The 243,793-nt window shown below is 51.1% G+C and overlaps 1 protein-coding gene across 22 annotated transcripts; it reads left to right on the top strand.

Annotated features, from left to right (window-relative positions):
* Window positions 1-46,247: 46,247 nt before the first annotated feature.
* Window positions 46,248-226,638, top strand: Lingo1 (leucine rich repeat and Ig domain containing 1). Of its 22 annotated transcripts, none has more exons than XR_013107641.1 (9): window positions 46,248-46,387; window positions 66,595-66,758; window positions 66,942-67,051; window positions 119,731-119,772; window positions 120,448-120,532; window positions 159,280-159,442; window positions 163,622-163,975; window positions 165,100-165,212; window positions 191,684-191,696. XR_013107641.1 is itself a non-coding variant. In XM_076925679.1 (9 exons), exon 9 carries the CDS (start codon window positions 223,758-223,760, stop codon window positions 225,600-225,602), a length of 1,845 nt encoding a protein of 614 aa, XP_076781794.1. In that variant the 5' UTR covers window positions 46,248-46,387; window positions 66,595-66,758; window positions 66,942-67,051; window positions 119,731-119,772; window positions 120,448-120,532; window positions 159,280-159,442; window positions 165,100-165,212; window positions 191,598-191,830; window positions 223,746-223,757; the 3' UTR covers window positions 225,603-226,638. The 22 variants fall into 22 exon arrangements, 15 of the variants coding, with proteins under 15 accessions (XP_076781794.1, XP_076781791.1, XP_076781799.1 ...); XM_076925679.1 differs by lacking the exon at window positions 163,622-163,975 and adding an exon at window positions 223,746-226,638 and having other exon boundaries at window positions 191,598-191,830; XR_013107640.1 differs by lacking the exon at window positions 163,622-163,975 and having other exon boundaries at window positions 191,684-191,704.
* Window positions 226,639-243,793: the final 17,155 nt, after the last annotated feature.

Genomic DNA, 243,793 nt, shown 5'->3' on the forward strand with positions numbered 1-243,793 from the left:
TTTGTATATGGAACCCATGTGTAGGAGTGGGATATCACCCATGGTCCCAGTGTCCTTTGTGTCCTTTCTGTCTAGAGCCTTCATTTCTTCCTGGGAGATTGGAAGCACGTTTCCCTTCAGGGGAGGATGGGAGACAAAAGAGAGAAATAAAAAACTGTCATTGCTGTCTTGTAAACACAGTTGCAGTGCACAGTAAGCAGAGACTCAGCAGGAGAAGGGGACAAGGGAGAGAGGCAGGACTGAGGAGAGGGGGCTGGGAGTGGGGGTGGGCGCTGGAGAGAGAGCAGTGGGATGCTGAGGAGAAGGGTCCCTTAGTTCTTCCTCAAAGCTTGGGTGTGTGGGTGTGGGCAGAGGGAGGCTGCCGGAGAGGAGAGAGATAAAAGGGTAGATCCAGGATTGTGGAGGGGATTCAAGCAGGAAGACCCTGGTGGCAGGTGCCAGGTGAGTAAGATAGACATGCTTTTCTGGACCGTGACATCTACCAGAAGCAAAGCAGGAGCCTCATGCACAGTCCTTGCTATATGCCAGGCACTGACATAAGCAAAGGATCCGTAGCTGAGCGGACCAGCAGCACAGCTGGAGGAGAGAAGGGTGCATCTAGCTGTGGTCAGCCTGGCTGCAGCAGCTCTCCTTTCACATGGCCTGTCCCAGGGGGTGGCAGCTGAGAAACAGGGTAGAGGAGTTGGCTCCAGCACAGTTGCTTGTGGGACTTTGCACAAATCCTCCCTTCTCTGGCTCATCAGTTTTCCCATCTGAAAAGAGAGAACGCTGGCTGCTCCTCAGGGTTGTGGGGAGCGTCAAACATCTGGATGAGATGGTCTCCCAGCTCTGGTTCTCTGAAAAGCTGGCTGGAGGTGGAAAGGAACGACACCCATCAAGCACTGGGAGAGGGACTGGCCAGCAGCCAGACTGCAACCTCCGCAGCTGAAAGGACCTGAGCTCCAGGTCCACTCCCTGCTGCCTCCAAGTGGTAAGAATTGGGTACTGCAGAAGGTGGGTCTCACTGTTTCCCAAAAAAACCGGTCCTCTCTGGCTTTGTCTTGATAGTCCGAAACGGGAAGGGACTTGCTGTAAGGTTGTCCACAGCAGAAACTTAACAGTGGCAAGGTGCAAGGTGATAACCTTTATGGAAAGCTCTGGATCTTCCAGGGAGCTCCCTTACTCTTCCCCAGCAAGGAGCCATCTCATTCCCTGAGCTCCACCTGCAAGCCGGGTGGTGGATCCCTTGAGACCTCAGGCGCTCTGTCCTGGGGTTTGGTTTGTAGCATCTACTGGAATCTCACAGTGGTTGATCTTATTTTGATCTCCATTTTCTTGGTAAGGAAGCAGGTATAAAGAGGTTGTGACTGTTTAAACGCACACTGATGGAGCAGAGATTCAAACCCCAGCCAGTCCATCCTCTGGGGAGAAGCCCTCATTTGGGCTCTCGGCTCAGGGCCAGTCTTACCACTGTACTGATGTGTGAATGGGTAAGGTCCATTCCTTTGTTCATGTGTGTGTGTGCATGTCTGTGTATGTATATGTGTGTCTATGTGTGTGCATATATATATATGTATGTGTCTGTGCATGTGTGTGCACATGTATGTATATGTATATATGTGTATGTGCACACATGTGTGCATGTGCGTGCATGTGTAGGTATGTGTGTGTATGTGTGCATGTGTCTGTGTGTGTCTATACATGTTCTGGACTTCTCAGAGGTTTTTTCTGGCTCTGGACTCAACAGGTTCAGTTGAACAGCTTCCAAGGCTTGGGTCCGAGGGTGAGAAAGAGGAAGATCTGGCTTGCATCACGCTAGTCCTGTCTGCTTTGCACAGCAGTGTGTGAGAGTTGGGGTGAGTGAGGAAAGCTGGTCTGAGTGTGGGCACATTCAAGCCTGGAGCAGGTGCAAGGTGAGAAGCCACCCCTTGTTCCTGGGAGTCTTTCCCTCACTGCCAACCTCAGAGGGGAGTTTTTCTTGGCAGGAAACAGCCTCATCAATCAGTGGCAATGGGGGGCTGACAGGCAGCCCCTCCTCAGGCCGGGGCTTCAGGCAGACTCATAAATCCCACTCTAGGCTGGCTGTAAATTCCTGTGATTCACACCAGCCTCTTGGAGGACAGAGGCATTTGGGGCTGTGAGGAGAGGGTTTTCTCTCCTGGGCAGAATAGGTGAGCATGTGGAGAAGCCTAGGTTACGACAGGGTCAGGACAGGGGTCTGAGATAGCCTCCCAGGAGTGCAGAGTTTCCTCCCTCAGAGAAGACTTAGGTCATTCTGAGCCACCTCTGTCCAGACAAAGGCTTCAGCTGGGTCCCTCAGTGTTATGACCTGAACCAAACTGAGGCCATACGTGTGCACTTTGGGACCACAAGTGTGCAGTATCTGAGATTCTGTGGGACTTGTGGCCAGAGTGTATGTCTGTCCTATGTACCCCTCAGCAAATAGCTCTGACTTTTCACACAGTATTCTGTCCTGGTGACCACAAGGGCAAAGGGGCACAGGACCTTGTTTGCACAATGTGAATTCCAGGAGTCAAAACTCCAACACTCCTCAGGCAGTGGCAACGATTTGTTAACATCTTTCCAATCAGGACTCATGTAACACTCACACACCCTCAGACCCCTTGTTTGCTTGTATTTTTCTTTAAGCTGGCTTACAAATTTCAAACATGTGAGTTTGCCTTGTCTTCAACAAGATTTGTGAAACCAGGATGTAATGCCCTAGTTAATACACGCAAATATGTATGCGCACACATGTGTAACTCTGTTCCATACATACAAGTCTGTACAGTCATCACTCTTTTGTCCTTATTTCATACACACACAGATACACACACACACACACAGGAGGGTGTACTACACACACACACACACAGAGGAGGAGGGTATACTCAGGTTACAGAAAATGCAAAATATTTTTGCACAAGGCATACTTTCTAAATGGTTAGGCGTCATCGTGGGTCACACACCACTTCGTGGATATTGATTTCTAGTTTTCCCTCATTTTACAGACAAAGAAACCAAAGCCCAGAAATGTAGGGACCTGCTCAAGTCACACAGCTGCAGGGTTAGCAGCCCGGCCCACCGACCCCTAGTCTGGTGTTCGTTACTCAGGATTATGTTCCTTGTCTGTGAAGGAACTGCACTGGGTGTGCAGGTCTTCCTTCCTGATGGAGCACACTGGAATTTCTGGAGGCTTCTTGGAGACTGTGCCCAGACATGGAGGATCACACGGGAAGTGGTTTCTGGAAGCAGGCTAATGGGACGGCATACAAGCATCTTGGGTCTCTTGGTGGGACCAAGTACTGACCTCTGATTAGGCCTCTGTTCTTCCCCCCACCTTTGTGACGTCTGTGGATTTGGTCGTGCAAATCCAGGGTTAGCAGCGAGTAGAGAAAGAGGACTCAGGGGAGGGAGAGAGCAGGGCCCTTCAGCAGCCCTTCTCCAGGGAGCTGCTCACTGAGCAATAATTAGCAGTACCTGCTCCCAGGCTGGCAAGGAAGGTGGCCTCATTAGTGAGCCTTCTGCTACATTGCATAATCCTTACCTACAGGCCTAGCTTCCTGCTGCCCCTGCCACTACCACCACCCAGAGACGTGGCACAGTGCTTCTCTGGTAGGAGATGGGTGTCAGCTCCAGGGAGCCAGGATGCCAATATATGCAGACAGCAAGAACGTGTGGACACAGCATAAAACACACAGACCTGTCCATGCATGTGGACACATGGCACACATGAGCAGTGTACAGTGACATATGTATTCCCCAGCCTTGCCACACAGGCATGTGTCTAACATATAGACACTGCACACAGATGATTTGCTATGCATGCATTGAGATCTGCAAGGATTGTAAAAAATCTCATGCCAGCAGTGGCATGTGCATTTACACAAATACCCAGAATCCTTATCGCTCGGGCACCCATGGGCTATTTAGAGATGCATACAGATCAGACTTGTGGGTTTGTGCAGAAGCCCAGGGTATGGGTGACACTTGTGTGTGTGTGTGTGTGTGTGTGTGTGTGTGTGCAAGGACACCTATACATACACATATTTTCACAAAGAGCACAGACATGCATTTTTTCTTGGACTCTTACAGGGCTCAACATTCTGGGATTTAATTCCCTGGGGGAAGTGCAGAGACAGACACTGAGGACGCCATTAATTCTTACTGTTCTGTCAGAGAGGAGAGGAAAAGCAGGAGAAAGTGGGCAGAGCAGAGAGGACACAGGCAGGAGCAGCTGGAGGATGACCTAAGGGACCCGAATCAGTGGGGACGGAGAAGGTTGAGGGACCTCCAGGGCTTCAGAATGCTGATGCTTCTACTCTGAGCAGGCCCAAGGGCCGTCCCTTTACCCTTCTCCTAAAACCATTGAGTTGTCAAGGTCAAGTGGCTGGACTGGGGCAGAAGCTTCTTTCCAGTGCTCTTGGCACACGCAGGGGATGGAGACCCCCATGGAGCTCGCTGCTTTCACCCAGATGGAATCCTTCCTGGAACCTCCAACCCCAGCCCCACTTCTCCAGAGGAGTCACAGGGCAGAGCACTATCTCACAGGAGACAACCGCTGTGAGATTCCTCCCAGATACCAAGATAGTTCTCTGCACCCCTGCTTGACAGTGCTTTGCACCTCAGCCTGAAGATAGAGTCGGGGAGACAGAGGCATGGACTCTGAGGGACAGAAGGGATGAGAGCCAGAAGCAGGGAAGTGGGGTTGGATGAGAGGGGGATGCCAGAGACAGACAGACGGAGAGAGCTATCCAGAAGCTTCCAGAGACAGAGAGATAGAGCAGAGCAGATAAATGAGTTATAAAGACCAGGAGATGGGACAGTTAACCAGTTTCAGACACTTATTCTGTTCGTGCAGGAGCTGGGTCTCAGCTTCTGCCAGTGTGGAAAGAACTCTGACCTTGAGAGATGCAGCATGACCTAGGTCAGACCACCTAACATCTGAGCTCTGGTTGTTGGTCTGTATAGTGAGGAACCACCGCTGGCCCTGGCTGGGCTCTGAGGCTCCGTACAGGAGGCCAGCCGACCTTTCTTTCTCATACCCTCCTCTGAGTTCCATGAGGCTGAAGGTTTGGCGAAGGCTGGGAGGCGAGGCCACCTTTGAAAAGTCCCCAAGAGAGTAAAACGTGTGGAAGAGGGATGTCCCTGTGGGGCTAAGATATTGTGCTGGAGCCACGCATCACTGAGTGATGGAGCATTTGCCCTGAATATTGAAAATGCATAAACATCCATTTTCAGCCATCGAGGCAGATATATAAATATGAGTGGGGGCGTGCAGCCCTCAGCTCTAATTTACTGGCCATGCTCCCGGTGGCATGGGGAGTTACACTTGGTTGTCAGGAGCCTTTTCAGGATGGCTTTATGACTGCTGGATGTTACCTAAGACCTTTCTCCTGGAGAGGTGGTACCCTAGAGATTGCTGTAAGGCAAAGGGTGGCTATTCCCAGGCCTGCCCTGCGCCGCCAATCCCGCCAGTGGGAGCTTCCAGTTTGGGAAAGAGATACTACCCCAGGTCTTACTTTGATAACTGAAGGGAAACAGGTTCAGGGAGAATCAAATGCCAATGGTGTCCTGTAAGTATCCTGCCTTGCGAAGAATATTTCCAGACCCAGCTTGGGCGTGCAAACAGACTGAGGAGGAAGGCACAACCTGCTGAAAAAACATCAGACACGCCCTTTTCTCAGTATCCAGACTCTTCCTTAGCCTGAGGAATTATTCACTATGGTGGGGGACTCCCATCTCCCCACAAGTGGGGCACCCTGATTTCCACCAGCTGCATTCTCTGAGGTGGCTTGGGTTGAGCCATGGGTGGGGCCAGAACTTGCTTGGCACAAAGCTCTGAGAGGAGGTAGAGCATTTTTCATCCTTTGGTCCTTCTAGGCCTCTTGTCCCAGGGACCCTAGATGGTTGAGTAGGGCTCTCCTACCCTGAGTGTGAGCCTGCCACAGGAGAAGGGAACATGACAGGTACCTGCTGCCCGGGCTGTGGGGATAAACCTGCTAACAGGGAGACATTGAGTCAAAAATGTCCCAGGCAGAGTAGCACAGAGCCCAGGCACAGGACAGAGCTGAGGCTGAGCCTGTACAGTAAAGCCATTCCTTCTGTTCTTTGTTTATTCTTCCTTTTATTTATTTTTAATTTTTCTGCCAGTCCCAGTGAGGACGTGCTCCCAGGGACCCAGGCCCATGTCCTCTGCATCTATCCTGCCTGAAACAAGGGCTCAGGACAGAGCAGCCTGATTAATGGGGACTTTGGAAGGCTACTTTGATTGGTGCAGAAGTGAGATATCCACAAAGACCAGCCTCTGCCGTGATCACGTTGGGCTGCGCACATCCTTACATTGAACAGGGGGTGGAGGGTGGGGCTGGGGAGGTGGAGCATCTGCCAGAGTAGGTGCTGCGGGGTTCTTCTGGGGATTTTTTGGTTGGCTTGAAGTCCCAGACTTGCCCTTTTTAATGCTGTTCTGTGCAACCAGGGTAGAGTTCTCAGGATGCTGTTCTCGATGTTCAGGCTGGCTGGCTCTGGGTACGGACATCTCAGTAGGAAGCCCTCACTGGCCAGTCTCACATCTATGGGGCAGGCACCTCTTCTGGATTGTTCCAGTCTCTGCTACTGCAGTGTGGCACCTCTAGGGCATACACCAGAGTAAAGAACTTCAAAGCCTCCATCCCTCACTTCATCCCAGAGGAGAATCTTGTCTTGCCTAAGGATGACAGGACAAGGGTTTGCTCCTTGCTGGGAGGCAGGTCTATTGGTTGTTGTTATCATTATTATTATTCATTTATTTATTTTTACTGTCAATGTGATATAAGCTAGCATCACTCGGGACCCTCAATTGAGGAATTACATGGACCACACTGCCTTGTGGAAATGTCTGTGCGGCTTTGTCTTAATTGCTGGCAGATGTGGGAGGGCCCAGGCCCCTGTGAGTGGTACCGTCCCTAGGTGGGTGGACGATATATAACAGCTAGTAGCGCTTGAACCAAGGAGCAAGCAAGAGAGGAAGCCACTAAGCAGCACTTCTCCATGGCTCTTGTCTCTCTACCTGCTTGAGTTTCCGCTCTCGTTTATCCTGTGATGAACTGCTGTTACCTGTAAGTGTGAGGTGAAATAAACTCTTCTCCTCGGGTTGCTTTGGTCTTTGTGTTTTAACATAGCTACAGAGATACTGGGACTGCCAGTCTAGTCTTTCCTGTTCCACGGGCTGGTTTCCTGAATGGGGTCTTTCTGGGCAATGTGGAGACAGCCGGCCCTCCAGGCCCAGGTACACCAGGAAGCTCTGCGGCTGGTCTTCAGTGTCTCCTCTCTTCTCTCCTCTCTCGGAGGGCTTTCCTGGAGCAGTGAGCCCACTCTGTCACCTATTCTGTGTGCTGACTGAACTAAAGGTGTGCTCTTGACTTCTGCATCTGGGGAACCGAGTCTGTTACAGTCTGGCTTCGTGTCTGTGGGAGCTTGGTGTAGATTACTAGTAAGGTGGTCTGGCTTAAGTCATTTTCTACTTGGCCAGAAGTGAGGGGTTGGGGGAGGTTGGGTTGGTTTCCCTGACCAGCTCACTAAGTGAGCTCACTCTAGTGAACAATCTTTCTTAGAAAAAGGAGGGAGGGGCCCCTAGTGGCTTAGCTGGGAACTACAGCCATAACTCCCTGTTCCCTAACCTTCCTAGACTCCAGCAATCGCCACTCTATGACAATCCTTATGGGAAAACACGCGGACAAGCAAGACAAAGACTCCTCTACCCTTAAGCCCGGTGGTGTGGGCCTACAATCCCAGCATGTGGGGAGGCTGAGGCAACAGGATCACAAAGACAAGGCCTGACTGAGCAAATTAGCTAGACCCTGTCACAGAATAAAATGTTTAAAAGAGTTGTTCAGTAAGATGGCTCAGGGGGTGAAGGTATTTCTCATCAAGAGAAGATCTGAGTCAGATCCCTGGGTCCACTGTGGAAGGAAAGAACTGACTGCTGAAAGTTGTCCTCTGATTCCATGCATAGGCAGACAGGCAGACAGACAGACAGACAGACAGTCAGACAGACAGACAGACAGACAGACGAGTGGGGGGTTGTAGAAGGAGTCAGAGGGAGAGAGAACAGGTAAATGTAACAAAAATTTCCTAAACAAAAACAGAGCAGAGAATGGTGGTGTACCTCTTTGATTCCAGCACCTGGGGGCAGAGGTAGGCAGATCTCTGTGTTCAAGATCTGCCAGAACTACATAAAGAGATAGACAGACAGACAGACAGACAGACAAGGCTGGATGTATAGTATAGCTCAGGGTAGGGTGTTTTCCTAGCGTGTTTGAGGCTGTTTGGTCCCCGATCCTAGCTGATGAGAAGCTTGGCGTTCTCGTGGAACAGGGCAAATACACAAAGGATGGATGTAAGGAAGGCATTCAGAGCTCTGGTGCACACAGAAGGGAGAACTGAGGTGGTGTGGGAAGGAGCTGGCTTGCTCCCTGGCCTGTCTGGGTTTGTGAGGGAGTCCAGAGTGGTTGGATTTAACTCTAACTAAAAGGGATGAGTAGAGTCTGGGGTTAGGAGCCATTTGTTGTTCTTGCGGAGGACTTGGGTTCAGTTCCCAGCAACCACATGATGGCTCACAGTGGATTTATAACTCTCCTTCCATGGGATCCCCACGCTCTCCTCTGACCTCCGTGGGCCCTGGGCATACACGTGGTTCACACATATGCAGACGCATTCATATTCATAAAATCAAGCTAACCTTTTTTTTTTTTTTTTTTTTAAAGTTGTGATAGGGCCAGCTCTCAGGAGGAAGGGTGGGGCTATGTTTGGCCAGTGGTGGGATCGAGGCAGGGAGGAGGGGCCCAAATGAAGCTTTCAGGGATACATCAGGAGGGTCTACTGGCTGAGCTGCTTTGCTTGTCTCCTGTAGGAAGAACCAGCTATCTGGGCCTCCCACTGAGCTCCCAGGGTTAGCATTTAGCACTGGGCGGACACATAGCTTTCTCTAATCTAACACCCTTGCCCCAGCCTGATACTAGGAGCTAAACTTAGCCTCCTGGCTTGGGGGGCTGGGGGAGAGGGGGAGGCAGCAGGAGATAGTTTGGTTCCTCACCCACTCCTGTGACACACCCTTCCTCTTAGAAGTAGAGACAAAGGTTGCTGAATGCCAAAGGGACACAGACCTGGAACTAAAGCAGGGACCAGAATTCACTACAGCAGAATCTGACCACCGTCCCGAGTCTAGTTCTCTCTGGCAACCCTTTGAGTCCTGCCAGATTCCCATGGGAAGAGGCAGCCAGATGTGGTCGGGCCATGAAAGGCCCCTCCTCTGACCCATTTTATTTCTCTGTGTCCTGCTTGCCCAGGTGCTTGGCTGCTTCTCTTTACTGTTGCCATGGGAACCCCAGGTGTCTGAAGTGTGTGCAAGCTGGACTCCCTGAGGAGTTGGTTGATGTGAGGGTCAGGGGCTATCAGTGGGAGTGATCTCCTCGGCCTGGGCTATGAACTCTTCTGCCTCATCTGGGCCCAGAGTCTCCAAGTGGCCCTTCTTGTGTACCCCACACAGGTTTTGGTCTTACCAATTTCCCCATTCTAGTCCCTGCATCCCATTAGTCACCACATCCTGACTGCCTGTCCCCATCTCTCAGACGTCCCTGGGACCCATCTATTCCACACCAACTTCCCTGGGGCTTGATGACAGCAGGCCTTCCTCCTTGTCTGCTTTCCTCAAGGTTATCTCTCAACCTTTGATCCACTTTTGTCCCTCTTGGCTTAAGAGATATTAATGGCTCCTGCTGGCCTTTGGTCAAAGCCCTGCTCCTGACATTGAGGCCCCTTACCTCCCCCTTTGTCCCTCCTCAGGTGTTTCCCACTCTGGGTGGCCAGATCTGTGCAATGAGTAGGTCAGCATACACCCCAGCTAAGTTCTACAGCATCTTCGAGATGTTAGCAGGTACTCCTTGAAAGAGTGTTCCCTATTTTGAGAAGAACAACCTGTCTCCCTCTGCTGGGGCTTTGCTTAGTACCCCATTATCTTAATCAAGGGCTGGAGTCAATGGCTTTGATTTGTTTTGACCACAGATAAGGAAGGTGTACAAACAGCCCTAGGAATGTGCTCCCTCCGGCTCTTCATCCTGAGCCTGCATGCTACCAGGACCCAAAGTATGGTACCCTACCCTTTGGGATGCAGCATTCTTGACCTGCTCCTCTCCTCTGTTTGGGGTCTCCATGGGATACTTGTCAGCCTGGAGCACAGAAGAGGCAATGAAAACCAGGCTCTCTGCCGACAGACACTGTTAACACTGCTTGTCTCTGTCTCCTGTGCTTCTAGGATGTGTTTTGTCTAAACCTCAGAGCGTTCTTTTCAAACTTGACCTGGTTGCCAACACTTAAAACCTGGGAGATTCCACAACAAATTCTGAATTCTAAACTTCTCCTAAGCATGAGAAGACCTATCAACACAGTACTGAATGTCCCTCTGTGGAATTGAAGACTGGCACAAACTGTTTACATGCAAAGCACCAAACCTGCAAGCAAGTAGGTGGCTCAGGGCACCCGCTGAGCCTCCTGCAAATACTGAGGTTCTGATCCCTATGAACGGGGGGGGGGGGGGGGGGCTCTTCTTAGTGAGCTCCTCTTTATGGGGGTGACTTGGTGACTTGGTGACTTGGACCTAGCCCATCCCTTTCCAGGGAACCCTTCTGCCAAGACCTGTGGCAGTTGTGAGGAGGGATCTTGCTGGCTCTGGAGAGTCTGGAGAGTATTCTTATAGTCTATGAAACAGCAGGGATCATATGCAAATCAAGTCGATGAAGCCAACATGTTTGTCTCACCTCTGGTTCTGAGGATCAGTGCCCAAGTGGCTGGAGGTAGCAAGGCTGAGAGAAGACAGGGAGGGCCTGCCTGCAGCTTTTGCAGTCACTGCCTTGGGCTAACAGAGGAGAAAGACTCTCAGCAGCTGCTGGTGTCACCTTGGTAATCGGAGTGGAGCGTACTGGGTGAGAATCATTCCCTGCAAGATCCAAAAGCCAGGAACAGTGTGGGACCAGCCAGGCTGGTACTGCAGAGGTCCCTCTAAAAATAGCAAGCTCGGGGCTGGTGGCTGATGCTCCCTAGAACCCAGAAAAAGCTGGCTCATGAGGGGTGACCTGGCACCTCTTTCTGTGTCCTGCTGCCTACAGGGGCTCGGAGAAAAAACAGGGACTGGTGAGGGTGGTGAGCACCACTACCGTGGTGAGGGGTGTATAGAGTCCTGACTTGAGGACCCCAGTTTGACATGAGGGGACACCCATCCCTGCCTGCTTCCTTGTCAGCATAGCTAAAGAATTGCCTGACAATGAAGCGTGGTGCCCAGATGTGGTTTGCTCTGGATAAGCTAAGGGAGTTCCGGAGTAGACAGACTCAGGCTCTGCTGATCTCTGTCCCTGAATGCCTGTTGAGAGTACGCTTTGGGAGGTGTGACTCCAGCTCCCTCAGGTGCTTTACCCTCCGCCCTGTCTTCTCATCCTATTCAACCCCCCAGGCTTTGAATATCCCTCCTGTGTCTCATGGGCTTGCTCAGGGAGCTCCTCTCCAAGCCATCCAGGGGACTGAGATCAAGAGCAAGCCTGCCTTTTTTTTTTTTTTTTTTTTTTTTTGAGCTCCATGGGATCCAGGCCAACACACCCTGTCGTGATATACTGTAAGTGTTCCTATGTCCCCCATGGATCCCTGGACAGAAGAAGATGAGGTCATAGCTGACTGCTGGTCCAGGCACCTTTCCATAGGTCTTCTGTGTCTTAGCACACTTGTAAAATGAGAATGTGCAGAACCAACCAATCTGCCTCCACCGTAGATTTACAAGCTATCTTCGAGTAAATGCAGACTAGGCTCATTCCTGTTTGTGATTAAACCTGTTTCTCAAGGATTGGGCTATGCCCCACCTGTAACCTTAACTCCAAATTGTTCTGTACATTGCAAGAACGACAATCATCTCTTTGTTTTTAAATGTTGTTTATAACCATCTTGCAACCCTACCTTTGTGTGAAAAGGTTATCTGACCACCTATGACTATCTGTTGTTAGGTACACCTTGCAACCGTGTCTTTGTTTCTGGAGGTCATTAGGCCTAACTTGTTATGCTTATGTTCTGTTCCTGCAACACTGGCTATTTTGTGGGCCAAATCTCCTGTTTGTAAACCTCCTTCCGCTGAGATTTATAAAAACCTTTTCTTCCTCACAACCAATGCTGACCTCTTGAACCTTGCCTTAGGGGAGGCAGCCTGAGGACATGTATCACAAATCTTGCTTTAATTAATTGTTTGCTTTGATTAATTTGGCCAGAGGATTCGGGTTGGTGGCCTTTCTCCTCCCAGCTTTGGGATTGGCGGAGGATGATACTTTCAAGGGAGAAGGATGCTTTCACAGATGGCTGATGATTACGTCAATCTATACATCACACGTGTGCAGTTTATGTGACAGAATATGAAGCACAACATTACATAAATGTTAACTATTATTGTTATTACCAGGTCACAGGTTTATTTATTTTATCTTATTATTTTTATTTGTTTTTTTTTTTTTTTTTTTTTTGAGATAGGTTTTTGCTGTGTAGCTCTGGCTAGCCTGGAATTTGCTCTGTAGATCAGGCCGCGATTGAACTGATCAGAGATCTGTCGATCTATGCCTCCCCAATTCTGGGATTAAAAGCTTGAGTCACAAATACCCAGATTATAGAGCCTTTGAGGTGCCAATAAAATATATTTATCTTTGCTGAGGAAAGGCCTGTACCCACGTGTTGCGGGAAATCTCCAACCCAAATATGACCGGTCAATGAAAACACAACTCAGTAATTATAAATATATTCTGTAAGCCTAGATTGGGCAGATACCCCTACACTACTCTGTTCCCCAGCTATGAGACCCTTATAACTTGAGGATTTACCAGACCCTGCATCTGTCCTTCTCCCTCCTGCTTCCCAGTCGTCCTCTCCTTCTTCTCCCTCCTCCATTGTCTTCCTCCCATCGTCCTCCCCCCTGCTCCCTTCCCACCAACCTTTATATCTCCACCTCCCCTTCCTCTGCCCAATCACTGGCTCCAGCCTTTATTTTACAAATTAAGATGGGCAGAAGGTTCACTAGAATTCACCTGTGTAATGACTCACTCCTCCTCTGCAGCCCTTCACAGGAAAGGGGAATTAGTATCAAAATACGAGGCACAACACCCACGTGCCCACTTCACTGGTGTTTGAAGCGTTATGAACCCTCCTGAAGGTCGCGTGTCATTCTGACTCTGATGTGCTTTTCAAAAGAACGGATCAAATACATGTGAATTGTTTAAAGGCCCAACAATAGATGGCTACTCATCCTGGTTCTCACGCTGATGCCTTCACGGACAGCCCTTCCCTCTGATACGTCTCTTCCTCTCTGTCATTAGACATCACTCTGCAGAGGAGTGCTAAGCTATGGCAGCCAGGGCAGGAACACATCTCTTCCCTCTGGTGACAGTGGGGTAGCTCTGTGTCTAACTCATTTGTCAAGCTCTGAGACTGTACTTTTGGGGCTCTCAGATCAGCCGGTACCTCCATTTCCCCTGCTGCCCCCCTTCAGCCATTCCCAGGACCGTCCGTCCTTGCCTCATCCTATCCCTTGTGCCAACCAGAGTGAACTCTGCCATAACAGCCAGCACTGATGCTCTCTCGTGCCTCAAACTCAATGACTTCCCTGGAGATACAATAATGTCAGAGTTAAGGTAGAGGGAGAAAAACCTTGAGTAAAAGAGAGACAGAGAAAAAAGAAACAGAAACAGACAGAATTCTTTCCAGTAAATAACAACATCATCAAAGGGGACCTGGGATTAGTTCAGGGGCATGTGAGGCCACTGTGCTGGAACTATGCCTGTAAGTGGCCCTGGGGTAGGGGTGGGGAGGAGTAGGCAGCTGAGATGAAACCTTCTTATGCAAATAAATTGAAATGAGGCAGTTTTGACAAGCTGCCAGGAACAAAGGCCCTGTGATCCTCATCTCCCATCTCTCTAAGCAGCTGGCTGGAGTGAGGTGTTCCTTGGGGACCCAGAGGAGGGGCTGAGGGGAACCGAATCACAGACTCTGCACGTTAGGGAATCAGGAGCAAGACCACCTATCTGAGTTCATTCTCAGCCTTCCCTTAGTCCCTTTGATGGGTACCCACCTCTACAAGAAGAGATACAAGCTGGGTCTGCTGACACAGGCTTGTAATCCAGTCTACTCAGAAGGCTGATGGAGGGGGAACATGTGTTCAGAGCTAGCCTTGAGAACTTAATGAGACCCTGACTCAAAGTACCAAGTGAAAGGGGTCTGGGGATGTAGGGTAGTGAGAGATGTTTCGCCCAACGTGTGTGCACTTTATATGCCTCATAAGAACAAAAGCTCTTATCTGGCAGGTTAGTGACGTGACGGTGACGGGCTTGCAGCTGATCGCTTTTTAAAATGTCTTCTTCTTTTTTTTTTCCCCACGAGATGACGCGGGAAACGGGAGAGACAGCGGGACTCGAACCGGCGCACCAAGAGACGGGGCGCCCTCTGCGGGCGGGAGCCTCAAGGGCCGAGCCACCGGCGGTTCGCTTAAAATGTCTTCTTAATTTTAACTTTTTATCTTTTTTTTTTTTTTTAGAAAGTGTCTTTCTGGGTAGCCTTGACTATCCTGGAACTCACTCTGTATACGTTTCATAGCACATGTGTGGAGATCAGAGGACAACCTTTTACCACGTGATCCTGGGGGATTGATTGCATTCAGGGCTCTGGCTTGGTGTAGGTACCTTTATGGCAACCATCTTCCTGGCCCTCCTTTCTCCTCTCTCTCTTTCTTTCTTTCACTGTGTGTGCATACGTGTGTGTGTGTGTGTGTGTGTGTGTGTGTGTGTGTGTGTGTGATTACCACTGTGCCCATGTAGAGGTCAGAACACAAGTTGCAGGAGTCAATTCTCTCTTACCTTGTGGGCCCAAGTCTGGGCAAGTGGCTTTGCCCTCTGAGCCATCTTGCCAGTCTCCCTTCTTTTTAAGTGGATGCAGTGACAGGGGATTGGACTAATAGCATCCTGGTTATGACATATCCTCGTTATTAACCCATGCAGACACACTGTAATTACTTGATTAATCTGCTCACTCATAGTAACAAAACGAACACCTCCGAATCAGGTCTTAACCCCAAATCTAACCTCTTTAAGCTGTTTGTGTCTCTACCTTTGTGTCCCTCCCTCATCATAATCCCAGCCTGCCTATCAGAGGTAACCTGGACACTCAATTTTGTGGCTATTACTTTCTGGCGCTTTAAAACATATTTTTATCACTGTCGAAGTCAGAATAAACGAGGCAGTACATAATAACGAAAACTCTCCAGTCTCAGTGGCTTAACCTTACAAAGATTTATTTCTCTGTTGGGACAGCTTGGCAGAGGACTCTGTCCACCGCAGAGACTCAGGGGCCAAGGCGTGTGGTACAGCATGGCCTTGTGACTGTGTCTGACGAAAGTCCTCTGTTTTGAATTGGGGTTGGGGTTTTGGAGAGAAGGACGCGCTAATCTGAAGCTCTTAGATGTTTCTGCTACAACGTGACTCTGAGTACTTTGACAGACATTTCTTTCTCCAGATCTTCCCAAGGCCACCCCTAGAAGTGTAGTTGAACCAGGAAAACATCTCCCAGCCAATCTTTAGAACGATTGGAGATGTTTTGTAAACTCTGTAAAAAAAAAAAAAAAAAGGTATCATGTGATATGTGGTGATCGGCGTGTTCTGCTTTTCTCTTCCGATGAACATCCATGTTGCTATGGGATATAGCCATGGTTTTAAAGATTTTGTTGAAACACAGAATGGCTCTACCCCACGTCTCCATTTTCTTTTTAAAAGTACATTTGGATTGTTCTGGGTGGTTTTTTTTTTTTTTTTCTTTTCTTTTTTTCCCTTTCCTTTATTCTAAATGGATCTGTCTGTTGTGAATCTCTTTTTTGGGAAACTTTGCTTTGACTTCATCATTCAAACTGTGGGTTTGGAGCTACTCAGAGCTTCCCGAGAGCTTGGCACAGCTACTGCCTCAGGATTCAGGCTGCTTACCCAAGCAGCCGAGCCTGTTAGCAGCAGTGGCCATTACATATCCCCGCTACTGCCCACAGCCAGCAAGCTAAGGAGCAAAGACAGGAGAGCGCTCCTGTGAGCAGCCGCTGCTTCTTGAACCTCTTGTCTTTCAACAGGAGGCAGGGCCATTGTGCCGTCGAGGGCAGCACATCACGCATCCAGCTTTGGCGATGAAACATACATTGTGCTGGGTACTGCAGATAGAAAGAACAATGCATTCATCTGCAGAGCACGCATCCACTTAGTTCCTTTTATGTGCCCAGCTCTGTTAGACCCTGACCACAAAGAGACGTTACCTGCCCTTGAGAAGCTCACAGTCTAGTTAGGGGACACAGCACATTACCAGACATGTCATGATGCTGGCTAACTCTTGAGATGTGTGAATGCGGAAACATCATTGTGATTTTGGAAATACAGATAGCTTTATTTGTAGGGACATCCAGTCCCCCCCCTCTCTTTTTCCTTCCTTCCCCCCATCCTTTCTCTCTCCTGGATGTGATTTTACTTATATGGATTCAACATCCTCTGTACTGGAAAACAACAGAAGTTTAGACCTTGATTGGCGGATTTTCATTTTTACAGCTCATAAAGTTGCTAAGCTAATATCTATGCCTTAACTTCTTCTAGTTGGGTAATTTAAAAAATGTCCTTAGAGAGATGAAGTGGCTACAGCTATCACAATTTCTGTGATTTCTCCCAACTTCTTTTTAAAAAATATTTATTTAATGTATGTGAGTACACTGTAGCTGTCTTCAGAGTACACACCAGAAGAAGGCATCGGATCCCATTACAGATGGTTGTGAGCCACCATGTGGTTGCTGGGAATTGAACTCAGGACCTCTGGAAGAAGAGTCGGTGCTTTTAACTGCTGAGCCATCTCTCCAGCCCTTCTTCCAACTTCTTATCTGCCCCGCCCTTTCTCTCTATGATTGCTCACGGACCAGAATATCACTGTATTCTCTTGGAGGTTAACACTAAGCTTGACCCTAATGTTAGAGCCAGGCCCCTCCTGCTTTGGAGGCTTGGCTTGCCTTCAGATCTAAACTGCAGGGGATATCACCCAATTCTACTTCTGTTCAGCAATGCACTTGTTGCTGCTATTTTAATTAAAAATATAAGTATTCCTGTAGGCCGGGGAAGACTGGAGAACCTTTACTGTGATGACTTAGCCTGCCCTGTCTGGCCCCCCTTCCACAGGCTTATTGTTTGAACCCATACATTGAACAATTTGCTACAGGCAGCCCAGGAGACGGGGATGGTCAGAGGAGGGTGGTTCTAACGCATGTGTTTGAACATGGTTGAGTGGTATCCACAGAGAGAGTAGGGTCTTGGTACAGGTTTACCTCAGCAGAATCTTGAAGAACCAGAGTCATCAGACAGGACATGGTGCTGACAAGTGGCCAGGACAAGGGTCAGTGCAGAAGACAAGATGTGGCTGTGGGGACATTACTCACGTGTCTGTGACTTCTCATATCCTACAGACATAGCTTTGGGTGGCGTGTAACTGGTTTTTTAAAAGAAATTACACAACGCACATATATGCATGTATATTTGATACATATGTATGCATGTATCTGTGTCGAGTGGTTATCCATTTTAAAAGATACAGTCTGTTGTCATTAAGGACATGATGTTACCCTTAAAGACTTACAGTTTAGCTAGGACCCAGCACATTATGAGCTATTTGATGGTATGACCCAACACATAAGCTGTGCAGGTGTCATGCCTCTCCATATCCGAAATGTTCTCATCATTCCGAATGGAAAAGCTGGGTTCACGAAACTGCAAGTTCCCAGCTCCTTCCTCTCGGCCCTGGACCTCTCTTCTGCTTTTTGTGAAATTTTCCATTGCACTGAATATGCAACCTATATTTGTGTGCGTGTCTGATTTATTTCATTTGGTATGATGATTTTGAGTTTCATCTACATTACATGAATCAGAATGTCCTCTCTGTACAGAGATGAATAACGTTATCGATAGAATTTTTACTTTTTTTTCTAGAAGCACTGGGTTGCTGGGCAGAGTTTTCTGTGGAGAGGCTGCGTATAGGATGCCCTCCGTCTCTTCATGGGAGAATGCGGACAAGGTGGATCCCGCAAGAGTTGTGGTAGTGATGTTGTCATACCTGGTGCAGTCTCCCCTCACTCTTTTCCGCTTCCTTCGAAGCCACTAAGGCAATTTCTGTTTTCTGCGTGTCTGCCATTGAACATCAAGTCTGCTGTTTCTTAGGCTTTTGGCTATTATGGGCTGTATGTGAGCCTTCTGGGACTGCTAGGTCTCCTAGCTCTTCTTTTCTTTCCTCTGCTCCACCCCCCTGAGGGATGGTGGCTGAAGCCTCAGCGGATGCAAGGTTCCTCCGGCCTCTGCTGCTGCCTGCCAGGCTGCCTCATCCCTTTGCTTCCCTTCCCCCCCCCCCCCCCCCCCCCCCGGCAAGTTTCATCTGTGAAGCTGGGGTTGAAGGAGACAGAACAAGCCCCAGGGGTGCCAATAACAGGGTTATAATCCAGCGGGATGAGACTGAGCTCTCTGGAGCCTCATAGCGTTTTTCCAGGCCCGGCCACTTTATTACCGTAGTGCTGAGCGATGGGGCTCTGGGGAGCTGTGGCTCCAGAAGCCGCACCCGCCACACTCGCAGCTCCCGATTGATCAAGCTGCAATTGGGCAGAGCGAATTCATGCAGCGCCCTGCCACCCTCTGTTCTGTTCCCTTCCCTTCCCTTCCCTTCCCTTCCCTTCCCTTCCCTTCCCTTCCCTTCCCTTCCCCTCCCCTCCCCTCCCCTCCCCTCCCCTCCCCTCCCCTCCCCTCCCCTCCCCTCCCCTCCCCTCCCCTCCCCTCCCCTCCCCTCCCCTCCCCTCCCCTCCCCTCCTCCTCAGGCTTCCCCTTTGGGCAGCAGGGATTTGGTCTCCCTGACTCTATGGGTCTAGGGTGTGTATGTGTGAGGTGCTGTTACAGCTAACTGCGGGCTGCCCTCTCTCCCGCCCAATACTGGGACCTCAGGCAGCAGACTGGTCCTTTCTGAGTCTCCACGGCCTTTTCAGAGTAGATGGGTGTTGGACCAGTCGTATTCTGTCGCTTTGTCTGCTTTATGGTTTTTTTTTTTGGGGGGGGGGGTGTTAAGATAGGGTTTTACAAATCCAGGATGTCTTTGAACTACTTGTGTAGCCAACGATGACCTTGTGTCATCTCTTGAATATTTACCTCCCCCTACCAAGTCTCTCTCTCTCTCTCTCTCTCTCTCTCTCTCTCTCTCTCTCTCTCTCTCTCACACACACACACACACACACACACACACACACACACGCGCGCGCGCGCGCGCGCGCCCGCGGCTGCTTCAGAGTCAATTGTACTTTGCAGACCTTGGCTAAAGAGAGGCTTGGGTAGCATGCAACTCCTCCCCTCTCCACCAGAGGGAACCCCCCCTTTTTTTTCCTTTCTGGAGAAAGATTTGTCCCGGGGCCAGTGAGTAAGGGACTCACTCATTTGATTCTGGGGGAATCAAATGCCAAAGTGTGTCTCAGTAAAAGAGTGCTGCTCACCCAGTGACAGAGGGGATAGTGCAGGCCTGTAGAGGACCCGGAGCCACCTCTAGCTCTGCTCTTGAGGAGCTCACAGAAAGCTGTCAGGCGCGCCTGTGCTCTGCAAGCTCCCTGGGGAAGGACATTTCACAGATGAGGAAGTTTACCAGGCTGGGGGGTGGGGGGGGGGGGAGGAGTTATAGGCTCAATATTGGTCCAAGTCACTCTCATGAGAAGTTTCAATGATTTATTTTCTTCCCAAAGCAGATGAAAATACTAACTAAAGGCCACAAGGCCTGGCGTTAAGCAGCCACAAAGACAAACGCTTAAAAAGACCCTCCCTCCCCTACCCCACATACCACTTTGAATACTTTTTGTCTGGTCCTATAAGAAAGCCCTCCTCCTGTCTACCTCAGACAGCTGGTACTGACAGGCAGACTCTGGCTATTTCTGCTTCTCCTTCTCCGAGGTAGGTAGGGGCACTGTGAGTTACCATAAGATCGGTCTGTATTGTCTGAGGGAGGATTGTTTTAGCAGTTCTCCTGGGAGAGGTGGGGAGATGTAGGAACCCCTGGAGTGCTGGAACTAAGAGCCTGCACATCGCTGACCCTCAGAGATGGCCCTGTCCTCTTCCCACGGCATTGATGGTTGAGAGGATCACCCTGAGGTAGAAGTCTTAAGTCATTTGACACAGATTGCTTCTCCCATACAGTGTTCAAACATTTATGCCAGGCTGACTAGATGGTCCAGTTGGTAAAGGCAGCAGCCACCAAGCCTGACAGTCTAACGTTGATTCCTGGAATCCACATGGTGGAACGAGAGAACTGCCATGCTTGGGTCGTCTCTGATCTCTACCTGTGCACACAGCACCCACTTCTGCCCTCTTCTTTCCCCCCTCCCTCCCAAATAAGTAAGTACACATAAAAAATATCATGCTTACATTTAAAGTCTATCCCCAAAGTAGGCATAGTAAGTGGTACATCCCAGAACTTGGAAGATAGAGAGAGAGATAGGAGAATCAGTAGCTAAAGGCTAGCCTTGGCTACATAATGAGTTTTAAGGCAACCTGAGCTACATGACACTTTGTCTTAAAAGAATCAACCAGTTAACCCTCAGTTGGAATTTATCACCAGACCTCCCAAGGAAAGATCAGACTGCTCAAACAAATAATAACTTTTCAGATAGACAAGGTCAAAATGAAAAATTTATAGTGTACAAAGAAATATCTTCTGCATGGCTGATGTGAGAAGCGTAATCGGCCAATGTCTGCACCTCCCATGTGTTTCTTGCTTCTTATGAATAACATATTGGGTGTTTTCTTTCTTCTTTGTTACTTGGGCCTGTTACTTTGTTCTTTAATTGTAGTGTGTGTGTGTGTGTGTGTGTGTGTGTGTGTGTGTGTGTGTAGGAGCGGGCCACAGGATTTCTATGGAGGTCAGAGACAGCCTGAGGAGTTAGTTCTTTCCTTTCACTGTGTGTGTCCTGGGAATTGAACTCAGTTTGCCCTTGAACTTAGGGACCTGTCTGCCTCTGCCTCCTGAGTGATGGAATTGAGAGTGCCCCATCATGCCAGTCTGTTTCCTGTCTCTGTAAGAATCTGTATAACAGTCTGCCATGTGACTTCATTGGCTTATTTATTCTGCTCCTGGGCATTTGAGGGGCTCCCTTGTTTTATCTATTTCAGACAGTGTGGATGTGAATAAAGGTGCATAGAAGTCTCTCAGGGCTTTATCTTACATTCTTTTGAGAACCCAGGATTGTTGGATCTCATTGTTACCCGAATTCTAACTTTTCCAGGAATTTCTGCTTACTATGAAAGACCCACTATGACTAGACCACTTCACAGTCTCTTCAGTAGGGGATGGTGTTCAAGGTGTAAAATACAGTCTCAATATAATTAAAAGGGTAGATAGCCCACAGAGTGTGTTCTATGAGCACGACTGCATGAAGTTAGAAGTCAGTCACTAAAGGAAAATGGGAAATTTCACAAATTTGTAGACGTTTAAATTTGTAGATCTGGAGCAACCACTGGATCAAAGAAGAAATCATAGGGGAATTTGGAAAATATCTAGAGATAAATGGAGATGAAAACAGACTTACTAAAGCTTATGGGATATCACAAACGCAATGCTAAGGAGAAATTTACAGGAACAGACACCTACATCCCATCATAAGCTGGAAGGACTGGGGATGAGGCTCAGTCAGTCAATTGTTTGCTGCCATCAAAGAGGTTCCGGGTTCAACCCCAACCTCACATAGATTAGGTATCCTGGGGTATATCTGTAATCCTGGTACTTGAGAAGCAGCGGCAGGAGAATCAGAGGCTAAGGGTCATCCTTGGCTACATAGTGAGTTCAAGGCCAGCCTGGGCTACCTGAGACCCTGTCTTAAGAAAAGAAATAAAGCGAGATCTTAAATCAACAACTTAACTTTCAACTCCGGGAACTAGAAAAGGAACAAGCAAAACCCCAGAGGAACAGAGGAAGGAAATGATGACAGTTAGAGCAGAGAGAAGTCAGAGAGCAGGAAAACACAGAAGAGCACCCCTGAGACCGAAAGCCAGGTCTCGGAAATAAAATACAACCAACAAAACCTCAACTCAGTGGTTCTCAACCCTCCTATGCTGTGGTCCTTTACTACAGCTCCTCATGTTGTGGTGACCCCCAACCACAACATTGTCTTTGTTAATACTTCATAACTGTAATTTTGCTAGTTATAAATCATAATGTAAATCTCTGTGTTTTCTGAAGGTCTTAGGTGACCCCTGTGAAAGGGTTGTTTGACTCCCAAAGTGGTCATGACCCGCAGGTTGATAATTATTGCTTTAACTGGATGAGAGAAAGAGAGACAAATTACTAAACATCAGAAATAGAAGTGGATAGACCAGGCATGGTGGTGCACGCCTTTAATCCCAGCACTTGGGAGGCAGAGGCAGGTAGATCTCTGAGTTCCAGGCCAGCCTGGTCTACACAGTAAGTTTTAGGACAGCCAGGGCGATGTAGAGATCCTGTCACAGAAGAAGACAAAATGAAAGAAAGGAAGGAAGGAAGGAATAAGGAAGGAAGAACGGAAGGAAGGAGACATGAGACACCACCACTAATTTCACAGGGAAGCAGGTAAAAGAATGTTATGAATGGTTGGTGCCAGTGGGTCACACATGTGGTGGACAAATTACTAGAAACTCAAAATCTGCCAGTCATGAAAAATTAGAAAATCAGAGCAAGCTCACGATCAGCAAGGAAACAGGATCTCTGATTAAAAATAAATCTCCTGGCCGGGCGGTGGTGGCACACGCCTTTAATCCCAGCACTTGGGAGGCAGAGGCAGGCAGATTTCTGAGTTCGAGGCCAGCTTGGTCTACAGAGTGAGTCCCAGGACAGCCAGGGCTACATAGAGAAACCCTGTCTAAAACAAAACAAAACAAAACAAAAAATCTCCCAATAAAGAAGAATCCTGAGCCTGATGGTTTATGATCTGCAACATACACCTAGAGAAAACTAACACCAAAGCTTTCTAAAACTTTTTTTTTTTAATTCGAAACTCTTCCTCATTCTATGAAGCCAGCATACCTGCAAGCTAAAGCCTGACAAAACCATAATGGCACCAAGGAGGGATGTCCTTCAGTGGTCAGAGGTCGATTGGCATATGGGAGGTTCTTGGGTCAATTGCCAGTTGTGGAAAACAAAAACCCCTACTATAACCATATGTCAAATTTTTCGTGCTCGCCAATGGAAGCCCGTTATGAGGGCCAGCAAGATGGCTCAGAGGGTAAAGGTGCTTGCTGCCACCTCTCTGCAGGTCTTTAAGCTCCCCCATCCCCCTTGTTTCTTTGAAACAGAGTTTCATGTAACCCAGACTGACCTCAAACTCCCTAGCAGCTGAGGATGACCTTAAACTTCTCATCTTCCTGTCTCTGATTATCAAGTGCTGGGATTATAGATACTCTGTTTATGTGGTGCTGGGGACTGAATCCAGGGTCTTTCATGATAGACAGACAAATACTGAGCAAAAGCATTTGACAAAACAACATCCTTTCAAGATAAAACACTAAAAAAAAATTTAAGAATCAGTGGAAACTACCTCAATGTAATAAAAGCCATGCAAGCAAAACCCGCAGCAAACACTGTACTCATCTGCGGTAGGCTTTCCCACTAAGATCAGGAACACCATGCGAGTGACCAAAGCCTACAAGTTCTATTTCACATAGTGCTTGGGAATTCTAACCAGAGCAATTAAGCGAGAAAAAAAAAAAAATGAAGACGTGCAAACTAGAAAGGAAGAAATAAAAACTGTCTTTATGAACAGATGATATGATCTTAAGTGTAGAAAATCCTCAAGACCGCACACAAAAAGTTGTCGGAATGAATGGATTCAGCAAAAAGCTGCCATCTGGAATGCAGCTGCAACCCCATACATGATGAGGACAAACTGGAAAAGACAACTGCGAAAACAGTGTCAAGCAAACAAAATGAGCCATCTAGTGTCACCGGCCTGCAATACCAACTACTAAAGAGACTGAGGCAGGAGGATCTTTAGTTCAAGGTCCGCCATGTCACAGCGAGTTCAAGGCCAGCCTGGGTAACTTAGATGAAAGGGTAAAAGAGGGCTGAAGATACAGGTCAGTAGTGGTAAGTAGAGCATTTGCTTAACACGTTTGAGGCCCGTGGCTTACTGCATGGTACTGCAGACCCAACCAACCCAAAAATCCTTCAAAATTTACCATAGAGGAGAAAGACATGTGCGATAAGAACCATAAATTTCTTGACCAAAATTAAAGAAGATAAAACACCAACCAAATATGTTTCACACTAATGAACTGAAAGACTTCGTATTGTTTAGATGTCAAAGTTACCAAAAGCGATCTACGAGCTTAAGGCAATCCTTACTCAATAGTAAGTTCTGCAGAAATGAAATAACTGGAAGTTCCCCTGCAGGTTCTCTAGGTGTCTCATCTAACCAAACCAATCTTGAAAAGGAGCAAAACTGAAGGGCTTACGTGTTTTAGCTTCAAAACTTTCTGCAAAGCTACAGTAATCAGACCCATGCGAGACTGGCGTAAAGACAGCTTCCTGGAGTGGGAAGGAGAGCTCGGGTACTGGGTAGAGTGTTCCTTCCGTACGAGTCTGTCAGGTAGAGAGCTGATCTGTGTGGTCAGCTTCTGCTTACTCGTGTCTGCCCAACTTTGCATCTGCTCCTGAAGAGGAGATATTGAAGGTGCTTACACGTTAATGTGCTTGTGGCTCTAGGTTAGTGCTACAGGTTCTTCTAAGTCGAAGAGGTGTTCAAAATTATTTCTACCCTTCTGGAGTTTTTTTTTAATGCCCATAATTTTAGCTAAACCCTTCTTCCAAACACAATTATAGCCATTATCGTCATTGGCATTACCTTATTCTTAATGATTTAATATATAATATATAATATATCATACATCATACAATACATAATACATAACATGATATATAATGTATAATATAAAATACACAATGTACAGTATACAATACATAATATATAACACATTATATATTATATTACATATATAGTATAATATGATATATGAGATATATATATGGTATATGATATATGATATAGATAATATGATAGATAATATATGATATATAATTATACTATGAATTACAGTATATAATTAATAATTAATAATTAATAATATATATACACAATTTTTCATGTTTACTTTTATTCTTTACATCTTTTTCTCCAGCTTCTTTTCTTTTTGTTGAAGTACCTTCTTTATGAAAAAGACCTTATTTCGCATTTAATGTTGAGTGACTATTTGGTAACAAAAGACGTTTACTACCCATTAAAAAACAACAACAACAAAACCAAACTTCACACTTAAAAGGGTTTGTTCCACAGTTTTCTGGCCTTTTTCCTGTTTGTGAGAGGCTGCCTATTCATCTCCACTTCTTGGTAGATAGAAGGTCTATTTCCTTGCTTAGCCGGGAGTTTGTGTCTTCAGTTTGATCTGCAGTTGTGCTGCAGAGACTGTTTGAGCTGTATGTATGAAGCTGGACACGCGTGTTTACTGTACTTTCAGTGTGGAAGCTGACTTATTCCAACTTGAGATACTCAGAAAGAGGGATTCTCCCCTGAAAAGCCACCTCCATCAGTCTGGCCTCTGGGAAGTTTCCTCCATCAGACTGGCCTCTGGGTGTGTCTGGGAAGCATTTTCTAAATTGATACTTGAGGTAGGAGAGCCTAGCCCACTCTGGGTGATGCCATCTCTGGCAGGTGTGTCTAGGCTGGATAAAATGGTCACCTGGGCAAGCCAGAGGAAGCAGGCTTGTAATCAGAACTCCTCTGTGGTTTCTGCTCCAAGGTCCTGCCTTAAGATCTCTCTATGGCTTCCCTGGGTGAGGGATGTAAACTGTCAGATGAAGTAAGTCCTTTTTTCTTTCTTTTTTTTTTTTTTTTTTTTTTTTTTTTTTTTTTTTTTTTTGAGACAGTGTTTCTCTGTGTAGTCCTGGCTGTCCTGGAACTCACTCTGTAGACCAGGCTGGCCTCGAACTCAGAAATCCGCCTGCCTCTGCCTCCCAAGTGCTGGGATTAAAGGCGTGCGCCACCACCGCCCGGCGAAGTAAGTCCTTATTCCCAGAGTTGGTTTTATATTTTATCATTTTTTATATCTATTACTCTATTTTATGTGTATGAACACATGCACATCTGCATGTGTGTGCCTGGGGCTCTCAGAGGCCACAGCTGGACCCCTGGAACTGGAGTAACAGACAGTTGTGAGTCATCGTGTGGGTGCTGAGAACTGAACCCTGATCCTCTGGAAGAGCATCAAGTGCATTTAGTTGCAAACCATCTCTCCAGCCCCAGGAGTTGGTTTTGGCCACAGTGTTTATCTCAGCAAAGGGGAAGCAAACTAGGACTCTGATGCTTATTAATTGTTTCTTCTCTTCAGACATTCTCACTAGGTTCTTGCTGGAACTTCTCAGTTTACTTCTTTTTTTTAAAATGGATTTTTTCAAGTTTTTTTTTTTTTTTTTTCTGTGTGTGTGTGAGTGAGTGTGTGTGTGTGTGTGTGTGTGTGTGTGTGTGTGTGTTCTATGTACATTCCTTAGAACCAAATTGCAAGTTACTGAATTTCTCTTTGGCCCTGTCTAATCTAGAATTTATCCACTTTTTGAGGTCTTTCTGATGCCTCTGTAGTCTCCAGCTCTGGGATTTTCAATTGAGTTTTTTCATATTTATTTATTCTTGTTACATTTCTGATCATTTTTGCTTCGTACTATCTGTTCTTCTCTACAGATGCCATTTTCCTTTGTGTTTTGCAGTTTCCAAACAGGTGTATAATAGGTCTTTTAAGGTCAGTAAATACGTCTTCTAAACCTTTGCTTTGGCATCAACGTTCTTTATGTTAAAACATTGCTATGCTGGTTCATCTTGAGGAGATTTCCTCTCTTCCTGTCCTGTAACTATTGGATGGTTAGCTGCTCCTTCTGCCTCTCTTCATGATCCCAATGCAAAACCAGATCTTAATTTTTTTTTTTATCTAAAATGCTGGGATTTACACTCTTCTTACTATGCTACTGTTTTACTATGGGATCCTATAACAAAATGCCACAGACTGGATGGCTTAAAAAATAGAAAAAAATAACATCAGTTCCTCACGGGTTCTGGAGGCTGATAAGTTTAAGGTTATGGTTCTAGCAGATTCAGTGTCCAAAGAGGACCCATCTCTTGTAACTTTTTTAAAAAAAGAATTATTTATTTATTTTATGTACGTGAGTACACTGTAGCTGTCAGACACACCAGAAGAGGGCATTGGATCCCATTACAGATGGTTGTGAGCCTGGAAATTGAACTCAAGACCTCTGGAAGAATAGTCAGTGCTCTTAATCACTGAGCTATCTCTCCAGCTCCTCATTTAAAAAAAAAATCTTTGCTTTTTTCAGGAATTTCCTGGCTGGATCCAAGATATAAAAGTGCTTCTAAGAGTCTGGTCTCTGACTTACCAGGTTATGGTCCTGAAATGGTGCCTGGCATGAGGTTCACAGCAGAATGGCTCAGGGTAATAATTCGTGAACATTTCTTTGAGTCTCTTGCTTTGTAATTTATCAGGCTGTTTTCAGTATCACAGTCCTTGCAAACTAAGCTGCAAAGTAAATATTGCTATCCCCATTTCACAGAGGACTAGGTTGAGGCTCAGGACTTGGCAGTGGGCAGTGCTTCTTAAAGGGAGAACTGCAAGTGACTTACTAGCAAGCTTGTGGAGGTGCAGACTCTGGGTCTGGTCATGTGCAGTGGGTACAAGAGGACATTTCTAACAGGTCCCAGGTGATGTGGCTGCTGGCTGAGGGGTTAACCTGAGCTAATGGTGCAAGCCTTCACTCAAGTCAAACATCCTGTCTCATTCCAAACCCTGTGCTCCTGCGGGAACCTATTACATGTTATGTTATAGGTGGTGAAGAATTAGCGGAGAGTCCAGGAAGAAGGGGTCTTTTCCAGGGAGGGGTGTTTCCTCAGCCTCACTCCAACCCCTGGTTTGATGAGAAAAAGTTGATAGTGGGCTCATCTCCTGGGTAGGAGGTGCCACAGCAGACAGTGGGTGTGTTAGAAAATTAATTTTTAATTAAACACATCTTTCCCCCTCTTTCTTTAACGTCTCAGTCTGGAGTAACCGTGAGAAGTTCTGGGGAGATTGAACCCTAGAAAGATTGTTGGTGCAGCTGGTGAGGGATTTGTCTGATTAACTTGATTCAGGTGTTGAAACTAGAAAGGGAAGCTTGGGGTTCTGATAGTCTCTGCCCGGCATAGAACTTAGCCACAGGTGCGTCCTGGACCCCAGGCAAGGGAGGTTGGAGAATCCCAGCTCAGCCCCTTGGCCTCCCATCCTTCTCTTAGCCCTGGCCTCTCCAGACTGTCTCCTATCACTGTGATGAAGCCAACAAGGAGAAGGTGTCTTAAGTTGGGCTCCCGAGAAGCAAAGCCTGTAGGGCGGTAGCCAGGAACACCGGCAGCTTACTGGAGCAGGTGGGACAGCGGGAGGGCTAATGTCTGCTCTGTACCCAAATCCTCTGGGGAAGCTCTGCAAGGAGGAGCCCTGCCAACCCCTAGGAAGCTGGGCTTAGCCTCTTCTTAGATCTGTCAGTGAATGGCTGACTGACAGTGGGCTGCTCTGGGAGAAATGGGGTCCTTAGGCATCCCTGCTTGAGGTCTGTCTTTGTAGTTTGAGGCCTAGGTGCTAGCCATTAGCAGCAATGTCCTGGACAATTAGACCCTTGGCCTGGCAAAGGGTTTATGCAGGGTACCACTAGGACCTGACGCAGGTTGAGGGGAGGGTGAGCCTAGTGAGCTGGGGGAAATGGAGAGATAAAGAATAATGTAGAATGAAAACACTCACACACACACACACACTTACACTCACACACTTACACACACACACACTAGTACACACACACTCACACACACTCACACATGCACATATGCACACACACGCACACACACTCATACACTCGCACACACAGACTCACACACAGACTCACACACATGCATACACATGCACACACACACTCACACATGCACCCACACACACTCATGCACCCACACACACACTCACACACAGACACACACACTCACACACATGCACACACACACTCACACACGCATGCACACACACACACTCACACGCACATACTTATACACACACACACTTGTACACATACACACTCACACATGCACATACACACATGCACACACACACATACATATTCATACACTTGCACACACAGACTCACACACAGACTCACACACATGCATACACATGCACACACACACTCACACATGCACTCACACACACACTCATGCACACACACACTTGCATACACAGACACACACTCACACACATGCACTCACACACACATGCACACACACACACATGCACATACTCACACACACAGAGACTCACACACACTCACATGCACACACTCATGCACACACACACTCACACACACAGGTGGGCAGAATTGTGGAGGAAGCAGAGTAAAGAGGGCTTTGTGGGTGGCCAAGTGAGGAGGTGAGACAGGTGACTAGGAGTCGTAGGTTCTAAGATGGACATCCAAAGTAGTATAGCCGTGGGAGGGAGGGGGACCTGACATTTGGATGTGCGCAGTCCTTGGGTGGAGATGCGGAGTAGAAGCTGGGTGTGCTGGGTTGCAGTAGAGGTGTAGATACCATGTGTGTGGAGATGGGAGAGAGTGAGTAGGCTTAGGGGTGAGCAGAAGGGACAGAGGAAACGACCAGGTCCTGGGAGCTCCGTATGATGGGGGCCGTCCGAGGACGGGCAACCAAGGGAAGCTTCAGAAGGGGCAGCACAAAGGCAGGAGGGAACCCACTGAGGGGATTCTGACACCAGCTCCCCTTCTCCATCCTCCCAAGCACACTGTCCTCAGTCAACCCTGTTCTCTGTCAGCGTGCCTTTGTGCATGAAGGATGGAGAGTCTGGAGAGCCTTCATAAATAAGGGATTCCTTGAGAGTGAGAATTGGACCTAACAAGACCAGCATCATGACCCAGCCTCTCTTACGCTCCCGGCACAAAGCAGGCTCTCAGTGAGTCTTTGCTAAAATAGACATTTGCTGACACTCGGCACCTACCAAGCCCTATGTATTAGCTCATTTAACCCTGGGAGGATCCAACACCTCCTATTGCCCAGACCCCAGAAGAGTTTCCACAAATATCTTGACCGTCCCTTAGGTTTTCCCATGAGACCCCAAAGCTGTCGTTGTCCACATGGACAGATGCAGATTGGAGGCACAGACAGATGAAGTTGCTTGTCGAAAGTCAAACAAATAAATGTCAGGGCATGCCCTCAGGCAAGATGACTTCTAGGACCCATGATCTTAGCTCCTGTGTGGTTGAGGGAAACTCACTAGTCAGAACACATGATAGTTTCATGTGGCTCATATGTACATAGCTACATATGTGCACCCCGCAGATAATGGTTCCTGTCCACGGCAGGGAAGGAGGGCCATGGGTTTTACTAGACAGCCTTCTTCTCATACAGGTTGCAGCTTGTTTAGATATGAATTCATGGCTGCCTTCACGCTCTCTGAGGACAGAGCTGTTGTGGGCAGCAGGGGGAAAATGGAAAACTCTGGTGTCGTGTAGGACATCCTCAGTCCTAGCTCTGCAATGACCACATAGGTTGAATACATCCTTGAACCTTTTTTTCTTTGGTTCAAAAATGGGGCTGTTCTTCTTTGCCAGGACTTTTGTGATGATTAGAAGTGACACATGGCATGCAGCACCCTGATGGTGACACACTGTGACAGTGATGCCATTATGATAAGAAGCATCATTTTTGATTCACAGCCATTTTGATACACCTCCTTGCCAGACAGTGGAAATATAGATGCTTCCCCCTAGCAAAGGGCATCCCATGTTAAGCCACTGCCTGGCTGCCGCCTGAGCTCACCCAGTCTGTCTAGCTAGGTAGCCTCTGGCTGTCTCCAGCTTACTATGGGTGATGGCTGAGGGGAAGATAAGGGACAGGGGCCGCAGAAAGAGGTGAAGGGACATTTCTGGAGAGGAATATTTTATCTGGCAGTCTGTAAGCAGCTCCTATCCACGACTATTGACAGCAGAAGTAGGTGAGGTTAGAGGGTTTCTATTTGGCTGCCCTGAGCCCCCAAGAGCTTCTGTATCATCCAGTTATAGGGGGCTCCATTCATGTGGTGGTCTATACGGTAGGGCTCCAGGGAATTGGTCCAGGTACTTAGATGAAGAAACCAATATGACTAATGTTCCTGGAGTTTGTGGCTGAGGCTGAGAGCTCTTGTGGGGCAGCATGCCACAGCTCAAGAGGTTAGGGAGACCTGGAGAAGTGGACAGTCCTCGCCCAGTGACCTGTCTGCTACGTGATCATGAGGCCAGTACATGAGCCCATCCTTGCCTTGATTAGCGTTATGCCATCACACCTGGAGCCCAGAGGAGTAAGCTATAGCTCCAAGCACACTGTGGCCAAACTCCTGCTGAACATACCTCCTGTCTTGCCTCTGCACTGGGAACCAGGCTAGGCTGGGCCACTGTCCTTTCCTGAACCTCCTGGCAAGCATAAGGCTGGGCATACCAATACTGGAGGCAAACTAGATTAATGCGCCAAGCTCTTCCTCTCTCGAAGACACTCTTGGCAACCTTCAGCTGCGCCTTGGGCTCTCCCACATGATGAACAAGTGATGATGGAGAAGAATGCCCCTGTTCCCGAAGGTTAGCAAGTAGACAGTAAGTTTCCAGATGGTGAGCTGCAGCAGAGGGTGTGTAGGGGCTGGGGCAGGGAGCAGAGAGGACCAGGGGCGTCATCAAGAGGGCTGAGTACATGAAGAACTTCCCAAGGAGGAAAGCCTAGAAGAGATAAAGGGAAAGGTGACCTAGGGACATAAAATAAGAATGTGGAGTCACAGAGGAAAGCATGCTGGGTACCCCAGAGGTCACAGACCTGGGCCCCAGCTCTGTGTCGGAATAACTGACTGATTAAAACAGATCGCTGCCTTCTGGGCCTCCGTTTCTTCATTCGTGTAATAGGAACTGAGTGGCCTCCTTCCCCTTATCCTTCTAATGTGGAAGCTTTTGGGTTTTCTCAGATATGTCCAGACATGATATTCTGATCTCTGATGCTCTCCTGGGCATGAGAGTGCTGAGACGCCCTGGACTGCTCCTATGAGTAGTTAATCCCAACGTGGGACGCTGAGTGCCAAAACTGAGAATGTGGGCCTGCCTTCCTGGAAATGCAGCCGGAACTGGGATCTCTTGTGAGAGTACTCTCCTCTGGTTTCCTTTGTCCGAGAGGAGTTTTGAGCTGTGAACTGTCCTCTTTCCAACTTTAGTAGCTCCCGAGGACAGTCAAACCTCAGGATCTCTCTTTGCAGGACTTGCTTCTCTAGTTTATAAGCATGCCAGCCAATCAGCTCATGACCTCACACCTATGAGGCAGAAGTGACCAATCATATTTGGTCTGTATTCTCTGTTGCTAGGTGCTGGAAGCTGCCTCTCCACGGCTGCTTGCCTTACATTTCAAAAGTCCAATCCTGGATCTGGAACTGATCTGGGAGTTGGGGACTTCAGGAAATGATTTTCTGAGTGAGATATGTAGTAGCTTCTGCCAACTGGTGTGTGTGTGTTCGTGTGCGTGCATGTGCATGTGCATGTGCATGTGTTTGTGTTCAGGGAGAAGAGAAAGACAGAAGCCCTCGGAATCCTGGAGGATTTCCAGTAAAGAATATTGGAGAATGGTCTTTGGGTCCTGCCTGGGCTTTATTTCCATCCCCATAGAGACAATTCATTAGACAGCTTCATTGTTCTCATTAGAGAAGCCACTGCATGCCTCCTCATCTCTCTGTCGCCCTGTCTCTGTCATTCCTTTACTTGCTCCTTCTACAAGACTCCTTCCCACACTCACCCAGCACTCACTCGGGGCAGGGTGCTAGATATCTACAGTACCTCTGGGCCTGGGTCCCCCAGATACCTCTCCTCCTCCTCCTCCTCCTCTTCCTCTTCCTCCTCCTCCTCCTCCTTCCTCTTCCTTGCCTTCCCCTTCCCCTTCCTCTTCCCCTTCCCCTCCCCTCCGCTTCCCCTCTCCCTTCCCTTCCCCTCTCCCATCCCCTTTCCCTCCACTCCCCCTCCCCTCCCTCTCCCCTCCTCCTCCTCCTCCTCCTCCTCCTCCCCTTCCCCTTCCCCTCCTCCTCCCCTTCCCCTTCCCCTTCCCCTTCCCCTTCCCCTTCCCCTTCCCCTTCCCCTTCCCCTTCCCCTTCCCCTTCCCCTTCCCCTTCCCCTTCCCCTTCCCCTTCCCCTTCCCCTTCCCCTTCCCCTTCCCCTTCCCCTTCCCCTTCCCCTTCCTCCTCCTCCTCCTCCTCCTCCTCCTCCTCCTCCTCCTCTTCTTCTTCTTCTTCTTCTTCTTCTTCTTCTTCTTCTTCTTCTTCTTCTTCTTCTTCTTCTTCTTCTTCTTGACACATTTTATTTTATAAGTATGCATGAATGTCTACATACAAGTATGTGTACCATGTATTTGAGAGACCAGAAGAAGGCACCAGATGCCCTGAGAGTTACTGGTGGTTGTGAACATCCTAATGCGGGTGCTTAGAGCTGAACCTGGGTCTTCTGCAAGAGCAGTATGTGCTCTTAGCCACTATGCTGTCTTTCTGTCCCTCAACTTTTTTTTTTTGATTGAAAAATTTATTGTATCTATGTATGTTGTGTGGCAGGAGGAGAGGGGTAAGCATGCCACAGTGCGCATGTCGAGGTCAGAGGACAACTTGCTGGAGTCTGTTCTCTCTTACTGTGATGTGGGTCCCAAGGATGAAACTCAGGTTGTCAAGCTTTCTTTACGTGCTGAGCCATCTCTCTGTCTCCCATGTAGCAATGTCATGAGAGGAAATATAAATGACTTTGGCCCATAGATGAGCCACTGCCACCTCCAAATAGAGTAGCCAACCTAGTCCACCACTGGTTTCCAGAACCAAGCCAAGAGAGGTTACCTGCCCACAGGTTTAACATTTTCCAGAGTCTGGGCTCCTTCCAGGTCAAAATGCCAAGTCAAAGACAAAATATCTCTCAGTCCCCAGGGCATCCTGGGGCTTCAGCTGTGTTAGGCTCATTTTATTGGGTGGAGGCTGGGATCACCCTCCCCCACCCCAGGGTCATGATTTTCCTGGCCCACAAGGAGGGGTCAGATCAACGATCTTGGGAAGCTGGAAGAAACCTGGCCTAGGTCAGGACCTAGCTGTAGAGAACCTGCTTCTTCTTGAGCTGCAGTTTCTTCCTCTGTTAAAAGGACCATTACAACCCCACAATGTGGGAGGGAAGAGTGATACAGATTTCCTGGTCTCCTCAGTATACCTAGCCTTTTCAGTGTGCCCCAACTTCAGCTAGCAGCGCTCTGTCTTGGATGTCCTGTTTCCTCTCCAAGAAAATCTAAGGCCTGGACCATTGCCCACATGACATGTTCTTAGAAGGCCCAGGGAGCCAGTTGGGGGCCGGTTTTCCCAGATCAGGTGTAAAAGCTGGACTGGGTATTCCTGTCGCTTGCCCCTCAGGGAGGCTTAGTTTTCCTCAGATGATGGTCTGTGTTGGGCCCTCCTGGCTCTTAGCCCTCAGTGAGGCTCCTCAATTTTTTTTTTTTTTATTCTTTCAGGAAATAGTTTGTGTTCCAGTAAATTCTGTGGAGCAAAGCACTTGGGACAGGGCTGGAAGAACCGCTCTTATCATCCTGTAAAAGAATGGTGTGGTGTCCCAAGTCCTCTCCTCAGCTGGGTTGACATTGGGACAATAACTTCTCTGGGCTCCACTTTCCTCACCAGCAAATGCTCTGTCATTGAGTTGTCATGGAGATAAGTTGGTACTATCAGTAAGAAAAGGCCACAGCACAGGTCAGATACATGATTGGCATGCATGTTTGCTGAAAGGAAGAGGAAAGGACTCCCAGACTCATTGTTGGGGCCAAAAAAAAAATTATTCTGCAATGGAGTCTTAATATCAAGATCTTGCCTCAGCTGGTGGGGTACAGATGTGATGATTTAAAAAGTGTGGGAAGTCTTCTGTGGGCTTTCCCTGATCCAAGCTGGTCTAAGTGGGAGAGCGTGGGATGAGGAAGCAAAGAGAAGTGAAGTCCTTTCTCTGTCCTCACAACCCATTGTAAGAACACAGCTCTTCCTATGAGCTGGGCCGTTTCCTTCACTGAAGAGGAGCCATGCCTTCCTCAATACCTAGGTTTGGGTGACTGCTTTCTCCCTGAGATGAAGAACCTGGGGCTCAGAGAAGAGAGTATAGAAAAAAACTATAGCATTACAAACAGTTTACCCCTGAGTCACCCATAGGACAGCCCCATCAAGTGTTGGTGACAGTCACTGAATCACTGGCATGTGTACTTCTTACTGTATGTACTCCAGTTTGGGAGCTACAGGCAAGCCTATCGCAATGTGGTCCATCCTCCAGAGTCTCTCAAGAGAGAACACAGCCACTTCCAGGCAGGAAGGAAAGATGCATTCACTCATGACTCCTCAAAAGACTTCTATTTATGGGGGAATCTGAGAGCTCGGTGTTCATATGTTAAGGGTAATAGAACATATCCAAAATAGTGATTTTACCTGCTAGGCCTTATAAAATTTTTATTTTATTTTAAATTTATGTTTTTGTGTGTGTGTGTGTGTGTGTGTGTGTGTGTGTGTGTGTGTGCATTTCTCTCTCTGTGTGAGACTGTTTGAGTTCAGGTACTTGCAGAGGCCAGAAGGAGTCAGATCCCCTGGCGCTGAAGTTACAAGTGATTGTGATCTGCCTAACATGGATACTGAGTCCTCTGAAAGAGCAGCAACCACTGTTAATGGCTGGGTCATCTCCATTGCTCCTACATAATTGATTTTTAAAGAGTCCAGTGTACCAGGCCAGCCTTGGGGTCTCTAGAAGTCTTGCCCACGCCGAGAAGTGTTTCAGGACCCTGGAAAGCGCCTCCCTTTTGAGGGTGAGGAGGGATGAAGAGTTCAGCTTTGTAGGATATGGTAGCTCTTGAGAGTATCCCATGAATGGAAGCCAGGGTGGGGTGCCTCGAATAACCAGACTTTCCCACTCATTCTGGGGGGGGGGGTCAGTGATCCGTTTCTGTGTGGGCCAGCTACCTGGTTTGTGTGTTATGGAGCAGGCAAAGTGGTATCACAGCTGGTCTCCGTTGCTGAGTCTGAAAACACATTTCTCCAGAGAAAATAGGAATACAGTCAGCTGCAGCCTGCCCTCACCTCCGTCCCACAAACTCTTGGTGTGTGGTAGTACCTCACCATTTAGATAGGCAAGATGGTGACCATTCTGGCAGTGTCTTCTGCAACCTCACGGCCTGAAACCAAATCTGGGCCCTGTCACTCTCAGGTCATGCAACCTTGAGTGGGTTACTTAACTTCTATGCCTTAATTTTCTCATCTGTGATATGAGGATATAACATATCTTTCATAGATTCTTTCCAGAAGCAAGCATAGTCTATAGGAAGCATTTGAGGCACATAGTGTTATTACTTTGTAATACAACTCTGATGCATGGGAAATTTTTTTCATGGTGCTCCTGATCTAAGGACGGAAGAGGCAGATGTTTCCTGGGCTTGTAAACCACTGGAACATGGGCAAGATTCTTTGCAGGAGTATGGGTTTGCTGGGAGGTGAACTACTCTGGGTCATAGGTCTGAGACACAGAAGGGAAGCTGGATCCTGACCCTAGCTTTCTCCTCTGTGGTTCCAAGTAGTGTTCAGACCAAGAAAGTCCCATACTTGAACCTTGGCCCTGCAGCTTCTAGGCAGTAACTTTAGGCAAGTTTGTCTCTGTTTATTGATACGACAACACCTTTGATCCATCTACTCAGAGATGAAATAAATGCACATGAGGACGATCACATTTGGACCACAAGCAGAGTGATGCTGGTTGTCACAGGGCTGTTTTCCAGATGTTTCTGTCTTACGTGGCAGCTGTAGCACTCTCCTCTGCCTCTGCTGAGTGAAGCTCTTTCTCATTAAATCCAGGCTTGCTTGCATCCTGGAGACATGAGGCTTTTGTAGTTAGCCCATTCATACCTAAACCTCATGGAGAGAGCTTACACCCAGAAGCAGGCCTGGCCTCTGGTGGCCTCTTCCCCCATCCCTGTCTTGTCTTAGCATTAGTGTTTTGAATTTCTAAACAAGTCTTTTGTCCCTAACCCCCACCTCACCCCTCTCCACGCCCACCTCAGCCCAGCAGTAAGAGAGGAAGAGCATTCACCTTATTAACAGCTTGGATTTGACAAGCATAAACTGAGCGGGTTCCAGGCCTTATCACATGAGTTATCTCATCTATAATTAGCATTTGATTAGCGTCTACTTTGTGTCTGCTAATGTAGGAAGCACTTTACACACCTTTTCTCATTTAATTACCCAACAGCCTCTAGAAACGGTTATTATTACTAATTTTATTTTACAGAGGAGGAAACTGAGACCCAGAGGGGTTGATGATACTTGGGACTACTTGGAGGGGGCCCTTGGAGCCTCTGGAGGAAGAACCAGGTTTAGGCCTGTGAAGTTCTTAGCACAGAGCCCGGCATGCAAAGATAAAAAAGGTGCATTGCTCCTGGGAGCCTTGCCCAGATGATTCTTTGTGCCTCTCCCCCAGCCTGGTGCCAGTACTGCCGTGGTCAGAGCATGCATTAAATTGCATCTGATGCATCATCTGTGTCCCAGCCAGGTGCAGTGGTGGACTTTCAGGCACTGTTAGATTTGGGAGATGGTCACAGTCAACAGTCACCCTCTGGTCACGGTTAAGGGTCCTCCTCATTTGCCTCAGGGCATTCTTTCTCTGTCTAGCACAGGGACAGACTGTTTCCAGAGAGCTTGCCCAGTTCTGCAGTCAGTAGAGCATCTGTTTGCAGGCCCCAAAAGAGAGATGCAGCTGAAGGTCCTAAGCCCAGGGCAGAGCAGGATGTGGCAGAGAGGAGTTTTGGTTGCTCTTAGCTCCCTGGTTTGAGCAACTGGGGGACTGGGGAGTTGTTCACTGGTGAGTGCTGCTTTGGATCCATTGGGTTTGAGGTGTCTCAGGAGATGGGCCTACACAGCTAGCATGGAACTGAACCAGGATTTGATCCAGGGATGTGGGCTTTGAAGATGCTCACCCAGGTAGCCTGTGCAGCTTGCTGTAGAACTATTAAGGGTCAAGTGTGTGTGTGTGTTTGAGGATTTGGGTTTGAGGTCACCCAGTAGAAAGGAGAAAAGCTATCATTACGGAGGGCTTCCTGGGGGAGGCCACTCTGTATCCATCCTATAGGTACTGAGAGCTGGGTCCAGAAAGATAGCAGGAAACAACTTAATTGGAACTCTTGAAGGCACTGCTCAACAAGATCATGTGACTTGCCCAGGGCTGCCCAGCTAAGATGTGGCAGAGGCAGGAGCCTCACAAAATCTGTTTTATTTTAGAGCTTCTGTCTCGCGACATTAATTTCAGTGTCTTGCCTGGCGTGGCGGAGAGGATCAGGAACTGCAGAGCGGGAGAGAATTAGCTTTTCTGAGTCCAGGCCAGCTTCTGTGTTAGCCATTCATGGTGGGATCCCAAGTTAAGAAAAGAAAGAAAGAAAGGAACTGATAGAACCCCGAGTCTCAGAGCTACAGGGGTGGTTCCAGTTTTAATGCAGACCTACCTTGGTGTGGGGGTTTTCTTGAATGCAGTAGCACTTGGGAACTGGGGCACATTCTCCCTGTCCCCCAAATTGGTCCATTGCCATCTCTGAGTCCATTGTCACCCGCCAACTTTGGGACAGACGTCATCTGATGTGGCTCCCCCCTCCTCCTTTCCTAGAGGCAGATTACAGACATTTAACCTTAGGCAGACTGGGTAGACCCTGGAGGGGACCCTTTGTGCTGCACAGGCCAATGTGCTGCAGAGAATTGCTTGGCTGACAGAAGGGCAGGGAGCCCTGGGCACACCGGCTGCGGTCGTGGCAGCCATGGTGAATGCCAACAGCTCGCAGTGAGTACCCAGTGTCAAATGGGGTGCGTTACTTTCCGTGCAAATTAAAAATTAAAATTAATCAAACATTCAAATTGATTTTCTTCCCGTCTGTTTGCTCTGCTGTGCCAGTCCGATGAATGTCTGTCCACCGGGCCCACTGCATCCCATCCCCACACCAGTCTGGGCAGCTTGCTTTGCTGAAAGTTCTCTTAGATAGTGTCTTACTCTAGCTTGGGGGGATTGGTGGCAGGTACCTGACCCACAGACCAAGCGTCAGACTCAGAAGAAAGAGGTACTGGGAAAGATTATTAAAGCTAGGAGGTAGACCTAAAAACCCTTCACCCTCTGCCTCAGCCATTGTTAATAGATACTATGAGCCAGGGCAGGCTTACCCTTCTCTGCCCTCAGTTTCTGTGTCTATAGAATGGGGACAGTAGCAGATGCAGGAGGTTACTGCCAGCTCTAGTGCAGGTCTGGGGTTGAGCTGGTGTTCTCAGGGACAACCCTGTCTATGGTCACTGGCAGCCAATAGCCCCAGGCCCAGTCTTCTCTTTGTTTTCCAGGGCACCAGTTAGAAAGTGGGAACAATAAAGGCAGCCAATGGCAGGCAGGCTTCCTGATGCTGGCTCTGGAGAGTGGCACATAGCAGATTTATTGGGACACATGGTAGCGGGAGGGAAACATGGGGCAGAGGGAGAGGTGGGGCTGTGATGTCACCACACAAGTCGTGGGGCCACATCAAAGAACTGTCCTGAGCTGGGCATGAGGTTCAGGCCTCTAGCTGCTGACTGGTCCTCAGCTATAGTTGCCACTGTGGAGGCAAGGCCCTAAGACCAGAGGCTTTCTCTGCCCAGGGGGAGGCACTCATTTGCTGTCTGGCCTCACTGCTCCCAGCAAGGGGGTAAACTCTTTATCTAAGTGACCTTTTGAGCAGGGCCCTGGGTTGTCCCTTGGTGTAAGGGACTCTGGAACAAGGCCGTGAAGCTGAGTGGTGGTCCATTGGCAGTCAACAAAAGCTGCCCTGCTGAAAGGATCTAGGGATTCTCCTCTGGCCCCTCCTGAAGACACTCCTGCTCACTCTGCCTTCACAGATCTCCGTCTTTGATCCCTTGTTTCCTTCTCTCTCACTAGGCCTTCCCAGAAGCCTCTTCTTCAGGCTCTCTATTCATCCCTGCAGGATGCCATAGACAATATACCTCCAGGAGCCATAGACAATACTCACAAATTTGGATCTGGCCACATGCCTCCCATGATTGGAATGTCCCTTCCTAATGACCAGGCCCTGACCCTTGCCCTGATACCCTGACATGCAAAGTAGAGGAACTGTCCCTGGCTAATGACACAGCACTGTGGCTACTTCCCATATTTTTCGTCTCTTTCCCTCAGTTCCTCTCCCCTTCTTTGCTTGTTCTTCCTTCCTTTTCTCCCTCCTTTCTTCTTCTTGTTCTTTCTCTTCTTCCTCCTCGTTTTCCTCTTCCTCCTCTTCCTCTTTCTTTCTTTGCATTCTTGAGTTAAGACAGCTTCCATGTGGTCAGAGCATGGTCTATGAACCCTCGAAGCAGGCCAGGCCTGAGATGGCAGATGCCAAATGTTCAGAGGAGTCCTGGCTGATAGCATTCTTTCTCCCAGGCTATTTCCTATCCCACCAAGAAAAACACTCCTGGTGAACCAGACTCACATTGATCTAGATCTAGAACTAGGGATGACAAGAGAGTGCCAGGTCGTCTTCTCCTTTTTTCTTAGAGACGGGCTCCTCAGGCCTGGGATATGCTACTTCCTGTTCTCCCCACTCTCCTGACATATGACACAATCCAGAACTTGGAACCATAGCCTTCCTCTTTATGGCCATAACTGTCCATGTGTGTCTCTGTCCATGGACCATGAGTCCCTCAAGGACTCATCCTTAGCAAGTAGTGACTGAATGGCAGATTTGTTCCCTGAGCTGTGCCTGCTACAGGCTCCCAAACTCCCCCCTTTCCAGTGACCTGCCAAGTTGCCAATTTCAACTCTTCTGTTCAGTTGTGGACAGGGCTCCTTTTCTGCCTAGCTCCTGACACCCACCACCCTATAGCCCTGCAGCCATGGTACCACACTTTCCTAAGCCCCTGGGTGGGTGTGATTAGCATGAGAGAAACAGGTGTGACAGAGCCCTCCCAGCAAGATGCTCCATGAGCTCAAAGTCACCTGCAGGGCCATCTCTACCTCCTTAGGAAGAGAGATCAGGTTATCCTCTGACCAGGGACTTGCTGTGGCAAGTGAAGGAGCACAGGATAGCACATCCAGGAAACAGCAGACTGCTTTCTGGACCTGCATGGTGGCACTGTGGCAGATTCTCCTTCTGCACTGTTCCCAGGCTGGCCAGCAAGGATTCCCAGGCTGTGAGGTGTTGGTTGTCTCCCAGGCTGGCCAGCAAGGATTCCCAGGCTGTGAGGTGTTGGTTGTCTGACTGGGAAAAACCAGTGAGAGCATAGGAAGATGCCTCTCAGGGAAGAAAATTGGAATGTCCCATCTGGGAAGAGTAGATGGGGTCTGGGGAGCATGAGCCAGTGGCAGGCTTGGGAAGCCCCTGGGACCCTGATGGGAGCATTTTGCTTATATCATTCCCTTTTCCTTCCTGTGGTAGGCTACAGCCCAAGATGGAGCAGACACAAGGCCAGGGAGGGCTGGGTGATACCTAGGTCTACTCAGGAGAAACCAAGCTCTCCTGATCCCTTGAATTGCCAGCTCAGCTGCTAAGCCCAAGTTTTTGAGTATGCCCTGCCTTGTGCCAGGCCCTGTAGCTGGCTGCAGGGTGCTGAGTTGTGGCATAGTAAACAGTTGGAAACTGGGTTCATCATCCCTTGCTTTGAACTTCCAGGGTCGCTCAGAGCCTCAGGGCTGAAAACCCAACTTCCAACACAGCCCACTAGAACCTATTGTCTCGGCCTCACATCACAGGTAGCTCCAATTCCTTTTCCTTGCTGTGCTCTGGTCACATGGCTTCTCTCTTTGTCTTCTTACCACAGGGCCTTTTGCACATGCAATGCTCTCTATGGGATTCACTTCTTCTTCTTCTTCTTCTTCTTCTTCTTCTTCTTCTTCTTCTTCTTCTTCTTCTTCTTTTTTGTTTTTTTTTTCGAGACAGGGTTTTTCTGTATAGCCCTGGCTGTCCTGGAACTCACTCTGTAGACCAGGCTGGCCTCGAACTCAGAAATCCGCCTGCCTCTGCCTCCCAAGTGCTGGGATTAAAGCCGTGCGCCACCACCGCCCGGCGGATTCACAACTTCTATTCTACCCTTTGGTTCTAGGTCAAACACAAGACTAGATGTCTCTCCTGATTCTCCAAACCATACAAACCCCGCACCCCCTGCCCAAGTCATCTTCATAATGTTTGTTTCAGTTCTATTTTTTTTTTCCTGGATGATGGTTTACATCCCTTTCTTTCTACTCTGGGGCTGCTGGATACATCCTCAACACATATTCCCAGAAAGAATGGGAAACACAGGCTCTAAGAGTCTTGGAGGACCATGCTGAACCTTGTTCTTTTCTTCTCTGAAAGGGGAATGCCCTGGGGCTAGAGTGAGGATGTGAAGTGATGGGAGGCTCCCACGGAAGTGACGGAGGATGCTGCCGAGGGACAGGAGGACTTGAAAGGTGGGCATACAGCAGAGAAGTCAAGAGGTGGTGGGGACCGTAAGTGGGTAAAGACTGGGGGGATGGAGAAGTGCCATGCATTTAAAGACACAAGGTAGACAGCCTAGCTTGCTGTGATATTTCTCTGAACCCTCTGAACTTCATTATTTACTTTGACCCAGGAAACCGGGGCTTGTGGAGTGGGTGGGTGTAGAGGGCGGAAGCAGCCCTAAGCAAGCGACGTATTGGGTGACTGAGCATCGTTGACATGGGTTTAGCCAAGTCAAGGACTTTAATGTTTCAGCCTGGTGGGAGTGGCAAAGTCTTCCCTGGGGTGAGGCTCAGAGGGATGGCAAAGCCTTCCTCCTGGTCCAAGTGAGACCAAATGCCCAGTGAATACAAAAGCAGCAACTGTCCTGGATGTTACAGCCCAAGACTGCTCACCTGCAGAGACCTTCTACTGAGACCAGCTAAGACTTGGTTGGCTCTCTGCTGTGTGTAGGGAACACTTCTGCTCGTTGCAGTAATGTGTGTGTCAGAGCACACATACCCCATTTGTCCTTAGCTTTCCTGTGTCCATCTACCTGTGAGTCTGTTCTTTTTTCATCCCCTTGCTGGCTGTAGTCAGGGTTCCGGACCCAATCTTCGTGGGTCGCAACAGGTGGTAAATATCCACTTCTTCCTGGTATTGCCTGCAGGTGTTGCCAGCCCAGGCTGGCCCTTACTTGATGACTGGGTCAGAAACACAGCCACGTAGTCCTTTCCTGGCCTTACTAGGGGTGGGTAGAAGCAGTGATTAAACTTTGGCAAGACACCAGCAGAACTCCTGGAGGGAGGGGTGGGGCTAGCCTTGGCTATACCAAGGAGAACAGAAGAACTAAACTTAGGAGCCTTGTTCCTGATGGTCCCCCTTGTTCCCACCTTTCAGGTGGAGGTGGGAGCTGGAGCTGGTTGTGTTAGCTGTGGGGGTCGCGTTGCAAGGCAGCAAGCACTGATTTCTAAGATTACACATAAACGTTATGTGGCATCCAGGACAGAAGAAAGGATAAGCGGATGGGGACACAAGCTGCTCCACTGTTTGGATTGCAGGGCCCCTGGGAAATGGCTGTTTGTCTCTGTTTGCTTCCCTAAGGCCACCTGGATGCCCTAGGTGACTCTCAGGAGGTGTATGGAGCCAGAGCCAACAGCCATGAGCTCATCTCCCTGGAGGCTCTGGGAAGTCTGATGGGAAGGAAGAGGAAAAGAGGCCAGGGAAGGAGAAAATGGAGGCAGGAAGAGACTTTAGGAGGGGCCACAGACTTAGGGACAGGAAAGGAAAAGAACAGAGGGTAAATGCCACTGCCGTCTGAGTTACTTCTCTGTGTTATTCCCCTTAGGTCCCCACCTCCTCTCTTTGAGACAGGGTTTCTTTGTGTAGCCCTGGCTTTCCCAGAACTAGACCAGGCTAGCCTCAAACTCAAGAGTTCCTGCTGGGATTAAAGGCATGTGCTACTACCGCCTGGGCCACGGGTGGGGACAACTTCTTGATAATGAATTTGAGAGCATCCAGGTGGCATCCTGGAAGAGCCCAGTCTGGGCTTCTCCCACTTCCAGCTCCTGTCAGCAGGGGGAGGCTGTGCTTCATTAGGCTGCAGATACGGGGACTAGAGGTTGGACCGGGCTTAGGCAGGAGCTGGAGAAGACCTCCTGCAAAGACAGTTTAGGGTGGGAGGTGAGAACCAGGCTCCTACCTCGATCTATCAAGTTGTCTTGCTGCTGCCCCAGAATCAAATTGAAACTCAATTCAAAGTTTCTCAAACACACACACCGTTCCTTACTTCCCACTTCCTGGTCTTCGTCTGTGTTTCTTTCTGAACGAGATTTCTATTCCTCCCCTTCCTGCCTGGCCACCTCCAGCTCATGCTCTATTGGATCCACATCACCTCCTCCAGGAAGCCTTCTAGGCTCTCCTGCCCCCATCCCCCACCCCCACCCCCCGACTTCCAACGGCTCTATTATACCACCTGCTTCCTCGGTTTCTGTTGGATAGAAGTGTCTGATACCTCTGCACCTAGCACAAGTTGGGGGCAAAAAAACTAGATGCCTAGTGAATAGCTGGGTGAAGTCAGCGGTGCTCTGCAGGATCGGGCAGCAGGAGCCGAGAACACGAAAGTCCAGGGAGATGCTGTTTTCTACAGTGCTGTAGCTGTATATCCCGTTCTGCTCAATTTAGCCTGCCCCCTCACCCCCCGTTCTTCTGATGAGATGGAATAAGAGTCAGAACAAAAGAGAGGACAACCAGGACCCGAAGAGGCTGGACTGCAGGACCCCGATGTCCTCAGAGCAGCTAACAAATCAGAGCTGGACAGGGCCCTAGAGCGGATGGAAGGCCATGTCTCTCCTAGGTAAACCGAGGCTCAAAGAAGTGTAAGCATCTGCCCAAGGTCACATAGTAAGAGGGAGAGTCCACTTTGGGCCAGGAGCCCTGGCCTTCCTGCTTAGCAGGTGCCTTCATCTGGGGTGGGTTAATGTCCGGACAACTGCCTCCCAAATTCTTCCTCCCAGGGCCCCATAGTCCTGGAAGTCCAGCCAACACTGCCCCCAGATCCCAGTCGGCCCACAGGCTTAGAGCAACAATCGCTGAGCGCCCCCTGGATGGTGTGGTCTGGGCAGCTCTCTATCCTTCTCCTTGACTCACCTCCAGCCCCGGAGGGCTGGACTCAAGCTCGGCGGACACGGCCCCGGCTGCACCGCAGCCCGGGCTTGCTCCTGCTCTGCGAGGCCGCTCTCCTCGGCGCCCCGGGTGGGGCAGGTAGAGCCGTGTGCACTATGCCTTTAAGTCCCGGCGAGATGAGCGCTGTGAGTCGCAGCCGAGGCTAGCGCGGGACGTCGCCATCAGCCCAGCTCAGGCCAAGAGCAGAGGGACAGTGAGGACCCTCGCCGCCCACTGCGCGCCCGTAGCCGGGGCTCAGCGAGCGGCGGGCGGCGCTCGGTGTGATGCGGAAAATGTGAGAGGCAGCGCAGGGCAGTGGGGAGGTGGGCGCGGAAAAGGGCGGCGGCAAGGGAGAAGGAGAGGCAGCGAGAGAGGCCGGGGACTGCTCGGGGACAGGTGGAAGACAAGCGCGGAGACCGAAAGGATTGCGAGCACACGGCTGTGGGCGGGGGTGCGGGGGAAGCCGCAGGAGCCGGGCCGCTGGGCCCCGGGCTGGGGTTGCTAGCGCGGCCACGGCGGGGCAGGGCACAGCGGAGGAGCGGGGACGCCCGCGGGGTGTCCTCTGGGAGTGGCGGGGAATGTGAGGCGCGGTCGGCCCAGGCAGGGTCGCGCGGCGAGGTCGTTGTGGCAGAGGGGGCCCTTGATGAGCTCCCCGGGAGGGCGAGAACCCAAAGTGCAGAGTCGAGTGTGCAGCGGCGGGGGTGTGTGCGCGCCCGGGTGTGCGCGAGTGTGAGCGCTCGGGAGGGTGGGAGCGCGCGTTAGGGATTCTGCTGGCATCGCAGCGTGGAGAGCAGGAAGCAGGAGCCGGGCGAGCAGGGGAGCGCGGGGGCTCTGCCGCGCACACGTCGTGCGCGCTCTCCCGTGCACATACACTCCACACACACACACACACACACACACACACACACACACACACACACACACACACACACACGCCCTTCCTGCTTCGCTGGTTGCCGCTGCCACCATCTCGGAGCTGAGCCCTGTGGAGCGAGAACCCAAGCTGGAGCTGGGATAGGAGGCGAGCCCATCTTGGTGATGCCGGCCCAGAGCGGAGCCCCGCGCGGATGGCGGGCTCTGATGGTGAGTATGGCTGGATATGGATGCTGCGGCTGGGCTGGGGCCGCAGGGGTGCAGGAGGGGAGCTAGGGTGTCAGCCCGCCGGCAGCGCCGCGTGCGCAGCCTCTGATTGGGCTGGAACCTCGGGGGCAGCCGTGGGGGTGGGGTGTCGAGTGCGCGTCCGTGACGGGCGTGCAAGCTCAGCACCCCTCGGCGTGACCGCGCTCCCCTCCTGCTGCGCAGCTCCGCCAAACCCCTCACCTGGCTCAGAAATCACCCAGGCTTGGAGCAACTTTGCGGAGCATTACCGGGCGTGGTGGGCCTGGAGGCGGTGGGGATGGAGGTGCTTTAATGCTACAACTTTGGCTTTTCTTTCGTGAGGAGAAAACAAGAGGGAGAGTGGGGTGGGGGCTCTCTTGTGTCCCTGAAGGGTCGAGGGTTGCCCCTCTGACACCGCATCAGGTCAACCATGGGCTCTATGGGACGCCTATCAAGCCCAGCAGTGCCTCTGGAGTTGTTCCCATACCAGATTCCTGTGACCCTGTCAGGGTCAGGCGGGACCTCTTACTGACAGCTTTACAAGGGCCAGGAGATGTCTTTGCAACTAGCATGAAGGTGCGGGAGTGGGGTGCAGATGTGTGACCGTGGGTGTTTCCCCGGGTGCATCCTGCTGGGTGGACTGGCTGCTGGAAGAAAGGAACTACCTGCCAATGGAAACAATTGTATTTGAGTTGTGCTACTTGGGGAACTAGATACCCAGCTCTCAGGAGGCTGGGGATAGATGGGAGGGGCATAAAACCAGGCCCACTAGCTGGGCATCCCCATCCCTGCTTTTTGGCAATGTATGTCAAACCTGTCTTAGTGTATTCCCTTCCCGGCGAGTCTCTGCTGGTCCTGTACTGGCTGCTTCAGGAAACATTCCAGAGTTTCCCTTGCTAAGTCTGTATCTCCAGCACAGGTTCTTCCTCTTCTAGGAAGCAATTTTTGGCTGCCGATTGATCTTGAATCCTTCCAGTTCTCTTCTGTACAGATGGAGCCCATACACGATTTTCCCTGGCATTCAAAGTACAAGCCTTTGGGCTTTGAAGCCTTGATCTTAGCTTGGATGTTGCTTGGAGGGGCCAGCCAGCATCTAGCTGGATTTCCTAGGAAGGCAACCTCGGCTTGTGACTAGGTTTCAGATGTAGCACTTCCTTCCGTCTCCATCTCCCTGGAGTCTGTCAGCCACCTCAGGAGAAGGCAGGATCCCCAGGGAGGCTTTCTGCCCACAGGAGGGTGCTGAAGCAGAAACTGAGCTAAGAGAACTCTTCTCTCCTGTCCCAGGACAGTCCCTTGCCTCTCTGATGGGATGCTCTGATCCTGGTCCTGAAGAAGCAGGGAGAGACAGACAGGGTAATTGGATTTTGTTCATTGACATGGAACTCTAGAAGAGTCACCCCAGGACAGCTCTCTGCTGTCAGTCACCAACATCTTTCCTGGATGGGACAGCTAGTCAACCTGAAGCTGTTTAGCCAAAGCGCTTTATCTCTCTGACTTGATCTGTGAGACCTGCTCCATTCTGGTTAAGCTTGTGCTGCTTGTTTGTGCTCTGCGATGGTTTGTAGCCTGGTCTGCTTGCTATACTCAGCCCAGCTCTGGCATGCCAGTATTATTTCAGGATCAGAGCTATGGTGAGCCTTGGCACTATCCATCTGTGTGGGCCCCCTGGGCCAAAGAGTTCATCCTTTAGCAAGTAATTTTGCCATTGAGAGCTAAAAGCATCTGTTAAGGGGATGAGAGGGGTATTGATGGCTGCTGGACCAGTTCCTCCCCAAGGGGCCCAACTCAAACATAGGGGGCCAGAGCTGTAAGCCTGCAGGTCTCTTTGACTCCTCAGGTCCAGTCAGGCCTTTGGAAGTACAGTTTGTGGCTCAGGAATGATCGGGCCTCACCTTGGGTGTGGTGGCTGTGCCTGCAGGATGGGTGTTGCACCAGCTCCCTCAGCCTCCGTTGGCTTCCCGTTCCAGGCAGCTTCTCCTGTGCTGGTTCTGGCTGATTCTCCGACTCTTGCCGGCTTGATGTTCTCAGCCAAGACTTTTCTGTTTCCTTTCAGCCATGCTCCCTCTCCCCTCTCATCTCCCTAAGCTGGGCTTCTGGTTTTTTTTTTTTTTTTTTTTTTTGGATCAGGAAATCCCACTGAAGACCTACATGTTAGGCAGGGCTCTATTACAAAGCCCCGGGATTTTGTTTCTTGGGTGTGCATCAATGTTCTAGGTGCCTGGAGAGTGGCCTAATGTCTGGCATGGCCCAACTTTTGTCATCCATCCCTTTTTGAATTCCTGTCGTAGTCTTCTGTTCTAGAGGTGGCTTTGCTTCACGCCTCTAGCTGGTTCTGGTCAGAAGAGTCCTCTGTGTCTTCCTAAGCTGGGGAAAGGGCAGGTTGCCTCCTTGAGCCTTTGTGCTGCTGGGAATCCTCCTGAGTCCCACTGACTTCCCTTTAGGAAGACAGTCACTCCACTCCAACCTCAGGATTGTGGCCCCTGGACTCTCTCCCTAGCTAAGGATTTGACCCATCCCCATTTTGTATGGGGTTTAAATTATTACCTAAGAAAGTTTCTGGGTAGACTGGATCATGGGGTGACTCCATGACAAACATTATCTCTGACCATTTTGGGGTACCTTTAGAGGTAGAGGGTCACCCTGGCCAGCATAATCTTTTTCATGGTTTCCCAGGGCTGAATATCCTCCCACCCCCAACCATATTTTGGACCTCACTCTCTACTGCTTGGAATCCTGGACCTAGGGCTCACTGTATTTCTGGGATGTCTGGTTTGGAACCTGGGTGCTGTCTGTCTAGCTGCTCACATGGGATACTGATGGCAGTGCTAGTCCCCCTTGGACATGCCGTGAAGGGGAGGATGCTTGAACCTACAACCCTGGGTCTGAGCTGAGCAGGATGAGTGAATACACAAGCACAGGTTGGGAGATGTGAGGGGCAGTGCAGAGGTCACTGAGGGCTGGGAGGGATTCCGGACTGCTGACATGTTTCTGGCACGTGGTGGATGCTCAATAAATCTTTGTTGAATCAATGAGTGACTGGAGAATGTGGATGTGGGTGAGGGATTTCCAGGAGATGGCCCAGCAGTAGCAAAGTCAAGGGTGTGGGAAGCACCGGTGTGGGTTGAGTTTGCTGTGGAGTAGCTCACTCGAGAGAATGACAGGCTATAAGCAAGACGACAGACATAAAGAGAGTCTCGGTGTCCGGAGAAGGAGTGTGTGCTGATGCCAGATACAGGCAGGGGTCAGGGATGAAATTCTCAAGGGACAAAATTAGATTTGTGATTTAAACCACGCCTGCTGCTTTGGTCAGAGAGGCAATGAGATGGTCCTAAGGCTGTGGGGGAGTCCAGGCTTATGGCGGAGGCCGCATTAGGGGCAGAAGTCTGGTGTCTCTTCCTGGGAAGGGCAAATGTCAAAGAAAGATTTGTTGGGACAAGGGTGGATCACAAGCCTAGGCTGAGGGCTCAGGCTATCTCCAGTCTCACTTATGAGACATGCAGACATGGCAAGGGCCCTGAGTCACAGATGCCTGTGAGTGAACCACTGAGCCCTTGGGCCTCAGTACTTCTCTATAAAACGGGCAAGACTGTTCCCCTGGATAATTGGATGAGTCTAGGTGATTTATAATCTTAGACGTGGGATGCAAAGGAAAGGGGAGGAGGTCAGCAGATGCAGAGACTGAGCTCCAGAGGGTCTGTGGCTGGTGAAGGGCATAAAGTTGGGGGGTACAGCATTCCAGCCTAGGGTTTCCATGGCTATTTCCAGGGCCTGCTGGACAGAGGTGGGTGGGGTGTAAGGCCTCAGGGGCTCTAAGGAGGCAGTTGCTTCTGCAGTCCAGCTGTCAGGGAGCATATGGGGCCATATGGCCACATCAGGGGAGACACTGGCTGCTGGAAGAGAGATAGCGGCTGTCACCATGGCCTTCTGGGTCTACATGGGCACTTCCAGCCACCAGGGCCGGGGCAGGCAGAGGCCAAAATGGAACCTTGATGTCCAGGTTGGTTTGGACATGGAGGTTGGGTCTTGACAGGTGGCCCACTTGTGGCACCCATCTGTCAGGGCAGCTGGACAGGCAGCTTTGTGTCTGGGACTTATCCAGTTTGCTTGAGGCCACTGGGACAGCCACCTTGCTCTCATATGCCCCACCCAGCTCTGATGACCCTGTGGCCCATGAGCCTTGCGGAGCCAGTCTCAGTCTTCAGGGGAGTCCTTGTGTGTACGTGTATACTCCCTCACACTGAGAAGTGAGTCTGTCTCTGAAAGTTTTGGTGTGGACAGGCTTCTTAAATTAACCAGCTATGAGCAAAATGGCCTGGGGTGTGGATGTCAGATGGAACTGGGTTTTAATTTTTATTCAGCTACTGCCAACCCCGGTGAACTTGGATAAATCACATTTTTTTCCCCCTGAAATTCAGTTTCTTTACTTGTATCATGGAGAGATTGATATTAGCTTAGTAGAAATGTCATCACCACACTTTGAAAACATTCCATTCAGGCAATGATAGCTCATTTCGTGCCTTCTGCAGGGGGGAAGCAGAGGAGGAGCGTTGAGTCCTGTTGGCTTCAATGTCCCGACTGAAGCAAAGAAGAGCCTTGGTATTACCTCCCAGAACACATTTTCTATATGATTTTCATATTTTTATACTTTTGGGAGTGATAATAGGCTCTCCAATGGTTCAGGCTGGCCTTAAACTCACTATCCAGCAGAGGCTGACCTTGAACTCCTGACCCTTCTGCCTCCACCTACAAAGTGCTGCGATCACAAGCATGTGTCATCACATTTGGCTTCATATGTATGTAGATGTATCTATATGCATAGATACATATATTGTATTTATTCATTATTTTAATTTTAGTTGGTTTTGCCTGCATTATTTAAGTGCCCAGATGCATACAGTTCCCAAACAGGTCAGCAGGTCCTGTTGGTCAGGGGATCCTGTTGGATCCTCTGTATCTGGAGTTAGAATGGTTGTGAGCCCCCAAGAGGGAGCTGGGAACTGAACCTGGGTCCTCTGTAACCAGAGCTCTTAACTGCAGAGCCATTTCTCCTGCCCCTTTCCTGCATTTTTCTGCTCATGTTTAACCCCAGTGGCTGTTTTATCCTGTGGGCAGAGCACTGCCTCATCCCACAGACGAGAAAACAGAGGCGTCAGGGAAATGAGAGTTGGGTTGGAACATATCGCTGGTCTCCCAATCCAGTGCTTTTGCTCCAGGATTAGATTCTCCAGGCTTCTGGGGTAGAAACCGAGAGTGACTTTGTCTTCTGTCTGTCTGCTCCAAGCTTGGAGACTCTGGAAATTCCTGAGCAGGGCTGTTTCCATTAAAACAGGAGTAAATGGTGACCAGCCCCAGCTGGTACCCGAGATGTTCAAAACCACTGCCTGTGTCTCTTTATTTTTTCCAAGTGGTCAAGGGGCTAAGTGTGGGTAGCCCCCTGGCACAGCAGGGGAAGAAGCTGAGAGGATCTAAGGGTAACTTCCATTTAGCTCTGGGCTATGCCAAAGTGAGTGGGGTTCAAGCTTTCAGGGGTGGGGCACTGAGTGAAGGTCCTGGACTCTGCCTATGACCTTTGTGTGATCCTAGGGAAGTCACCACTACCCCAAGCTCCGTTTCTTTGTAGATTGAAAATAGTGATCTCTTAGCCTGTGTCCCAAGGCTGTCTTTGAGGCGTGTGTTTATAAATTGGTGGAGCATAAAGACATAATATTCCATGACAGTGAGCCGAGGAGTCCGCCCCCCTACAATTTAATGACCCTGCAAGCATTTGGTGATTCACTTGCTGGGTGCTTCCTTTGAGCCCAGCTGTGGGGACAGAGATGACTAAGACCAACTGCCTGAAGCATGTGGCCCAGAGGTGACTGTGGATAGTCCCTCTCAGCATATGGTAGTAGGGTGCTGTCACTCAGCACCCTACAGGGAGTCCCTGCTCCCTTCGGGCTGGTGTTCCAACTCCCCAGTACTATGTACAGTCTGACTCCACGCTTCTAGCTGTTAGCCTCTCCTTGGTATTTCTCCATCCCTGTGCTGTGGTTTATCTGTCTTGGGTAGCTGGCATGCTTGGGGGACAGATAAACTAATTGAGGCATGTGATTCATCCCTCAGGGCTTCCATGGCCCCTGCCACTTCCTCCGTGGGTGGCCCCAGGGCCCAGGATGTGGGCAGTACCCACTATATTGTTTGGGAAACGTAAAGTTATGGGCAGCTTTCCTGCTGCATTGCTGACCACAGACATAGCCCGCTCTGTCCCGGGAGGCTCCGTCAGACTGGTGCGGGGGCGCCCAATCACTGGCCACACATAACTCTTGCCGATGAATTGCATGGCATTCAGCAATTAGCGATTGATTATTTGGGGTACTGATAACTCTTCATGATCGACCAGTGGGGCAGGCCTGGCCAGCGCTGGTACAGGTCATCTGGGCCAGGCTGGAGGATTTCCATCAAGCTGTTCATCCCTGACCAAGAGGCAGGACAAATAGAAGCTGGAGAACAGAGGTTCAGGACCTTCCTCCAGGAAGGTCTGAGCCAGGGTTGAGATAGGGGAAGAGGATCTTTGGGGCATACAGGGAATTTTTGCTCACTTCTACTTTCCTCTTTCCTATTCTGTTTCCGATCTCTCGGGCTCCTCCTCCCCCCCAGACCCCCCCCCCCGCCATGCCTGTTAAATGGGACGTCAGTCACTCTATGGGGTGGGGCTTTTCCTTTGAATGATGACAGCGTGTCCTCATTTCTACCTAACATGCTTTGAGTAGGAACATCTTAAGGTTCAGAGATGGATGGACCCAGGACTATGGACCACTGCAGTGTGGACAGGAGATTGGAGGGTAGAGCTTCATGGCCACAGACATTAGTTACCTCAACGAAGTGCTGGGTCTGGCTTCTAAACCTGGAGCTGGGCTACAGTGCACTGTGTGAGAAAGCAATTTCTAGGTAACCAGCGTGAGGAGATGGCAGGGGGGATGTTTAACCTACATACGAGACCCAGTTGCCTTTCAGGTATGCCAGGGAGCTCAAGGCATTGTTTGTGGGCCTGGTCATGTGATCAGTGCTTTTTAACTTTCTGTTAAGAACATTTTCAGACAGGCAAAGAGCACAGTGCAGGAAACTCCCAGACACCCTTGACAGGATTTAACAATCTTTTTTCTTTTTTTTTTTTCTAAATTATTTTGAAGTATATCATAGACATCGTGACATTTCGTCCCTAAATAGTTCAACATTCGTCTCTTAAAACAAGAGAAAATGTTTCTGTCTAATCTCAAAGGGTCATGTGTGCTCTCTCTGTTTTTATCCTTGTGGGATGAAGATGTTGACAAGTGAGCAAGCCAAGGCCCCAGAGGTCATCTGTCCCATCCAAGGTCATATAGCAGAGAACAGAAAGGGGACCTAAGGGGGTGGCCCTGGGTGATGGCCAGGCCTGGTACACACAGGAAGAGCAAAGAGGCTGAGGAGCCCTGGGGTCTGGCAGGTGACTGGAACGGACCACCTCTGGGTGGGTCTTTGGGCACAGATTGGAGGTTGGCTCCATGGAGATAGGAAGTGACCTCTTTTAGATTAATTGTCTCCCTTCCCTTTGTTTGCAGTGAGATTAAGAAGGAACTGCAATGTCAGAAATAAAAATCTAAAACAACTTCCTGTTTATTGTTTCATTTAGGAGAATGTTATCAGGTTCTGGCCATGCGGGTTCCAGGGAGCCTCTGTTGGCACCAGAGGCATATCTGTCCACACTAGCTGCCTTGACAGGGTGATGGGGAAGAAGAAAATGGAGGCTGGCCTCACAGAGGGTTTAGAACTCTACTCTGGGCAACTAGGAGTGGGCAGGATGTGTGTGTGTGTGTGTGTGTGTGTGTGTGTGTGTGTGTGTGACAGAGACAGAGAGAGACAGGGAGACAGACAGAGACAGACAAAGATAGACAAAGAGACACATACAGACACATGAGAGAGACACACATACAGATGAGAGAGAGAGAGAGAGAGAGAGAGAGAGAGAGAGAGAGAGAGAGAGAGAGAGAGAGAGAGAGAGAGAGAGAGAGAGAGAATATCTTTCTGGGTATGACAGTGTAGTTCCTTACCAACTGGGGAACTCACATGCAGGTGAAGGAAGAGTCCTCAGTGGGATGTCTTGAGTTTGGAATCATATTTCCTCCCCCTGACCCCATAATAAAGAGAGCTCTGATTGGCATCAGGATTGTCTGGGGGGACATTGTGGTAGGGGTGGGAAAGTCCCTGGGGGAGAGGTGACCAAAGGGAGAGCAAAGGGCAGAGACAGCAAAACAATTTTTTTTTCCATCCCTGGTCTGGGTCCCTGCAGCTGACAGACTCTTCATCAGGCTTGGGTATCCGCTGAAGTCAGGGAAGGAGAGGATGGAACCTGTCCTGGAACAGTGGCCCAGTGAGAGCCGGTGCCCGTCAGCAGTTATACTGGGTGGGGAACTGAGTGGGATGGGTCTCCTCTTCTCTGAGTGATGTGGGAGGGCGAGGCTGTGATTGTCTGCTGACTGGTCCTTTCAGGCCTGTTGAATGAAGTGAGCTGAGAAGAGTTTGAGTCTTTGTCCTCTGCCTCACCAGCCTTTCTTCTGTTGTCCCAGTGTGTAGGGGTTGGCAGAGAGCACCATGCCTGCAGTCCATGTATATCCCTGCACGGCCTACACTCTTTCTGCAGGACCCCAGGTGGCCCCTGAGAGGATCCTGCCCTCTCACACTATAGCACAGAGAGGCCACCTACCTGGTCAGTGTGGAGTGGAGATTTGAGCCTGGAGCTGTCTGTTGGATCATGAGGCCTGGCTTCTGCTCTCTGCTTTATTCTCAATTGCTGCTCTCTTGGTGTTGGTTTCTGACTGGATCCCATGGGCCTCGAGGAGGGGAGGTATTAAGGGTTAAGCTGCAAGCTACACAGATCGTCTCTTTTCTTCCTTTTCCTGTGCTAGAGGCTTCCCAGGGCTCAGAAAGCGGGTTTTTCTTAAGCCATGGTATCACGGGTCCCAAACTCACTCACTAGGTCTCCATGTGCACAAAGCCTTCCACGGCTTTCGACACCCATTGCTAACAGCTGTCACAGGTCTTCCTCACAAGCACTTGTTGGGTGACTCTCCACAGTGGCCTGAGGTCATATAGGTCATCCTAAGGCCTGAAGATTCATGCCTGAGAGTCAAGCATTGGTTGAAAGCAGAATGTTAGTCATAGCGGACACAACTTTGGATTACCTCACTCAATCCTACCAGGCCCACAGGCTGTGTTTTGTCACTCTCCCCATTTAATAGTTGAGGAGAGTTGACTCAGAGAGATGGAGGGCCTTGCAGATGGTACAAGGAGAGCAATGAAGGTGCACTTGTTTCTTTAGGAGGCTGTATCTGTCCTGGGCAGGGGCTCAGTATGGAGCTAGGCAGAGGAAGGTCACAGGCAGAGGCAGCTGCTCTGGGTTTGGAAAGAGAAAATCAATGGTCCTGTGAAGGTTTGGAGTGCAGGAGAGGCAGGGGTGGCCAAATACAGAGGTCCGGGGAGATCTGGACACATATTTAGGCCATTCCAAGGCCTGGAGAGTTATGCACCCAAGAAGGCCAAACAGTGACAGTTGAGCAGCACCTGGAGTTGCTGGTTTTCCTCAGGATTGGAAGGTCTGAGGTTTTCAGAGATGGCGCCTGTGGCCGTGGGCATGGTTGTGAGAAGCGGTTAGGAGCTGGAGTTCTCAGGGTGTCTCTCTCTTGGAAGCAGGCAGAAGGGTGGGTCTTCTCTTCACCACATCAGACCCTTCGCCTCCCTCAATGTAGGGTGTGAGAGGGAAGCAGGGGTCCTTGGCCCCTTCAGGACCTTCCCTCTGAGGCTGTAAATATTTTGTCTTCACCGTCTCTGCTGCTCAAAACTGTTGCCTTTAACACCTCCCCCCACCCCTTACTTGATTTGAAGCAATGCTGGAACTGGCCCGTGCCGGGCGCTCGCTTTGTCGCTTCTGCTCGTGCCCAGAGTCCCCTCCAAAAACTCTAATTGCTTTTAAGCTGTGATAGTTGGCAGAACGAAATTTTCTTTACATTATGGAGAAAGGGTGGGAGAGCCACCATATTTTCTTCTCTTTTTGACTCTAATGTTTCATTTTGAGTTGCCCCCTCGCTGCTGCTAGTCAGAACAGCAGAAAACCGAGCTTGAGGCAGGAGCATCTGCAGGTAAGCATTTTACTTCTCTGGGCCTTAATTTTCCCGTTACAAAGTGGCTGTGTGTCCTTTAGTCTCCAATAGACATTTTCTGAGCATATCCACTGGAGACAACTGGAGGGCAAATATACCTTTTTCGTCAGCTGCTGCTTCCCTGGCGAAATGTGACACATAGTATGTGCTCAATTAAGCCTGATTGCCTGGAAGAATTAAATCTGATTGCCTGGACAAATAGCCCTACTATGAGTCAAGGTACTTTGCCTCCCAATGGGAGTGTACAGGATGAGCTGGACAAAGCTCCCATGCTCAGAGCCCACTAGTTATAGAGGAAGCACCACATTCACATAATTTTTGTGTTACATAAAATTTGAGTTCAGGGCAGGATGTGCCGGGGGGGGGGGCTCAGAGAGAGTTACATAGATGAGAAACACTTGTGTGGCATCATGAAGAGGGTTAGAGGTCTGACAGGTGAGCTAGAGCCAAGGAGGAGGAACTTTTATACCAGAAGCGCCATTGCAAAGGGAAGGGTGACCTCAGAGGATTTCGGTGTGGCTAGACCTGGGTGGGTGTGAGCCTCTGGAGAAGGCTTTGTTGCAGTCCATGGGGAAGTAGAGAGGTATAGAAAGGTTCTGAGAAGGAGGTAAGTTCTGACAGGATCCCTCTGGGCTTGCAGTGGGGCTGGTGGGGTAGGGACATTAGCTGGGGTCTACTGAGGTAAGTCTGGGGGCTAGGTTAGTTGATAGCTACGTGTTTAAGATGGGGGCTCACACCCTACTAATAGCCTACTGTCTATACTGTGGTGAGAGGGGCTTAAGGTTTTACCCTGGACCCTGGCATGGGGTCCCCTAGTTTAGTGGGGCATCTAGGTCATAGTTCGTTTCCTTGTGTTCTTCAAGGCACACCCCTTTACAGTTGTAAAGCCTACTTACCTCAGACTCTAAGCTGTCCTGGACCAATCCCTTGAGATAGCAGAGATAGAAGATCAACGACCAGTGTCCTTGACAGACATAGGCCCCACTAGGCTTCAACTCCAGGCCTCAGGGCTCCCAGCCTATGCCCACACTACCTCTGTTGAGTCTCCCTTCTCCAGTCTCCAGACCTCTCCTCCCTCTCCCCCCTTCTCCAGACAATGTTCCTTCCCTGTTTGCGGAGTATGTGGGGCTTTTCAAAACCATTAATGATAGAGAATAAATTGGAATTGGAGAGGAATCATCGCTGGGCATTCTCGGAGGGCTGCCTCTGCCTTTGCATCTCTCAGCCATATTGAAGCGGGCAGCCAGACCAGAATATGAATGAGTCTGGGGCTCGCATTGGCCTTAATCTGCCAGGGAGTCCTGCCTGGCCAGATGGTACTCACCAGTGGCAAAGTTGTTTGCAGTGAGGCCTACGCAGCCACTGGCCATCACTAGCCAGGACTGGTTTCTAGGCACTGAGTTGTGTATACTTCGTGGTTATAGAGGAGAGGTGACAGGAGCCTGGAGCTCAGCTCTGCCCCCAAATCCTTATGAATGTGTCACAGATCTGCACATAAATGTGCAGGTAGGGTCAGGCATATTTGGAGCCATAGTGGCTCCTAAGGGGCGGGGTCTTCATCTGGTTATTCTGGACCCCCTGTGTGAACTTGCTTATCCCACCGGTCTCCCTGGTCATGGTTTCTTTCTTACTGGGGTTCCCATTTTCAAGCTGTTTGTGGTCTTTGGTGCTTAAAGGGACAAGGTAGGTAATGAGAGGTTTTAGGTGACGTAACAGGGAGTGGTGGGGTCTGTGGTATTATAGAGGCTCAGACATCTTCAGCGTGGAGCCTTGCTCTGGCCCTTCCACATGGCTACCCTGCCTTGGCTGGATGGACTGTGTTCATCTGTCTTCAGAGTTTGGGTTTGAAACCTGGTATGTTCCCTAAAGCATCATTCGACAACCCTTCTGCTTCCATATGGGAAAGGTGAAGACTAAAAATGAAAGACAGAAAGTCCCCTTGCTCTGCTTGAAGCAAACTGTACCGCTAGGCCTTTGTCAATCTCCACATCAGGATGGAGGGGAGTTTTTGTGCCCTAATTTTAGAGGGGAGGAAACCAAGGCCCAGGGTGGCTGGAATGGGGGCTTTTGCACACCTATGTTTGAGTCAGTCTGTTGGAGCCCAGGCCAGTTGCTGCTTCTGGAGGGATCAGAAGGCCCTGGGATCAGAGAGGCACTGAGGAGCAGGGCATATTGTATACTTGGTTCAGAAGTGAACCAGTCAGGGTAGAGGGACCATGGTCCAAATCTGTCACCTGCTCCCAGTGTGACGGAGGCCAAGCTAAGGAAAGCCCCTGGAGGAAGGAGTCAGAGGACACTGAGGAAGGCACAATAAGCCATGTCGCCTTGACATGCTTGCTCAGCATTCCTGCCTGGTCCTCGGCTCCTATTACCTGCCCCCAGTCATATGACATCTCTTATTCCCTTTGTCCTTTTAATATGGGAGGTGGTGGCTGCAGTCTTTAGGAGGGACCTGGGGCTCACCAAGGCCACTTAACACTCTAGAAAAGCCACTTTTAACCCAGTTAGGGCAACAGGAATCTAAGCAATGAGAGATGCAAGCCACTGCTAAGTGGATAGTACGGATTAGGCCTGCAACCTGCTGTGGGGGGAGGAGGACAAACACACACACACACACACACACACACACACAAACACACACACACACTCAGGACTCCCAAGGACCACCATATGTGACCAGGGACTTCAGTGGGAGAAACCAAGGCCCAGAGAATTCAAGTGAGATTTGAGGTTTCCAGTCCCTCCTGACCTCTGCCCCCAAATAGTCGGGGCTGTTTCTTTTCTTGAAGTAAGGCTCACTAAACACCAAAAGGCTCCTCCGTTCTTGGACAGCTCCTTTGCATGTCTGGTGCTGCATGCTCTCTCCACGACTCCCACACCACCTTGTCTGCAACTGGTGTCTGACTTGTAGGGGGACACTGCATGCTTCAGCCTCCTCTATAGTGGGATCAGCCTTACTCAGTTTCTGCCTGGCAGTTCTCAATCACTTGGGGGTATGGACACCTTATATCTGAAGGGTCCTGACATGTGTGTGCAGAAGCCCCCCCATTCCATTGTATATTCATAGCCAGCTCTGTGTTGTTTCCGTGTTCACAGGTTCCTGGGGTCCCTAGTGAGGAACTCATGTTTTCTCAGTGCCCCAGTGCCATGCTTAACGCCTGCTGCCCATTGCACTGAGACAGGACAGGAAAGTGGGCATCTGTGCCCAGGCCATGTCATTTCTGTTCCACTCTGCCACCTTATGAAGGCTCACAGTGTGCCTGGGATAGATAACCCATTAATTTATCCCACAATTGTCTATTCCTGGTGTCTTCTCTGTATCAGGCCTGGGCTGGGCCCTGGGATGCAGAGAACAAGACCCACCCCTCCCTGGGGAAGTCAGAATTGTCATCAGCCACAGCAAGAGGAGTGAGAGAGGGACTTGGCAAAGGCAGGGACCAGGACCTGGCCCCCCTGAGTCCATAGAAGCTTCTTGAAGGGTATTGGGAACTGACCATGGAGGGAGGGTGTTCCTGGCAGACGGCATAGCAGGTACAGGTCTGAGAAGCCTGGGTCTGTGGAGGACAGGACTCCCACACTGAGTGAGGTGGAGCTGGGAGGCACTGGGACCTGACTTGAGGCTGGGGGTCAGCTGGGAATGGGTTCCAAGGGGCCTGATGGGGCCTAATGAGTGAAAGCCATCTTCCCATGTAGAGAGTGTAGAGCAGGCCCTTCAGGTGGTTGGGTCCTTATTGTGGAATGCAGTCCTTGGCCCCTGATGAGATAGAAGACCCTCACAAGGGGCTGGAGAGATGGGTCAGGACTCAGGAGTGCACACTGCTCTTACAGACTATCCTAGTTCAGTTCCCAGCTCCCATGGTGGACAGCTCACAGCCACCTAGAACTCTAGCTCCAGGGGGTCTGATGCCCTCTTATGGTCTCCATTAGTACATGTCTGGTCTCTCATGTGCACACACACACATACACAGACCACACACACACACACACACACACACACACACACACACACATACACAGACAGGGACAGAGAGACAGACAGACACAGGCACACAGACACAGACACACACACAGAGACAGGAACAGAGACAGACAGACAGACATACAGACACACATTCAGACACAGACACACACACACACACACACACACAGAAAGAGAGAGAGAGAGAGAGAGAGAGAGAGAGAGAGAGAGAGAGAGAGAGAGAGAGAGAGAGATAATATTTTTAAAGTCTTTAGAAAAATCCTCTTTAGGTGGGTGGGGTGGACTAAGGTGTCATTCACCCTGAGGACAAATTTGCAGGTCCTTTCTGACCTTGCCTCATATAACTCAACCTGCATCCTTGAGGGTATGTTGGAAGTCTGTGGGATATTAGTTCTGTAAATAAACATTTAAGGGAAAGGAACCTTCTAGAGTTACAGAGACCTTGCTTGGTCTTCAAGGTGGTTTCCTCTGCTTTTGTTGATGGGTTCACAATGAGAGAAGTGTGGGGAGATGTACAGTGTAGCTGTTGGGGTTCACCACCTGCTCCTGGCCTCAGCAGACCTGCTGGTACTCAAACATCCTAACATACGTGTTCTCATACCCTGTGTCCCTGTAGGTAGGAGGAGCCTCGGGATAAGCACACAGGGCCAATGAGGGAAGAAGGCAGGTGCACACAGAGTCTCCTCACTGATGGGAACTCTCCCTCACACACAAGGCCTCCTGGCTTTCTTTCCCTTGAGACACACACACCCTCTTTGCCATCACCCAGGGAGTAGCAGCAGACCCACACTCCCACTGAATACATACAGACAGACATGCTCCTGGGGGTGCACACACCCTCGAGGCTCACCCCACATGTGTGTACACTAGTCTCTGCCCACCCCCACAGCTTTGCAATCTCTTCTGCAGGGTAAAGAAAAACACACCAGTCTCCTCCCAACCCCGGGCTTTCTGCAAAGGGGCCCTCTGTGTTCACCTCCCTCTGAGCCTCAGCCCACAGTTCCCCAGGATAGTGACTTTTCTTTTTCAACCAGAGAATTCCCCTACCCTCTTATCCAGCATGCATAGGCTAGAGTCCTGGGCCTGGGCCCCAGCCAGCCTGTGCACTTGGGGTGACCTTCCGCCCTTGTCATTTTGGCCCTATGTTCTCCAGCCAAGGCCTCAAATAGGTCCCAGAGAGTTCCAGTAGAGGCCTGGGGGTCGGCGCCTGGGGCCCGGTGGGAGCGTGGACTCCTGCCTCTCAGCCGGAGAAGTGCTGCTTAGATCTGCATTTTATATTAGGGTCTGGGCAAGGTTTAAAAAAAAATCCATTAGCTCCCTATTGATTTTGTTTTTCTGATTACAAAAGAAAATCCAACTCTACATTTGTGGAATGCAGAAGCCACAGAAGCCCCCTTGTCCCACCCTGCACCACCCCTCAAAGGTGGTCACCTGGAGGCCTGGCATGTGGTTCTCCAACCACTGGATAGATCGGCTGTTATTTGTAAACACAGTTATTCTGAAGGAGCATCTTGATCCCCCCTGTTGTCACGCAGCTGTGCCTCATGTTGTCAAAAGGCCGCGGGATGTTCCGTACCATGGATGGGCTGTGTTGTATTTGAATATTTCCTTATTGATAAACACTTAGGCCATTTCCAATTTCTTTCCTGCTCTTACTGGCAACGCTGCTATGAGCATCTTTGAGTATTTTTATGTGTATACATGCACTGTGTTTCCCCCACATGCAGACGATAGAAATGGGATTACGAGGTTGTAGGGTGTGTGGGTTTAAAATGTTAATCAATACTGCCAAATTATCCTTGCAGTGGTTGGGCCAACTTCTCTCCCTTCAATGGTCTATGAGTGTTCATTTCCCATCATCCCTGCCAGCATTGCTTGTTATAAATCATTTTAATTTTTCCCAATCTGATGGGCAAAAAATGGTTTCGTGTCGTTTTCATTTGCATTTGCCTGATTGCTAGTGAGACAGAACATCTTTTCATGTGTTTATTGGCCAATTTAGTTCTTCCTCTGTGGATTTCTAACTCACTCCCAATTTTTCTCTTTTGTCTTTTTTCTTATTGATTTGTAGGGGCTCTTTGCATATTAGTGGTATTTTCTCGCAGTGCCTTACTTGCATTTTAACATTGTTTATGGTGTCTTCTGCTGTACAGATGTTTTACATGTTTATGTAGTTGGATTTGTCAAATTTCCACTTTACAGCGTCTGGATTTAATGTTTGCCATAGGAAGGCTCCCCCCACTGCACAAAGTCTCATTTCAAATATGAGTTTTATTGCTGAAAATCTTCTCAAAGCTGTGTTTTCAGGCTCCTTTCCAGCTGTCTGCTCCTCTCAGCAGCTGCAGAACCGTCTCTGGTGGAAGTGGGGTGCAGTGGCCCCATCTGTCCACTCCTCAGCTCTGTTCTTCCCTATGTCCATCTAGGTCTGGGATAACTGCAGCTGTCTTTGCACCTCCATCTCTTGGATGCTCTGCCCCGCCCCTCTTCCGTCTCTCCTGGGATCTGCCCCAGCTATTTTTTCATTAGGCAGCAGTGACTAGGACTGCCTTGGTAGGGTGGGGACAGGGTGGCAGCTGTCAGGGAATGTGCTCTCCTCTCCTTCTGTCTGCCAGTCTAGCTTCAAGTCATGTCGACTGACAAATAGGCTTTGTCCCTGTTTTCTGAAAAAGTGTTCTTCTTTCTGGAGGGCAGGCTCTGAGACAACTCTAGTCCTGCCTCCACCATGAAGCCCTCAGGACCTCTTTCTTCTTTTCCAAAGTCTTGAACCAGGCCCCACCCTTCTCTCCCTGATGGTCTCTCCTGCTCTTGCCATCTGAGTTCAGTGAGGGTTCCTTCTAGACCAGCACAGAGGGTTCCTTCTAGACTTTTCAGGCCTTGCTTTGCACCCGTGTAGCAGAGACCCAGGGAAGCTGTGTTTGCTACTGTTAGACAGAGCCCATGCAGGATACCATGGAGCTGGCAGGTTGGCCAAGCGAGGAATCATGAGGAGAGTACCTTGCTATATACAAGGAGCTCAAAGCATGTCCCTAGCTCCTGTCACCCACCACCAAGATCATGTCCCTACAGGGTCCATTCCATTCCTCACCCACCTGGGTACCTTGAACTTGCCAGGCATTGTATTGGGCCTGGGGTCTGAAGACAGCATCGTCTAACTGGCTATCCACAGACAGAACTCAAGTCCCCACTTCTTTCTTAGCAGTGTGCAGGTTCTCCCCCCCTCCCCCCCAGATAGTTACCGTACTCAGCAAAGCCTAGCTTACTGTGACTATGACAAAATACCCAAAACAACCATCTTATAGAGCAGTGGTTCTCAACCTTCCTAATTCTATGACCCTTTAATACAGTTCCTCACGTTGTGCTGACCCCCAATCATACAATTATTCATGGCTACTTCATAACTGTTATTTTGCTACTGTTAGGAATCATAACATAAATGTCTGATATGCAGGATACCTGATATGCGACCCCTGTGAAAGGGTCCTTTGATCACAAAGGACTCATGACCCACAGGCTTAGTTTAGCTCACAGTTTCGGAGCTCCTGGGTGGGGTCTCAATCTCCAAAGAAAACATGCCTGCATTGGCCCTAGGACCTCCCACTAGGCCCTAGGCTTCCAAAGTTCAGTCTCCTTCTATAGTGCTTCCCTGGGGCATATGCCTTTAATACATGAGCCTGTGGGAGACACACAAGCTCCAAACTGTAGCAAGATGCTGGTGGAAATACTCCCCACAGCCCTCTGGAAATGAGGCCTCGGTGGGTTGTAGAGGACTAAGAGTGAGAGCTTTGGAGGTGAGTCAGGGGAACTGGGAGGTCTCTGAAGCATGGCCCAAGTGCATAATCTAAAACCAAAGGCCACCAACCCTGACTCATGGGTACTGCACTTCTGTCTGGGTGTCTTCCCTCCAATCATAATAGGTCATCTCTGTTCATGTATTATCCTCTCTGCCCTGTGCATCTATCTCAGTTCCCAGGCCCATAGTGGCTTCTTAACAGGAAGTGTGTAATGAGTGGGAGGCTAAGTGAATGGAAGGCCATGTGTTGTTAGAGGGATCAGGTTGGGGGTAAGGAGATGGGGGTTCTGGGTTGGCTGTGGGCTGACTTGCTGGAGGATGTCAGCCCTTGCAGCTCTGTCTCCAGTCTGGATGATGGGCAACCTCTCAGACTCCACTTCTGTGTGGAGGTCTATAACTTCTATGACATGCTGTTTGTCTGTAGTGTTCTCTCCCCCTCCCCAGGCCTGCACCCACTTTGGCAGCATCCTGCAGTTGCTGCTGAATAGGCACTGGATTTTCAGGGCTCTGTATGTTCTGCTGAGGGGCAGGGATCCAGCAGGGCAGGTTGGAAGGAAGCCCTTCCCCTGCTCTGGTCCCTCCGTCCTCCTTAGCTGAGCTCTCGTGTCCTTCCTGGGATTCAGCACATGGGCAAGCCTCGTGTCCAGAGGAGCTCTGGCTCCTCCTGCTGCTCCTCCCGGCCCCAAATCATTGTCATGCTCTGCCTGTGGTCCCATTTCCATAGCAACTTCTTGTGATGCCTCTGAGGAGAGCAGGAGCTTCAAAACGGGTTGGGGGAAGGGAGCTGGAGACCCAGTCACTGTCTGGGAGCATGGGAGTAGGGGCTTGAGAAGCACTCGTGGGGATGGCTTGGCCTGCCAGCTCAGGTAGAGCTGGACTCAGGGCCGTCAGCCAGGTGGTCTGGAGGCCTGCCAGGGACATGGCTGTCCTTGTTGGCCTGGGTCTGGCTGGCTCATGGCAGTCTACTGGGAGCCAGCTTGGATAGGCATTGAGGGCACTCCTGCCTGGCTGGACCTGGCTTGGGAGACCCAGGCCTGATGAATTGTTCAGGCTCTGGCTACTCTCACCTGGGTCTGGCTGGCACCATGGTGTCCTGTCTTGATTTCCAGGATCTTCAGTTATTGAGAGACACCTTTATGGTCATTGAGTCCATCTGAATTGGGGCACAGTTTAAGGCTGGAGGGCTGTGCAGCTAGCGGGTTATTTCTTGTCGGGTCCTTTTGTGATAATCCTGGGATATAGCCAAGGTCCTGCTATATTCTCTTTCTTCTAGGAAGAGGATTTGCAGCCTGGAAGTCAGGAAGAACCCACCTTCTAGACCTCAACCTCTCACTTGTCCTATGGATGAAAGTTGCACTTACTTACATTCTCGGCTTGCTAGAATACAAATTCTGGGAGGGGCTATGAGCCTTTGCCATTTTCTGCCCTCATTACATTCACCGTCTAGGGCCCCAATCCTTCCATCCATCAGACCTTAAAGGTCTCTGAGAGGCTCTGGGGAATCCCACATGGAAACACCAGAGAACTCAGGGGCTGGCCCCTGGGAAACGCAGGTGGGAGGGAGCTGGGTTTTCTAGGTACGTCCCCCCCTGTACTTTCCTCTGTGGTCTTTGCCTTTTGTGGGCTACTACCTGAAGGAGGAGCACCATGGTGCTCCCTGAGTCACACACCTGTGAAATCACACCTGTGACGTGTCTGTCATGTTTTTTTCCTCTAACACACAGAAAAACAAACGCAAACCAATGAGAGTAAAAATGTCTGTGCCCCACTTAAATTCCCTCATGCAACCCAGAAAAGTGTGTCTCCAATCTGAGGAACAAAGACCTGGGAACCCCCTTGGTTAAAAACTAAGAAAGGGATTCAAGACTTTGAGAGAGTAAAGAAACTGAGGTAGAGAAAAAAAAAACTTCGCTCAGGGCCACAGAATCATAAAGCAGAAGAGCTGGGAGTATCTGCCTTGTTTCTGGCCTTCTGGTAGTGTCACGTCAGAGACCCCAGGCTGGGTCTTTCCTGCTCCTGTCTGGGGAACCTTTGGAGGATGTCTGAAGAGGGAGTAAGGCAGGGGAGGGGATGAGTAAGAGCTGCAGGGATCTTTGGGGTTCAGGCCCTGGGAGATGCATCCTAGGCTCTGTCAACAGCATACCTGGGGTTAGCCTGGAATCTGCCTTAGCATCTAGTGGCTGAGGAGGAGGCAAACCGTGGTATCGATGGACACCTACTGTCCTCTCCTATTTTCTTGCTGTCTTGGCAGAAGGAAGAAACCCTTGTTTCATGAATGAGGGAAGTGAGGTTTAGAGAGTTGACTGGTCCAAGATCACAGAGCCACTCGTGAGGCCAGGCAGCCAGACCCAACACCCTGATGCCAGATACCCATGTTCCCAGAGCCTCCCTGGATCCAGCTGATGGTACAAATGTGTAAGTGCACGTGTGCCATTGAGTAGAAAGTGTGTGTGTTTGTGATGTGTGTGTGTGTGTGTGTGTGTGTGTGTGTAGTGTTAATTGTCCATCTGGGTTCCCTCAGGATCATTTTCATGTTTACCCTTCACAGCCTCCTGTTCATCCTTTCTGACAGCCACCTCCTCCCCCTTCTTCCCACAGCATCCTGTATCCACAGGTCCTGAGGTTCTGGTACCTACGAGCAAAAAGGCCAACTGAGCCAGGCTCAGGCTGATCCCAGCCCAGCTGCACCCAACACTACCCAGTCACAGGTAAGAGGCCATTTGTGGGTTAGTGGGGCTTCCAGGGAGGGCTGTCTCAGGGCCCTCTCTCTACACGCTTCCATCTGTCCCTCTCCTCTGCAATCAAACCCCAGTAGCCCTTGCTGTGCCCGGTCCTGGTCCACAGCCAGCTCGGAAGCCCAGGGCACTTGTCTCAGCTACATGGTTTCACAGACAGCTCTGGCTAATAGGTTCCCGTTCGGCATTGGGGGAGGGGTCTCTAAGGGCAAGCTGAACCACTCTGCCCTCAGTCCTGTCACGTTGTTGACCAAATGTGTGCCTGACTCCAGGTCAGGAGGGGGTGGGAGCGTATGGATGGAGATAGCCAACGTCCAAGAAACTGTCAAGAGGCAGCCTTGGCTCTGCTGTGTGGAGTTAATGGGGCTCTGCTGTTGACATTTGGGTCCAGACACCTTCAGGGCAGGACAAGGCTCAGATCCTAGGTGTATGTATTTATGATGGGCTCTGTCGGCGCGGTGACCTTGGCTTTGTGTGAACATAGCAGCTTGTCTCTTGATCTGTACCACAAGGAGTAAGGTAACCACAGTGTGGGAGGGGACAGGCTCTCCCACTCCATGTCCCAAGTGAGGGGATGTGTGCAAGCTATGCTTTAGCAGATGAGATGGGAGGGGAGCAGGCAGGACAGGAAAGGGACCTGGAGTGCTACTTGGTTTGACTGTGGCTTGATTGTGACAGATAAGTCACCTTACTCCCGTGTCTGAGCCAGTGGTAAGGCTACAATGGTGCTTTGTTAAGTAGGAATGGTAGCGCAGGCTAGACCATGCTGTCCTCTGTTCTAGGATCAGTGGGAGTGTAGGCTCAGAAGATCCCTTCCTGAACCCTGGGGACAACTGTGTGGCAAGCAGTACACCCAGTTTTTCTTTTCCTGACAATGGGTGTCACTCTGAAGTCCACTTACCCCACCCAAACAGCCCTGATAATTGGTTGGTCCTGGATGGATTGGTTACCTGTGGTAGTTACCAGGTGTTGGGCAGGAAGCCTGGATGGTGGGGTTCAGTGTGCTGGGTTCTGCCTCACTGATCAGGAGGCTGCTGCAGTTCCGCCTCTGCCCTGCGGGTGGCAGCACTGACAGGTACAAGATGGAATCACTCCAGGAAGTGCAGGGCAGGGGGAGCCTGGCTGAGCTGGGGGCTGGCAAGGCTGGCTGAAGGAGATGACTCCAGGCCAAGGCTGGAAGCCTGTAGGGTCCTTTAAAAAGCCATCTATTTTTTTGGTTATAAAATGTAATGTGTGTTCTCAATAGAAAAATGCAAGTGCTTGGGTGTTTTGCCCGTCAGTCTTTTACAAAATATGTATTTATGACATAATTGGGATCAAGCTGCACTTACTGTTCTCTAACCTGCGTTTTGCACTTAATACTACACCAAGATCATTTTCCCATCATTAAATACTCTTCTATAATGTGATTTTTAATGGCAGCATAATGTTCCAGCCGGTGTTGCCCTGTCCCATTTAACTAGTTCTCTGTTGTGTATTTTGATGGTTTCCAGTGTTTTGTCACTATAATAAAGCCTGGGTGAACAAAGCAGCTCATGGGGAGGGCGATGCTGGCAGGAAAGGGCTGGAGTAGGGAGGGCAGCCTAGGCTGCACTGTGGAGGCTGGGTACTTGAATGGTATTTTGGCTCGGGGAGCTGGGAAAGGGGCTGGTGCTGGCTGTGCTGAGAGGAAGGCACCTGACACAGTGACCCCCTGAAATCCTGAAGAATCCCATGGTTTTTCTTTCTCTCCCCTGCATCCCTGGCTGGTACTTCTTGCAGTGCTCCTGTGTTTGGGAAGGAACAGAGTAGCAGGCTGAGGAAAGTGCAGGCAAGGCTAGGTCCCAGGTGTTACTGCCTTATACCTCTTGGTACAGGGTTGGGTGAGGGTCTGTGGTGTTTCCATGGGGCCCCTATGTAGTTGGGGAGCCCTGTCTAGTTCTCTTCCTTGCACTGTTTCCATGGAGGCTGGGATGGCACATGGGTTAGTGTCTGTGGGGATTCTCGGAGCAGACTGTCTCCTGAGTCACACATTTATCCTTATATGGTGTGTAGCACGTGCTCCGTGCGTGTTCCCTGGTGTCACCATTGGCTCCGTGTGTCTCATTCCTTTCTCATTCTCCTGACTGACTGAATACTAGGTGCGGCTCTTTGTGCCCAGCGTTGTCTGGAGAACCATGTGTCCCTATCAGAGACATGTCAGACAAATCCCTATCCTCGTAGAACTGACCTTCAAACAGGACAGACAGGGACATCCAGAGCAGTTCCGAGATCAGGCCAGGGAGTGATATGTGTTATGGAGACTAGGGAGGCGAGAAAGAGGGATAACACTAGATGGAGGCATCCGATGCTGGATGGCTGGGGCAAGACTCATGGGAGACGCTCCTCTGAGCAAAGACCAGGAGAGAGAGCAGGTCCTGGACAAAGCAGACTCAGAGGTCACCATGGAGGGGACTCAGCTCCCAGGCTCTGGATCCCTGATAGAGACAAGGTGGGTGGGCCAGAGAAGCTGGAAGGCAAGTCTAAAGATCCCAGCCTCATTTTGCACCAGTGATGGCATGGTTAACCTGGGGGTGTGTGGTTTGGAAGAGGCATCTGCAGGATGGTTGTAGGCTAGGGGAGAGCAGACTCTGAGGATGTGTGTGGTGGGTACAGCTTACTCAGGGATTGGGTAGGCTTGGAGGAGAAGATAGAAATAGGAGGTGTTTTAAAGCTGGGGCAGGCAGGGTAGACCTGTGACCTGCAGCTGGAAAGGGCCAAGGATGCAGAAGTAGACACATGGCTATTGTCAAGAGCCAGGTGGCTGGGACACCCTCAGAGCCTAGGGTAGAGCATGTCCAGAGGAATCTGGCCATTCGGATTCCCTAGGGACAGCCTGACCTTTACTGAGGCTCTACAGATGAAGGATTTCAGTCCAGAGAAATTCCTGCTAGTCCACTCTCCCAGCTGTTCTTCTCCAGGACCTAATGCTTGGGACTTTCTATGATATTTGTCAGGGCAGGGAAGTGTGCTGATGGCTGGTGCTAGCTCAATTCTATTACCCCTCGATTCTATTACTTCCCATGAGAGAGAGAGAGAGAGAGAGAGAGAGAGAGAGAGAGAGAGAGAGAGAGAGAGAGCATCTGGAGAGACTGCAGCAACTGAGGTCCCTGGTCCCTCTGAGTTCTACCCTCCCCTTTCTTCAGGTCACCCTTTCTCAGGAACCTGCAGTAATTCTCTGCCTGAGGCTGAAGTCTGAAGTCCCTGTCCCGTTATTTCTGTCAACGATCTGGCTAAACTCCTCTTCTTTGCGATAAATGACTTCCCTCACCTCCTTCTGGAATGATTTTCTCACAACTAGCTCAGTCTCACCTCTCTAAGATGCCTTCTCTGACCCGACTACCTCTTGGCCCCTTTCACTAGCCATTTGGTACTTTCTCCTGGTCCTCTCCAGGCCTGATGGCTTATGATGAGCTGACCTAACCTGTTGTATCCTGTCAGCTCATCAACCTGATTATCTTCAACCTGTTTTCATCTTGCTGTCCTCGTTGTCTTGTCCTCTTGTCTCCTGTCTGTGTGCTGTTTCCACCTCATGTATCATTGTCAAAGCTCTTCCTGAGCCACGGGGCTCTGTGGGCTGGAGCGCCCAAACCGTGCTGGGTGCTAGGACACTGGACGATTCTCTTTCCTATTGCTGTGACAAAACACCATAACCAAGGCAGCTTACAGGAGGAAAGATTTATAGGGCTTACGGTGACAGAGGGAGAGGAGTTTCTAATGGCCAACCAGCATCATCATGGTGCAGGAGCAGGGGCTGAGAGCATAGTTCTGGAACCCTAAGCAGGAAGCAGACAGCTTGAACTCAAAATGACATGAGTCTTTAAACTCTCAAAGTTTGCTTCCAGTGACAGGCTTCTCTCAACAAGGCCACACTTCCTAAGCCTTCCCAAACAGCTCCATCTACTGGGGATCAAACCTTCAAATGCCTAAGATTACGGGGGGGGGGGGGGGGGGGGGGGAGGGGGGGGAGGGGGGGAGGAGGGGAAGAACACTTCATTCAAACCACCACAGTCACCCAGGGGTGTTATCCAGGGGTGTTATTAGAGACAGGAGTCCTCTCTGACCTCCTGATTTGAATTTGCTAGGAAGCTCCAAGAATATAGATGGTGAGGAAGGCCCAGTCACTGTGTGTGTGTGTGTGTGTGTGTGTGTGTGTGAACTGTGTGAACTGTGTGAACTGTGTAAACTGTGGAGGGTGGAGGTCAACTTCTGGGTGGTTTTTTTGTTGTTGTTTTTTTTTTTTTTTTTTTTTTTTTTTTTTTCAAGACAGGGTTTCTCTGTGTAGCCCTGGCTGTCCTGGAACTCACTCTGTAGACCAGGCTGGCCTCGAACTCAGAAATCCACTTGTCTCTGCCTCCCAAGTGCTGGGATTAAAGGCGTGCACCACTGCCCGGCCTACTTCTGGGTGTTATTTAGGCCACCCACCTTGGTTTTTGAGGCAAGTTTCCTTATTATCCTGGAGCTTGCTGAGTAGGCTAGGCAGGTTGGACAGCAAGCCCTGTGGCTGTCTGCCTCCTCAGAGCTTGTGTTACAAAACACATCTCACTACTTTAGTTTTTAATTTAAAACATTTTGGTTCTGAGGTTGAACTCAGGTCTTTATGCTTGAGAAGCAAGTGCTTTGCCCACAGAGCTATCTCCTTAGCCACCCGGTCACCTCCTGATGATTGTTCCCAGGGGACTTCAGGTGTCCATCTGAACTTTACTTACAGCTGCAAGGCTGGTGACGTCACTCTGCTTAGAGCCTGGAACAGCTCTGCTGAGGCTCTTCCCTCCGAGAGCTGACTCTGCCTCCCTGAAGTTGGGTTCAGGCTCTGTGGGACAGAGGATGCACTTGGTACCCTGGGCATCTCTTCTCCATGTCAGAGCCCAGCAGGAGGCCATCCCTGAAGGGTCCTCAGCAGTGTCTTGGGTTTGATGGATATAATACTCCCTCCCTGAACCTCTGCCCACTTAGGGTCAGGGAGTAGCACAGGGTACCTGAGACATGTATCTCTGTGGCTGTTTGTGGATTCAGTGTCACAGCTGGTGTCTCCAGAGCGCAGCCCATCCCCCCACCCCCACCCCAACTCACTACATCTGTGTCACAGGCACAGGGAAGAGGAATGCCACTGGCCCATTCATCCAGGCATCCAACCTTCTGGGTGTGGTGTTCTAGGAATGACAGGGGCAATCTTGGGGTTAGGGAAGGCAGTAACCTGTCAAAGCCAAGCTACCCACGAGGGGTCAAGTCAGCCTCCAAAACCCTAGCGTGAGGACAATTAGTGGGCTGCACAGAAGAGCTCTACACCTTCCTGGCCCATTGTGTAGTAATGTCTCACTCACAGCTCTGGAGGCTGGCGGGCTGTGAGGGAAGGCCTGGCTTCTCCATGTCCATGTCTCTCCCTGGGTGCTATGTTGGCAAATTGTCCTACAAAAATGTTTAGCTGATTTAGACAGGACCTTCATATTTTGCCAAATGTATGTGAATCAACAGTCTTTAAATTAGATTGTATTTATTTACTTTGTGTGCCACAGAACACATGTGGAGGTCAGAGGACAACTTGTTGAAATAGATTCTCTCTTTCTTCTCTCCAGAGAGCAAATGCAATTCATCAGGCTTAGTAGCAGCCATCTTTACCCACTGAGACATCTTACATCTTACTGGTTCATATATACAAAATCATATATATATATACACATATATATATATGTATATATACACATGTGTATATATATACACATGTGTATATATACGTATATACACACATATATACACATACATATATATACATGTATATATACATATATATACATATATACATATATGTATATATGATTTTGTATATATGAGCCATATATATGTATATATACACGTATATATGTATATATATGCATATACATATATATGTATATACATATACATATATATGTATATGCATATATATGTATATGCATATATATATGTGTATATATGTATATATATATATATATATATGATTTTGTCAACCAGCTGTATTGAATTAAGGGCCATCATCCTACTCTTGTGTGACCTCATCCTAATTAACTAATTGCATTACAACATCCCACTTTCCAAATAAGGGCATGGTCACATTTTGGCCTTATTTAGGGGTTGCAATATCAGCACGTATGTGTTTTCATGTTGGGAATAAAAACCAATGCTTTGTGCCCGCTAGCTCGATCAACTACTGCCCTGTATCCCCAGTTCCCATGATATGTAGGGTCTTGATATGTAGCCAAGGCTGCCTCCAAAATCCAGATCTTCCTGCCTATGTCCCTGTGTGTACCACAATGCTTGGCCACCCATAGCAGCAAGGGACTGCCATCCTGACTTACAGAGCAGCGAACAGTCCCAAGATGGAGCAGGCAGCCATGTTGTTTTGTGGTGTGCAAGTGGAGATGACCCCAAGCTACCAGGAAGAGGATGAAATCTTACAGCGGGCGAGATAGCTCAGAGGCCGCTTTCAGCTTGGGAGCGGAACGGTGCTCAGGATTTCTTCCACGTTGTTCCTAGAGCAGCCTTGCTCTCTCAGGGTGAAGGGCAGCTAGGCCCAGCCAGGTACAACTCCTCAGGGCCCTACCCTGAAGCTGGAGGCAGCTGCATTTAACCACTGAGTTCAGTCTATCTGCCTGTGAATTAGTAATCACCTCGCTTGTCTGTTTTCTTAAAAGACTTACTTTTTTTTTTTTTTTTAATGTGTGTGAGCGTTTTGCTTGCATGTATGTAAGTATATCATATATATGCTTGGTGGCTGAGGAAGGCATCAGATCTCCTGGAACTGGAGTTACGAATGCTTGTAAGCTGCCATGTAGGCTCTGGGAACCAATCCCCTGTCCCCTGCAAGAGAACCAAGTGCTCCTAATTGCCGAGCCACTTCTTCAGCCCCAGCCGCCCGCCTGTTTTGGTCACAGGCAAGGTTCAGATCCAGTGAAGGAAGTAAATAACCAAGTGTTTGGTTTTGCTCATCTTTCTATTATTCACTCTGCAAACATTTATGAAACATGACTGTAGCCTAGGATGGGCCATACCTAGGGACACAGGGGTGAAGTGACTACGGTCCCCAAGGGTGAGACTCATAGCCATGGGTGAGGCAGGCAAGTCATAGGTGGCAGTTAAAAGTTGAATCTGCTCTCTCTTCTCAGCTCTGCTCCTCCCAGTGGTGTGAACTGAGGCAATTGACTTTAGCTGGTCGGACCTCAGTCTTTTTTTTACCAGCAAACTGGAACTGAAAATGGAAACTCCCTTGTACAGATGAACCAGTCAGATGCATAGAAAGGGCTGGCATATGGTAAATATCCAGCAAATGCACCTGGAGGGGCTCAGCCCCAGGGGAGTGTGGGAGAGGACATGAAGGGCTGTGGGCTATTCCTGTGAGAGGCCCAGGAGACATGGTGTGTCAAAGAAGGACAGGGCCTAACTGTCTTTGAGGCATGGAACAGGCATGATGCACCAGAAGTGTGGGGGTAGGGTGGGGTGGAGAGAAAGCCTAGGGGTCAATAGGACCTGGCACTGTGCAAGTGGCCTGGGCAGTGGGCCTTAAGCTACCCCAGGCGGAGCAAGGCTTAGGGAGGGTGTGTGTGTGTGTGTGTGTGTGTGTGTGTGTGTTGCTGGTGCTTGGGTTTGGCCAGCCTTCAGCTGAGTTGAATTAAAATTCCTCTTGGAGAAGTTAACAATTTCCCAATTAAGGGACACACAGCGGTGAGGCGCCTCAGAGGCCTTTCAGTCAAGAGGCTCCTCTGTGTGGTGAGAGGCCGCCTGGGCTTGGAGTGCCGCGGAGCTGCTAGGAGGAACGCTGAAGAGGGCACCTTGCCAAGGCCCAGGGCAGACTGTGCGGTGGGCTGGGGGGACCACCTCTGGCTTCAAGCCTCCAGCCCACAGACTTGTGAGCTCTGCTAGGGTCCTGTTCCTCACAGCCAAGCCTAAGCTGGGCCAGCCCAAGGCTCCCCCATGCTGTTCTTTCTTGTCCTTGCTTGTTCAGTTCTGTCCATGAGTCCCTGTGTTCTGACCACCTCCCGAGCCCTGGCTAAGTCTGGAGAAGCCTACAGAGCCTAGAGTCACTCCCGAAAGTCTCCCTTAGGGCATGATAGAGTTAGGAGAAGGCCTGGATCATCTTGGCTTCTAGGGACCCATGGTCCCTGGTACTAAGACACACCTGCTTACCCTAGCTTTCCTGGTGACATGTGTGTGTGGTTTTGCTTGGTGTTACCCAGCTGGCTTTCTGGGAGATTCAAGGATTTATCCAGCTTGAATCTATTTATCGTGTACTCCAGAACAACCTCACGCCTGTTGGGTCCCACTGAGCTCCTTCTGGCTCCCTGATGTCTGGAGAGGGGGTCATGATGAGCACCCCATTCATAGACAAGGAAACAGAAACTCAGAAGATTGAAGTGACTCTCAGCTCAGAGGGGTTCTTGCTAGAAGCGTCCTCTCATTCTGTGTCTCCTGAGGTCCTCCAAGTCCTTAAGCAGTGAGGGGCTGTAGGAAAGATTGGCTATGTTCCGTCCTCTCAGTGGGCAATCTAAGCCTTTACCCCAAATCCAAGGGTGCTGTGCCCAATGGTTGCCAAGGTCATCTGAGGAATCCTGCACCTTGGTGGCTCCTCTGTCCAGGCAATGTGAAAGGAAGGTAGTGGAAGTATTTGCAGCCCGCATTTGCAATGCCTCCCCTCCCCCGTGTGTCCTACTTTCTTGAGCTGTCACAGACAAGCCGACTGTGTAAACACTCAGAACTGTGAAAGCCTGGCCCTCTAAAAGGTCAACCAACCATGAGGTGCTCCTGGGAGTCCTGGGGGAGGGAAGGCCCGGAGCCTCAGGGAAAGCAGGTCCTACAGAACCCCAGCTGGGTTGGGGTGTCCTGGTCAGCTGCTGGAAGCTGAGGGAATTTGCATTTAAATCCCAGCCTGGCCACTTACAGTGTGGCTTTGAGTGAGTGACTCAAGCAGCAGCCTCTGTGGACCTCTGTTCACAGGGTGGACTTCACAGGGCTGGCTGAATACTTGTTTGTAGAACAGAGACACATGGATAACACTCTAAGAGCTCTGATTGATGGAACTGGTTGTATCCCCAGCTCTGTCCCTTGGGCAAGAGATTCAGTGTCCTCAGTTTTCCCATCTGCAGAATAGGCACAATTAACACCTCCTTCAGTGAAGTACTATATTCCCTCAGTGGGGGTCTTTCATACACTCCACTGGATCATTTAATGAACTTTTTCTTGAGCACCCAGTGGGTTTTGCCTGGGCCCAAATACATGGGTGACAGTCTGTGAGGACTAAAGTTGTGTTTTAAGTTTAAATTATTGTGCTTAAGAGATCTATAAAACAACAACAACAACAACAACAAAATGCCTCTAACTGGTAAACCCCACTTGCCCAAGGGTATAACTTCCTGGAATGCTTGGGGGCTGTTCATGATAACAAACCATGTGTTTTCACTTCTGTAAACAAGCTTGGTTGCCCCAACTTAATCAGACATAGACAGGAAGTAGTTAAGGATGTATGCCTGTCCCCATTGGATGAAGGAAGGCAGGAAGTACAAAGCTTTGTGAGTTTTGCCTTTATGAGCACCCGACTAACCTAATTCAGCACCATTCTCCGGGAATCCTGGGTGTGGACCCGGCCAGTGTCTGTCATCCTGGCTGATATTGAATAAGGTTTACTTTAGTTAGACAACCATGGATTTGATCTTTCTCCTCTCAACTTTCAGGTTTAACAAGTCCCCACCTCTGTTAACAACCTAAGGTTCACAGGATCGAGGAGAAATGCTTTGAACCTCAATGAAGAGGAGCAGATAGAGCTTGGGAAGTCAGGGAGCACTCCCTGGTGAAGTCTGATCCCTGGGATTCAAGAGGACTGTGGGAAGCTGGGGAGGAAGAAGGGAATGAGAGAACCTGCCTGGGAGGGAGCAGTGTGAACAAAGATCTGGCTCCATAAAGGAGGACGGGGGTGGGGGTGGGGTGGAGGGTGGGGGATCCAGTCTGTGGGATGGAGACATAAGAATCGGGGATATCTCTTAACATAGAACAGGGAGCAGGCACATAGCCTGGACCCAGCAAGCAGTCAGCCTGAGGGGAGGAGGGTCAAGGGTTCCTGTAGGATCAGTGACTAGCCAGACTTCAAGGCTTCAGGTAAGGGGTAGGAAGGTCTCATGTAAGGGCTGTGAGGAGAGCCATGTTAGCTTTTCAAATTGGCAAGTTGTGCTAGTGGGGTTAGCCCGAGGGGCAGCCATTATCCAGAGCAAAGGAACCCAGGGCTAGGCTATTTGAGGGTTACAGGAGAGTGAGTTGGGGAGAGTCTGTGGTAGGCTAGGGACCCCAGAGTCTCACCTTTCTGAGTACCTCTGCATCACAGCCAGGCCCTGGGCAGACCTCTCCAATTGGCCTGTTGGACTTGCACAGCAGTCTGGACAATGCCAGACTCTCTCAGTGTATTCTAAAGAGTTTGTAACAAGGCTTTGGGTGGTCAGTGCCTGGTTTGCTCTGCATCATGCCTTTCTGTCTGAACTTGAACTATCATTCTTTTACTCTGGTCACTGGCGATGGTGACCCCTATAGACTTCCCTGGACAACCTCAGTACATCAGTACCCCACTAATGCAGTCTTCCTTGGCTTCACCTATCAGAGAAGTTAAAAGTTGACCTGATGTCACACAGCGCGGAAAGCTGAGTTCCTGGTCCCTGGAGGGAGGGGATATGCCATGTAACCTCGTCCCTGAAGTCTAATGGTTCCCTGCCTGGCTTCAGGGACCCAGGAAGTCTTTTTAGGCATAAGCCTACTTGTGCCTCTTCACTGAGGGAGGCTGTAAAATCTCTGCACCAAATTAAAACCTATGAGCTCCTCAAAACAATGAAAAATTTGCCTAATAAAAGAAGAGGCAATACTTAGGCAGGGCCTAAATGAACGGAGTGACTTCCGGGATTAATCCAGGATGTATGGGGAGAGCACCCAGCCAGGAAAGGAGCATGGTGGATATTGTAACAAATCGTTTGCTCCAGAGAGAAATAATTCCTAATGCGTACTGTAAGAGGGGGAGGGCACCTTGGCCCTGGGCAGTACCATCCCTCATCAGCTGGACAGGCAGGGTCTCTGCTCTGGCAGCCTTACCTCCAGGCTGCAGACCTTCAGTGACAGTCTCACCATCCTCCCTTGGGTGAACTGACTCTGAATCTGCCTTATGATGCTGCTGCTGCTGCTGCTGTTGCCGCTGCCTAGGAAGCTTGATTTCTTCTTCATCGGGCCTCCTAAAGTCCAGGCCCATGTATTATTGCAAGGAAGGAACCTCAGAGTCTAGTGGAATCTGTTTGCATTTCAGTGCAGGTGCTCGCTTCAAACCCAGCTCTCCAGCCCGCTGTTCTAGCTCCTCACATGTCTGTGTGCAGACATGAATAGGAAGGAAGATAGCCCAGCTCAGAAGCACGATGAACACAGGGAAGCTCAACTCACGGAGAAAGGTTTTCTGTGTCCTGCTTTCTCCCCAAGCCTTGGAGGCTGTGGTCTGGGGTTTGAATGGCCTGGAGACCATCTTCATGGGCCTCCTTGTTTGGGGCTGACCTGTTCTTCTATTCATTGCTTCACACACTAAATCGACACTGATGTACAAGCTACTCAGTGTGGGTGCTGCTCTGGGCTCTGCTGGCACCCCTGCCCTCACACAGTTTGTGTTCCTGTTGGAGAAATCCAGCCAAATGACAAAAGAATTGCAGTAACTTCCATCTATGATAAACTTGGAAAGGAAATTTAAAAGACCAGAAAATATGGGGTGAGTTGGAGGCTCTGAAGGGGTTCAGATAAACGCCTTTCTATATTGGTGGCATTGAGTAGAGGAGACAAGATGAGGGCCTGGGGACGGTGGGGTTGGGGGACGGGGCTGGAAGTATCTTGAGATCTGGAAGAAGCCAGGGTGACTGGATCAGAATGAGCAGAGAGGGAGAGGTGGATCAGAGGGACGCCTGCCGCTGCTGAGCAAGGAGGACTGTGTTGGGAGCACGGTACTGGGGAGTGCTAAGCAGGAGAGAGGAAGATTACTTGATTCGCACCTCTCTCTGTGGGAGAGAATGTATCCAGTGTGGAGGGTGAGGGTGGGGAGCTGTACATAGCCAGGGGGGTGACCGAAGTGTTGGGAAGGGGCCAGTGCTTGGGTGGGTGGGTGGTGGACAGCTGAGAGTCTGGCTTGGGTGAGGTCAGTTTGGTCAAGTTTAGGGAATGAACCTGGTTAGAGGCAGTAACTGTTCACTGAGCTGGGAGCTCTGGGGCAATAGAAACCCCAGAACCTTATGCTGGGCTTGCTCTATGTTCGGCAAATCCAGAGGCCCAAGTGCAAGCATCGTCTGTTGGGTGGGTGTTAACGATTTGCTGCCTCTGCTGGTTAGGTTTTGCTAACTTGTCATAAAACTTAGACACATCTGGGAAGAGGGACCCTTTATTGAGAAGATGCCTCTATAAAATTGGCCTATAGGGAGGGGAAAGGTTGGCCTGTTGGCAAGACTGTGGAACATTTCTTAACTGATCAATGTGAAAGGGCCCAACCCACCCTGGACAGTGCCAGCACTGAACTGCTGGTCCTGGGTTCTATAAGAAAGCAGGCTGAGGAAGTCATGGGAGACAAGCCAGTAAGCAGCACTCCTCCATGGCTTCTGCATCAACTCCTCAGGTTCCTGCCTTGAGTCCCTGCCCTGCCCTTTCTCAGGGATTGGCTGTGACCTGGAGCCTAAGCTGAAGTAAAGCCTCTCCTCAAGATGCTTTTGGTTATGGTGTCACAGCAACAGAAACCTCATCAGGACTCTGCCCTCTGCAGTCCTCACAGGAGCTCTCCTCAGTCCGCCCACGTCTCCAAGGTCAGAGGTGTTGCCCTAACCCATTGGCTCACCTCACCGCCAGTCCAGTTTCCAGGTACCCACAGCATCCTTCCAGATCCTTTGTGCTAAGAAGAGAGACCGAAAACCCAGTGCTACATGACAGGAAGATGGCAGGGAGACACAGGGAGCCTGTGCTGCCTCCTGCTGATGCTTCACTCGTGTGTGTGTGTGTGTGTGTGTGTGTGTGTGTGTGTGTGTGTGGTGTTCCTGAGCATGCGCGTGTGGCAAGCCCATTAACAAACAGTGAAATAAATTAACAAGTATTCAACCCACCAAATGTTCCTTCTGTTCTGTATAATAGAGCACGGGAACATAATTTTCCCCTGGAGCAAATCGCAACAGCTGAACCTGTTCCTCATTTTCCTCCAAAAACTGCTTAAAATTCTGGAACGCTTGTTGATTTCGGGTCCTTTCCCTTGCTGGCTCCTGTCCCCGATCCCCAGGCTGCTTCCCTCTGCCTTTCTCATGCCAGGCCTCGAAGGAGCCAGGTTGTCATAGTGAGAGGCCTTACATATAGAGGAAACCCAGCTGGGTGGGGCAGCAGCTTGGGTTGGGCCACAGCAATGTCAAGGGACTTTTTAGTGCAGTGATCCAGTTTGGTGAATGAATAGGACAGGGCTGGCAGAATGAAGCAGTGGCACCCAGTGGGACTGCAACAGACTTGCTGTGTGACACCGAGTCAGTCATTTCCCTTCCTGTCAAAATAGGGCTGATCACGCCTGCTGTCCCTGCATGAACATGCCTGATGGTGTGATATTTGGGGCAAGATGAGAGTAGTCTCCCTCGGAGGATAGCTCACCCCAGCCACAGGCCCTGCTTGGGAGTCTCCGAATACAGGGACACTTGCCCTCTTCTGAAATACTTCAGGGCACTTCCAATTTTCTTAAAACAAATGAACTCCACTTAGTTAAAGCTATTTTTCAGAAAGTCTACTCACTTATAGATCTTTCTGTCATGCTATTTTCTTATCTCCTAGTACCCTCCTTTGGAATGGAAGCTAGGTTGTGGGGAGTCTCTGCATATTGATTCTAGTGCCTTTGGCCAGGCTGAGTTACCTTGATGGAGGCCACAGGGGAAGTTCCACTCTGTACTCAGGATCCAGAACATTCTGCTTCTTTTCACAGCCTCAAGGAATCTGGCTGTATCTCATGGAAGACGCAGAGTCCCATCAGCCCAGGGACTTCCTCTGCGCTGCTCAGCAGAGCGACTAACCCTGAAGACACTGCTGTAATAAGGGCTGGCCTAAGGGCTTGCTGTAAGGGCAGGAGGGTCATTGGCCAGGGGTGGTCCCTTCCAGGGGGTTCTTCTTGGCTCTTCCATCCACTATTCTTTACGTAAGCAGCCCCAACAAGGCACCATAGAGTTGGGAGTACAAACGTGTTTATTTTTCCACAGCAAGGCTGGAACCTGAGACCATGGTGCCTGCATGGGTTAGTCCTGGTGTTCCAGTGGAGGCTTCTCTCTCTCTCTCTCTCCTTCTTTTTGTGTGTGGCAGTGTCTGAGCATGTGCACAGACAAGAATGAGAGAGCGAATGAGTGAGAGATGCACAGAGAAACAGAGAGATACACACATATAGAGACAGAGACAGAAAAAGACACATACAACAGAGAGACACCCACAGAGGAGATAGAAATACACATACACGCGCGCACACACACACACACACACACACACACACACACAGAGAGAGAGAGAGAGAGAGAGAGAGAGAGAGAGAGAAAGAGAGAGAGAGAGGCATAGATAGAGACAGACAGAGACAAAGACAGAGAAACAGAGAGAGAGAGACAGACAGACAGACAGAGAGACAGAAGACAGACAGGATCTCATTCAGCTTCATCCTTTTTACACGTACAGTTTTTCTGGGGGTTAGAGCTTCAGTACGTACATTTGGGTTAGAGGGTCAATCTGTAGTGCCTCCTCTGTGCTGCTGCCCCTTATAAAAGCTGCATAGTCTAGGCTTCATTGCAAACTGTGGTGTTTAATTTCTCCCAGAGCCAGTCCCAGCATAGGGCTTGGGAGGGACCTGGGGAGAGTTTAACACCCCAGGGCTCCACAGTAACAATGGGGCTTCAGCTGCTTCCTGGATTACCCACAGCTGGAGAATTTTCACTCTCTTACTTGGTGTGTGATGGGTAGCCCCAGGACCCCAAATTCTCTGTGCATCTAGTGGCCCTTGGAGGTGAACGAGTGTCATGACTCATGAGACTCATACATCTGGTCACCTCTTTTTTTTGTTTGTTTTGTTTTATTTTGTTTTGAGACAGGGTTTCTCTGTATAGCCCTGGCTATCCTGGAACTCACTCTGTAGACCAGGCTGGCCTCGAACTCAGAAATCCACCTGCCTCTGCCTCCCAAGTGCTGGGATTAAAGGCATGTGCCACCACAGCCCAGCAGGCCTATTCAAACCGTGCTAGCCTCCGTCCTTCCTACCCTACCCCCCACTCCACCCTACCTTACACACCCTTTCCTTCCCAGCCTTTGTACGTGCACCTTCTTGGCTTCTTCTGCCAGGTATGGAGCTGCTTCTTCACCAACAGGGGAGCCCTCTTCAACACAGTTGCCCCTGGCACTCCCCGTGCTGAGCTTATGCTCTGGTGGACCTTGTCCAGGGGCTGTCCCACCTATCTATAGTTGTAGTCAAGTGGACGAGTGGGTGAGCACTGACCGATCACCTGTGGCCCAGGGCTAGCTACCTCAGGGCTATATAGGTTTGAGCTCACCAAGGAGCTTCCATTCTGGTCAGGGAGGCAGACAAACCCAATGAAGAGTCAAATCTGTAGAGTGATAGTGATAAGGAGAGATGACAGGGCCGGAGTCAGCAGGGTTGGGACGAGAGTGAGTTACTCTTAGTACCTGAAAGAAAGACACAATGGATTTGCAGAGAGAAAGAGAGAGAGAGAGAGAGAGAGAGAGAGAGAGAGAGAGAGAGAGAGAGAGAGCGCTCTGGAGAAAGGGAACGCCCGTTCTGCATGAGACTCCTCTTCTGTGTGAGCCCTCCTCCATGGGAGCCCCACTTCTGTGTGAGCACGCCTGGCCAGAGAGAAAGTCCCTGGGCGTCCAGAGGCTTCAGGACTTGTCAGAATGTGTGTTGTAGTGTGAGGACCAGGGATTTGTCTTTGAGTGAGACAGGGGTCATCACAGGGCTTGACAAGAGTGACATGCTCTGAATGGGCTTCAAAGTTCCCTCTGGCTTCTGTGTTGAGTATACTGGGGGGGGGGGAGAGGGCAAGGCACAGCAGGTAACCCAAGAGGGTGCATAATGATACCGGAGAGAAAAAGAGTACCTGGACCAGGCAAGGCTGTGGTGTGGGAAGGATTAGATTTTGGATGGAGTGAAGCTCATCGTGGGTGAGGGAAGAGCAGATGAAAGAGTTGACTCCGGGTGTTTGAACGTGGCAGCTGGGATGATGGGGTCTCCTGAGGTGAGAAGTCAGCAGGGGAGGCCAAGTAGACAGACACTCGGCTCTGACTGACCCTGTGGAGCTTGGTGTCCTGTGTGTCTAGGGAGGTGACCGTAAATGTCTAGCTAATGACTCCCAAGCACATCAGACCCTGTGAGCTACTTTGGATGAAAAGCATCTCTGCACACGTGGTTAAGCTAAGTCTGGGTGGGCCCGGAGGGGACTAGGAGATGTGACCACAGGAAAGGAGAAGGTGGCACGACTGGGGGTGGGGGAAGAGATGTCACCTGGAGTCAAGGTATGACAGAGCCACCAGACGTCCGAAGCAGGAGAATGGATTCGCCCAGAAGCCTGAGAAGGAAACCTATCTTCCTTGTACCTTGCTTGTGACCCAAGCGGTTGGTTCGTATTGCTTGTCTTCAGGACCATGGGAGAGTTATGTGTATTGCTTTTAAGCCACTAAGTTGACGGCAAAGCAGTTAAGGGACATTAGTACAGAAACATGGCCCTGGAGTGGGAACGGTGCTCAGGGTCCTACAGTTGGCGCCCTGTGGTGTGTGCAGTTAAAACATCTACAACAATGGGATCAGACCCATGTCCCAGACAACACCGCTAACACCTGCAGCTGGCCCCCAGGTGGTGGATGAAGTCCTGCACAGTTGATCCTTGCCTCAGATGTGACAGCGTCTGGGATGGGGTGTGCACTTGTGTGTGGCTTCCTGGTCACAGATCCTCTCAGCAATGGCATGGGTTATCTACAGGGCCGCCTCTAGAAAGGGAAGTCTCGCCAAAGAGGTGACCCAGGCAGAGCTGGCAGAGCTGAGTGCTGGGTTCTGCCACCTGTTAGCTGGGTGGTCACACAGTGAATGGCACAGTGGCAATGCTGACGTATGGGGACACTGTGAGGTTTACATTCATGGACATATGAAATAACCCTTACATAATAGCTCCCCTGACTCCTGCCTCCAGGCCTGGGCTGTGAACAGGGCAGGACTTTGAGCTCAACCACACACATTCCCTGTACCATCTTTAGATAGAGGCTTGATTTTCTGTGCAGACTACCAGGTTCTCATGAAGCTATTGGGAGAATGTGCTGTCTGACATGAAAAGGTCTGTCATGTTGAGGGACCCCAACCCTGGGCCTCTGCCAGGGGGTCAGTTCCCTTCCTTACTCCTGCCAAATCCCTAGGCAGATGACTCATCCCTACAAGCCACCCCTTCTATGAGCAGATTGTCATAAAGCTTGTAAGGCAGGAGGGAACATGAGGGGGGTGGGCTGAGCCCCTCCCATGCCCAACCTCCTCCTCCCCTCAACCTGGGCGTGGCAGGGAAGATGTTCTGACAATCAGGCGTGGCTGGGACTTGTGGTTGCAGTGACCTCTGGAACAGCAGTGTTGTCATGGACCGTTAGAAGCTGCTGGGAAGCCATGTGGAGATATTTACAGCCCAAACCTCTGTCTCCATAAAGGGAGGCAAAGAGGGGAAGGCCTGGGAGGGGGAGGAAGGGGCCGGACTTTTTGATAATGTCATAAACGGAGTCTGTCTCCCTGGAAACAGCAGTGGCAGTGGCAGCCACAGGCTGACAGATGTGTATGCTGTAATATGGGCCTACGGAGGCGGTGGCGAGGACATTCAGAGGGATGGATGGGCTGTAACTCGCTGTGCCAGGGTGGGGGGAGTCTCAGAGACAGCCAACTACACTAATGAGGAGATGCTGGGGACGCATATAGAAGGACAAAGGCCTGGACACAGGCGTGTGAAGGGACAGTGAGACACCTGCTGCCATCGGAGGCTAGGGGATACCCTCCAGCTTGGGACCAACCTCAGAGACAGGCCAGCTTACCAGAGAGATGTTTTCAGTGAGGAAGTTAACTCTTTAGCAGTCGGCACACAGGAAATCCTCCCCACAATGCTGTTCTGGGCCAAAAGAGACACAGCATGTCAAGGAATGATGGAAAACCTTTTCTCAGGTATAGGGACATTACATTACAAGGTGAATTGACTGAGGAGGCTCAGCCATGCCTGGTACATAAGATCTGTACAGGGCTGGGTGTAGAGAGTCCACTCTGTGAAGGCCACTGGGGCCAGAGATTCTCTTACATCTCTTAATTTGAGAGTTGATCTTTGGCCACCAGCCAGTTGCTGCCCCACCCTGGCCTTCCCTAGGTCCACAGAGATACCTGCAGGAGGAAGAGGCAGGAGGGACCAGGATTTGCCATCTGGAGAATAGCAGACTCAGGGATTATACTTGCTATCTAGAAATTTCCCCAAGTCTCAGGCCTGCATTGTGTATCTGCTGCCCTTGGAGAGCCAGGTCCAGGGATGTCATCTCAGTTAGAGCCACATACGGGCCTCCTGGAACTATGTAAACCAGCTTGAAGACCAGTTCAGGAGGGTAGAGCGAAAGCTTCTAGTGGAGAGAGGATGGGTCAAGGGCCTGCCCGTGAAACCATGGCATGAGCATTGGGCCTGTGGCTCCATTCTCCTTGAAGCATACAGTGGACCCGAGCTCCCCATGAAAGCAGAGCGCTACACCCAGCTAATGCTCTTTTGCTGTGTGAGTTTGGTGAAGTCCTTGACGTCTCTGGTGGAAATAATCAAGAGGACTGAGGTCTGTGAGTGGGAGGAGCTGCTGTGGAGGGCCTTTGGAGACTGATGCTGGATGCTGCCAGCTCTGAGGTGGTGCTGTCTTCTGAAGATAGATGGGCCCAGCTCAGGGTTCTCCACATCCAAGAGCACCTATGCATGCCTTCTCTGAGAAGGCCCAGGGCTTATGTGTGATGGGAAGTCTTCTATGTACCTCACTCTGCCGAGTGGACTTGTGAGCTTGCTTTTGCTAGTAATACCACGGGTGTGATGGATATGGCCTAACCCTGTGGGCTACCTGAGGTTCATGTACTCTGCCCAGACTTAGGCACAAGAAGTGGTGCGTGTGTGGGGTGTGTGTGTGTGTGTGTGTGTGTGTGTGTGTGTGTGTGTGGTGAGTGTGAGGAGCTATCCTGACAGCTCCTATACAGCTTGCATAGGTTGGAGCCTGAAGGGTAGTATACCTGTGTCCTCCAGCCTCAGGGACCAAATGACTAGAGTTGGCAGGATGTGCTTCCATTTTAGGTGGAATCTAAGCAGAAGGTATGCGTGGGCTCGTGGGTCTAGGTTATGTGCGCAAGGGGCTAGAGGCTTGAAGTAGAATCCATCTAGGCATCTGGCAGCTAGGCGAGGCTTGCGTCTGCCCGATGTGGCACCCGAGTGAACAACTCTTCTCTCCTGCTCACTTGCAGATCCAAGAGACTTTCCTGGGAACTCTCCATGGCCACTCTCTTACCTCTTCCTAGACAGTCCTTGGGAAAGGATGCTGGGCTCTCCATCATGGCAGGCCTTTGATCCCCCAGGATCCATGCTTAGGAACCATATAGCAGAGGCCAATGGCCCCTCATGACCTCTGCTCTCTTCTGAGAATTCTTGACTCAAGTCCTCTCTGGAGGGGAGTTTGGGGGGCTGAGAAGGTGTTTGTGAGGGCTTACAGGAGGCAGAGGGGTCTTCTTAGCAGGCAAGGTAGGTAGAGTTCTCGTGTAGGCAGGATATCCCTTGGGAAGGTTCCCAGGCTGAGTGTGCTGGGGAAGCAACTTGGCTCAAGACAAGGCTGCCGTGGGCTGGGTGGGCCTTGAACTTGAAGTCCTCACTTTCTTAGACTGTGGCACCCATAAGGGTCTGTACGTCTCACCTCTGTGGGGTGGGCTCAATCATAGTTTTGGATGCCAAAAGGTGCCACTTGGAGAGCCACATGCAGCTTCCTGTGTGTTCAAAACCCAGGGTTGGGATGGGCATAAGGAGTGGATGGGACCCAAGGTGGGCAGGACAAAATTCAGTTTGGCCCACTTCTGACCACATCTTACTTACTAACCTATCTCTTTATCTGGCTGTGTAAATTGTGGGGCTGCTCTATTAAGGTTAAGAAAGCCCATCTGGAACACAGTAGACACTCATTAAACACCACTCATTGTCTTACTCTTGTATTTGCAGGTCTCCATGGCTCTAAGCAGCCCCTTCATCCCCAGCCTGCTGCTCTGTGCTGTCAGTTCTATGTCAAAGCCTCCCATCTGACAGTCTTTGGCCCTCGTGGCCAGCCTGCCTTTGCTCAGATTTGGAGAGTGAGATCAGAAGGGTTAGGGTTGTCACTGGGACCTAGGCTCTGAGCCACGTTAGGGCAGTCCATGTCTCTCCACAGCCTTCTTCTCTTTGCTCGTCAGCTCTGTACCCACAGGGAACACCCCCTAGCCCCTGACCAGGTGTCACTTGAGAGCAAAAGCTTGCAACACTGGCGACTCTGAGTGGATCAGGCAGTGGGGTATGGGAGGGAAGGGGGGGACCAAAGCCCACCCCCACCACAGCCCCTAGTTCCCAGAGAGGAAGCAGGTTCCTGCTAATTAGCGCCTTAACGAACCGTGCTCCTGTGAGCACTCCTGAGCCTGCTCCCAGACAGATAATTACAATGAGGTTTTGGCTGCTGGGGGGCAGCTGGAGGGGGAGGACTTCTCTAGGTTTTTCACTGTCCATGGGGATTTTCAGGCCTACCCACTCTTGCCTCATTTGGAGAAGGAAAAAAAATGTGTTAATGGCCCTCTTCTGCGGCTGAGAAGGACAGGTTATAGAGAGGTAAGAAACTTGAGTTTAATGAGAAGCAATTTCCCCTTGATTTTAAACTACAGCCCCCACCCGGTGGATTTGGGACAGCGGAAGTGGAGGCCTAGCTATGAGACTGTTGGGATGGGGAGAGGCTTAGAGGGACTGAGTTCCTACCTCAGTCCTGGGCTTCAGCCCACAGGACCTTCTGTTTCCATTCAAAGGTACTCTGCATAGGACTGACATGGTCTCACACAGAGATAAGCAAACGGAGGTTTCAGGACTTACCTGAGGCACTGGAGATATGAGGTTGGTGAGTGACAGCCGTGGTCTCTAACGCTGACCCCTCATCTCATGGCACCACTGGATCCTGGGGAAGGAAAATGTCCTCTCTCAGGGACAAGACAAAGGAGCTCCCGTTTCTGGCCAGCCCTGACCAACAGGAGATGAGGGAACAATCTGAGGGGTGTTGTGTGTGTGTGTGTGTGTGTGTGTGTGTGTGTGCTTGCATAGTGCAAGTGGGTTTCCTATCCTTCCTGTGGTGTTTAAATTGTGGGCTTATGCCCCTCTGTGGAGTCTGCCAGACTTAGGAGCCTGGTTGGGAAGAGGGTATACATCCTATCAAATCTAGAGGGGACAGATTGCCTCTGAGACTGGCTGGACCAGAACAAGATCACTAGTAGATGTGCGCCATGTTAGATATCCTGGCTTGATGCATCTGTGAGACAGGCCATCGAACTCCGCCCACATGCAAACCTGGGTACTCCTGTCGATGGAGCATAGGGAGGGGGAGAGGCCACCAAGGTCAGGTTTCTTTTCTCTGGTCTGAGAACTTGTGGCCCAGAGCCTGAGCCTGAGGTTTTGTGGAATTCAAACCCTTGGATTTCTAGATGGAAAGAATCAGATATAGCCCCTCACCTCCCCTACCTGGGGACTAAGGTCTAAGACTGTGGACTGAGGACACAGACCACGGGGTCAGTGCCCAGCAGCCACCGTCAGCAGAGTCTGATCCCAGTTCTCATCACAGGACCACGGATATGTTTCCATGGCCTAAATGAAGGCGCTCCTTCCACTGTGACCTGTCTGAGCTCTTGACCTCACAGAGCCCTTCCCCGTGTCCCCATGCTCAGAGATAGTAGTGCTTTGTCCCTGTGGGGAGTGGTCACATGGGCAAGTCCTTTCACTTCTTCTTCTCTGCTTCTCTGGGGTTGATTCTCTCTCTGTGAGCAAGCCTTGCTCCAGCTGAGAACACGAAATTCTGTTTTTAGGGGTGTAGACCCCAAGTCCCCAAGTAGCACCTCCTTCCATAGGACCCCATCTTATGCATCCTTGGAGGGGAGCACATCCCTTCCCCGAGCCTCACAACTTACTGTAGTGTGACTGCAGGGAAGTCACCTCTTTGAACTCCAATTTGTGCCTAGGGAGTCTGAGCAGTCGGTCGTATGAGAGCTGGGTGAGCATGTGAAGGCTGGCAGATCTTGCTTGGCAGGTAGGCAGTGCCCACTGATGACTACCCTTGCAGGCCTCCCTTCCCAAGGTGCATGGTGGGGCCAGGCTGTGCATCCGGCTGTGTAGTGCTGGCAGGTGCTAGCCACTGCCAGTGCTGGGGTGGGAGGCTGCTGTGCTTGGTTCTTCCTTCTTCCCATCTCCATGGAAACCCCTGGCCTCCATCCTTCTCTTTAGTTGGCTTTGGTCTTGGTGAATCCAACCTGGCCTATGGAATTGCAGAAGGAGCCACATTCCAGTCTCTTGTTCCACCAGAGTATAATTTCCTTACCTTGAGGTGACCTTGCCTATTCATTGGCCACCAGATCTCCCTGGGGGTGGGGGGGAGGGGGAGGGCGGAGCATGAGGAGAAGGCTGAAGAGAGGAGAGGCCACTGTGGAGCTGGATATAGGCTAGCCTGTGCAGGACAAGAGAGAGCCCTAAGGCAAGAAACCCAGGAAGCACAAGGGCCTGGAGGTGGGACTGGACCAAGCTGAGCTGCTTTCTTCCTTAAGTTCTTGGTGAATTTCTGCTGTTCCGGAGCTAAGCTTCCACGCAGTCTGCTAGAGCCCTTTGTTGGCTTGTGGCAGATGGAGCTTCCCATTCTGACAGGGGAAGCCTCTTCCAGGGAGGAGGGTGCTGAGAGACCATCAGCCTGAGTTTAGCTCTGCAGCTTTGAGTCTGATGTAGCTGTGCCCACAGCTCAGGTTTAGGTTAGTAAAGCCAGTGTCTTGGGTACAGCCTGTATACCAGGGCTCATGAATTGTCCCCAAGAGCATTGGGAGTCATGAAGGGCTCTTGAGAAGGGAAGACCGGAATACCCACAGTGATGGGGTTGCTGCAGCAGACCCAGAGAAATCCCTGGAAGAGGGGGATGGCTCCTCACTGCTCTTTGCCAGTCCCGAGTGAGGGATGAATCGCTGGTGTAGATCACCCCGGCGAGTGGGCATCGATTTCCGTTAAAAAGCAGGACTGTGAATTTCTCTCTCTGCTGTCCTCTGACAGGCTGGGTCCTGGACCTGTCCTGCATGATGGGTGGGGAGGGAAGAGTAGAGACCTGTGTGATGCCCCCACAACTGTCCCTTTCCTGCTCCTCTAAGCCCCAGCATTTGGGTCTGTGTTTCCATCACAGCCTGCCCCTCAGCGTCCCCATGGAGAAACCAGGGCTGTCTGTGAAGACCTGCTTTTCCTTCATGGCTTTGCACACAATCTGTATTTATTGCTTTATTTGCTTAATGAGAGGGCCAGAGGCTGTAGCTGCCTTGTTCACAGCCCCGTCCCTAGTGCTCGGTACAGAGGAGGTGCTCAATAAATATTTGTTACATGAAAGATAGGAACAGTCAGTAGATTTCAGGCTTGGGCAGATCTCTTCCCCCAGGTAAAGGCAGAGGAAGCCAAAGATTCCCCTGTCTGCTCAGGGGCCATGGTATTCCATGGAACCTTGTGTGTGTGTGTGTGTGTGTGTGTGTGTGTGTGTGTGTGTGTGTGTGGTGGGCTGGAGGCAGTTGTCCAGAGATGCTGGTGGGTGGGGTGCATGGGACACTGAACCCACTCACTCATCAGGGAAAAGAAGAGTAATTTAAGGGTCAAAGGTGGCCCCACTGAAAGTAAGGCAGGTCACAAGCTTTTCTGCCACAAGTCTCTAAGTCCCCTATACTTCTTTCTGACTCTCCTGGGACAGCCTCTGTAGACTCTCTTTGGTCACTCCTGTATGTACTTGCCTGCTTTTGAGTAAGGGGTTTTCATTACTGCTCCTGGGCTTCTGGTCCAGGCACTAACTATGAACTGTGGCTGTTCTCCTTGGGGATTTAGACATACTTGCCCAGCTGTGGTTGTCTGAGCCTTACGCAGAGCCACATGGTTACACTCTGGTGGCTTTTCCTTTCTTTGAAACTCTGTCTGATGTGGAGTTAACTCTGGTGCTTTTTGGAGGGGAGAGGCTAGCTTTTAACACTGTGATTGCTCTTCCCGATTTGCCTAATGGTGAGCCTGCTCTCAGTGTAACTAGACACACAAAGGATTTTATCACCCCCTCTCCTATTTCTTATTCTTTTCCACTTCAGGCCAGGGTCTCACTGTGTAACCTTGCTGTCTTTGAATTTGAAATCCTCCTCCCTGAGCCTCCTGTGTGTACTGGGATGACAAGCATAAGCCACTGGGTGTGGCTGGTTTTATCTTCTTGAGAAAGTGCCTTGTGACTTGCTCCAGTTTGGATTTAGATATCAGGTCTCTTCTTGAATCTCCTGCTTCTTGGACCGAATGTCTTCTTAATAGTTTCCAGAGGTGTTGCATAGGAGACGTGTTACTTGGAAGTCTCTGTTGTGTCTCTCATCTTGGCTGATAGTCTGGCTGGGTATAGAATTCCAGGTGGCCCTCTCTCCCTGAGTATTTCAAAGGGCCCCTCTCTTTAATTCCACTGCTTGCCTTGCTGGTGTGTACTACACTTGATGCCTGGAGTTTCTGGAAACATAGAGAACTCTTACCCTCCATGTTCTGGCAACCTATTACAAGCCTTGCCTTGGTGAAGGCCTGCTGTTCCAAACTGGGAACTCTAGATTGCTCTGCAAAGTTTTCCCATTGCTCATTTAACGATTTCTCAGCCTCCATTTTTTTTGTCCTTTCTTTTTCAATAGCCAACAAACCTTTTCAAGGGCCCTGATTCTCTTCTCTTATGTCATATCTCCTTCTGTTCCTTTTTCTAGATCTCCTTCATTATATCAATTTACCTTTTCAGTAGAGTTTAAAAATATTTTTCTGGCTCATACATATTAAATTCATTTTTTAATATATATTATATATATATATTATATAGATTATATTTATATTTTATATATATATTAGATAGAGTCTTTCTGGGAAGCCCAGACTAGCCTCAAATTTGTGATCCACTTGTCTTGGCTTCCTGGATGCTAGGATTATAGGCATAGATGTTTTTTGCAACCTACTTTTAAGAAGGGTTCAACCTCTCCTCTAGCTCACGACCCAACAGAGGTAGTGGAAGAGAAAAGTTATTAGGATAAGGACTTGTTTAGCAATAGTTCTTTGGGGGTGAGCTTGATCTTCTTTCTCCTCAGTTCAGTCCCGTAGCAAAGACCAAATATGACTCAGCAGCTGCAGTCCAGTCTTTTCGGCAGGCAGACACCAGGCATGGACCAGCAGCTGTAGTTCAATCCTGAAGAAACCTCAAGGTTCACCAACTGGCCTGAGGCAAGGCCGTGGAAGAAGCAAGCTACTGCAGGTCGAGTTTCTCTCAATGGAAGCATTACCAAAGTTGAGCTCAACAACACTGTGTAAGGTGACCCAATACATGTGTGTCCTTAGCCAAGAACAGTGAAGTAGAGCAAACCAGGCTAATATTCATTTCCTGCTGTCTGTGGGGTCATATTTATACTCCTTCATGACAGGTCCTTTCACACGTTTGCTATATCCAAACATCCTTCCACCTGTGTCTGCTTCAGGAAAACATTCTTTCACATGTCTGTTTTAGCAAGACATTCTTTCACCTGTGTGTATCATTTGACATCACCGACTTTCCAAAGAAACTAGAAGTTTCCACGTCATAGGATTATAGGCAGCACTGATTGTCTTCATCTCTTCAATTTTTCCTTTATTTTTATTTATTTTTTAAAAGAATTGTTTGTTTTATGCACACGAGTACACCGTAGCTGTCTTCAGACACACCGGCAGAGGGCATCACATCTCATGGTTGTGAGCCACTATGTGGTTGCTGGGAATTGAATTCAGGACCTTCGGAAGAGCAGTTATTGCTCTTAACTGCTGAGCCATCTCTCCAGCCCTTATTTTAATTTTTTTTTTTATGTTATAGGCGTTGTGTCTGTATGTATGTCTATGTATCATGTGTGTGCAGTACTTGCAGAGGCCTGAAGAAGGTGTTGGATCCCCTGAGACAGGAGTTACAGATGGTTGTGAGTCACCATGTGGGTGCCAAGAACCAAACTCAGGTCCTCTGGGAGAGCAGCTAGTTCGCTTAAACACTGAAACATCTCTTCATCCCTGTAACCCATCCTTTATTCAATCCAGTTCTTTTGAAAATATTTATCGTGTGTTTGTGTGTGTGTGTGTGTGTGTAGTGTGTGTGTGTGCACATGTGCATGTATGTCTGCATGTGGAGGTCACAGGTAGACTTTGGGCATCTGCCTCTATTGTCCTGTACCTTATTTTTTGAGACAGTTCCCTTCAGTGACATGAAGTTCCCTGACAGGCTAGATTACTGGCCAGCAAGCCCCAGGTCTCCCTGCCTCCATTACCAACAGCCTAAAGTTACAGATGCAGCGCACTGTACCCTGCTTTTCCGTGGGTGCTGGGGTTCTGACCTCATGCTTGTGAAGCAGGCTCTTCACTGACTGCCTCATCTCCATGCAGTTCTTGTTGGGGACTACTTACTATATTTGTTTCTCTGGGGAAAATGATAATAACTTTTTTTTTTTTTTAATTTTAGCTTCCCTCTGTGTCTCCCCCTCTCTTTAAGCTGCTCCCTTTTTCTCTTTGCTTCCCTCTTTGGGTCTCTGTGCTGCATAATAAAGATCCTCTCCACTGACTCACTTTCAGCATTTGGCAAGCATTTCCCTTGGTAGCCAGCCCCCTTCTCTAGCCCTGAACAAAATGGATCAGAAATTGCTGAGCTGCTGGGGAGGATACCCAGGCCTGGTGATATATACTGTGGGTGGTTGTTAAGGAAGGGCTGGTGTCCCTAATGCACGGCTAAGCTTGTTACCTGAAGCTACCCTGTGGCTAGTCTGCTCGCCTGGGCTGGCTCACCAGAAGCCTCAGTGACAACATCTCCTGAGAGGACTTTCAGTCTCCTGGGAGCTAAATTGGGTGGGAAGGCCCGGCTGGAATTTCGTGCTCAGATTTTTCACTTCTTCTGTTTCCAGTACAGACCTCTCACTTATTCAAGGCCAGAGACACTCAGCTGGATGCCTCCACAGAAGGGTCAGTGTTGGAGCTGAAAGAGAGAGAGAGAAAAAGACACACACACACACACACACACACACAGAGAGAGAGAGAGAGAGAGAGAGAGAGAGAGAGAGAGAGAGAGAGAGAGAGAATGGAGGGAGGGAGGGAGAGACAGACACAGACAAAGATAGGAAGAAAGAGAAAGATGGGGAGACAGAGATAGAGGCAGAGGCAGAGAGACAGAGGAGACAGATAGAAATAGAGACACAGAGAGAGAAAAAACAGGGAGGGAGGGAGGAAGGGAGAAAGAGACACAGACAAAGATAGAAAGAAAGATGGAGAAGAGACAGAGATAGAGGCAGAAACAGAGAGACAGGGGAGATAGAGATAGAAATAGAAACAGACAGAGAGAGAGAGAGAGAGAGAGAGAGAGAGAGAGAGAGAGAGAGAGAGAGAGCAAGCACCAGTGAGCTTCTCATTGGGTTTGCCTGCTTCTTACACAGCCTTCCACCTAACCCTCTATTCTCCTGTCCAGGGATGCCGAGAGTGCCTGGGGCAGTTAGTTCCCAAGCCTGTGCTCTGCCAGGTGATAGGAGCCGGCCTTAGGATGCAACCCTGTCAGCCACGCCAAATCAATTACCATTCACCCATCTGCTCTCCAACTCCAATGTTGTTATGTTGCTGCTTTTCCTTCCAGTCTGAGTCCTTGTGGATTTATGTGCAAAAGAGAAATCCTTTCTTGTTGTAACAGAGCTCTGGAAAAGAGTAGAGTCAGGACACATCCTGCTAACCTGCAGAGACTTAGCTTAGGCATGGTTGATCTGCTCTTCTGCCGGCAGACGTGTAGAACCTCTCCTTTTCTCATTCTTAGGAGCAGGCTGCTCGAGTCCCCTAAACTGTCTACACCCATGTGGAGGCCATCTTGGTTTGGAAGCGCCTGTTGGGAGGCATTTGCTCTTTTGGGTTTCCAAGATGCTGGATGGTTTCCTCAAATTGCTGGAGTGACTTTTCGTCCCCCAGCCACACAGCAGCACCCTCTGACTTCAGGCGCCCACCAGCAGCACGGGTGCAGGGGGTCTACCTTTGGCTTCCCTTGGCATTTCTCAGGACTCGGCAGAATTGCTGAGTGTCTGAGCCTTGTCATGCGTGTGTTGGCCTCAAGTCTCCTCACCTGACAATTGCCTTTTTAAAACATGAAGGTGATTTGTCTTTTTCTTTTATTATTGATTTGCTGAGTTCTTTATATAGCCTGGAAACATTTTATTTTTTTTTTTGAAAGCCCTGGGTGCTGCAGTGTCTTCTGGCCTGTCTATGCCCCTTTGTGATGGCTTTTGTTACATTGACGATTTAAATTGCAACAAAGTCAAATTTCTCACCTGTTTGCTCATGCTTTTAATAGATTGTTGGGAATGTTTTGAAGCCCCTTGATGTGTATGGCTAACTTATCATGGGGAAAGTTTGCCTTAATGTGCCTTTGGGGCATGCGTGGAGCGCAGGAGTGCAGCAGAGGTGGGCATCAAGGAGGACAATCGTTAATAAACAGCTAAAACTCTTGACGTGGGCAGGGCTTCCGGGTGCTCTGGAGGAGAAAGCTTCCCTTGATCCCTGACACAATCCGAAAAGGCCCCTGTCTTTCTCTCCTTTGGAGAACTGAGGCTTCCCCACAGGGCAGTCACAGGTGACTTTGATTCAAGCTCGGCTGTAGCAGCAGTGACTGGCTGGGAGCTCTAGAGGGCTCTGGGGAAGGTGGCTAATTAGTGTCCTGGGAAGGAGAGAAGCCGCAGAGGGCCTTTCCCATGTGGGATGCTGGGAGCCTGTGTGCTGTTGTTGCTGGCACCGGGAGTGTGCACACCCAAAATCAGCCTTCCTGGGGAAGTGGGAGGGGCCCCGGGGTCTGGAGCTTTGATTCTGTTTCACTCGGTGAACTCTGTGACCTTGGGCAGACTTGGGCCTCTCTGAGCCTCTCCTGATAGGATGGGAGGATGCTGAGGCAGCTTGCAGGGAGCTGCGAGACTGCCTGAGGTAATGAAGGCCAGAGTTCTTGGAGCTTAAAGGGCTCTCAGATGCAGTCTGTCCTACAAGGGCTATGGGGAAGGGCGGGCCCTCAGGATTGAGGCAGGAGAAAGGGCCATCACAGAGGCGGGCAAAGCCAGAGGTGGTGGTGGCTCAGTGACCCTTACTGCCTCCCAGATGGTCCTCTCTGAGAGACTGACCTTGGTCTAGTGAGTAGGGAGTCCGAGGACTGCGTGGTGGGGCTGGGGTGTGTGTGTTAGGTCTCAAGTTGGTGAGGTCATACTGTCCCCAGCCTCTGTTGATTGGGCACCTGTCCCCCTCCACTTACTCCAGGCCAAGCTCATGTGTTTTTCCCTTGGGCCCTCGTGGGCTGAAAGAGTTAATTTTGATGTGTCTGAGCAAGCCTGGCGTGGCAGTATGCAAATCCATACACTTTCATAAACTGCTTAATTAGGCGAATGTTAATGAGACGTTAATTACTGTTGTGCCCGCGGATCCCACGGAAACTGGGATTATGTTTCTCTTCAAACATTCCCATCTTAATTATAACTTGTGCTTAATTCTGCAGCTTTCACCAGCTTGGCGAGGGCGGGGCAGGGGCCTCCCTTTCTGGGTGGTTCTCCCAGCGATCTTACTCAAGTCCTTCATTCAGTTCTCTGACACCTGTGAAGTGCCTACTGTGTGCTGAGTGCTGTCTTGGGCCTGGCCCACTCCTTCAGGAAGCACCCAGCCCTGTGTAAGGCCCATTTGGGGAAGTCCCTAAGGGCAGAAATAGACCGGTGAGGGGTCCAAATACTTGTTGGAGGAGGACGAGCTAGAGGAGGAAGCAATTCATGTTTTGGGGTAGTATGTGAGACAAGGGTCCAGCCTCTATGAAAACTTGGTTAAGTTGAAATCTTATCCCCTGTGTAGCTTTAATGAGGTGCTGTTCCCTTTCTGGCTTTGTTTTCCCCAGTTTCTAATCTAAGGTGAGGATCTGTTTCCTTGCACTTGGATCTTGGAGCATATGATACACTTGGGGTGTGTCACGGTCCAGTTGGATCTGTGCTTGACCACTGTGTCGCGATACTATAAGAATGGTCTCACGCACTTGTCCCTATTCCCACCTTCTCGCTCTGCCTATATCCGTTGGGGGCTGACTTCTGCCGCCCATTTCTTTTTTCTTCAGGCACTAAGTGGCTTGAGGCTCCTGTGGCCACAGCTAAACCTGTCAGGATGCACTCAGGCTCAGTTTATCAAGCTTTAGGACTCTAGAGACTTAGGAGAGCATACAGCTCAATTTTAAAGATGGGGGACATACAGGCATAAGTTTGGTACCCTAGGACTGGGTCCCTAGTGGCTGGCAGGCTGTTTCTCAAGGGGGTAAGAGCACTGGGTACTAGGCTAAGTCAGGCTTTGTTCTAACACCCCTGCCTGCTTCACAGACCACACCAAAGGTCAAAGGTCATGGATGAAAGTTCTAGTTACAATGTGTCCCAGTGCTCTGGCAGGCTCCTTGGGGTTTTCTTCTCTCACTCTATTCCCTTGGAGGACATCTTGGAACAGGGGACTGTAAGCAATGAATAAGGGGACTCCCCTCTGCGCCTCGGAGGCTAAGCGGCAGCTGGGTCCCCAGGCCTCGGTGCCCTTCTGCTTGAGAATGTTGGGGCTTTTCTTCAAGCACTTAATTACGGCAGGAGATGGTTTACCTAGAATGCACTTTACCTGACCTGGAGCAGATAAAGGACCTCACTGGAGTCCAGACATCTTAACTCAAGAGCTCACAGTGATGACGGGAAGGCTTTTAGTCCATTACGTGTATTTGCACGATTGCATCCCAGTAATAGACCCATTACCATACCTGTGAGTATGAAATCGCAGAACGTCCGTCCGTCTCAGCTCCTGTGCCTGACTCTCAGATTTGTAGTTAGTTCTTACGCTGGCCCGACCAACACACCAGCATGGCCCCTGGTTTAATACGGCAGCCTGAATTGAGAAGCAGTACCTGTTTACAATAACAAAATAAACTTTTATGACGTATTTGTGGCTGTATGTTTTTGGTAACCATCACAATCTGGATCTTGATATGAATCCTGTAATCCAATATGAATCCTGTTCTCCGGAGCCACACACTTTCTGTTCTTCCTGTGTCCCAGATCCTCCAGTCCCAGCAGGACACAGAGGTCTTGGTGCATATGTAGTGAATATTATATATAGGTGGATATAGGTGAATGGTTCCCTTGGAAGCCTTGATTTGAGACTCAAACCCCAGGATGGGGTGGAGGCTTATGGGGACTACACTGTTTCCAATTTTGCTTTAGTCACTAGTTCAGTCTCTGGGACCCTGCACAGCAGTTTGGCTGTTGAGCCTTCTCTTCCATCCCCACAGAGGAGGAAGCCACTGGGTGTGTTTGAGTGACAAGCAGAAACAGGGCTGCTTGGAGAAAACAGGCATGAGTCACCACCAAACTCCCTTTTAAGGAGGAAAAAGAAGCTTCCTCTTTTTGAATTGTCATGCAGGCCCCTCAGGGAGGGTGCCCTCTGAGGCCTGGCAGTTACTTTCTGAGGCATGTCCCCCTCTGGGATAGGTACTGGCTAGCACCAGGTGAATAGTGTGGTCCAAGGACAGACGGCTCAGCCTGTTTAGTTATGGCTTCAAAAATAACACCAGAATCCTTTTATTAAAACGACTGCATTGCCAATTGACATGCTTTTTAATAGGACACTTCAGTTTGAGCAAGAATTATAGACTCGCAAGACATCCCCTCAGAAATGAGTGCTTTTCTCTGTGACCACTCCAGTCCGTCCTGTCTAGCACGGTCTACTTCTCAATGGCATGAAACTGATGCTCCTTTTGGCTCTCTCTGCACTTTTGGAAACAGGGACAAGGCTCGAAGGCAAAGGGGACCGTTTCTGAGTGCCTGCTGTGTGCTAGGCACCATGCTCGGCACAGCTCCGCTGCACCTGAGCTCACCTGTTCTTAACAGCCGCCTGTGGAGGCTGGTGTAGTGGGCTCTGTTTGCCCAGGTAAGGAAAAAAGAATCTTAGAAAGTAACTGAGGCCAGGTCTACCTGGGTGGAGTTGGCTCTCACAAGGTACAGGTTGCCAGACCTTACAAGTCCCTTCTCTCTTTACCAGCCCTTGCCGAAGGCAGGAATCTCTCTGTGACACTCACCCCCTGGCTCAAAAGTCACAGAGCTCCTAGGGTTTTGTGACTTCAGGACAGAGACTATCGAAGAAAGAGGAAGGCCTGTGGGGGAGGAGGAGGAAGAAAGAGGAAAGAAGGTGGTATGTGCAGGCATTCTCGCGAGCGTGTGTGTGTGTGTGTGTGTGTGTGTGTATGTGTGTGTGCTTTGTAGCATATTGGTCATGTGTTTGCTCAGGCCACAGGCTGCCAGCCCTCTGTACCTGATCCCTCCTTACCTCACCTGGCTTGCCCTCAGGTGCCACTCAAACCTCCACATGAGACTACCGTTTCTTTAAGAAACTTTCTTTAAGAAAGTTTGCATAGTCTTGAATATAGGGACATTCTCCGCCTCTTTCAGGAAGTTTGAGGTAGCTCCTTGCAGGCTGAGTGGCACACAGCCCACCCTGGAACACATTTAACAGGTCCCGGCTGAAGGGAGGATGAACACTGAGGTTTGGGTTAAGATGACTTTCATCCAGGACTTTCCCTGCCCCATTGATTTGATTTGCAACCTTTACATTCTTTTTACGTGAAGTCCCAAGGTTTTTATTATTATTATTATTATTTATTATTTTGTTTTGTTTTTTTGTGGATAGTGGGTGGGGCTCGGTTTGATCTTTCAAGATTCCCATGAAATAAGAATCCACATCTTGGTTGTTTCTCTGTCAAGGACACTGAGGCAACAAAAGGGTAAGGCGCTTGCCAGGGTCACAGAGTAACTGGGGAAGCAAGGACAGAGCCCAGAGGTGGAGTTCCAGAAGCTGTGCTCCTCCTTTCTTTGAAGAAGGCCTGGCCACTCCCCCAGCCACACTCTGCTGCACAGGTCTGCATCCTGTCTCCTGTTCTCCTCACAGCAAGCCAGGTACCCCGGGGAGGAACAACAGAACCAGTTTGGAAGCGGCTGAGAAGTGAGGATCCACTAGTTTGGCAGAATCCTCACAGATTAGCAAGCAGAGGAGCTGCGGAGCAAACAGGCTCGCCCAGTGCTTTGATCCAAGCCCACCTACATCATTCCTGGATTTGGCTGTAGAGACAGGGCTGGAGGACGCTTGAGGAGAGGCCAGAGAGAGCCCTGCTAACCACCTTTTCCCTCGCCTTTGCCTTCAACCTCAAGCCACATGGACTGGTACATTTCCAAAACTCCCTCCCATGTGTCACTATTTAAAAAAAAAAAAAAAGAAAGAAAAAGAAAGAAGGAAGGAAAAGTTAGGAGGAGGGGAGGGGAGGGGCGGGGCAAGCCATTGACTTAAATGTTTAAATTAGCTTCACTTTGCCGAAAGCTGGGTGTCAGGATAAATCCTTTCCCACAGCGTCATCTATCTTTTCCTGAGTGGGAAGTTGGTGAATAAATGAATGTTCTTCATATATTATTATGGCTGACACAGCCAAGGCCAGGAAAGGCAGCCTGCAGTGATTAACGAGCAGATCTGGGGATAACAAGCTGTAGATTGGGCTCCTCACCAGGCCCGGGACCTGGGGTGCGTGGTACGGTTAGGGGCCGCACTCCACAATCAGGGAGATCCAGCTATCTTTGTATTGGCCTGGACTTGGCAATGAACCCTGGGCCACTTCTCTCCACTCTGCTCTCCGTGTCACCAGCTGCTGCCCATGGCTGGCTCTCTTCACCTGTCTCCACAACTTATCTGCAATCCTCTGGGACCTGAGGAAACACAACTCGGGGTCCATGGAGAGGATAGAACTTTGCATTCCGAACCACACATAAACAAAAACCAATGGTTCATGAGACCTTTATACCTCTCACCTGGCACTGGGACATCAAAGACGTCTGACCAGGTCTTCACAATACCTACTGAGCAGTGAGGGAACGGAAGCCTGAGGAAGAAGCATCGTCCCCCTGTGGATGGTAGGGACCTAGCCTCTGCCCATGCAGTGTTCCTATCATCACATTCTGCTGCGTCTGAGAGTCCTCCCAGCCCTAGGTACTGTGTTTTAGGGTCACTGACCATGGTGCCTAATCAATGCCGGATGAACCTGACCCCAGCCGTTCTTGTTCTGGGGTCTTGGGTGTTCTAGTCAGACCAGAGCCAGGAACTCTTAGGAAGACTGCACAAAGAATTTTTCTCTGAGACAGAGACAAACATCAAGTCACAAATAATTCTTGAGGGACCAGAAGGCCTCCTGGAAAGTATAACCTCTGAATCAGGGGTGAGGTGACATGGCCAAGTAATGGGAGGGTAGGGACTTCAGGATCTCCTCCTGGCTGAGGGTGATGGGACATACACCCAAACTGGCTACCATTCCTTCTCATGTCTCACCGTTTGCTGAGTTGGGAGTCCATATGCATAGGGGAACCTGGAAGGATGGTGGCTGTTCCCATGGGTTAAGCATGTGATGAATGTGACCAAAGTATGTAGCACGCGTGGGCATGTGGCAATAATGTCCGATGGCGCGCGCGCGCGCACACACACACACACACACACACACACACAGAGAGATATAGATAGATAGACAGACAGACAGACACACAGACACACAGACAGACAGACACACACACAGAGACACACACAGACACACACAGACACAGATAGACAGACAGACAGACACACAGACACACACAGACACAGATAGACAGACAGACAGACAGACACAGACAGACACACACACACACAGAGAGAGATAGACAGACACACAGACACACACACAGAGACAGACAGACAGACACACACAGACACAGACAGACAGACACACACACACAGACAGACACAGATAGACAGACAGACAGACAGACAGACAGACACACACACACACGTAGCAGTATGCAGTGCCCTCCAGGGAGGCAGTAGAACAGACTGCCCCCCCCCCGTAGCACCCTGTCCTCATTAGTTGGTGCCTTTGTCGGTTGTCTTTCAAGTTAACATGCTCACATGAGGCTCTTATAAAAGACAGACTTAACGGAAAGCCACACTGGTGCTCTGAAGGAGGGAAATGACCAGACACCTCACTGGCCAGGAGCACTGACTGGGTCCAGCTCGAGCTTGGCCTTCTTCGGTGCCTTGTATGAGAATGTTTGCTACCTTGTGTTCAGTGACCCTTGCGTGGTAGGTAGTTACTGCCTTTGGAAGCTGGCTGATGAGTGTGACCACGAGTGAGTCCCTGTATATTTTGTTGTAAATATGTGTGTGAGGATTTATGTTGACTGGGTCATTGTGTGTTCACTCCCTGTGGTCTGTGACCATGTCTGCAAGTGTGGCTGCTGTACTGTCTGAGTTCTGTGGGCTTAAGGAACACACAGGCTCTAAATCTGTGAGACATCATCCGCGCATGTGGCGTTATTTGGCGGTTACTGGGTTGACTGGGGCAGGGTCTCTCCTGGTTCTTTCACTTATTCCTTGTTACCAATGCCAGCCCCAGCCAAGTGAGTCTTTGCTTAACCATACTGTCTCTATAGGCAGGAGAAGAGACTTGGTTGAAACTCTGGTGGAGAGACCCAAACCTCAACAAGGCCTCAGGGGTGAGGGAGGACATTGAAGTAGTTAAATGATAAACCACACCAGGGATTCCAGAGAGGTTTTCTGAAGGAGGGGCTAATTGAGCCACAGAGGACTGCAGGGTCTCCAACTTTGCAGAGGGGAAGGAAGGCAACCTAGGTGGAGGAACAGCAAGGCAGACACTTGACATGCTTGGGAGATACTGGCAGAATGAAACCAGTTAGGGAATGTTCCGTGTGGTCCCCAGGAGGGAGTGAGGTAGGAGGTGTATCTGGGCATATCAGTGACTGCAGATCCACCAACTCTGCCCCAGCCCTGTGAGCAGCTCCATGCCCACTGCGTGGACATGACTGAAGTTATTTCACTTGTGGATAGAGAAACAGAGCCTCAGGGGTAGTCATCTGCTCAAGGTGACAACACAAAGCATCCTGCTGGGATTAGATTCCAGGGTGGACTTCAAAGCCTATGGTTCTTCCTCTCCGTGCCTCAGTTTCCCTATTGGCACCATGAAGGTCTGGAAGGGATGACCTTGGATTTGTCTACTCTCTGTAAGTTTGGGGGCATTTTTTTAAATCTTAGAGTTCCTTCTTAGGCATGAGATTCTAAGCCTGGCCTTTGGGGAAAAACCTCCTCATCAGACCCCCTGAGCCCTTTTCTCTTCCACAAGGCCAGTGTGAGATCTGGCCAGAGTTGGGCTTTAGGAGTAGGACTGAGAGCTGTTGTCTGTGAGGAGAATCTCTGGGCTCCTGGAAGGAGCAGGGTAGGGATTGCCTGAGTCTATTTGTTCCTAGAAGGAAAAGACTTGCCTCTAGGGAGAGTTTGTAACTATGTATGTGGCCTGGTCCTTTATCGGCCCAAATGGTAGAAGGAAAAGCTGTCTCTTCCTGTGCACAGCCATGACAGGTTTGAAGCACCCACTACTCAAGTGCTACAGCTACCTTTGGGCTGGAGGACTGGAGGCCCCACTTTATAGGTAGAGTTGAGTTTCATGGAAGAATATGACTTTCGTAAGTGGGCCTGAAGTCAGGGCTATGGTAGGCAGACTAATGCCCTTCTGACTAGTCTCAGAACGTCTTGGAAAGGGCACAGAGAGGTGTCCTGGCTTCTGAGGAAACAGCCAAAGGCAGGGTGTGGGGGATCAGAAAATACACTCTGGACTTGACACAGCCTCTCTCCAAGGGCTCTGAACACAAGTCCCTGCTGGGACTGCCACCTGCTGTCTACCCCATAGCCAGCTGTGCTGCTCTGAGTGGAGCAGCCTGTCTTTCTGTCCCAGAGAGGCGGGCATGCCTAATGAATTAATTAATGTTAGTGAAGTACTTGGAGATCCCAGGCTGAAAGGTGTCCAATACATGCAAATCAGAGGGATTGTTATTACCCATAATTATGGAGTTTCTGCTGGAGAAATTATTCAGAAGAGGACCGTGTCTGGGCCAGCAGAGGGCTTGCCAAGATCTATTCTGCAGTGGTAGAGGAACCAAGCAACCGGCCAATAAATCCATCCTTCCTTCCTTCCTTCCTTCCTTCCTTCCTTCCTTCCTTCCTTCTGCCTCTCCTCCCTTGACCCCTCGCTTCCAGCACCCCTCCCTCCATCTCTCCCTTATTCCCTCTCCTTGTTTCCTCTTCCTCCTTTCTTCTCCCACCCCCTCTCCTCCCACCCCTCCCTCTCCCACTGCCTCTCCCAGCTCTGGGCCTGTTGCCCACTTTTCCCACCACACATGCCTTCTTTGTCTCTCATAGAGACGGGCACCTGGCACCATTAGAAGGAAAGATTGGACAGTAGCCCTTTTCATGATAGAGGGAGAAGGATGCAGGAGTGGGAATTCACTTTCCCCTCTGTCAAGTGGATCTTTGAGGGGTGTCTTGTTCCTTTTTGGGAGTGAGACACAAGTGTGGCAAAACCCCTCTCTGCGTTGGCAAGCTCGATGTTGCAAGGCTCGGCCATATGATGTTTACGTAAACATTGTGCGTGTGTGTTTGTGTATGCACACATGGTGTATGTGTGTTTCCAGTCCCTTCCCACATCAGGCAGTGTTCTCAGTACAGCTTGGGGTCTTTAGCTAGATTGTTGATTCTTTGTGATTGAGGCAGAAGCTTTCCCATAAGTCTGAGTGAGTGGCCCCCATGCCAACAGTCCCTTGCAGTACCCACAAACAACAATCCAGTCAGATCGTTGGTGTCCGTGGTTGTCTCCCCTCAGTCCCCATTCCTCTGCTTCTAACCTTGGTACCCATCCTCCGGAGAAGGAATGCCTTCAGCACCACGGACAGCTCTCCTGCCTCTTACTCCTTCCGGTGGAACGGTGCCTCAGAGGTCAATTTGACCCTGGCTCTGCTTGCACAGATGTGGACACACCAGAACCAGGAGAGTGCCAGAAACATCTGATCACACATAGACACTTGGCTTTGGGTCTAAACTTCATATATTCTGGCTTCTGAATCCCTACCGAAATGGGGGAGCTTTAAAGGGACGTTTAAATGTCAGCAGACACAGAGAGCACAACACTTACTGTGTTTCTATCTCCATGGCAAGCTCAGGGGTGGAGACATCAGATATCTGTTCTCTCCTACACATGAGACCCACAAAATAATGTCTCACCCCCCCCCCACTTCTGGTGGGGTGCTGGGCACAGACCATCAACTGGGAGCTTGATTCTGCAGTACCCATGATCCAAACAGGATCTTGCAGGGTGGAGCAGTTTGGGACATCTCCCAGGAGGAGGTGACACCTAGGACTGCAGAAAGGAGGGAGACACTGTGTGGGTGGTGGTGAGAAGCCCTTGGTGGACAGGGTGGTGGTGAGAAGCTGTAAGTTGGACAGTAGGTAGTGTTCTTGCAAAGGGGGCTACCCAAGGTCCTGAGGCCACACAGCCCACCAGGACATGAGCACCATGGGCTGTTTCATTCAATTTCAAGGGCAGTCTGGCCTGATGCCACCCCCTCCTTACCTGGGGTTAGCTGATTTCATCTGGAAGTGACAATAGGCTGTGGTCATCTGACAGGGCCTTTGTGCCTTATCACCCTGCCTGTAATTGTCCCATCCAGCACAGGCTCCTTTCTCTCCCTCAGCATTTGTCAGAAAGATGGAACAGAGTCCCAGTGCCCTGTGGGAAGGCTGGGCCAGAGAAGCCCTCTTGCTGCCCATCGATTTGCGTTGCTTTTGCCAGCCTCCCGAGTCGCTTTGCTGGACACCATGGGGCTGTGTTTGCCTTTGGATAATGAAATAATGTCCTCACGGAGGAAGAGCTGGAGCCCCTGCTATTACCTCAGCCACTTCAGGACAAAAGTTGGGCTTCTGGAGATGGCAGAGGGGTGGGAAGTCAGCAGGGTTGGGCAGCCGGCTGTGGGAGTAACAAGAAAGATGGAAGCAGAGACAGCCGGGCCAGTGACTTCCCAGGGAACTGGTTCCTTGGCCCTCTGTCCCCAGCAGAGGGGCTTGGGGACACATAGATTTGTGTTTTATCTCCAGATCTCCTACTTGTAGGCTTTGTGACCTTGGCCAAGGAATAACTGACCTCTCTGGGTGATATGACAGAGCTGGACGCTCGGCACACCCTGGGACTCAAAGTGTGCTGGCAGTTTGGCGTTTACTTCTGAAGACCAAGCCTTTACCTTGGTGCTGTCTTGCATGCATCACCATTTATCTATATTCCCCCAACCACTGGGAGGGTGATCTTCATCCCTCACCTCTGCCAGGTCCAGGAGGCTGTGTGACAGGTTGAATGGCTATATTCAAATAATAATGTGTTGGGGAGTGACCCTTCCCAGGCTGTGGGCTTGGTTTTCCTGCAGTCCACAGGGAGGGTCTGAAGATTACACCAAGTCACTGGAGCACAAGAAGCTGATGGAGAGGCCAGAGGTGCTGGTGACTGGACGTCCTCCTCATCCAACCCCAAGGGATTCTGTTGCCCTTCAAGGGTACCCCCACCACCGCGGCCCTTGTCCCCTTTCCCTGTGTGTGACTTCACAGTGCTCCATGTCCTCTCACATTTGATGCTGCCCTGCATGGGTTCTAAGTGGTGATGATGAAGGAGGCCATTGATCTGGAGCTTTGTACCCGTGCAAAGTGCTATTCAAGTTCTAACTCCGTAATGCCAACTAGACAGGGGGAGACTCTTCAGGGCCACTCAGAGGCATGGTGTGTCATGCAGAGAGTGTGTCTGGCTTAGAACAGGCCAATCTAGCATCCCCGATGACATTCCCACTCCAGTCCTGCCCTAAACACAGAGAGAGAAGGGACATGGTCAGGCCAAGTACTCAATCCTCATGACTCCGCCCCAGCGTGTACCTTCTGGGATTTCCCTGACCTGTCTAACATCCCCCAACTTGGCTCGTGAATGGTCCTGTATCTGATTCTGTGCTTTCTGTAGGGTGGGATTCTTGAGGAAAGAGGAGGGGGAATCTTGCAGGCCAAAATATTTCTAGCATTTACCAAACCTTGGCATGTAGTAGATGCTCAGCTAACACTGGCTTAATGGAGAGATGAGTGGCAGTGTGGGGATTAAATAATATTAAGCACTTGGCCCTCAACCAAGTATTTATCGAGTGACAAAACATCTTTGGGCAGAATAAAAGGGGGTGATGGGTGTCAAGTGTCTAACTCAGCACATGGGAATAGCTGTAGCAGTAATTGCTGGCATTCACTCTTCTGGGAAGGCTTGCAAGGGGGGAAACAGAAGAGGGGCAGGGAGGGGAGAGAGAAAGGGAGCACAGAGTTCCAAGGAGGAGGTGGTGGTGGGAGGCAGCTGGTTATCATTCGCGGGCCTTGACACCCTCTCTGTGTAGAGCTGGGGACGCAAGCTCATGTGTGCGTGCACACGCGAGGGCGGGTGTGTGTGTGTGTGTGTGTGTAAAACAAATAACTGGAAAATGAATTTAATTATAAGGCACTTTTAATAGCTATTTATATTTAATCCTGCTAATTCTGTGTCTTGTGTAGCCAAACTGTAATTCTATTCTTCTTACTCATTTGCTAGTGTGAGTGGGAGACATACGGAGAGGCAGCCCCAGAGGAAGGCAGCCCCACCCTGGGATCAGACTGAGTTGGCAAGGTTATTTCAGAAGGCATCTGGAGCACTGGGCTGGATCTCTCTCTCTCTCTCTCTCTCTCTCTCTCTCTCTCTCTCTCTCTCTCTTTCTCGGGCAGCTCTAGTTTTTCTCAGCAGTGGAGATGCGGAGGGCACCAAAGGAGAACACCCATCGTCAAAGTCAAGCATATGGGTTCAGATCCAATGTAGGAATGTGCCTGGACCAAGCAGGCTCATTCTCTCTGTAGAGTGGACATGATTCCATCCTCCCCAGGGCTGTTGGGAAGACTGCATGGAAATAGTGGCGCTGCTCTGAGAGGACTCTCTAGAAATACTTACTCCTGTGTTCATGTTACTTGTATCCATCCCGAAGCTGGTCATCATGTGGGCTTCTACAGCCCCGAGGCTCCCAACCAGCCCAGTCAAGACAAGATGACTGTCTTCCAAGATGGCCAATCTAATACACGACCAGGAGTCTGCTCCCCTTTCCAGGACTCGGTTGGGAGTCTGGGCTATTACTTAGTCAATGGCAGGGACTCAGAGCTGTTCAGAAGCAGCCTAACCAGGCAACAGTAGAGGTTCACTCGGCACTGTAGGAGTAGTGAAAGAAGCATGCTCCTGAGAAGGGACTGTGGGCCTGGCCCACATAGGTGCTGCCTAAATGTATCGTGGGAGAAACAAGATCAGATGTGAAAGCCCTCTGCTCCAGGCCCTACTGAGCTGCAGAGACCCTGGGTAAGCTGGCAACCCAGCCTGAGTCTCTCCATGTTCTCAAATGGAGCATGAGGACAGGTGTGGAAGATTGCTCAGAGAATCGGGAACAGGTTCCGGTGAGGTGTAACGTAGGACAGGGCTGTGGGTTCTCGGTGCTCCCTGAGGCCACAGTGCAACAAAGGCCTCAGAGCAGCCTGGTTGGGGCCAGCAGCTGAGACTGGGCTTAGACTCCTTCCCAGGAGTGGGGCTGGGTGGGAGCCGAAAGCTTTCCTGGAGTAGCATGGAGTAGCTCTCTTCTTTAGCTTCTCCTGGTGCTCCCTGTACACGACTTCCCCTTGGTGGGTTTGCCTGAAGGTTTCAGTAGGTTGGCCACACCCCCAGGCTAACAGACTCATGCTGGCTCTTCTACTGCAGAGTGGATGTCTCTCTCATGTTACAGAGGGGGAAACTGAGTCTCAGAGAGGCTCGGGGACATGAATTTGGGTTATCGCCTGACTCTAAAGACAGTGTCTTTGCTCCTTGGAAAACTCTGGCAGCTTATGGAGGAAGTGTGGGAGGTGAGGCTTGTTCAGAGGGTGATGTGGTGTGAGGAACATGACCTCCTTAGGAGGAGTTCTCAGAGCCTGGACTGGAGGATTTTACACCTTAGGGAGCAGTGTAACCCACCCAAGGTCTCACAGCCCCCGTAGGTGCAGGTAGTGGCCCATCTTGCTGCTCTGGGCGGCACCAGACCCACTGTCTGGAGTCACACCGCAGGAAGGAGCATCTGAGCTAAAATCTGCCTCTGCCTCTCACTGGTTGTAGCCTTTGGCTAGACAGTTGCCAACGGAGTGTGCCAGTGAACGCAAGTGTCACTTTCTCCCTCTTCCTCTGCTGATGTATGGTAGTGTCAATGACTGAGGGCACATTTCTCTCCAGGATAGCCACACTTGGTTGAGAGACTTTAAAGCCTCTGAACCCTGAGTGGAACTATGTTTCCTTTTAATGGTGACATTTTAGGCATGGTGACAGTGCATGGAGTTGCTGGGGGGAGTTCTGGCTTGATGCCTGGTAGAGCCTCAGATTTTGGCCTTGCCCACTTCCTCCTTCAGACCCCCCTAGGGCCTGCTCATGGGCAGGTCATTGTCTCAATTTGATTGAGGGATTTGTTCTGAGGCCTGGGAGCTGGCAAGCATTCCATGCAGGCAAGGCCAGACACTAAGGCCTATGTCTGAAGCAGGCCAGGATCACTGGGCAAGGCAGAAGAGTGGTAGACTCAGGTGGGGAAACCTGGAAGTGTCTCAGGCCATGCTAAGCCCTGGTGTCTGCTGATGTTTGGCTGTTAAGGTGTGGCTAGAAGCACAGGACACATGGGCCATCCTGGGCCTGTTGAGTGAGCAGGGGGACATGGGGACCTGGGGACCTGGGGACCTGGGACTGGTGCTGCAAAAGATCAGGTCCTGGGTCAGGAGATAGGATGGTCAGGGTCTGTTCTTGGAGTGACAGGAAGTTTGGGCAAGGAAGGGTTTAGAGCAGTGGTTCTCAGTCTTCCCAATGCTTGCAACCCTTTAATACAGTTCTTAGATTGTGGTGACCCTGACTATAAAATTATGTCATTACTACTTCATCACTGTGGTTTTGTTATTATTATGAATCATAATATAACTATCTGTGCCTTCCAATGGTTTTAGGTGACCCCTGTGAATGGGTCATTTGATCTCCAAAGGAGTCACAACCCACAGGTTGAGAACCACTTGCTTAGAGCGTTCGGAGGGCAGGACCATGAGGCTGAGGCTGGTGCCTAGCTTCTTCTTCTGATTCCCTGTGTGTCTTTGGGTAAATCCTCACCCCCTCTGGCTTCAGTGTTCCCATCTATATGATGGGGCTTTGGTCTGTATCAGCCAATCACTGGGCCCCTTCAGCACCCGCCATCCCTGATTCAGTGAAAACCCGGAGAAGGGGGTAAGCCTGGGGTACACCCTGGGGCCTGAGGCATTAAGGGGGTGGGAGGCAGATGTATTTGCTGCTGTCTGCTGAAGCCAGCACATTCATTAAGCAACTCTAAGATGGATACACCCCCCAGTTCACCTGGCACATGAGCCTCGGGATTTATTTCTTCCTGAATGGTACCATCCATCATGATAGCTCTGCTGCCAGCAGGTACAGCCAGCTTCCACCTGAGCTCATGTGGGGCAGGGGCCTGTTATTTTCCAGGGAGGGTTCTCTTCCTGCACAGGAGTGCTTCTGTACCTGACCACTCTTTACCTCAGTGGTGTAGGGATAGGTCTGTCTCCCAGGTGCACCCCAGTCAGACCACAGGTTCAGAGTCCTCAGAGGAGTATAAGGACAATCAGGGATGGCTTCTTGGAAGCGGTGGCAATCCTGGCTTTCAACCTAAAATAAGTAGTTGAGCAGGAAACAGGAAGAAAGGAAGGGTTGCTTGCAGCATGGGCTGGGGGAATGGTGGCCGTCAGGCAGAAAACTGGAAGACACTCTTGGTTCACATGTACTTATAGAGGGCTCTAGGCAGTGTTTATTGACTGACTGACTGATCCTCTCCCCTGTTCTCATACTCTCTTGTTCCTTTAGGTGTAGGTGCTTTATATTCTTCTCAGGTGGCCCCAGAGCCACCAGTGACCGTATACTGACCTCCATTTTATTTATTTATTTATTTATTTATTTATTTATTTATTTATTTATTATTTTGTTTTTTCGAGACAGAGTACCTCTGTGTAGTCCTGGCCGTTCTGGAACTCACTCTGTAGACCAGGCTGGCCTCGAATTCAGAAATCTGCCTGCCTCTGCATCCCAAGTGCTGGGATTAAAGGCGTGCACCACCACTGCCCGGCCTGACCTCCATTTATAAACAATTCTCATCCCCACCACTACCACTGCCCAAGCCCTGCTGGATGCACATTGAGTATGGCAACTAGGTGACACTGGAAAGCCACTTGATAATTTTTGAACCTCAGGACCCTTCAAGTTGGCCCAGATTCCTGTGTGAGATGACTGGTATATAGTCTGGCTCATAGCAGGGTCCTGGTGCGTGTGGCTCTCCTCTCCCACCCTTGGGGGGCATCTCCCACTGATGACCAGCTCAGGGGGGTGCGTGTCAGCGGAACTGGATATTGGTGGGGTGTTTGGAAGGCAGGAAGGCTTGGTCCAGCTATGATGCATTGGTTGCAGTATACAGAGCAGCTGTCCAGCTGTGCAGCAGCTGTGTATCTAGGCATGCTGGCTGCAACATTTAACAGCTCTGTGTGCTTGACCTTGCTCGAGGCATGAAGCCTCTGTCTTGATTCCTCCCGCTGAAAAGGGCCTACACAGCACCGACTTCGCAGTCTCGCTTCTTAATGAGACCATGCTAGCGAAGCACTCGACCAATGCTAACTATGAAGTAACTCAGAAAGCAAACCAGGACTAGCCATCTCAGTGAGCCAGGGGATTGGCCTGAGGCTGGCGACTGGCTGGTAAGGAAGGCTCGATGATGTCTCAACTGACACTTGCTTGATTCCAAAGCTCTGCTTGGAGAGGTCCCAGTGTCTACTAGAGGCACCTGGTGTCCAGCAAGTGTCATAGCCTCCTTGGGGAGGTGCTGGACCAGGCTTTGCCCAGATAACTTCCTTCAGAGGTTCGCCAAGGGCAAGACCTTCTCTCACCTGTAGGTCCAATGGGACCCAGGGCACTGGGACCACATGGCAGGAGCTCAGAGACACTTTACTGTTGGCTGTATAGTTTGGTAGGTGAATGGGACTGCTTGGTTGCTCCCAGGACTCTTAACATTCCCTGGGCAAATCTACTAGACCCCTTATGTGGCCAGTTGGGAGGAGCCCAGTTGGGAGGAGCCCAGACCTGGCTCCCAGCAGTCCTCCAGACCCCTGGTGTCCACCTAGCTGTCTCACTGAAGCTCCTCCCCCGGGGAGCTGGCCCTTTGCTTCTCACTGAAGAGACCTCAGCCTCTCCCCTGCCGTCAGCTGTTCTCCCAATAGCTCCTTAAGGTGAGACTTAGTCCTCAGCCATCTAAAGCCTCCTTGTCTTTACCTCCGCTTTTATATCGAGCTGTAATTTGCCTGTAAAGATTCTCGGAGGAGAGAACAGTAAAGTTGTTCCCCATTCTGCTACGAGCAGGCTCTCCAGGAACCTCTCAGCCTGAGCTCTTCCGACCCTACTCATGCCTTTAGAGAGGCACACAGGGCCCAGACTAGGGGGGCCACAGGCTGGGAAGGCTGAGCTCTGACTCCCCTTGCTCCCCTAGTCTGGCCCTCTTCTTGTCCTTCTACATCTCCTGGAGTGGAAGCTACATATCTTTTACACAGGGTATGGCAGTGTCTTTTGTCCCTCTCTTAAGACCCCAAGGGACTCTAGGTGCTTGTTCCTGGTACAGGTGGGCAAATGTGCCAAAAGTGAGCTGGTGATGGATGATGGAGGGCAGATGGAGGGAGGGGAGGAGCTTAGGAGGGAGGGGAGGAGCTTAGGAGGGAGGGAGGAGCTTAGGAGGGAGGGGGAGAGCTTAGGAGGGAGGGGGGAGCTTAGGAAGGAGGGGAGGAGCTTAGAGAGAAAGGGAATCCTGACTCTTCTTTAGGAGTCTTCCAGTTAGGGGATGTGCTGGTGTAGGCAGCTGAGGTGGGAAGCTCTATGGTGCTCTCTCTGGCCAGCTTAAATGCTCACTCTGTCTCTTTCTTACCTTCCTGTGGGTTCTGTCTCTTTTCTATAGGCAAGGGAAGCTCTGGTCCTATCCATGTACCTCTGAAGGGTTTCCTGTGGTCCATTTCCATGTCCTAGGCTCTTTTGTGAACCCCTGGGGTTCAGAGAATGAGCTGGCAGCAAAGATGTCTTTATAGAAGCACTGCCAGGGCCGGCCACACTTGGCACCAAGGCAGTTCCTTGTTCTTTGGTGACCAGCTTTACTCCAGTCTCTGTCAAAGCCTAAACCTTCGAGTCCTCGTCTTCTTCCACAGCGTGTCACCCTTGGAATTGGTTTTCCTCCGCGATGCTGTGATCTCGTCTTATCTCGGTGGACTAAATACAAGTTTGGGATTCACAGGTTTTCTGGCTGGGAGCTGTGTGGCTTCTCCATCTTGCTTGGCTACTGTGGTTAGCAGCTGTCCACTCACGCAGGCCTGGGTTCTGTTCTACCCCCACCCTGAGCTAACATGACTCTTTGGGTAGTTGTTCTGACTCAAGTCTCAGTTTATTCCTCTGTAAAGGGAGATGTAGCTGCCCAATCTCAGAGAGGCTCTGGGAGAGCAGGTAGTCCCCCCTCTCCCCACAGTACTCTTTAAGGCTTACTGTCTCTGCCTCTTTGCATACTGGCTGTAGGAGGCTGTTGTGGGCAGGGCTGGGTCTTCTCCCAGGTCAGAGGCTTCTAAAAGTATGCCCAGCTCCCTCATGCTTGGTAGCACCTTTGGCCGGCTTCAGGCTGGCATGGGGGCTTCAGATAGGTGGTTTGCTGAAGCAAACCTTCTCATTGGACCAGTCAGTTACCCCTGTACCATAGCACCTTCTGTCTGATTTAGGGCTCAAATCTCTCCCTGCCCTCCTTCTCTCACCAGCCACCTTCCTTCCTCTGGACCCAGTGCTCCTTCAGGCAGGCCCTATGATCTCTGTTTCTGCTGAGGTCTTGGTAAGTTTTTCAGGTATGCATGGAGCCCGAGTGTCTGCTTCCAGAAGCAGAGCAGGGCTGGTTTACCCTGAGCTTCCTGCACCTTCAGGTCTCCCCGATGCCTGTGGTCCCCAGGAAGCTGCACTGGAAGCTGAGGTGGGAAGGTACTTCAGAACTGCAAGGTCAGACTGGTTTCTTCCTGCCAGCAGAAGGCCCTAGGGAGAGCACAGGCCACAGACTTTCCTGGGTGGCCAGACCTGCTGCTCGTGGGACTGCTGTGGGCCCTTTGTCTCTCCTGTATTCTGGATCGGAGAGTGCCAGAGACTGAGCCGTTCCACAACTGGTCCAAGAGCAGAGAATTGAAAACCTGAGAGGGTTCCAGGCATCCGTTGTGCTAAGGGCTACCAAGGAAGCATTGAGCTGTATCTTGAAAGGTTCACGGGATTTAATGAGGTCTGTCAGGCAGAAGGCATGTGAGGCGAGGCCTTGGGTGCTAAGTAAATTGTGGATCTGGTCTCTTCCTGCTAGCTGAGAACAGCAGATGAAGGGCTCCCCATTTAGTAGCATACTCCCCATAACCATCCTTGTTCCTCCCCAGCCTGGTAATCTCATTGTCCTTTGGCTCTCACTAAAAGGACACTTCCTACGGGAAGTCTTCCTTGATCACTGCCTGATCACTGCCGTACCCTGGGGGTTCCCTGGCCTTTCCTGAAAAGCTCTTTCCAATGTGTCCTCTACCTGTGTGGTCACTGACAGATGATTGCTGCTGTCACCAGGCTCTTTAGGGCAGGAAATTCAGGGCTTGGTGGTCTCAGCTCCCAGTCCAGTGCTTGGCACACAGTAGGTGCTCACTAAACAGCTATGTGACTATGGGTAAGACACACCAGCTGAGGAGCTACCAAGCAAAAAGAGGTGGGACTGAGGGCTGCCCAGTGAGGTGGGCAGTGCCCTGGTGCAGTGAGCCAGGGTTCCTTTCTGTCATTAGGTAGCTCTTTAAAGAGCCATTTGCAAGGACAAAAGCCACACAGCTGCCAGTGCCTCAGTGGGTGGTTGACCTGCTGAAGAGCAATGGACTGAGCCAACTTGTCACCCCCTCTCCCCCCCCCCCCCGCAGGCTGGTGACTCTGGGGAGTGGAGCCAGCCATAAGGCTGGGGGCTGGGGGGGAAGCAGGGCCATTGGTGGGCCCAGTCCTGACCTCACCAAAATTATGTTTCAAACCTGCAAGAGAAAGGGGATATTTTTAACCTTGTTCCATGAAGGCATCCCAGGGGAGCAGGGAGGGAAAGGAGGCAGAAGCCAAGTCGGGGGAGGGGCCGAGAGCAGGGCTGGGGGCTTTCAGAGAGCCCCGAGAACAGCTTTTCCCCCTTTGTCCCCAGCCCTGTTAAATTTTTTAAAAGCTCCGAACAGCAAGAGGGACAGTGGAGTTCATTATATCGAGTTATCTCCTCCGTTTCAGGCAAAGATCAATCTTATGAGTCTTGCAGCTCCAAGGGGGAAGGGAAGAGAAAGAAAATGGGAGGCGAAGGAAAAAAACTCCCTGGACCAATTTCCGCTGGCTAACACGATTACCCGGCTGCCTGGCAGCAGCGCCAGCTGTTGGCAGGCATGCTGGCCCCCTGCCAGCCTCTCTCAGCTGCTGGCTGCCCCCAGGGCTCCCTTCTGAGTGGGGTGGGTTGGCAGGTGTGAAAGCCCCACGTGCCCCCTTGGTTGGGGTTGCTGAGCGTGGCATCCCAGGGATGCTGCAAGCCACACTGGTACCTGTCGGCTCCCACTGCTCAGCCTCTTCTCCAGAACAGCCTGTGGTCAGGGTCCTGCCCTGATGAGGGTGTCTCTGACTCCTTCCTACTTCCCACGGGAGACTTCTCCTTCAGAGAGTTAAGTCGCTGATAGCTGGCTCCACTAATTTATTTATTCACCAGCTCATTCATTCATTCATTCATTCATTCAACAAATGAGGTTCTGAGCATTCACTTGGCAGCACACAGTACACACAGAAGTTTAGAGGCAAAGTATTTGTGGTCTGTATTGAGAAAGAGATAGACAAGGGACAGGGACACACATACACAAGCAGGGCAAGGGCAGGTGGGGTAAGTGCCGTGAAGGTGAGTGGTTGGTGTGTCCAGGCATTATACTTGGGGATTGAGAGGAGGGAGAAGTAACCATCTGAGGGAGGGGCTTTGCACAGGGAGTAAGATGTCTATAGCCTGAGGCTGGCCCACCTAATGGAGGCCAGAGGCCATAGTGATTGGAAGGGGGTTCCGGGAGTGGGGCAGGCCCTGGAGGGTTTACTAAGAGTTGCTGGTTCGGGCAGCCACAGCACGTCCTGGGCCTGCTGTGGGCTTTGAGCTGTTGTTCATGTGAGGTGCCCTGTTCCATCAGGGCAAGGTCAGAGTGGGGCCGAGTGGGAGCTGAGTCCTCAGGGTCTGGATGCGTTTGAAGAACAGTGACAGTGACTGGTGACGGCTTGGGTGTGGGTATGTGGGATAAAGAAGAGTCAAGGTGGAGGGTGGAGGAAGATGCGCTTCGGGGTTAAAAATGAAGTGTTCTGTGTTGAACGGGGCAGGTAGGAGAGTTAAGTGGCGAATCGGCTTCTAGTTCTGGAGTTGTGCTCAAGAGACCGGGGCTAGCACAAAGAAGCTGGAGGCAACTGTGTAGAAAGCCCCGTCCTGAGTAACTAGCCAAGGAGTGAGGGGTCGGGAGAGGGAAGAGGGGTCAGCGTATGAACCGTGAGCTCTGATGTCTGGAGTCGGAGAGGCCAGAGGAGACAAGTGTCTACATGTGGGAGAAGCCATCAGCACATCGGATACTGTCCAGATCTTGGGGGCCAGGGCATAGAACATGATCATTGGTCTGGCCAAACAGCTTTCTGGGTGTCTTGTTATGACCATCTTGTGGCGTGGAGGGGATCAGAGCCTAGCTCCTGAGAGTGCCGTGAGACACTAGCCAGGACAGTGCTGAAGACAGAAAGAGCTGATTGCTGAGTGTCTTCTCCCTCCCTCCCTCCCTCCCTCCCTCCCTCCCTCCCTCCCTCCCTCCCTCCCTGCCTTCCTCCCTCCCTCCCTCCCTCCCTCCCTCCCTCCCTCCCTTCCTCCCTCCCTCCCTCCCTCCCTCCCTTCCTCCCTCCCTCCCTTCCTATCTCCCTCCCTTCCTATCTCCCTCCCTTCCTCTTTCCAGCTAACACTTCCTGTCATGATACAGTGCTAGACTGGACCTTGGGCAACTAACTTAATCTCTCTGATTCTTAGACTTTTTTTTTTTCTTCCTGAAAAATCGAGATGTCATCTCAGATGCCACTGGATCTCAGTGACTCTCTCTCTCTCTGTGTAGCCCTGGCTGTTCTGGAACTCACTATATAGATCAGGCTGTCCTCGAACTCACAGAGATCTGCCTGCCTCTGCCTCCCAAGTGCTGGGATTAAAGGCGTGTATCTGGCTGGAACTCATTTTGAGTAAAAGCTGTCGTGGGGAATTAGGTAACATGTCAGCCCAAATAAGTTTTTGGAGGGCATTTGGCAACAAGTAGAAAAATCTGGAGTGGGTATACGCTTTGACTTACCCTTTGGGAGTGTGCCTAGAGAAAAATTTACATTAAACAAGGAAGCAGGATTCCTCACGCACCCTCCCCCCCCCCCAAACTTCCTTGGGGTTCCTAGTGATCTGGAGAGGGTGCGCCCCCTTGTGGAGGAGCACAGTGTAGCGCATATGGCACTTCCAGGCTCCAGGTTCTGCATGCTCTCTAAGGAGGAGCCCTTGGGCCGCTAGCTCACTGATCATCACTCAACACCCCCGGTATCCTCAAGAGCGGTGGCTCTCAATCTTTTTAATGCTGCAACCCTTTAATCCAGCTCCTCATGTTGCAGTGACTCTCAACCATAAAATTATTTTCGTTGCTACTTCATAACTGTGATTTTGCTACTGTTAAGATTCATAATGTAAATATCTGATATGCGCATGACTTATATGAGAACTCCACAGGGCTTGCAATGTACAGGTTGAGACACCCTGCTCCAGGGAGTGATGAGCTGAGCTGAGTGGCCCCATGTCAAAACCATGCTATAAGGACCATTGGGGTTAACACATGGCGTTCTTGGCCTGCTGTCTGGTGCACAAGTAGGTAGGTGTTCAGTGAATACAAGCAATAGTTGCTACTTTTGGAGGTCATGGAAGATCTATAGTACATTGTAGAAGAACACAGGAGCCAGTGCATCCTAGTATAGACCCTGCATATACACCTCTCTACAGGTTCCCGTGGACCCCAGAAGGCACTCAGTACCTCTGAGAAGTCACCTGGAACACAAGTTTGTCTATTGTACTTGAATAATAAAACAATACGATACAGTGATAGGAATTTAAATTTTTGTTGTTGTTGATTTTTGAAGCAGGGTTTCTTTTCCCTGTGTAGCCGTGGATGTCCTGGAACTCATTCTGTAGACCAGACTGGCCTCGAACTCAGATCTGCCTGTCTCTGCCTCCTGAGTGCTGGGATTAAAGGTGTGCGCCACCTGCACTTGGAAATTTAAATTTTTACCTCTTCTTGGAAGTCTTCTAGGACTGTACCAGCCTGAAGCCCTCTACTGTCAAATCTGTGTCTGGAAACTACCTCCATCCCACCCCCATGGCTGCTATGAGTTAGATGGTAGTGTGTGTGTGTTTGTGTGTGTGTGTGTGTGTGTGTGTGCGCGCGCGCGTGCGCGCCCGTGTAGGCTCAGACTCTGAACTTCTTGAGACCAGACTATATATTTTGCAGGTTAGATAAATGTTCAAAACCAGAAGTTTTTGAACTAGGACCGGATGGCAGTACCATTTCCCAGGGGATCTTGCTTGAAATGCAGATTCTCAGGCTCACCCAAGACCCATTGCTCAGAAACTGAAGGTAGCCCTCTGGCAATGGATGTACCTGCTGGTACCTGCTGGTACTGGTGGATAAAGGGTCAGTCCAGAGTCACAGGGTGAGCCAGCGACATGGGCTGGGTCAGGATGCCAGGCATATATGGGCCTTGGCTCTCCATTCTTCTCAGCTCCTCTGGGCCTCACTGGACCTTGATCAACATCTGGCCTTGGAAGGGAATGTGAAGCCCAGCCCTTTGTGTCTAGCTACCAGACAGCTGTCCTTGCTGCAGTGTATAGTCAGGGTGGGGTAGTAGGGTAAAATGGGGTGGGGTGGTCTAGTTTACATATCTCAGGGCACATGTGGAGCCGGGGCTAGCCAGAGCAAGCCCTAGATCCCAGTCACCAGCGGCTCTGACCTGACACTGGTTTCACTCTGTGGAACAGGCCTGGCATCTTTGGGCACTCTCTCCTGCCTCTTCTGCCCTGGGACACAGGAAGTCCAGACTAACTAGAGGCTTGGATAAGGCTGACTACAGGGTAGGTCTGGACGTCTGCTCACGTCTTCCCTGCTGTTTCTCTGCAGGAGTCCTGCTGAGCTGTGAGCCTGGAGCGAGGCCTCAGAGAGGTGAGCAGCCGGCCTACTGTGGTCCTTTCTCTTCTTCCATCTCCTGAGGCTGCCTTTGCCGCAGCCATGCGGGTTTGCTGAGGGTTTGCTGAGTTACTGAGTGATGAAGAAGGCAAGGTTTAGGGATCAATGTGAGGGCAAGAAGGAGGCACATAGTCAACTGAGGCCAAGGTTATGGGTATCCAGGGCCCTTCGGAGCAGTCAGGGCACCAGACAGTAGCTGGTTTCCCATTTCAGGAGAGAGCAAAGCTGTGAGCCCCCAGGTGAGGTAAACCAGGTGAGGAAGCCGGGGCTGGGGATCATTTGGTTAGTCAGACATGGCTTTGTGGGGCGGCTTGTGTTTGTTTAGATTACTAAACGCTTTAAAGATCCCATGGGCACTGCTGGCCTGGGTGAGGCGCAGCATCCAGACTCAGGGCAGACATTTTGAGGGGTCTCTGTCCCGATGCCCAGGACACTCCTGAAGCCTTTGGATTTTAATTTCCCATCAATCCCTGAATGTGTCTGCTGAGTCAGCTTCACCTTCACAGGGTAAACCAGCAGGAGACACTGTGGAGTATGGGATTGGTGCAGAGAACCTTTCCCGAGCCTAGCAGCGGGGTGAGTGAGGTCATGAGCTGAGAGGGTCAGGATTCACTCCTCCCTGTGTGATACCCTTCCTCCATTTTCTGATAGGTCAAAGGGGGCTTCTGAAAATTAATTCTCCTGGACGTTACCCTGGGTAGAGAAGACCACGCACACAGTTGGCGCCCAATAAACGGTAAAGCGCACACACCAGTTGCTAAGCAACAGAGGTGTCAGAAGAGAGCGAGGACCTGAGGTCAGGGAAAGCACAGCCCTCTGCCAGGGCCTATCACTCCAGAGCAGAGATTCTCCCTGTAGAGACATCCCAGGCTGCCTTCCTGGAGGAGGGGCAGTGATTGTTACCCGACTTGCATGCTCAATCACCTCTTTTTAAGTCTTCAAGAAACCTTTCCAGACTTTAATTAGCTCATTCATCTTAGCGACAACAGTCTCAGGAAGGAGCAGTTTGTTCCTTTTTTTAGAGGTGGGGGAGCCAAGGCTGACTGGGTAGGGATGGAACCCAGTAGTGAAGTATACTGTGGCCTGGGTTCCCCCTCCTAGACCTAGGGTCTACTCCTGGCTTGGAGCCATGGGGTGTGTGGGAGTTGGGACTGTCTGATCCTAAAGAAAGTGGGGATGTACATGGGGCCAGGAGGCCACAGCCAGCCAGCACTTCTGACCTTCATGGATGCGACCTGCTTGTCTCTCCTCTGCACTTAGAGCCTGTCTTCCCTCCTGCTGTAGTATACCTCCTCAGATAGGCCATCTTGCCTGCAGCCCCGCTTAGCTGGGTGAGCTCAAGCTATCGGCACTCATCCCAAGTGGGGCCGATGGTGGTCACTATGGGGAGGGATGAAAATGGGCAGGGTGGTGAGCTGGGGAGCCTAAGGATGTGTGGGATTCAGACGTGAGGATGTTGTGTGTCCCAGGGAGCAGGGAAGAGATGGCCTCAAGTCTACAGGGCTGTCAGCATTGCTGGATACGGCTTCTGAGCAATTAGTGGGCTGGCCCTGAGAGACCCCTGCGATAGAGAAGACTGCCTGTTGGACAGTGCCCGAGTGAGCCTGTGGGTGACAGTGGTCTGAGGGAAGCCTGGGAAGAGGTGTTAGGAAAATCCAGGCTTCCATTAGCATCAGCTAGGCAGGTGGAGAAGGATGCTGCAATGGGGGGTGTTGCTTCCTCTGCAGTCAAGGCTGGGCATGAGTTGGACCAGCCTTGGACAGTGCTCTCTCTGCCTTGAGCAAAGCCACACGGGTTCCACAGGTGACACCTGTCTGAGGGGACCAGAGTTTGATATAGGCAGCTGAGGCCAGGAAGCTTAGAGAAAGGACGTCTGGTGGGTGGAGTTGCTGGCACTCCTGGCCTGACTCTGTGTGGGACTGAGCTACTGAGGTAGAGTCACCTGCTCCAACAGGCCCAGAGCAGCGGAGGAGTTGTCAGGCCAGTGCTAGCTACATTTTTAGCTTTAAAAGCTTATTCTGTGTCTGCTTCAAATGCGGCTTTCCGTTTTTAATTTTCACCCCAGTTACCCCATCCCAGCAGGGAGACCCCGTTGTCCTTTTCTGCCTGGCCTCCAGTTCTGGGCTTTTCCAAGGTCCAGGGGTGGAGGAACATCTGAGCTGCACCACCCAGAGTGTAGCGCTCGTACTCTGGGCCTGGCTTCATACTGTCACCTGGAAGCTGTGTGACCTTGGGTTGTTTCCCAGTGTCTCTGTGCATCAGGGCCAGTTCAGGAAGGAATAAGCGCTAGGTGGGTCCTCACACTGGATACTGTGGTTTAGGAGGGAAGAGTGAGTCTCACCTCTCTGCCTTTTTCTTGATGCCAGCTGCGGGGAAGCTTCCCTGAGCACTGCTGAGCAAGAGGGACACTGTGTGAGGACTACTTCTTTCAGAGACAGGTGTCCTTAGCCAACAAGGTAGAGGTGACACAAAAGGGTAGAGTCTGGAGGCAAGATGAACAGACTCCCCTTCCTTGGTACAGAGAGGCATCCCAGGAGATGTTGGGGTGGGGCTGAGAGACCTAACTCACAGAAGAGGGAGAGGAGAGAGTTGGAGTCATTTGTTCTTCATGTGGTGGGGGTTTCCAGCATGCACAGTCGGGGGCCGTATGGGAAAGGGGCTGACCTCTGACCTCCAGGGCAAACAGCACCCAGGGCCTGTGCTTTAGGGTCCTGGAAATAAAGACACTCCTCACATCTGGCTCTAGCTGTCCCAGATAGATATGGACCTACATGGGTTGGGATGGATCTGTGTGTGTGTGTGTGTGTGTGTGTGTGTGTGTGTGTATGTGTGTATGTGTGTATGTGTGTGTACATGTCTGTATGTGTGTGTCTCTGTGTGTCTGTGTGTGTATGTATGTGTGTTTGTGTGTATGTGTGTGGATGTATGTGTGTGTATGCATATATATGTGTGTGTGTCTGTATGTGTGTGTGTCTGTGTGTATGTGTGTGTGTATCTGTATGTGTGTCTGTGTGTATGTGTATATGTGTGTGTATGTATGTGTGTCTGTGTATGTGTGTATATGTGTATGTATGTGTGTGTATGTGTGTGTACATGTCTGTATGTGTGTGTGTCTATGTGTCTGTGTGTGTCTGTGTGTATGTGTGTGTATGTATGTGTGTGTCTGTGTGTATGTGTCTGTGTGTGTCTGTGTGTGTATGTATATATGTGTGTGTGTATGTGTGTGTCTGTGTGTGTGTCTGGGTATATGTGTGTGTATGTGTGTGTGTGTCTGTGTGTGTATCTGTGTGTGTATGTATGTATGTGTGTGTCTGTGTGTATGTGTGTGTATGTATGTGTGTGTGTCTGTGTGTATGTGTATGTGTCTGTGTGTGTCTGTGTGTGTATGTGTATATGTGTGTATCTGTATGTGTGTGTCTGTGTGTGAGTCTGGGTATATGTGTGTGCATGTGTGTGTGTCTGTGTGTGTATCTGTGTGTGTATGTATGTGTGTCTGTGTGTATGTGTGTGTATGTATGTGTGTGTGTCTGTGTGTATGTGTCTGTGTGTGTATGTGTATATGTGTGTATCTGTATGTGTGTGTCTGTGTGTGTGTGTCTGTGTATGTGTGTGTATATGTTATGTATGTGTGTGTGTGTGTCTGTGTGTGTCTGCATGTGTATGTGTATGTCTGTGTGTGTGTGTGTGTATGTGTGTGTCTGTGTGTGTCTGTATATGTGTGTGTGTCTGTGTGTGTGTGTCTGTGTGTGTCTGTATGTGTATGCTTTTCCTCCCCTGTAGGAAACACTAGGTAGCAGTCAGTTCTCTTCCATCTTCTTCAGTGTGAGCCCTGGAGAGTTCCCACAGCCTAGCCTGCTGCCTGGGTCCTGTGTGCCCTCCTTGTTCCTGCCTCCTCGCTCTTTCCAGGCCCCTCCCACCTGTCTCTCAGGAGGGAGAGGTGCCCTGAAGAGGCAGGAAGATGCTGTAGGGTAATAAAAGGTATTATAGCCCTGTGTGGCAAGCTTTCCAGAGCAGAGGAAACTGAGGCCAGAAGAGTGGAATGACTGTCCCAAAGTCACACAGATGACTGGGGGGGGGAGGGCACTGCAGTCCAGCTCTGGTTTTGCTCTCTGAACAGTCTCTTGAGTCTCTGACAGGTGAAGACCTCACCTCAGCCACCATGTCCCTCTCTGCTGTGGCCAGGCTTCAGAGAGGCATCAGACACCCACTGTGATTGCTCACCCAGCCACAGGCCCTTTCAGACCCATGTTACAGATGTGGAAACTGAGGCTAGGAAGGGATCCAGGCTTTTCAAGAATCAATCTGGCATTTATCCTCTTGATCCAGAATATCTGGTGACAGTCTGGTGAGTCCTTCCACTGCTACAAGTGGAGTATATGTGTCCCAATCTACCCCAGGCCTAGGGACTGCTTATGCAACTGGAGAGAAAGGGGTACCTGGCTTGTGTAAACAGGCAGAGGCAGGGTCAGTCCCTGCACTTGGAGGAGAAATGCAAGGGTGGTCTCTCCTTTCTACCATCCAAACTACCAAAGCAACACAAGTAGCTGCTAAGAACCTTGTCTGTAGGATCTCAGACCTTGCTCTAAAGTCTGATCTGCCCAGTTCCTGTGAAGGTGGTTGTGTGCCCTCAGACATATGATTTGAAGTCTCTGTCTCTTTTTTTTTTTTTTTTTTTTTGCATCTAAAGAGGGCAGATAATAGTAGGACTCACTTTGCATGGCTATTAGAAGATTGTTAGTCTCTCTCTCTCTCTCTCTCTCTCTCTCTCTCTCTCTCTCTCTCTCTCTCTCTCTCTGTGTGTGTGTGTGTGTGTGTGTGTGTGTGTGTGTGTGTGTGTAGATACATGTACTCTACACCTGTGGAGGTCAGAGGTTGATGCTTGCTATCCCTCCCCTCCCTTCCCGTCCCCTCCCCTGCCCTCCCCTCCCCTTCTTTCCTCTCTCTCTGAAACAGGCTTCCCACTGAACCTGGAGCTATTTTGACTGGGCTGGCTGGTCATCAGGCTGCTGGGATCCACCTAGCTAGCTCCTTGCCCTGGAGTTACAAAACACTATGCCTGACGTTTGCATGGGTTCTGGGGATTCAACCTCAGGTCCCTAGACTTGACAGCAAACACTTTACCCACCAATCCCTCTCCCCAGTCTAAGACTAGGTTAGGTATTTGTGAAGATAGGAATGGAGCTGGGCCTGTTGGCACAGACCTGTAATCATAGCTGTTTGGGGGCTGAGGCAGGAGGATCACGAGGGCAACTTATTATCTCGAAATAAAATAATATTAAAAGGGCTGTGGTTGTGGATAAGTAGGAGAGAGCTTGTTTATCATCTGCGAGAGCCCTAAGTTAATCCCCAGCACCAAAAAGAAAAAAAAAAAAAAAAAAGAAAGAAAGAAAACCTATTATCTATAGTTCTGGAGGCTAGGACGTAAAAAATGAAGGGGCTGGAGAACGGAAACACAGTTCGGGGTAAATAACTCGCCTAGCATCTGTATTTAATTTCCAGTATAAAACCAACAAAACACACAACGAAGACGGGCTTTTCTGTTGTGTCACCCAATGGAGCGGCCCAGAAAGGTATGCATGCCCGTGACTGTGACACCCCTCAAAGGCTCCAGCTCCACACTGTTGCTTTGGGGATCCTTGCCAACACGGGGAAACTTCGGGATCCATCCAAGCCGCGCCCTTAGCGCCTTCTCCCAGCGTGCTTTCATGCTCTCCTTGTCTGCCAGGTTGAAGAGTCTCCAGTTTACTCCCACCCACCTCTGAATGCTCAGCTTCTCTTCCCATCGCCTTTCCCTTCCCGCATTCTGAGATCTGACCCAGCAGATGCTGTGCAGAGCCCTGAGTGCTTCTGGGCCCTTATATTTCTGCCAAAGATTGTAGTCCATTGACTTTTAGGTCCACCTCCCACAAAGTCCTAGAACACAGGCAGCATGTGAGTCCTTACTGTAACCAGAGTACCTCCATCCCTGGTTCCCTCTGAGACCCCATCAGACTGGCCCTTGCCATCCACACTCTGTAGCATCCAGCTCTGTTCTCCTCACCTCCTGTTCTCTCTTCATGACCACAAAGGCTTTCCCTGGCCTTTTCTTCCTCTTCTGTGCAGTCTTACTTCACCTCCGCCCATCTTAGCTCTGTCAAGGCAGCACCCCACTTTGCTGACATTGTCTGTCTTAGTCCATTCAGTGCCAAGGTCCCAGAGACTGGGTATTTGGGAAGAAAAAAAAACTTGTTTCTAACATTTCTAGAGTTGAGAAGCTGTGCCTGACAGAGGGCCTCCTCAGAGCCTCGACACCCCTCCCTCACAGGCGAGTGCACCCATGATGCTGGATGTGTTTATGTGTAGTTAGTGAGCTCGAAGTTGTCAGAGTTGTTTTCAGGGCTATTGTTTAGCCTAAGAAGAGAGCAGGGTTCCTCCTGAATCCTTTGTGTAACTAGACATGGAGCCTGCTATAGCCTCCCTCTAGCCACCCCAACTCTTGTTCAATATATCAGTCCTAGATTTTCTATTGCCTGACCAAGCAGGGTGTCTGGGATGGGGGTGGGGGACCAACATTTTATGTATTTAGGAATTGTGTGTGTGGTGTACGTACACATGTGAGGCGCATCCGTCCAAAGGCCAGAGGTCAACTCTTGGTATCATCCTCTATTGTTTCAGACAGCCCCTCTCACTGACTTGGAGTTCACCATTTTGTCCAGACTGGCTGACCAGGGGTCCTCTGGGATCCACCTGTCTCTGTGACCCCTCCTAATACTGAGGAACAGTCATGAGCCACCACATCCACACGTTATGTGGGTGCTGGGGATCCAAGCTCAGTTCCTTGTGCTTCTGCAGTAAGCACTTTCCCCGCTAAGCCATATTCCCACAGATTTAGAAACATTCGTTCCCATTGTATACCGTTGTGCGTTTGTGAGGACTCCCAAGCACACTTGTGGTGCAAAGATAGGCAGTCCGCAGTACAGAACAGAGAAAATGGAGACATCAGAATAGGATGCCGGCTCTGGTTCTTGGTGGCCAGTGAAACGAGACAGAGAGACCCTGAGGACAGGCTTCCTAGGAAGGAGGGCTACTGGAGACAGTGACATGGTGGGTGACTACCAGCCTCTGCCCTCCTGACCACTCTGACATCCAGACCTGTGGGGTGGAAGGTTTATGTTTCAGCTTGGGGGTGGGGGACAGGGACCTGGAGTCCTTGGTTGGAGCTGGACAGAGGCTTAAGTGGTGCTTTGCCATCTAGTCATTGGCTCTCGGCCCTGGGGAGGCAGGAACAGTGAACAGGCACCCTCTGGGCTCTGGCCTGTTCCAGACAGGAGGAAGTTCTTTCTGCATAAGGAACTCTTCTGCCCAGGCAGAGGCCATCTGGCCAGAGGTGTGGATAGGCCTCAGCTCCCAGCTCCCTTGCTCCTGACTCTGTCTTGCCTACCTGGCTGGGCTTGGCCATCTGCAGCTCCTTCATCAAGAACCTCTTCATTCCTCGCAGCCTGGGTCTGGCCTCTGGTTCATACCAGAGCTGGCTCAGCCCTTTCTGTGCTCCTTCTAACTCCACAGGTGCTCAGAGGCTGGGTGAGCCAGCTTTACTGCCCCGCTGGTGCTGAGCCCCTCAAAAGTTGGTGGATCCCCTTACTACTGTCCAGTGCCACCCAGGCTCTGTGCGTGCATGAGTGCGTGCGTGCGTGCGTGTAAAAGCCTTTTGAGGAAAGAGGATGGACCATCAGCATCATAGTGGGTGGGCTTCCCAGTGTTAGGAATGCCTTCCACGTACTTGGCCAGCCCAGACCTCACAACAGCCCTGCAAAGTAGGCCAGCAATGGCATAGCAACAGTAATAAGAGAGGCTTCCAAGCTCCCGCTGTGTACCAGGTGCTGTTCTGAGCATCTCACAGATATTTATTGGTTTAATCCTCACCACACCCCATGAGCTGCTATTACGGAAGCACAGAGAGGTTAAGTAACATGCCTGAAGTTAAACCATCTGTAAGGGGCAGAACAGGGGATTAAATCAAGTAGTTTGGACTCGGTGGAAAGGCATAGGGAAGGGGCCCACTTCTTATGATGTCTTGGTCCTTTTTGTAACTGACTTATCTCCTGTAGTTCAGGGGAAGCACAATGCCGCTAAGGTCTTTCCATATTGTGCCGCATGATATGATTTTCTTCCTTTTTGAAAGACGAATACTATTCTACCCTATGAGCGCAACCCACTGCTTCTCTGCTCACAGCTGATACACTTCTCTCTCGTCCTGACCACTGAGGAACAGTGCTGAAGAAATTGGGTGGCAAATGTCTCCAACATCCTCTCCGACTTCTCTCGGATATCTAACCAGAGGTGGAGGGCTGGTTCTTTAGATAATTCTATCTTAAATTTCCGCTACTCCCCAGCTGCCTGCATTGATTAATATCCTACCAACAATGTGCAAAATTTGAATTTCACCACGTCCTTGCCAGCTCCTGGCTAACACTCTCTTCTTCCATCACTACTATTTTTTGAGACAGGGTTGCTCTGTGGAGTTCTGGTTGTCCTATAGACCAGGCTGGCCTGGAACTCACAGAGATTGACCTGCCTCTCTGTCTCCAGAGTTCTAGGATTAAAGGTTTGTGCGACCACGCCCAGTGGTCCTTAACTACTTAAAAAGATGCTATTTGTCATTATATATGTATGTATGTATGCATGTATGAGTAGGTGTACATGTGTGTGTGTGCGCAAGTGCATGTGTGTGTGTGTAGTCATGGGCACATATAACATTGGTGCTTGTGTTGTGATCAGAAGACAACTCTGTGGAATCAATGCCCTCCGTTTCCTTTTATGTGATTCCCAGGGCTGGACTCAGCTTGCCAGGATAGCAAAGCAAGAGTCTTCACCTTCTGAGCCACCTGGCTGGCCTGTCACCACTTCCTTTGTTTCTTTGGGTTTATTTGATTGATTTCAGAATGAGAAGTCTCATGTGGCATAGGCTGGCCTTGAACTTGTCATGCTGTAGAAGGTGAACTAAACTCCTGATCCTCCTGCTTCTATTGCCCACTGTTGTGCTCCCAGCTGTGGGCTGCCATGCCCCCAAACAACCACCCCCCACACCCCACCTCTTGTGGGTAATATTTAATAATCAGCACCTGGTCCAGGCTGTTCCCAGACAGCTGCCATTTTCCCGCGGCTCCAGCTCTGGACTACGGCTCCGGCTATCTAGAAACACCAGTCCTGGCACCCACAAGACACCAGCGTGGTGGCTGGCTCTGCCAATCCTCCATGCTGTTCACAATTCTTGGCTGAGCCCAGACTATCCCTCTATGACCGTACCCCGTAGAAATGAGACTCTTAATGTTTAAAGATTATCCAATATTTATATATTTGAAAATGCTCAAATAACAAGATGCCCATACGATTAGAGTTGTTACCCAATACCTAAACTTAGAAATAAATTGTTAGCCAGGACTGCTCTTGATCCATCCATCCGTAGTTCTCCATGGCTGCTACTTCTCTCCCTGGCTTAGCTCCTCCTCTTCCTTTCCTTTTCTCTCTTCGCTCCTCCCACATTAGTTCCTCCCACATTAGCTCCTCCCACACTAGCCCCTCCCACATTAGCTCCTCTCAATTAGCCCCTCCTACATTAGCTCCCCCACATCAGCTCCTCCCACATTAGCCCCTCCTACACTAGCCCCTCCCACATTAGCCCCTCCCACATTAGCTCCTCCCCAATCACCAAGCTTACTGCAAATAATGTAGCAATAGCAGGAAATGATCCTGCAACACCCACCTGGCTTTTTTCTTCCTTCTTTTGAGTAGCAACTTTTAGTATCATGACCAGCTTAACACCAAATCCAACCCATAAATCTTGTTCTGCTGTCTTCTGGGAGTTCCGTCGTTGCTGGTTGGATGTTTAGGTTTTTCAGCCGTTTTCAGAGTTTGCCCATTCTTTTCATACAGCGTCTGTCTGTGCATCTCAGTGCCTTCCTGAGGACAGGCCATGTCATTTCCTCCTTCCCAGGCTAGGCAGTGCTCACAGCCCACTGGATGATGTGAGCTTGTAGGCAGGTGGGCTTCTCCTACTCCCAAATATTTATTGCCATGGGTGTGGCCAGGGACTCTGTGACAAAGAAGAGACCTCAGGAGTTTTTATGCAAGACCAGCAGCCCAGAATCAGCTGGACACTTGGAATAATGCTTCAGCGAGCATTTTTTGGGCTCTGGCTGAAGTCACATGACAATGAAGAGTCTCACATGTACCACTGAGAGATGGCTGGCATTCATCTTGGTGCTCAGCCAACTCTTAAAGGCTAAAGGGAAATTTGTAGTTAGAAGAATGATCTGGGCTGGGTAGTGCACACCTTTAATCCCATCACTCAGGAGGCAGACAGGCAGATCTCTAGGCAGATGAGTTCCAGGCCAGCCTGGTCTATAGAGGGAGTTCCAGGATTGCAGGGCTACAAAGGGAAACCCTGTCTCAGAAAGAAGGAAGAGGAAGAGGAGGAGGAGCAAAAAGAGGAAGAGGAAGAAGAGGAAGATGAGGAGGAAGATGAAGAGAAGGAGGAGGAGGAGGAAGAGGAAGAAGTGGTACTGGGGCTTAAATTCTCAGGGTGAGGGTGAGGCAGGTAGACGACCACTGGCATTCCCTAGCTGTGACGCGTTGGGCCTGCTGGGTTTGGTACTCTTGGGCCATTGGCCATGATCAGGAATTTTTCAAGCCAGCTGTTCAATACAGGAGTCTACACTGCTCTGGATCCTGGATTTCAGAGGTCTGTCAGGCACAGGTTTGTCTCTGATGGGGTGACCTGAGAATCAGGGTTCACAGGCTGTGCCTATCACTTTCTGTGTGCCCCGGACAGGTCTATCCTTGTCGTGGACCTCAGTTTCCCTATCTGTAAAATGAGCATTGTTCTCTTATAATGGAGGAGGTACAGGGTTAAACAAGATGGTGTACTTAGATCTGTGCTAGGAGCAAGATGGAGAAACTGACACACCCCAAGTGTACAAGCTTCTCTTCTGCTTGGGTTCTGTGACAGGAAGCTGGTGGAGCTTACTGGACCTGCCTCTGGGGTGAGCCACACTTAACGTCAGCTCCGGACATTCTGGAGCAGCCCAAAGTCATAAGGATGTGGTTGTGAGTGGATTCTTGTGCCATGATATTCCATGTAGTCAGGGTGGTCTGTAGGAATGTCCCCTAAGAGACCTGGCCTTCAACTCAACTCTGCAGGAATGGATCACAGTGGGCCATCCACTATCAACATAACATCTACCAATCAGGAGGCAGTGGCATCTTGGAGCCTGCTAGTTGCACTGTGGTAGGAGACAAAAGTTCACCCACAGGACAGTCACTTAGTCAAGTGGGGGCTCTGGTTAAAGGGGGAGGTAGGTACTCACTGACTTGGGGAGTTGGGAAATCTCTTCTTAGTTAGGGATGCCCACCCTCAGGGACATTATGTGCTTGCCTCATTGGGTCTACAGTGGCCTATGCTGGCCTCATCTCCACTTTATAACTGAAGAAGCAGAGTGCAGAAGGAAGACACCCTTAGGCTAGTCCTGGACTCTGGGTTTCCCATCAAAATGACAGGGACCAGACAGACACATTTAAGGAAATGTTCTGGGTATGAATTATGTCTTCTGCTAAGGAGGCTGGAGGCTAGGTTCATTGGTTAGCCTCTTGCTCACTTCTGCCACCTGCCTGTCCTCCCTGAATCAAGCCTCTTGGACACCCCAGGCCTCCCAAAGGTTACCCCTTTAGGGGCGGGGGTGGGGGCTCAGCAGAGAGACAACCACCACGTGTGTGCCCAAGAGTGCTGGCAGAGTTGAATGTCTGTGAAAGCTAGTGGCACTGAGCAAGCACATGGTGACTGGACAGGAGGACAGGGCTTCCCCTTCCCCCTTTGCTCCTGCTCAGGGCAGCGAGTGGGAGAAGCCCTGGACAGCTGGGTTTTGTGCCCACTATATATAGCCCGGCTCAGACACGCACAGCGGCTATTTCTGTGTTCCTCCTCCTACTGAGGCAGGGGGAGGGGAGAGAAAGTAGTCCATCTAAAAATATAACCGGGAAAAATATCACAGCGCTGAGCCGCACCCGAGATCTGTCTCCTTCTCTCGCCTCCGCCCCCGAGCCCCTACTTACCTCACTTCTGTCTTGAGGGTGCCATCAGGCTGTGGCTCCTCCTCACCCTGTCGCAGCCTCCTGGTGCTCAGGGGGTGGGGCTGGAGCTGGAGACACTGAAGTCTAGGCTCCAGTAGGGAGCCACAGGTTCTGAAACTAATCCCTTCTGGCTCCTTAGGATGCAGAGAGACACAGTCTGCTGGCTGTGGCCTCAGAGAACTGGGGCCAGGATTCTGCCCTAAGCCTCAGTTTCCCCTTAATGATGAAAAGTGAGCCTCTTACACTAGATAAATGAAGATGTGGGTATGCTGGACCCAGCCCCAGGCTTCATGCTACCCTGCCACTTCCCATCTTCATCCTGCTTGGGGAATCCCACCCACCCTGAGAGCATCTCGAGGAAAGGGCAAGTCAGCCTGTCCTCTAGTGCCCGGAAGTGCAGTGCTCACTGTGGCTTTCGAGAGATAGCAACAGTTGCTAGGGACTCACAGTTGCCCAGAAAGGTAGTGGAGTGAGGGTACCTGAGCTGCCTCAGGCTGTGTCCTGCTGTGTGGCTGTATTGGGTCTCTAACCTTTTCAGAGAGGGAAGCAATGTCTCCTGGATCACACAGTTGAAGTGTAAGTTCAAGAAAACAGCCCCCAAGCCCCCAAGTGGGCAGGCATAAGGCAACTTATCTGTGGTTTTCCCTTCTCTGGATGTGGGAAACTCTGTTGGGTCTGGGAAAGCTCTCCAAAGAGCGCCCCTCTTCATGTCATCATAGCCTTGCTGCTCCTGGTCTCCGCTCCTGCCCTGGGATGCTGGACTGAGTTCCACAGCATGCCTCCGGGTGTAGGCTAGAACTCTGTGAGTTCCAGGCCAGCCTCATCTACATAGTAAATTCCAGGCCAGTCATGGATACAGATTGAGATTCTGACAAAAAAAAAAAAAATCAAACAGTAGCAACAAAACACTTTTTAAAAAAAATTATTTATTTTATTTTATTTATATGAGTACACTGTTACTGTCTTCAGACACATCAGAAGAGGGCATCAGATCCCATTACAGACGGTTGTGAGCCACACCACGTGGTTGCTGGGAATTGAACTCAGGACCTCTGGAAAAGCAGTCAGTGCTCTTAACCGCTGAGCCATCTCTCCAGCCCCAGCAAAGTATTTTTTTTTTAATAACATTTTAAAAATCAGATGTTAGCCAGTACAGGTTACCTGCTTTACCATTCAAATAGTAAACTCCGAGAGGTAGCGGTTAGCATTCTAAGAGATTTGGTGACTGGTCCTTGGTCACACAGCTGGTAAGTGGCCAAATAAAGATGTGCACATGAACCACCAAGTTCCGAAGCCAATGATCTGTTATCTTCTCTCTACTAGGCAGGGTGCTGGTCTGCCCTCCGCACCCCCAGAGAGTTGCGCTGGGTGGGCTTGGAGCTTACTTTTGTTCCCTGGCCAGTTGATAGCGGAGAGCAGCGGGGTTCATCGTGGCTGTGTGGAGCTGAGACTGTGCTTGAGGTAGCTGTGCCACGGAGAGTGAGCTGTCTTCTCTGGCCAACGCTGAGCTTTGCGGAGACATTAACAAGCCATTTAAAAAGCGCTGACAACACACTTTGCAGCCTCCTATTTAAGACGTACTAAAAAAATAAGCACCTTCTCAGGGAGGAAGCTGCAGTTCGGCGGGTGAAATATGGTCATGGTGTCACCTGCAAACCTGTTACCCTGAGGCTGGGGGTGGTGGTGGCAGTGGGATCAGAGAGCACCGAGCCTCACCCTTCCCAGGTGGCCTTAGAAGGTGACAGGTGCTTGGTGAGTTGGGGTGGGGGGATCCTCAGCTTGTCAGGGGACACAAAGGGAGGCCTGCAGCTTTTGGGGGGGGTAGCTCGTGGCTGTGGAGACAGAGGAAATTAAGAGGCTGTAGGCTGTTCATTTTCCCAAATACAGAAGCCAAGGCCCAGCAGTGAAAATCCTAACTTCTGACTGTCCTAAAAGCAGCCCCAAGCCTGGCCCAAGTCCAAGGGGCCATGGTACAGAAGCCACTCCTGTGTCTCCCTCCTGTTTTTAATTCCAGTCCAGACATTCCTGGGACCAGGATAGGCCTGGGTTTAGAACAAGCCAAACACAGAGTGAACAACAAGGAATGAGCAAAAATACAATCAAACTATCAAAGAAGAAACAATATTCAACACAAATAACATCATCAACAACACAAAAGGCAACAAAAGGAAACGGTCCCTGGCTCTGCGTGGAGCTTACAGTTTCATGGTCTCAGGGCAAATAAAGTCTGGGCAGAGCTTCCCGGATGGGTCTACCACCCAGTGGGTGTGGAAGCTTCCTTAAGCAGCCAGCCCTGACTGAGCCCATAGGGTGAGCATGTGCCGAGGGGAGCAGTTGCACAAATGTCACAGAGGGGCTAGCATATGCAAAGGCCCTTCAGTAGAAGCTTCTGTGAGACTCTGTAAGGCCAGCATGGCTGGGGCAGAGCTCTGTGGGGAGCTCGATCTCCCCTGAAGGGGGCTGGACTTCCAGGAAGCCCATGAAGGGAGTAAACTGGCCTGGAGAGGGCTATACACTTGGATATGGCTGTAGGTAGATTTCTGCTTGTTTTGTGGGGAAATGGGTTCAAGTCAAGATTGTCCCTGAGAGGTAGGGGTGAGTGTGAGCCTCCAGCAGGAGTGGAGGCTTAGACCCACTGGCTTTCTGTGTTCTTAGCATTCCTTCCTCAGCCACAGAGGCACCTCCCTTTCCTTTTCCTTCACTGTGTTGGGAGGCCAGTCAAGGCCAGCCTGAAGCTCATGGTGGGGAGCTCTTACTTGGAGGCAGCTGGAGACGCAGCTGGGGACAAGAGTGCGAGGTGGAGGAGGTCACTCTGTGTCATCTCTGTGATGTCTAACTCAGGGAGGAGCCACTGCCCAGAGGGGAAGGGGGAGAGAAGAAAATAGCAGGCTTTCCTTAATTATGACTGATTGTGACAGCTTGCATCTTTAGTCTGAAAAGTATCTATGGGATAAGGACTGCTTTTCTCAATCGGGATAATTATGTTAATTAAAATGCTTTCTTTATAGCAGTTCTGATTAATAAAAACAGCTCCACTGCTCTCTTTAAACACTCTAACCTTCTGTCACACAGGGAAGGAGGCCCTTTCTCAGCAATTTACGGCTCTTCACACTGATTCCAAGAGACGACCTGCTGCCAGGGTGGCCTGGTGGTGGGCGCTTGGTTCCACACATGTGAGGATGGGTACAGGCAGAAGGGACAGGAGAGGGACCAGACAGGCAGCTGGTCCAGCCATGGGCAGCATCCGATGAGCCAGGCCACTGTTGCTGGGTCTGCGGGAGAATGATAATACCACTTATTTCTCTAATTGATGTTTACTTCCAATGGAAAGCATAAAGATAATTAACAAGCTCTTAATTAAGAAAACTTACATGTTGGGGAGCAAGGTGCTTAGGCCAGAATTGTGGCAGCAGTGGAGGGGTGGGAGAAGCTGGAGACTTGTAGCCTTGTGACTGGGAGGGGAGAGAGACTAGGGATGCAGATGCTGGAGCATCTGGAAGAAGCTCTGGCCCCACGTACCCCAGAGGAAGTGGCTGGAGAACATGTTATGCAGGAGTTAGAATAACTCCTGTAATGAGTGTGTTAGGATATGTGTTAACCTATGTGAGTGTTCATGTGAGAATGTGAGTGTGAAAGTACATACTGTGTATGTGCGTGTGTGTGCACGTGTGTTCACACACACTAAGTGGCAGCAATCTCAGCTCACAGCCGTGGGAAGATGGAAGGTTCCCCAACAATGTCAGGCTGCTAGAGGTCTGGAGTTGCCAGGGTGGGGCCTCTCCCTCTCCCTGCCCTCCTTCATCAGCCTGTGGTTCCAGCCCTGATCTTTGAGGCAGGCCCAGAACTCTGGTCTGGCTGGCTGTGAGGGCTGTAGAGAGAGCAGACCTAATGAAGAAGGGTTCGAGCCTCAAAGCAGGAGGCCCTTCAGCTGTCCACTGAGCCTTCTGCAATGGCTCCACAGAGATGGAGTCTCAATGGAGGGGTCTCTGGTGCTGACAGGAGGTGCTGTGGATCCCCCATGACATCCACGTCCAACCATCCCAGTTCTGAGGACATACTCATGACACATGTGGAAATTAGAGGACAACTCTCCTCACCTTCTACCTTTAGATAGGATCTCTGTTTTGGATCTATGGTTTGGTCTTGTTTGGTTTGGTTTGGTTTGGTTGGGTTTGGTTTGGTTTGTTCCCTGTGTACTAGGCTAACTGGCCCATGGGCTTTTGGGGATCCTCCTGTCCCCATCTCCTATCTCCCCGTAGGAACCTTGGGATTATAAATACTAGTACTGTGGCTTTCATGTGACTTCCTGGGATTTGAACTCAGGCCCTCATGCTTGTGTGGCAAGCCCCTTCCCAGCTCGTTCTTGCTGCCCCTTTCTGGCTACTCCCCTGATTCCTTATGCTTTGGCCTCCTGTTCAGCTCCTGCCAGCCAATACCCTGTGTTCCAGACCCAGTCTGGGGCCTTGCCAATTCCTTCCTTGCCTCTCTTCAACAAAAGTCCTGCCCAGCCTCCCTTGCTGTTAGAACATTGGTAGAAGCCCCAGCTATGCTACTGACTGAGAAAGAGCCTGCTTCCCGTCCTCGTGGCCACTGAACACAGGGCTTGCCTAGGTCCCACAGTGCAGAATCAGGGTCTGGAGAAAACATTGATCCTGGGGAGTTCCAAGAGTGTCCAAAGCAAAGGGATCCCCACTGCCAAAGAAGGCTATGCTAGTAGGTCCCTGGACCCTTATGACAGGCTGGGGCTAGAGGCTTCCACATGTATATATAGATATGTAAATCTACAGTTATGTAGGCATGGCCACATGAGTGTACATTGTCATGTGTATTTGAGGACCTGTGGGAAGGGGACATACTGCCTGTCCAAATGTGCCAGTGTTGACACACACATGTGTACAATAAGCATGTGCTTTGAAAATTGAACACATGTACATGGGCTGAGGGCCTGCTTCTGTACATGGGACTTGTAAACATGCGTATCTGGGGCCATCTTCAGACAATGCTTCAGCCGCTCCCTGGGTCCTGCGGTGGGGGATCTGCCAGTGACTCCCACCCAACATTCATGCCAATAACAGAGCAGGAGCCCTTGCGTCCACCTCATCCGAGGACCTAGTAAAGGCACCAGAATCTTACTAGACACCCCATCTTCAAACTCCCAAAGTGTAAGCTATCTGCTGGCAAGAAAGGGCCAGCACATTCGGTCAGCCAGGGTGGCTTCCTGGAGTAGTTGATCATTTGGACAAAAAGAAGATGGATGGAAGATATGGGGCAGGGCTTAAGGCCAAGCATTGTGTGTGTGTGTGTGTGTGTGTGTGTGTGTGCGTGCGCATGCACACATTTCTGTGTGTGCTTGCTCTGCATGGTCATGGGGTTCCATCACCACCCCCCAGCATAACTCCCAGCCTTCCATGGGATTCTGAACTTACTCTTCTGAGTTGGGGATTGCTAGTACATGCGCTAGTCTCTCCCCCAATATTTGATATTGATATCATCTCAGGCTCCTGCTGAGTCCATGACCCTTAACCCCTAGAGAGCCCTGATCCATCCTGATAGATGGAACAGCCCTATGACTTCAGAAACTGGTGCTAGTGCAGGGATTCTTACAGGACATCCCTGTCTCCAGACACTGGTGGTTCTTACATGCATGTGGAAGCCTGGTCCAGTAGTATCTGGGCCTGCCCCTCCCACACTGCTTGGGGCTGCCCCCTCTCACCTCCACTGTATTTACGTGTCTATTTTATGATTTCAATTTTTAATGCCTCTGCTCTTTGAAGACGCTTAATGCTTTCGAGTGGAACATTTCCTTCCAGGACCTGAGCGCAGATTGAGGACAGAGCAATAAATCAACTAATAACTGGAACCTCATTTTCTGCTCCACGGCAGAGGGTTAACCCCTGCCATGCCGTGCTCCTCTCACCGGCAGCCTCCAGGGCGGCTGAGGGTTTTGCAGGCTGCTGAGCGGCATGCATAGTTCAGCGTGTTGCCCTGGCCCTCCCTCCCGCTTCTGTCTCCTCTCCTCGAGGGTCTCTTCCGCCCTTTACTTTGATTTCCCCTTCATCATTATCTTATTATTTCTGACCTGCTCAGAGCAAGTGGAGATAGGGGGAGGTCTGGAATTGGGAATTCTGGGAGCACCTGGGGTACGGTGATAATCCTGCGTTTGTCAGCAGCCTTCTAGAAGCCCTGGCTTGTGTGAGCAGGCAGGATTGTTCAGTTCTGTCTGGGAATCAAAGCCACCATCTACGTAAAGGATCTTGCCACATGGGTGGATCAGGATTGAAATCCAGCAGCATTGCCTTGAAGTTGATTCGGGCAACCTGAGTCTTCCTGCTTTGCTTTGCCCGCGGTACCTTGGGGAAGGAGAGGAGAGAGTCTGGCACGTGTGAAAGTGGCGTTCATGGCTCTTCACTTGTGTGTCACATATGTGTGTCTCGTGTGTCACACAGGTCTGGGTGTGTGTGTGTTTACATGCATGTATTTTTGTGTGCTGCTCTCCATAATCAGGGAGTTCCGTCAGCATCCCCGAGAATAATCCCCCAGCCCTCCATGGGACTCGGCACTTACTCCTTCGTGGCTTAAGACATGTTGCTTGTCCTCTATTTCTTCAGTTCCCCATCTGTAATAGGAAGCTGAGACGGGCTTGCCATCCGCACTATCTGCCCATCATGTGCTGCACTTCCGAGGCACCTCTGTATATGGGGAGCTTACTGTCTCTTGGGACTACTTGTGACATTTCATGGGACCTTACTCATTCCATCAGCGAGACAGACTTAGCCAAACTCTCCTGGTTACACTCACCCCTTAGCAGGTCCTGGCTATGTCAGATACCAAGCCTAGTATGACAGGTCATGCCAAATGGAACTGTGTGTTCACTCCCAATGCCTGTTTTGACTGGAAGGGATGACAGCGCTCCATCCTGTGCACCTACTGTGTACCAGCTTGCCAGAGGCAAAGCCTGGGATCCTGCCTGAGTCCACAGGTTGGACCCAACAGGATGGACAGGTTGGTTCCAACAATTCATTCTTAACCCGGGCTCATCACTGCATTCAGGATGGAGAAACAGCCCCCTGGTATCCAACTCCCAGGCACCTAAACAGAGGGCTCCACCCACTGACCGCTGTAGCGTGTTACATCTGGTGTCCTCCTGGGACCATAAACAAGTAATTTTTACTGCTGGAGGCAGCTCTCGGGCAAGAGTGGAAATTATCATGCCATCATGTCACTGGGTATCAGCCTCTGTTTGGAGGAAAGTGAGGTGTGTAGGTGCTTGGAGAGGCAGACACGTGTCTTTCTTTGGGCACAGGCCAGGCAGCTTCACTTGGGGGAGAAGAGGATGCTGGGAGATGCTTGTCTAGCATGATCAAGTGCCTACTGTGCTCAGGCATTGTGTGTAACTCCTCAGGTAGTGGGGTTGTAATGGGGGACACGGGAATCCCTTGCTGCAGAACATCTGTCAGAGAGCCTGGGCGGGAAGGAGAAAACTGTGAGATCGGAACCACATACAGGCATACAGGGCTCTCCCGGCCATGTTTTCTGTGGGGCAGTGACAAGCTCATGGTTTGTCAACAAGGAAGGCTACCACAGAAGGGCCGGGGAGGCTTATAGAAAGAGATGGAGGTTTCTGCCAGAAGAGTAGCATGAGATGGAGAGAGGTAAATGACTTCAGAGCCACTGTGGAGGCAAAGCAGGGTAGAGAAGGCTGTGTAGAAGGCAAAGGAGGACCCCCACTTTCTGCTTGGTCTTCTGTAGCTTTCTCCTGAGACCAGAGAATTGAGAGGCTAGAATTATTGGGAAGGACAAGTTTTGTTTTCAAAGATGTCTTATTTATTACATGTATGAGTGGTATGTATGTATGTATGTATGTATGTGCAACACACACATGCCTGATGGCCATGGAGTTTAGAAAAGGGTGTCAGATCCTTGAAACAAGAATTACAGATGGTTGTGACCCACCACTTGGTGCTGGGAATTAAACCCAGGTCCTCTGTAAGAACAACTAGTGTTCTTAACCACTGAGCCATCTGTCCAGCCCTGGCACATTTGTTTCTGTTGCTTTCTTCACCAGGAATTGACCCATGAACTGCTGAATTGGCAAGACTGGAACTCAGGAGGGATTGAAACACGGGAGCTAGCCACTGTGCATGATGCCGAAATGCTCAAAACAGCTCAGGTTACCAGGAAGGAACATGAGTCTAGGCCTGAACACTGCCTGTGCCGATCTGAGGGAGGAGGAGCCACAGGAGGGGTGACAGAAACACATCTAGAGCCAAAATGGACAGCCCAAGGGGCATGGTATCCCAGAAGCCAGAAGAACAGCCATCAGAAAAGGCAGAGGTGGCTGCAGTAACATGTGCCTCTCACTGGGTTACCTCTTCATAACCCTAGCACAGGAGGAGTCCAGGAAACACACGGTGCAAGCCTTCCTTGTTCGGATCTCACCGGGTAGTCAGGCACTCACTGATGTATGTATTTTCTATAGACTGGCACCTCAGAACAGCCCTGAAGCACATGGCAAGTTTACGAATGCCGCCATGCCTATTTTCCCCCAAGGATTTATCCTTCATTTGCATAATTTTGTTGTTTTGTAAGTGTTGCTTATGTGAAATCAAATTGTATATACCCTGAGATCAAAATTGTTGTTCTTTTTAGCTTGTTTGTGATTTTGAGACAGGGTCTCACTGTGTGGCTTAGGCTGGCCTAGAACTCACAACCCCTTTGCTTCTGCCTCTTGAGTGCTGGTAGCTGGTAGGCATGCATTACCATGCTTGGTCTGAGATCTGTCTATTTTCAACTCAGCAAAATTAGAGGAGTGGGCTTCCTCTTCCTTCTCCTCTTCCTCTTCTTCTTCCTCCCCATTCCCCTCTTCCTCCTCCTCTTCCTCTTTTCCTCTTTCTTCTCTCGTTCTTCCTTCTCCCTCCTTCCTTCTCCCTCCTCCCTCCTCCCTCCTCCCTTCTCCGTCCTCCCTCTCTCTTTTTTTTGAAGTGTGGGGTTTGAACTCAGGGCCTTGCACATTCTCGGTACATGTCCAACCACCGAGCTCCGTCCTCAGCCTGTTTGTACTTGCTGCTTTGAGACAGCCTTGCAAAGCTGCCAGATTGACCTAGAACTCCCTCTGCAGCCAGGCAGACCTCAAACTACTTGTGGATCTCCTACTTCAGCTTCCCAGGCAGCTAAGATTACAGGCCTGGGCCATCTGTCCCAGCAAGGCATGGCTTTTCTAAGGGAGCAGGGAATGTGTTGAACTGACCTGGCCCAGAGGAAACATCCACAGAGCAGGGCTGTGTGTCTGCCTCTCAGATGGGAAAACAGAGCCTCTGAGGTCAGCAAGGGTCAGGGACAGCAGACCCTGCCACAGCTGGAAAGGGCTGCCTGGATAGTGGGGCAGTGAAGAGGCCAGACACTGGCCCCAGTGGGTTGTCAGGGCTTGAACAGTGCTCCTCCAACCACAGGCTTGGCTTTTCTTTATCTGTAAAACAGAACCAGTTAATGGTGTGTGCTCCAGAGGTGAGGATGGATTGAGTAAATTTTTTTTCTTTTGAAGTAGATTCTAGCTAATTAGCCCAGGCTAGCCTAAAACTCTAGCTCCTCATGCCTCTGCTTCCCAAGTGCGAGTGTTAGTGATTGACACTGACTTGCCCCTGCCCCAAGGCTATTGCCTTCTCTTATGTGCTCCCCACAGATACTCCCTCAGGGCACCACACACCCACCCTGGCTGGCATCCCTCTGCGTAGTCCAGCAGCAGCCTGAGGGAGGCTTTATCCCTATATGGCATACGGGGAAACTAAGGACAAAATGGTGTCTCTCTCCCTATTGCCTCACCGTATCAAAGGAGGATGGAATCTTCTGTGTCTGGATGTCTTTACTGCAGGGGACATGGAGGTGACACAGATGCTGCTCCTGGCCTTAGGCCACAGTCTCATGGGGGAGAAATAATGAGCAAAGATGGTAGCATTAACCAGTGGGATGCAAGGCAATAGCGACTGGAAGTTCCTGCAGAAGTAAATAAAGACCCAGCATCTTTGCTGACAAGAAAAGAGCTAGGTGGGGCTGGGCTCTGAAGGGGTGGTGGTAATCGTGAAGTGGAAATGAAAGAGGGGGGTATCCTGGGGAAGAAGGGAAGAGAGTCTGGTGAGGAAGGCCCAGAGGGGGCAGGGAAGAGGGCAGGCTGCCAGAGTGAGAGAGGCCAAGCATGCTGGCTCTTGCAGATGTTTCAACCTCACTGAAGGCTGGTGAGCAGATGCCAGCTGTGGGCAACTAGCCAGTGGATCCCCTAAGGCTTCACATGCCCCAAGCTGCCAAGAGCAGAGTTAGAGGGGGCCCTCAGCTGGGAGTGTGGTGGGTCAGCTTGCTGTATGTCCTTGAGCGCTACGCACTGCAAGATGAGGCCACCCCAGCAATGTCTGGTGTCCCATGTGGGCTGCAGGAGGGATCTTGCAGAGTCTCTCCCAGTGACACACAAGCTGGTCCTCAGAGGAAAGACAGAGAGGGGAAGGCTTAGCTCCCTGGCAGAGATGCCAGCACAAACCCATGGCATGGCAGAAAGTGGAGTTTGGGGAGAACCTTTGATTTAGAGAACAAGGTTTTGGCATCAAACTGTGATCAGAGAACAGAGGCAGCCCGCTATGGTGCTGCAAGAGAGAGCACTGTGAACCTCATTAATCTGATGCCTTCGTGTTCAAAGCGACATCTAATTAAGAAGGAGCTGCAACTCTATGCTGGCTGGGTGGCCCATTGTTCCTGCTGGACACGTCACACCAGGTGCTTTCAAAGTCTGTTCCTCAGGTCCCTGGGCCACTCAGTGCCAATTAGCCACCATTTAGGGCCAGGCTGCCTGGGCTGGTGAGGCGTTTGGGTAGCAAGGCTGCCGTTTTTTCATTCTATGCCTCTGTAAAGCACCAGAGGAACATTTGCTCTGTGAGGTGGGCTGCGGGACCTCAGGAGCTCCTGTCATCTCTGCAGAGGCAAGTGACCTTTCTCAGGACATACCTTTCTTGTTCCTTTGTCTTGGAGTTCTGGTCTCCTTATTGTCCCAGCCTAAAATATCCCAAGACATCATCTCTGTCCCCTCTAAGGAAAGTTCTAGGTGCCCAGGCAGAGGTTAGATTTGCTCTGGAAACTCAGTGGGTCTTTGTTCCCAAGAAGAAGCAGGCTCTTGCCTTCCCCTGGGTAGCGCCTCCATTATGCATACAGTAGTTGCTTGGCAAATGCTTATTGGCCAGGATGGCTTCTCCCTTAGCACAGTGCCCTCTGAGAAGTTGGTGAATCCACAAAAGGCACAGAGCTGAAGCCTCCACCAGTGTGCTACTTGAATTGTTTGGGGTGTATCTTAGTTATTTTTCTATTGCTGTGATAAAACACCATGAGCAAGCCGACTTGTAAAAAAAAAAAAAAAAAAAAAAAAAAAGGTGTTTAATGTTTAATTTGGCTTCCGGTTCCAGAAAGTCAGAGTGCATGATATTAGCAGGCAGAAAGAACTGATCGCTCACATCTTGATCCACAACCACAAGGCAGAGAGTACTGGAAATTGTAGAAGCCCTTCAAAACCTCAAAGTCCACCCCCACGACACACCTCCTCCAACAAGGCCACGCCTCCTAATCCTTCCCCAATAGTTCCACCAACTGGGAACCAAGTGTGCAAGCATATGACCCTGTGCAGCCCATTTTTATTCAAACCACCACTGGGTAGCTTAGGAAGGGTTTTTCCATGGGATTTATTTACCCAAAAACCACTGGATTCTGGGAGATTGGAAGTTTCTGCTTTTTAGGTTGCTGGGGCATCACTGAATTAGAGACAGGGGACATTCAAAAGGAAGACTGAAATACTGGGCATGAGGTAGAGAGCCAAAGGCTGGCTGTCCAGACTCCTGGAGAAGCCAGCAGGCTTTCTGCTGGCTCCGACTGTCTATCTGTGCTCTTGGTAGGTTATATGTATCAGTTTCCAGATTTATGGGTCAGGGATGGTAACCCTGCCATGTCCTGTTCACAAGCTGTATACAGTGAATTCAGAGACTAAATGAGATGTTCAGTCCGCTGAGGGTCTGCTGGCTTTGCTTGCCTACCTCTGGAGCTGGGACACTCATTCTCTCTCGTGGCAGCTATTCCCATCACTGGCTGGTGGCAACCATTAGAACGGCCATTGCATTAGTTTACTGGGGTGCTATAAGTTACCACAGACAAGGTGGCTTCAAACAATAGAATTTACTCTATGCCGTTGTGCAGGCTGACTCTCTGAAGTCAGAGTGATAGCCTGGCCGGTCCCTGAGGCTCTAGAGGAGAGCTCTTCTCACCCTGTCCAGCTTCTGGTGGCTGATGACCTTTGGGTGCTTTGATTTGTGGCTCTAACACTTGGTCTCTGCCTCTGTCTTCCTGTGGCTTCATGTATGTGTGTGTGTGCACGTGTGTATGTGTATGTTTATGTGTGTGTGTGTTTATGTGTGTGTGTGTACACACAAGCTGTCTGCTTATGAGTATCAGTGCTGGGTTAGAACCTCACTCCTGCTTCAGTATACCACCCCTACCAAGGCTTGTCTGCAAAGATTTGTGGGATATTAAAGCCCGGTGTCTTCATTTTCTTCTGAGCTTCCACCCAACAAGCCCCACCTCCATTTCCCCCAGCTCAGACATCTGCTAATAGGGTTCCAGCCCTCTCATAGCCAAATCGGTTCCACAACACACACCAGGCTATTGCTATGGCAGAAACGTTTTTGCCAGGACTCCCCGTCCAGCCTCCTGCTCCTCTCGCTCACACCTTTTAGATGTGCAAACTCCCAACACTTCACTCGAGGGCTCAGCCTGGGTCCCTCCAATTACCAGCTGCCTTGATGTCTAACACTGTAAACCCCTTCACCTCATTATAGGAAATTTCTCTTGAATGGCCTTTAAAAACCATCTCATTACGCAGGAAGAACTGTAATTACCTCGCACAAGACAGATTCTGAACAAGTTGGTGCTGCTGCTGTCAAGTTGGCAGGACTGGGCTCACCGTGTTTTAGTTTGGCCACTAGGAGTGCACACGCCTTCCTCCATTGAGTTAGCCTTGCAGGCCCCACTGTGCTGGGACCTGGACACCCTCATCACTGTTAGTGGCTCTAGGAGGACAGTCTCTCATAGAGTGATCAGAGATGCCTCCAATAAGGACCACACTTTTCCCTAGTGTCTGATAGCTAGGATCCTGCAGGCACTTGAACAGCCCTGTATCTTCCTGAGATTGTCAGGAGGAAGGAGGAACTTTTCCAGTGACTCAGAGCATAACAGTGGACTAGGACTCTCAATGTCAGTAAATTAGTTCTTGCCTTCAGCCATGTGTCTAGCCTTTGTCCAGGACTTTAAAAAATAGGACCCCCATCCTATTCCCCACCTGTGTGGAGGCTTCCCTGATGTCTGGTTAAAACTTCTACTGTCTCAGTACTGACATGGCCTCAAGCCCCATGGCATGGTCATGGACAAGTCACATGACCCTTCTAAGTTCTTCCTCTATCTACAGAACGGCCATGTCTACTTCAGGATCATGGTGAGTGATGGCTGTGGCCACATGTAGTTAATTTTGGGCACAGATCAGCAATGGAAACCTCCATTTCCCAGGATCCTTTGCTCTGCAGCTGCTGGGAAGAGGGAGGGTGGACTCTTCCATCAGCTTCTTAATGTTGGGTAGAGTAGGGATCTCTACATATTGAGTACCTACTGTGTGCCAACTTCGTGCTAGGCTCCAGATGTAAGAAGCAGGGCAGCTGTAGATCCTATGTTGGGGGAAGTTCAGGGACAGGAACATATTTTAAAGTAAAATTGTGTGGCTGCAAATGATGGCAAATTACTGGTAGAGAATGGAGAGAGTCAGACAGGGCAGTCTGTGAGGGCTTCTCTAAGGAGGTGTCTTACTCCATAGACAGCTGTGGGGGTGGGGGCAGCTGTGCACACCAAGAGGACAGAGCATTCTACATCTCTGAGGGCCCATGCATGGAGGCGAGCAGGAGGGAGATGGAGCTGGGAAGAAGGGCAGGGCTGTGCTAGGTGAGGCTGGGTCATCGTAGAGAACATAGGAGAAAATGTTGAAGTTCATTTTTATCTTTATTTTTAAGTGTGTGTGTGTGTGTGTGTGTGTGTGTGTGTGTGTGTTTTACGCATATGGTGCAGTGCCTATGGAAGCCAGAAGAGGGCGTCAGATCACCTAGAGCTGGAGTTGCAGACAATTGTGACTTGTCTGATGTGGGTGCTGGCAACTGAACTCATGTCCTCTGCAAGAGCAGTATGTGCTTTTAACCTCTGAGTCCCTTGGAGTTAAGTTCTATACCTGGAAAGGACCTAATCTAACTTGGGTTCATCTCTCTGCCAGGGGAGAGCTGAGTGGTGGACACAGGGGCACAGAGAATGGGGTGAGAAGCTCTGTGGTCTGGAGGGCGGAGGTAGGCCTGGCCAAGAATGGGTGCTCAGTGCAGGGTGGGCTGAAGACTCTGTGTGTTGGCCAAGAGAGTGGCAGAGGCTCCCAGAGCCAGAGGCTCTGGCTGAAACATCCGACCTTCTCAGAGGCAGAGGCCTGGAGTGGGAAGAGAATTGGGAGAAGACAGGGGGGGAGTAGTTGGCGGTTCCCCCAGGAAAGATGGCAAGTATCTTAGTTGTAGCCACTAGGAAGTTAATATGTTACGCACCCTTCCCCCACTCTTCATAGGAGGGACCTGAAATTCAGAGAGGTGGCATATCCCTGCCAAGGCCACACAGACTCCAGTGCTTAGAGCCAGGGTGTACACCTAAAGCTCCCAACTTCTAGTGCCCTTCCTCTGTCTTTGGCACATGAGAAGAACAGAGCTTGGTCAGAGGATGGGTGAGAGGTGGCATTAGTGTTGTCTGGGCCAGCATCTCTCTATTTCGACCTTAGTCAGAGCTGAGTCCACAGCCGTCTCTAGGCTCAGAGCACACTAGCCCCTAAGACCCCACGAGGGTGCCCTTGGCTAGCAGGCTTCAGCACCCTGTGGGGGAAGGCGGCAGATCAGTTCTTTGGCCTCACTGTGTGAGGAAGGGTCCAACAATGTTCTTCCACTGTTCAGAGCAGGGCAGCTCCAAGATTCGCTGCTCTCCCTGGACTTGGAAGAGAAGTGGAACTTGCCGGCTCTACCCAGAGCCCTTCTCCTCTGAGTTAGGCCCCAAACCTGGGCAGAAATAGGGTTGGGCCCCCACTGACATCCTGAACCTGCCACAGGCTCTGTCTCACCACATGGTGGAGACCTGAGCCCCTATCCTTTGAGCCCTGAGGATCTTGGCCTCCTGCCTTCTCAGCAGAGCTGAGAAGCATCTGTAGGATATAACCAGTGGGAGGCGGATGGGAGCAGCAGTCTTCAGGAAATGTGTGAGGTGACCAAGGCAGGACTGATAGATGTATGGTCTGTCCTTGTCTCTGCATGTGTCTGCGCATGAGTGCACACATGCGCACATGCCTGCATGCGTTAGGGAAAGCCTCAGGTAGGGGCCAGCACAGAACGAAGGAAAGAGACAGTGTAGATGGTGACCAGGAGAGAACTTAGTAACAGCTAGTTACTAAGTAACATGTTACTTAGTAACTTAGTAACATCCTTCCACAAGGATGAACCAGTCCAGAAGGAGGGATAAGAGGTGACTTTATAAGTGTTGCTGGCCGTGCCATGTCCCTGTTGCCACCAGTCTTCACCCAGAGCCACCCCTGAATGGCCACCCCATATCCTGTCCCCTAAAGTTTGAACAGGAGTGCCTTTGCCCAACAAAGTAAATGTAGCAGCTTTTATACAAATATGGAGTCTTGTAGACAAACTGGTCACAGTAACTGGTGACTCCATGTCGAACAAGGCTAGAACTCATTGTGGGGACATTGAGCCAGTGGTGGGCCATAGTCTGTGACCAGAATGTGTGTGACTGGGATCAGGGCCCAGTGTTGGACCAGGGTCAAGACTAGTATGTCTCATAAACTGGGGCTCTGTGTACCATCAGGCCAAGTTCCAATGCGTTACCAGGCTCAGAGCTCAGTGTTTGACAAGAGTCAGGGCTGAGCGTGTAGCCAAAATCAGAGCTTAATGCGTACGTAACCTGAGTTGGTGCTGTCTTTCTCCCAGGCTCCCTATGCGCACTCTGCTTGCCTCCCCACGGGGCTCATTAGATATCCAGGGCTGATGTCACAGACTCTGAGGCTTGACTAGCTAATCTTAAATCCCTGGGAAGAAGCCTGGTGATGACACTGACTGTCATCCGAGAAGTTCCCACACGCTGGATGTTGTGTGGACACTGAGTGGTGGCTACTCATGCTACCACTTACAGATTAAGAAACTGGAACGGAGGAAGGGGAAAGGCTCTCTAAGGCTGCCCACCTAGATCAGTGGTTTAGCTTAGGTCCCATCTCCGTGTCCCATTTACTGTCCTCTGGAGCTGAGGGAGACCTTCCATGTGCCCACCCCGTGCAGCAAGACCTCCTGTTGACTCTACTCTTTGCACATGGACTTGGGTTATGAATCCAGCCTTCCGTAGGCATGCCAACTGGGCTCCTAGGCCAGGAAGATACTCCTCTAAGGTCTGAGGCTTAGGGCAGACTTTGTGCTTTCAGATTTGGAGCTGGGCAGAGCCTGTCTGCAGACCCCATAGGAACCAGGGTCTGGAGTTTGACCTTTCACAAAGGTTAAAGGATGTATCAGCCCCACTAGAGACATTTGGGGCACTGTGGCCTGTGACAGGCTGCAATGGATCCTTGCCAGTGCTCCTGACATCCTCACAAACATCCCCTCCTTTGCTTCTAGCAAATGGGGACGAGAGAGCTACCCTTCCTTTACATAGTCATAGCTAGCTCGTGCTGCATTCGAGCCCAGACACACAGCATATTAGTAAGGAGGGGAGCCAGGACCTGAGAATTCTTCCTCTGGCTGCCAGTGTTTCCCGTCTCAGGTCCAAGCCACTTGCAGAAATTGAAAATCCACCAGTGCACCAAGAAACTGTCTTCTGAGTGGGACCAGACTGCTTTAACATTCCTCAGCAACAAGAGTCTTTCCGTTTGTGACTCATTTAGAAGATTTCATCCCCCCCAGAGTCTCACCTCCCACTGCCAATAATTCTAGATGTTGCCTTTTTTGTGGGACTTAGGGAACGAAGGTGTGGTATGACACTGACACCTGTCCCCTTGGGCTTGCCTGTACTCCGTATATTGGCTGCCATCCTGGCTCTCCGTTGGGCTTCATCTCTTTGCCTATCCGTACCACATCCTATCTCTGTCCAACTCTGTTCAAGATCCTCTTCAGCATACATAAGGCCCCTGACCCCTGGGGATTCACCACGCCATGGAAACACAACGCTTTGAGGCAAGGACAGAGAAAGGAGAGAGCCACTGGAAGCCAAAGAGAGACCTCTCTCACTCTCCCGTCAGTCTCTTCAAGTCTCTCCACAACCTAGTCCTAAGCTTGCTGCTTTATGCAACTTCCAACTTTGTGGCCTCTGGCTTGCTTCTGGAAGGTTCCTTCCCCCAGCCATTCTCCACTTAACCAAATTCAGCAACAGCAGTTACTTGGACTGATGCTGAAAAATCCTTGAAGTAATTAAACTTGACTCTGGATCCAGTGTGGTGCTGATAGGCTGGCTCCAGTAGGCTACCCTCTGCCTGTAGCTGGCTTGAGACCCAGACCCCAGCCACCAGCCTCATCCACCTCCTAGCCAAACTAGTAGCTCTTGAAGAGGGCAACCTTGGCTTCAGATCCACTCTGATATCTTTGTATACAAAGCACTCATATTGAGCTTGGCATAGAGAAAGTGCCCTATGCTGCCTGGTTTTATGTCAAACTGACACAAGTTACAGTCATTTGGGAAGAGGTGACCTCAGTTGAGAAAATGCTCCCACCAGATTGGCCTGTAGGCAAGTCTGTACTGCATTTTCTTAATTAGTGACTGTTGTGGAAGGTTCCTGGCTCACGGGGCAAGGCCACCCCTGGGCAGGTATAAGAAAGCAGGTTATAAGGAGTAAGCCTGTAAACAATGTCCCTTGTTGGCTTCTGCATCAGCTCCTGCCTCCAGGTCTCTGCCTTGAGTTCTTGCCCCCGACTTCTCTGGATGATGAACTACAAACTCTAAGATGAAATATATGCTTTCTTCCCCCCCAGCTGCTTGCGGCCATGCTATTTATCACGGCAATAGAAACCCCAAGACATGCCCCCAGATGCTTCAGCTGTTGTTTTTAGGAGTGTAGGTAGTGAGCCATCCTCATGGTGAAAGCCATCATCAGAGGAAAACCTCAATCAGTTGAAAGCTGCCATCTCATGAGGCTCTCCAGGCACGGGTTCTCCTCCCAGAGTTGTGCTTTCCTGTGACTTATTTCCTGTGCTCTGGGACACAGCTTGGCACACAGTGAGGTGGATTCCAAGATGTGGGATCGGTATATTGGAAGGAGTAGCTCACAGGGATGCTGCTACAAGAAGACCTGGGGGCAAGTTTGAGGGTATAGAGACCCACCTGAGTATATCCTGTCCCCAACTGTCCTATCAGACTCTTAGGAGGGTCTGCCACCTCTCCAAGACTGCTGATGTGTGTGGGAAGAACCAAGCTTCTGACACTGTGACCTTGGCTTTGGTCTTGTCTTTGCTCCAACTTCCTGGATAACATTCTAACCTGGTCTCGTGGCTACCAGCTAGCAGACGGATAAACCCAGGTCAATAGGAGTTAGTTACACAGTGTGTCTGAGGTAGTGGGGATGTTGAGGGACAGACTCCAAAAGGCCCAATTACCAGGATGGGATAGGAGGTCATCTTTAGTGTGCACCTATGTGCCTGCCAGGCACTAGACTAGATACTGTGCGTTAGGATTCACCCTGTTTGCTGATGATAAGAGGAGGGCCCAGGAATGAAGGAGACTTTAAGGTCTTCAGCAGCAATTGTGAATGTCTAAGGTTGGGCTTGAAGGAAGTGGAGCTGACTGTAGAGGCTCCCATAAAGGTGGCTCCCACCATGCCAGAAGACATCTGAGTGCCCCTAACTAGCTTGAGTATAGAGCAAGTCGCCTAAGGTCAAAGCAGTGGGTATCTATTAGCCCAGTCCATGGGGTGTGTGCTGGTCTACAGAGCCCCCTGTGGCTCCACTGCCCCTCTCCCGGTGGCCACCTTATGGGGCTCAGCCCAGTTCCATGTTAACTCTGACCCCTTACACACTTCCTGCATGCCCTCTCCTTTGAACCTAATGACCTTGCTTTTCCTGATCTATGCCTCTGGCATCTTTTCAGCTCTGCCTCATAGAAGCCAGCGCCAGTCCACCATGCCCACACCTCTCTCCCAATGTCTCCACCTTCCTGTTCTCTCTCCATCTGGAGGAACTCAGCTTGGCCTTGTGTTTGGGCTAACCCTCCCCAGGGACCATCTTCCTTTCATCTGCCTGCCCTCCCCAGCTCTGGACAGCATCTCCAAGCCAGACTTTTTGATGCCCCCCCCCCAAAAAAACTTCTGGGCAGTGCTTTAGGGTCTCAGTTTCCCTGTCTGCTGAGCAGTCTTGAATGGTGGCTGAAGTGTAATGGGCTCCCAATAAATTCTCGCTGAATTGTGAACCCAAGGGGCCAAGTTCTGGCTTGTGTGAGCCACCTGAGATCACTGTGGAGATCGGAGTTGCTGATGTCTTACAAAGGCTTGGCAAGGCTCGACTGTGTTGTATGGACAGCAGGTACCCAGGGGGCACAAGAGGATGTTGCTGCCCCATATTGAAAGTGCTGCTTCTCTTCAGACTGCCCCTCCTCTCCATCCATTCATCCATAGGCCCCACCCTCGCCGGCCCTCTGGCTCACTGCCACCTCTTCTCTTGTAATCCATCCTCCACCTGGTAGCATCCAGCAAGATCTTTCTGAAGCACAGATTGGTCCCTGTCACTCCCCACTTAAAACCCTTCAAGCTCTTGATGTCTCTGAGGATAAAAGCTAAACCCCTTAGACCCTGAGGGAGGGGGTGGCTTCCCTCTCCAATCCATTGCTCTAGCCTGCCTCTGTCTGCAAAACCCCTCCCTGGTGTTTCCTCCTCCAACTCCCTTCAAATTCCTTCCCCGGGGCCCTTCCCTGAACCCAACTGTGAACTGGACACTCCTTGCCACATTGCCAAGTCCCTTGGGCTTCCATTCACACAACCCCAGAGTTGTCTCTACCTTCTAGCATGGCCCCACTAGGCTGTAAGTGCCCTGTGAATGCCTTAAGACCGGATCTTGGGCGTTTGTATTCTTAGTTCTCACAAAGCATTAGTGGGTATTGGATGAATGAATGAATGAATGAATGAATGAGCAGCTCTCTCAGGATGCAAGGATTCTGGGCTGAAACTTTACACCTGCCTGGGTAGGGGGTGGGAGGATTGAGAACAACATAATATGTCATATTATGTCATAATATGTGCTCTGGAAGTGGCCTTCCTTTGTGCATGTCCCACTGGCATCTTGCCTGGCTGTGCCTCCAGAATGGCCCCCCTGGTACATCATGTGCCCTGCAATATCAGGGGCTGTGATTTCACAGAGGGGTCCAGAACTGTTCCCCTGGGAGGCATGGGGTCCTGACCCTAACCCCACATACATAGGTTCTCCTTTCCCTTGGACATTTCACTGTAGCCCCCTCTGTCTCTGTCTCTCTGTCTCTGTCTGTCTCTGTCTGTCTCTGTCTGTCTCTGTCTGTCTCTGTCTGTCTCTGTCTGTCTCTGTCTGTCTCTGTCTGTCTGCCTCTCTCTCTCTCTCTCTCTCTCTCTCTCTCTCTCTCTCTCTCTCTCTCTCTGTGTGTGTGTGTGTGTGTGTGTGTGTGTGTGTACCCAACATCCATCCCCACCTCCATGTGTCTCTGGTCTGAGGCCTGCCTTGGCCAGCTCCCTATGCTTGCATTTCTGGCTTCCTGGCCAGCTTTGCAGGGCTGACCCTTGCTCTATGAATGTTACCATTCTGTGGGTCTAAGCCTTGCCGGCATATTTGGTTCCCAGCTCCTGCTGACACCTGCCTTATAATTGTAAATCTGTGCTATGTGCCAGGCCTTGTTGTGGGATCAGAAGTAAAGCATGCAGCTTCTGGGTCCTCTAGCCCACTGGCATCTTGCCTGAATGTGCCTCCAGAGTGGCCCTTCTGGGGCAGCATATGCCCTGCTATAGCAGAGGCTACGTCTTCAGTGATGGACCCCAAGTGTCTCCTTGGGTGGGCCCAGAGAGGACCTCACTGCAGGTGTGGAGGAGGTAGGGCCAGGGAGGGTTTACTGAGGGAAGTTAAGGTGTCTAGGTGGACCAATGAGGAGGAAGAGTACAATGGGGTCCTCACTCGGGGGGGGGCACCACTGCCCACTCTGTACTGTGTTCCACACCAGCCTCACACTAGGCACCAGCATGGTCAGTGGGTGTAATTAGGTCCATCTAACAGATAGAGAAACAGAGGCTTAAAGAGGCCCCAGGTCACCAGAGACATTGTGGGGCCTGGATTCTTGTCTGTTGTCATTTTAGACTCCTAAGAAAGAAAACTAGAAGAGATTGGAAGAGGGGAAGAGAGGTTGATGCCTGCTGTGTCCCACAAGACAAGGCAAAGTAGCTGCTGACAGCGACTTCCTAGGAGGAGTGGGGGGTTGGTCTTGTCCCCTGCACAACCTACTGTGGGAGAACCCTCACATGAGATGCTCCACGGCCCCTCCCCCAAGAGGCAGGCACTTTGCCTATTCGGAGGATAATTCCCCATTATACAGAGATATTTAGCCTAATAGAAGCCGACAGATCATTCAGGGCAGTAATGTACTCCAGCTTCAAGCGGTTAGTTTTCTCAGCCTGAACTCCTAGATTAAAGACTCCTTACCCATGCCTGCCCCGCACTGGTGCTCATGACCTTGACGGCAGTGGTGGGGTAGGTTTCCCCCTCCCTACCTCCCTTCTCTTGTTTTGCTGGTTTTCTTCTCACCCCACCCCATCTCTCTCTCTTTTTCTTTTAAAGATTTTCTTCTTAAATATTCAGCTGAAAGGCTATTGCTTAAACCCTGCAATGCTCTGGAGACAGGCTCACTGTGTTCAGCTACCATCCATCATGGGGCCTGGCTGGGTCAGAGCACTGGCTCGACCGTGTGCTGCTGGTGGACACTGGGTGACTGGACCCTCTGGCAGATAGCCTGTACCCTCTCTGCCCAGGTCCAGGCCTACAGAGACTTGGCTTGTTCCCTTCTCTGAGTACTGAGAGTGGGTACTGAGAGTGGGGACTCCCATGAGAAGACAGAACCCAAGGTCCATGTATACTGGAATAGGGGTCTTCTGGGTTGGGACCTCCAACAGCCTGTGACCTGCTGGTTGAGGGATTTGGCAGTAGGGGAGCACTTCTGTATGGGGAGATTCCTGCTTCTTCCTGGCAATGGTAGGATAATCTTGGGGATGGGAGTTGAGGAGTTCTCTAGGTGAGATGCCACTAAGGGATTCTGTGGCTGATGGGCTGTAGAACCCTGGACTGACTGGTCCCATTTCCTCTCTGGAACTCAATTTCCCGTCTGCTAAATGGGATTATGCATTTCAATCTATTTGCTCCTGGTGTGGGTGAGGGTCAAACTGGAGAATAGACTATAGGGACGTGACTAGCGGCTCTCCTGGGCACTACTTTGCTTTCAGTCTCTGTCACACTCACTTTGACCTGCGCAGCCTAGCCTTGATTTGTTACATAGACAGAATCTAAGAAATGCACCGCAGGAAGAACTTTCCTGTTTAGTGTAAATCCTCATTCAACATGTGGGCATCCCAGACTCCCTTGCAGCTTTCGGGGACAGAGCTCACTCTTCATTCATGACAGGGGTCTGCAATTCTTTTCTCTCTGGGCTCTGCTCTGCTCTCCACCATGAATGCCACGCTGCTTGGTCAGAAACCTGAAGTTCTGTCCAGGCTCCTGAGGCTTCTGCTGGAGACACTAGCATCCCTTCCCAATGATGTCTCTCTGAGCAGCTCTTCTGACAGGGTGATAGGCTCTTTGGAAATGGCTAGTCCATTTCAAGTGCTGTTGTCAGGCTCAATAGTTAATAGCACTGGCTGCTTTTTTTCCAAGAACTCAGGTTCGAATCCTAGCATCCACATGGTGGCTGACAACCATCTGTAATTCCAGTTCCAAAGGATCTGATGCCCTCTTCTGGCCTCTGCAGGCACTAGGCACACACATGGTATACACGACTTACACAAAGCATGCGATATAAATAACATAAAATACACATTAATTAATTAAAATTAAATTTAAAAAGAGTTAGAGTGGCTGATCACATGACCCCAAGAACTCTAAGCTACCAGGCAATTCGCAAAGGCTTCACTCTGCATCTGGTTCCTGGAGCTACTCATAGGAACCATCCATGTTCTAGAAACGGTTCTGTCTACTTTGTCCATTTATGTAGCAAGCAAAGGGATTTGAGCAGGGATCTCTCTGCCTTCCCTATTGGCCTTCCTAGGCTGGGTCTACCTTCGAAGCTCCACCTGAGTCTGTCAATCTTGTTTCTGGCAGGATCTGCTAGTGCCATGAGAGCCTCTGCAGAGCCAGTCTGACATCCCCTTCATTTAAAGCCACTCCCCGTAAGAGCCATTCACTCACAGACTTGGAAATGACTTCTTAACCACTGAGCCTCCTGGCCCCTGGGTTTCTGTTTTATCCAGAAGGAAGTCACACAAAGCCTTGCCTGTGTGCGCTGGAGTCTCTGCTATCATTTGGTATACCTCTATCCCTGTGAGTCTGCAGTAAACCTCACACACAGACTTCTCCAGCCTGCCTATGTCTTTTCAGTGTTCTGCACAGCATCTCCAGAACTTTTTAGAACAGCTTGGAAGCTAACTAGCTCAAGCCCAGCTGGCCTTTTAGCCCTCTGCGGGGAGTCAAAGGAGCTGGATGTTCAGTGATAGATAACCAATCCTTGATGTCTCTCTTCTGAAGAGTCCCCAACTTTTGGTGAGATGATGTGGTGGGGCATTTGTATAGACAGGGAATGGAGCCTTCAGAAATGAGATAACCAACCCAAACCGCACAGCTAGCAAAGGCAGAGGAGGTAGGAACTCCAGTCTAGGATGTTCCAGGACCCAGCTCAAAGTTCTACCCCATACTGGCCCTGCCCTCAGCCCCACATTATTCTGAACCACTCCTGCCTGTCCCTTCCCCAGGCTCAGCCAGAGTTGTCTTGAGCAGGCCCCTGCTGGGGCTCTTCTGAGCCACCCATCTGGTCCTGTCTGAGGGCTGGCTTGTCTCCTGTCAGTCTGAGGGTAAGGCTCACCATGCCTTTTCCTGTGTTCCCTGCACAGGATGAAGGAACAGAAAAGGGGTTCGGGAAGGAAGATGCGCCCCCAGGGACCGAGACTCAGGAGGGGTGGGTGGCTCCATGGGAGTCGCAATCTGCTTCTTATTTTTTCAGAGTTATTTTAAGCCAGTGGTCTGGTTGTAAGAGCAGCACGAGTCTGTGGATGTGGCTCTGGACTCACCCTCTTCCTCTTGTCTCCTTACCCCGCCTCCTCATCCCAGGCATCAGACAACTGCTGTTGCGGCTGCTGAGGCGGGCAGCCTCCCCCACAAACTCTCCAGTCTTCTCCCCTCCTCCTTGGGTGACTGTGACAGCCAAGCCCACTACCCTCCCCCCTGCTCTGGGGGAGCAGCCTAGGCTCCAGTTGGCAGCTTGAGAGGACTTTTAACAATGAAAAAAAGCATCATTGCATTTATCTGGTTAAAGCCCTCCAGTGGCTTTTCTTGTACTTAGGATCAGAGCCAAAGGCCCCATCTTGGCCTTCAGTGCCTCAGGCTCCTCGAAGCCTCCCTTCCTGAAGCCTCAGTTCTATTGTGGCCCCCTTCAGGAAGATCTCCCCTGACCCTCTGGCTAGACCCAGTCCTGCTCCTGTTCCCTTCTCTGTGGATGGAGGTTAGGGTTGCCGCTGAGTTTGTCTCTCTGAGGAAAGGTCTTGTTTCTCTGCTTATCACCTGGCTTTGTGACAGGTCCAGATCCTTCTGTCTCACGCTCCCATGCCCTCGTGCATTGCAGGTACCTATGGCCTACCTAGCGTTTAGGACTTCCTCAAAAGCATTTTGTGAATGAACAAGTGATGCAGAAACAGATAAAGGCATGAGCAGATGATGAAGCTAGTTATATTGGCAGTTGATGACTACGTGTGTGTGTGTGTGTGTGTGTGTGTGTGTGTGTGTGTGTGTAATCGTTTGCCCTTTTAACAGCAGGCTCAGGAGACCCCGGCCTGAAGCCCTGCATGTGCAGGATGCTCACAGGTATGAGAGTCCATTTCCTGTTCAGTCATGTAAGGTCTTTCACCTCTTAGGCCTTTGTTACTCCACCTGTGGGCTGATGCTATCTGGCTGGCAGCCATGGCCTCTGAGGTCATCTATGCCAGCACTGGCGGGAAGGGAGTGAGTCAGGTGTGGATGGCAGCTCACCTTGGAATTCTGCTCCTGGAGTGTAGGCCCGGGCCAGGAGAGCTGCTGGGAGCACTGCCTGCATCTCACTACTGTATTCACAGTCAAGGTCCCTAGACACAGTGGCAGCTTCAATTGGATACGTTTCCATCTTTCTCTGTATGGCCTTGTGTTTCAAGAACTTTCTTTGATACGTTTATTTCTCGATTTTCTAGCTTTCCATTGTTACGCATTGTTTTCCATGAAATAAAAATAAGAAGACAAAAGACTCCCACTCCACCTCAACTATACCCTGCCGAAGTGGCTTCTGACTTGTCCCTGGGAAGACAGTGCTAGGATGTGGCCTAAGTGACTCTTGTCCTTAGGCGGATGGTTTCCTCACTCTGTGCCTTGATTTCCTCCTCTGACTCACAAAAGGGGTCACCCCTTCACTGAGTGCTGCCATCTTGGTAGGGTAGCTAGATGGAGAGGTGTTGAAGGAGGAACTCAAGTTTCAGCCCCCAACTCTGGTGGGACCAGAGTCACATGTGGCTCCTCAGACCTCAGCTGTTACCCAAACCCTAAATGGGTCTGCGATCTGGAAGTGAGATTCTGCTGCCCAGGCGGAGCCAGCAGGGACGAGTGGGCTCCACAGCACAAAGCCTGTGTGCCTTGACTCCGCCTGCCTTGCTTTCTTGCCTTCCTACCCATCACTGTCAGGGGATCTCTGCTGTGTTGTTGCTCCCAGGCCGTTGGCTATTTTTAACGGCTGAGTGCTATTCCATTGAGCAGAGGAGCTGGGAGTCTTGTTGTCTTGGTTGTAATGTTTAAGTAGAGAACAGCTCTGTTCCCAAATGGGGTTTCTCTCTCAAAACATTTCCTCGAAGACAATCTCAAGGATCTCTCTCGAGGCCGCCATGTCAGGGGTCTGACAGATATGCGTGGGGTGAGGCCGTTCATGAGAAGGATGGTGGGCTCCTGGGAGGGTGACAGCAGACTTGAGGGGTCTGAGTTATGGGCTCGCTTTTGTTACTGTCTAGCTGTGTGGCCTCGGGCAAATCCTTTGCCTTCTCTGACCCTCAGATTTTTCCATGGACTGTGGCTTAGGTAAACAAGGGTTGGTCTAGTTGTGTTGTCCAGTATGACAGCCACTAGCCACCTGCAAATTAAAATGTAAGTTAATTAAAATAAAACAAAATAATCTAGCGATTTGATTCCATGGCTAAAAGGGCTCGTGAAAACAGAACATCTGAGTTCTGTCCCCAGACCCTACAGCAGGAAAGAATCCTCTCTCTCTCTCTCTCTCTCTCTCTCTCTCTCTCTCACACACACACACACACACACTCGAGCGCGCCAATCAATCAATCAATCAATAAATCAATCAGCATCGCTATCCACATATCTACATGTGTGAGTGGCTGGTGGCCGCCATGTTGAACAATACAACACACATATAGAACCTTGGCTCTTGGTCTCAATGCAGAAACTCTACTGGGCATGTGCAGATCTGGAGGTACCTCCTGTGGCATAGTGAGCCCTCGTGAGCTGTGATCTGACGATTATGGGGCTCTGTCTTCAGATCTTGTTATAGGGCCAGAAGAAAAGGGAACAGCTCTGAGCTTGAAGCTCGAGTCCTGAAGCGGTGACTTGCCAAAGGCTAGCGGCTCTGGAAGGGTCTGTTTGTATGGTTACTACCCTGTCTCTCAGCCAGAATCTCTGCTTGGAGAAGGTGAGGTAGAGAGGGTGGCCCCTAGGGGTGGCCCACAGCCAAGAATGGGTCAGTAGCATAGTGTAGAGGTACAGCCTGTGGTCTTCTGATTGCTCAGACAGGAGGGTACTAGGAACTCTGGCTCCTCCCTCCTTCACTTTAGGAGACTAGCCTTTGTACAGAGGTCCTTCTGCCACCAAGGGAACCTAGGGGTAGGAAGATGTCAAACTAAGAAGCCAAAGGCAAGCCTGGATGATCTCACCTCAGATTTACACTGATATTCCAATATTGCTACCCCAGTTCCCATACCCTCTGTCCCTCATAAGACCTCTATAGCACTCCCCTGTTTCTTGTCTTTTCTAGGGATCCTACAGCAATGTCCTGGCTCTTTTGAGTCCGTGGGCTGCACAACTCTCAGGGCTCTGACCCGGTCCAGCTCTGACCATCCTTAAGCTGATTCCTGTCCCCACCTGGTCACAGGAGCTCCCTGTGCTTCAGGACTCAGTCAAGCACTGGACCAGTTTCGGTAGGTACATCCCAACGGCCCCTTCTCCCCAGCTCTAGGGATGCCTGTGTGTTCTCGCCCTGCAGGAGGAAGGACACCTTTTTAAACACTTCTTATCAGAATTATAGGTAGGGGTTGGGAGAAGTCTGCTTCAATAAAATGAAGGCATCGGCTCGTGTAGCCAGTGGCATCCGGTGGTAGAAGCCGACTTGAAGTGAGGCTTGATAGAGTTGTTCAGACAGTGTGAAAGACTCTGGCTTCTGTTCACGTACTTTGCGCTTCTTTCTTGGTAATGGCTGCACCCCTAGAGGCGTTTGACACAACCTGGGCTGGTGGTGTGTTTGGAGATTTTAAGTCTAAGGTTGAAGAAAGACATCTGATTTCATGATGAAACAAAATAGAGTTCTAGAATTGGCCTATTGGTCCTCGTTGACAGGGTTTGGACTCTTCTGGGCCTTTCACGAGGTTCACAGTTCTTAAAGACACTGATGGTCTTGGAGGCCAGGGTCTGCTCTTTTCTAGGAGGGCAACCAAGATGGAGCAAAAGTTGTTTCTCAAAGAAATCTTGAAACCTTGCTGCAGGAGACCGGAGACTTTACAACTGAAAGAGACAAATGACAAATGCAGACAGAATTTGCCTAACAGGACGGCTTGAAGCCAGACCAAATGGGTCTGAACATGCTGTGTCTCCTCAGACAAATCTCTGCACCTCTTCTCTGGGGTTAGTTTCCTCATCTGACAGGGCCACCAAGAGAGATACCTGGCACCTGGCATCTGGCAGGAGCTCAAGATGCCCTTGTTCTCTTCCCTTCTCTATTTTGGGGACGTTTGAGACATCTGTGTTTTCTTCAAACTTAGAATGATCTGCTGGAGGAGTGTGTTGGTCAGAATCCTGTAAACTGGGCTTGAGCCAAGGACTTGTATGCAGAGGGCAAGGTCTCTGGAGAAGAAGGGGAGAGATGGAGAGACTGAGGCAGAAATGGGGGTGTAGCATGGCCATTTACACTTTGGGTAAAGTCCATTCAGTCCTTCAGCATAACTCAGAACAGTCCCTGGATAAGGAGCCAGTCTCTCCACTCTACATTAGCCAGCCATTGGCCACCCGCAGGGCCCAGCATTGCTCCAGCAAGGGCTGCCCGTTCGAAGGGTATTTCTCTGGAGAAAGGGAGCAATGAGATGCTGCAGGCCTCTCCAGCCAGGGGAGATGGGAATGCTGTCCCCTCTGCCTGGTCCCCAGGAGCCCTTCTCTTTTCTGTCCATATGTCTTTCCTTGTTATTCATTCCTGTCCATTTTCCAAGGCCCACTTCTGGTCCCTTCATTTCCAGGGAGTTTCTCCTTGCTGTTTCAGGCAGTGATTATCTCCAAGGGTCCATGTTCCATGTAGGAGGACAGATACCCAGCATGCACTTCCTCTCAAACACTCCACTGGTTCCTGTGTCGGTGCCAAAGTGCACTGCTCTGTTTGCCTTGACCACTAGGAAGCTCACAGACAGACAGTTTGTAGCTCTTTCTGCTGAGCCTTCAGGATACAGCTGTTCAATAAACCTTTTCCTGCTTCTGCCTTCTTGGCCTTTTCCCCCATTGTCCTGATTTCTTATTTTTAAGCTGTGCTGGTAACATTATCCTCAGAAACCTCAGGCGCTTTAGGAAAGAGGCAGGGCGAAGCTAACCAAGAGGGGCTGACAGGGAAGCACTCGACCCACAAATGCTGGCCCTTGACATTCCCAGAGGCAGCCTGGGAAGAGGGTCTCCCTGGCACAGGTCCAGGCTCATGTCCAAGGAGACAGACACCATAGCCTGCCCATGGGGCCCTGTCCAGTGCCCACCCTGCACTCTGTGACTTGGGAAGAGCACTGTTCTGCTCCCAGTTGTCTCCTCCCTCCCTGGCTTATCAGAAGCTAATGAAAGAGGCTGGAAACCCAATCCTCTGGTAATTAAATTTACTTAACGGGTATTCAAGTGGAGTAATGAGAAGTTTAATGCAGTGATTAGATTTTTCTTTAATTAATTAAAATGAGAGCTGTGTGTCTTGCCAGCAAGCCAACTTGACCCTGTGCTTGAGAGCAACTGGTACACAGTGGGAAACCTGCCTAAGGAAGTAGGGGTTCAAGGCAGTGGCACCCCCAGCCCTGGCCCTGCTGCCCTCAGAAGTGATGCCCGTTCAGACCCATCACCCATTCAGTGCTTGCTTCTGAGCTGGAGGAGAGCCCAGGTCTGAGTCACCTGAAGTAACCAGGGGTCCCCACCTTCAAAGAGCCAACACTGAGCCATGTGAGGTTCAGACAAGAGAGACAGCAAGGCAGATGGAAAAAAGTGCAGGAAGATTCCCAGCACCATGATAGCAGAGGTGATGGGGGTGGCACCTTTTCCTACATGTCCAGCCAGACCCGGGTTAAGGCTAAGCCAGCTGTGCTAACAGAGGAAGTAGATTAATATGTAAGAGAATGGACTGGGGCTCAGGGTGGCCCTGGTGACCCAAAGAGCTGTGTGCCTGGGCATCTCTTCCAGAGGCTGGTCCTCTTTGTTATGTTTTCAAGGATGTAGTCCCTTGGAACCACTTTTGCTGTGTTGGGACAGAGGGGTCTGGGAATGCCACCCTAGTTGTGTGGACTGAACATTGGATAGGCCTAGGCAGAAGACTGGTCCCAGGACCGACAGGCAGTAGTGTGCTACTGACAGGCAGTGGTGTGGCACCCCAAGGACTCCGTGTCTTCACTGTGCTGGCTCCAGACCCATATGCGCCAAGCACTGTGGTACATCTCTCAGCAGAGGGGCAGGTGCTGGGGTGGGAGGGCTGAGTGGCCCTGTTTGTCCATCTGCACAGGCAGCTCTGCTGCCTGTGGGCAGGACTCCCGTGCCAGACCCTGCTCAAAACGGCCTAGATGAATCAGACATGGTCCCTGCCCACAGGGCTGGTGGGGGAGGTAGAAAAAGAAACAGGAACAACAGCTCTGAGTGATCAGAGCTGAGGTGGGGGCGGCCTTGGGACTGGGGTGATCCATGGATCTGTGTTTAGAGCGTTGGCTTGGAGCAGGTGGGAGGCAGAGAGGGCTGGAGGTAGGGACAGCAAGAAGAGAAAGATGAAGAGGAAGGCACCCATGAGAGAGGCTGGGGCCCCTGGGTAAATGGCTCTTCCTTAGGACTAGCTGTGACCCTCACAGTGAGCCAAGGTTCTCTCAATGAGGGGAGGGCTGGCAGTGTGCTTGGCTTTGGGTTGGGAGTGGCACTTTACTAAGAAGCTTTCTGTGTTCCTTTCCTAGAAGACTTGGGGACAGGCAGGGCTCTGTATGGGGTTACTCATGTGGATATAGTAAGCCAAACTGGTATGTGCTGGGCCTGTGGCCTCTGGGCCTGTACACTGGAGTACACTAACTCTGAAAGCATGGGCTCAGGTGCCCTCCTCTTATCCCGGGTACCAGCAGAGCCTAGGGAGTCAGTCAAAGAGCCTGGGCCACCAGATTGCCACTCAGAACTGGGCCTTTGGCCTGGGGAAGTGAGAAGACCCTCAGCTGGGAAGGGATGGAAGGGACACTATCTGACTGTAGTTCAGAGCATGGCGCTAGCCAGAGCCAGGGTGGGGGTGGGGTGGCCTTCTGTCCCCATCTTCTGCTTCCTCTTTCTCCCGGATCCCACCCCTCTGCCTCCCCTCACCCTCATTTCCCTCATCTATGCCTATCCCTGAACATTTAGGATTACAGGAGCTACCCATCTGAGAAGCGGGAATCTAAGAGAGAGGTGAATGGACCCTCTCAAAGCCACTGGCTTTGCCCTCAGGGTCACACTAAGGGACAGCATCTGAGATCACATGATCCTGAGTTCCCTCCCTAAACAGACACTTCACATTTCCCCTGGGGTGGGGCCTTGAAGGGCATGTGTTCACCCAAGCTCAGTCTACACAGCAGGCGCCCCAGGAAGATGAGTGTCCAGATGGTCCATCCACCCTCAACTGTCTCTTAGTTGTCTGCAGCCTGGGAAGCCAGGTCCATGGATGTGAAATCAAGGCCTGGACTAAGGTCGGATCCTCAGAGGCCAGTCTGCTCAGATCCTCCATTAATCCACTCCCTTCCTTGCTAGAGTTTGTCTCCACCACTCCTCTCCAAGGGTCCCTAGCACCCCTGCCACATCCCCAGGGCTTTCCACCCTCACAGTCCTCCAGCCTGAAGCAGGGCTCCTCCCTGAGGTCTTGTCTCTCCTCCCAGCCAGCGCTGCCTCTGGTGTTGCAGTTCTGAGTGCGCCCCAGAAGCCTTCCAGACTGGGCCCAGATGCCTCCTTCATGGCCCCTGGCGTCGGGCACAGTGCCAGGCACTTCCTGTGGGCACCGTCTCACAGCTGTGGACTGCCTACCACTTGGGCTCTTGGGCATTCTCTTCTGACGGATCCGTCACATGGAGACTGGACGATGTGATGTACCTGGTGTTCTAGGCTAGTCGCCCCCTGAGCCTGCCACACAGTAGGGACACAAGAGGAAGCTGAGGTCCCCTACATATTACCCATCATCCTGTCTTCTTGTGTCCATGGCTTTTCCTCTGTCTTGGCTCAGGGGATCCCTCATGGTGAGTACATCACAGGATTCAGTGATTTCTCCCCATCCAGTGATTTCTGGGGTGGCTGCCAGCTTCCTGCTCATTAAACTTCCTTGTGCATGCCCCCACCATGCCCACCTCCCCCACCATGCCCACCTCCCCCACCATGCCCACCTCCCCCCCACCATGCCCACCTCCCCCATCATACCCACCTCCCCCACCATGCCCACCTCCCCCACCATGCCTACATCCCCCCATGCCCACCTTCCCCCACCATGCCCACCTCCCCCACCTTGCCCACCTCCCCCCACCAAGCCCACCTCCCCCCACCAAGCCCACCTCCCCTCACCATGCCCACCTCCCCCACCATGCCCACCTCCCCCCACCATGCACACCTTTTGCAGAAGGATCAAGACAATGGCCTCAGGGGCTCTCAGACAAGTCTTAAATGTTCAGGCACAGCAGGCTCAAGATCAAGGGGTCCCTGCCTGGGCTGCTGAGACAGGTAGAAAGCTACATAGGGAAGCCATGTCTGGGTTCCCTTACCTGTTTCTTTAATCCAGGCTGTGTGATTATGAGCTGTTCCTGCAACCTCTCTGTGCTTGAGTTTCCTCTAATGTTAAAGAGGCAATGGCAGGCCCCCTATAGATGATGGCAACATGGAGGAGTGGTTCAGCCCAGTTCAGGCCTACCATGCGCTCAGGACATAGTGTGCTGGCCCTCCACCCACTGCTCTTGCTGCAACAGCCCCATGAAGGAGTTTGGGGGATGGCACTCCAGAAGATAGGGACAAAGGAAGAGTGTGAAAGGGGATGAGGCGAGGCACACAGGTAGGAGGGGACACGCCAGGGAAAAAGCAAAGACCTGTACCCACGTCGGAAATGTCCTCACATGAGAAAGCCCCTCTTGCCCCACCCACAGCCTCCTCTGCCAACACCTCACTGCTGTGGTCAGGTGTGTCTCCTAGAACTTTTCCTGTGCCTTTGTAAACGTATTTACTGTGTGATGCTTTAGAAAAGAAGTGGAATCATATCTACGTGTCATTCTGCAAGCCCCATTTGTCACTTACCGGTGGAGGGGCATCTGTCACATCATAGCACAGGTCTACGGTGTTCTTTTTAATCGTTGCCTAATATTCCATTGTTTGGACACAGTGTGATTTATGTAACCAGTCTCCCGGTGATGGATACTTAAGCTGCCTCCCATCCTTCACCCCTGCAGACAACGCTTCAGTGAATATCCTCGCGCATGTATCGGGTTGGCACAGGTAGGCATTTCAGTAGGATGAATTTCTAGGGTAGAGTTGCAGGGAGGGGTGCAGATGCTGTTTGACGGCTCCATTGCTCTTCTGAAAGATAAGGCCAGCTTCTGCTGGTCCTTGGTGACAAGAGTGGCTGCCTCACCACCTTCTAAACCCAGCACAGTCGGTCTTGTTAATTTTTGCCAATCTAGAAAACCGCCTCGCTGTGGTTGCAACTCTCACTTTGTGCCTTCCCAATGAGGCCATCTTTTCATGTGGTTATTGGCCGCGAGGGCTTCTTCCTGTGTTATTTGACTGTTCAGATCCTTTGCCCATTTTTCTTTTCTTTTTGCCTTTTTCTTATTGATATAAAGGAGCTTTTAGCACATTAGGAACGGTCAAACTTTCATCTGTTGCTTGCATTGGAAATATTCTCCCTAGCCCGCCGTTTGTCTTTTTAGCTCTGTTTATGGCAACTTTGGCCATGTAGCGGCCTTACATCTTTATTTAGTCAAGTCGGTCAGGGTTCTCTGGGCCTCTCAGGCGCACATCTGGCTTGGAGAGACTTCCTGTATGGCTTTCTCAGAGGAGCAGGGACAAGGTCAGGTGTGGCTGGCACAGTCCTTCGACTGCAACTGGGGCCCTTGTGCCAGAAGAGACAGTGGGAGATAGGGGTTGGGGGTCGGTCTTAAAGAGGTTGTTCTTGGAACTGAACCGCCACGGTGACGGGATGTGATGGTGAGAGAGAGCTAGCTTGGCGTTCGGCTTGGCAGCTGAGTGGCCCATGTCCCCACCACTCTCAGTAGGGGATAGGACTAGGGAGGGAAGTGTGTGTGGTGTGTGTGTGTGCTCACTTCTGCAGGGCTCATACATTTGAGCACACACTTGTATAAACATACATGCTTCCTGAATGTGCAAGAGGTTCTGGAGAGTGTTGCATCTGTCCTGGGGCCTGGTTGGGAAGGGTGTTTACTTTTGTGGAGTCTATGTATCACCTCTCTGTTTCTCTGTCTCTGTCTCTCTCTCCTCCCCTCTCCCTCTTCCCCCTCCCTTTTCCCCTCTGTCCCCTATTGCCATAGGAAACTTTGTTTTCCATAAGGAACTAGCTGCAAAGACATGTTGCTACTCACTGAGCGTCACAGAGCTACTAAATGGTGCAAAGCAGTTGTTGGAGGGTTTTTTTTTTTTTTTTTAGGTAACTCTGACCCAACCTCTCCTGCCCAGAGTTCCTGCCGTGTCCCTCCACTCATTTCTAATGTGGCCAACTGGAGTCGTGGGGACTCGTGAGGACAGTTACAGAGCCCGCATTTGATGTGTGGCCCCATTCTTCTGAGACACTTCATCTTTTTTGTCCTGTGTTCCATCCTGAGTGGTACGGTCACAGTGCCACCTCCTCGGGTGTCTGTGGGCAGTGTGAGTCAGTACGCTTCACACGGGGGGGCTCACTGGTGTATCTGTAGTGGCGGTGACGGTGGTGACAATGACGGTTCTGGCAGCGGTGCCTTTGCCTTTGTGTTGGCACTGCCTTCGCCTCCTCCTGTTCCTCCACATTCCCTCCACCACGACCTCATTCCTATGCTCTGCAGTTCCCCTAGGAATCTTGTCAGCATTTGCCTTTGAACCTTTGTCCTCTGCTTTTGGTCTCAAACCCTTGCCAGACTGTGAATTAAAGCCCAAGCTGCTGAAGGAAAAAAAAATCACAGGAGAGAAGTTAGGGTGGCCTCTGGGCTTCTCTTGAGGCCACTCTGGCCAGGCTTTTCATCCTGTCCATTCATTTGTCATGGCCCAGTCTCCGAGAACCAGACCATGAAGTCCAAGGTGAAAGCCCTCACTCCCTGCACGTACTCAGCTGCACGTTGTCTGAGCTGACCCAGCCAGGCTGCTCTAGGCCCAAGCCACTCCTGAAACCTGACCCCAGGAAGAATCCCTCTCACCACCCCTAGCAAGGAATTGGAAGCAGGATGCATGGCTAATCCAGGGCACAGTTCCCCACCCTCACTGCCTGGGGGTTCCTGTGGTCTTGGTGTGGCTTCCAGGTGTCTCAACTCTGAGTTCTCAGGCCCACGGCATTCTTAGATTTTTCCAACCAAGTAGGGAAAGCCTCATGAAGAAAAGAGTGGTCATTGCTACTGGTGGTGTGTCTGCTTTCCAGGCCAAAGCCAGGATGGTATGTTGAATTGGAGAGATAGCTTAGTGGTAAGAGCACCAGTGTCAGACCTGGACTCAGTTCCTGGCCCCCCACATGGCATCTCATAACTTCTGTAACTCCAGCTCTAGGGAATCCAGCACCCTCCTCTGGCCTCTTAGGGCATGTCATGTATGTTGTATCTAGACATAAACACAAACAAATCATACACGTACATATAAAAATAAAATTTAAGGATTACAAGGTCAGGATTACAAGATGATGGAATGCCATTTGATCCTCCCTGAATGGCCACACCTAGCAGAAGCCATCACTCCACAGACTCGGAGACTTTAAACAGCTTCCGCTCCCACCAAGTGGCCAAGCACATTCCTGAATCCTGTAGGGTGTTTTACAAATGATACCACGCTGGAGTTCATGCCCCTCTGTGGGGCAGAGGCATGCACGCATGGAAATCAGTACCCAGTCACATGTGAAGCTGAGTTGACCTAGAAAGTCTTTCTAACGGCCTATGAGAACCCAGGTGTCACCTGCTGTTTTGAGGAAGGGGGATTCCACTGCACTGTCTCACTTCTTAGGGAAAGCGAGAAGGGGCAGGACATATACAAACTTTAAGACCTCTCCGTTGAGTGAGTGCCACCAGTCGGCATGTCATCCTGGGGTAGGCAGACTGCCTCTTCTCCCTGTTCTGTGCTCCCATAGGAGCACAGCGCATCTAAAGTGATAACTGCCAAGTGAAGTGCCAGTGAGTTTGAAGTAGAAGCCTACAATTAAGTTAGCAGTAGTACCAAAGCCCTGTGGGTTTCTTCTTCCCTGCCCACCCCGCTGTGATCCGCTCTAGGCAGCTGAGTTGGGGTCCTGGAGTCTTTCTGAGAACTGGCCCCAGTCCCAAGGCTGAGTAGCAACTCTTAGGGTACCCTGACCTTTCTAAAATTCTGAATGGTCAAAGCAGTGTCACCTTGCCTCGGCTCCTACCTCTCTTCTCCATGTTTGGATACCCTCACTGGGAGTCCCTCTGTGGGGTGTGGGAGCCCCTTTCTTTTGGATAAGAAACTCCACAGTTGAAAACTGTGATGGTCTCCCACAAACCTCAGTTATTTAGAGGCTCCAGAGGGGCCTAGTTCTGCCTTCCAGAAATCCATCCTGGGAGGCCAAACTGCCATCTCTCACATGGCTCCAGGGCCTGAGTTAACATCAGTAAGGACCTTGGAAACTTGGCAGCTCAGGGCCTCGTGCTCACTGCCTCTTTCCTTGGTTGCTGAGAAGCAAGTGCTGAGGGGAGGGGGCAGGGGGCTTAAGTGCACCCAACCACTGAGGGAGTCCCACCAGAAGCTCTACCTTGTAATTTTGCTTCACCACTGGAAACCTGTAGCCTCCAGTCACTGTGCCCGGTTAGGGTGTGGGAGTATGGGGGTGTGGAGGGTGTGGGGGTGTAAGGGGTATGGGGGTGGGGGTATGGGGGGGATGGTAGGGGTGATTCATTGCTCCTGCTCATAACCCGTTGGCCTAAGCCTCTCCCACAGCCCAGAGGACTACAGAGGGCAGTAGGCAGAGAGCATGTGCTTTCAGTGGGAACACACTTTGCTCGCAAGGTCAGTCAGAACAACAAAGGCCAAGACTGTGGCTTCCTGTTTGTTCATCCTGCATAGAGTTTATTACATGGCTGGTGTGGTCCATGTAATGTCCTGATTAGGACAATTGATTCTGAGTCCTGAACACCAAGATGGAAAGTCACCTCTGCTTCTTTGTAACCTGTGTAACCGTGGGCTCATTCCTTCTCTGGTATCTCTATTTTCTTCTTTACAAAATTAGAATGGAGGGTGTGGGGTACAGTTCAGTTGAAGGGCTTGTCTAACATGTTCAGGGACCCAGGCTACCTCTTGGGTACACCACAAATCAAGGGGAATTACTGACAACATCTGTCTTAGCATGCTTGTGAGGCTTAAATGAGCTAGTAGTATTTGTAAAGTGTTAGACAGTGCAAAGGGCTGGGTGGGTGCCAGCCACCACCCAGCACCCAGTTTGGGTAGATGGGAAGGTAAATGATTAAATTGGGGGTTGGAGAGATGGTTCAGAGGTTCAGAGCACTGGCAGTTTTCAGAGGACCCAGGTTTGACTCCCAGCATCCACAAAGAGGCTCATGACCATCTGTTACTCCAGATCTAGGGGATCTGATCCCCTACTCCGACCTCCATGGATACCAGTAACACACATGAGATACAAACATACATGTAGGCCAACACTCACACATAAAATAACACAATGAAACTAAGAAGAAAGTTTCCTATAAGGTTGGTGGTAGACAATGTACGAGGCACAGTACACCATTGCTACACTGAGGGGTGTTGGAGAAGACCCAGAGCAACTGGAATACTCAAGGTTTGCCCATGGGAATGCAAGACAGTACAGCCACTTTGGCAAAGAAAAACATGGCGGTTTCTTACAAAGAAAGCTTACCGCCACAAGCTCACAATGCTTCTGCTAGGTACTGGCCAAGAGAAACACCCTCACTCACGCAAAAACCCATCTGAATATTTATGGTGGCATTAAGCCTACAAAAACTGGTTAACAGCACAAGTGCTCTTTAACTGGCTAGTAGATAAATAATGGAACGCTACTCGGCCGTAGAAAGGCAGGGATTCTGACACACGACATCACAGATAAATCTCCAACGCATCGTGTTGAGTGAACAGAACCAGACAGGAGGCTCCACATAGATTTCTCTTCATAGACACCGGACAGAACAAAACTACAGGGACAGAAACAGGTCAGTAGCTGCCAGAAGTTAGGGAGATGTTGGTAATGGAAGAACAGACCATAGACACTTGGGGTAGAACTGTTCTCTGCCTTGATTGAGGTGGTAGCTGCCTGTTCACAGTAGTCGAGACTCACAGAACGGTGCACTAGAAAGGGTGAGTGGAACCTCATTCATACCTCAATTACTGTGCCCGAGAGACAGTGTTCTATGAAACTGCGGAAACAGGGACAGGTGACATACATGTGAAGGAGGGCGGTATGTCATGGAGGCCCTACACCCTCCTCGTTCTGTGGGCAACGGCTCTTTGAGATGGTGCCTTGGGCTGAGACCCAGGTTAGGAGGCGTTAGGAAGAGGCAATGGGGCAAACTAGGCTGAGGGAGAAGGATGGGGCCTGAGAGCCATACTCTGGGTACCACTGAGGAATAGATGGAGTGACTGAGGCATGGTGTGATATCCTGTGAGGAGAGGAAGCAATGCTGGGGCCCTGATTAAGAGGAAGGGGTGCCACACAGCATGGGGAGGTGAGTCCCAAAGGAGGATGTGGGCCAGCCACAGGCTCACAGGCCAAGACAGGAGAACTGGTGGGTAGCAGCGGGCCTCACTGTTAGTATCATGAGATAAGGGATTAGAAGCCAGGCATCCTGGGCACTAAGGGCTGCAGATAAACTAGTGAAGTTCCCAGCAGGCAGGAGATGGACTTGGTGGACAGCATGGGAACTGGGACCGGTGAAGAGGATTGGGGGCAGGGCTGTCCTTTCATGTGCTGTGCCAATAAAGCCAAAGTGGGTGGACCCATGCAACACTGAGGGAGACTGGGAAGGAAGAAAGGGCTGGACAGGGAGTCTGTGCTCCTAGGCTATGGTCACTCAGTGTGGGTACTTATACTCGAGTGGGCTAGAGAATGGGGATGCAGGCTGGTGCCCACAGGCCCACACTGTGCAGCATGAAGCCCTGTGGGCTAGGCAGTGGGATCTGTTCAGTGCCACCCACTCCAGGGCCACTAGAAGTCTATCCTGTAACATTAACCTTCCTGTTCTTCCCCTACAGTGCATACTGAGATTGAGCCCTGCAGGCTGCTGTGCCCCAGGCCTTTGGCAGCCCCACTGCTTGGCTCCTTGTGCCATCTGACCCAGGTAGAGAGAGAGCAAGGCCTGTGTCGTCCTGGTTATAAAGTCTCAGTGTGAGAATGGGGGTCCTGAGCAAGACGGCACTTAGTGAACCCCTGCCATGGAAGGATACCCAATCTAAAGCTCAAAGTCCCTGCAGCAGGTGCTTGTTCAGAGAGGCCCAGCTTGGGTCAGGGGACCTAGATGCCATGAATGCCTGCCTAGTACCTGGAGGCTCGGCTCTTGCATCTCCTCCGCTCACTCTGGCTTTCAAATGCTTGGCACCACAGCCACCTGACAGCTCTCTTACCTGGAAGTTCAGTTCACAGAAGGGCTTCCTCCTTGATGGCAGGGTTCTCTCAGTCCCAGGTATGGCCTATGTGTACTATTTGTTCCCTGCTCTGGCCAGCCTGAAGCTAGAGGCAGTTGGCCTGCTTAGGCCACAGTCACTGGTCCCCCAAACTGCTGCCATGGCAGAGTTCTAAGGCTGTAATTGTAGTCCTGGTCCTGAGTGCAACAAGATTCTCGGCTGGGAGGTGGTTGCACATGCCTTTAATCCCAGCACTTGGGAGGCAGAGGCACATGGATCTCTATGAGTTTAAGGCCGAGGCACATGGATCTCTATGAGTTTAAGGCCAGCCTGGTCTATAGAGAGAGTTCCAGGACAGCCAAGGCTACACAGAGAGACCCTGTCTTGAAGAACCGAAAAGAAAAGAAAGATAAGTCTCTTTCTGGCTCTACAGCAGAGTAAGGCTAAGGCGGTCATGGGGCAAGGCGAACTAGGCCAGTGTGCCTGTGAGCAGACCTGTGAGACTGGCGGGCGTGGAGCTGTGAAGGGAATCAGGAATAGAAAGAATTCAGTGTCTGAGGTGTGAGATGGAGGAGAGAGGCCACAAGGATGAGACAGGGCAGGGTTACAGGCCTTAGAAGGGCCTTCTGTATCTGTGAGGTACAGGATGTTTTTATCCTGGATGGAGGCATCTTCCCAGTATTAAAGTAGTATGTCTCCTACCCAGCTGCCTACATGGGTAATTAAAACCGTACAGTTGGAGCCCTTCCTCCCAGGGACTAACTAACCACAGCTAAGGCATTTGATATTTGTCCTTCTTGACCTTTCCCCTTGTGCTTACAAACATATTTTAAAAAACAAAAATTCGTGGTTATACCAGGCGTATGCCTCCATTGCAGTATTTTTTTGCCAAACATGTGGACCACCCAGGTTTATCCATGCAACTCTTCCCTCCGCAGCCATTGTGTAGATGGTCTGTAAATTCTTCATCAATTATTAATCCTGTCGGGCCCATTTAGGTGGTTTCCCGCATGTGGCTATTTATAAACCTCACTCAGGGAGCCTCTGGGTTTGTTCATCTATGTACATTTGCACTGTGAGACCTTCAAGATGTTTTTGGAAGTGCTCTACCCAAGTCAGAGAAGGCGCATGTTTGCACATTTGATCTGTTCTGTACAACCAGATACACTTTGGTGAGGTTGGGCTGCCTCGAACTCCCACAGACCGTGCACAAGGCTGTCCTTCCCAGCCACCATCAGAAGCAGCCACTACATTCCTGCCCATCTGATAGAAGAAAATGATTCTACTTTGCGTTTCCCCGACTGCTGACGATATAATACATTGGCCATTTCTGCGTCTCTGCTGACCTTCTCCCATTTCTCTCTGCCCATGTTCATTTTCCAGTAGATATTTAGTTATTAGTTAGGAACATGACAGTAAACTGAACTGACCCAAACGCCTTCTCCATGGAACTTATGCCATCATGGAGGGAAACCAGGTGGGAATATGAAAGATAACGTGGACAAGAGTGCTGAGGGGTGGGGAGCAGCAGGAGGGGGCAGGAGAGAAGAGGCTCATTGCTTAAGCACACTGGTTGCTCTTCCAGAGGACCTGGGTTTGATTCCCAGAACCCACATGGTGACTCACAACCATCTGTAACGCTAATTCCAGAGGAGCTGCTGCCCCCTGCTGGACACTGCACACACATGTGCACAGAAATACATAAAGGCAAAAACACCTACACATAAAATAATTAAAGACAAAACACCACAGAGAGAGAAAGAATGAGAGACAGAGAGAGAGAGCAGGAGGGGGGCATTGGTAGCCTGGATAATATCAGGACTTGATCTTCCTACCTCTCAAGTGCTAGGATCCAGGCATGTACCACTGTGCCCGATTCGTGTGGGGCTGGAGACTGAGCTCAAGGCTTTGTGGCCGCCAGACAAGCACTGAACACCTCCAGGCCCACCAAATAGCCTTCTCTATTTGTGGCGCTATGTCAGCAGCTCAGAAGTCTGGGGTTTCGGAGTTTGAGATTAGGGAAGCTGAATTTGTAGCCAGAATTTTGGAAAAGGGAGGCTGTAGGGAAGGGACCCAGCTGTGGAAAGAATGCGCTACACTATGTAGAGGATCAGAGCAAAAATGAAAACAGACAGCCCTTCGGGTAATTTTATTTAATTTCCAAGCGATGTGAGACAGGAGAGCCTTAGCCAGGCATAGGGCCCTCTGCGTGTGGGGCCCAAGGGTACACCTGTGCTGCAGTCCTGACTATGGATAAATAAACCGTGGGACACCAACAGGGCTCCCTGGGCACTGGGGGGGTCGGCAGAGGTACGGGGCTGTTGCTCTGGGGACAGTTTTGAGCTGGACACAGATCTCTGGTCTTCAGCTTAAAGGTCGGATTTCATGCCTTGAGATTAAATGAGAGCTACATGGGAGCAAAGACGGATGAGAAACCCACAGCTCACCCGAGACCTCTGCTGGCTGAGGCTAGGAGCAGAAAGGGAACTGAGGGTGCTAGTGACGGATGCACAGCTGCGTTTTCCTGGAGGTCAAAGGGGAGGTGTGTTCCCAGCATGGTCATGGGCTGGGAGCCCGAGTGGCACTCAGTGAGACCCCATCCGTGGCTAGGAGACAGGTGAGGGCAGTGATGTCTTCCTGATGGCTGAGAGGTTACAGAACACCCACCACTCTTAGATTTGTGTTGCAAATGGTTTTTCACGGATTGTTTCTTGCATACTTTCTTTTTCATTTAAAAAAGTTCAACTATTTTCCTATAGTCTAACAGGTCACTCTTTTCTCCATAAGTTTCTGCTTTTGTTTTGCATTTTTTTTAACTGCCCTATACATTTTCTAGTTGTTTATAAGATTTTAACTATATTTAAACCCCTGGTGCATCTTAAGTGTGTGATTTGTGGTTGGGACCTGTATTAATTACCTCTCTGTTGCTGTGATAAACACCATGACCACAAGCAACTTACAGAAGGAGGGGTTTATGTGGGCTTATGATTCTCGAGGAAGAGTCCAAACTCTTGGGACATCATGACAACAGAGAGGCCCAGCATGTCAGCAGGAACAGGAAGTGAGAGATCACAGGTCAATCACTCACAGGAAACAGAAAGGAAGTGGGATGAGGCTACGACCCTCAAAGCCCACCATAATGGCATTCTACAGCCAATAAGGCTGCATCTCCCAAGGGTTCCTCAACTCCCCCAAACTTTGCCACTTCCTGGAAACCATGTTCCGTATGTGGGGGACACTCTTCATTCAGACCACAACAGGCCAGTCAGTTAGGAAGGTGCTTTCCTCCCGAGCTGCAGTCTTCAGCCTCCGCCGATGTCCCAGTGTCCTCTAGGTTTCCTCGTGTCCAGCCCACCACCTTCCCTTGACCTTGGCCTGGGAAGAAACTTTGGAAATTGGGACAGTAGACTCAGTGGTTGATGGGGGCATTGTGAGGAGCAAAGGCTGGGGAAGCTGACAGGACAGAAAGGGGAGAAGGGAGTCAGGGGCCAAGATGCTTGCTCTTCTGTGCCCAGCACTTACCCTTAGCTTCGCTGAGGTTGTTTGGCAACAGTTTTGTTTCTTCATCTGCACACAAGGAAACTGAGGCTCGAAGGTGCTTCATACCTCAGATAGCGGGCTCACCTTCTTGGTGCGCTTCTAAAACTAGAAGGCCTATATTCTGTTTCTCTCAGAGAGGTAGAAGGCTCCAGCACCAACTGTCCTCTACACTCCCCCCCCCCTCCGCGTCCCTGTCTGCCATTTGGCTGGGTCGGGAAGGTTTTCCCATTTCCAAAACCAACCCGGAAAGACCAAAATACTCCTGGCAGGGAACCACACTTGAGCTTACAGCTAACGTCTTCATTATCAGTTAACACCTCTGAGGGGTTAGCTGGCAGCCAGCAGAGGGTACTGAGAGCGCCTGGCGAGGTGTATCTGGGTTAAGAAAGGCTGGGGAGTGTGGCTGGCAGTTCATAGCCTCCCCTGGCTCTATCAGGAGAGGGAGGTGATTGAGCCACAGGAGGGAAGGTAGGGTGGGGCTCAATGAGGGAGCTGGCATCCATTAGGCCCCTGCTCCAGGCAGTACCAGGATGCCCGGTGTATGTCTGGTCTCCGGAAGGTCAGAAAACCAGCCACTCATGATCCACCCTGGGCCCAGCTGTCATCAGTCACTCATCTGAGACCCATCTCCAACACCCACAGTTCAGATCTGTCATCCAACCCTGCAGAGGGGGAGGAGAGAGAGCGAGCCATCTGGAATCTTCTCCAGTTCTCTGAGAGCCAGTCCACCTACCCTGCCTGGAGGGTTAAGGTTCAGCTTGGCATCAGAGTCAGGTTCAAGGTTCAGGGCATACACAGGATCAGGGTTCACTGGAGCAGGCTCTTAACTAAGTAAGATAGATTCCCCCCCCCAGGGGGGGGAACAAATGTCTTACTTGCTATTGCCAGTTTGCTCTTGGAGAGGGAAAGAAGGAGGGACTTCTCTCCTTACCTCTCTCTGTTCATGACAGATCTGTGTCTATAGGTGCCTATCATATATGCAAACGTAACCGGACACGGAACTGTTCTTACTGTGTTACACTCTGACTCAGTCTTGCTAGGACCCTCAGACCAACTGCAGCCTCTGCACCCCATTCCCTGCCACCTGCCCCCTCCCATGACCTGGTGCTCCTTGATAGTAACCAGCCACCTTGCTTCTAGCTGGAGGCCTGGCAGGTCCTGGGTCAGCCTGTAGCCAGGCCTCAAGTTCCGTAAGGATAGAGACTTCCAGGGAGGGAGGAAGTGCCTGGTACCTGAGAGCAGAGCTGAGCAAGAGTTCAGAAGAGTCTATATGAATGGAAGGGCAGAAGGGACTGGGCGGCACTCACCTATAAAAGGAAGAGGGGCCAGGTTAGCAAGCAGACTTGATGCGGAGGCTCTGGGAACCTGGAGGGCCACAAGGCAGAAAACAATGGCAGAGCTGCCCCTTTGTCAACACTGTGACAGCCTGGGTCATTACAAGGCCTGGCTTTTCTTCCTAGTATTGCCTCCAGGCTGTCACCTGACTTTAGGGCATGAGCTAAAAGCCCACGAGCCTCATGGGTTGTACCTGTGGACTGGTGCCAGCCTGAAGATTACATGGATATGTCCTGGTGTGGTCACTGTTCCAGCCCAGTGCCTGCCCTTGGTGGGCAACTCCAGGAACATGGCTGGGCATTGGGCTCCGCTTCCATACCTGGGAGGGAGACAAACGTGTAAGCAAGAGGCAGAACATTAGAGGCCCCGTGTGTGTGTTTTGTTCCGTTTTAAGCAACTTGTTTTATTAAGTGAGACATAATTCATAAACCATAAAAGCTGCCATTTTGAAATAGATAGCTTTTTGGATGCACACAGGGTTATGAAGCCATAGTCACTATCTAATTCCAGTGTGTTTTTATCACCCTAAAAGAGACCCTGTACCTGTAAGAAGTACCTCCCCATTCTCCCCCATGTTTAGCCCTGGCAACCACCGATGCACTCTGGTTTCAAGCAGTAGTCAAAGGAACTCCTGGCATCACAGTTTCCTGTTCCTCTAGGCTGGGCTGTGTCCCACTGCCCGTTCTGTTATCACGGCTGCATAATAGTTTACTACGTGTGCCACATTTGTTCATCTGATCGTTCGAGGATATTTGAGTCGTCTTTACTTCAGAGCGGTTGTGAAGAGTGCTGTCATGAACATGTGTGCCCAGGCCTGTTCTAAACTGTGGGCTTGCTGGTGCTGGACCATGTTTAGTTTGGTTGCACTGGATAAAGGCTCTTGGATGCTGTCACCCTGCTGAGTCAGGCTTTGATCACAGTGATGGAAAGGGCTGCTGACTTCGGTGGCCCTAGAGGGCGTTCTGGAGGGGACCCACCTGGGATGAACTTCATCCCCAGAAGTATTTTCTAGGGCTTGGGGAGAGAAGTGAGTTTCTGAGGGCCACCAGGCCCAGCCTCGGTGTCTCCCTTCCTCCAATGCCTTTGTCTTACTTTATATCCCCTGTCATTTCCCAGGAAATAGACAGTGATTGGAGAGAAAGGGAAGTCCAGTGGTTAGCTTCATCCCTTTCTCACTTGGCCGCTGGCAGTCTGAGAAGCCAGGACTGAGGTGCCTCTAAACTAGGATACTTCGTGTTCCAAGATGACACACCGAATTCTCCTCTCTGCTGGGTGAGAGCTGGGATGGGCCTGGCCAGGAGCTCCCAGAGCTCTGCAGAGCCAGGGGCAGTGCCGATACCCAGCTTTCTGCTCTGCCACTTAATGGGTAATTATACCCTGACATGCACAGAGGCGAAGAAGGGATTTTCTGTGAAGCAAAATCTCCTGTGAAATATTCAGGCCATGCTGGGCTTCACCTCCCAGCCAGCGTAGCCACTGCTGCTTGGCTTGGCCAGGGCTAAAGAGGCCATGTGCACCCAGAGGCAGCACAGGGCTTCTTATTTCCTTCTAAGCAGAGAGAGCCTCAAGGGCCAGTGAGAGCCCAGCTTGGAGCTTCAAATGCGCTCTCTCTCTCTCTCTTTCTCTCTCTCTCTCTCTCTCTCTCTCTCTCTCTCTCTCTCTCTCTCTCTGTGTGTGTGTGTGTGTTGGACATCTAATATATGTGTTTCCCTGTGTTTGGAGTATGTTTTGGGGTTTTGGGGGGTGTGTATCTATGCATTTGTCTTTCTTGTCTGTACATGTTCATGTATGACAGAGTATGTTAACCCTGATCATGCTGGTTCATATGTGACTGGCCAGCATGTATGTTTCCCATGCTTGCTTTCGGCCATCTCATCTCGGAAACTTCTCAATGAGCCCGTTTTTCTGACTCTACACGTGGCACTCTCAGGTTCCCTCAAGCGAAGGGCTGGCCTGCCGTTGAGTCTGGTGAGGGTTTGTGTGTGGCCTGGAAGTCTTGACGGCTTCACACCTCCCTGGTTCAGGGGTCGCAGATTACTGCCTGTGTGGGGCCTGTCAGTGTCTGTTTAATCGTGATCACAGCTTAGTGCTTGACTGAGGATGTTAATGGTGTTTTCTTCTGAGAGGTCATTGAATTTGGACATGTCTGTCTCTTTGTTGGTGGCCTTGGCACCTTTGTTTCAGCTCCTGTAGCCCTAGTCCATAAACCACCCACATTGGCTCATGGAGCATCCCTCCCCACCAGGCTCTTACATCTCTTCCTTTACACCTTACAGGCAGGACTAGAATTACTTACCCATATGGTAGAAGGTAACACTGAGGCCTAGACAGGCAGAGACAGGCCTGACGTGCTGATGAATGGGAGTTGGGGCAGACTCAGCTCTGGGTCCTTGGTAGAAAAGACCTTGCCTGGGAAATGAATGACCCAAGCTAAAGGATGCTTCCTTCCCCACAGCCATACCTCCTCCCTCCTCCCAGTCACACAGTCTCCTCCCTCTCCACAGTCCTGGAGAGATGGTCACATCTCAAACAGGCAGGGACCAGGGTGTGGCCGCTCTCATTGATATTTCTTCGCCATGGCTGTAATTAGCAACTCTCCCTGGCTGAGCCTGGACTGGCTGACAAGAAGAGCTGTGGCTATGAATGTCAGCCGTTAATGTCACAGTGGCACACTAATGGAGGGCTGAAGTGGGGAGGAGAAGTGAGGGGCCTGATCTGAAAAAAGTCAAGCCCTCTTCTCCACTCTGTCTTCCAACAGACACGCGTGGCCCCTTAACACCGCTTCCCCGAGCACCCACCGTTCTGCGTATTCTTGGAACATTTATCCTGCCCACCCCCATTCTTCCAGGATGGCTTGGCCTAAAGAGCAGCTTCCACAATTCTGGGCAAGTCCTAGCTGTTCTGCATAGGGCCCCTGTAGCCCCAAAACACTCCATCAAGGGCCTCTTGGATCACTGGAGGTGACAGAATGTCGACTCAGCCTCTGTCCTTACCACGAGGAAGATGGCCTCCTTTCTTGTGAGCTGGCTTCACTTAGACTCTTTGCATTCCTTCCTCAGAAAGGCAGGCATGGCTCCCCCCGTGGGCATGCATGCTCCCAGACCTGCAGCCTCCTGGTCCATCCACCTCAGGTTTCTGCTCTTCTTCCTACACAGAGAATGCTTGGTCAGCAACCTCTGGACAGCTTGAGTTACTCACATGGCAGTCCCCTTTTGCCTCTTGCTCGCCATTGGTTGTGGCTTACCCAGGGCTTGACACCCAGGCCAGTATTAAGACAAAATAACAGTGCAGGTCAATAGCCTCTCTCCTTCCCTCCTTCTCTCTCCTTCTCTCTCTCTCTCTCTCTCTCTCTCTCTCTCTCTCTCTCTCTCTCTCTCTCTCTCTCTCTCTCTGCATGTATGTGTGTGTGCATGTAGAAATACATGTGTGTACACATATGTGTCTATATGCATGTGGAATCCAGAGGATAGCATTAGGTATTGTTCCATAGTTCTGTCAACTTTTTTTTTTTTAAGACAATCTCTCACTGTCCTGAAGCTCCCAAGTAGGCTGGTCTGGCCAGCCATTGATCTGCCTGTCTCGGCATCCTCAGCACTTAGGACTCCAAGTGAGAGCCACCATGGCCAGCTTCTTTTGTATGTATTCTATTGACCCAACTCTGGCCTTGTGCTTACAAGGAAAGCCCTTCACTGCCTGAGCCACCTCCAGGTCCAGCTTTTGCAAGCACTTGATCCCTCATTCACCATTTATGCTTTACAGATGGGGAAACTGAGGTGGTAGGTCATATTAGCTGCTGATAGCAGCAGCTAAGCCGTGGCCCCAGGAAGCAGGCTATGTGGGTCTCAAGATCTCTCAGGAACCTCTGCCCCAATTCAGTTTGTCTGGGAATATGTTTGTGCACGTGGAGCTCCAGGGCGAGAGGTTGCACCCCAACCCCCAACATGGAGGCAGTCCGGAAGCAGCTACTCAGTCCTCAGTCAGCCATCAGGATGGTGACAACAGATCGTATTTTCCAGCGTGCCCATACCCCAGGATTCTGTACACTCTAGAAACAAGGTCTTTACCATACCTTAGGTGCCCCAGGTTTGTGATGTTTGCTGAATGGGGGGGCAAGCGTATAACTTGAAGGACCCAGAGGACACTGTTAAGCCAAGGTCTCAGTGCAGAAGTGGGACTTGGCCAGGATGCCCTATGTCCACATCTTTCATTGCTTAACCAGCACTTGCTGGGTGCTGGGTACTAAGGCCTGAGACCATGCCCTCAGGGAGCCCATACCTTACTGGGGACAAAAGATTGAACAGAGCTGACCAACTCAGAGGAACAAGCCCAGTGGAGGCTAGGTAGTGCTGACGAGGTACGGGTGGATTGGAGGAAGAAGGCTGCCCAGCGATGCAAGCACTTGAACTTGAGTTAAGGAAAAGCAGGTATTTTCAGACTGTTGGGAAAGGACAAGCACCCCAGGAAGAGGGAACAGTCTGTGCAAGGACTCTGGGCAAGCCTGGGACCCACTGGAGGCAAGCCAGAAGTGGTCCAGCTTTTGCTTTTTGCAGACCGTGTCTGCATGGGTAGGTCAGCATTCATGGATGGGCAGTTCCCTAGCCTAGGAACTGAGCCAGCCATAGAGGGATGTGTGAGGGCAAGCAAAACTGCTTTGGGCTTAGGAGCCGGATGCTGTAAGCTAGGCCTGGAGGACAGCTGGGATTATGGCTGCCTCCACAGCCGTGAGAGCCTTCCGCTCACAGCATCTGCCATAATGGATGGAATGGAGACAAAGACCAAGTGTGCTTGAGTCCCACCTAGGCAGCAAGTACTGAGTACCTCAGTCCCTCTGTGGCATGTTAAAGTCCTTGGCCGGGGCAGGGCTCCAGCTCTTAGGCTTTAGCATAGAATTGTGCTATATGCCATGTAGGGCCTTGTGGCAGACAGGGAGAAGGGTTGATGCAGAGTCACAGAAGGACACCAGCCTGGCACTGAGCTTGAACAAGTGTTGAGGCCTTCCTCTGGAATCTTGTCTCCCAGTAGTTTCTAAGCCTTTGGCTTGGACACCCAGTGGCTGATCTTCTGAATCTTTCCTTCACACCCACAGGACCCAGAGTGGTCACAGAGGTAGCAGGCATGTCCTGCCCATGCTCACAGAGCCCAGGCAGGTGCACATGTGGGCCCACTGCATGCAGGTCCACGGTCATGCAGAAGCAGGTAGGGTGCAGCCTGAGTTCTGAGAACAGTGGTCTGTGGCCATATGTGAACACAAGAGGCCAGGCATGGCCAGCAGAGATACTTCCATCTCTCCCTCAATAGCCAGAGGTGACAGGGACTTGCTGCCCCTGGGCCTGGCTCTCCCTGGTGCCTCACAAGGCCCTCTGAAGTCCCCGAGACATGTCCAATTGACTTGCTGGGGACTTCTCCTTGGCTGGCACTGTGGAAAGACATGTGCCTTGAGGGGACAGCTTAGGCTGACAAGACCTTGCCCAGCCATCTCTGAGAGTCTGCTGGTGAACACACCCATGCTGATGCCTCCCAGAGCAGCTGTACAAGAACCTATGAGGCACTGCCTAGAAGACATCAGGAAAGGCAGAGGGTCTCAGTGGCCACAAACCTCTGACCAGCCACAGGCTCAACCCCTTCTCTCAGCTAGGCCTGGAGTCCCAGCTGGAGGATCAGGGCCTTTCACCTGTTGTCAAGAGCATATTTCAGCTATTCGTGAGAGCAGCCAGGGATTTGGGAGGATTTCTCTTTCATTTCCCAGGGCTTTCAACAAGAGTCCTCCCTCCCTGCTCTAACTGTGCGTGTGCACACGTACACACACACACACACACACACACACACACACACACACACACACACACAGAGGTTGGGGAGTAGGTGGGGATAGATCTGGTTCATTCTTCCAGAAAGGGCTCCTCAGCCTCCTCCACCCTCCCAGCAGATGCTCTCAGTGCTGCAGATTCTGGCTGCAGTCCGAGGCCAAGGCTGACCTTAGTCCTGCTGGCCCTGTGGTGGAGGCCTGGGAATTTCCTCTGACCAAGGGCCCCAGTCCTAGTGGGTCATTTTTGCCAGTCTACATACAGTACAGCACAGATACTCCCTCACCCCTCAGGACCCTCCCATTTCAGCCTCTGGGGTCTGACGGACAAGGGTTTGTGACTGTCTCCAGTGAGCCATGTAGCGATGCCCAAAGCACAGGGGAGGACTGAGTGCTGGTGGTAAAGTGGAGGCCGGCTAAGATGCCTCGGGGAAGGGGTTCCCATAGGAGGAAGTAGAGAGGAGGCCGGAGAAGCCATTGCTGTTTCAGAAGGGAATTTGGAGTGGGGATTTGGCTTAACTAGGAGGCACAGTGTGCTAGGAGAGGGTGAGGGGGTTTTTGGCTAGCCCAGCCTGTTTAGCTGAGAGACTGCATTCAGGGGAGTTCTCAACTGGAAGCCTCCCCACCCCTACCCCTCACCCTGGCACAGCCCTCAGGGGACCCAGCCAATCTTTTATTGCTTCTGCCAGGGCATGATCATGGGTGTCAGCTGGGCTGCCTGTTGAATGAAGGAATGGTGCATTTGGTTTAACTTAGCTCTAAGTGTGGGGGGAGGGGTCTTCCAGATACCACTGAGGAACGCCTTAGCCTAGGATTTGATGGAGATGAGACAGAATGGGCTCTATACCCAGAGCCCTGGGTGGCACCTGCCTTCTCCCAGCAGGGGATGTGTGTCGACTCATGTGATATTGAGGACACGTGTATGTACCCAGGAGAGGGTTTGTTGGCTTCAAAACCATCTTACAATCTGGAGCAGGGAGTGCAGATTCTGCACGACTGGAAGCCTTAGTTATAGACCACGGAGAGGGAGACAGGACCCTCGTTCACCACCAACTAGGAGTAGACACCCTGGGCTGGGGCATAGGAGGTCAGTTGCCAGGCAGCTGGTCCTGTGAAGACTCAGTTCCCTGCCCTCTTGTCTCTGAGGCCCCCTGGCAGCTCCATCCATCTTGCCTGGTGACCCACATGGGAATCCCTTTTCTCACTCTCTGCAGACCAACCAGTCAGGTTGTACCTTGTTCTCAGAGGCTCCATGGACAGGAGCTGGATTGGACCTGGCAGGCACAACTGAGGAGGGGAAAGGGAGTTGCAGGGTCACGGTGTCCCCCTACTACTGTGACCTTATTCATCATAAGCACTGTGGGCCCTGGGAACCTTCAGGATAGTGAAACATATGAGCATGTCCCGGTCACCAGGGCAAAGTTGAAAGGTATGAATGTGTCTGTCATCCAGTCCTGCTTGGCCCACATCCATCCCTCACTTCAGGCCATGCAGGGTACTGGGCAATAGGCAGGCATGTGGCTGTTCCATTGTCAAAAGCAGGAAGTGCTGAGAAAGGCAGGGACAGAACTGGCCTGTCTGCCATGGAAGGACCTCATGACCCTCCCATTGTACAGCCCTGGGCCAGACAAAGAACCCAGGGCCTGTGAGGGCAGGAGGCTGGTGTGTGCCTTGCATGTTGTATTGAAGACATTAGTGTTCCATATGGTTACCCAGCCAGGGAACTGGACAGTGACCAAACTGGATCATATTTGGAGCCTCAGATGGCACAGTAGGCATTATTATCCCGTTTCATAGACAAAATATGAGACCCAAAGTGTGGCTTGCCTTGGAGTGGGTGTGGTGCTCCACAGTGGATGGGGGACCGTCTGCAGCTGCACTCCTGCCCAAGGAGGCGCCACTTGCTGCTTTAGGCTAAGAGAAGCCAATGTTTCCCTTCTGGACCCCGCGCTTCCCACCTTCCCCACCTTCCGTTAGTTTCCAAATGTCCAAGAACTTCTGTAAGTCTGACCACAGAATCTCATGCTTGAATTGCATCCTACCGCTCTCCTGAAACCCAGAGGCTCGCTGGCCTCTCCTCTGTGGCTCTGCTTTCTCAGTGCTAGCCTTCTTGGGTGAGTTAGACCAACCCCTACAGCCTGGCACACCCCTGCAGGCTGTGAGTAGGGAAGGAGATAGCCCTTCTCAGCCTTCCACCCAGACCTGATTAACCCCGCCCCCCCCCACCTCATTCCTCTCACACACTTGCCCATCTCTCTTTCTGGATGCCAGCTGAAGGCTTCTGCTTCCTCCCTGTCTGTGCATAGTTGCCCTTACTAACCCCATCTCCTGCAATGCCCAGCACCTTGGGGAGCATGGGAGCAGGCAGGTGATTCCAGCTGCCCCTGGAGCCTCTCCCCACTCCCTCTGCCTGCCCTGGGAACACCTGTGCATCAGGAAGTGACTTCCCTACATTTGTTTCTCCCCGCCCCTGGAGAACTGAGGGTACACCTAGTCCCTGAAGGCCACTCACTCCCCTCCACCTAGGCTAGAGATGTCACTGTAAACCGGATAGTCAGAGGCCCATGACTTTCTTAGTTTGCCTTCCATACAACAAACGCCGAAATGGCTCTTAGATTGGCTAGGCTCGGATTAAGGTGGGATGGAAAACAAGCTGGTTTTCAAAACTAATTCATACTAAGTGGTGTATGACTGCTGGAGTCTTCCCAGTCTATGGCACTGGCACACGAAGGAAGAGTGTCGCCACAGTAGTATCATCGACTGCCAGGGCTAGGGTCTTACCGTGTCAAGCACTGTTCTAACACTGTGCATATATTAAATTACTTAATTAATCCATTAACTTGAATGAGAAGGAAGGGAGGATGCTGAGGGAAAGGGAGTGAATCAGGAAGTGGGGAGGCAGGTGAGGAGTCTCTCCTGCCTCTCCTTCCATTCCCAATTAACACTGAGGAGAAAGCCCCTCTGTGAGCACTTCCAGACACAGCAAGCATTAGCATGGGTCCCTGGGAGAGCAAGGGACATGGTGCTGCTTGAGGTTCACAGTCCCCCAGGGGAGGGTGGGGTTCAGGTGAGACTTAACCTCAGAACCTCAGGGTGCCATGAAAATCTGGGTGTTGAGGTCGTCACACAGGCCCACTGAAGAATCAGAGGCCCTGGATTCCTCCTGGGCCCTGGGGCCATGGGACTCTGCTCTGTGGAACATCCTCCAAGCCTTGTCTCTCAGCCTCAAATGGAGCTGACACAGGAATCCCAGGCTGCAATGGGGAGGCTGAGGTCCAGGAGATGTAACCACGCCCATTCTTGCTCCCCAGAAAAGAGCTTGTTCCTGAGTATCCCCAGTTGAGGTTGGGAGGGGGCTGCTGATTCTACAGGATTTTCCCTCCCCACCACCCCTCACCCCTCTTTGGCTAGATTGCCAGGCCCCCTTCGACTTCCACCAAGCTGTGTCCATCTCCCCACCCTCCTCTGGAGGAGGCTGGGCATCTGCTGCTAGGCTGCCCACAGCCTCTCCCCAACCGCCAGCTTTCAAGGTCAGGCTGCCTGGATATCCTGGATATCCAGTAGCTGATCCAAGAGACTTCCATTAGAAATCTCCCAGCCACGGCCAGCTTTCCCCATTTGCTTGGTGTCCACACTACAACCTACCTTGTCTAGCCTAGCCATTGCTTGGCATCAGGACCCTAGAGCCTCTGAATTCAGACAAGGGTGGCACCATTCTGAACTGACCCAAACCTATCAACTGCTATGTTCCGTGAGACAAACTGCTTGTCCTCTCTGAACCCCTGTGTCCACACCTAGGATGGTGTCTGGTCATATGACTTTGATATCAAAGTGACAAGGGGAAGGGACAGAGTAGCCACTCTGACGAGGGTCCCTGAGGCGCCCTACTTGGGGATCCTCAGGTGGGAACGTTCTATGTTGGGTGTATTGCAACTGCTTGTCTTAACAAGTTCGAGTTCCTTTTTCAGAAAAGGTGGCATTAAGGCATTTGAACCAGACTCTTAAGAAGGAGCCTCCATGACATGGAGCCTGGGGCAGGCTGGCCTCCAGAGTGAGGGAGAGCGGCGGGAAAGAAAGGTGAAGCATGAACAGCTCGGGGAGGCGATGCTTCTTCTCTGCATATCTGACCACAGCAAGCCCATGCTCATGCCTGGCAATCTCAACAGCATCCTCAGGGATCTGCCAGGCCCAGCAGACCCTAGTCCCCGCCCTACCTATGCCCAAGTCGATCCCATGATCCCATGACATTAACCCAACCTAGAGTAGCTACCAAAGTGACCCGCGTCCCAAGGTGCTGAGCCCTGTGCTAAAGCCCAATGTCTGTCACAGCAGAGTAAGGGCCAGCTGGGTGTCTCTCCAGGCCCTGCACCACCCAGCTGCCATCTTCCTCAGAGGCCCCACTTGATCTCGTACCTCCCCGGCCTTGCTCCACCAGGGAGCATGCCTGTGTCTCTGGCCAACACTGAATCTCCATGGCCTGATGGACCTGAGGTGAAGAGTAAATCTGTGCTCAGCTGATGTTTGTTGAATGACTTTTTGGGCCTCGGTTTCTAGATCTATACATTGAGGGAGAATTCTACAAGTGCTGGGCCTCAGCTGCAGCAGGTGAGAGAGGGAGGCTACACCCAGCTCAGAGTGAAGAAGAGTGGAAGTCCTGGACTCCAGGGTGAGCCCAGATGAGGCATGGGCAGTAGGGCAGGGCAGGGCTTTCCCTTTAAGACCTTCTACCACGGCCTGGGCCATTTGTGTGCCAGTATGGAGGTGACCCGAGTAAGGTGCGACTCCTAAGGCCCCTTCCCTTCCACCCCCAGGAAGCAGATGGGCCAAGCTTGGGCGGGCGGTAGATACAGGCCTGGCATTTGTGTATGTGTGTGGTTTTTTTTTAAAAAAAAAAATCTGACACATTTTTGTCACGTCTTGGTTCATCAGAACAGTAAAGGGGGCGGGAGTGTGAAGAATGTTTTAACTCGCAACTTTGTAAGAGTTCCAGGTTCTCCAGGGCTCCTCCCCCTCCATCAGCCTCCCCCTCCCCATGGAGCCTCCAAGCCCATCTGTTCCACAGTCCCTGCTCCCTGCCCCCATCTACCCATCCATCCCCGTTTCAGCAGAGACATAATTGGAGGCAGCGGCTTGGGACTGTGAGAAGGGCTGGGCAGAGAGACAACAGCGTTCGCTTTGTAGACCCGGACTTGCTGTGTGACCTTGTGTCGTTTCTACACACCGCGCCCCATCTATGTGTTCCTGTCTGGTCTGGCCCACCACCTGTGGGGTTCTCTGGCTCTGACGTGCATAGAAATATCTGCTAGAAGGGTTAGAAACAAGAAAGATAAAAGTAGAACTCACGCAGAAAGCTTGGGGTTCATAGCCTCCAGAGAGCACGGGTGCGATGGGAGGAAGCTGATCAGTCTTTTCTCCTCCTCCTCCTCCTCCTCCTCATCATCATCATCATCATCACCATCATCATCACCATCACCATCACCATCACCATCACCATCATCATCACCATCATCATCATCATCACCATCATCATCATCATCACCATCATCATCCTGCCATGCTCACCCAAGAGAGAAGACAGCCCAGAGCTAGCTGACATTTGAGGTCAAGTGAGGAGGAGATGGGGAATACTGGGAACCCAAGTACTTCTGTTCTGCTTGGTACCAAAGGGCCCCAGCAAAGCATGCAGTGTGGGTGTGGAGCCCTAAAAGACTGCTCCTTAGCCCCAACTCTGCAGTCCCCAACCCTGGCACCAGCTTCCACTACATTAGTCATGGAAATGCCAGCTGGCCTGGGAAAGCAGGGTTGTCTACAAGCAGGCTGTCAGGCACTGCCCTGGTAGGCATGAGAGGTTTGTGGCTAGCGAGGGGCAGTGCCTTAGGGCAGCTCAGCTAAGGCCTGGGCTCTTTCTTCATTCCATGGCTTAGGGGTCAGGGCTCTGGCACCCTCGCCATTGCTTGGTGGGGAGGCCTTAGCACCATTGCCAAGGACAAGAAAAATAGCACCTAGCTCCTCTTTTGTCCCCTATGCCCTTCCATACCTCATGGGGAACTCCCAGGCCCAGGGGCAGGAGGCAGGTGAGGCCCGCCTTAGAAAGCACCAGCTCACTGCTGCCCACAGAGAGCTCCTGAGTATCCTGCTGGCCCCTGCGCGGGCTGCCAAAGGACAACTGAGGAATCCAACATGCCCCTTACCGCAGCCCCAGCCAGACCCAGGGCCGGCTGAGTCAATGTGCCCTGCTGGAATCTCACCATATGGGCGCTGGGCGTCTGCAGGGGGCGGAGCTGGAGTTGCCATGAGAACCCGCACATTGGCATTTCCTCTTTTGGGAGGCTGAACCATGTTCTGCAGGCAGTGTAGGCTTCTGAATCCCAATTCTCAGTGTTTTTAGGAAGGGAAAAAGGGCAGGGGAAGGGGGTGGGAGAAGTCGAGGAGAGAGGGTGTCGAGTCAGACTGACAGCTCAGAGGGAGCAGCTGGCTGTCTGGGGCTGTCGAGGATGGATCAGGGGCTACTCTCCCCCTGGGCCCAGCCCAGGGACAAAGCTGGGTCTAGGATCTCTTCCAATCACTAGTTCTAGCCTCGAGCAATTTTTTTTTTCCTTAAATCACATGGCCTTGCCCCATGCCTGGCATCTCCGTCAGTTCCCTGGACCCTTTCTGAGGTCTGTACTCTCTCATGTCTATCCTCTGGTGCTCAGAGCAGTGGAAAGTGACATAGGGACCATCTAAAAGTAGAACATGCAGCCCTTAGCTGGGCAGTGGTGGCGCACGCCTTTAATCCCAGCACTTGGGAGGCAGAGGCAGGCGGATTTCTGAGTTCGAGGCCAGCCTGGTCTATAGAGTGAGTTCCAGGACAGCCAAGGCTATACAGAGAAACCCTGTCTCGAAAAACCAAAAACCAAACCAAAACAAAAAACCATGCAGGCCTCACTGTATAAATCCCGTTCCTGCAATGGGTTAATGGCACCAACCCAGAGGCTTCCCATACAGCTAGGGAGAGGCCCCAGTAGAGCTCACTCTGCCCTAGTGCTTTAGATATTAGTTCAGAACACAGCTCCAACAACAGACGACTTAGAGATATGGGCCCAGTCCTAAAGGGCCCAGTCCTGGAAAGAATGTCCACCTGAGGTAGTGTGGTATGGGACCTGAGGTGACTAAGTCCTGGAGAGGAACTACCCGGGCAGGTGACCAACAAGTAGGAAAGTTGCTGCAGAGGAGAGAGCTAGAGTTGACCTATTCCGTTCCTCCAGGCATGAGGCAGGTCATGCCACGCTGCTGCTCTATCTCTTGGGGCCAGGGAGGAGCCCAAGAGATGAAAGGTTGCCCAGGGGAGGGACATCTGGCTTTCTTCCCATGAAGCTGTGGGGTAGAGAGGTGGGGCACTGGGCCACCACCAGCCCCCCTGGTCCTGCCTCCAGTAACAGCAGAGCCTGGGTATGGAGTCCTACTGTGTGCCAAAATCTCACTTAGTTCCTGAAATAACCAGACAGAATGGCAGTATTTGACCACTTAAAAGAACTGAGGCTCAGCAAAAACTTATAACTTACCAAGGTCACCCTACTAGAGGGAGTAGCACTTGCAGGGTGTCCCCTGACCACATCCTGCCTGCCCTGGGTAGCTGCTAAAGCCCAGCTTGGAAAGGGCACTTTCCTGGCTTCGTGTGGATTGGGAATGAGTCCTATCTTTACTGAGAACCCACTCTGGCTCCCACTGCATGTTGTTAAACTTTTCTTAGCCTCCATTTCTTCATCTGGAAAAGGGGGGACCACAGTGGCACTGTGCCAGCCAAACGAGCTGACTAAACCCCTAAGAGTTCCAACACCACCAGCTCTTTCTCAGCCTGTTCCATGGACTAGCTGCTCCTTGTCACTCAGGACGCCACCATTTTAACATGTACATCCACAGTTGCCATGGCAGCAGGAAGACGCGTGGCCAGTCTCTCTTGTGACTCATGTAACTTCCACTGAAGTTCCATTGTTCAAAACATGTCATGAGCCACGTGTAACTCCGAAGGGGACAAGGAAGTACAACCCTTAACCACATGCTTAAAGAAAAAAAAGCCATCCAGAGAACTGGTAAACATCTCTTCGTGATGGCCTCAGGCACCTGTCACACAGGGATGCTATGAGCATTGAGTCATCTAAAGGGAACACACAGAATGTACCTAATGAGTATGAGCTCCTCTCCCCTGGGCCCCAACTCCAAGGGGACCCACCTCCCTTCTCTTTCCTGGCCATGTCCCTCAGATAAATTACCAGCAGTGACAGTCCCTATCACAGAGATAAAGACCTTTAGCTTTAGAATGGAGACAGATGGCAACTTCCCCAGGGTATGGTACGATGGCAGCTGGGGCAGGAAGAACAGACAGGTGCTTCACTCTGCTGAGTCCCTTTTCCAGCCCAGAATCTTTTTTAACAAACGGGGGTGGGGGTGGGAGGGAAAGCCCAGCAGATCCTGGTAATACCTTAACTCTATTAAGGACTTCATAAGACCCAGATCAAATTACATCTCCTGCAATCGACCGGTAAATCCGATTCCATTCAACAAATGTTCCATTCAACACCACCAGGGACTAGGGGTTCTGGGTATCCCACTTGGCTGGGGACCTGGCTCTCAATTCACAGAAAGGTGCCATTCTCCCTGGTATAGGTGTGTTCTAAAGTTTAAGATCACTGAGTAAGTCCTGGTGTGTAAGGGACAGTGTGACCTTGGGCAACTCCTTCTCCTTGGGTCTCTTTCTCCCTCAATTCAACCCCATCCTTATCTCTGACCTTAGTGTTCTGAGGAGACCACAGTGGGAGTGAAGCCCCTACTCATCTTTCCTCCTTTTGACCTTTCTCCACTAGCCAGGCCCTGTATTGTATGCTAGACCCCACTCTGCCCTGCAGGCACAGTCATGGAAGGACAGAAGGCTGAACATCTGTGGCAGATGAGAAGCAGACATCACCCAGAGGATATGTTGACATGGGGGAAATGATTTACTTGTTCTATACACACACACACACACACACACACACACACACACACACACACACACCACGTGTCTCCTCCAACTGCAACCACAGGCAATAGATGGTGGGTTTGTTTGAGAAGATGGAATAGCCACCATCTCTCAGGGTAGTTCTTCTGGAAGCCCAGAAAGGTTCCTAAGTCTCCGGGGATGCTGGAACGAGACCCCCTTCTACCTAATGAGTCCCTCTCAGCAGCTGGAGTAGTACTAACTCCTTCTGGCATTTTGATGAAGCACTTTGTATCTGCCTTCCTATTTGATCCCTACAGTGGTCCTGTGAGGGATGCTTCTGTCCCATAATTCAGTCCTTTAATTCAGAGAAAGCAAAAGATTTGCCTGAAGTCAATGAGTCACAACCTGTCCTCATGCTGGTTGACTCCCTGGTCTATTTGTGCCCATCTTTCAGGAGTCACGTGAACCTCCCTCTGGGGTCTGGCATGAAGGAGAAATGGATTCTGGATTCCCCACTCTGGCTTTTCCCGATTTCTCCAGAATTTAAGAAGTATCCTGAGGAGTCTCTTGCTCAACGTCAGCCCAGAATTCCTGAGGACCAACCCAGAAACCCAACGACCTCAAGACCTAAGAGCATCAAGCCCCTTTCTCTGGACACAGACTGGACAGAAGTGGCCAGTTCATCAGGTAAAGGGGTCAGCATGGCACCCTCTTTCAGTTGGGGGAATTCTGTTGATTGAGCACCCTGAACCTCGGATGTGCTTGCTCACCATTTGAAACTGTTTGCATAGTGTGATTTCAAGAATCTTGAGTGCAAGATGGGTTATGCATCAGGGTTCTTGGCAATCGTGACAGAAAGAAAGCCTGGGTCAAGATGGTGCCAATATCAACCACAGCTTCATACACATTTGAGGTTTTATAATTTGACCTTCAGAAGGAGCCAGGCCATGTTTTCTAGATCTGGTTTGTCCATAGTTCTGGGTACGGCCCAGACCACGCAACCATCAGATCCCGTTAACCTCTCAGCGACACTAACACCCGCCATTTTTAGATCAGTTGGGTTTCATTAGTTTGTTTAGCTCTTTGAATACCAGCCTGCAAATTAGCGGAGGGAAGGTGTTAACTGCCTCCTAGGTTCCCATGCAGCTTTCTGAGTACTGCTCATTCAGCCTCTGTCATTCATTCACTTACACAGAGCACGCTGATTGAGTGTCACGCCCTGGGATGCAGCAGTGCCAGAGGCAGAACTTGTAGTTACATTTCCATAAACAGAGAGCTCAATCTTCCTCCAGTCTGTTCTGTAAACATGGCCTCTGTTGGGGTGGGGAGATAGCTCTGTGGACAGAGTTCTTGCCCTGCAAGTGCGAGGGAGAGAGAGTCCAGGCCCTCAGAAACTGTGAAAAGGCCATAATCCCTACCCAGGATGCAGAAGGTTTTGTTAGATCCAGAGCAAGCTGGCTAGCAAGACACAGGCAACCTCTGGATTCAACTGAAAGACTCTTTCTTTGCCTCCAAATAAGGCAGAAGGAAATCAAGGAAGACCCTTGGCATCAACCTCATGCCTCCATATGCATACATACATGTATTCGTATGTATACACATGTATACATACGTGCATGCCCTTGTACATGCAGAAGGAACATTGCTTTTGTGTATGAGTGTACATGCATGGGTGGATCTACCACAGCTATCTTTCCAGGGAAGGCATTTTTTTCTCTGTGCTTCTCTTTGTCTGATCCGGACCTGTGATGCCACCTTTGTGGCTAAATACACCCTAGATCCAGCCCAGGAAACACTGGTTCAGCAGAGGCTCAGGGGGTGGCTGGGGACAGCTGTAGAATCAAACCTGTACACTCCAGCTTGCCCATCACCTCCCCTCCTCCATCCTCATCCCATCCTCTGTGCCATCCACACATGGCCTCTCTTCATCTGTGACAACCTTCAGACTGCTTTTACTGTCTCCTCATTCTGAGACTATGTCATCTTTGACCTGGCCTCTCCCTAGACAACTTCTGTCTGTCCTTTTCCCACCCTTCAACTGACTTCCAGAACAGGAGGAAACTGGAATTCAGGACAAGGATTCTGCCGGGATTTGATCTAGATCTGGCCTCTGGACTCCAATAGGATGACTCACTGCTCAGCCCAGACAAAACCTGCAGGGTCCAGGTTGCCCCCTGCTGGATGCCCAGAGTTGCCATGGCGACCCTCTGCCAGTCTTCCCAGCATGGAGACAATCAAAAAATAACAGCAAGGACTCTTTTATTCTGTGTCCCACCTGGGAGCCATTTAAACCTCCCTACTCCTTTTGACATATAATAATTTTTTTTTTGCTCTTAAGATTATCTCGAAAATCCCCCCTCACTTTTAAGCTCCATGGCGTAGTCTCCAAGAGCCTTTGATCTTAAACACACATACACACACACACAGGCGCACATGCTGTGCACCTGTTTACACACTGCTCTGGAGACAGCCAACTGGCCTCCTGATGCTTCAACAGCAGAGCACAGGGAAGGCATGGCCCCTTCTCTTCATCTGCACACCACTTTACAGTTTGCAAACCCCTCCCCAACCCGGTATAATGTAGGTCCATATGTGTACCCTCACCTCTATAGTTTCCTATGAGAAGACTGGGTCACCTGATGGTTGGGCAGGGCTGGAACTAAGCCTTCCATTTCCCCCTGTTCTGTTATCCCATCGCTTCCTGTGTGAGCCATTGGAGTGGGGAGTGAATGCCTCTCTCTTGCCCTCTCTGTTTGCCCTTCCATGAACAGTGTTGGGAGCTACTCAGAGGACCATGCAAAGCTCTTACAACCCTCCTGGTTGCCTTGGTTCCTGACCTCTCCTCTGGAATCTTCTTGGCATCAGCAGACCAAGCAGTTAGCAACTGCCTGTCCCCAGCCTCGTCTGTACCCACCCACTCCGTGTCCTTCAGTTCTACCTTGCTATGTCGCTGTTTTTGTTCTCCCAAGCCTCTCCTCCAGACATGTCTTCAGCAGACTCCTGTCATTGCAAAGAATAGCACTGACGCTGAACATGGGCTCTGCCACATAGTCTATTTGTTTTGGATTAGTGAGTAATTTCATATGCCATGTGTTGACCAAAGGCATTCCCACTGTGTGGTTAAAGCACTTAGACACTGGGCATCCAAGAGGGTTCTGAGTCTTCAGAAAATTCAGACTTCTGTCCCTCTGACTCCCATAGCCCCCCCCAAGTGAAGGGAACTCCTCAGATGTGTCTCGAAGGCACTTCCCTGACCTGTGTGTGTATGGTTTTTTTTTTTTTCTTCCAGTGCAGGGGATTGAACTCAGGGCCTTACCTATGCTAGGTGAGTTCTCGATCATCAAGCCACTTTGAACTTGGGTTGTGCAAGTCAAGGTCTACCACGAGGTGGGTGATCTGCAAAGTGCTTGCAAGGACCTGAGCCCCATCCCTAGAACTCATGTTACAAAATCTGTCGTGAATATACATCCACGTTCTCAAAGTAAGAGAGGCAGAGACAGGCAGATCTCTGGGCTCACTGGTCAGCCATGCTAGTTGACCCAGGGACCAATGAGAAACCCTGTCTCAAAATACAAGGTAAACAATACCTAAGGAATAATGCCTGAGGCTGACGTCTGATTGCACATGCACATTGCACGCACATGCACACACACACAGAGCACAGAGGCCTATAGTGAATGCAGAGGAGAGAGCCTGCATCTCTGTGGGGATCCAGAAGCTGTGCAGGATCCTGGGGACATTAGTAGTGAAAACAGGTTTAAGTCCTAGGCCTGGTCTTTGCTGTCCTCCTCAGATCCTCTGTTTAGCACAGGAATTGGAAGCACATTAGGAGTTCAGGGGAGTGGGGCCCTGCCTTAGATCACCAATCCTGCAGAATTAGGTTAAGAGGTGACCCTTGGGGAGGGACGTAGGCAAGCCAACATGGTATTCTTGGCTCAAGCCCACTTTACTTGCTCCCTAAGACTCAATGTACCCTGACTCCTCTTTTCACAGTAAGGTCACTGAAAGCTGAATGGGGTGACAGAGGCTGAGACAGGCTTGGCCTTCAGTGCATGACCACCCTCTGGTCATCCGAGTGAGGATCTGGTCAGTCATGGTACAGCCATCAGTCCGTATGGGAATGTGGCCCAGCCCCACATGGGCCGTGGTGTGAAATCTCAAGGAGGGAAGGACATCTTTCAGAATAGCCATATGCACAATTGAGCCTTGTTTTCCTCCCTGCAGAGTGTCACCAACAATGTGTCTGACTCAGAACCATTGCGTGTTCCCATCAGCCACTGTGCCTGGCACACAGTAAGCACTCCTCAAATGCTGGCTAATGTAAACTCAATGGCTACTGTAACTAAGTGATCTCGGGGCTCAGCCTCCTCATCTGTAAAATGGGCTTGATGATGTACTGAGGGACCCAATACCAAGCCCTTCCCCCTCTATCTCCATTCCCTCCCCAGAACAGAACCCCAGGAGAGGGAGGCAGGGAAATAGATATCTTCCCGTCTGTCTGTCAATCCATCTGCAATAGTGGCATCAGTTTTCATAGACGAGGGGAATCTGCAAAGTAGTCAAAAAAATATTTCCTCTGTGACTCCAGAAGCCCAGCTGTTCTCTTTTAGGAAAAGTGCTGAGGGCTGAAAACACAGGAACAATGATAGAGAGACAGGAAAGTGGGGTGGGGGAGGGAAGAGAAAAGTGAAGGGCACGGGGCGGGGCAGTGTGGAGTGCAAGGTGTACACAGAGCCTTTCCTGGGCCACCTGGAACAGCATTCAGCAAGACTGCCATTTTCCCAGAAGCTTCTGGGATCCACCAGCCACCAGTGTGCTTGCCCTGTGGGACCTGGGCTCAAAGGTAACATTAGCGGAGGAAGACACAAGTCATTGCTGGCATTGTCATTATACTTATGAGTGAGTCACCCGACCCCACCTGGAGGGAGGTCCTGTGGAGAACGGTCAGGCTTACTCAGCCCCTAGACCCACTCAGGACTATTGCGGTCCCTCCATGGGCCTTGTTCAAACATGGCTTCCCCATCCTTTCTCCTCTGTACTTGCTCTTCTCACTTCTTCAGAAGCCCGTGTTCTAGTCTGCAGGTTGGGTCCTATCCCTCTCACCTTTAGATGCCTCTCCTTCTCAGAGCTCTGGTCACTCTCTGCCTCCTGTCAGATCCTCCTATAAGCAGGGTTACCCCTGCTCTGGCCCATGCTTCCACAAACAAACCTGAGTGCCCTGAGCTTTGAATCCTGGTGCCATCTGGCCAGATCTGGCACAGGCAAGCCCTGGATCAAGTGCTTGGGGGTTGGTATTCTCACTTGGCACTCCTTACCCTGTTCACCTCTGGACACCCACTAATGCCACTGGGGAGACTGGACTCCCAGCTCCATGTCAATAACACAGGTGGTTAGCCCACATGGGTGCTGGTCCCTGCTTTCTTTAAGAGATGAGCACCCTGACTGCCACTCACCTCTCGGTGGGCTTGAGTGACTTCCCTGCCTCCCTAGGCCTCCCGTTCCTCATCTATGTCATAAGAGTGCCAGCACAGGATTCCTGGAGCTGTGGAAAGTATGAAATATTACTTGAGAGCACAGAATAAAGACCTAGCAGTGCCCCCAGGGTCACAGGGTCCCTCTGGCCTCAGGTAGAAAAGCCCACCCTTCCCTGGCCATCTGCTGCCCATGCTTAACCACGAAACTCCAGTGGACAAAGCAGCCTCTGGAGTTCAGAGGAGGGGCTTGCTCCTCTACTGACCTTTATCAAGGAGACATCGGGGCTTTCTGGCAGTGACATGGGCTGGTGGCCTCTGAGCTGACTATCCCTGGACCTGAATATAGAAGAGAGAGAGGAGCTAAAGCCTCCAGCTTTGTTCTAGACCACAACTGGGTACCTCAACCCTTTTCTCCTTCTCCACCTCTACTCCCTACCCCCCATTTAACTCTCTTGGTTGCCATGACAGCAGAATCCTGGGAAGTAGGACTCCTTGGAGGGACAGAAATGGAGTGAGACCATGTGTGTGCTAGTGTATTTGCCCAGGTGGGTGTCCCCTTGCACGCTGCTGGGGGCTGTCTGTTTGGGTGAGGTCTTTTCCAGGCATGTTTCATGGACACCCAACTAGAGCACAAACAGAAATAATCAGAGTCTTGCTTACTCACTACTTTGTTGATAGGTCCGGAAGGTGACAGAGCCTACAGTTGCATCCCTGTCCCCTTGCTCCCTCAGCAGGCTCATGCAAATGTTCCTCTGTCACCTTGCAGTGGGAGGCAGGCAGGATAGGTTGATGGGGAAACTGAGGTCTTCCTGTGTAGCTGCCCATTTGAGTTGCGGCTGTCCTGGGTCCTCAGATAGTAGTGTATCTGAGGGGGCATTTGGTATGTCATAACCCTGAACTTCCCAGCTCCCTGCCCCAGTAAGAATGGTCAGTGTCCACCACAAGAAGAGCTCAGCAGCAAGGTCTCCTGTTCACTCAAACATTGGCTTAAGAATAGTCTTTGAGCCAGGCGGTAGTGGCGCATGCCTTTAACCAGCCCTTGGGAGGCAGAGGCAGGCGGATTTCTGAGTTCAAGGCCAGCCTGGTCTACAGAGTGAGTTCCAGGACAGCCAGGGCTATACAGAGAAACCCTGTCTCAAAACAAAACAAGACAAAAAACAAAAAAAGAATAGTTTTTGAATAGTCTCCCTCTCAACCCTACTGTCTGCTCTCCAGGAACTCTCCTGTATTCCTGGGTTGTACTCTCTTCCTCCTGTGCTGTCTGTCTCTCTCTTAAATAGCTTCTCTTTCCTCTTTCTTCTCCTGAGAGTTGGGCGTGTCTTATTCTGTCAGATATTTCTCTGACTGGTCACTTTTTCTGCCACTCACTTTCATACATGATATAGATAGACATCACATTCAACCGTGGGTGCTTTGGTGCTTCTTTCTACAAACTAACTTTACCTTCTTTGTTTTTTGATTAAAGGTGAATACTAAAGGCTGAGCCACATCCTAATCAAATATCTTGTAACAAAGATGCAGAGATGAATTTAATAAAAAAAAGAGTAGTCTTTGAACTCTTCTAAAGTAGGTCTGGGGCCAGCTCTCCAGGAAGACTGGTGAGATGCATGAGATGCAGAGAGAGGAAGGCCCACAGTGGAGAGTCTTCAGAGGCAGCAGCCATGCACTTGTCTGGGGCCAGCAGGCATGGAGACAGGAGGACACATAGAGGAACCCGCTATGTCTGTCTGCTTGCCGTGCTTCCAACACGAGCTGGTGTTTATCTCCAGCTCTGAGGCACACAGACAGCCCATTCTACCGCCAACTCACCGAGGTGAAAATGCCACAGCTAAATTGAAGTGTGGAGAGCTGGCCGCTGGTGGAATGAGTAGCCGTGAGGTTGGCTGACTCTAGGGAGAGGGATGAGTGAGATGTCAGCCCATCCTACCCATCTCACTGTGTGATGGAGACCTTTCTGAACCCAGCTTCCTGGTTGCAAGCCTGCAGCCAGGACCTCTTGCTCTAGGCCCCTCTGCCCCCTGAGTCATCTGAGGCAGCTCCCCACCCTGCACTGGGTAGAAGGATTGGAGGCTCCTGGACAAGCCTGCTCTTAGATTGTGTGTATAGGAGAAAGGGAGTCTGGATGTGTGGGGCAGGGAGTGGGGTGCAATGCTGTCTGAGTTACTGGAACTTACTAAGGGCATACCAGGCCTATCTCCCCACTTGCCTGCTGAGCCACCACAACACAACAGGCACAGGTATTTCTGGATGGTTTCACACCTCAGCAGGTGGTGTGAACACACTGCCTCAGTGTGCACACCCATATTTAAATTTGAGACTACAGGGAGCCTTCCTGGAGTCTGAGATCTCAGGCTGCCATCTGATCCATTCCACGTGCTCAGGACAAGAATCCCACCCAGGGAGGCCCTGTCCAAACTCAAACTTCCATGAGAGTTGCCGGGGTCAGGGCTTGCTATGGGTCCTGGTTTCACCAAAGTCACCTTATCTCTCTTAGTGACGTGGATACCGCCCACCCTCTGCAGGGCAACATCTTCCCACAGTTTCAAAGTGGCCAGTAAGAGCCTAGCTAGAAGCATGGCATGGCGGTGCACACCTTTAATCCCAACACTCAGGAGGCAGAGGCAGACAGATCTCTGAGTTTGAAGCTAGCCTAGTCTACAGTGTGAGTTCCAGCACAGCCAGGGGTGGCTACACAGAGAAAATCAGTCTCAAGCAAACCAAAAAAAAAAAAAAAAAAAAAAAAAACAAATAAACAAACAAAGAGCCCGGTGAGGGATCAGCCTGCCTGTACTCAAGCCTGCTCTGGGGCCCATTCCCCCCAGAAATGCCAAGTTCATTTCTCAGTGACAGAAATGGCATGTGTGAAGGGGAAGGGGCAGAAAGAGGAAGAAGATGCTTAGGTTTGCCCCAAGAACCCCTACATCAGGGCATCCTCCCTCACCCAAATGCCCTCATACGTGTCATGGAGCTTGGGACAAGCAAGCAGAGAGACCTGGGCCAAGGGCACTGTCTGTGGTTGCTGCCCTCTTCTGCCCAGAGGCCAAACCCTGCATAGGAGATTAGGAGCTTTTGCCCAAGGGTCTTGAAGAACAAAAAGAGGTGGAGAAAGGTCTGCAGCTGACCTACCCTGACTCTAATGACAAACACTGCATTTCACCCTGACACATGGCACACAGGTGTACAATATGACACAGGTATATCCCCCAAACATCCCCAAACTAGATCCCCACAGAGCAGCCCATACTAGCCTTCTGCGCACAATGGCTCATCCTCCAGAGAGTGAGGTGTGCTGGCCCTGTTCCAAGGGTCAGAATAATCAGAGTAGGCTATCTCACTGAAGTCTTGTGAGTGCTGACATCAAACAAGGCAGGCAAGGGGGAAACGATACAAGGGCTTTTCCAGAAAAGGCCATGTTCTAGAAGTTTCACCCAGTCATCAGGCCCGTCATTGCTTTGTTGACAAATAGACCCCATCCTGTGCTAGAAACCAGTGCCAGCTCCCTGTAAACTTAACTTTGCCTTCTGTGTCTGGGCCAGAGCTGTAACCCCTGGGATATGGAACCTGAACTGGGGTGAGGGGTTCTCACACATGGCCATAATGGAGAAGCATGCCAGTGATTGGTAGATAAAGAGAGGAGGGGGATATGCCTTATGCAGGCAGAGCAGACCCCAAGGAGACTGCAAACCAGAAGATCCTGACCTCCCTCCTGTCACCTAATTCACATGGCCAATGTCCCCAGGGTGTGACATGACATCATACATATTCCAGCTTCTCCCTTTAGCACCGTCAAGATCTTGTCTTGACAAACATGGGAGAGGACCTGGAGACTACCTCAAACTACCTCTGCCTCAGCCTGCTCCAGAGATGGGTCTCTTCTGACCCATGACCATTCCTGCCCCTACTATCCAGGAACTCAGGTCCTCCTGCTAACTGCCCAGAGGTCTGACCTGTCTTGCTGTCCCCTGGTGGCCACCCTGACCTGTCTCTGTTCACTCTCCATCCGGTTTGATATAAGTTGATATCAATTAGACTGATAGTTTCCTTCTCTCACAAATGGCCTCTGGTCCCAGACTAGAGATGCCCCTCTTAAGGCATGCCCTTAAAGCCCAGAGCCTGCTGTCCCTTGAGGATTCCTCCATCTGTTCTCTGACATGCCAGTATGGCTAATTCCACTGACTCCTAGCACCCCAACCTATCCCAACTTCTTTGGGCATGGGCTAGATGGCCAGGTGGGAAGAGAGCTTCCAGCTTGCCACACTTCTGCACCAAGGCTAAGCTTGAGATCCCAGACAGAGGGAGAATCAGGAAGCCCGGGCTCCAGATGCTTCAGTGCTATGTGGCTTTGGACAGCTCACCCTCTGTGTGGGTCTATATTGAGGACAACGGGAGTCTACAGAAGACAAAACAAAAGAGGACCCCTCCCAGCCCCCACCCCTGGGAGAAGAGGCCAGCCCGAGGCTTATCTAGTGAGCTAAGGCTTTTAGGATTTCCTTCTTCCCTCCAGAAGAAGGAAATCACTTAAAGGGTATGCCCTTTGGGGGGTATCGTGACTTGGTAAGGATTGCCAGTGCAAGAAGTGGGCCAGGCTTGCACCTTTTTTGCGGGAGGCTACCTGGGGATTTGGATGCCTCCCCTGACAGAGCCGAGCATTCCATGGACACCTATCAGATTCTTGGAAACCGACTCTGGCAGCCGTAGCCCCAGGGCCCTGGGTCCTCTTTTCCTCCCTATTCCTTGGAATGGGATTCCTGCGGATAGGATAGTCGTGCTTGGGTGGGCCAGGTGCTGGCAGCCCAGCTCCTCCCCCCACCTCCACTGTGCCTCCCCGGCTGCTGTCCTGGACTTGGGCCTTAATGGAGCGTAAACAGCCTGGCAGAGGGAAGCCTCATTAGGTCTGATCTAATTAGGAGGCTCTGTGCAGTGGAGGTGGGTGGGGAGGGCCACCCATTCCCAGAGCTTGCTTTGCCCCAGGAATGTCATACATGTACATTCCTAGGACCTTCCTCGTAGCCTGCGAAGGCAGACTGTCCCAGGCAGCTGCAAGGGAAGGCTGTTCAGAGAGGGCAGGTGATCTGCCAGGGTGATATAGTCAACAATGGCTTCCTTAGGAAGTGCACCCCACAGGCCTCCCAATTTCTTGTGCTCCTCAACCTCTAAGGCAGGTGCATGGCCCCATTTGCCTGCCATCTGCAGTTTGGCTAGATCTTACCCATGAATCTGTCTTTAGGTCTCCTCTCTCCCTCCTGCACTACCAGATGCCACAGTAGGTCAGATGGTGGGAGGCTGGATGTGGGGTAGACTGGTCTCTCTCTCTCTCTCTCTCTCTCTCTCTCTCTCTCTCTCTCTCTCTCTCTCTCTGTGTGTGTGTGTGTGTGTGTGTGTGTGTGTGTTTCTGGCTCCCTCTGTGATCAGGATAGGGGAGTGGATGCCATGCCAAGGGGCCCACCGCCCCTTCGTTAGTCTTACCTAACAAGCTGTTTATGGGTACGACATGACACCTGCTTTCTTCTTTATAAGTTCAATAATTTATAGGCATATTAGCAGCCTGGCGGCTGCCCTGGGCCCCAGCCAGACGGGACGGGGCGATGCAGCCGGGTGCCTCTGCCGATATTTACTCTCTCCCACCATCAATTATTAAGGAGCTCTCCTTCAGTTTTGCACATAATTACACGCGCCGTTATGGTTTGAACTCCCCTGCTCTAAATCCCTCTGGAGCAGGGCCCAACCTGTCCCACAGGACTGCCATAGCCCAGGGACCCAGCTGCCTGCAGACTGAGAGAGGTGGCCATAGCTCAACCTCAAACCCTGTTGAGTGTCCTTGGCCAGCTATGGTCTTCCCCATCCTAGGGTGGGGTCTCTGCACCCTTGCTGTCCATGTGACATACCCTCCCACCTCGGTACACATAGCTGTCTTCTTCTCACTGTTTGGTTCAGCACAGCCATGACTACCTGCTGAATGTCTGCCCTGACTCCCCAGTGCCTGCTTTGTGTGTGTGTGCAAACACAGCCTGTATCATACTGGGTTGAGTCTTGTTTGCTAGACCATGGGCTCTGGAGGTACAGAGAAAGCTATGACAAATGTTTGCTGGATGAACAAGTGGATGGATAGACGGATGCATGGGTGGCCGAGTGCCTGTCACTAGCAAGTCCACTGAAGCACCTGCCTCTTCATCCCAAGCCAGCAAGTCCTTCCCAGTAGGCCCTCTTCCTCCCGTGCCCCCTACACTATCCTGGTTTAGACTGAGTTATTCCATGGGCAGCAAAGCTGGGCCCTCATCTACACGCAGGCCAGGGTAGCGTGCAGTGAGACGATCCCCTCAATCTTATGTCTGCTGTGTGGGTTGGAGAAGTTGCCAGTCCTTTCTGATACTGTTTCCCTATTGGCTAAATGGGGATGACAACAGCCCCTCTGGGGGTGTGGCTGAGGCTTACATCAGGACCTATCAAGACACAAATGTTCAGTCTTCGTCTGCGAACTGAGCCCACAGAAACTCAGCTGTCCCGAATCAGATGGTCTCATTCCCACCTTCTTTTGTCCACTCTCCCCACAAGTCTCAGGGCTAGCACTAAACTTGGCTCCTGAGGGCTACACACACACCACAGACTGATTAATCAAAACGTGGCCACATCTTAGCCTACACTATTGAGGAGGGAAAGTCCCCCCACGGAACCAAAAACAAGCCAGAGGCCATGCCCTTCCCATATTAACCACAGAGTAAAAACCAAGCCCCAGATGCCCACTGGGTTCAAAAGCCCAGGGCTATTTCCCTGGGGACCCCACGCCTCCGTCTCTTTCATAAGAGCAAGTAATAGGATGGCCCACCGTGGGGTTGTTGAGAGATCAAATGAATTACTGATTGAACAGTTAACGCAGGAGTGGTGTGCTGCCTGGAGAGGTGTAGTCATGGGGTGTACTTGGAGCACAAGGTGTGGGGTGGGCCTGACTCCCTTCTGTCTTTGAGAGGTGGTGGTCCCCCAAAGTGGCGGCCATCCTCCTGTGTACATACTTTCCTACACGTGGGGATATCTGGGCTCAGGTCATAGGGTATGCTTTTGGAATTGATATGAAGCTGTGTCCTTGTTTGCATCCTTGCTTTGTTCCTCCAGGCTGCGTGGCAGGGTTGCCTGTGCTGACTTGTGTGACTCTTGTGTCTGTCCGCATCATCATTTGTCATTCTACTGTGTGATCACACTGCTCTCTGTCCGTCATCCTGCCTTTGAGAGGTACATCCAAGGCTTCTGACCCTTGCTCTTACAGAAACCTTGTGGGAGAACCTCTTGTTTCTCTGTGATGTGTACCCAACATGGAGCTGTTGAATAACAGACTGCACATCTTTTCAACCTTATCAGGGGCAACCTAGCTGCTCTGTAGTTCCTCACCCTATTGGCAGGAGGCACTTTGCCTGCATTAACCCATGCCCTGACCCGTAGTGGGCACCAGGAATGGGGGCACACATGTAATAGGCACAGCATACATTATTAGTCAGGTACTGCTCTGTAACAAACCACACCTGCGGTGGCTTACAACAAATAAATACGACCTCATAGATTGCTCAGGGATTCTCATAGATTCAGGAAGGGAATTCAAGTGAGGTAAAGTTGGCATCTCTGCCTCAGGGTCTCTTGGGTGAAGGTATCCAAAGAGCTGTGGTCTTCTCAGGGCTCTGCTTGGGAAACATGGCTCCATCCCAAGTGGACTTCTCATCAGAGCTGCTAGTGGCACGACAGCGGATTCCCTTAGAGTAGGCAAGCCACCATGGACAAAGAACATCCAAGATGGAAGCTGCATTGTTTTTACAATCTTGTATCCCAAGTGACATCCTGTCCGTTTGTCATATTCTAGTCCTCAGAAGTGAGTTGGGGAGTGGACATGTTGCTCAGAATTAGAGTGCTTGTTTAGCATGTGTGAATCCCTGAGACAATAGGAGGGAAGGGAGCGAGAGTCAGTTGGTCCATCTGCACTGGGGAGTGGGGGTGGTTAGGATGACGTCTCCCTGGGAGACTGTAAGTCAGGAGTCGCTGGGAGTCATTTTAGGTCTGCCTAAGAGCAGGCAACTGAAGCTTGGGAAGTGAAGTGACTTGTCCAGGGTCACACAACAATTAGAGAGAGCATCGGAGCTAGAACATGAGGCTGCTTGGGTGCCTCTGAATCTACTGCACTGCCTTTGACCTCAGATAATAACAGGTTCTGAGCTAAGTTAATAGACAAGTCTCCACACATCGGAACTCAAGGTGAGTGCTTAATGAATGGATTTGCTAACAGTGCTGCCTGTTTGCACGCATTAGCTCAAATTTCTTCTTGTGTCTCCATGGGGACTGCCAAGCCCAGGCCCTTAGGAGTAGCTGTTCTGCCAAGCACGGGGTCCCAAAGAGCTGCAGAGTGGCCCCTCTATACAGATTGCTATTTAGATTTGCATTTTTTTTCTTTCCTCCCAATTTAATCTTTTTATCCCCAATGGAGAGAGCATGTCTCTGGCTCCTCCCATTCCAGGTAACTCAGGGTTAGAAACATCATTGGGTCTTTTCTTGGGGCCTTTGGAGTGAGCAGGATACTCACTGATTGACTTCAGACAAGGTTCTTCCTTTTCAGCCCCCATGGATACCACATCCAGGCCAGGCAGCCTCCCAACCCTGCCAGGACTTCTGCTAAAGCCTCAGAGCCTCCCAGCCTCCCCCCTGCTCCCTACCCCCCACCCCCAGTGCTTAGCATCCCCAGAGGGCTGCTGACTGCTCTGCTCCAGCTATGGCACTGTGACCTCAGTCCTGAGTGAGCAGGACTCAAGAGCACTCTGTGGCCAAAAGGGCTCAAAGCCTGGCCACAGGGCTACTTCCAAGTGGGGACTTCTCATCCGGCTCCCTCAGGTCCCCACTCCCTTTTCTGCCTCACAACTGCACAGAACTCTGACCTATGGATTAACTGCCAGGCCCCAATCCACTTCACTCCAGCCTGAATCTCTAGGACCTCATTATGCTATGGACTCCGTAACACCAGCATAAAAGGCTGCAGAGCACGGGCTAGTCTGGGGCTCTGCTCCCAGGTATACGAAGCCCCTGATTATGGAAGTCAGCTTTCTAGGAGGCTAAAATTTTCCTCTAGGGAACTCAAGAGCCTTATCCCGATGTCCCCATAGGCTAGGCAGGACTGAAGAGCCCTGAGGCCTTGGTATATTACTGAGGGAACTTTGGCCCAGAGAGGGGCAGTTCTCTTAAAGGTCACACAGCAAGGTAATAATAGTTAGCGTGTGGGAATATGAGGTTCACCTGAGCACCCAGCTCCAAAGGCCTGGAGTGTGAGCACTATCTCTTCAGCCCCTGGTCCATGCAACTGCTGCTCACCCAGCTTCCACTGACTCCTAGCTCCTCAGCTCCGTTTTTCTTGCTAATTAGAGGTCTCAGCAATGACTCTGCTGTCCCAGCCATTTTAGAGCCGTCATTAATTTCAAGTGCCTTCAGAAATAACCATCATCGTAAAACCCTATGAGCTGCCGGGATGCAAGCAGGCAGGACCAGCAGACAAGGAGGCAGGCTTGTGTGTGCCACCCTCTCCAGTCTGTGCCTCAGGGGATCCCTGTTCCTGCTGGGGCCCCGCCTCCTGAAACCTCAGCCCCAAAGGCGAGAGAGGAAAGATAGCTGGGGCATGCACAGTGAACACACACAACGGAAGCCCAGCCTGGCCTCTCTCAAGCAAGATAGCGTGGGCAATGCGGCAGTCCATCCAAGCGTCCGCTCTCTCGTTTGTATGATAGAATCTACAAGTTCAATCCTTCTTTGCTGCGTTTATTTTGTTTCATTTTGAGACAGCTGTCTTGGGAACGTGCAGCAGCCCCACCCCCACACTCCACTGCCTCAGTTTCCTCGGTGCTGGGATCACAGATGTGAGCCACCACAGCCGGTGGCCGTGCCATTCATGAGATGAGCAGAAGGAAAAAACAGAGCTTAGAACCCTTGCAGATTGGTTGATGTGTTTTAGAAGGTAGTCCTGTCATCCACCTGCCCTGGAAAGCTTACTCCAGCCCCTGCTCTGCGGCCCGAATTCAGGCTACAGAAGACTGGTTGCTTGAAGCCATTGGCTCCTACTTTCCTAGTTGTCCGTGGAGACCAGGATCTCCTTTGCATCCGTTTGCTCTTGGGAGCCCCCTAGTGGTAGGTCAGAGAGCAACAGTGGGGCAGACCTTGCCTAAGGCCATTAAGTCTAGGGAGGGAGTCAGGCATAGAAGAGATGGATCTTCATTTGTTCTTGAAACACAATGGAAACCAGGAGAAAGACTTACCACCTAGGAGGTAGACCAACAAAAGCCTGCAGGTGTCGGGGAGCGTGAGAGTTCCTTGGCTGTAGTTCTGTTTCTAGCCAAGTCCCCAAACTGGACCGTCCTGATGCTTCACACTTGGCCCTGGGGCCCGCGAGAGCACTGTTGAGGGGCCACCCCACCAGTCATCTGGCTAAGGAGGGGACCCAGTGTTAACCTCCTCCCTTTGGGGTCAGAATTATACGGTCGGGGACCAGGCCCCAGCAGAGCCCCTACAAAGGCTTCTTCGGGCCGTAGTGCCCCCACCCTCCCCAAGCCTCTTTTCCCATTGCTTCATCTGGTGGAGAAGGTTGGAGAATCTGAGCGAGATCTTTCTTCAGGAGACATAGAGAAAGAGCTATGTTTGGGCTACCTTACAATGGAGGAGTAAGGCTTCAAGGTAACTGTGGTGTCGCCTCCATCGCCCCAGGACACAGAGAGAAGATGGGTCAAGATCCCATCCTAGCTCACCAGCTTCCTCATCTGGCAACTGGAGACTGAGGGTGGGGGCGATAGACTCTCCCCCATTTCTCCGACCAGATCACTGAGGCAGGGAGCAGGTGAGTCGGGGGCGGAGATCTGCGGTGGCCGCGCCTTGCCTGCGTCAGTCGCCGCACCAGGAATAGCCCCCGCCCCCGCCCCCCGCCCCGCATCGGGTCTGGCAGAGCCTTTACGCAGGAGCTAGGGAGCGTCTATTCCTGTCGGGCTGTGGGAGGAGGCGGCGAGGGAGGGCGGGAGCTCACCGGTAACTCACAAACAGCCGGGGTGGGGGAGCTGGGGAGACTGGGAAGGGGGTGCAAGGATCACGGAATCGGGGGACCCATGAGCCGCCTGCGCTAGGCTCTGGAAGGGAGGGGACTCGTGTGGCCGCCCCACCTCCCCTCCTACCAGTAAGTCCCTCTGCCAAGCCTGCCTCCCACTGGTTTACTCAGCCCTGGAAAGCCATTCAAATTCCCTTTCCACGGTTTACAAGCTGTGTGACCGTGGCCAAGTCACGTAACCTTTCCGAGTCTGGGGTTCCTGCTCTTTATTTTAGGAGAGTAGTAGTGCCTCTTCCTGAGGTTGTTGGAAGAAGAATGTAAGATGCAAGGAGCATCCCCGACACCTGCGGGGAAGGGGCTCTAGGTAGGCCTGAGATAAGGATGGACATAGACAGGAGGCAGGAATGTCCCGAGCAGTGGTGTACCAGTGAGGCTGAGAGGTATCCAGGATCGGTTTCGCTGGAACAGGTTTGTGCAACTCTTTGGACTATGTGTGAAGCTGGTCTGTGGAAATCAAGACAGTGCTGGGGGTGGGGACTTGAAGCTGGCCTCTCCACGCCAGCCAGATATCTCTGAAATGTCAGTCTGGCTCCTTGGAAGGCAAACGAGGCACTGGGAGCGGGATCCTTGCCCACCCCAGAAAGGCACAGGCCTTGTGCTGGTCTCTTCCCGCCCTGCTCTTTGCCTGCCTACAAACTATCGGGAGTGCTGAGGTGCTAATGGGGAGAAGGGAACTCTGCCTTGTGGTGTCTTCATTGACGGTTATTCTAATAAAGCTGGCATGATTTTAAAGGGGCATCTGGCTTCAAACAGATGGAAAGACGCACTGTTGAAGGATGTGAGGTCCCAATGGGTTGCCTTGCCTACACCGCAACCCTTGCCAGGCCACCCTGCCAGGCTAGTCTCTGATCTGTGACCCAAGAAGAGTCTCGGTCTCTGTGTAAAGATCTTATTCTTTGGAGCCATCTGAAGATGTGGTACCCACCAAATTCAGTATTTATTTTAGGGAGTTAGATGGTAAATAGCTAAGCCTAGACTGAGGATCTATACTGCCCTCTTCTGGGCACTTGGTAGAGTGCCACCGTCCGGAGCCTTCCAGATAGGCCTGCTGCCCTCTGCTGGACAGGAAACCCGACGGGGTGGGGACTAGGATGCTAAAGCAGATTCTAGACCTGGCCTCCGGGTAGACCCACTTAGGCAGCTCGGCTTCCACATCCCCTTCCTGTGCTTCCCGGCCAGCCTCGCCCTAAGATCCCTAGGAAGTGGTGGTGGTGGTGGTGTGCGTGGGGGGAGGGGGTCCTGGACATTTCGAGAGGAGGGGTCAAGACCTGACCCTCCTCAAGCTGTCCTCTAAACAACTGTGACCAGGTGGGGGCCCCCCGTCTGTCTACGTGCGTGTGTCGGTCCACACGGCAATGTGCAGTGACCCCCCCAGTTAAGACGTGTGAACACACGCGCTCACATGCATACGCGTGTGGCCAGAGACAATCCCACGCGAATGGGTGCACGCACTCTGGGAAGACCGCGGGCTGGGCTGGCTTAAGACTAGCTGGAGCCTGGGACCCAGAGGGGCGCTGCGTGGTGCAGGGCGGGAGCGCGGGGGCGCCGGCCCGGGTGCGTTCTTCGTCTGCGCCCCGCTGCCACTCTCGCTGCCCCCCGGGCGCTGGGCAGCTGCTGGGGCGCTCCTCGATCTTCGCTCGGTTCTCTGAAGGAAGGACCCCCACCCAGGTTTTGCGGCCGCGCCTTCTCTCTCCTCCCCCGCCCGGCTCCAGAGCTCGCTCTCTAGCTCCCTCCCTCCTTCCTCTGTCCCTCCTCCCTCCCTGGCTCGCTGCTCGCTCCTCTCGCTCCCTCCCCACGCCGCGGCAGAGCGCGGAGCCCGAGCGGGAGCCGGCGCGGGAGCCGGAGCGGGCGGCAGCTCAGGAGGCGGCCGGACCTGGACCCGTCCCGGTCCTGGAGCGCGCGGAGTCCCCACCCGCGCCGCTCGGGCCCCTCTCCCGACGCGGGGCTCAGAGCAGCATGCGCGGCAGCTGCCCACCGGCCCCAGCCCTGGCCCCGCTGCGGAGAACGCCCGGCCTCGATCCCGGCCCCAGCGGTAGAGGCGGTGGCGGCCGCTCCCGGCCGGCCCGAGGGACAGAGCCAGGCTCCGGGAGCCCGCGACACGCGTCCTGAGAGCTCCTGCTCCTCAGCCCGCCGCCGCCGCGGCCTCGGCCTCCGCCCCCGACTCCCGAGCTCCTGCCCTAGGGCCGGCTGGGCTCCAGCCCGCGTGGGACAGACAGACGGACAGCCAGCCCTGCGAGGGCGCGCGGACCGGGCGGAGGTGTTGTAGGAGGAGACGGAGGAGGGGGGCTGGGCTGGGGCTGGGGCCGCGCCGGCAAGAGAGACATGCGATTGGTGACCAAGCCGAGCGGACGGACAGCGCGCCCGAGATGCAGGTGAGCCCCTCCGCCTTGGCCGAGCCCCGAGTCGGCAGCCCTGCGGCGAGTGCCTCTGGGAGCTGCTGTCGACCCAGGCTTCACCCTCCTGGGGCTATGTAGGGCACCTTGTACCACCCAGACCCCCTTTGGGGTCGCAGGCTTGACCCTCAAGTTTCAAACGATTTTCCCATTTCCGTTCCGCTAGTCCTAACAGATCCCAGGTTGGCAAGCTGGGACCCGTGATCAAGGAGAGGTCCCTACCATTCCATTTTATTCCTGCCCTGGTGCCCCCTAAATCATCCTCCCATTCTGGGCAATGGTCACCCAAGAGGATATGTTCTCTCAGCCCTGGGTGAGTCTCTTTCGGTGGACCAGAGACCACCCCCCAGCCCTGGCTAATGCCCTTAAGCTTGGGGACACAGCTAGCAAACAGTTTCTCCCCAAGCTCCAGCTAGGATTGCCCCTCTCTCCACAGGAGCTTTGTCAGCCTCTTTTTGACTCCTTTCTTGTTCCTCCTGGGTGAAAGGAAGGTGGAGGGCGGAAGAAAGGGGAGGGGAGAGTCCAGTTGAGGAAGACCCAGGAACGTTAGGGGCTCCCCTTTGTCTTCGTTCAGCTGGGCTTCTCACCTCCTCCTGCCCCACTTTTCATTCCGAGGGAAATGGGTGGGAAGTGGGAGCCTGCTGAGAAGAGGGAGATGAGGAAGGAGCTTCCTGTGTGTGTCCCCCAAACACACCCTATTCGGGTGGGTTTTGGGCTTCCTGCCCTCTAAGACAACCAGATGTTTCTTTCTGGGTGGGTCCCACTTTGAGGAGGGGTGGGGCCAGGCAGGTAGGCAGTCCCCTGGGTCTCTTATTGCTGGGGTCCCTGACCAGCCCCTGAACAGCTCTTGTTGTGGCGGCACCTCCCCTTTGTTCTCAAATGCCCTGTGGTGGGTGGGTGGGTGCAGTGGCGACTGGGGCACATGGAAGATGGGGAGAGCTCTGCCCTGTTGGGTAGGAGTGCAAGAGGCCTGCGGTGGGGGCAGGACCATCTGGGCCAGCCCCTTTCTGCCAGCCCAGCCTTTCCTCAGTCCTTGGCTGGGCTTGGACAGCCAGAGGGCGCCCAGCTCTCCTGGTTCCCGGCTCTGGGCTCAGCCCTGCTGGCCATTATGCCAACGACTTTAGCACGGGCCTCGGTGCCAAGGGAGCTCGGGGGCACCAAGCCGGCAGAGAGCCTTGGGTTTCCCTGACCCCTCTGAGGACTGCTAGTGAGGGGGTGGGTGTTCCACTGCTCCTGGCCCTTTGTCCTTGTGTGGGCCAAGAGGGGTGCAGAGTCCTCAGACATTGGGAGGGTGCTGGCAACCTAGTTTGCTGGGAGGCAAGACGGTAGTGATAGAAAGGAGAGGAAAAAAAAGAAGAAAAGCATAGGAGTCACGCTGAAGGTGCCAGGGGAAAGGGCACGTGGTCTCAGAAGACCCGAGGGCAACACCCAACTGCCTCTGCCAAAGAAGGACAGGACCCCCACACCTGGTGCAGCTCTTGGCTATGCCCCTTCCCCCATCCCTAGCTGAAGTGTGTATGAGGCCGCCTTGGGTAGGATTCCATCAAGACGGTAATGCTTCCTAGACCTGGAGCAAGTGAGGGTAAGAAAGCAGCTTTTCTGGGATGGGTGTGTGCCACACGATGAGGTTTGATGCTTTGTGAGTGGAGGGATCCTGCAAGACAGAGAAGAATGTAGAGAGCCGGCTACCTGTCACGATCCTCTTTGATCGTGGGGAGTCATCTTTTCCATCTGTCTCTAAACATCCCTTTCTCTTACACTAGAAAAAAAAATTTTTTTTTTGAACTCAGAATTCTAGAGGACCAATGCCCTCCTTCCCCAGAATGAGCTGTTGCTTGGCAAAAAAAAAAGTTGAGCAGTACCTATGTTGGGATAACTAAGCTGAGGTTAGGTGCCTGTGAGAGCAGAAGGCTAGCCCTGTAGGCTAGAATCCTGGTCTGGCTTTTCTGTGTGTGACATTCCAGCCCCAAGTTCCCCTCCCAGGACGAGACTACTGATTGTATCTTGTTCTGTCCCTACCGATTCTTCCCCATATGCCTGAATCCTCTCTTGACTTGGGCTAGCATCCCTTCCTAAAAGGTCCTCTCCTTCCAAAAGCCTTCCCTCGCTGCTCTTAGTACCCGCAGCTCGAAGGAACCACAATGGTTTTACAGATGATGGTGGAGCAGCCCGTCCGTCCATTCATGCGTTTATTCGGAACATCCTGGTGAGCTGCCTGCTTGGCTGCTGGATAGACCTTATGGTTACCCCCCAAATACCTAGGCAACCCTCTGAACATGGGAAAGACACCATGAGGTCCGAGGACCTCCTGGCAATGACAACTTAGAGGGGACATAGAATCCTTAGCTGCATGAATGGAGCTGCATATGCACTAAAAATGTCCCACGTAGACGGGAGCGAGCCGACGCAGAACACTCCGGAAGCGGGAGTTTCTCTGTGGAGTCAGGCTCTTAGGGGAAGATGGCTGGTTGTATCCCAAAGTACCATCAAGCTTTGCAGTGACACGGGGATCAGGGGTTTCTAGAGTGAGGGGGCTCTCTGAAGGAAGCTTTGAAAAGGCAGGGTCATTTCCAAACACATTTGAGGCCTCTTGATTCCGACCTCTGTGTGCAGGAATGGATAAGTGCTTGTCCACAGCCTGAGTGCTGTGGGCCAATAGCAGTTCGGCTGAGTGTACAGTGTCCCCAGTGTCACCTCACTGTGAGAGTGGACCCGAGAGCCAGAGGCCTGGTTCAAGCCTCAGCTCCACCACTGCCTAGTTCTGCGACTTTGGGTAACTTACTTAATCTCTCTGGGCCTCCATGTCCTTTCCAGTAAAGTGGAGTTAACTGTGGTATCTACCTCGGTGGAGGTGGTGGCAATTAAGTGTGCTGATACACACAATGAATGCACTTATCGTGTGGAGCGCACAGTGAGTGCATAATGAGCACCAGCTACTCTCAGTTTGTATCAGTGATGTGCTTCCGGTTTTCTCATTGTAGGTGGTGCTGAGATATGGTTTTATAACCCAGTAAACAACCAGAAGGGTGATATGACCTGTCCAAAGCCCCCATCTTGCAGGCATGAGCTCACTCTAGAGTGCTGTCCTCCTGACCGTGGGTGGCAGCTGTGCTCACTGGTCTAGGCCTAGCCTGCTAACTTGTTGATCCAGACGCTTGTATTCATGACAATAGTACTTGCCAGGGCGCGATGACACCCGCTCGCCACCCCAGAGTTCAGGAGGCGGAGTTGGGTGGATCTCTGTGAGTTTAAGGCCAGCCTGGTCTACATAGTAAGTTTGATGCTAGCCAAGGCTATACGGTAAGACACACACACAAATAATAAATAAAATAAATCCTAGTAGGGCTTGTAATAACAGAGTGAGCACGTGCTCCAACGTCAGCGCTCAGACGTGTACTTCTCCACACTTCACCCTCTGCTCCTTTTCCTGAGACAATTGCCACCCTAAATTATGTAAATTTCTCTTGCCTCTTGCATTTGGGGCTGAGGCTGTAGCTCAGTGGTAGGACACTTGCCTAGTGTGCATGATGCACTGGGTTCAAGTCCCAGCACCAAGATAAAACAATCCATTTAGCTATAGAAGAATGCTGGTATTTTTAGTCATTTCTTGGCTCTCTATAAAACATAAACCAATACAGCCCTCTGGAACTGGCTTTTCCCCTCATTAGCACGTTCTTGCAAATGATAGTGGATATTCAGCACCCATTCATTTTTCCCTGGTGGATTTGAGTGTCACACAGTGTATTCCTGGCCCTCCTATTGAAGAGCATTTGGGTTGTCACTCTTTCTGGCTCTTACTGATACTGCTGCCACACACCCCCTCTCCCCGTCTCCCGAGGCAGTGTGGGAAGTGCCCTGAACTGTTGGGCTGCAGGACATGTTCATGTTCAGCTTTCCTGGGAACTGTGCCAACGTGTTTTCCAAATTGGTTGGACCACTTCATGCCCTGCTCACAGGGGGGCGGCTGCTCCCACTTCTCCCCATCCCCAGACAACTCTGTGCTGACTGTCAGCTGTCTTGATTTTTTTTTCCTTGATTGAGTGAGTGTAAAATGGGATTTCATTATAGCCTTGATTTGTGTTTCTGGGATTCAAGGTTTGTAGTGTGTGAAAGGGGGTTGGGACAGGCAGCATCCAGTGTGGGTCGGATGCTCACTCCGTGGTTGTCCCCCATCCCCCCATGCAAGTCAGTTTCCTCTGGCATGAGGATATTGTCCGTAAAAGTTCTGAGCTTCCATGGGCAGGTGTGGTGGGAGGGGACCCCAAATGAAGGCAGAGCAAGGCTTATGTCCCTGTGCAGCAAGAAGAAAAGGAAAGCTGTTCTGGGAGACCCAGTGTCTGGGTCTGCTTCAGGGTGGAAAGGGCTGTCCTGGTTCAGGAGGTACAGGGAGCCTGTGCTCATCTCTCTGAAGATCCCTTTCCTTCACGCTGGCACTGACATTAGGCCTGGCACTAGTGATAACAAGAATGTAGTGGCCAAACTGCTGGATGAAACAGATGTGTTCCAGCATTCACAACTTCCCGAGGAGCCTTCTCTGATGGCTCTTGCCTATGCAATGAATGAAGGGTGGCAGAGCAAGATGGCTTCTGGGTATCCAAGGGTCCCTAAACCACAAGGTCCACCAGAGGAGCTAAGAAGCCAAGTGCTGACAGGCTAAGTTGGAGTAAATTCCCTGCCAGCCTGGTGTACCCGCAATTGATTTCACTCGCCTTCCCGCCCAGGCCTGGGCCCCTGGAGCTGGTTAGCGGCGAGCGCCAGTGCTGGCGGAATAATTATGCCTATTTCATGTGACACCCAAATTGATTGCCGCCAGGGTGACATTACCAGGGCATTGTTCCTCATCTCCAACCTCTTATTACATGTTATTAGGGTGTGTGGTGTGTGTGTGTTTTTCTATTTTTTTTTTTTTTTCCATTTCAGGGAATTAATCTCTCCCTGCCACCTCCTCTGCTGTCCTCTGCAGAGAGTCACTCTCAGCCTGGAAAGGGAGCAGGGGCCTAGCCAGCCTACGTGGTCCTGAGCAGGCCTGCAAATACAGCTGGGGGCCTGGCTATCTCTAGTCCCTTGGCTTGGATCTAAACTGTGGGTATCTCAGAGCCGAGAGAGGCTGATGAGATACAGCTTCCAGAAAGGCCTCTGCTTGCATGCATCCTAAGACAGGCTGCTCACAGTGAGGCCAGGGCAGGCTGCTCATCCACCTCACTTTAGTCTGGTTCCACCCATGGCCTTGGCTCAGCTCTCTGCCCCAGCCACGGACACTTGATACCTTCAGCCTTGACACAATTCTTAGAGGTTTGCAATGGTTCTCACCTCATGTGGACTTGTGCAAGGGCAGGCTTGGTGGTCACCCAGCTGTGCAGGGCCCAGCAAAGCCCATGTCTGACCAGAGGATCTTCCAGCCCCCTGGCATGAGCTCAGTTTACCGTGTTGGAAGAATAGGCTTTTGCAAGGAGCTGGCCAGGACTGAGCTAAGCAGCCAATGTTAGGAAAAGCATGATGTTTTTGTTTAAAGTTTCTCGAACCATGACATGAATAACTCAGCAGATCTTGCTTTATAAAGTATCAGGGTTTTGTTTCACCCCTGTGTGAAGCACAAATATCTAAAACCATCGCTCACCCATGACCTGACGCCACCATGAGATATATGGCCACATTGGAATGGCAGAGAAAATAACTGTGGGTGTACAAAGAAGGTAACAGGCTTGAGATAGTGGGTAGCCCCTGGTACTCTTAGACTGAATTCCCTCATCTGTATGGTGGTCTCCAAAGTGCGATTCCTGTGGACTCAGACTGGCTCAGGGTCTTGACCTAACTGCCCAAGCTCAGTTTGATCATCAGTTCAGTGGGGTTGATACACTGTGGGCCAGCGAGGCTGTCATGCTTAGTATGTGCTCTCGGCACACACACACCTTTCTTCCAAGAGCTCTCTGTGTCCAGCATGGTGGGGCAGCATGAAGTCTTCCAGCCCCCTTTGCAAATGCAGAGAGTCAAGGGGCAAGAGTGCTTCAAGATTTTGCAGGTCAAGAGAAGCCGAGGTATAACGAATCCCAGCTCAGCCTCTTGTTGCTGTGTGGCTTTCAGCAATGATATGACTTCTCTGTGCCTCAGTTCCCTGATCAGGATAAGTATATCCTGAGCAGGGATAAGTATACCAGCCTCCTAAGCGATTGTGAAGATAACACCGGTTGACTGGCCGTGTGTGAGCTACTCTGCTCTGTCTGTATGTTTTGTAAGAGAATGGAAGGTGAGGCAGAGTTTAGATTCTCCAGAGTTCCTACCGTGCTGTGGCCTTGAACAGATTCACAGTACCCCTCTGTGTTTCCGATTCTTTGGATTGCTCTACAGAGTCTCAGGTGGCCTGGAACTATGAAGAACAAACTGTCCTCAAACTCACAGAGATTCCCCCAGCCTCTACTTCCCAAGTGTTAAGATTAAAGGCGTGAACTGATGTACCTAGCTGTTTCCAGTTTTCTACCCACGGAATGGTATAATAATTTTACCTGTCTTGATGGGTCGCTGTGCTTGCCATAGGATGCCTGGTGCCAGGGTCCCTCTAGGAGGTTCCCGGCCACCATCACCATGGTGATCAAATTGCTAGCTAACCCCAACCCCTGCTGCTTCTTCTCCATTTGGGCCTGCTTAGATCTGTGGGTCTATGCCCTTGTCTCTCTCAAGGCCTGGGCCTCTGCATCTTGAGAGGCCCCAGGGAGTGAGCGGATGGAACAGGAGTGAGTGTTCCTGCTTGAATGAATGGAGGATGAGGTAGGGGGCTTCATGTGTCCTTTTCTGTCCCTAAGAGCATAGATTGGCATCTCAGATCAGAAGAAGGGTCACATGGAGGTGCAGGTCCTGAATTTCCCAAGTTTCTCTGTCATCACATCACATAGGCCCGGACAGCATCTCCTCACCTAGGGGACAGCTCCCATTCAAGGAAGGGAGTGCTCTCTAATGAGGCAGGCCCAGCACAGGTGACCCTGTAAAATGAGTGGCAAGCTCCAAAAGCCGTCCAGTTCTTCCCCCCAGGATCACACAGCAGGATGAAGTGCCCTGGCTAGAATCCAGGATACAGCCCGTGAGCCCTTGGCCACCATAGTTGACTTTCTCAAGGCCCTATATATAGAAGCCTTTAAACACTAAGACGCTCTGACAATTAAAATTCATAATTTATCCCGCAAATGGCCTGAGGTTGTGGGCTTGCCGGAAGGCTGGCAGCTCCTGAGACAGGCTGTGCTTGGGTCGAGTGGGCAGGGGCCTCTCTCCCTTGCATTCAGGGGCCAGATGCTTGTCCAGGGCAGCCCAGGGAGTTCAGGACAGCCAAGGTGACTGGAGACTGGCCTGACCTCACTTGACCTAAAAGGCTGATATGATAGGTAAGCAGCCCCGTTAGTGTCCTCCAGTCACAGGCCAGGTGACACTAGGAAAAAGACTGAATTTCTCAGGGTGCCAGAGAGGCAGGGCTGGTGGCACCCAGCCAGGTGATCCCTCACCCACAAACACATTGGTGTACTCTCTGCGTCACACATATATACTGGTATTTTCTCTGTGTGTGCCACATACTACCCGTGCGCACGAATACCCTGGGAGCCTAGCAACTCTTTGCCAGAATCGAGAGCCAGAGGAAAACAAAGAATTATGCAGGGCAAAGGATGGGACCTCAATTTTCTTCCAGGTTGATTTTTCTCTCCTGTTGGGGTGTGTATGTGTGTGTGTGTGGGGGGGGTGCAGCTAGAGATGATCGCCAGAGAGAAGAGAACACACTGGGCTGTCCCAGCCTGCCAGGACAGCCCATCTTCAGCAGCTCAGTTTAGATGCTGATCCTTCTCACAAGGTCCCCTCCCCTGTGCCCAGGTGACCTGCTCCTGGGCTCTCAGCCTACCCTGCAGACTAACACTACCCCCCCCACCCCCCACCATTAGCTGCCCCCTCCTTAAGCCATTATCAGCCATTCACACCTCGGCAGGGATGAGTCAGGGCAGCCAGAATAGTGTCTTGAAGGAGCCCAGGGACTGGGCCAGGATTTGGAGCACAGGAGCCCCAATGGGAGTCTCACATGCTTTCAGATCGACCCTGGCTACAAACCACCTCCTCCTCTATCATATCTTTGCTGGGCCCCTCCTCCTCTGCCCTCTCCTCTTCTCCCCGAATACCCTCTTGAGCCTAGACTAGACTAGGTGCTGGAGGACAGGGTTGAACCCTAGGCCTAGTTTGTGTCAGGGGCTGTCCCCACAGTGATGTGATTCTTTGACTAGTTGAGGTGGGAGAGGCTAGGGGTACAGAAATGAATAAAATCCAGCTTAGCATTTTCATCTAGGGGCCATAGAGAAAGGGAGATGGAGGGACACTGGGAGCCATGCTCCAGAGAGGCCCCACAAGAGGAGAGGCCCCACCAGCTGGGTGATGAAAGCTAGGCACACTCGTCATGGGGTAGGGGGACCAACAGGTAGCTGTGGAATGTCTCTAGAAGGTACTATACTACCCCAGCCTCTTGGACCCTAGCTGCCAGTGAACAGGTAACATGTGACATGCTATCATGCTGTCACATGGATCCAGCTAAAGACAAAGAAAGGCCCCAACAAGCCAGCAACTGTGAGCAAAGCTGCCTTGAGAGGCCCAGCCTCTGCCTGGCTTCTGCTCTTTGGTAACCGAGTCCCCTCACTTTCATTAGCCTCTGTCTGGCCATCTGAAGACGGTTAGCTAGTCAAATCCACTGTGCGGGGGAGGCGGGGTGGCAGTGGTGAGAACAGGGTAGGTTAACAGGCCCCGGTCTGACAACCGGATGCCATACAATGTGAGGTAGAAGCCGGACACGTGGCTCCCACACGGCTCTGACCCACCCACTGCTGATATTTTTTTGAGGGGTTTCATCATGTCATTCTGGCTGCTCTAGGACTGACTATGTAGACCAAGCCAGCCTGGAACTCACAGAGATCCACCTGCCTCTGCCTCCCTGGTGCTGGGATTAAAGGCATGCACCTCCAAGCCTAGTCGTCTCCCTGACTGTTACCACTTACCTGTCCCTGTACCCGTCTCTCACCCACCGACTGCTTGTCTTTCTGCCTCTCTGGCCCATCCTATGAAACCCATGTGACTCTCTTCTGTCATCCTCTCTTCTCTTCCTTTCTCCCATGGCCTTTATGGATAGTGAGGCTGAGTACTCTAGAGGGTCCTCTAGCCAGCCTGCCAGCTCTGCCATGCCACAGACCCACCTGTGGGAACAGTGGGCTTCAAGGCAATGTGCCCAGAAGTCCGGGGGACTGCCACCCTTGAGGAATGCTGAGTGAATACCATGGCATACCGACAGAGAGCCCAGCGCACCTAAGCCTTCCCCCCATGCTATAGCTCATCCCAAATGAGGAGAGACTTGGGTCCAAACAGGGGCGTGGGTTCACAGGCTGCCAAGTGGAGAATCACTAAACACATGCCAGGTGGCCCACGTACCGCAAGGGCTAAACACCTGCACATGGCTCTCTGAGGACCAACAGCTTCCCACTTCCTCAGGCCCTCCCTCCCCCTACACACACACCAGGCAGCTGGCTCTCCCAAGACTATCAGACCCACCAGAGAGACAGAGTGCTGCTGCCTCCTGACTTTGTGGCCTCATGCTGGTGCAAGTGAGTTCCCTCCCTGCACCTTGGTTTCTCAACTGTAAAATGAGTGCGAAATGCCCCTTGAGACCCCTGTCTCCTGGGTTTCTGAGACAGTGTGGAAAGCTCCAATCATGCAGCCTATAGCTGCTGTTCTCCATGGTAGCCCCTCCCCTTTTCTGACAGGCTTTGTGAGCCTGGCTGGGTGCTGCACCCAGAAGCCACCAGACACTGCCTATGGGACAACATGACCCCAGCCCACCCATGAGGAATCCCACACCCTTTCCTCCCACCAACAGCCGTTCTCACCACCAGAGTCCCAGTGTGAAGGAGTTCCAGTCAGGGGAGCTGAGCAGCCCAGGGTTCAATTAGATCCTCTCAGCCTTGATGAAACTCCTGCTCTGGTCTTCAGCCTTCTCTCTGTCTCTAGACAAGGATGTTTCACTGTCCGGCGTTTTGGCTGTCAGCTCTCTGAGACTCTGCGATGCAGTGTCTGAGGGTCAGTGGAGAGGGCTAGGAAGAGCGGGCATTGTCCAGGGCACCCAACAGGCTGGAGAACTGCAAATGACCAGTGTCAGGCATCAGTGTCTGAGCAGGCCATGTCTACCTGGGACATTAGGGAAGGTGTGGGTGGTGACTGGTAACCCTACTGCAGGGAAAGTTAAGAGCCTCATTGAGCTCACTGAGCTCAACTACTTCCCCAGCCCCGCTTTGGGGAGGACTCAGGCTGCTGCAGGGTCTGGGCATCCTGCCCTGGGCACTGCTCTCTTCTGCCTGCTACCTGCCTGTCTCTGATGTTTATTTTCTTTGTATTTATTGTTCCAATTTTGAATTCTTGCCCTCGTGAGAAACCCTTCAGGGGGCAAGGATCCGAATTAAAGCACTGATTAAAAAGCATAAAGCACCCCAAAAAAGTACAGAAACAGCCTTGGACTGCCTGGTGATGAGTTACACACTGCCCACTCAGCAGCCTGGGTGACCCCTCAGAGGTGACCCGCCCCCAACATGTTATACCAGCACACCCTGTAGGAACGTGAGTCTGGGAGCCCACACACAGCATGCTCTGCTGCCACTGTGCGGGTATAGGCAGGCACTCTAGCCTCTCAGGGCCTCAGTTTCCCTACCTTTCAGAACAGCTACCTGTAAAAGACAGAGGGTGACAGGCTGGGGAGATAGCCCTGTCTGTCAAATGCTTGCCATGCAAACCTGAGGCCTGGGTTCAGATCCCACATAAAATGCCAAGTATAGTGGTGCTTACCTGTAATCTCAGTGCTGGGGAGGTAAGACAGGGATCCCCAGAGCTCGTTGGTCAGCCAGTCTAGCTGAACTGGTGAACTCCAGACCAGTGAGAGCTGTCGTGTGAAGGTGTAAGGTGAAATGTGAGAGAGGAAGCCACCTGATGTTGACCTCTAGTCTCCACAAGCACACGTATAAACACACGCTCACACACTTAGGTGGTCACACACAGAGGGGGCGACTCAGAGGATGTGTAGACATCTGACCTCACAGCGGATGGCCCGCTGTTCTGTGGCTAACTGCCCAGCTTGGGGTGGTAGGTCTACGGGGCAAGGCTGCCCAGCTTTTCCATCAACATTTTTAAATACCCCAGGTTTCATTGTTCAGCGGGTCTACTCAAGGTCAGCCCTGGCAGAGGGGTTTCCTCTTCCTATAGCAACTTCCTCCTGACCACATGGTGCCTCATACACAGCGAGCATGTGTTCTTGGGCACTCACTATGGCAGGTAAGACAGCTGCCGCTGGGACAGTGACAGCGTGACCCAGAGTTAAGCATATGTCACGTGGTGACTGGAGAGCTGCCATTGGCTGAGGTGTTGGAATGGTTCCCGCTTTGTTAAGCTGCCAGGACACTCCCCCACCCTTTTTCTTACACGGGGCATCATGGCATCACCCCTAACTACCGCCCCCCTTTTTTCTTGCCATCCTTTTTCATCTTAACTTTTCTCTCAGTCAGTCCACTCTCATTTGGAATGAGGTGTGACGCACCACAACCGCACGCTGCCACTAGGAAGAATCAAGTGTGTCTGTGTTGTAGGCAAGAGATGACATCTGAGTGACTGGCGGGTGACGTTGTCAGGGAGGTGGTCTTTGGGGCGGAAGGCTGAAAAGGCATCTGGGACAGTTCTCCAAAAGGAAATGGCTCAGAAGCCAGGTGTGCAGGACTAAGTGGAAACAGTGTGTGGCTTTGTGGGGTGAAAGGGGATGCGTAGATTCGGATGCTGTACACATGTGCATGAAGGTTTGCCAACATCTGGGCTCCTTACCCTTCTCCCTAATTCAGCCTCTTTCTTCTCTGGCAGCTCCCAGGCTAGCCCAGGCCTGAGATGGATGCTAAAAGTTCTATTTACCTCCTGAGGTCCCCAGCCTCACACCCACACCAGCCCCAGCTGCTGGCCCAATTACTTATTGATCGCCTGTCAGGATGTTTGCTTTTCTGGTGGGTCACTGGAGCGTGTGTGCCTGTGGAAAATGGTCCTGTGGGGGCAGGGTAGGGAGAGGCTCAGACACAGAAGAATCCGGAGAGAGAATGGGGGGGGGGTGACAAAGCCCTTAGGGATAACAAAACTGTGCAGATTCCATAACACGTCAGTGACACCATGAGTTCTCTCTGGTTAATCAGTCACTTAGTCGATCAACAACCAGGAAGTACCTGTCAGCTCTTGAAGACCAGTAGAGAATTTGAAAGTGTGTGGAGCCAAAGCTTCCAGTCTAACACTGGTCCCTGCCACTGGCTGAGTGACAGTCACAGTCTCTCAGAGCCTCGGTTGCCTTACCAGTTGACATGGATGACAACTATGATAAATTGTGGCTTGAGGGCAGACACTGTGTCAAGAGGTAAGGAAAAGCCCAAATTGGGCACAGATGGGACTCCCAAGCCTGGCCTCCCCAGGCTGCTCTAGGCTCCACAGAGCCATGAGTATAGGACAGTACGCAGCAGGTTAGCCCACTAGGGCCAGCCAGAGGCAAGGGTGGTGAGCAGCAGAGGGTCTTCATCCCGCTGGTGGCAGAAGGCTGCAGTGGACCATTGCTGAAGACCTCGTGGTTACTCCCCACCCCATCTTCAGGCTAGTTCCCACAGAGGGAGCACCGGGCATGGCAGAGCTCTATAGGGCTGGCTCCTGCACAACCCTGCTCACTCCACCTGCAGCCTCCCGCAGTTCCCACCCCATCCCTCCCACCAGGCTCAGCATGTCTTAGGACCCGGCTTCCACCAGCATGCTCTGTGGTACAGTATGGGTGGGCACCTGTAAGACTCTGCCTGTCCTGGTCTCAGAGGTCAAACCAGTAACTCCAAAGGAACCCAGAGGTGGGAAGAGGCGATGAAAACTCAGACAGGCAAACGGGCAGGACTTCTGAAGAGGGCAGCCTGCATCTTGGGGATCAGGAAAATCCCAGACTTAGTTGGGTCTTCAAGCCAGGATTTCTGCAGCCTAGAGAACTGACACTCTATGAAGAATTTCGGCAGAGTTAAGGCCAGGTAGTAAGAAGAACTCATACTCTGGGCTGAGTAGCTGATCCCGTCAGGGCTAGACCCTTGTAGAAGAGGTCATACAGGACCCACAGGACCCGGGGTGGGATCTTTCTGCAGAGGCTTTCTGACTGGGTCAGGCTTCTAAATGGAGTCTCATCTTGGAGCAGGTTGGGTGCCTTTTACAGGTACGCAGGGCTTGTAGGCCACCCAGAACTCCGTGGCAGAGTTGGGTGTAAAGTTTGATGGTGACTGGCAGGGAGGAGTGCACTGGGGGCTGGGTCCAGTTGTGTTCTCCCTTCCTCCTCAGAAACCTAGCCTTGAGCCCTTTGATCCTCTGTGAATCAGGGTGGTTCACCGAGGCTGGCTTTATCCCTGAGAAAGCCCTGAGTGAGTTGAGACTCAAGACAAGCCTAGAGTGAACTGCCTGTGAACCTTAAACGTGATGGCACTGCCCCTCCTCCACAACCTTTCCGTCTGGGATGGGGGAGGGCCGGGGTCTAGCCAAGCACTGCCTACTCACGGCCACCTTTGTCCTGTGCTTGCTTCCGGCTGCAGGTGAGCGAGAGGATGCTGGCAGGGGGTATGAGAAGCATGCCCAGCCCCCTCCTGGCCTGCTGGCAGCCCATCCTCCTTCTGGTACTGGGCTCTGTGCTGTCAGGCTCTGCCACAGGCTGCCCGCCCCGCTGCGAGTGCTCAGCGCAGGACCGAGCCGTGCTCTGCCACCGCAAGCGCTTTGTGGCGGTGCCCGAGGGCATCCCCACCGAGACTCGCCTGCTGGACCTGGGCAAAAACCGCATCAAGACACTCAACCAGGACGAGTTTGCCAGCTTCCCACACCTGGAGGAGCTAGAACTCAACGAGAACATCGTGAGCGCCGTGGAACCGGGCGCCTTCAACAACCTCTTCAACCTGAGGACGCTGGGGCTTCGCAGCAACCGCCTGAAGCTCATCCCGCTGGGCGTCTTCACCGGCCTCAGCAACTTGACCAAGCTGGACATCAGTGAGAACAAGATTGTCATCCTGCTAGACTACATGTTCCAAGACCTATACAACCTCAAGTCGCTGGAGGTCGGCGACAACGACCTCGTCTATATCTCCCATCGGGCCTTCAGCGGCCTCAACAGCCTGGAACAGCTGACGCTGGAGAAATGCAATCTGACCTCCATCCCCACCGAGGCGCTCTCCCACCTGCATGGCCTCATCGTCCTGCGGCTACGACATCTCAACATCAATGCCATCAGGGACTACTCCTTCAAGAGGCTGTACCGACTCAAGGTCTTAGAGATCTCCCACTGGCCCTACCTGGACACCATGACCCCCAACTGCCTCTATGGCCTCAACCTGACATCCCTATCCATCACACACTGCAACCTGACAGCCGTGCCCTATCTGGCAGTGCGCCACCTGGTCTATCTCCGTTTCCTCAACCTTTCCTACAACCCCATCGGTACAATCGAGGGCTCGATGCTGCATGAGCTGCTGCGGTTGCAAGAGATCCAGCTGGTGGGCGGGCAGCTAGCCGTGGTGGAGCCTTACGCCTTTCGTGGGCTCAACTACCTGCGTGTGCTCAATGTCTCTGGCAACCAGCTGACCACCCTGGAGGAGTCAGCCTTCCACTCGGTGGGCAACCTGGAGACGCTCATCCTGGACTCCAACCCACTGGCCTGTGACTGCCGGCTGCTGTGGGTGTTCCGGCGCCGCTGGCGGCTCAACTTCAACCGGCAGCAGCCCACCTGCGCCACTCCTGAGTTCGTCCAGGGCAAGGAGTTCAAGGACTTTCCGGATGTGCTCCTACCCAACTACTTCACCTGCCGCCGGGCCCACATCCGGGACCGCAAGGCACAGCAGGTGTTTGTAGATGAGGGCCACACGGTGCAGTTTGTATGCCGGGCAGATGGGGACCCTCCACCAGCTATCCTTTGGCTCTCACCCCGCAAGCACTTGGTCTCGGCCAAGAGCAATGGGCGGCTCACAGTCTTCCCTGATGGCACGCTGGAGGTGCGCTACGCCCAGGTACAGGACAACGGCACGTACCTGTGCATCGCAACCAATGCTGGCGGCAACGACTCCATGCCCGCCCACTTGCATGTGCGCAGCTACTCGCCTGACTGGCCCCATCAACCCAACAAGACCTTCGCCTTCATCTCCAACCAGCCGGGCGAGGGAGAGGCCAACAGCACTCGCGCCACTGTGCCTTTCCCCTTCGACATCAAGACGCTCATCATCGCCACCACCATGGGCTTCATCTCCTTCCTGGGCGTTGTCCTGTTCTGCCTGGTGCTGCTGTTTCTCTGGAGCCGGGGCAAAGGCAACACAAAGCACAACATCGAAATTGAGTATGTGCCCCGGAAATCGGACGCAGGCATCAGCTCAGCTGATGCACCCCGCAAGTTCAACATGAAGATGATATGAGGACGGGGCAGGGTGGGGGCGCAGGGACCCCCCCCCCACCTCCAGGGGAACACTGGGCAGGGAAGGTGCCTGGTTGCTGCCCACTTACTCCCAGGCCTTCCCACCTCCTCCCTGCCCTCCTCACACACTCTCCCCATCCCCCCACGGCCCCTCCTGCCTCGCCAGCCTCACCCTCACCGCCTGCCCTCCTTCTACCAGGATTTCAGAAGGCCAGGCCTGAGGACCCCACCTGCACAGGGGCCAGAGTTGACAAACGAATCCAAAGCCGATGAACCGACACGCGGCAGAGTCAATAATTCAATTTAAAAAAAAAAAGTTACAAACTTCCTCTGTAACTTGGGTTTCAATAATTAATGGATTTTTATGAAAACTTGAAATAATAAAAAGAAAAAAAAACTATTTCCTATAGCTAGTCGGAATGCAAACTTTTGACGTCCTGATGGCTCCAGGGCCCTCTTCCAACTCAGTTTCTTGTTTTTCTCTTCCTCCTCCTCCTCCTCTTCCTCCTTTCTCTTCTCTTCCCCTGTGGGGAGGGATCACTCAGGAAAACAGGGAAGGAGATTCCAGCCCCACCCTCTGGCCCACTCTGCTAGGCGCCATTTGGAGCCATAGGTGGCAGCTCAGCTCCAGTGCCCAGCTCTAGCTGGCTTTTTGTAGGAAGTAGGGGAGGGGATAGGACTGCCCAGGGGGGTGGGACTTGTCTGCTGGCTGCCAGGCAGCACTACCAGGGGGAGGTGGGGGCCAGGCTCGGGTGTGGCTGAAACTGGGACGGGCTGGGGTCCTCCTGGGGAGCAGCAAGGTTGGTGGAAAGAGTCAGGAGCCAGAGGCAGGCTGATTCCTCTCCTCTGCTCCCAGCTCTGCTGCTCACTGTTGTGTGGCCTCAAGCAGGTCGCTGGCCCTCTTGGGTCTCAGTCTCCACATCTGTACAAATGGGAACATTATCCCTGCCCTGCCTACCTCACAGGGCTGTTGTGAGGAACTGATGAGATGATGTATGTGAAACACTTTGTAATCTGTAAAGCGCTGTGCACATGTGTGTGGGTGACTGCTCTCATTCTGGTCATTATTCTCTCACTGTGGGATGGGATCCCCAGGGGGTCAGGGCTGGGGAAACAGAAGGGCAGCTCCTGGGACTCCTATAGGTTTCTCCTAGGACACTGGCTGGGCTGGAGCACATAATAGATTCTTCTACCTCTGGCTGGGAGACCTTCTAGATGCCAACTTTGGCCTGGACATGTCCAAAATTGAGAGTCCCAGCTCTCTCCAGGTCTTATCCACAAGTGTTTACTGAATACCTGATCTATGCTACTGCCTGTGTACAATCCTCAGGGCAGGAGGCCATTCTGGGGCAGCCTAGAGACAGCCCAAACTGAGCCTGTCACCAGCTCTATCAGTCCTTCCACTAGGCCATGCTCTTGGGCCTCTACTGGGTTTGGCAGGGGTCTCTTGGATTTGGATCTGGGACCCAACTACCCGGAAGCTGGCCAGTAGAGCCAGATAATAGCCTCCACCTAAACCATATCATGCAAAACCAACTCTAAATGCTCCCAACTCAGCCACGGAGAGGGTTGCCCTGGGCAACAGAGTGACAAGTTAGTGGTGGTTTGTCTCTTTCCTAGAAAGCATCCTTGGGCCCTCTGTCTGAAAAGCTACCACCAGCTCAGTCAGCAGACCTAGTTCTCACTACACCCTGTGCCTGTCTGTGGGCAGGAAGGGCACCGGCCAGGGACACCTGGCTTCTCCACTCCATTTTGGTGCTTCCTCCTACGGACAGCTTCAGTTTGGTCCTAAGTAGGCCCCGGTGACCTGACCCCCATTCATCCTCTGGCTAAGGGAAATCTACAGCAATACAGACACCAAGGAGCACAGACTGAGCTGAGTGAGAAAGCAATAGGGAAACCAGTCCTCCAAACCGGGAAACTGCCAGGATGCAGGGCATCCAATGGGCTCCCATGTCCATGCCAGGGCCTGGGAGTGAGCAGCATGACCGGTGAGAGAGCCTGGAGTCAACACTCCATCCTTTACTCATTCATTCATTCATTCATTCCTCAGGCATTGTTGCCATGGCTCTGCTCCAGCTAAGCTGGTGTCCAAGGCTAGAGTCAGCCTTGCCCCGACCTGTTCTCCCAACCACTAGCCAGGACTGCCCTGGTTCTGGACAAAGCTTGAGCCCTCTGCTGACCTCCTACAGGACTCCATGGAGATCCCCGGAGCTAAGGTTAGAAGGTGCTGAGGTCCAGGGTCAGGTCTGAGTTCAAGTTCTAACTCTGTCACTCATCAGCTAGGCCTGATTGTCCTCCAAGTCCGTTTCTCACCTGCAGAATAAAGATACTTTGGTTTTGAGTCAGGTCTCACTATGTAGCCTTGCCTGGCCCGGAACTCACACATCAGCTACCTCTGCCTCCTGAGTGCTGGGTTAGAAATGTGTGCCACCATGTCTACCTAACCTCCATCTGAGTGTTGTCGATGAGAAGGATCAGATGAGATGTTTGTTGACTGGCACGGTGGTGGTCATGTTGATTACTGTTACATGCACATACAGAGGGTGAGGACCAGGAATGCCAGGAATTTAATTGAAGCTGGTCAGCCTTCAAGTGACCAGGGGCTCTCAGAGCCACAGCCTTCTCGGCCTGGCCCAGGGCTTCTCAGTCAAGCAGGATGTAAGTGATCTGCATCCAAGACATTAGTCAATGTTGCAAGAGGCTTCAAGAACCCTGAAGGCCTGCCATCTCCTGAGAGGGTCAAGAACCCCAACCCTCTGCTACCCAGTCTGGAGGCTGAATTAGTACATCCTCCTTCCTCTCTGAGAGGCTGTGGACAGAATTGTCACACGATCTCTGGGATACCTCAGGTGCCGTTGATGTTAGTAATAAGGTCAAGGTCCTAAGTTACTCCTGGCTACTGGGGCAAAAATGGTTCCCACTAAACTGGGGGACATCAGAAAATTCTTAGGTTGTCGTCAGGTTGGAAAATGTCAGTTTGGGAGAAGAGTGCCCAGGGCATAGGATAGGGTTGATTGTGTGGAAGCTAAAAGGCTGGTGGATCTTGGCACAGCCTCTTTTTACTGTGGGGTCACCATAGAAGGAGGTGTGAGCTACAGCACTGCTGTAAGCCTTGCTAGGGTTCGGGCATCTTACAGGAACACTGGGGGACCTACTTCTCTGTGCCCAGCGGCCTCTGAAAGGGACACTGGAGCAGCTGAAATCCAACCAAGGACACACGGGCACTGGCCTGGAACCTGACCCCAGGGGCACACAGAAACTAAGTATTTCTAGCCATAATCCTGGGGTCATGCTCTGCACCTGAGAGCCTGCCAGGATGTCCTGCCATCCCAAATGCTGCAGGCGGCTGTGCGCAGCTCACCTTTCCACCTGGGACCAAGGGAAGAAGCCATAAGATGCTACTAAAGTAGAAAGGACAAGATCTGGAATCCTGAGGGTCTGCCCACTTTCCAGGGGATGGAACCAAAACCCCTTCCAGGAGCAGGGCATGACAGAGAGAAAGATGAGGGGAATTACCTCACAAAGAAAATGGACTGATTATACCCAAGCCGACACCTAGGAGGTGAGCACCAGATGGAGCAGCAAGCTCCCCTTCCTGTCAGATGAGGTTCAGAGAGGGAGAGTAACCCACCAGAGTTACACAACAGAGGCAGGAAGGTCACCTTAGGGTCAGGCTGGCTCCGGTTCAAATCCCATCACCACTGAGACCTCCGTACAGAAATGAGATTCAGAATCTGATTTTCAGGATGTCTGGGGATATTAAAGATCATGTTGTATGATTTGGGGTACACTGGTGATTGTTGCAATTAGCCTGATGGGTAAACAGGGGAATGGTTGCTGAACCCAGGAGCTTGGGTGTCAGAGACTTTGCAGGACCTGGTGGGGACCCAAAAGTCCTGGATCTCCAAATGGGGTCAGTTAGAAGCCAACCCTGGTTACCTTGCCCATATGGTTCCTGGAGGCCTAAGTACATGGGGAGGTAAGAACAGACATGGCATCTGTCTCCCTGCTTAGGGTAGAACAACCAGGCCCAGCACCCTAACGGACAGGATCACCCGTGTGAGTATTGATGAGAAGGGGCTACAGACAACAAAGGAAAGTAGAGTAGACCTTTGGCTGACGTCAGGGTCCCTGTGGAACAAGACAAGGACAAAGGTAGAGGATGTAGTTAGTTTACTTGGGTGAATGTTCATGTAGCAAACACAAGGTTCAATCCCTGGTACCACAAATAAGTGTAGCGGTACACACTTGTAATCCCAGGAGTGGAGGCTGGAGGATCAAGAGTTCAAGGTCACCCTCAGCTATGTTGTGATTTCAAGGCCAGCCTGTGGGGGAAATATAAAACCAACAAAACAAGGACAGCACAGACCCACCAGAGAGTGAGTGTCCTCCTGGGATAACAGCCTATACTAGACTGAAGTCACTCCATCTCTCCCATCCCCCTTAGAGGATGCCCAGCTCCAGACCTCTTCCTCGTGTGTCTAGTGGAGCCTCTCATTCCTTCTTTCGAAATGAATCTGACTGATCACATGTCAGACAATGCATTGGCGGCCTCAGAGTAAGGTGGTCCTCTCTTGTCCAATCAGCTGTGGCTAAGGAGTTGCAGAGGCCAAATTTGGGTAAAGAAGGGCCTTAGGCGGGGTAGAATTTTGCTACTCCCAAAACTTAGTGGTTTGGAGGCACAACCATTTACAATACTCTCCACTCAGGAATTGGTGCAGAGCTCGGAGAAGACAGCAGCCTATCTCTGTCTTGTGGGATGTCTACCAGGGAGACGTACGGACATGACTGGGGCTAAAAAGATTTCAAAGTAGCTTCTAACCGTGTCTGCTACCTCATCAGGGGAGGTTAGGAAAGGCTGGGGATAACGGATTTCTGTTTCCACACAGTCTATTCAGACTAGCTTAATGCCCTGGAGGCTCACCTCTACTGCCATATAACAGAAGCCTTCAAGCATCTAAGACCTGAGCCAGAATGTTCCATATGAACATCTGGGCCCCTTCTGTTGTCTAGGCACATCACGGCTCTGCAGCTTCAAGTTGAGGAGAGTCTAACGCCTGCCAGAAAAAACTGCCGCTCATGGAGGGCATGCAAGACAGGAAGTGGCCACAGACCCCAGGAAGTCACCCTCTACTGCAGTGGTTCTCAACCTTCCTCACACTGCGTGCAACCCTTTAACACAGTTCCTCATCTTGTGCTGACCCCCTCCTCCAGCCATAACATTAATTTCATTGCTAATTCATAACTGTAATTTTACTACTGTTATGAATTGTAATGTAAATACTTTTGGAGACAGAAGTTTGTTAAAGGGGTCGTGACCCACAGGTTGAGAACCACTGCTATACAGGAGCATCTATAGTTCCTTTGTCTTTAGGGGATGCATCCATTGATACACACACACACACACACACACACACACACACACACACAGAGGCCTCTAGCGTTTGCTCAGGAGTAGGGGACTCCTGAAACAGACTTGCTTTGCTGTCCCCCAATACAGTGTCCTTTTTGTGGCAGGCTGCAGCAGAGGCAGGGGCAGTAATCCTGTCAGCTACAGTTTATCAGAGGCTGTACTGAGCAATAGGTTGCAAGCCATCCCTGAATTCTCTTCTTGAATCCCTCTCTGAAGCAGTTCTAACATATTCCCTTTCAGAGGCAAATCTGGAGCCTCGGGAGGTAGAAAGGCTAGCTAGGGCCACCTCCAGGTAGGTTTGAAAGCCAGGACTCATTCTGAATCACTCTCAACTCAGGCTTCTCATCTGTGAAATGGACAAAGCTATACCATCTCCTGCAGTCTCTTTTTCACGGATGAATGAGGTGCTGGTGGCAAGCATGCTACGGTGTGAGCAGAGTGAGTGTCAACTCCCATGGTCAAGATCTATGCCAGTCAATCCTTCTAGGCCACCCTGGCACCTCCGTAGAGTGTAGAACTCTCATCAGAATGCAAGACATACGGTCTAGCAGCTGTGTTGAAGGCCTGGCAATCTGGCCTTGGTATCTACTAGGAGCCGGGGACACAGTTGGCCATGCAGTGCAGTCCTAGGTGGTCAGAGCTCCTGCTGAGAGTTTGCTTGCTCGGCCTGCAAAAGGCTTTATGGCCTCCTGTTATGGTAAAATCTGCACCCACAACACTGGCTGTTACTACAAAGGGAGAGCTGGGGAGGCCTCTGGTGACACAGACTGAGGGCTGCCCCGGCACAATCCCAGCCCCCCTCTTCCCCCAGCTTTTTTGAGTCCAGCTTTCATCCCAACCAGGACATCAGTGACCATGACTGGTTCTCTGCTCATCAGCTCATCCTTGTTCCCCAGCCCTTCTGTATTGTGGGGACACCTTCCTGAGAATGGTGTTGCAAAATATCCCAGGGAACTAGAGGAAGAAGAAGCCAAAGGAAGGAGTTAAGGACAGGCATCCTCTCTGAGACCATCTCTTGCCCACTGCACAGAGCCTGGGGTTGATCAGCACTGAAGCAGTGGTTAACCTGCGTTGACAACAAGAAACCAAAGTCTCAGAGGGGCCCAGCCACTGCCCAGGGCTGCGTAGTGGTACCATGATGCTTCAGAAAGCGTGGCATGTTCTGCATTCCATTGTGTAGATGAGGAACAGGAAGAGAGGTGACAGGTCCAAGGTCACATAGTAAGTTATCAGCAATAGTCCCTGCTCTGACTCAAGCTGAAGCAGGAAGTGGCCACAGGGAGGTTACCACCACAGCCCTCAGAACACCTTCCCACGGGACTCGCAAGGTCAGGCAAGTGGGGGAGGGGGCAGCTGGAGGCCCTGACTTTGTTCTGAGTCACAGACATTTACATAGCTCGTTAAAAAAAATATGGCGTCGTAAAGAGAGGCATGAGCACAGTAAAGCTTGGCCCTCCATTACCTGCCAGCTCCACGGCTTCATAAGGGACACTCCAAGGACACAAGGAATGCAGCGGAATGGAAATGGAGCAGCCCCCACAGCAGCACCCAGAAGACAGAGCAGGCCAGGTATTGTCTCTCCTGGACCCTGTCCATGGTCCAGCACCAGAAGTGGATATGCTTTGGGGGTGACCTTGCTAAATATCTCTGAACCTATCTTTCCCAAGAGCCTAGGAGAAGCCAACACCATCTGGGCCTTCTATCTGTTTTGAGCTTTCAGCTTCCTCCCTGACCTCACTGAGGTCCCATCATGCTCCAGCCTGGCCTGCCCATGATAACGGAAGCAACAATGACAACCTCTCCAGGAGTGTGTGTGGCCCGTTAATCCCCATCTTCAAAGTGGCATGCTACCCTGATGGTTACCTGGAACAATTGGAAGCTAGGTCCCCTCCACCTCCCCAGCCCCTGGTGTTCCGTGTTCCTTCTGGTCCATTTCCCACACTGCCTCAAATGCTGCTCTGTGCAGAGCCCCCAGAAGCTTCTCATCCAAACAGCCCCTTGGCAATCTCCTTACACACCCCTATGTCTTTCTTCCTCCAAAACCTACTAACCATCTGGCACCTGGGATGACTCCTGCCCCTCTGCCTCCCTTTCTTCTCTGTACAGCTGAGGTAGGGACCAGATGAGCACACCTGTGAGAAGCAGCTAGGATCTTCTGCACACTGGTAAGTGTGGGTAGAGCCCCAGCAGGGAGTAGGGTGGGTAATAGACTCTACAACCAGAGTCAAGGCTGGGACCTGGTAACCAAGAGCTGGGACAGCTGGTGCCTTTCTTGTGTGGAGCAGCTCGAAAGGACAGGAACACTGCAAGATTGATGGGTCCCTGCAGTCACCTAGGCAGAAAGGCCTTCTAGGGGTGTGGTTAGATGGCTGGGTGAACTCACCAATAGTGAGGATGCAGCAGAAGAGACCAGCAGAGTAGGACAGGTTCCCAGACTCCAGCTGGGCCCATGAAAACAGCTTTCCCAGCATGCCTGTGGGGGAGCTCATGAAGGGGTCTCACCTGGGGACTGCAGCTAGCTATGAAGTCCAGAGTCCCACCAGCAGGGTAGGATGGTACAGTACATCTGGTACAGTATGGGGGTGGGGATCAAAACCAGGCACCAAATTTTCAAAGTGTCCCAGAATCTCCAAGTCCCCTGATTTAAAATGAAAACGCACTTGAAAGCTTCAGCCTCGCTCTCTAGCTCTCCCTGTGTTAGACAGAGTCCTCCCGCCTATTGATGTGTGGCGTTTCCATGGAGAGAAGGCCAACTATGGCATGACGGCTAGGGAAGTTGAGGCAGAGTGTTTGTGAGAATTGCCTGGGCAGTGGGGAGTTGTAGAGCATTCTTGTGACACATCTCACAGCTGAAGAAGGGAAGTCCTAGAGGCCATAGTGTTCAAAGTGAGTATGCACGCCTCTGCACACACAGACACCGTACCCCAGTAAACACACATGCACACCAAAGTACTCAACATCTGTACAACCCCTCCCCCCAATTCTACCACACTGACAGGACAGCAGATTACATCCATACAAAACCACACACACACACGCATGCACGCACACACGGGCATGGGAGGCTGAATTTAATATTTACATACATGGTGGCCTCAGCCTAGAACCTCCTCATTCTCACCCTGAGAGCCTGGGACAACCAATGAGAGTACTCCAAGCACTGTCTCCTAGGCAACCAGTCTGAACTGCCGAGCAATGCTAGGAGGGATTAGGGAGGGGGCATGGTCATGGGGACCTCATACATACACTGCCTTTTGGACCTGTGTGCCTTGGCCCTTGTTCTTAAAAGGTTGGGAAACTGAGGGCTGGAGTGAAAACAATCGTTCAGGAGCACTCAGACAAAAATGAACCATGATGGTGCTGATTGATCTTTCTAGATGGGCTTAGGTGAGCATATTGGCCAGAGAAACCATAGATAGCTGACTACACATACCTATGCATACACACACACACACACACGCATACACACACGTGCACACATGCATGCACACACATGCACACACACACGCATGCACACACACATACACACATGCACGCACATGCATGCACACACACACACACACACGTGCACACATGCACACACACACACACACTTTTAATGGCAAACCTCACTTCGTGGTTTTGATCCTTCTACAAATGAATCCTCTAATTTTGGATTTGCCAACATGGGGACCAGGTGAGACTAGACCTTGAACTTTTGACCATTGACGTATAACATATCAGGAAGTTGGGCTGAGTATAGGGATTTAAGAGCACAGAGTCTGCAGCCAAGAGAGCTGGGTCCAAATCTTGGCTCTGCCACCAGCCAGCTGTGTGACTGTGGCAAGCTGCCCATTCAGCTTGTGAGGAGTGAATTAGATCGTGCCTTCGAGGCCCTTAGAGCTGGGTCTGGCACGGAATAAGTGGCCAATAAATGTTTACCCCCAGTGTTATGATTCATGCAGATTCCCACAGCTTTCAGTGCCCAGTCGTTGTTTGAAACACACGGAACAATCATGGGCCACTAAAGCAAGAGCCTCACAGGCCCAGGAGGAGGGTTTGTCCCCACCACACAGTCAGAGCCGTAGCACCAGGCGCCCTACCCAAAAAGAGATCTGTCCCGTTGGGGTGAGATTGGCGGTCCAGATTGTCATTTTCCTACTGGGTATTTACATGAAAAGCAAGCATGGTTTCTCCCAGGCTCTTCGGCAGGGCTCTGCATGCAAGCACATTCTCCATTTCATGGCATATTGCCTTCAGCTCTAGGAAGATTCACCTGCTCCTGCCAGAAGGGGAGTTTATCCCCACCTAAGACGGCACCGGCTACAGGGTGAGGCTCTAGACCTTTTCATCCTAATCCAATCTGGATTTGTACACCATCCCAGGACAGTATCTGCCTCTACACACCCTGGGTGGTCCACAGAGTCAGGTACTAGCTCAACTCAGCTGTCATTCCTGTGTGACCCTTGGCTTTTCCCCATTTGGAAATGGGATACTGCTTGCTCTAAAACTGTTCCCCCATGGAGTACCTACTTCTACAGGTCACAGAGAGGCTCGGCTTATATTAGGAAGTACATGGTGAGCAGGATCCCACCTTAGGAAGTTTAGAGGGGAGAGTGGGGAGGGTAGGAGCAACCAGTGGCTCATGGGAAACATACTGAGACCTGCAGGGAGAAGGCTGGGGAAATAGTTCAGCTGGTAGAGCATTTGCTACGCGATCATAAAGTCCTGATCTTAATTCCCAGAACCCACACGAAAACCCTGAAGCAATGACACATTTGGAACCCAGTGCTGGGGAAGCAGAGACAGGCTGACACCTCCAGTGACTCAAGTCAATGAAGACAGTGTCTCAAAAAACAAGATCATGGCTCCTGAGGAATGACACTCTGGCCTACACACACACACACAACACACATGCACACGCGCGCTCACATGCTGTTAAGGAAGAGGTGAGTATCAAGCGTTGTGAGAAATCACACAAGACAGGGTAGGGTAGGAGCCTGTCAATCAGCTATTGATTGGAATCACAATCAATGGGAAAGGCCATAATTCTCACGTCCAGAGACTGTGCCCTGTGCCCCACCTCTTTCCTCTACCTTCCAGGCAAGCACACAGGCCCAAAAGAGTTTCCTCAATGCTCAGTCCCCTGCCCCTGCTCTCCTGTCCTATCTCGCTCTGGGGGACAGGCAAGCAGCAGCCCCCCACTCCTTTGTCACAGCAGGACCTGCCCTCAGCCATGCTTTACATAATTGGCTTCTGGTGAGATCGGTTGGAAGCGATTTGGCATCGGCTTAAGCCTCTGCTCTGCTCTGCGATAATCTGCAGGCACCCTGAGGCACATTACCGCTCTTCTCAGCAAAAAAAAAAAAAAAAGAAATGAAGATCATGGCTTTCCCTTATGGGACTGTTGGCAAACTTGGATACCATGTCCAAAGGAAAACTACCAGGCTTGTGAGATGTGCCCAGTAGATGCCAGCTGCTGCCCTACAGTAGGCCCTTCAGGAAATGGAGTAAGAGTCCTGGACCACTCATGTGTTAACTACCAGGGCTGTCTGTGTTCCCTTACTACTTGACTGCTTGACTCGGTAAAGGTGGCTTGCTCAGATGTCCTGTCAGGGGGATGCATGACTGAGCTTGTTACCATGAGATGGCAGCCTCAGCTTCCTCAGCCCCCAGGGACAACTCACCAGCGTCCCTGTTTAGCCGTAGACTCCCAGAGGGAGCCTGTCAGGCCAGGATTAGGTCAAGTGTCTACCGTTGGTCCAATCAGCCAGGACAGGACCGGGAGGCAGTAAAGGCTTTCTCTTCTGGGCTGTGAAAAGGACACGGTCTTGAAGTAGAAATATGGATGAAATGAAAATGATTTTTTCCCCAAACCGGTGGCTTGGCTCCAGGTGCCTGATGAGGTCACTGGCACCCTCAACTCCTGCCTGGAGCTCCCCAGGTATTTGGAATGTGCTAACAAGGTTTAAAGCCGGTGTTAGCCACTTTCTCATGCCTAGTCCTTCACTGTGGATATCCACTCCTCTGGTCATATCCAGGCCACAGAAAAGGCTCTCTTTGCTGAAATCAGTGTTACCCAGGCGGTTCTTGAACATGTGGTAAGAATCCAGATTCCCAGGTCAGGCCCAGCCCCACTGGATCAGAACGCATCCAGAGACCGTTGCTACCCATCAGCATCCTAGGCATGAAATCCAATCATGAGAGAAGTCAGTCCAAGTCATAGGAACATCCATGCAGCAAAGAAGGGGCATCAGTTCTCAGCCCATCACTGTGCATGCATCAACAAGAGGCCAGTTCCGTTCTCTCAGGTCCTCCTCTCGGCCTGATCTCACTCCAGCCCCGTTCCTGTGCTGGGAAAACAGAGTGGACAGTTCCTGCTCTGTCTGATCACAAGGCCTGTTATGTGAGATGAGCCTCCCCAACCCTGACCCCTTGGGGTAAGTAGTGGACCACAGGCTGACAGTACTTTCAGCCCTGGGCTTGCCTGCTCTATGAGAGCACACCTGAGCACACTGAACGGGTCATCCCCACATGTCCTGGCTGTTGAGCGCCTTGTGCTGCGTCTGATCAAAACCCTTCCCTGGGTTGTTTGAATTCGGTTCTGTCAAGAGGAAGGCTGGGGAAGGCGTGTGAATTTATAGACTCCTGGAGGAGCAGAGGCCAACAAAGGAATGTCCCTACAAGAAATGAAACACTGGTTCTGTTTTCCTCTGTGGTCCCTTGAGCATGGCTCTCAGTGGGTTGCAGGTCTGTAGGCCACAGCAGAATTCCTGACTTTGCTACTGAATGAAAGCAAGAAATAAAAAAAAAAAAAAAAAGAAAGAAAGAAAGAAAGAAAAAGAAAAAAGGAAAAGGAACACAATTGGTCTCGGGGTTTGGCACCGGATGAATGAAAAAAAGAAATAAAAAGGAAAGAACATGACTGCTCCTAGGTATGGAGGAGAAGATTTATTGTAGATTAAAGGGACAGCAGAGCCCTTTTATCTGGTAGACAGCATCTCCCAGAGTCAGAGACATCTGGGAGAGTCCAGAGTGAACAAGACCCTGAGCCATGTGGGGAGAAGGGGGAGGGGAAGGGAGAGAGGAGAGAGGAGAGAGGGGAACCAGGTGCAACAGTCAGGAAGCTCAAACTAGTGTAGACAAAAGGACCAGGTAGTCAAGTGGGAAGGGCAGCTGGGTAAAGGCAGCCCAGGCCCTAGGCTGGACTAGTTTAGGGTTGGGGCAGGTATGCCAGCCACGAGGACCTTGTACCAGGCAGGCGATGAAGGATGCAGGGAGAACCAGGCAGCCAGCTTTGCTCGCTAGGTGAGACAGGCACCTCAGCCATTTGTCCCAGGTTTGAAACCTAACAGCTATCTCATATCATGGGTGAATGGCCTCTTCACTCCTCCCAAATGACTCAGTCTTTTGTCACCTTGCTCACAGTCAGGGTCTGTCCCAGGACCAATGTCCTTGGAATGAAGGTAAGGTTATGATGAAATGTTAAACAGAGTGATTGCAGAGAGATCTGCCAGTCTTTGGAGCCAGCAAGGAGGCAGGGTGAACCAAGACACGGAGAAAAGAATTCAATCCCCACCCCCAATCTATACACTTGGAAAGGAGAGAAGTGACTCTATACAGTGTCCCTGGAACTCCATTCCCACTGTGGCATATGCCACCTCCTTCCCCGGCAACGATGTCGACGATGATGATGATGACAACGATGACGACGACCACGACCACGACCACGACCACGACCACGACCACGACCACAACCACAACCACAACAACAATAGTATTTTTTTAGTGAGAGGGTCTTACCATATGGCCCTTTCTGGCCTGGAACCCTTCGTAGACCATGCTGGCCTCGAACTCACAGAGATCAGCCTGTCTCTGCCTCCCTAATGCTAGGATAAAAAGCATGCGCTACCACACCCAGAAATAATACGTTTGTTTGTTTGGTTGTTTGTTTGGTTGATTGGTTGGTTTAAAAAAAAATAATCTCCAGTCTTCACTCTCCCAAGATGGGAACTGCGTATGTGGGGAAGGGCTCTCCTCTAGGGAGCCGTCTTAGCTTCGTTACCTGAGCACGGTCAGTTCCACTCTTCTCCATTCAACTCAACTTGAGCTCCCAGTTTCTAATCAAATCTCTAGACACCTTCCCCGCCCCCTTTCAGAGTCCTACAAGACACATTCTGATTGGCTGAATTGAGTCAGATGATGTCAACCTAACCAATCAATTAGGGCCAGGGGATGTCTAGGAAACTAGAGGCTCCTCCCTGGCAGTGTAGAAAAGAAAGTTGATCTGGGGGGGGAGGGGGTCAGGAGTTCCTTTGCTTCAACTCTTTAGACTCCTAGAGAGCACAGGCCTCAGAAAGGCCCACGCTGTCCACTAGAAGCTGACACCATGGTAGGATCGTCCCGGTGCGCTGATTCTCAGCGAGCTAGAAGAGTGGAGGTCTCAGGCAGGGATTCATCTGACACTGTCAGCAGAGCCTAGTAGCTGCTGAGGGACCAGCAGGGGTGACCCTCACCCTCAGGCACCAGCTGCAGGCCTGATCTGCATCCTGTCCAGATATTTCCAGTAAATAAACATTGACGCTTTTGATATCATGTTAATTTCACAGGCGGCTGCTCTGCTGACAGTTCCCACACTCTGCCAGCGCCTCTTGTCAGCTTTATACTCACAGGCGGACAACAGCCTGCTCACAGGCCACCCCACGTACAGACAAAAAACCAAATGCCTTGCTGCCAGGCACAGGCCTATGATCTCAGCACTCAGGAAAGCTGAGGCAGAAGGATTGCTGCTTGAAGCCAGCTTAGGCTATAGATTAAGACTATCTCAAATATTTAAAAAAAAAAAAAAAAAAAAAAAAAAGACACTGAAGTTGCAATGCCGCTGTGAGTATCGTGGACTCCAGGCCGTGGATAAAGCAGCCCTGTACAAGGCTCCTATTTCCTGGGGCAAGGATCAGGCAACAGGGCTTTGTAGTGTGTTCTTGGGTTCTGTGTCTCTACTTTTCTAGGCCTTGGTCTTCCCAACTGTAAAATGAGATTAATATTTTAGCACTTCTTGGGACCTGCCCCAAAGCCCAAGCAACTTCTGCCTCTTAAAACTTCTCTATAAGCGACCCAGAAAATCCACAGAAGTGATTGGTTGCCTGGCTCTGCCTTTTGCACAGCCCTGTGGGGTCTTTCAAGCACAGACTGGAGGCCAATATGTAGATGGAAAAACTGAGGTTTACTGCAGATGGCGATTGGCTGGGGGACACAGCCAGAAACAAGGGCAGAACCAAGGCAGGACAGAGTCCCCCTCGTGTCCCTTCCACACTGCCCACTTCATAAACCAGGATCGTATGGCCAGAGAAATGGAGCTCCCTACCATGTCCTAAGCCTAGCTCCACCAACCTCATGGGCATTACTTGTGTTCTCTCTCTCTCTCTCTCTCTCTCTCTCTCTCTCTCTCTCTCTCTCTCTCTCTGTGTGTGTGTGTGTGTGTGGTGTGTCTCTGTGTGTGTGTATATGTGTGTGTGGTATGTATGTGTGTGTGTGTGTCTGTCTGTCTGTCTCTCTCTCTCTCTATGTATATGTGTGTGTGGTATGTATGTGTGTGGTGTGTCTGTCTGTCTGTCTGTCTCTGTGTGTGTGTGTGTGTGTATATATGTGTGTGTGGTGTCTCTGTGTGTGTGTGTGTGTGTGTGTGTGTGTGTGTGGTGTGTGTATGTCTGTCTGTCTCTCTCTCTCTCTCTCTATGTATATGTGTGTGTGGTGTGTGTCTGTGTGTGTGTGTGTGTGTGGTGTGTGTGTGTGTGTCTCTGTGTGTGTGTATATGTGTACGCATGCATAGTTATGAGGGCTCATGCATATGCATGAATTATTCTATTCCAGGATGAGCTTGGGACCACTTCTGGTTACCATCTCTTTTTTGTGCTCTCAGTTCTGTGAGGACTGTCAGCCAGGGTTCCTGGGCTCCCCCCTCACCCCCCAACTTCTGACACTGTCCTATCTGTGGCAGCAATGGGAGTTAGGAAGCAGACAACCCTGAAAAAGACTGAAGCTTAGTCCCAGGTGTCACCAGTGACCACGCCCCAGTACCCACCCCATGAGAAGAGGCTTCACCAGTCCTACGGGTTGTGTGCTGCTGGCTCTGCAGCCCAGGGGAGGTGACAGAGGCAGAGAGCAGCCCCTCAGTCTCTGATCTTGTCCAGGAAGGCTCAGATGGCCATCTCCTGTGGGGGCAGGGCTTCCAGGCGCCTGCATACCAGCTCACACCCACGCACTCCTGGCGCCTGCTCCAGCTCAATAAAGACTCGTTAATGGACTAAAGTGAGTTAGAGTCATTAACACAGTTATCAAAGGTGGGCGGTGGCTGCCCCAGAGCCCTGGCTCCTGCTCAGTCTGTGGAGCTTGAGCAAGACCTTCACGCCTCTAAGCCAGAGGTTTCTCACTCAAAACTGAAGTACAACCGCTCCCACTCCTGAAGGCTTCCCATCACTTGGCCAACATTATTCTCCACTTTTGAGGTCAGCATTCAAATCCTTCCCACCCAACCCTCTCCACTACTCCCCCTACTGATAGATGCCTACCTGTGCAGGAGGATTCTGGATTTCAAGTACAGATCTGTCCCCAACTCTTTCATATCTACACTGCTGCCTGAATAGACTCTCTCGATGCCCTCGTACACACAGGCTGCCCTGAAAACCTTATGGTGGTATGGTAGGGAGAGTGGCTCAGTGACAGGGCACTTGTCTAAATGCTGCTCTTGATCCAGCTTTTTTTTGTTTGGTTGTTTTGTTTTGTTTTGTTTTGTTTTGACATGGTGCCTTGTGACACAGGCTGGCCTCAAACTTTGTATAGCCGAAAATGAGCTTGAATTTCTGATACCCTGCTTTCACCTCCTGCGTGCTGAGGTTACAGGTATGCATCACCATACCTGGCTTATGCACTGTTAGAGACCAGACCCTTCATGCATGCCACTCTACCAACTGAGCTAGCCCCCAGCTCTCTTCATGCTGAACAAACAGCTGGAGCAGATCTGTATCAGTGCTTTAAAAAAAAATAGTGCTTTGGAGATGGTACAACATAAAATAGGTGCTTGCCACCAAACTGAGAGATCTGAATTCAATCCCAACTCCCAAAACTTGGCCTCTGACCTACACACACACACACACACACACACACACACCATGTCATGTACATACCACCTACACAAAGCCAAAATGAATAAAGTACAAGTTTTTAGACTTTTATTAAATCTTTGTGAATTTCACATCATGTACCCCAACCCCACTCATCTCCCCATCTTTCCATATCCACCCTTTGCCTTTACAACATCCCCCCAAAAGGAAACCAAAAAATAAAAATAATTAAAAGAAAAGAAAAAACATCTCACTGTGACGCTGTGGTGTGTCACACAACTTCTGTTTTTGCTCAGACTTCTTTGCTTGCAAATGTTCATTGCAATGAGTCATTGGTCTGGTTCAAGGCCTCTGGCTTCTGCTACACCATCAATACTGGATCCTTACTGGGACTCTTCTCAGATAGCCTGCTGTTGCCCTGGGTCATGGAGATCCTTCAGCTTTGGATCTACAGGACCAGCCCCTTCACGTGCTCCAGTAGTTCATAGATGGGGTAGATGTTGGAGTGGGCCAACTCAAAGCCCTGGATCTGGGCCTAGGTGGAAGCTGAGGCCTGCCAGCTCTCCTGTGCCTGCACCACCACCTTTGTCTAGGTGAGGAGCAGGGTCTCTTGGCTATAGAAGCTGATGATTGTTGGAGCCAGCTCTGGGCAGCCCCCAGACATCAACATGACCCCAGGTGGCAACCCAAACCAAGGACATCTTGTCCATTGGTGGTAACACGGGCCACAGACATTGACACAGATGCCACCTACTGCAGGGCCACAAACTCACTCATGGCCCTCAGTGGCAGCACGGGCCAGGACATCACCAGTGCACAACTCTTTCCACTTCTTTTTCTTTCCCATCTCTCCATCACATACTTGTTCATCATTTGGTACCTGCCTGTGTTGCATGGCAGTGGGAGGGTAGAGTCTATGGGATGTCTTCCCTAAAGTATAATAACTTTTAAAGTGTCTAAGTTACCTCCTGCAGAGAGACTTCCCTAACTCCCCTCCCCAGATGAGCTGGGTGGTCTCCTTCATTGTACTGTCTTTAGGAGCCACCAGGATGGGGGTTATGCTATGGACAAATTAAAAGGAAAGTCTGGAGAGGTGGCTCAGTGGTTAAGAGCTCTTAGTGCACTGGGCATGGTGGCACATACATTTAAGCCCAGCCTTCAGGAAGCTGAGTCTCAAGGCCATCCTGTTCTACATAGTGAGCTCCAGGGTAGCCAGGACCACATAGAGAGACCCCGTCTCTCAAAACAAAAGAATGAAGGAAGAAAAAACTTAGTGCTCTTACAGAGGACCCATGTCAATTCCCAGCATCTGTAGGACGCTGCGCACGACCATCTGCATTTCCTATTTCAGGGGATCTGAAGCCCTCTGGCCTCTGAGTCCACATTCACACAAAGCTCACACGGACACACACATACACATAATTTTTTAATTAATAGATAAGTCTTTAGAAAAGAAAACAAGGGGTTGGAGAGATGGCTTGATGGTTAAGAACAGTGCTTGCTCTTGCAGAAGAGACTCCTAAAACCCATAGGGCAGCTCTGTCACTCCGATTGCAGAGGCCCTGACATCCCTAGGGCACCAGGCATGCCCACACATACGTGCAGGCAAAACACTCACACATATAAAATAAAAATAAGCAAATATAATTTGGGGAGGTTGTTTATTTGTTTGTTTTT

Source organism: Arvicanthis niloticus, chromosome 26 (assembly GCF_011762505.2).
Source record: "Arvicanthis niloticus isolate mArvNil1 chromosome 26, mArvNil1.pat.X, whole genome shotgun sequence".
Classification (NCBI taxonomy): domain Eukaryota; kingdom Metazoa; phylum Chordata; class Mammalia; order Rodentia; family Muridae; genus Arvicanthis; species Arvicanthis niloticus.